Raw genomic sequence first — 243822 nt, forward strand, 5'->3', positions numbered from 1 at the left:
AGCCTAGTGGTTAGGGTGTCCGCGTACAGAGCGGGAGGCCCGTGGTTCGAATCCCGGTGGAGGCTGAAAGTTTTTTCACTGTTCTTGATTTTCCAACTCATTACGATTTTCATTTATATATATTCATTTGCCTTTGTCGTTTACCTCCATTGCATTAACATAAAGTCTGTTCAAAGTATCTTTCGAGATCCGGCTTTAGGACTCACAAATGATTTTCGAGTTGGTTAGCATCATGTTTGATCTCTAGAGTAAGGCAAAATATGTCACCATAAACAGAACTAGTATTGTTCGATAAAGGTGACAAACGCCTACAGTGGAATTACGATCTTCCTTACCGGTTTCGAACCTCTGGACATACAATCAGCGTCCATAGCCTAGTGGTTAGGGTGTCCGCGTACAGAGCGGGAGGCCCGTGGTTCGAATCCCGGTGGAGGCTGAAAGTTTTTTCACTGTTCTTGATTTTCCAACTCATTACGATTTTCATTTATATATATTCATTTGCCTTTGTCGTTTACCTCCATTGCATTAACATAAAGTCTGTTCAAAGTATCTTTCGAGATCCGGCTTTAGGACTCACAAATGATTTTCGAGTTGGTTAGCATCATGTTTGATCTCTAGAGTAAGGCAAAATATGTCACCATAAACAGAACTAGTATTGTTCGATAAAGGTGACAAACGCCTACAGTGGAATTACGATCTTCCTTACCGGTTTCGAACCTCTGGACATACAATCAGCGTCCATAGCCTAGTGGTTAGGGTGTCCGCGTACAGAGCGGGAGGCCCGTGGTTCGAATCCCGGTGGAGGCTGAAAGTTTTTTCACTGTTCTTGATTTTCCAACTCATTACGATTTTCATATATATATAAATATATATATATATATATATATATATATATATATTCTTATCATTTTAATTTTGACAGAATATTTTGATGCTTTCTTATACTTATCCTGAAGATACAATCTTCTGTATAGAAGGTTTCGATACTGGTAAGTTTACATATAGTTTTCAGTTTACCATACAGAGAAGGAATTATGTTGCAATCATTTAGGACATGAATATTCACCTATACAGTAACTTAGTATTAAAGTCACTCATTAATGAAATTTCAAGTTACGTATATTAGTATCAATATTATTTTTATTATTTGCCCGCAGTAAGATGTACATTGTGTAAAGGTATGGAACACTAGCTTATGCCGGTTGGTTTTTCACACACATGTCCAACACAGAAAGTAACATTATGGTGTTTTGAAAGAAATATGTACCTACTCTGTTAACTGAGACGTAATAACGGACATTGCTTTGTACTTGGAATTCATCCTTTCTGTTTTATATATACTTATATATAAGAGGAAGAAATCTTTGCTTAACTGGGCGTGTACTCGTGTACTCGCGTGCCCATGTGTTACAGACATTTTTTTATAAGCCTCTTTTCATACTTATATCTCTCAAAATTGTTGGTACTGGTTAAAGTCAGTGAGCATACCTGTATGGAAAAAAAGTAAGTACAAAACTTAGAACCTCAGGATCCCTCTGAAACAATACCGTCATTTTACTTCTTCTTTTCCTGTGTGCAGATATTCGAATAGTTTCCATGCCTACCAGTGGGAAGTATTTTCTTTAATATCAACTAGAAAAGACATTTTCAAGCCATTTATAGCTTGAAAAGATATTCACTTGAACAGTTCTGGCAAATGACCATGCACAAATATGAATAAAATCAACATTTATACCGTTTTATGTATAATCATTTATCTCATAGGAGTGGAGAGATTACAATATGCGAGTATTTATGAACCAAATCTGTTGAATTTTATAAGACGTTTATGACATGCGCTCTGCCTCCCTCGCCCTCAACCTAATCGTTTCTTTTCCTTCTATGCGAAAACCTATCGTGATACATATGTTGTCATAATCGCAATTGTTCCTTGTTGGACATATTCCCTAATCACATAACAATCTTAGGTAGCTGCTGTTTCAGAGATGCTTATATATGTTCAAAAAAAGGGCGTAGGAACCGGGGGGCTGGGGGGCGCCAGCCCCCCCCCCAGTGAAAAATATGGAGGGGCGGAAGTATCATTCCGCCCCCCCCCCCCGCTTCGCAAGTCAGAAAACCCCTTTTTCATTTCCAAATGAGAAAAAAAATCTCATTTGAAGCACCAAATTGCATCTAAGGCCAGGTGAAAATGCAAAAGTTTTTACAAAATGGAGTGGGTGTTGAAGTGTGCTACATTTGCACCAAATTGCATCTGAGGCCACCTGGAAATGCCAAAAAATTCCAAGGGGGAGGGGGACACCCCCTCCCCTTAGACCCCTCCCCCAGGCCAGCCATCAGTCTTCAGCCCCCCCCCCCCACTCAAAAGTACCTTCCTACGCCACTGGTCTATCATATTTAAAGTGAAATTCTATTCGACTTGTCACCTTAATATATATATCTTAAATTATGAGGTTAATATTTAATATTCAAATAAGGCTATATAGTTGAAGATTAGGGAGCTCTTTTAAACACTGTTACTGTCTGATGTATAATAATAAGGTCACTATCCGTTCCCCGCATCAAATTGAGAAGAATTTAAAAAGTCGCGAATTTGGTCGAAATTTAACAAAATCATACAAAATGATCACATTTGGACGAAAAAACAAGCTTCTCACATTTCAGTTTCGTTCTTCATAATGGATTCATAGGGTTCAGAAGCAAATGTTTATCATGTTAAAAGTGAAATTCTATTCGACTTGTCACCTGAATATATATATCTTTAACTATATCATGTAAATATTTAATATTCAAATTATGCTGTATATTTAAAGAATAGGGAGCTCTTTTAAACACTATTACTGTCTGATGTATAATACTAAGGTCACCATTCGTTCTTGGCCTCAAATTGAGAAGAATTTATAAAGTCGCGATTTTGGTCGAAATTTAACAAAATCATAAGGCTATAGCCTTCTAAAATGATCAAATTTGGACGAAAAATCAAGCTTCTCACATTTCCGTCTCGTTATTTATAATGGTTTCATAGGGTTCAGATGCAAATGTTTATCATGTTAAAAGTGAAATTCTATTCGACTTGTCACATATATATGTATCTTAAATTATGAGGTCATTTTTTATATTCAAATTATGCTGTTTATTTAAAGAATAGGGAGCTCTTTTAAATACTTTTACTGTCTAATGTATAATTCTTAGGTCACCATCCGTTCCACGCTTCAATTTGAGAAGAATTTAAAAGTCGCGTTTTGTCGAAATTTTAACAAAATCAGTAGAGTGGGGACCTCTTTTTAATATCGTTAGTTTTAAGGTACAGTACTAATTTCCGTTTTTGTTCTCCGCATGTGTACATTCGGTGATGCGACCCTCCCCCCCCCCCTTCCCTTCATCCCGATAATGGTTGAAGGTGGACGAGCGATCTACATTGTGTGCTATTTGGACTTTTGGTTTGATAAAATAGATATTCTGTCGTTCAATTTTGCCAAATGTCGAGCCTATGATTCATCTGATCTATCAAGAATCTCGCATTTTCTGATCACTTAAAACAAACACAAAAGAGACGCATTGCTTTCTGCTTGCACTGCAAATAGTAAGATTTTTACCTCATCTGTCCAAGATAATTTTAAATTAGATGTTTCCATGTCGTCCGTTAGCTCAGTGGGTTTAGCAGATGACTAAGAAGCTGATATCTAGAGTAAGTTCGAAACCTACCAAAAGATAGACGAATGTGACAAAATTCTATTTTGACTTTTCCCTCCTTTTTCAGCCTCGTCTTTAAGTATTAGTTCTGAAGTTAGTTTTCTAGCTGATGTGTTGGTTAGCGCGACGGTGTAAGCGAAAGACCTTGCACTTCTAATCGAGTAAGCCGTGGCTAGGGTTCGAGACAGGCTGGAGGCGTTAATACCTCCGGCTGTAGATATGGTGCTTTTTGTGGCCTAGGATCCCGTGTCATGTCTCCCTTGTTGTCGTAAACGAACCCGGGAGGATGCGAGGAGGGTCGGTCGGTCAGAGGTCGACCAGAAGCGGAGTAGGTGGCGTGCGTGAATCCTTGCCTTTGGCCAGAGGGCGAGACACTCTCTGGGACCGGCATGTGTGCAACCCATGTCCACTGAAAACGTGGCTCAATGAGGCGTCATTCTCTTAAAAATGTACCTACGGAAGCTTACAAAAACCATCTTAATATTTAATATTCCGAAACTATATCACTAGCACCATCTTTTTTACTTCCCGCACAGAGAAAGGAAATTCTTTATCTTGCAATGATCCTGATTGGTAATATTGATTTATTTCCTAAACAGTGAAGAGTGCATATGATGACGTAAGTTTACTTTTCGCAAGTTAGAGTTCGCAAAACCGATGAAACGGCAAGCTACACACCAATGTTTAACTTCCAGAAACTTCTATTTCTTTAGATATTGTGTGACCAATGTTTTCAGACTTTGACCCGTGCTGACCTCAAATGACTTTTGACCAATACCAACAACAATTCCAACGAGTTCTAGCTAAGGGGAACCTACGTGCCAAACATGAAATGTACCCCAGTTATCCTTCTGAAGTTAGAGAGATATTACAAGCAAGTTTGTTTCACATACACACAACCCCCTCCATATAAACACGCCATCACCATCGCATAGATTCCTTCTGAATCTGGCTGGGAAATAAGACACTTTTTCATTCATTTTTTTTGGTAATTCACCAAAATAATGTGAATTGGGGAGTATTTTTTACTGGTTCTATTGCATTCTACAAAGCTCGTCCGCCACGGAGCCATCTTATTGTATTTGAAATTCATCACACAAAATCTGGGAAATTTTCAGAACAATGTAATTTTGCTTTAATGATCCAACATGAAACATTGACCAATTAAGCCAATGCACTGCTTTAAGCTATGCTATTTATATTGAATCGTACCAAGAGAAAATTGAAAAGAAGTACCGTTCATAAGTAATGTAAATTGCAAAGAATAGAAACGAAAAAACAAACAATACAACTGCATGTTGTTGTTAAAGTGGCAAATTTATTTCCATTACCAGTCCATTATTACACTCAATTCATACATCTATATATCTTCCACATTGACTTTTAACACTGTTAAACTAGAAAAAAATTAAGATTGGCTCAAAGAACGAACATCATAACAAGTAGTTAGGGAAGTCAGTTTATCAAGAAAACCAACAAAACATCAAAACGAAGGATGGGAGAGAACCAGTTCCACGACACAAACACAAAGCACAAACAAACAAACAATGGAACAGAACTTAACAATAAACAAGACAATTACAGCACCACAAGTGGAGAAAAAAACATGAAAAAGAAACCCAAGATTGATGGTAACCAAGAAAGAATTGGGAACAGCACTTTAAAATGAGGCAACACGAACAAATAAAAAAGCGAAAACAAAGGCATATGTAAGGCATTGAAAGGTTCGAATGCACATCGTAGCAACAATGACAGGATCAGACTACTATTCCCAGACCTCAAGCAGGCGCGTAGCCAAGGGGGGGGGGGGAGAAGGGGCGACGTTTTTATGATATCGCTAGTAATTTCAAATAGAAAATGCTTAGATGCAACTTGCAAGGCCTGGGAAGTGCCATTTCCAGCGATCTGGGTGGCATTTTTGGCCAAACTTTTCTTCGCGCCAACCCGTGGTGGCGCTACGCATAGTTTCCAATGCCGAATCTACGGCTCTGATAATTTGCCTACAGGTTCGCCCCTCCCTTGGCAAATTCCTCGCTACGCGCCTGACCTCAAGTCTTCCTGTTGCACTAATATTGTAACGAATTTAAATCCAGAGTTTGTGACATTAAAGGGTGTGAAGACCCGCTGACAAAGATACGTCTCATGCCGGTAATCTGACCTAGTTTCGAATGAGGTGTAACAGAAGTGTTAGACACCACCATTGATCCCAGAAAATACACACAGCTTGCTACCGTCGGTAATTAGACACTAGTGTACAGTCAGTACATACAGCTACAGTCAATACCCACAACACAGTGTACATAGCAGCGATGGACAACTCAGGTCCAGCTAAACTTAACAAGGTATCACGTTTCAAACAGAAAACTTCACTTGCAAGCATCGGAAAGTTAACTCGGTTTGGGGGCGAGTCTTCAATGCCTCTAAACGACTGATTGCACAAAACAGCCACATATGACCATGATGCTTGCTCAGTCTGTGAGATTCCAGTTTTAGTCTCGGAAGATGGAGGCAAGATGAGGAAACAAGTATCAGCAGGCACTGAAAATACTACCAAAAAGTAGCAATTTCATGAGAAAACATTGAGGAAACTGTAACGATCGTATTGAATGTGCAAAACGCGTGCTAAATGATCAACTATTTGACTCTGCCTAGAGCAACCATATATTTGCAACGACTAATTTTAAAGTCAAAATAATTTCAGAAGGAGCCCTGAGTTCTCTCAGTGAATCTGCCTCAAAGTTTTGCTCTCTTATACCTTACACTCATGTTGTAAACAAAATCTGAAGCCTAGCTGTGAATTACCCAGACAAAATTCCCTACTACTAGTTCTGCGGATACGAAATACATTTTGCTAGTTTATAACCATATTAAATTACATGAAGATAACCCCCCCCCCCAAAAAAAAATAGTATTTTACAATGCTAAACACCAAACTGTTATACAACATACATGTACTATGTTTTTAATAATCCCTTTCTCAGGTTAATAAGTACTATGAGATATAATTGCACACCATAAACAGTCTTGAAAGAACGGGGAGAACATGGTAAAAGTCGCCAATTTCAAGTAACAACAACTGGAAATAAGGCACAAGAACACACAAATACAAGATTACATTATATGTAACACTGATTCCATTGGCGGATCATTATCATCATCAACATATGTTAATATCTTTTACATTAGCCATCATTCGATACCAAATTCAGCCTGCTCAAACCCCCAGGAGAGATGAATTTACACAAATCCATACTTGAGCTCCTCCATGGTGTGTCCGTATGGCTATACACAATCCATAACTGCTCCAAACCATACCCAATGGCTTACATATTACATAACTTTGGTCAATGGCTTGACAGCATGGTACAAATATTCTATAACAACACTTCTATTACCGTCTGCCTGAAATGTGAACAATAACTTCCATGCAACCAGAAATACTTTCAGTGAAATTTTAATTGTTGTCTTATCTCCAGTCACTCATATTATGTGTAGTGTATCTTGATATGATTACCCACATCCCGCTAGGACGTAGCCTGCAAAAGATACATGTGAAGGAAGTGTGTTCTTTTGCAAATGGTAGTGCACTTTCTATTGCATATATCCTACAGTTAATACAATAGTGCTGTCAATTTTGTTTTTACAATCTCATGAATATTTAGGCTGATGCTTATTTCGTTCTCTGAATATTCATAAATGCAAATGGTCGGTGTTCTTTTGCATATGGAAGTGCCCTTTCTATTCGATATATCCTAACAGTTAATACAATAATGCTGTCAATATTTTGTTTACATTCTCATGTATACTTAGGCTGATGCTTATTTCGTTCTTTGCATATTCATAAGTGCTAATGGTTAGGTAAAAATCTGACTCGTGAATATTCATGAATGATTATTTTTCTATTTTCTGTGTACGTTGTATATGCTTGTTGAGTGCTACCAGGCGTGCATATGCTTTCTTTCTGTCTGAAAAACGATGATAATACTGCCTACAATGTTCAAAGAATGCCGAATAATTATCATTTGAACGTAGTGACAAAAGTTGTATATTTCTCGCTACCAATAATCACTTTTATTATTTTTTCCTTTATTTTACTACTGTGTACAGGGCTTACTCTCCTTCATGGCCTGCAGACTCCCAACTCCATAAAAACATTCTTCTCCAATGCAAACCACTATTTTAATTCCAGCAAAACACAATTTTTTGGGAAAAGAACAACAACATAAAAATCAGCGAATAATCTCAGTCAATCTACTTCACTCCGAAGAATATTTTACCTTAAGTTTACTCTGAATGTAGAAACGGAATATTTGTACTACAAGTTTATATATACATGGTGATATGATTTTTGACATTATTATATTTTAAACGCTTATATGACTCTGTTAATTAAACTCAATATGGATGAGATGATGAAAGACAAAAAACCCTTGAGAAAGACGATAGCTATATCTCTCTTTTTCACTCTCTACATGGAATGACACGCCAAATAATATGAAGGAATGTTTATATATTTTAAACAAGCCTTGAGGTAGTAAAGCCTGGTGGTATGGTAATATAGATCTGTTAGTAGCACTTGTGTCGTTTATACTATTAACCAATGAAATCTTTTCCCAATCGGTTACTGTTGTCTAGGAGTCACATTTCTGTCCCACTCCGTACTTAATCATATTCAAAGTTTTGATGTAATGTGATGTTCCAGTTCACTGTAAATTGGCTTTCAGCTGTGGCTCAAAAGTAATTTGTGACAGTTAACCTATAAATGCGACTTAACAGTACCACACACTGCGCTAAGGAATTAAACACATACACAGCAATGGTCTGCATATCGAAGGCACTTCCTAAATCCCCCTCTTCCCCCCCCCCCCAAATAAAATGAAAAAAAGCCTTTTCCAAAATGTCACTCTATTTTGTTACACAACTCGAAATATAAATTTTCATGAATAAACATTTACATATACTTAGTATATATTTAGTTGTAGGAAATTGTATTCACGATTGCAGAATAACTAGTATAGAAATATAGATATATATATATATAACTTAATTTCCTAAAAATAACCACCGAGACCACTCACAAATTAAAAAAATGATATGGATAAAAAAAGAGAGAGAAAAAAATATGAAATAACCAAATCCTGATGAGAATTTTAGGAAATATATTTCATCAAAAGAATGATACGTATCCAGGCAACACCAATGAAGTTAAATTAAGTGACTTATAAGTTTCACCCACTCTTCAAAACTCCAAGCTCTCTCCATGTTGAGGTTTACCCCATTGACAAAGGCAGCTGGCGTTCCGTACACCCCTCCTGGTAAAGAGAAGCAAACGACACAGTATTATTATTATTATTGTTGAGATTATGATATCGGAATATGAACATTTAATTGCACAATACAGCAAATGAGATTCATTTGTTCCAAAATCATTTTCGGACAAAAGGTAGCCGTCATTAAACTTGTGAACTATGGACTACAGTGCGATATCACAAACACTGCAACATTCAGAGAAAAATAAAAATAGGTTTAATATATTCTGAGGGTACACTGGGGATGTTACTTCTAAGGATCGAATGGTACTAAACACAAAAACAAAACTTTATGGACAGTTGATTTTTAATGTCAATCCTCTCTATAATACAGAAGTCATACTGTAAAGTTGCTTGTTTAGACATTCAAAATTATTGGAATAGTGACAGGGGCCACTGACCTTTATATTTGCTAAAACATTTACTGTTTTATTGACATGTAAGAAACTACAACAACAAGTTTTAAAACTTGTATTAGTTTCAAATTGTGCAACTACTAAAACTTTTGAAATAAAAGAGTATTTTATCAATTTCAATCTGAATGTTAAATGGCTGCTGCTCAGTTGGAATGGAATGGTAGGGATGAAAGGGATGTGGGTAAGCAGGTGGGATGGAGTAGGAAGGTGGGGTGGGATAAGCAGGTGAGATGGGGTAGGAAGGTGGGATGGGGTAGGAAGGTAGGATGGGGTAGGAAGGTGGAAAGTGATAGGCAGGTGGGATAGGGTAGACAGGTGGGATGGGGTAGACAGGTGGGATGGGGTAGACAGGTGGGATGGGGTAGACAGGTGGGATGGAGTAGGAAGGTGGGATGGGATAAGCAGGTGAGATGGGGTAGGAAGGTAGGATGGGATAAGCAGGTGAGATGGGGTAGGAAGGTGGGATGGAGTAGGAAGGTGGGATGGAGTAGAAAGGTAGGATGGGGTAGGAAGGTGGAAAGTGGTAGGCAGGTAGGATGGGGTAGGAAGGTGGGATGGAGTAGAAAGGTGGGATGGGGTAGGAAGGTGGGATGGAGTAGAAAGGTAGGATGGGGTAGGCAGGTGGGATGGGATAAGCAGGTGAGATGGGGTAGGAAGGTGGGATGGGGTAGGAAGGTGGGATGGGGTAGGAAGGTGGGATGGAGTAGAAAGGTGGGATGGGGTAGGAAGGTGGGATGGGATAAGCAGGTGAGATGGGGTAGGAAGGTGGGATGGGGTAGGAAGGTGGGATGGGATAAGCAGGTGAGATGGGGTAGGAAGGTGGGATGGGGTAGGAAGGTGGGATGGGGTAGGAAGGTGGAAAGTGGTAGGCAGGTGGGATGGGGTAGACAGATGGGATGGGGTAGGAAGGTGGGATGGGGTAGGCAGGTGGGATGGGGTTGGGGAGGAGATGGAGTGGGGCAAGATGGTAGGTGGGAGAAGGGCTGGGAGAAGGGTTGAGGGAAAGATGGAGTAGGATGTGAAAAGGAAGGTGGTATGGGTATTGTGGGAGAACAGAACTGGGAGCAAGAGATGGGATGGTGTGGCGAATGGGATTGGATTTGAGAAGGGACCGGTAGGGAAAAGGATGGTGGAAAGATGGAGTAGGATAGTGGAGGGTGGATTGAGAGAGTGCTTTGACTTACTCGTACAGCCATATTTCCACTGGACTCTGGTATCAGTTCCAGATGCTGCTGATCTCTTAATGAAGTCATCTGCCTTCAAACCAACAGACACGGCCATGGTTCCCAAGATACTGTCAACAGAGGAAAGAGATGGTTGAAAGGTTACTTACCTGCTTTAAAGTATCAATATGTGTTTGCTGATGAAATTCGGAAAACAAACTTCCCGAAGCAGATTCAATGTTTCTTATTCTAAATGCACTCTGACCAGGTGGGTTTAATGGAGAAAAGGTGTTGCAATCTAAATGAAGAAATTTATTTCCCTTTGCCCTTTTGATTTAACGTAAAATCACTTTAACCGACCATATCAGCATGTTCATTACACACAATTGACCTATAATACTCGTATTGTCAAATCGTAAGTCCTATGCCTAACACAGAAGTAAACAAAACACAGAGGTTTGATTGGCCCATGATCTGTTGGGAGGGGCTTACAAATTTTGAGTGAAGTTTGTAGAATTTACGGACTCGTCAAAAATCTGGCGAATTTTTTTCAGCACAAAATGTTAAGGACTGATAACTCAATCAAAATAATGATTTTTTAATATGAAAATTGTATAGAATGGTGGTATTTTGACTGAGCTTTTAGGGCAGTAAGCTGGAAGGTCGAAGCTAAAAATTGGCAAACACACTTTGAGAATTTAAGAGGTTTACTCTGCTCCATATTTTCCTCATTCCTTTTACTGTGCTCAATATTAGCTCATCCTTTCAAAACACAGTTGCTCGGAATAATGTCAGCCAGTAGAGTATGAAGTGCATACAAGAGTTATCAGCATCAATAATATATGTTAAAAAGCATTGGAACAGAGACAGACTTGGTTTTGTAAAACACAAAACATACATTTGGGGCAGGACCGCAGGAGTCTACAAGTTGTGCCCATAAGAGAACTGAACATTTCATCATTGTTGAGTCACTAACTGCACAGCAAACTTAGATTTCAGTCTTGAGAGCATTTTTCATATTTTCAAAACCTCATTGTCACAGATTCTATTCATTTCAAATCATTCTTAGAAAAGATTTTAAAACATGTTAAATATTCATTGATTATTCGACACAGTAGTCCAAATATTGTTTTCCTAACAAAGGATTCAACTTGTCACCCTCCCAACTCTCTGCCCTGCAAACTCCACGTCTCCCAACTCTCTGCCCTGCAACTCTGCCTCTCCCATCTCTCTGCCCTGTTAACTCTGCCTCTCCCAACTCTCTGCCCTGCAAACTCCGCCTCTCCTAACTCCCTGCCCTGCAAACTCTGTCTCTCCCAACTTTCTGCCCGAGTAGAAATTTACATTCATACTGTATACTTGCCATCAATGGCTTTTCAAATCTTAAAACTGTTTATGGGTGCAGTAATCCACACCTTTTAGCCTATATAGTGAGAGACCTGTTTAACATCCAAAAACACAAAAAAAATTTCGTACACTGCATACTTTATACCCTCATTTTTACACAGCTACAGAGTACTTAATAAAAATGCAGAATTCTGCACAAATGCACAATCAGTCTTGTGTTTTACTGAGGATAAGGGAGTGGGTATTTAAACAGTACTTATACTCAAATGGACTGATTGTGTTAACTTATATACACAGTCTACCAGATTCTCTATTAAGATTCATTGTTACTGTATTATGTCAACCACCATACAATGCCAGACATTGAAAATGGAACAACAAAGGTTTCTATCAAAACAATTGATGTGCACTAGCACAATAAAGTGGCTTTTGCACAGTAGGTGGGACGATACTGCATGTGTACAGTTGGCAGTGCATATATAGTATATACTGTATACCAAAAACACACATTGTGTGAATGAACTAACTATAAGCTACTACATGTATGTAATTAGGCACTGTACAGTAACCTTGAGTTCATTGATAATTCATTGATGTAGGAGTGTTAGCTCAGTGGTTAACGCCGGTGCCTTTCAATCATAACGTCCCGAGTTCTAGTCACTCCAAGATTAATGAATGTCGTCCAGTTACAGACTTGTTGACAATTGACAATTCATAATCATGGACGTTAAAATATGAATGTTAGAGACTGACTTTGGTCAGCTTGCGGCTTTGAAAAGCCAATGATGGCTTCTTCACGAGTTCCTGCTTGCAGGAGGATCTAAAACACATACAAACATATTTAAGAATACGATTACACATGTATGTATGTATGTATTCTTGGCCAAGTCGTTTGTTACTCTTTTTTCTCGCGTGCAACTGTACATGCCTCCATGAGTCCATATCTGCGGGAGACAGAGCTTGAATAAACATTTTGGGGGAAGTCGGCCCAATTGGGAAACCTGATTGGCTTCTTCGCTTTTCCGAAGCAAATCTTCCAAAATCAAAGGAAAACAAAAGATAGCTTGGGAGAATTGTGCAAGACACTAGTATCGATCGAAAACGTTACCGGGGAGTTCTCTAGGCAGTACAGCAGATAGATTATAGGGGAAAATTGCTATGTGAAAAAGAAAGGTACACTAGGCTGTTCATACCAGGGTCCTAACAAGACTAGTATGTATGCAGCTAAGCATTTCAAACTGCTACTTCTTTAATTTACAGTTAACTTAAACACAGTTATCTTCTACTCAATGAAAATGGAATAATTTACAGGGTATGTGGTAATTAACCATAATTAAATAGTTCAAAGTTAATCAGAGTATTGAGGCATTGTACCCATTTCTGAAACGCTTTTGGAATCATGTACGTTGTTGTTAAACAATGCAAAAGTTATTTTATGTGTAAATTAGAAAACTTGACTGACAATAAACAAAATTTGCCAACTAGGCCTACAGTAAGTACTCTGTAAGTGTGCCATAACGGAACCAACTGTAAGCTACTGTACTGCCTTTAGTTTCATGTGCCACACACCTTTAATATTCATTCTTACTTGAAGTTGCAGGTACAAAATTCTGGAAATTTCAAGAATCACTCTGAAAAATATACTTTCCATAACATATATTTGTTTTTGTGCAAAAAAAAAGCACCACTATGCCAAAAATAGTTTAGCACATGTACAGGATCACATGTACCACAAAACTAACGTTATGTTGAAGTATGGTAAGACCTCAACCAATATCAAGGATATGTACCTGTAGTAAATACTGCACATTACTGAACTGAACTATTCACCGCTTAAAGGGTGTGAAGACTCGCGCAAAAAGAAATGTCTAATGCCGGTAATCTGACCTAGTTTCGAATGAGGTGTAACAGAAGTGTTAGACACCACCATCAATCCCAGAAAATACACACACAGCTTGCTACTGTCGGTAATTATAGACACTAGTGTAAAGCTAATACATACAGCTGCGGTCAATACACACAGGACAGTGTATAAACGTTACAGCGATGGACATCTCAGGTCCAGCTAAAGATAACACTTATCACGTTTTATTACTGTCTGCATTTTGTAGCGACACAAACAAAACGTCACTTGCAAGCAACGGAAAGTTAATTTTTTCAGATGGCCGCACGCGGTTTGGGGCGAGTCTTCAATGCCTGGCTTGAAACAGAACTGTCTTGTAGGTCTACATAAAATCGGGTGGGCACTTGTAACACTAATATATATTATGTTGTATCATTGTATGGAGACATAAATTTATGGTAAAATCAATAAACCAATCAAACTGTTGTAATCATCAACCGGTCTATTAACTGTATGCACAGCCAAACAACAACCATCCAGCCGGCCAGCCATCGATTAATTTAATTCAACCAAGTTGTTCAAAGCTGTGATTGATATGTGAGAACTTGGCATTATAAGAGGTTTCCTTTAATATTTACACACACCTTTTGTGTTTGCTTTGGTTAAACAATGTGCATCTATACAATATGAATTCATCTACGCTCTCAAGTTCCCATGGCAACCGGCAACTTTTAAAGAGTGATGACTGTACTAACTGAAATAATATGTTTCACAAACTCCCCATTGTAAATTAATTACTGTACAGCATGAATGGCAAACACTGTCATTCATTTTATATCTCTTTTCTTATTTCAAGTTACCCCAAAATTGCCAAAATTGTTGGGATATTTCAAAACATACCAACCTGAGGGCACACACACAGTTGAACGTGTCATGCAGTTTCAACTCTATTATCTGTAGAGTCTAATTTACATTTCAAAACAAGCTAAGATTTAGCCTAGGCCTACATGTATACACTGTGCCCATTGATAGCAGACACACTGTACTACAGTATACTTATTAGTCCAAAACCATTGAAATTTGCAACATGCTATATTCCTTAGTGGGACAATTTATTTTCCATATTCTTTATTAAATTGCAGAGTCAATATACTTGTTAATTAAATAAACATGTTTTCAATTTCATTTTTTATATCGCTCTTCTGCATAACTTGTTTTTGGTTTGAATTTGCCCAATTCTTCCTATTTTCCCCCTACAGTATTCTTAGGGCTACAGTATATTTGGAGATGGAAAATTTTAAAAATTCTCTAGTTTTGCCTAGATTTATGAGAGAGTTGGCAGATCTGAGAGTATTAATAAAGCATGTGTACCATGTATCCACACTACCCATACATATATGCAAAATCGCCTGTTACAAAAGGAGCTGTGAAAATTATCACCTGGCGAGCAGTGGATGAGAGGCAAATAAATGATGAAACCTCCACTTTTTGTTTAATCCTTGAGTTACAGAGAGGGATTTGCAGCTTGTAAAATACATAAAGCAGATGTATGCACAGCTGTTATCAATTTGCACAAAAATCAAGTCAAGAGGATTATTGAGATAATATTGATGGAAATCATTTGGTTAGTACTATTTCCTTGTTTATTCAGCATTTGCCTTACCGAAATAACTGTCGCCAAATCATGTACCATCTATCACGATACAATAAAACCCTGTGAGTGTACGTAACTGTACATACCATCAAGTTTCTGGATTTTACAGATCCGATATCCAAGTTGGGGAATTCCCATTAAATTATCATATAACTATGCATATAAAGCACTGTACAATTATGTGGCAATGCCACTGAGTACAACAGTTTCTCTATACATACGATAAGTGTATTGTACTTGTTATTCAATACAATGTGCTTTGTCATGGTGTTAGTTTCACAGAGCAATTTCTACTCAGGATTTAACATGGCTAACCACAGACCTTAATTGAATAAATTTTTATATTTAATGTAAGAATAAAAATAATAATCATTAATCATAATTTTTATGATGCTTAAGCGACCACAAATGTGGGAGAAACCCGCCAGGGCTTATGGATTACAACTTACACGTCGGGTGGCTTCCAATTCAACATTTTTAACTCAAATTTGGAAGTTTTTGAATTTAGAAAGTCATTTCAGATGGGAATACCGTACAGTAGATTGCTCTTGGATAAAAAAAACCTTGCGATTGCTAAGCCTCATTGCTTCAAATGCCACCGCCTTTATCCAATTGGCCAGAGCACTGGAACATATAACACAGTTAAGACCACAAATTCTGGAACATGGGAAATTGCTGTACATTCTAATCTCACATACTGCAGAATGGCTAGTACTGGCTTACAGTACATACTTACTCATATATTTTGTCATCCCCCAGATTGGCAGTAAGACTGTTGTATAGACTACTTTGTTGATCAAATACCGTATTGATCCAGTCGTACGTCAAGTTTTTGTTGAAAGAGTCAATCCCAAATGTGCCCTGAAACAGAAAAATAAAATAAATATTGGAAATAAATACACCTGCAGTAAATAGTACATGTCTGAAATGGCCCTGACAAAGATCAAACTTGAAAATATCTAATTTATCGCCACTACAGTAAATGTTGCCTCATTTTGCAACTTTCTCTTAGCCCTGTAATTATTTCATTTACTTTTTTTTTTCTGTCAGGGATGGGGAGGGAGAAATATGGTTAAAAGCAGCCTATAAGAAGTTTGATGCAATAATGCTTTTTTGTTTAATAAGTTCTACGGCAACCACAACATGATAATTTATGATTTCTGTTGTAGCTTGAGAACGTTCATGAATTTGTGTTTGTTTGATAACCAGCATATTTAAACTTTAAAAGCGTATCATCCAATAAAGACAACAACTGTCAATAGAATGATCAAATACAGCTAGACTCAAACGGATACTGGGATAACACAAATTGCAAAATTATTTTCAGGGGTGTTGAGCCCTTGAGAATACTAATAATGCCACCAGTTCCCATTTGTGCACTCATCATATTTCCCTACATGAAAATGATAGGACATTATTCTTTATCCTTCATTTGCCAGGCCACTTTCATATTATACTGGGCCCTCCAAATGACCCAAGCCAAGCACCCATGCGCATTCCCTCAATTCTCATCAGGCAAGTTGAGGAAAGAGGGTAGACCTATTAGTGGTAGCTCTCACACAAGGCCCTTGAAACTGAGGCTCTCTTAACAATGCTGGCCTGATATATGACTGCCCGTATTCGAGCAGAACTGTCTGGCTAGAACTTAGAGGGGATCAAACACGGCGAGGATGAAGGCCTAGCCTAATAATAATTAATTAAGTTAGTACTAGGCCTAACTTTCATTCAATGAAGGTTTACATTGCATACAATACCTGACAAGCAAGAAAACTTGCACGGTGGTAAGGAAGAGGGAACATATATGTCTTCAAGTGAACGTCATTTCCGTAATAATCAGCGACTTGCTTCACCACTGGATATGCGGCTTTTGAATCAGGGCAGGTTAAATCTAAAAACAGATCTATTTCAACTTTTACGTTTCCACATTCTGCTTTGTATGGGAACCCTTGAGGTCTTCGAGGAACCGAAGGCTGAGAATAACAAACCTCTAGAAATCCAACACAGAACACAAACAACAAAACGGACCTCATTTCGGAGCAATTTGGGTTGCTATCAGTGGGTCTTTAAATGCTACAACTTCGTGTCCTAGTAACTTGTAATTTTAGCCACCTGTTACAGACGTCGAAACTGCAAAGGATATAATTTAGCTGGCTAAAAAGAGACTGACGTCGTCACTTCGGACACTTTTGGTCCGGTCGCACTTGCTATTAACTCAATGAACCAGTCGTTATGATGTAGGGTTTTTTTTTGTATATACTGATTACTGTGCTCACGTAAGTGCAAATTTGATACATTTTACCTGTTTGAACGTAGCAGCCACTAAGAGCAGCCACTAACAGCAGCCAATAGTGTATACATCAACGTTACACGCCGTTGGCCACTGATGTTTGTACACTGTGACGAGCGCTGGGTACGCTGTGGCGGGAAAGTTGATCCCCAGCAGCCACTAAGGGCAGCATAAATTAGCGGACAATAACAAGACTGCTACTTTTTCGTACCTGTTTTAAAGCGATAATAATTAACGCTATGAATACTGTAAAATGCCAATAATTGCACCATATGAGAGATGAGTTGTTGCTCTTTCATGTAATATAATTTTGGAATTTAATGGTGGACGAAATCTGCATCCATATTGAACTGAAACTTGTGATCCTACCAAATCTTGTGGAGAAAGGCGTAAATGGCGGCAATTTTTATACCATTTTTTTTCTTTTTTTTCAAATGTCTAAACAATTAATTTATGAGAATATGCAACAGTCAAGAGGGGTACAATGACGATGTTAAGTTATTCCTCTTACAAGTGGTATGAAAAAAACAGCCAGTAACACTTTGATTTATTGAAATTCGATGGCTACAAACCGTTCGATCCTAAAAGGAGTGGGATGCAAATGGGAAAATTAGCTCGAAACGCGCGGTAATGTGTTATGATCCAAACGTATTATTATTTCAAAATCGGTTAATTTGAGTTATCGACCTAGTTAGGAGGTCCGGTTAGCATCAAATCAAAGAAAACAATTTCTTCTTTCACGTGTAATACCTACTATCGGTAACAAAGCCGATTTTTTTGACCAAAAGTGGCCTAAACGTTTTAAAATATTGATATTTTTTTTTCTTCTTCAAAATCAATTAATTTTAGTTATGGAGCCTACTGGCATGTCTGGTTAGCACCACATTAAAGTAGAAAGGTTCCTCTTTCACGTGGTATACCTCTACTATCGGTAACAAAAATGATTTCTTGACCAAAAGTGGCCTTAAAGTTTTAACCCCGATACGGACATCTCTAAACGCGCTGTATATCTAATGTGTAATGATCCAAAAAATGATTGTTTTTTTCCAAAATCGATTAACTTTAGTTATGGAGCCTACTAGGATGTCCGAAAAGGACCACATTAAAGTAGAAAGGTTCCTCTTTCACGTGGTATACCTCTACTATCGGTATCAAAAATGATTTCTTGACCAAAAATTCCCTTAAAGTTTTAACCCCGATACGGACATCTCTAAACGCGCTGTATATACGTAGTGTGTAATGATAAGAAAAATGGTTAATTTTTATTTTTTCAAAATCGATTAACTTTAGTTATGGAGCCTACTGGCATGTCCGGTTAGCACCACATTAAAGTAGACAGGTTCATCTTTCACGTGGTATACCTCTACTATCGGTAACAAAAATGATTTCTTGACCAAAAATGGCCTTAAAGTTTTAACCCCTCATTTTTTGGATCAATACACATTAGATATACAGCGCGTTTAGAGATGTCCGTATCGGGGTTAAAACTTTAAGGCCACTTTTGGTCAAGAAATCATTTTTGTTACCGATAGTAGAGGTACATCACGTGAAAGATGAACCTTTCTACTTTAATGTGGTTCTATTCCGACATCCTAGTAGGCTCCATAACTAAAGTTAATCGATTTTGGAAAAAAAAAATCATTTTTCTGATCATTACACATTAGATATACAGCGCGTTTAGAGATGTCCGTATCGGGGTTAAAACTTTAAGGCCACTTTTGGTCAAGAAATCATTTTTGTTACCGATAGTAGAGGTACATCACGTGAAAGATGAACCTGTCTACTTTAATGTGGTCCTATTCGGACATCCTAGTAGGCTCCATAACTAAAGTTAATCAATTTTGAAAAAAATAAAAATTAACCATTTTTCTGATCATTACACATTACGTATATACAGCGCGTTTAGAGATGTCCGTATCGGGGTTAAAACTTTAAGGCCATTTTTGGTCAAGAAATCATTTTTGTTACCGATAGTAGAGGTATACCACGTGAAAGATGAACCTGTCTACTTCAATGTGGTGCTAACCGGACATCCTAGTAGGCTCCATAACTAAAGTTAATCGATTTTGAAAAAAATAAAAATCATAAATTTTTCTGATCATTACACATAACGTATATACAACGCGTTTAGAGATGTCCGTATCGGGGTTAAAACTTTACGGTCACTTTTGGTCAAGATATCATTTTTGTTACCGATAGTAGAGGTATACCACGTAAAAGAGGAACCTTTCTACTTTAATATGGTGCTAACCGGACATCCTAGTAGGCTCCATAACTAAAGTAAATCGATTTTGAAAAAAATAAAAATCATAAATTTTTCTGATCATTACACATAACGTATATACAGCGCGTTTAGAGAAGGGTCTGTATCGGGGTTAAAACTTCAAGGTCACTTTTGGTCAAGAAATCATTTTTGTTACCGATAGTAGAGGTATATCACGTGAAAGATGAACCTGTCTACTTCAATGTGGTGCTAACCGGACATCCTAGTAGGCTCCATAACTAAAGTTAATCAATTTTGAAAAAAATAAAAATTAACCATTTTTCTGATCATTACACATTACGTATATACAGCGCGTTTAGAGATGTCCGTATCGGGGTTAAAACTTCAAAGCCATTTTTGGTCAAGAAATCATTTTTGTTACCGATAGTAGAGGTATATCACGTGAAAGATGAACCTGTCTACTTCAATGTGGTGCTAACCGGACATCCTAGTAGGCTCCATAACTAAAGTTAATCGATTTTGAATAAAATAAAAATTATAAATTTTTCTGATCATTACACATAACGTATATACAGCGCGTTTAGAGATGTCCGTATCGGGGTTAAAACTTTAAAGCCATTTTTGGTCAAGAAATCATTTTTGTTACCGATAGTAGAGGTATACCACGTGAAAGATGAACCTGTCTACTTCAATGTGGTGCTAACCGGACATCCTAGTAGGCTCCATAACTAAAGTTAATCGATTTTGAAAAAAATAAAAATCATAAATTTTTCTGATCATTACACATAACGTATATACAGCGCGTTTAGAGATGTCCGTATCGGGGTTAAAACTTTACGGTCACTTTTGGTCAAGAAATCATTTTTGTTACCGATAGTAGAGTTATACCACGTAAAAGAGGAACATTTCTACTTTAATGTGGTGCTAACCGGACATCCTAGTAGGTTCCATAACTAAAGTTAATCAATTTTGAAAAAAATAAAAATTAACCATTTTTCTGATCATTACACATTACGTATATACAGCGCGTTTAGAGATGTCCGTATCGGGGTTAAAACTTTAAGGCCATTTTTGTTCAAGAAATCATTTTTGTTACCGATAGTAGAGGTATATCACGTGAAAGATGAACCTGTCTACTTCAATGTGGTGCTAACCGGACATCCTAGTAGGCTCCATAACTAAAGTTAATCGATTTTGAAAAAAATAAAAATTAACCATTTTTCTTATCATTACACATTACGTATATACAGCGCGTTTAGAGATGTCCGTATCGGGGTTAAAACTTCAAAGCCATTTTTGGTCAAGAAATCATTTTTGTTACCGATAGTAGAGGTATACCACGTGAAAGAGGAACATTTCTACTTTAATGTGGTGCTAACCGGACATGCCAGTAGGCTCCATAACTAAAGTTAATCGATTTTGAAAAAAAAATAAAAATTAACCATTTTTCTGATCATTACACATTACGTATATACAGCGCGTTTAGAGATGTCCGGATCGGGGTTAAAACTTTAAGGCCATATTTGGTCAAGAAATCATTTTTGTTACCGATAGTAGAGGTATACCACGTGAAAGAAGTACCGTTCTACTTCAATGTGGTGCTAACCGGACATCCTAGTAGGCTCCATAACTAAAGTTAATCGATTTTGAAGGGGAAAAAAAACATTTTTTTAGATCATTACTCCTTAGATACTGCGCGTTTAGTGATGTCCGTATCGGGGTTAAAACTTTAAGGCCACTTTTGGTCAAGAAATCATTTTTGTTACCGATAGTAGAGGTATACCACGTGAAAGATGAACCTGTCTACTTCAATATGGTGCTAACCGGACATCCTAGTAGGCTCCATAACTAAAGTTAATCGATTTTGAAAAAAAAATCATTTTTCTGATCATTACACATTACGTATATACAGCGCGTTTGGGGTTTTATTTTCGCCAATCTAGCGTTTTTTCGTCAACTTTCGCTGGTAACACTGGTTATAACAAACACACACGACCGCAGTTGCAGTACTGTGTGTCATGTCTTACTGTCCTTTTTTTCTTAGTGGCTGCTGTTAGTGTCTGCTCTTAGTGGCTGCTACCTTCAATGAGGCATACATTTTGACTTTTATTAAGCACACTCGATGCGACCAGAAAAGGATCAGCTAAACTGGCTAAATGGAATCAATCGGCCAAAGCAATTTAGATGTTGATGATCAGGTTTGAATATTTTCTTCAGTCACCGTGACATTTGAACCAAGTGATGTCAGTGGGGTGTGGGGGGGGGGGATCACGAAGGGCGGGGTGGGCATAACCATGGCTGGAACATTGCAGATTCTGTATAATGTATCCCAGAGTTATAGTACGGATTACATTCTCTGAAGACCACATATCCTCCTCCCGTTCATTTATCCTCTAACATTCTCCTCCCGCACCAAGGCTCATATCATAATTCTATTCCAGGTACTTTATGAGTTTCACCCCCTTCCCTTCCCTTCCGTTACCTTACCCTACCCACCGCCACCCACCAAACTCTATTCAATTCGACCACTTGAATCTCTTCCTGTAGCAGCTAGAAAAATTCTTTAAAATGGGCAAATACTTGATCTCTCGCGGTTGAATCCGCTTATCTTAACTGGGACGGAGTGCACGTACAAAACAATAAAGACAAAAACAGTTCAACTACACATATATTTTTAATTTATTTTTGGAGACTAATACATTACAAGACAAAACTGACAAATCGTTAAAAATGGTCCTTGAAAGAAAAAAGATTTTTTTAAATTTTTTATATATTTTTTATAATTTTTTTTTTCATTTTATATATATATTTTTATAGTTTTCTCTTCTTTTCATCAATAAGGACAGCCTGATTTCTTTGACCGACGGTTTTTCTTTTTACGCTTTTTAGGTTGTTTGGCCCGGTTCGCTTGCTCGGCCTTTTTCTTTCCTTCGATCTCATCAGCAAGTCTACAGGCCCTCTCCCATCTGAGCTGATAATCTGGTGTAGCTTCCTTCACCAGTAAGGTCCTGAAGCAGACAAGACACGAACTTCATATAAGTATCGTCACAAAATAAGGGCAGGAAATAATACATACTGTAAGCTAACTATGATTCCATTTCGATTATTCAAAATTCAAAGACAGTATACTGAGCGAATAGAAAGTTAATGAATTGAAGGTAATCTACATAAGGTCCGTAGAAGTGTATAACATATTGAACCGAGTCCATTTTTGAAATCTTTTCTCCATTTTCTGTGAGGAAGCGGAGCAAACGTTTTCCACGATCATGGTTTATATATTAGACGTCAAACCACTTACGTGTACTCAGACAAGGTTTCATCGAAGGTTGACTTGAAGCCAAAGTCAGCCTCGTTTGTAGCAAACATATCGTTGACGTCCCAGCCTTCACCCTGCTGACAGACAAATTCCATAAACTTTTAGAGAAATATTTTAATTGCAAAGTATTAATGGATCAGTTCGCAAAGATCATTATAACTATCCATGAATTCAACTGTATTCATAACTATTCAAAACGTCATAATTTTTAACTGCAATATGAAAGAGGCAAAAAATAGAAGAAAAATGATAAAAAATAATCATAGTATTGAAAATATGAAATGTATTCATAACCATCCACTGCTTCACCACTATGACAAGAAGAAAACAAAGTTCCCTTATATTTTCTAGGTAATTAATTTAATAGATTCGGGCCACCTCTTATCATCATAAAAAATATGTACAAGTATTGTCGGAGATAAAAACAAAAATGTTTTCGAATAATGGCAGAGGTTTTCTCGTCTGTGTACCTGATCTAAATCGAGGCCATGGTCAGTAACGTCACTAAGCTCCTCCCACTTGACCAGTTGTTGTGGTCTCATTGGTTCGACGTAAGGGAGTTTGGCAATATCTTCGTCAAAAAGGAAAGCTGTTGGGCCAATTGCAACAATTAAGTCTCATTATAAAGTTATGAATATTTATTAGAGAAGTGAAGAACGTAACGTATGTTGGTGACGGTTCCATACCTCAAAAAAAAAATCATTTTCTTGTAAATTTCCTTTCTCAGGAATTTGTTTTGTCATTCCTGTTTCATGTCTTTAAAACATTATGCATCTCCCTACAAGATAGAGTGCACAATATCGGAAACATACAAGGCAATTGACATGAATTATAGTGATGTATAACCATACGAAATAAAGTTAGTTTAACTTACCGTGAGAACCTTTCTCAACGTCTCTTTCATTGGAAGTGCCCAGTCCAGTAGTGACGTCAGTCTGTTGTTGGTCACAGCTATAAAGTACGCAAAATAAAGAAATGAAAAGTAATTTATATCATTGAAGTTGCTATAATAATTAGAGGGCGCTAGCCATGTCTGATCCTTTTCATAAGGAGTCATTTCCCCACTATCTGCTTCTTCGATTAATTAGTAAAACATGCAACCATTAAATAGCTGGTGTCTTGTCTTACCTTTCTCCGAGAGAAAAGATGTCATCACAAGATTGTTTCTCGCTGTCCACACTAACTGTTTCATCAGCGACAATCTGTCAACAAATGAAGGAAAAACATCCAGTTTCTTATTCGAACAGTATCAAAAGCGAACCCATTTTACAGTTATGAATTGAAACATAACTGTAGAACCGGTTGAGAGACTTAGTTTGCGTGGCTGCCTCGGAGTCGTGTAATAACTGTGTTAAGGTATTACACTACAGTTGGTAATGACTGACGAATACGCAGTTGCATATTAATAACCTTCTCATATGTGTTTTTCTTTCCATTTAGTTGTCATAAACATGTATTAAAAGTGTCAATACGTGTTTACCAAATTGAATCTTCGACCTTTCCAACTTACTGCACCTGATCAGAGTGCATTTAAAAGAAGAAACTTCGGATGTAATTCGAAAGTTGTTTTTACCGAAATTCATCAGCAAACAGGTATTGAGACATTAAAAGAAAAACTAATACTTCAAATTTATCCTCACCTGTGGTTGAACACCATCATTGCCATCAAGGAGCTCTGCATGGATGTTGAGGACTCTAAATTTGCTGTAATCTACGTAAATAAGGGCAGCAGATGGAGACTGGAACATCCGGGCAATGTCACAGGCAACTAAATAAAAAAGTAGAAGTTACATTATGGACTGATTAGAACAATAATTTATTAATTTTTCATTGTGTTGGTGTAATGTTCTGCTCAATCAATCAGTCATGTTTTCATTCATCTTAGGTTATTCATATATCTACGACAAACTGACGACTTAAGAATTTAAAAATTCTTATTAACTTGATAGGATGTTGCCTCACCTGTGAGGTCAAGGGTCAATCGATGAAAGAAGGGGCGAGGTCTATAAACCACAACTTCAAGTCCTGTAGGTGAATAAGCCGCCATGTGTCCCCGACGGGTGATTTGTGATGCATGGACGGCAGCAAGCATGGTTTGAATCACGCGAGCAAGGTCACATCCAGCTATTGGAAAGACAAAACAGAATAGATTGTCAAATGCGCACGTTAATAAGTTGGAATTAAAGAATATATAATAACAACAATACTTTACACATTTTTCATTTTGCTGGTGTAATGTTCTATTCAACCAATCAGTCATATTTTCTTTCATCTTAGGTTATTCATCTCTTACAAACTGACCACTCTAGAGTTGAGAATTATTTTTTTACTTGACAGAATGTTGCCTCACCTGTGAGGTCAAGGGTCAATCGATGAAAGACGTGGTGAGGTCTATAAACCACAACTTCCAGTCCTGTAGGTGAATAATCCGCCATGTCTCCCCGACGGGTGGTTTGTGATGCATGAACGGCAGCAAGCATGGTTTGAAACACGCGAGCAAGTTCACATGCAGCTATTGGAATGACAAGACAGAATAGATTGCCAAATGCGCATGTTAAGATGTTGGAATTAAAGAATATATACTAATATAAAGTCATCTTGAGGGGTTTAGTGTCACACCAGAATAGCAAACAGATGAGCCAAATTTTATCTATTAAAATTGATTATATTATTATAAACGAAGAAAATTCCAAATTTGAGGTATAACTGATGATTTCTGAAAATATCAGCGAGAATCAACGATGTTTTATTTTCTATCCAACTTTCGCCCAATCTCTCCCGTACCCCGTTACCCGTACCCCAAACTCCATCCCCTTTCAACCCCCTCCCCACGTTGTACTCTCCCATGGGCAACATTCAAACATAATAGGACAACTCACCGGTTACATCAATCCGAAGGTTCAGTAAACTGGCCGGTGGTCGATAAGGAACAAGTTCCTTTCCGGTCTTCTGTTTATCGCTATATACAACAAAATAAAACATACATGATTAATTAATGCATGGTTTAAGTAAAGAAGTTCGATATTGCAGAACAGTATATAAATTGCTATGAAGGATGCAAATGCCAATTGAAAGTACTCACGTGGTCAAGGTCATTCCAAGGTCAGTGGTTGTTTGAGAAATATCAAGGAGGCAGATGAGGACATTCCTTACGGTAGTCTGGTCCTGTCCAAGAGAAAACCAAAAGAGTTGAAGATGTAACAGACAATCCATTTTAGCACTTCACTTGTAACTGCATCATCCAAATAAAATATGTACAAGTATTATCTGAGAAAACTACAAACAAAAATGTATTTCGAATAATGGTAGGGTTTTTTCTCGTCTGTGTACCTGATCTAAATCGAGGCCATGGTCAGTGACGTCACTAAGCTCCTCCCACTTGACCAGTTGTTGTGGTCTCATTGGTTCGACGCAAGGGAGTTTGGCAATATCTTCGTCAAAAAGGAAAGCTGTTGGGCCAACAATTTAGTCTCATTATAATGTGATGAATATTTATTAGAGAAGTGAAGAACGTAAAGAATGTTGGTGACAGTTCCATACCTCAAAAAAAAAAATCATTTTCTTGTAAATTTCCTTTCTCAGGAATTCTTTTTGTCATTCCTGTTTCATGTCTTTAAAACATTATGCATCTTCCTACAAGATAGAGTGCAACAATATCGGAAACATACAAATCAATTGACATGAATTATAGTGATGTATAACCATACGAAAATAAAGTTATTTAAACTTACCGTGAGAACCTTCTTTCTCAACGTCTCTTTCATTGGAAGTGCCCAGTCCAATAGTGACGTCAGTCTGCTGTTGGTCACAGCTATAAAGTACACAAAAATAAAGCAAAGAAAAGTAATTTATATCATTGAAGTCGCTGTAATAATTAGAGGGCGCTAGCCATGTCTGATCCTTTTCTTAAGGACTCAATCCCCCACTATATGCTTCTTCGATTAAATAGTAAAACATACAACCATTAAATAGCTGGTGTCTTGTCTTACCTTTCTCCGAGAGAAAAGATGTCATCACAAGATTGTTTCTCGCTGTCCACACTTACTGTTTCATCAGCGACAATCTGTCAACAAATGAAGGAAAAACATCCAGTTTCTTATTCGAAAAGTATAAAAAGCGAACTCATTTTACAGTTTTAAATTTATGAAACATAACTGTACCGGTTGAGAGACTTGGTTTGCGTGGCTGTCTCAGAGTCGTGTTATAACTGTGTTAATACCACAATGCAGTTTGTAATGACTGACGAATCAGATCAAATCAAATCTCTCTGTTTTGTTTACGACCGTTAGGCCTAGGACTACTTTCATTTTCGTGGCTAGCCTGTCTTATAGTCTCTTCTCTTGAATAGTATCTTTCTTTCGGTCTTAACGATGTAGCTTGCACAATTGTGTCATTTCCTTCCATTGCAATGGAAGTACAATTGTTTTCAGACGTTTCCTTTGTGGAATTTGAAAAGTGGACGATACGAGTATAGGACTGCGTTAAAATCTTGATCGGGCCACATGTGTAGACTATTTTATTTACATTTGTGTAATGAACATGCTGACATGGGCGGTCGTAGTGATTTTACGGTATATCTTTCGCACCATAAGGGCAACATAAAATAAATTACTTTCTTTCGATTGCGACAGCTTTTTTCTATTAAACCCACCTGGTCAGAGAGCATTTAAAAGAAGAAGAAACATCGAACCTAAACTTCGGAAGTTTGTTTTTCCGAAATTCATCAGCAAACAGGTATTGAGACATTAAAAAAGAACTAATATTTCAAATATATCCTCACCTGTGTTTGAGCACCATCATTGCCATCAAGGAGCTCTGCATGGATGTTAAAGACTCTAAATTTGCTGTTATCTACGTAAATGAGGGCAGCAGATGGAGACTGGAACATCCGGGCAATGTCACAGGCAACTAAATAAAAATAGAAGTTACATTATGGACTGATTACAACAATTATTTACTCATCTTTCATTGTGTTGGTGTAATGTTCTGCTCAACAAAATCAGTCATTTTTTCTTTTATCTTAGATCATTCATATATCTTTTACAAACTGACGACTTTAGAATTTAGGAATTCCTATTAACTTGATAGGATGTTGCCTCACCTGTGAGGTCAAGGGTCCATCGATGAAAGAAGGGGCGAGGTCTATAAACCACAACTTCCAGTCCTGTAGGTGAATAATCCGTCACGTGTCTCCGACGGGTGATTTGTGATGCATGAACGGCAGCAAGCATGGTTTGAAACACGCGAGCAAGGTCACATGCAGCTATTGGAATGACAAAACAAAATAGATTGCCAAATGCGCATGTTAAGATGTTGGAATTAAATAATATATTATAATATAATGTCTTTTGAGGGTTTTTATCTTACCAGAACAGCAAACTGGCGAGGCAGATTTTACCTATTAAAATTGATTATATTATACATAGAAGCATATTTCAAATTTGGAAATAACTGGTGATTTCAATATCAGCGAGAATCAACGATGTTTGAATTTCTATCCAACTTTCGCCCAATCTCTCCCGTACCTAGTACCCCCAAACTCCATCCCCTTTCAACCCTCCACCCTCTACTCCTTCTCCCCCACCCCTCCCTCACGTTGTAGTCTCCCATGGGCAACATTCAAACATAATAGGACAACTCACCGGTGACATCAATCCGAAGGTTCAGTAAACTGGCCGGTGGTCGATAAGGAACAAGTTCCTTTCCGGTCTTCTGTTTATCGCTATATACAACAAAATAAAACATACATGATTAATGCATGGTTTAAGTAAGGAAGTTCGATATTGCAGAACAGTATATAAATTGCTATGAAGGATGCAAATGCCAATTGAAAGTACTCACGTGGTCAAGGTCATTCCAAGGTCAGTGGTTGTTTGAGAAATATCAAGGAGGCAGATGAGGACATTCCTTACGGTAGTCTGGTCCTGTCCAAGAGGAAAACAAAATAGTTGAACTTATGAAACAGACAATCCACTTTAACACTTAACTTTTAACTGCATGCTACTTTCAGATTTATCGACCTGGTGAAAGAGGCTTCAAGGGGTACAGCCTCGGGGCCCGGGGCCCGGGGCCCGGGGTCAATTAGGGGCACTGGAAAATATGAAAGATGCCCGGGAAAATATGGGTTAAAGAATAGCAACTGTATTCTCATTTTGGAAGATATTTTAGGAAACATTAGGGGGGACCCGGTCTCGTTAGAACTGTCGCCCGGGTTATAAGACCTGGCAATCTGCACATTTTGGATACCTGATCGTCAACGGAACAACCTAAGGAGAAGAAGGGTGAAACAAACGTCCTCCTGTCACAGAACAGGGCTTTTGTTCTTTAGGAGTCAGTATTCTTTCAGAATTCACAATTAAAGAGAGGGCGCTAGCATGAAATAAGTAATTTCATTCCTGGCGGTGAGCAAAACTAATATTTTTATACATGTATTATTTCATTTAATTATAAGGGCTCATACTACAATGGAGTAAGTTTTCTCTTATACAACACATAATAACAACATTTTCTTTACTTTCGTTTTTTTTTGGTGGAGGGGGGGGGGAATAATAAACCTTCTTATAGATGAAATTCGTGTCTCTAAGTTACGTTAATAATAAATCTTCTCGCCCATGTAATATATATATATGACATTACATGACATTATATATTATGACATTATCCATTACCAGGGTGTCAATCCGGCCTATATAATATTATATGTGACATTATAAGGGTTGTCTACCCGGCCTATATAATATATGTGTGACATTACCTCGGTCTTATGAAGATCTTTAGATGTTGTTCTTGTCTTCATCTTGTTGATCTTCTTCAGATGACGACGGATTTGTCTTCTTTGCCGATCACGAATCCTCTCTACAAGTTTTGAATAACAAAGTTTTGGACGCGTTTATGTGAACAGGTTCTGTTTTATAGAACATAACTTTACTTACGGTGGAGTTGGGGGACTGGGGGTTGGAATAGATGAAAGCCAGGTTGTCACCAAATAGTTGTACAACATTTATTAAGAGAAATCACAGAAACAGTAGCCTTGCTCTTATAACCAAATCATCTACAAGGGATATGAAATATTGTTGTTACTCGATTGATGCAGGGTACCATTTTAAGCGATGAAGATTCTGAACAAATTGGAATGCATACGGTTATATACAACATCTTATTAGGTTTGTTGTAATCCATTCATGTGAAGAAGACATAAAGCGGGAGGCCCGGGTTGGAATCCCGGTGGAGGCTGGAAGATTTTTTCACGGTTCGAAATTTTCTGTATATGTATATATTTTAATGTATATATATATTTATATGTATATATAGGTGTATATAAGCATATATAAGTATATATAAGTATATATATATATATATATATATATATATATATATATATATATGTATATATATACATATATATATACATATATTTATACATATATATATATACATATTTATACATATATTTATATACACACACACACATATTTATATATATATATACATATATATATATATATATATATGTTTGTATGTTCATATGAACAAAAACATAAAGTAACATAAATAAGATAAATAACTCACTGACTAGATCATTTAAACTAACCTCGTCGGTTCTGACGCCTCAGTTCTCCTAACAACCAAGCCATAGTCTTCCTGGGGCGGTTGTCTTGAAAAGAAAAACAATTTCAAAAATGACGTCACACGCATAATGCCTGCAGAGCGAGTGACACAATGCTACATGTTGTATGGCAATAGTATACATAATCAAAGACGTGTTTAATCGTTGAAACGTACGTAATCCAAACGCTAGGTTAATCCATTACCAATTAGGCGACTATATTTGAATGTTGGGATCAGCTGCGCAACAATTTACTTATCGGTCCGGGGCCAAGGATTAGATGGGCCACTAAAACAGGGTTGGGGTCCGGACTTTTCCCCTCAGTTCGGGAATCAAGTAGGCTATGCTAGCCTTATTCAGTTCTATACCAAGTAATGTTAGAATGGGACATCGTTTCCGAGAACGGGCATATAGCCCTTCCGTAAATTTATCAGGCGATAAAATAATATTAACACAGCCAGGATTTTTTTATATATTGCTTACACTATAACCATGATACAAAAGGCATCACCGGTTCAACCCTACCGCATCAAGACCCCGTCCCCCTCCCCCCTCACCCTTCCACCGTGGATCTTGACTATTTGTTATAGCATTCACAGGGGAATACTTCCTGTTTATATCGGAGACAGCAAACATCGATCATACTTCATTAATATATTCTGTCAACATAGCGATAAAAAATTACGAAAATAGGTGCAAGTACTCACCGACTCCACCTAGCCAGTCTCGGATGATGTTGATAAATCCTTCGACGAGAAAGTAAAGCAAGGGCAGGAAGGTCAGAATAAGATTAATAGCTAGTAGTAGCATGGTTAAAGCTCTTCGAGATAAAACACAACTAGATCGCTGTATGTATCAATATGAAGTGATTGTGCAGTACGTGGTCAGTTTACTGTAAACAAAACTATGATGGTTTTATTTGTTACGCAATAGAATCTAGGTATGCGCGTATACGCGTTGTAATAACGCAATTCTTGTTATTTATAGAACGCAGAGCGCATCTGCACGTTCTTGACTGTGTGACTATATACATATGTATATCGCAGAGTATCAACACGCTATAACAGATTGGCCTACGTGATGCACAACATTAGTGTTCGGTTTTACAGATGGATGCGCGCAGACGCGTCGCTTGCAGTGGTTTTGATGACGCTCGTTGGCTGTTGCTTAGCATCTTTAAGTCCTTTCCGTAAACAAGACTGTTTCTAATCGCTTTAGTATATAATGATACGTAACTAGTCATCGACTTGCAACAGCGCAACGGTATGTGCGCGTGCGCCGCGAAGTCAACATAAGTTTCTTTAAGCATTATCGTCGCAAACCAGGGGTTATGTGCCCGTTGTTGTGCCTTGAACAGTGAAACACTAAGGGATATGACAACATCGATTATATAATATGTGGACTGGCCTATACTTATTTCATGGAAATATTAGGGAGGGGAATGCAAGTCCCCATATGTAATTGTCAGCTCCTTCGTAGATTAATATATAGCACTATACTGTAATAAGGATTTGGTCTAAGATTATGGAGAGAATGGGTGAGTCCGTTGGGATTGGATGAAGACACTCAAAGTTACAGGTTTGATGAATACATATATACACTGACTGCCAAATTTTCATGGACTTCTTCTGTAATGCCCAGCCCACGTAATTCAGTTTTATTACCATTTTTTTTAGTGAACTAACAAGCATAAACAGACATGACCCTCTCAGATGTATAACGGGGGAGAATGCAGGCTGTAGCCATGGGAGATGTTCCGTCTCACCCACCCACCCTCCCACTCCCCTCCCTCAAAAATCTCAAACTTTCTTTCAAAGTATTTAACATATAATAGAACACCTTTACACCATATATAAGGCAATTGGCAAATTCATTATAACCTATACTTTCTCTCAGTTGCATTTCCACACCAAAGGAGGGAGAGGGCGTGGCATCTGGGGGTGCAGTACATTTATATTTATTTGACGTAGCTGCAAATGGCGTATAGTTAATTCAGATCCCGTTGGCGGGTAAAGGTGAGAACATGCTGCTGTATCATTTGTTTTTTATACTTTCATCTAGATTCCACTTTAAATTCAAACTTTGACTGCACAAAATGTGGTCAAAATGATAGAAATGGTTTCATCTTTTTGAATTAAATCCTTCTTAGTCTTCTTTGATTTATTTTTTTTTCAAAGCAGGGAAGACCCCTTCCATAGACGGTTGACCAGGATGGACAACAGCCAACATTCAACATGTCTGAACCATTTTACCCCCCCCCCCCACCTTCCCGCCACCCCACCCCAATGAACTCTGGCTACGGGACTGGGGGAATGGGAACGAAGAACCCCGAAAAGAATAGGGTTCCTGTTGTAATTATTAAGAAGTCCACGCGAGTTTTTAACTACAGACACTAAACTCAAAGCAAGAACATTAATGTGTACATTTGTGAGTGTAAGAAATTACCGCAAAATCTTTTGGAGTGTCCTTTCCCTCCCCTCCCCTCCCCCACCCTAATTCACTGTCAATGATTATTTCAAATGATATATTAAAGAGGGCAAGCCACAACCATCTTTGAGAAAGACCCATCTTATGAGAAAATAAATTCCATTTTCATATCAAGTAGTAATATGTTTTGTTTATTTCTTGCATCATTTGTTGTTCTGACTCTGAAATTCAACGACCGATGATATGCTTTAACCGGTATATAAAACTAGGAGGATAGGCCAGTGTGTGCTTGATTCTTAAATTCCTCTTAGTTATATATGAATGCTGTTGTTGTCGAAAGGAGTCGTTCGAACTACGGAAGTATACCGTACAAGTTATCATATACAACTTATAAAGTTGTATGGAGCGATAACATTTGTTGAAACGATTTGTCCACTTCGGATACTCTACATTTAATTGATTTCACTTTAAAAACTTTCTTTACATTGTATTATATCCCCGAAGGGAGTGGGCCGGATCCCGGAGGTAGTGCAAGACCGGGCCAACCCGTGGCTAGGACGGAGCAAGCTCCTATTCCATAGCCCAAGTTCAAAAATCAGTTTAATATACAAGCGACTCGATGAGTCGCGTTTCAGATATTAAGCTGAAAAGAACAGATACTACACATGATCTTAGCCAAAAGGCCGAGAAGCGATACTGCACAATGGGTAGTGCTTGATAACTTATTCTACCGAAGAGGAGTTACAACCGCAGTGAAGATGTCACACATTAAATATATGAGTTGTTTTATACCGAAATTGCCCGCCAATCGTTCAAAAAACATACATTGCGTACATAAGTTGCCATATGTACTATAATTTCGAAACAATTCTTCCAAATTTTAAAGAAATTACGGTAAATATCTAGATGTTATGAATAAACGAGAGCAATGCCTTTTATCATTTGCGCTGGTCGAGTGTATTAATATCATGTGTTTGTATGGAAACATTGTTAATACCATAAGCGTCAGAGTAAAGTAAAGAGACATAAAGCAAATGTATATTAATTGAACGTAATTAATGTAACTTAAATAAATAATATTAGGAGTCAACGCTTAATATTTAAACATACAACGTCACAAATGAATCAAACTTATGCTAGGTTCTTCGTTGAAACTGTATTCTCACACACGCTGATAAATAAAGCGTTCCATAGTGGGCGGAGCTTAATGACGTCATAACATATCAACATCTAATTGGTGCGCTGGTCGAGTGTATTAGTATCATGTGTTTGTATGGAAACGTTGCTAATACCAAAAGCGTCAGAGTAAAGTAAAGTGACATAAAACAAAGGTATATTAATTGAACGTAATTAATGTAACTTAAATTAATAATATTACGAGTCAACGCTAAATATTAAAACCTACAACGTCACAAATGAATCAAACTTATGCTAGGTTCTTCGTTAAAACTGTATTCACACACACGCTGATAAATAAAGCGTCCCATAGTGGGCGGAGCTTAATGACGTCATAACATATCAATATCTGATTGGTTCGTGACCAGTGTGTTTGTACTGTACTGGAGTTGCCGTACACAGAGCTAGAGACTAACGCAGTGGCGTTTATACATTGTAGAAATGGAAGCTGTTGATGTGAAATGAAGTATTAGTGAATACATACATTAATTTTGTACTTTTCTTGTGTGTATAGAATAAACCGCATCGAACAGTTATGGTTGGACACATAGGACACTATTGTCTACTCCTAAAGTTTAGACACATGACGTATTATTGAAACACTTCTGTGGTTATGCTTTAGAACAGTTCATCAGGCAATGTTAAAGGTCTGCTGTATAAGTCCCAACTTAAGCACGTTATCATGGAAAAGTTTCTTGAGATTACGTAACGACCGACCTTGGTCCATGACCTCTTTTTTACCAATTAGTTTGCAACGCCTTTTCTTGTGTGAGGGTCTTTGCGTGAACGTTGTGATTAAATACACTGTAGACATGAACATATTTCCACACAGTGTTTACACAAAGAGCCTAATGGTGTTAAGAAGCTATGCAGGCTAATTGTGGAGCCTGAGGTCGATTTACGACCGTGGCAAGTCGATTACGTAATCACAAAACTTTCCTAGCTTATAGTGTGCTATAATTGGAGCCAATAGAGCAGAAATGTGTAGGGCGTTGCTACCTTTTACATATACTACAACTTCTCAGCATTTTGGTTATAACCATCAACAGTATATTTGTATGAAAATATTTACTACAGTAGAGAAACAATCACCAAGATAATGTGACCACTGTCTGTTCGATGTCTTTCCCCCTCTCATTAAAGGTGACGAGGGCGAGGGCGGGGGGGGGGGCGTGGATGTAAAAAGCTTAGGTCACTGAAATGATAGTTCAGCGGATAACGTATAAAGGATGTAGGCCTACTAGGTTACCGAACTGCTGCAATCCCCTTTTTACGAGCGCACCATTTAGGCTGCTGACGTGGAACTCATATGCAAACACCAGAAAATGACACCCAGGCAAATTTGAAGATTTACCAGTTCCAAGTTTGCCTGTTTCCCAGCGATGTAAGACTTATCCCTTAATTCTTAAGCAGGAAATTGCGGGTGTATGGGCAGCTCTTTTTCTCGCTGACAATGGATTGCCAATTGATTTCTCCGTCCGCACTAGAGGTAAAAATGGCGATCCCTACTCTCACAGATGAAGACCGGAATGAGCCGCAATCTCAAGAAAGAACCACCTTCCTCGTTTATGTTCTTGGACGGCCAGCATCAGAGATGGGCCTATATACAAGCAAGTAGAACGTACTCAAGTTGAGCCCTGGAAACGGAAAAGCATAACGATGATATATGTAGTGATGAATTTAATATCAGGATCACCAGAAGCAGGATTCTGGACAGGGGTGGGAATTGAGGTGAGAGGATTGGCATGAATCCATCGAGCTCTTCGAAAAATGGTATATGGTTAGGCCTCATCCTAAATATCAACCATGTCCGTGCAAAAAAAAAATGACATGTAATGTTAAGTTGTATGAATAAAGACACAGAAACATGAAGTAAATTATTCTACATCTATTTTCTCCAACTACTGCTACTCCTTCTAAGGTATGTCACCGACCCCCATATTCATACGATTACTCTTAGAACAAACGAAAAATAAACAAAGAATACCATTGTTCTAGTCCCTCCTACTTTTTGAGTGATATACCACCGCAGCCTGTGCTTACGTAACCAGTCAGTGTACCGTAACTTATTAGTTACTGCAGGCTAGATCACCACATGTCCTCTGCTCTAAACTTCTATCATTGGTGAGGCTGTTCTGAAATGGCAACTATTTTGAGCTTGTTAATTATTGTCATGGAAACAAAATCACGTAAAGTATTCAAATGCTTTTCAACCATTGATCAGAGCAGTGAGCTTAATTCCAACTTCCCGTTCAGAATGTTCACATGATCAAGCTGAATATATATATATTATATATGATCTAAAAATGTTCAATATAGCCATCAGGCACCTATACCTATCACAAAATGTAGAAATAATCTGCCTCTCCACTAATGTTATCGAGCCCACCTATGTCTTTCTACAATCCTGACCACCCCCCTCCCTCCCCAGCCCACCCCCACACACACAGATACAACAGATATGCGTCCAACGTGAGTAGTTCAGTAACAGAAGGTCGTTACAGGGTGCTACCGGGAATTGATTTATAAATTCCCACTCATTGTACAATATATCGATACCGCAAACCGCGTTGTACTTTGTTATACTTGGAATGTATTATATAGACCTATGCTATTTATTATATACGGTACGCCTATGTGCTATATATTATAAAGGCCTATGGCGTATAAACGGTTACGGTACATGAGAGAAAATACTCACTCTAGAGAAACGCAAACAGAGTTACCAACTGAACTTCATCCCTTCGAGGGGAATGGTGATGCACACCCGACGATGATTACACAGTCACAGTCCCGATGCAAGGGGACTGGGGTTGAGAGCGGATCAGTCGTTTGGTTTCGTGCCCAGGTTCTTTCCTGGGCGACTTTTCCTTAAAAAAAGTACTGAACTTTAATGCCTGTCCATAAACAAACTTGAACTTGTAAACGTATTTTTCAGCCCCTTCAATTTAAAACGTTAAGCTTAAATCTTAGTGAAATACTTGGTAATCCATCTCACTTACCCACAATCCCCTGCAGGTAGATGCACAGTCCTCAGGCAGTATAAACATTGCGAACGGTAGAATCTTTCTTTCCAGCCTAGGTCTAGCTTCCTATCCAACAGGCCACATCAACAAACTTCTAACAATTCGACGTGGTAACCGGGCGGGAATAGACCGAACCAAAAACATAAATCGGATAGACATGTCGGAGTTAGCGAACTCGGAGTTTGCAAGCTCAGAGTATACCCAAAAACAGTGCAACATCTATATATATGTATACATGTATGTGCGCAATGAGCTCCGAAGTTGAGATGGACACACGCAGAAACATGCACTCTTTACAAACTACAAATAGATAATATACCGCTGTGTGTGGCGCTTCCGGACTGTAACGTTGCATAATAGTGACAGACGATACTCAGGGACCACTTAACCCTGACCTGGGCGGTCTCCTCTCCTCTTGTTTATTTCTCAGACCGAACCTGTTATTATCACACGAAGTTGATTGGACAATGTGTGAGGTCCGCGGGCAAGTTGACACATACCAATTAGCCACAAGGGCTAAAATCGGACCTCGAAAATAAGCATTGTCACATTAGGCGATTTCTTATAAAAAATACTCGCATTTTCTTTATCTTTTTTTTGGTGTCGATGATAATTGTAACCTATATGCAGTCATGCAGCCTGTGCGTGTGCGCAGTGGCGGCGGAACCGGGGGGGGGGGGCTTGGGGGGCTCAGCCCCCCAATGAAAAAGTTGAGGGGGCAAATGCATGATAAGCCCCCCCAATATTAACCAAGGTTCCGAAACGTGCATCTGCCCATTTTTCAATGCATACTTGTCGATCTGTCCGATGCACACGTATACTATATAGGTGTAATAATTTTAGTAATTGCTGGGGGACCCTCGGCCCGTCCCCTGGCTATAGACCACATTGTCACCCCAACCGCGTCTTCACGCCCCGTGAAAAGTGGAAGAAGTTAATGTGAGTACCGGTAAGCGTAACACAACTTTGTCTTAGGCCAATGACTTGCCTCATTTCAGCCAGTTCTCCAACATCCCCTTACTTAGTGGCGGAGCTTCCATATATACAGTCAGGGGCGGATGCCCCCCCCTGATGCCCCCCCCCTGACGGACTCAAATGGACTGCTGGCGCCCTTTTCAGCTGTTCACTACTTTTTTACTTATTCGCGATTATTGACTATTTTATTGCCCTCTCATATACCTATTGACATTTGTCATATTCTGTTGGTGTAATTTTCCGACAAAATGGCGACGACACCTATTTATTCTCCGTTTATCTGCAAATTAGTAAGGCCCGAAAGGGTGATTTCCTGCAATCTAGGGAGTGTCTTTACTCAAAATTTTCTGACCGCTCCGCGCCAACCTGTGGTGGCGCTTCGCTTAGATAGTGTCGAAAGCGCCCCTACAGACTATTCTTGCCCCCCCCCTGACCAATACCCCTAGCTCCGCCACTGCCCTTACTACACTCAAAAACGTCTTTGCGAGTACACTTCGAGTAATAGCTACTCTCTTAAAACGCCATCGAATATACAAATTACAATGTTTTAACAGACTTTCGTGCAATCTGAGAAATTGCAGGCGTGAGACCCATATTCTAGGGGTAGGTATTCGAAGCATAAAACACTCGGGAAGTGCCGTTTCCGGCCATCTGGGGGTTTGAAAAAACCCAAAATTTTCTTGTACGCTCCGCGCCAACCGATGGTGGCGCTCCGCTTAGATAGTGTCCACACATTAGCCCCCCCAATAATTTTTCCGTTCCGCCGCGCCTGCGTGTGCGTGCATGGATGTGTGTGTGAAGTGACATTTTTGGAATCTCTCTAAACATATAAATCTAGGTGTAAAGTGATGCTTTAAATACATATATGGATAAGTTATTGTTATTAAATAGGTACGGTATCTCTTTAAAACAAGCTATTTTTATTAGTTCTGACTGTTTGACTCAGTTTGAAGGATTTTAAAATCCACCGTAGCCGTTTAGAAGTCAGTGATAAACATCTCCATGCCTGATTTGAAATTTGAAATAATTCGTGAAATTTCATTATTTTACCTCAGATTAACACTTTTGTGGTTTACTCATTTTGGCGGCAAGTTTAAAACTTGTTATGTCTCTCTAAAATATACAAATATATAGGGTACAGCAATCTTCACAATTCATTTCTAATGGAAGGTTTTGTCATTATACATAAAACAAGCTATTATTGTTAATATGAACAAACTTCCTATTTTTGCTCTTACATTGAAGTATTTTAGACCCCATTATAGCCGTATGTACATCAGATATAAACGTCGGGATGCTTTCATTGTAAACTAGAAAAAAAAATCGTGAAACTGCGTTTCTTGGCTCGCATAAACAATTTTCTAAGGCTGCAGCATTGTGTTTTCATTAATTTTACGATCTAAATTTACAATATTTAACAATCTTTCCAAAAATACTAGTTTAGGGTAAACTGATGTTGTAAATACATCCAGGGTTAAGTTATTGTCCTAACATATAGGTTCCGCCCTTACTGAAAACAAGCTAGTATTTTTATTAAGATCACATATGACTTTTTCTCTCAGTCTCATGTTTTTAGACTCAACCGTAGCCGTTGAGAAGTCAAAACCAATGTCTGGAAGCGATATTTGTAGCTCGTAACAGTTTGGTAAACTGAATATTTTGCTTCAAATTAACGGCAAGGCTATATATTTGTGGCTATAATAATTTTCGATGTAAGGCCATTATGGGCCGGTGGCCCGGTGGGCCGGTGGGCTGGGGAGCCTGGTTGAAATTACAGCCCATTTTCACAGTAGTTAATAGAATACAGACGGGCTGTGTAGAAATATATCTTTGATTGTGGGAATCAGCTCATGAAATCACCATGTTATTTAGTCTGCATGTTAGCTCGTAACAAAAGAACGTGCTATTAGCAACCCGTCCGTGCTAATGGATTTTATTTAGGTTTTTTTTTTTATTTTTTTTTCAAGCATGCATGTCACAAAATGCTGAAAACTTAATAAAATCCAGTCTAAAACATATATTTTTGTATATATTTGTTTACGTTTTTGTCTTTCCTCAGTTTAATCAAGTGTTGCATGCTTCTGGAAAATTATATTTGGGTCATTTTCAAAGGATTATTGTAACCTACCGAATTGAGCAATATAGCACAATTGCATCTTAACTACAAAAACTTTCAATGGGGAGGGGGAAACCCCCTCCCCTTAGACCTCTCTTAGACCCCCTTAGACACCCAGGACGGCGATCAATATGTAAGGAGCATATCAATGAATAATGGCCCGGTCTAGGTGGAAAATGCCCGGGCCGGTTTTAAGACCCAGTCCGCCCCTGCCATAGTGCCTTACCATTGTTCATAGAAACTATTGATGTTGTAGCTTTATACTATGGAGACTTGAACAGCAATCCTAGTGGCGAGTTCATTTTGCGTTTTCGCGAGTAGATTTTTAGTCACGGTCGCCAAAAAGCTAGTACTTTTAAAAATATTTGTCGAGGTCTGAAAACCTTTTAAAACATTATTTCTCATGATAGGAATCATGGATACTTTTCATACATGGTAGGCCTGTATAGATTTGCCAAACTGAGTACAGGGATCTTGTTGCTTGTAAGGTCAAATCTCATTTGAGGTCAGCAGAGGTCAAACTCTGAAAATCCTTTTACGTGATATCTAACGATGGGAATCGTGGATACTTCTCATACTTGGTGTGTGGATGCATCACATTGAGTAGGCTTTAAGACCCTTATTGTTTTGGTGGCGGTGTGCATTACCACGTACAGTAGACTGACCTGTGTTTATCATGCCATAGTGTAAATTGTACATTAAAATAGTGGTTCGGGCCATTTATTATGTAAACAGTTATTTCTGGTTAACCAGCAGGAGTCTAGTGCAATGAAGTCCATCGAAACCTCAATGCATTTTGCCATTCTGGTAAGATCCTGGCTCTGTGCCCCTGTCCTATAGCAACATGTGCAAAATAGCTTTAGTACTGCAAGTTATATCCTTACATGTGCATCCTAACCTATCAATGGAATTAATCGGCCTGTATAAGGGTTCTCCTACATCCCTTTTATAGGGAGCGCTTTGTATGGACTTCTGATAGTCATTGAATATATTACGGGCCTGAGAATTATTGCATGCACTTTCCATATAAGGTTTCCAATTCTTTATAGCCCAAGTTATCGATAAGAGGAAATTGTGGCCAGTGATATAGTGAGTGCTCTCAGGGGCGGATCCATGTAGAGAGGGGGGGGGGGTGGGGGTGTCCTACCCAGACAATATTTTAAGCTGTAAAGTAGGTAAAAATATGTACTAACATATTTCAGATATAAGTACACTTCCTTATGTATTTTATATACTTCAATATCCAGGTACAGTAACCGTGATCATGTAATACCCACACTTACCCACTGAACATTTGATATGAAATAGTTGCATATATAGTAATGGGGTGGGAAGGCGTGGGGTGGGTTGCAAGTGTGTGGGTGATACGATAAAAAAATATTTTTACAGAATATGTAACCAAAAAAAATTGACCAGTTTGGTCTGTTAACAGGAACACTTAAAACATTTATGAAGTAAAATAGCCGGTTGACAAGTTTCTACTTGACTAAGATGTAACGAAAGTTTCAATCGGTTGACAAAGCTTTAATTACATTTTAATTACTTGACGATCGATTAAATATACCAATTTATCTATTAATAATATGATAACCAGTTTTCACTTTCCTTTCTGTGTAATCGTATTGTATTTGATAATGGACAAAACTGTATAACGTGTGTGTGTTTAAATAAGTGCATTGCCCAACGTTGAGTGCATTGCCTAAAGTTAATCGAACCTTAGATCGCTAATCCATTATGCCTTAGCCATTAACCTTCGCCTTTTGACTACAACACCCTCCTCTATACAGTAAAATGAATAAATTACAGTTACTTTCCCAAATTGGGGATTGTCAAGCAACTCGGAACAAAGTTATTTTCCAGTAGAGAAATTACAGTAACTCCACAACATGCATTTCAGAATGAAAGCTGTGTGAGATACTTCTTTGACGAGGAAACTATAAGACCCTCTGAAATGTATACGAACGCATTGGGTTCCACATTAAACCTTGTGAAATATACGTTTTAATTCGTAAATTGCCGACGTCATTATTTTATATGCAATATAAAGGTGAACTTTTCCAGCATTAATTGTTATAAGACTTCTTAATATGTAATTGTTTGATTACATTATTTGCTGTACGTTAAGATCATGCTTTCGAAGAGGGGGGGGGGGGGGGGGATTACCAACATTTCGAAAACATGCTTCAATCTTTAATGGCTTGCTGCTCGACAAAATACAATCTGTTCTTTTAACAAAATTTACATTCTTCGTATCTTGCTCCAAATAGTATTTGTGTCGTATAGATGTTACAGGAAGACAGAAAGAAAATATTGATATTTAGAGTCCTCGAAATATTAGGAATTCAACACCACCAACCCTTCGCCTCACCCCATCCATCCCCTGCCCAGTCAAAAGAGAGACTTGAATGCAACAAGTTACATTGTTAATGTGTTGCAGCAGTGCAGGCTACATTCTACAGTAGCAGGCTACAGTCGAAGCATCCAAAATAGCAATTTGCTAATATATTCTCCTCTTCAAAAAGTAAAGAATCCCCAAACTATTAACGGTTATTGACCTATTGAGATATCAAGTATTTGATTTTAACAGAATGTAAAAACTTTTTTCAAATTGATGCTACGGTTAAATGGATAACATAGATCCAATAAACGATAAAACTCTCTTTGTTTTATTAGAAGGGTTATCCTGTAAAGATATAGTGTGCTATCACATTTGAATAGTAATGAAGAAACCCTATTAAAAAATGGCATTTTCTTAAATGACATTTTCAGGTACGTTTAACACAGTATTATCTACCATGCACCTTTACTTCAGGATGTATCTCAATTTACTGAAGAATCGAGACTTGCTGTATTCTGGTTTATAACCACGCTGGGGGCGCCCCCCCTCCCCCCCCCCCCCGCTTCGCAAGTCAGAAAACCCCTTTTTCAATTCCAAATGAGAAAATAATCTCATTTGGAGCACCAAATTGCATCTAAGGCCAGGTGAAAATACACAATTATTTACAAAATGGAGTGGGTGTTGAAGTGTGCTATATTGCACCAAATTGCATCTGAGGCTACCTGGAAATGCAAAAAAAAATCCAAAGGGGAGGGGGACACCATCTCCCCTTAGATCCCCTCCCCTAAGCCGGCCATCAGTCTTCAGCCCCCCCCCCCTCCCACTCAAAAGTACCTTCCTACGCCACTGTATATAAGTGCGAATATATAGGTTAACTTGACGCGGAAACACTATAGGATATATAGAAGATCCTTTGCCAAATACGTTTACAAATACACGTTAGCGAGTACGCACGAGTACCAGGTAACTATGCTGATACACTTTGCTAAGAGTATGGACTCACTACAAGTCACGGTGGCTTATTCGTTGGTTGATGGAGTTCCCACAGAGGGTGATAAATGAATTTGGAAGGGTTTGTCTTAAACTAAACTTGATGTACCTCAGAGGGTCCTCAGTGGGTCCTCAGTGGGTCCTCAGTGGGTCCCCAGTGGGTCCCTCGGTGGGTCCAGGGATGATGCAAGACTTTATGTTTTGTTCCGGGGGGGGGGGGGCATCAGGGAGTGTGGCAGAAATAACCTACTTTCAATATATATTTGAAAACAACATTTTCTAACCATTTTCTTTGGGGACCACACAAATATTTGTGGCGACGCCAATGTTATATACTCTTTACAATGCAAACGAATGAAATTAGATTTATACATTGTGCTGATGATACTGCAATACCTTGAGAATTTTTCTGAATAAACCGACCGTGGCTGAATGATGAAAATATTTATCAACGGGATGTAGTTAATGTAGTTTCAATATGTAATCAAAAGTGTGATACGTCATTCAAACAAATTGAAAAAGCAAAAGTCGGTAAGTTTTATTAAACAGGAATCATATAATCATACAATACATTAATAATATTTATTATCGTGTTGCTAATTTTATACATACTACACTTGGATCCTGGAATGTACTAATTGCTTATAGACTAATACACAGAAAGGAATTTTAATGAAATGCAATTATATGTAAAGAAACGAGAGGAGGTCAAACTGGACAGCTGGTCCATTCTAACTGACATGCTCCATCGCTTGTGAGTAGTTAATGATGCATAAACAGTGGCGGGTCCAGGACTTATCGGAAGAGTTAGCCGAGATACAAGTATTGGGATAAACCCGAATAGGGCATAAAAGAAAACATCGGTATAAAGAAATTCCCACGCGCCCAGGGGTTCCATTTTATCCACTATGCACTTTGTTTAGAGAAAGTACGTCCAGAATAATGCAGCCACCCCCCACTCTCCCCTACCCCGCCCCTTTATGGTAGGCCATACGGGAAATAATTGCTGATTTAATGTCCGTGCGAATTAAAATTATTACCGGTATTAATTCTATTTAATACCGGCATTAATTCTCAGCCAATCACCATGCAGCTTCATATGCCGGTATTAAATATAATTAATACGGACATTAAATATAATTAATACGGGCATTAAATATAATTAATACGGGCATTAAATATAATTAATACGGGTATTAAATAGAATTAATACGGGCATTAAATATAATTAATACGGATATTAAATAGACCAATCACATCAGCGATTTTTTTACCACGCTCTGAGATATAGTGTTAATCCCCCAGCGTGAAAGCAGCATAGTTGTAGCTAGCAAGCAAGGTACAACATACAACGCAATGGCACGCATGACAGACAAAGAACAATTTTTGCATGATTTTCGTCGAGAAGCGAACGATACTTGTCCAATGTTTTACCAGTTCGCAATGCTTTGAACCGTCTTGTTGTTCTTATTTGAAGAGCAAAATAGTGCGGTGAACGTAAGTTGTAGGTTGGCGCGGCGATCAGATCAGATGAACAAGGGAGAATCCTGCTGATGTGATTGGTCTATTTAATACCCGTATTAATTCTATTTAATACCCGTATTAATTCTATTTAATGCCCGCATTAATTCTATTTAATGCGCGTATTAATTCTATTAATGCCCGTATTAATTCTATTTAATGCCGGTATTAAATACGATTAATGGACCGCATAAATAAGCATCGAGATGCGCTCACTTGATTGGACGATTTATGTGGTACATTATTCGTATTTATGTGGTACATAATTCGGATATATGTCGGACATAATTCAGCAATTATGTCGGACATAATTCAGCAATTATTTCCCATGCGGCCTACCATACCCCTTGAGTCCCCTCCCTGGATCTGTTCCTGTTATAAATACACTCAATGACTATCAGAAAGCGCTTGGAATAGTTCTATTGTTATTTAAATTAAGGGTATGTACAACTCACAGGCTGTGAGGACGGCTATTCAGCTTTCTCATATATCATGTCATTGACTCAAAGTGAACACGTTCGTGTTTGAGTAGGGACTTACGGTCACGTGCTCGGCACCCTCGTCATTATGTGATTGTGCTTGAGCTCATTATTTTTGTTCATAGATGAGAAGATATGATAAAGTACTTCATGCTTCATTTTTATGGTAACAGAAAGTGAAAATGCATCTTTATAGATTGCACAATCTATTAATACGTTCATCATAACGAGAAGTTTTCACGCATACAGTCGGACAGGCAGACGAACCAGCAAAGCTTTATTCCACGATACAGACGGTAGCAAGTAAACTACTTCGAAAGATGGATCTTAAACTTGCTTTCATTATTTTACTTCTCTCTTTTATCGAACCATTCTTTGTTGATACTCTTGATTGTAGTAAGATGTGTTCAGGTGTTTCGAATAATGGACTAAGTTGTTACGTTCAGTCTACTGGTTGCGATGTTATATTTCCAACGCGAGTATTCTCAATGGCTGATCCTGGTTACTATTGGACTTTTGTGAACTTTACGAAAAATTTAAGAGGAAGTTCCTCGAAAATCAGTTTTGAGTCGAGAAGTAAATTTTGGTACAGAGATGAGTGTCTCTTTCAACGTTACACATTTCGTATAGACTATATAAAACGAGACAACGACGGAAATATAGTTTCAGCAGAACTTGCTTTTGTCATCAGAAATACTGTTGCCCAAGATTCCGGTGTTTACGATGTTGTACTGAAAGAAGGTTCATACACACAAGCAAGTACCGTCGTACTGCGTCAAACGTATCTTCTGTTTAACAGTCATTCTCCTTCACCAGCACCTGTTTGCTCAGCGGTGGACACTGCTTCATTGCCATTGGACGTCGACGCTGAATATATGCTGAATTGCTCTGTTCTTGGTTACTTTTATCCCAAGATTGAACTCAAGATTGTTTCATCCTCCGGTGAGTGTCCGTACCAGATCGTCAACAAGACGAAAGCGTCCCTCCTTCCAGAGATGACTTCGGAACATGCATACGTCACATACTGTGAAAATGCTTCTTTTACTTGTGTTGTTCATCCAAACCGGGTCACCTACGACAATGAAGTTAATTCGTGCGCATTCCAGCTGGAGCGTCCGAAGAGAAGTACTACAATTCCGCAAGATACCACATTGAGTCTTACGTCTAACACCATGGAGACGGAGACTTCAAAACCGAGGCCCTTCAACATCATCATCTATATCATGGAGAACCTTCAGTACGTATTGGGTGCTGCAGTGATCATGACGTTATGTCTCTTATTGGTAATAGCAGTTTACTGTTACAAAGTAAGGCAAAGATACTCTCCTTATGAACAGAACTGTACCAGCACTCAGGACAGGAGTCATGGTGACGTCACCATTCAAAATCCAGGTTACGGATATGCTGTTGCGCCTCATAGGAACGAACTGGTATCCATGAGAGAGGTCCACCGGGGCCGAGCTGTCGATCAGAAGGCGTCTGAGGAAATTTATTCTCTTGTTACCAAATGAACATTGTAGAAACTATGATGATAGAATAAGAATACTTTGTTTGAGATCGAAGGAAAAGTTTGGTATAGTTCAATTTGGAAGAGCGTTTTCTGATATAAAGGCATTGAAGACTCGCCTCAAGCCGCGTGCCGCCATCTGAAAAAGTTAACGTTCCGTTGCTTGCAAGTGAAGGTTTTTTTTTTCTTGTCGCTACAAAATGCAGACAGTAATGAAACGTGATACCTTGTTATCTTGTATCTAGACCTGAGATGTCCATCGCTGCTATGTACACTGTGTTGTGGGTATTGACCGTAGCTGCATGTATTGACCGTGCACTATAGTGTCAAATTTCCGACGCGTACGGTAGCAAGCAGTGTGTGTATTTTCTGGGATTGATGGTGGTGTCTATAACATTTCTGTTACACCTCATTCGAAACTAGGTCAGATTACCGGAATCAGACGTTTATTTGTGCGCGAGTCTTCACACCCTTTAAGAGAGATTGCGATTTCAGTTACTTTGTGGTATACTTTTAAAAAATTATTTTATTAAGCATTATTAAGCATTATTTATTAATGTATTTACGACTTCTTAAATCTTCATACTTTTTATATTATTATTTGTCTTTTTTAATAACTATTTTTTATTATATGTCTTTTTAAAACTATTTTTTTAAATACTATTTTATTAAGCATTATTATTGTATTTATGACTTCTTAAATTTCCTACTTTTTATATTATTATATGTCATATCAGAGGGCCTCGTGGAAGATTAGCTATTGCTAAACGAGCTACCCTCTTAAAATAAAGTTGAAATAAATATAAATAAAGAGGGCCTCGTGGAAGATTAGCTATTGCTAAACGAGCTACCCTCTTAAAATAAAGTTGAAATAAAAATAAATAAAATAAATATACTATAGAAGATAGGCATAAATGCTGTTTGTTTCTTTTTTACGCATATCTCTATAATGGGAAAATGAAAATAATTTACTGTGTTGGCAAAATAATGTACTGGGTGGGCAACGGGCAAGCTTTCTTTACTTGGTGGCTGACTGAGTGATTTACTGGCTGGGCAATTGCCTAACAAGTTAGTGTGTAATCGATATTACTGATTTACAATGTATAACAAATGTAATTCGCTTTTACATTTGCAGTTTTTATACAATTTATTGTCAGATGGTATTTAACAAATTTTCTACCCTTTTTATACCTTACATTATCGATTTATATATTTGTATATCATGATTGTTTGTATTTTACTGTAAAGCGCCTTAGAGCAATTTCTGATTGGATAAGGCGCTATAGAAATTTTGTATAATAATAATAATAATTATTCAAAATTGTATGAATCTATTAACAACGTGTCGTGGTAACTTGTGAAACGCAAATAGTGTTTATCATTTCTTCATGCCGTTATATATAATTTAAGGCAAATCTGAAACAAAATGTTGTGTAATCTATGCTTGCATAATTTCAAACATTTATTCACAGTATTTCTTATCTTAAAACAGCTAAAGTATAGTTTGAAATACAAATTGCAGACAACATGCAGACAGAGTATGCACTCCAACACAAGATGTATTCATTCTCATATGTGGTAATATATTTTCTCGAGAAACGTTTGAAACCAGGATAAATTCTCCCAATCAGTTCAAACGAGAATATGAAACTATGCTATAGCCGTTTATAGCCCATGAGACGATAGCTTTTAGTCTTCTATAGTATAGCACATGTGACCTAGCCTATAGTCTGATACAGCACATGCGACCTAGCCTATATGTAGTCTCTTATAGTAAATGTGACCTACCTCATAGCCTTCTTTGCCTATAAGATAAACCAATTGCGACACTGCTCAATTTTACTCTGGACTCCATTGTATAACGAAAACAACAACAACATCATTAACAACAAAAAACATCAACAACAACGAAAATAACAAATCGATGGGTCGGTTTCATATGTTTATGATCTGTATTTGAGGAAACTCCCATATTTTTTTTTTACAAAACAAACACAACAGCAACGAAAAAGTTATGAAAATTTAATATTTAAAGGTGAAGAATACATAATGCTATTTTATTTCTACATTGACAAAATCTACCAATAAACAAAGAGTTAAATGCAGCATTTTTGTGTTGGAGTTGGTGTCCAATTAATACAGTGAAATTAGTCCTTTCATTCGACCAACTGAAAGCTTACGATATCGTTGAATAATATTAAATGTGTAGTCTGGTTTATTTAACGCACAAAATGATGTGATTACTTTGGTTAACAATGTCAGATTTACAACATCCAACCAGGTTGCTATGGTGATATTTTAAGCAGCCGGCTTCGGGTTACACGTAATATTATAGAACTCTACATTGTACTTGCCATTACAACCACTCGTTTAAGTTATTAGTGTTTCTTTGTGTACGACAGGTATGGCGTATTCGTCCCCACCGACTCGACTCTCCCCCCTCCCCGCCACCCTCCCTCCAAATAATAATAGAGCTAAATTATAGTCTTATCAACTGATGACAATAGAAATCTCCGCCTGATCTATAGACGCAAGTAAGTTTCGGCATGTGTACCTCGGCTGTAAAACGTGAAGCCATATAGTTAAACATAGTAAAGCTTTCAATCAGTTCCCCAGTACTATTGTTTAACATTTGTTGGGAAGCCAATGAAGCAAAAAGGCCAAATTCGAGTTGCTCGCCGGTGTTCTTATTAAAGGTGAAAAAGTACATTATAAAAAAAAAATTATAACTACGAAAAAAAATTCTATATTTAAAATCCCAAACAATCGTGTTTGTTAGTTTTGCGAAATGTTAAGCCGTCTCGCCAAAAGATACATACACCCAAATACAAATAGGTCTACATGTTTGTTGATTAGCAGTAGTACGTTATCATGCTAGATTGTCTTCCAGGGTGGTTGCTGATGTGAAGAGGTGGTTGGTTGCTGATGTGGGTGGTTGCTGATGTGAAGAGATACAGAGCATATGTGTCCATAAATAGTACACATACAAAGCACACACATAAAAATATCACAAGCCAATTGTATCCGTTGCTTCAGTCCAGATTCACCATTTACCATTAGACAGTTAAGCGATAGGGGGATGGGGTCGGAGGGGGGGGGGGGTTAGTACCATAAGTAACATCTCCCCTTTTGGCATTTGCTTTTAGAGTATATAGATGTAAAACAACTTACCGTAAAATCCCTGAATTAATGATAACGTATTATAGTTTTCATCTCTAACGTCTCGATGGTTTATATATACCCAATGCATATATTTTTGGTTGCAACCGGAACTTCAAAGAAAATTTCGAAATTGATGTGGTTTAGTTGGTATATGTATAGCAGGTAGGGGTGGCGTGGACTGAGGAGGTGTAAGGAGTCTAATATTTAATGGTATCGTCCGTAGGCTGACGTTGTGTGATATGCAAAGCTTCCATTCAGAAGGTGACGTACTCACTGGATGACTCCCTCCCTAGCAACGCCAACTTGATCACAGTTTTCTCCTTCCTGACCAGACCACGGCTTGTTCTCAAACAGATGTCCCTCTCCTTCTTCGACGTACTTTTTTTGTTTAAACTTCACTTCTTACTGAATAAAACATGTTAAAAGGAAACTGTGTTGAATATACGCATACAGTAAATATGAATATGCATGATTGCACACTGCGTTATAGTTCAAGAGTTCATTGACCTTTCCTTTCCTTTCTCAGCTCTTGTGCCGCGTCGTTCCTAAACACTGCAAATAATCACAATGTGTGTTTTTCTTTCCATAATTATATCAGTAACGAGGTGTATCTATACGAAGATGAAACGGTTTTCATTCTCTTCGCCACATTTACAATCCTTTTCTATGGAGGTCCTCTGCCATACACCCCTGCAACCCTGTATATCCACGGCTGCCCATCGAGTCTTTTGTTTCTGTATCCCTTCTCCGCTGCATATCCCAGAGGAACCATAGGCCGGTCTGCTACACTCTACACAAGCTTTCGAACCTGTTGAGAAAATAAAGAAGGATGTTACAGAGGGCAAGGTTGACTCAATATCAAAACTAACCTCCCCCTGTATACCCCCGTCATACATGCGAAGCAACCCCCCCCCCCCGTTCACCCACCCCGCCGCACACCGAATCGTCCTACCTTACATCCATACCCACGCGATAAAGTATCCCACATCGCCACCCATCAAAAACGAGTGAAGCAACGCTGCAGAAGCTCATATAAGCTTTTATTTGAAAAAGTTGTTTAACATTGGCAACCTACATGCCAAGATTTAAGGGTTGCCAATGATATACTGTTAGAGATGTGGGTGTTATAAAAGGCAGCGCACACATACACACACTCACACCAAAACATACACATACTTCACACACGCTATTATGAGTTATAGGTTTGGACATTTTGCTACTCACAACAAAACGCATACCGGTCATGAATACTAAGAAAGGTTGAAAAACAACCTCCATGATCTGCGGCCTACATTTCATCATAACTGAAAACTCTTCCGACGACAATTTTTTTCCCCTAGACAACTTTGTTTCACCACCATTCAAACGTTTTATCCACAACATTTCAGCAGATTTGGACAAGCGCTCTTGAAGGAGTAGCATTTTTACGTTTTCTGAAAATATCGTGACCTAAAATGACCTTCAAATTTATAAGATATGCAAATTTAACTCACACAAACCACTGACGAAATTTCAGTCAAATCGAATGAAAAAAATGACGAAATGGCAGTCATTCAAACACGATGGCAAAAATATGGCAAAATTTCGGCAGAATCGCACGATCGCTATAGCTCAGCTGAAAAGCTTTCAGATGAGCTAAAATGCAAGAATATTCAATGTACACAAAATCACGTGACCGTGTTTTTTGTGACGTAACATTTTCAAGAATTAAGTATTTAGTATAAATAGAACTGAACTGAACAACTGAACATTGGTCGAACTTCTAAATTTCAGAGACTCGGGGTATTGCCGAAATTTCAAACCAACTGATAGGACCTATATACCATCTCATTATTTGTGCCCTAAAATTTATATTTAGAAGAAACTCGCTAGGTTTTGGGAGAAAGAAAATGTGGGCTGTTGTAATCCAGTAGCCAGGTTTTACTAACAAAATTTTCCACTTCCGCACTTAACCTTACACTTCTTTGCTTATATTCCATTGCCAATTCACTTTCAGGTGTTAGGAATATTTTTTTTCTTGACGGATAATCTCAGATTTCTCAGTTTTCCGATTGAGTTGTTAGAATTATCTTTCTGAAACGTAAGCGGTCATTGCCTCTTTGGTTAAAAAACTGAGATTCAAATTTCATAAGTTTCTATAGCATAAAATTTTTCGCGCGCTCTGCGCGCGTTTAACATGGTAATGTGAATAACATATAGGCATGCATCGGTTATTATATCGCATGCCAATAACATACAATCGTTTGCCCGTGTTATTCCCTTCCATATTGGTTAGAAATTATTGGGGAAGTCGTTACAATAGTAATTATAAAAATAATATCAGGTTAACCATTGAAAAACACATTGCAAATTATTTTTCTTTCAGTAGGTGTCCGAAAAATTCTCAGCATATTGCCCGAATATTCACAAGCATTTTTGATTGGGGGCTGCAGACCCCCCCCCAGCCCCCACCCCGCCTCCTACGCCTATGTTGCCATTATGCATATTCAATTTCCCAAAAAAATCCTAATGCATTTCCAAAAATGCATTGCTATATTACATTGTGACTTTGTAATAAGCAGAAGCCATTTAAAGCCTACTATGAATAATGAGTATAGTTTTAATCCCATAACCTACCCCATCCTTTCGTATTTTGACATAGTTCATTTGCTTTCATGTATGTATCGATCGCGTGTGCAGGGATTTGGACTTTATAATGATTTCACCTCATTTTGTCTCGAAAGAAAACTTGTTCCTTGTTTCCTAATTTGCACATATTGCAGTGCTAGTATGCATTTTTTCCTTAAAGGGGGGAGGGGCGTTGATAGAGTGATGTGTATAGACCTACGCAAATAAGATAATACAATAAGAGTTATAAAGGGTACTAAATATCAGGCTGCATCAGTCCAATCGAATTTCTGCAAAGTGCCCTTCGACGTCGGTGCCCCCCAGATTAAAAGTGCTTCCGCCGCCCTTGCTTACAGTCTACTGGTTGCGATGTTATATTTCCAACACGAGTATTCTCAATGGCTGATCCTGACTACTATTGGACTTTTATGAACTTTACGACAAATTTAAGAAACAGTTCTTCAAATATTAGTTTTGAATTGATTGGTAGATTTTCGTACACAGATGAGTATCTCATTCAACGATACACATTTCGTATAGACTATACCGTATATCATACGAGACAACGACGGAAATATAGATCCTGGAGACAACATTTGCTTATGGCATGTATTTGAACCACCGTTAAGATCGCTGTGAGGCTTTCTTTGTTTACTGCATTGATATGAGGGGATCATTTCAAGCTGTCCTTCTAAATAGAGACTTTTGTCGAGTTGGACGTGCTGGGCTACATTTACACGTCCCTCTCAACATCATCTAATATAATGCGCGTAGTCGCATTTTTTTTTCTCAGAAATGAGAAAATATACTTAGATCTCCTTTCACATTTGCTTTAAATGTCTTGAATATAACACGTCTGCATCAAATTTATCTTATATCAGAGAATTTTAAAATGAAAGTAAATCACTTCTGGGCGGGGCGTCAAATGTGAATGTAGATTCATTTTCATTTCTTTTGAATGTAATTCCATACTTTATGATGCCCACTCATGTGAAAATATATTCATGAAAGAACTTTCTACTTCACGTTAAAGATCGGTGCGAATGGTTTGAAACCAAATTATGCTATCATAAATATTTGTCGTCAATAGATCTTAGAAACACTCAGCGCAAGAACAAATGAATGTTCGTCAATAATTATTGAAAGGCGGAAGACAGAAAGTGAAAATGTTCATTGTAGATTATGCTAGATCTATGGCAAAGAATACTTACAGTAGAAATCAATTTCCGTGCATACAGACACTAGCAGCCGAATCAGAAAAGCTGTATTCCAAGGTACACACGCGTATACAAATAAACAGCAATAATTTACGGGTTCTGTTGAGGGACTTCGAAAGATGGATCTTAAAGTTGCATACATTATTTTACTGTTCTCTTTTATCGAACCATCCTTTGTTGATACTCTTGATTGTAATAAGATGTGTTCAAGTGTGTCGAATAATGAACTTAGTTGTTACGTACAGTCTACTGGTTGCGATGTTGTATTTCCAACGCGAGTATTCTCAATGGCTGATCCTTTCTACTATTGGACTTTTATGAACTTTACGAAAAATTTAAGAGGAAGTTCCTCGAATATCAGTTTTGAGTTGAGAGGTACATTTTGGTACAGAGATGAGTATCTCTTTCAACGTTACACATTTCGTATAGACTATATAAAACGAGACAACGTCGGAAATATAGTTTCAGCAGAACTTGCTTTTGTTATCAGAAATACTGTTGCCCAAGATTCCGGTGTTTACGATGTTGTACTGAAAGAAGGTTCATACAAACAGGCAAGAACCGCCGTACTACATCAAACGTATCGTCTGTTTAACACTCATTCTCCTTCACCAACACCTGTTTGCTCAGCTGTGGACACTGCTTCATTGCCATTGGACGTCAACGCTGATTATTTACTGAATTGTACGGTTCTTGGTTACTTTTATCCCAAGATTGAAGTCAAGATTGTTTCATCCTCCGGTGAGTGTCCGTACCAGATCGTCAACAAGACGAAAGCGTCCCTCCTTCCAGAGATGACGTTGGAACATGCATACGTCACATACTGCGAAAATACTTCTTTTACTTGTGTTGTTAGTCAAAACCGGTTCACCTACGACAATGAAGTTTATTCGTGCGCATTCCAGCTGGAGCGTCCAAAAAATGGTAATTCCTCGTAATACTACTTTAATTCTGTCAGAGTAATCGAAGTTGATTTACCAAGTCTTAAAATTTGTATTCGGTAAAAGATCATTATCTTACAAATCTTTATAACTGGTTATAATCAGTCAAATATGAAAGTGCCTAAAACAGCACAACAAGTATTGCTGCATGGTATGGAACGCCAAAAGGGCAATGTATTTTGTCGTCTCCGTCGAGTTTGTCCACTTCGATGTTGTTTTCTCGATCGAGTTTGTATAATATATCTAAAATATATCTAGGCAACAAACTCGATCGAGGCAACAAACTCGATCGAGGCAACAAAATAGATCGAGACATCAAACTCGATCGAGGTAACAAAATAGATCGAGGCAACAAACTCGATCGAGGCAACAAACTCGATCGAGACGACAAAATACATTGCCCTTTTGGCGTTCCATAGCATGGTACATCGCACTCCCTTAAAAGAATGACAGGTTTTAATTCATGTTCGTGAAAACTGACACCTAACCGTGAAATTTGTTTTTTCTTCTTTATTTTCTTGTATTTTAACTTCGTAATCACATCAAATCGTTCAACAACAAAAAGCGTAACCATAAGAACGGGTATATATATATATATATATATATATATATATATATATATATACGAAGGAAATACATTTTCTAAAACATTACTTTATATATATATATATATATATATATATATATATATATATAAGGAGTAATGTTTTAGAAAATATATTTCCTTCGTCAGCAATTCTTGGCAGTTGAATGAAAAGTATATGATATTTCGTACTCACATCTCACATCACCAGCCTCAACAAAGACTTGGGACCCCTTAACAACTATCAATTCTACAAACATATGTAATCCGTTCTTTCCTCCTTAATCCGCTTCCTGTATAGTCATGGTTTATTTGGTTCTAATTCCATAAATGCAACTTACACTTATCTAGCGTCATACGTTCATTGTGTTACATTTTGTACTTTCCAATATATTTTCTAAAACATATCTCGTTATTTGTCAATTATGAGTCATATCTTATTTCTCTGGTTTTCTCTTATATTATTTTCTTTTGGAGTAAACGTGGATTTCCGTTATAATATACTATATATATATATTATATATATTTTTTCTATATATATATATATATATTTATAGTAATTCAATAAAGAATAACACACCAGAAAAATTCCACTTTACGACCGGTTTCGTCCTTTAGGAACTCATCAGGCGAAGGTAGGAATCGAACCACGGATCTTCGGGTCACGAACCGAAGTCGGTACCACTCGACCACAGTGATATTACTGGTGTGATCAAGCGTATAAATTGGCTTTTAATAACTGTCATTAAGGGCGTATTACCAAAGTGTTATGATTGTACAGAGTGCACCCCTGGCGCTTGGAATTTGATAATTTTACACAGAATAACCACTCTTTAGGCAAGCCAAACATTCAATTCTATATATATATATATATATATATATATATATATATATATATATATATATATAGATATATAGATATATATATATATATATATATATATATATATATATATATATATATATATAGATATATATATATATATGTATATCTATGTATATGTATATATATATATATATATTGCCGTCTAAATACTACACATATAAAAAATCTGCTTGACAAAGTCTTATGAGAGTCAGGATCGGAGCGTTCAGCATTGACGAGACCCACTTTTAGCGTATAAGTAAGCCTGTATGGTAAATCTTTAAAGTAATATATATAAATGTTACTCTAAGTAACAGCTGAATTATAATTAGGCCGTATTAAGAACATTTTGTGATAGCCTTTTAGTCAGTCCTTGTTTTAGATCGTTAGGTTGTTACTCGACAATTATTGACAGTGTAACGGTTGTTAGGCCGATTACAATCACTAGTGTTGCTGTGATCGAATGGCAAAGTTGTAGTATGGTAAACGTTATTGTGATAGGGTATACCTACACTGAATAATCTTTAACGTAGGTTATTTCGATGCAATAGTTGCTTGCTCAGTTTCTCTTTATAGTCGATCTTTATCATCAAAAACAGAGTTCGTTACTTGAATTAGTAACAGACAATACTCTAGTTCCTTAAGTTAGCGGGATTCATCTTGGGTGAGAATAAAGTTACGGCCATCGATAACAAACAGCGCCATCCTGCACGTATTTTAACGCACCCGTCAACCGTAAACTGCGCTAAGCTTTCAATGGCGGATAAAAACAAATGAAATAAATATGTACGCCAAAAATATCGTATTGCACCGAATGCATATATACAAAAACGTGAAGATAGTACGTCAGCTCACGTACGTTTTGTGACATTTGTACACACTTATGAAGAAAGCCAACTTGCGCGTATATACGCGCGTGTAGTCGTTCGATGATAAAATATCATCGTTATTTTTATAAACTTTCTATCTGACTATGTTCATTTGAGGGACTTTAGACTCCACGGGTATCCGGTAAATCGGGGGTAAACGTCTGGATACCTTATTTGTAATCCGGAACATTTTCGTGGAAATGCTTCGATTAATATTTTTCTATAGCTATTGCATAATGAATATATTCATTTTTGATGTAAATCAACACAATTTTTAAGATCTCATTAAGCCTAGTCAAAGAGCCTAGTGATGTTAAGATGCTATGCAGGCTAATTGTAAAGTCTAGAACTTTAAAGGTTGATTTACGACCGGGGCAGGTCGATTACGTAATCACAAAACTTTCCTAGCTATAGTGTGCTATAATTGGGACCAATAAAAAAAGATCTTTAAGTCTCCATTGAAGGCTAACAGCTGAGTAAGGCTATCATGTTATGGTCATATTGTTGCTAACTACATTGTGGCTTCAATATAGGTTCTGTGTCCGACTGAGTAAAAGTTTCACTGTTCAGACTAGGGGCCTGTAGCAATTACTTACTATTGGTTTCAATACGTTACTATAGCCCATACACTATATCAAAGATTCGCCCTGTATTTGGGAAACTTTGACGATTTTTTTTTCCAGAGCTCCTGCGAGATTAGTAGCAATACCACTATACAAAGGCTTAGGTTTCCAGGTGTAACACTGCAGGAAATTTTCCCTCTGTTACAACACTTTTTCTTAGGGAATATTCACCCTCACCGCCCTGAAAATTTCACCCTGCCCGGACCTACCCAGTCACAGCATATATGCTGTGATATCAATTGACATTCTATAGAAGTGTGTTTGAAACCTGTTCAACACATGGGGTCAGCCCGATATTCATAAGGACCATTAGTCATAAGGGTCATTGTTCATAAGTTTCGTTATTCATAACGTGCATTTTTGGAGAAAAAAGGGTTTGTTATCTATAATCGGAAAAAAAGGTTCGTTATACATAAAAAGGGTCATTGTTCATAAGGTCCGTCATTCATAACCGGAAAAAGGTTCGATATTCATAATAGCAAAAAAGGTCCGTTATTCATAATCGGAAAAAAGGTTAGATATTCATAATAGCAAAAAAAGGTCCGTTTTTCATAATTGCAAAAAAGGTTCGATGTTCATAATAGCAAAAAAGTCCATTTATCATAATCGGAAAAAGGTCCAGTATTCATACAGTAATAATATATAGCAAATAAAAAAGCAGGGCGGAGCGACCATCTCCCCCCTCCCCCCCCCTTACCCCAAAAAGGTAATAAAACATTTTCCTGTGGGCACATGCTGCAGCTGTGACTAGTCGGCAAATTATTCATGCGGTAGCCGTACTTTCGGTGGTTGCCGTCGTTAACCCTTAAGCCCACCTCTGGGCCGCAAGTGACCCCCTCTTCCCATGGCCACACGCAGCTCGAAACTGCCAGTGGGTACCTCATCTTTTGGCTGGCAGTGGGATGCAGGGGCACTGGGGCGTGATGACACCGCGCTGTTGCGAACAAGATCTAGAACAAACTCTTGCACTGCTCTTGCCGCATGCAACCAACACAGTAGTCTGCTGCTGTACACATGTAAGGAAAGGTTTAGTAGCTACAGCGTGATAGTCTTTCGTCTATCTTGTCCTTGCGCGCATGCAAACAGTGATGCAAGAGCGCTCACAAGAATATCAGCACAAAATCAGAAGTGCGCGCTCCGAAATATTTGTCTGCAGTGGCGGAGATTTCTTGTCAGAAGTGGGGGGGTTGCAGGCCATTGATGAAATAAAAAGTCATAACTGCTGGCTCACTATCTAAGTGGAGCGCCACCATAAGTTGGCGCGAAGTGCACAAGAATTTTTGGCAAATATTGCCTCCCAAATTGCAGTAAATGGCACTGCCCAGGCCTTGAAAAGCTGCATTTAACAAGGGGCGTATGCAGGATTTTCTAACCCGGGGGACGCGTATTACTATCTAAGCGGAGCGCCACCATAGGTTGGCGCGCAGCGTACAAGCAAATTTCTGGTTTTGGTACCCCCAGATCACCGGAAATGGCACTTCTCGGGCTTGAAACTGACCAACCATATGTACACTTTTGCCTGAGAACCAAGTTTTTTCCAAATACTTTTTTTCTCATCTATAACCTTTTTGAAGATTGTCACCAGTCACACATCATGTTCGACTTCATCACATATCCTGTGGATCATTGCTTTTGTAGGTGATTCTTCATCGCGGCCCACAATATCCGTCAGCCCCACTGTTCAGAATTTGAAAATTCACAATTCTCGTGAATAAATTCACTTCAAAACATACCCATAATGTTGCACAAAATATCATCTATGGACAACCGATATAGAAAAACTTCCTTCAAACCCTAACAGACGGGTCAAAATTGCACGAGTATGATGAAGAATGTTGGTTAGGGAATTTTCGAAAATTCAGACGGCTACTAAAAAATTTCGTTGAAGGAAATAAAAATATACCAGATATTTCCGAATCCGAACACTACACACATCGACAGTTTTGAGCATGGGCGCAGATCAGTCTTGGATAATGGTGGGGACGCGTGTCTGTTCTATGACACTATCTAAGCGGAGCGCGACCATGGGTTCGCGCGTAGCGTACGATTTTTTGGGGCAAATATACCTCCCAGATCGCCGGAAATAACACTTCCCAGACCTAATGATGCTCCTAAACCTCCTTAAGTTTTAGATCTCATGGCTTAGAAATTTAGTTTGGGGAAATACATGCATGGGCGTCTGCAGAAAAAAAAATCAGGGGAAAAATAATCCAAGTAGACTTTTGTATACGATGGGTCTGGCGTCCTCTCCCAGAAAACAATTATAGACTGCCGCAAATGCGATTTCCGTCCTATATTTAACAACTGTGGATAAAATACAATAAAATGAGAACTGCTGCATTTCATTTGCACAATGCTGGATCAAACTGCGCCAAAGTTCAATACAGGGGAACTTGAAATGCAGCTATTGGTCAAGACAAATTGGTGGGGACACGGTATATCATGTCCCCACTACTGAAAAAGTTGGATGTGATATCTGCTGTTTGCTTTACAAATTCGAATAATTTTGTCACTGTTCCTCTTTCTCTTCCCGTTTTCTTGCCGTATTTCTACTCCATCCTTTTCTCCTTTTCTCTTTCTTCTTTTTCTTTACCTTCCTTCACCTCGTTGAAGTTGGCAAGTGTATACAGTTCCAAAGCTATTCAACAGCAACAAAACGTTATTTTGTGTATGTCTGTTGTGGGGTGAAGTTAGCGCTATGAGCTACAAGTTCCAATGCGCAAGGTGGGGGAAAGGGGCTAGAAATAATGTGTGGGTCAATTCTAACTCGGTTTTCGGTCGTTAATTGTTGATGTAGCCTACCAGGTAAAAGGTTGAAATGACTTTAACAATTTCAAATTTAATAATTTGATTTATTATGCCATTTGGAGCACATAACATAGGCTATAACAGAACATTACTGGCAAAAACTAGGGGGGGTTGATTGTGTGGGCCAACCCCCCCTCTTCAAAAAGTGGGGGGGTTAAAACCCCCCCAACCCCCCCTGTTTCTCCGCCAGTGTTTGTCTGCATTGCATGCTGTACGTACATAATACCTCCGTGTGTGTGCGTTGATCTATATACGAGTGTTTTCAATACCGTTATACACAGTGGTTTGTCAATGGAATATATTTGTTGTCATTTTGTAGGCGTTCATATCAACACGTACTGTACTGGGCAGTTCTCTCTTCATTGCAAGCAGTGTAGTCTAGACATTGGATATATCTTGACGTCGTTCTTCGCCTTAATTTAGTTGTTGGAACGACTCCAATGACGACCGGGGTTGCAGGGAAGAAAAAGACGACATTTGAAGACATAGTAAACATAACGTGATTACGGGTAGTGATATTTTACATTATCTGAAGTTGTCCGTCTGCATGTATGTCTGTCTGTTACGTCATGGAAATAAAACTATTAGCAACTAAGGCATTTTGACGGCACTAAATGATTTCTGGGATCAGTGTAGAAAAGTCTGTAGGAGAGTTAAAATATCTTCGGTCGGGATTGCGCCAGTAATACGTCGGTTACTACTTGTAGGTGCCAGACGTGGCACAAGAAGTTGAGAAAGCGGTCGATGGCCATCTTCTACCTGTCATCTATCCATTAGCGGCAGGGCTATTATTCGATGAAAACGTCGAGAAAGTATACTGTGGAGAGGAGATGAAGAAATGTATGCACTGTATGCCTAAAAGGTCAATAAAGGCCATCCGTTCATTTATTTTTTTTCTTTTGACTTTGCTAGCTTTTACTATAAATACTCCGGACGTACCTTCTGTCATGCCACGATGTTACCATAGCAACGGAGCGTTAGATTCGAAACGGAGCTATTTTTAGACGAATATACAAGTCCCATGGAATTGTCGTGAACTTCATATTTGTTTTGGTCATAATACGTTAAATACAGAGCAAAAGTTAGATAAGGTAGAAATTAGATATATTTATTCGACCATGAGTAAAGTTTACCAGTAGAAAGTCCTAGTATGTCATAATTGAATCCTCCACGCTACTAGGTTTTATTCTCGGCTATGTCTGCTGTATCCGCATTATCTGCTTTGTGTGCTGTCATGAATACCGCACATTTCGATTGTTTTTAATGCACAGAGAGCTCGTGGCATTGTTTATGACGTGACCGTACCTTTTTGTATCACAGTCTTTCAAACGCCTACCTCAGTAAATCAGCATTTAAGAAATGTGAAGTTGTTCTAACAGGAGCAAATCTGTTTCCACATTTAACGGTTTATAATATAAAGGCTAAATAATGACACAACATTCCCGAAGAACAAATATGATCAAGCTTGTCAGAAAAAATGTCGCGGTGGCCTTACACTGTACAGAAGAAGCATTTCTTTTGCAGCGTACAGTTTTCGTATATCTAGTGAAAGGCGAAGAGCGAGACAGAAATCAAATTTACTACTCAGGTCTTAAGTTCCGATCGGTTTCTATTGACAAGCTGTGCAAAATATTGCAATGACGTTCTGTGTTTACGCGAAACAAAATACCACATATTAAAAAAACCCACCCCACCCCCAAAAAACAGACAAACAAAGCGAAACAAACTTAAAACACCATGCATAGACATGCAGATATTAACAACAACCCCAAAATAAATAATGATAATAAAAACATAAAATAAAATAGTGCTTCGGCGGGGAATCGAACCTAGGCAGACATGAGCATAAATTTCATCTTAAATAAAATGTGATTTCTTAGCGAGAAAAGACGAATGAAAAAGGAAATAATTAATTTGAATAATTATATTATAAAATTGAAGACAGAGAGCTAAAATTAACCAGAGATTACGCCTCATCGAGGCCATGGTTTCACTGCGTTGCACATCAACCCAGTCCAATCGACGTGAGCCCTCCGTTGCAAGTCAGCTAGCCCACTTCTGGCCCGAAGGCCGGACTCTCAACGTAACTGTGTAATATGGAACCATGCTCATACAATAGGAATATAGCTGCCTGTACCTTGAAGTATGAATCGTGCTCATACGCTAGCGTTGTAGCTGCCTATACCTTGTAGTATGGATCCATACTCATGCACTAGCGTTATAGCTGCCTGTAAATTTGTAGAAAGGATCCATACTCAGACGCTAGCAATATAGCTGCCTGTACCTTGTAGTATGGATCCATACTCATACGCTTACAATATAGCTGCCTGTACTTTGCAGTATGGATCCGTAGTCATACCCTAGCGTTATAGCTACCTGTACTTTGTAGTATGGATTCATACTCATACGCTAGCGTTATAGCTGCCTGTACTTTGTAGTATGGATTTGTACTCACAGTTGGGATATTTTGGACTCTAGAATAGATACTGTTGCAGAGGGAAGTATTTGTACTCAGGCTTGGAGCCTTGTACTGGTACTCATAAATTATATGTTAAGTGTATTCTCCTTTTACTCAAGCTCATGCTGTTGTACTCGTACCACAAGCCTGCTCCTAACCAGAACTATCTTGGTTAGAGATAATTATCACAGCCCACAAAGTCCCTACCACAACACGTCTCAAACATCAACACTCACATAAATTCACTACATCTAAGATAGATCCTATCCTCAGTCTTGATTGTCTCTCTCTTACAGGCAGTGATGCTGAGCTTGCCATTGAAAACGTCGTCGCTGGGATAATTGTTTCCAATCACGGAGGAAGGCAGCTAGATGGCGTACTGGTTACAGTGAGTCTGTTTGCATATTGGAAACTTTTAATTGGGCTTTAAATAGATCTACACTGTGGTCTGCTGCATATGTTATGTGTTCTACTGGTTGAATAATTCAGCAGGGGTGTGAGAGGTAGGGGGGCGGTGGAGGAGGTGTGATGTGTATGTACCTGTCACACCCCTCTGCGTACTGGCCTGTGTATCGTACCTGCAACTTGTGAACACTGTCACTCATAACTCTTGTCAACCATCCACATTGAATATACACTGTACCCCATTAGCATAACTTTTGCAAGACAGCTTTAAGAATATTCTTGCTGCTGTAACAATGTTTCATTTCAACATATTAAAAGAGGTGAACAGAATCTTTGTTGATTGTTTGTGTGCTTGTTGCATTAGTGTTAATTCTGTACTCCTTCGAGAGGTCAGATGAGGTTTACAGAGTGAAAAGATTTGTACATAATGATTGAAAACAACCATATTTTCAACTCAATTGTGATGAAATATCAACTCACCCCCCCAAAATTATACATTTGTAGTAAAACATTTAATTATGATGTTCCTCTTACCTAATATTGTGAAAAATATTGTCTTTAAGACTTTGTCAGCTCAATTTTGATAAAAATATCAACTCCCACATAGAACATTCATATCTTGGTAAATTGTCATAAACAGTTTTTTACCAAGGTGCTAATAATTTAAAAACATTGTGTTTGTTGTTTAGATTGATGCTCTTCCAGAGGTCGTAGAGGCTGTGAAAGGGTCTGATGTGGAAATTCATTTAGACTGTGGGGTACGAAAGGGAACTGACGTCCTGAAGGCCCTGGCTCTCGGTGCGAGGGCGGTGTTTATCGGTAGGCCGGTACTTTGGGAATTGGCATACAAGGTGCATTCAAAACTTTTTACATTAGCGACCTGTTGTTTCAAGTGTAAATTGAAAAGTAATCCTTTGATAGCATTACATATTCCCCCATGTTTCCTCTGATCTTGCAAAACCTTTTAAATTGAAACGTTTGATAACCATGAATCCATTAAACATTTTGCTTTTTGTGGAATGAAAAAAAAAAAGAAGGACATGCAAGCGTCTGTCATGTCAGTCAATATTTCTTTTCGAACTATGCTATGTTTGGAAGCCTCTAATGAGTATGGTGTACCTACCGCACCCTTTGGTTATATCCCATTAACCAAAAGTGTGTGAAGGAGTGAGCATTAATTTTGAGAGCCTTGCCAAAACTTTAGAAATTGGTACATTAAGAAGTTAAAACTTCTTTATGCTTTTGAACGATGAATTGTTTCTTTTCTTCTCATTTTAGGGTGAGGAAGGAGTGAAGATGGTCCTAGAAATACTCAAAAATGAATTCAGTACTGCCATGGCTCTATCAGATTAGTTTTGTTCAGCAGATGATCTAAGCCCTGCGTGGTGTTAGCAGGTTAGGATGGATATGTTTTTTCGGAATTACCATGGCGCTACCCCATTGGTTGGTTCAAAAGATAAATTCAGTGTCACCATTGAGCTATTATCCTTGGTTAGTTTATTCAGTAGACGAATTCAGTATATCTATGGTGCTATGTGGTTAATTTGTTCAACAGATGATTGCAGTACTGCCATGGTGTTAGCCGGTTAGTTTTGTTCTAATCATAGCAGATAAATATAGTACTGCCATGGCACTATCCCATTGGTTGGTTCAATAGATAAATTCAGTGTCACCATTGAGCTATTATCCTTGGTTAGTTTTATTCAGCAGATGATGCTACTTGGTTAATTTGTTCAACAGATGATTGCAGAACTGCCATGCTGATAGCCGGTTGGTTTTGTTGAGCAGATCAACTCAGTACTACCATTGTCTAATATTAAGTTATTGTGGATCAGCAGATGAATTCAGTACTGCCATGGCCCAATTTGATTAGTTGGATGAATTCAGTATCACCATATTGCTACTAACCTAGGTTAGCTTATTCAGCAAATGGTTGCATTACTGCCATGGTATTAGCCAGTTATTTTGTAAAGCAGATGAATTGAACTTCAACAAAGTTTCAGGGAATGTTAGTTAGGAAGTAGTTAGGGGAATTTGATTCAATAATCAACATTTCTTCACCCAGACACTTTTTCATATCCATATTAATAACTAATAAAAGCTGAAAATTTTGAATTCTTAAAATTTTATACTTTTTATTACGGGATATTATTGTCTAGTAACACAGAAAACTAGATCACGATACTGTAGCAGTTACAGACTCAGAAATGGTGACAATTTTTTCTATACTGATGATAGTTTATTCAACTTCAACGTGAAAACTAATAGAAAGAGAAGAAAAACAAAGTACATAAAGCCCGGCACATATTGCTGTCACAACTTCCGTGGGATAAAACAAAATGGCACCTTCTAGCGCCCCCTCTGTTGCGACCCCGGGTTTTTCCTTTAGCCTTCAAAGCCGATAAAAATAAAATTTTAGATAGATTCAGGGAAGTAAACTCAAAGGACCAAAAGACTACTGAGATGTTTCTGAAAGTTAACAAAAACGATATATTTACAATGATACGATATCTACTGATTTGTACAGGGATTATTGGTACTAGAAATTTGGAATATTACAGACAGATTTTACAATATTATACGGCCGTTAAATTTTTAAAAGATTACTTAACTTATCTTACGCGGCGCGTGCCGGCTCTCGGTTCCTTTCGTAGCTGTTCTGACCTCCTTGCGTCACCAACAACGATGTCGGGATTCTCCCTCGTAGGCTGGTATCCCGTGACTTGGTCAGGAGCAAAACCGTTCCCCGCTGGTCCAATTCGACTCAACGTTTGTATCCCAAGGATGGCTTCCTCCTGGGTGAACTCCGAAAAACTCTGCCGAAGTCACGCCTGTCCCGGTTAAACGACGCACCAATCTAATAAACAAACAGTCCACCGGTTCCTCCGTCCGTCCCCTCGATAATTAATCTTTTATCTCAGATGATTTCTTTTCACAATAGATCGGAAAACTAAACTCTCATCACTGAAAATATCTCTTCTTATATATAGCCGGGTTTAATCTCCCGAAAGTTCTTTTCCAGGAATCCTGACGGAAAAACATCGAGAATCATCCATGTCTCGAAGATACGACTGATAGTTCAACGTTCATTGGTCGACGATATCCGGTCACCTGCTAAAAATAACTTCCCGTATGTTCTGGAAATTTGTACTCGCTAATACCGAATAGCGCCATCATTTCTCGTAGCTTCTAGAAAGATTAAACACGGTTATCAGTCACGACGAGTGACCTACTTATCACCCTGACCAGCATATACTGAATACACGTACAACGAATACAGTCGTTCGTGACAATTGCATATTACATACTATTGAAGCATATAATAAAACCGATGACGTCAGCTCCTTGAGGTTGTAGACTACACAAGCATATAACATAAAATGTGATATCACTACTATCTTATCGTGGACGGAATTAAGAATTTACAAAAAATAAGGTTAAAACAACATCTTCATCTTAAAAGTTAATTATGTCACTTTAACCGGTACAATATTATTCTTTACACAGATAGGCACAAATTGCCTACATTGCTAACCTTGGTTGCCTTTCTGAGATCTCTGCTAAGTAAAAGTAAAGATGAATCCCTGCTTGTCGGTTTCCTGAAATAAACAAGCAAATTAACATTCTTAAATAATATCTGAATAATATCTGAATGCTAAATTTACTGCATAGCAACACGTTCAACACTTAAATCGTGATAAAGCGTGATTTTCGAGTAAATATACCATTTAAACAAGTTACAAATAATGAACAGTGAGTTATAAAGCCAATACTGTGAGGCTCATGAATATTCATGAATTAAGTGAAGCAATGGCGAAGTGACGTTCCTTTGCAACATGTCACGTTGTGGGCATTTATATGCTGTATGCCACAAGGAATTAATTACTATGAACCAGTCCTAATTGTAGCTTCAAGGATCTCTAAAGTAGCTTAAATGCTTAAATAATTAATTATGAATAACATGGCGAAGCCATCTAAACACCATCTTAATTTAGACAGTTGAAAATATAGTTAATAACTAGTATGAACAAAACGATTTTACAACGCTCACAAATAACGTGCACGTGTAAACTACAGTACGATAACGAGGTTTAACTTACGCCAAGTGATCGATAACACATGCATATAATAAACTTACCGATTACTCATAAAATAATGTGATTTACGTTTACCTACAGTGCCATTAAATGTTTGAAACTTACCATTAATAATATTTGCAAGGCCAGCTTCGACCAAAGTATGATTGATCACTAAAATTACATTTTTAAAGGTTGCTAAAAGCTTATACGGCTTTTCTGGTGCTGTGAGTTTCTAGTAATGGCAATAGAGGGCGCAACTAGAGAATATAAAAGTAACATAAAGAAAATAGGTTAATACTACATTAACACTCCCACCCAAAATTGGGTACAATTTACACTCAAACACAACTAACTCCCACCCAAGAGCACATTAAAATTGCTCCCTTTCTTGCAAAAAAACAACTTATGAACAGGACGTTCAAGATACACTGGTTCCTTTACTCTTTTGCCCATCTTATTTAAATCAGAATCTGCCATTAGGATTTTTACCTTTCTGACCAGATTGTCTCTGCTTAAGGTAGTCTCTACAATACGTGCCAGTCTTAGGTTTCCTCGTACCAGCTCTTCATCCTTGAGGAGTACAACATCACCTACTTCAAGGTTCCGTTTTACTTTGCCCCATTTGGCTCTCGATTGTAAAGATTGCAGGTATTCTTTCCTCCATCTGGTCCAGAATTCGTTTGCAAGGAACTGGACTTGTCTCCACCTTTTCTTGGTATAGATGTCCTGTTTTACAAATTCACCTAACGATGGTAAGATCAATTCTGACTTGGTGGTTAACAGGTGGTTTGGAGTGAGCGGTTCTGGTCCATTAGGGTCATTCAAATTATCTACCGTCAATGGTCGGCTATTAACAATAGCCATGGTCTCATAAAGGAATGCACGAAGGGATGAGCAGTCTAACCGTGATTTATGTTGATGAAGGATTGAAGTTAGGATGCTTCTGATGGATCGAATTTGGCGTTCCCAAAAACCACCCATGTGGCTCGAAGATGGAGTGTTCAGAATAAATTCACATTCACGGTCTTCAAGAAACTTCTTAATGAGATGATCCTTCATCTCTTTACGGCACTTCTTAAATTCATTGAGAGCTCCAATGAAGTTTGAACCTTGATCACAGAATATCTGGCGTATTCTCCCACGGATGGATATCATGCACCGCAGAGAGTTTATGAAGGCATCAGAGGTCATGTCGTCAAGCATTTCCAAATGTATCGCCCTTGAACTCATACATGTGAATAATAACCCATACTTCTTAATTTCCTTTCGACCATCCTTTATGATAAATGGTCCAAAGCAATCAACTCCGCAGTGCGTGAAAGGAGGTGATGGCTCGAGTCTCTGGCTAGGTAAGTCACTCATCTTCTGGGTTTGGGTTCTTCCCCTAAGTTTTCTGCAGGTGATGCACTTGTAGATATGTGACGACACTGCAAAACTTAAACCAATGATCCAGTACCCATTTGACCGTAAGGCATTGGTAGTGAAGCCTCTTCCCTGGTGTGCCACCTTCTCATGGAAATGTTTAATATGTAGATCAGTGATGTGTGTCTTCTTTGGGACAAGTATTTGGTGTTTACTGTTGTGACTCATTCTTGTGCGTCGAAGGCGGCCTCCAACTCGTAATACACCTTCTTCGTCCAAGTATGGATCTAGTTTCCACAGCTGCCCCTTCACTTTAGGTTTCTTGGTTTCTAGTAGATGTATTTCATTCTGAAAGTGATATTTTTGCAACAATTTCAGAATGAGGATCTCTGTATCTTTCAATTCCTTGATTCTTGATTTTGGGGCCAGCCCCCTTTTTCTACGAATGAGTCCTCTCAGTGCACTAATACCTCTTACTGCCTCTGCCCAATTTGAGAAGTGGCCGACTCTGTCCAATATTGGGCCAACAGGTGCTGCAGCAACAGCAAAAACATGTCCTGTTTTGACCTCAGGATCTTCAGATGAGATGTCAGTTGAACAGGAAGCAAATTCAAGATCACGTTTCAGTAAAAAGGCTGGACCCTTGAACCAGTTAGAAGAAGCTAATTCCTGAACAAATAGACCTCTGGAGGCATGATCAGCAGGATTTGCATCTGTGGAGATGTAGTTCCATTGGTGTGGTTCTGTTGAATTTCTAATACGTTGGACTCTTTTAGCAACATAGACATGGAACCTTCGTGAGTCGTTGTTGATGTAGCCCATGACGACTTGCGAGTCTGTCCAAAAGTAGTTGGTTATTTTCTCATATTCTAATTCCCTGTTCAGTATGCTGCTCACTTTACTTGAGACAACAGCTGTTTGAAGTTCTAATCTGGGAATAGTCACAGTCTTTAGTGGAGTGACTCTGGATTTCCCCATAACCAATGTGCAGTGGACGTCTGTTTCTCCTACCCGTCTGTTTCTCCTACCAGTCTGATATACGAACACTGCCCATACCCTGAAGTGCTTGCGTCAGAGAAGTGATGCAATTCCACTGTCCTTGTAGAACCAAAGTTTTTGGGTCTAAAACATCTGCTTATCTGAAGTTTGGAGAGAGTGGGTAACTCAGATAGCCATCTTTCCCACTTTGGTTTCAGCTCATCCGATAGTGCTTCATCCCAATCTGCTCCTTCTCTACACATTTGTTGTAGGATCTGTTTTCCTTTGAGCACATATGGTGCTAACAGACCTAGAGGGTCATATGTATGGCGGGCCATCAGTCTCAAATCATGGGAGATCGACTTATACCGATTTAAATCGACATATACCAGTTTCCTTCGACATATACCAGTTTCCTTCGACTTATACCAGTTTCATTCTACATATCATCGATTTAAATCGACATATACCAGTTTCATTCTACATATCATCGATTTAAATCGACATATACCATCGATTTATTTTACTTCTCATCGATTTAAATCGATTATATGTAAAATAAATCGATGATATGTCCATTTAAATCGACATCTACCAGTTTAAATCGATGATATGTCGAATTAAATCGGTAGAAGTCAATTTCCGTGGACTTATACCAGTTTCTAGCGACTCAAATTGACATATACCTATTTAAATCGACATATCATTGATTTAGCTCATTAACATATTCGATTTAAATCGATGATAAGTAAAATAAATCGATGATATGTAGAATGAAACTGGTATATGTCGATTTAAATCGATGATATGTAGAATGAAACTGGTATATGTCGATTTAAATCGATGATATGTAGAAAGAAACTGGTATAAGTCGAAGGAAACTGGTATATGTCGAAGGAAACTGGTATATGTCGATTTAAATCGGTATAAGTCGATCTCCCATGATTTGAGACTGATGGCCCGCCATACATATATTGATGCAACAGTCGACAGAATTCCACGTCTGGTCAAGGTTTGATTCTTCACCACAATTCTGAACTGAAATTCATCCGACTCAACACACCAGTGGATACCCAAAGCTCTCTCCATAGGAAAATTGTCGAATGCGAGATCCAAATCTTTGACCTCCTTGGCTTGTTCGGATTTGGGTATTGCTGACATTACGTCTCTGTTGTTAGAGATGAATTTGTGCAACCGCAACGATCCCTGGGCACAAATTGATGTGACATCTTCGATAAGCTTGATGGCGTTTGAAACCTTATCAACACTTCTCAGTCCATCATCGACATAGAAGTTTCTCTTTAGGAAATCCTTTGCATCCTCTTGGTCTGTCTTGCTGTACAAATCTGCAACATGTTTTAGACCGAAGTTTGCACAACCAGGTGAGGAACCAGCGCTAAAGAGATGCACCCTCATTCTGTAGATTGACGGCTCTGTGTAGAGATCACCATTCTTTCACCACAGAAACCGCAAGAAATCTCGATCTTTGGGGTCAACATGGAACTGATGGAACATCCGCTCGATGTCACACATGATAGCTATTTCTTCTTGTCGGAATCGACATAGAACTCCCAATAAGTTATTGGTCAAATCTGGTCCTGTCAAAAGATGTTCATTCAGTGATGTTTTGCCAAATCTTGCAGAACAATAAAAAACAACTCGTATTTTATCTGGTTTATGTGGGTGGTACACACCGTGATGTGGTATGTACCAGCAAACTTTCTCTGCATCCCTTTCGTTCTGTTCAATCTCTGCATCACCATTCTTGTTTATGTCTTCCATAAAGTCTTTGTAGTGCTGATAATATCTGTTATCCTTCATCAGTCGTTTCCGCAAATGATTCAGTCTACATAATGCCATCGACTTGTTGTTTGGCAATTCTGGTCTGCTTCGAAATGGAAATGGCATCTCAATGTGGTTATCTCCATTGACGTGAATGGAGGATGTTTGCAGATCCAGAAATCTCTTATCATCCACAGAGTAGGGATTTTCCGTGACTTTCTCTGCAACAAAGTCCATCTCCAGAGCCTTTATTGCATCACCTGGACCTAGCTCCTTTACTTTGGTTCTTTGTACAAAGTGGAGTTTCGAAGTGTTGTGGTCCATACAAAGCTCGGAAATTACAATTCTATGACTTAGACCAATCTCATCTTCCTCTTCACTCCTCTTTGATTGATGGGTTCCAACAATGCTCCAGCCTAGTTTCGTTTCAATGGTATAAGGCTGTCCATCTCCACCGTTGACAAAATTGATTGGAGCAAGAGCCTCAGAGCAGTTGTATCCTATTAGAAGGCCGAAGCCGCACTCTTGGAGAGGAGGCACAAAATTTGTTATTGGTTTAAGGTGCGAGTATTGTCTTGCTGTCTCGGACGTGGCCACATGAGATATATGTGCTGGTATTATTTGCCTAGTGGAGGTAGTTGGCAATTTGATATGCCGTTCATCATCAAATCTTCTTATCTGCAGTGTATTATATTTTCCACACTGAATGATTTTCCTTTCTGAAGTCATGGTTGTTAATCTCAAAGCAGTTTTCACTGGCCTTGCTTTCAATTTGCCAGCTAGTTCTTCTGAGATGAATGTTGAGTCCGACTGTGAGTCCAGTAGAGCATAAGTAAGAAATTCCTCGGATGGAAGTTCTTGAGTCGATACCCATGCAGGTACTGTCATGGAAGTCATCTCAAGAGAAGGCACACCACCAGAATTTGCTGTATCTACTGCTCTGTTGGTTGACTCTTCAGTTAAAGTTCCACTAATTTGCTGGTTTGCAACAGGTTTGTCTTTGTGTAGGCTGGATGGATGTTTGCCATCACACTTACTGCATGTTGCTCGTTTCTGACAATCTTTATAGCGATGACCTCTTTTCAGGCAACCATCACAAAGACCATTTTTCTTGATGAATTCTTGCATCTCTGCTTCCGGCTTTGCACCAAACTTTCTACATTCTGTGAGAAAATGGTAAGGTTTCTCGCAGATGACACAGAAAGTACTCTCTGCATTTGTTGCCATGCTTCTTGCAATAAATGCCTTAGGTTTGGTAGGATTTGAGTGGACTGACTTTCTCTGATCTCTGAAGTTGCCCATAGCTGGATCACATACAATTTCTGACTCGGTCTTCAGGAATTCAGCCAAATCTTTTAGGCCTGGTTATTTTCCACTGATTCTCTTGGTATTGACAGCAGACCTTTTCCATCGGGTAGAAATCCAGCTTGGTAATTTCTCAAGTAATTTACTTATCTCTCTAGTGTCATTCAAAATATTCAAAGAGGACATTTCTTCCATAGCAGCACTACATGGCAGGAGGAAATCTGAAAACCGTCTAAGTTCTTCATGATTCTTGGGGTCAATCCGGGGCCATTTGTCAAGTTTTTCTCTGAAGGCTTCTGCAATCATGTACGGATTCCCATATCTTTCCTCTAAGACATCCTCTGCTTTCTGGTAAGCAGATTCATCTTTCAGCAGAAAGTATCCATTCACAACCTCTTTTGCCGCACCACCCGAATATCTTTTTAGGTAGTGAATTCTATCTGCTGATGATACATGTTGTTCAATTAAGCCATCAAATGAAATTTTCCAATCAGGATATTGTAATGGATCTCCACCGAAGATTGGTGGTTCTGGTGCTTTGATGTTCTTGAAGTTCACGGCTGTTGATATTGCCTCTGTTATTATTCGAGCAGTTTCTTTCATTGATTGGGTTGATGGTTCTGGAGTTGGTTGAAACTTAATTTCTGGTTCAGTTTGTGGATGCTCAGTCTTTGGGGTAGTTGTAGTCTGCAAACCGTGCATAAAGCGTCTCACGTGGTCATTAGTCGTGTCGCTTGGTGATGTAGAGCGACAAGACTCGTTGTCATCCACTTCTGATAACATTTCAACCCTGGCAGCAGTCTCTGCAGCTTCTTGTTCAGCTTTCAGAATTTCTAGCTGAGCTTGTAGTTGAGCGTCTTCTGTTGCTCTTTTTGCAGCCTGTTCAGCTTCTTCCTTCGCTCTTTTTGCAGACTGAGTTGCTTTTAAGGTTGCAATCTCTTGGGTACACCGCAGCCTTTCCTTTGCAGCAGCAGCTTCAGCTAATGCTTTCGCTCTCATGCTAGATATTGATGAAGATCGGGATAATGATGATCCACCAGACTTGTGGGACCGCAGTGACCTTGTTTCAGCGGGAAATATTTCCAACTCTCTGGATGCCCTTGCAAATGCATCTGTTGCAGTTGACATGTTTTCTAAGAATATGTCGTTCTGTTCTTTGTATAATTTCTGAAATGTTATATCTTTGTCTGGGTGGAAGAGTTCTGAGAAAGCTTTCCAGTTTTCTTCATATGCCTTCAAACACTTTGTTACTTCGGCTAGGCCTTGTCTGAGTGACTGTTCATCTTTAGCTTCATCCATCGATTGGATTTCAATAACCGAGTGCTTCCAGGAAGCACTGAGTTTCTCTACGAATTCATCAGTGGGCTTACCCTTGGAGGTCAGTTTCGTGGTGCTGCCTTCCATTTCTGTGGGTTCTCCTTGCTCCATTGATGAGATCTTTTCACCGTCCATTGGCGTCAAGTTTTCACTGTAGCAGTTACAGACCCAGAAATGGTGACATTTTTTCTATACTGATGATAGTTTATTCAACATCAACGTGAAAACTAAAAATAGAAAGAGAAGAAAAACAAAGTACATAAAACCCGGCACATAGTGCATATTACATACTATTGAAGCAATACAATAAAACCGATGACGTCAGCTCCTTGAGGTTGTAGACTACACAAGCATATAACATAAAATGTGATATCACTACTATCTTATCGTGGACGGAATTAAGAATTTACAAAAAATAAGGTTAAAACAACATCTTCATCTTAAAGTTAATTATGTCACTTTAACCGGTACAATATTATTCTTTACACAGATAGGCACAAATTGCCTACATTGCTAACCTTGGTTGCCTTTCTGAGATCTCTGCTAAGTAAAAGTAAAGATGAATCCCTGCTTGTCGGTTTCCTGAAATAAACAAGCAAATTAACATTCTTAAATAATATCTGAATAATATCTGAATGCTAAATTTACTGCATAGCAACACGTTCAACACTTAAATCGTGATAAAGCGTGATTTTCGAGTAAATATACCATTTAAACAAGTTACAAATAATGAACAGTGAGTTATAAAGCCAATACTGTGAGGCTCATGAATATTCATGAATTAAGTGAAGCAATGGCGAAGTGACGTTCCTTTGCAACATGTCACATTGTGGGCATTTATATGCTGTATGCCACAAGGAATTCATTACTATGAACCAGCCCTAATTGTAGCTTCAAGGATCTCTAAAGTAGCTTAAATGCTTAAATAATTAATTATGAATAACATGGCGAAGCCATCTAAGCACCATCTTAATATAGACAGTTGAAAATACAGTTAATAACTAGTATGAACAAAACGATTTTACAACGCTCACAAATAACGTGCACGTGTAAACTACAGTACGATAACGAGGCTTAACTTACGCCAAGTGATCGATAACACATGCATATAATAAACTTACCGATTACTCATAAAATAATGTGATTTACGTTTACCTACAGTGCCATTAAATGTTTGAAACTTACCATTAATAATATTTGCAAGGCCAGCTTCGAACAAAGTATGATTGATCACTAAAATTACATTTTTAAAGGTTGCTAAAAGCTTATACCGTCTTTTCTGGTGCTGTGGGTTTCTAGTAATGGCAATAGAGGGCGCAACTAGAGAATATAAAAATAACATAAAGAAAATAGGTTAATACTACATTTACAGATACAACTTGAAATGCTGCTCTGACGGCATGTAACTCAACTCACCGATGATATTACCGATCGAGTTGGCAGTGGTACTGCGTATATAACTCAGTAAAATGTATCCATTTTGCCCACAGGTTGTACCAATGCACAGGAAATACCTAAATCAGTGATAAGATATTTACCAAACCATGCATCAAAGTTATAAGAAGTTAATTTTTGAGAGATAGAAAACGATGATCATTATTGGCCCTGTCCAGCATCTACTAAATCTCATTTAATCCTATACGCAACCTCAACAGCTACACACCGTCAAATTCTCCTGATCTTTCTCGTCTGGCTGCTATACTTAATTGCTGAAATGGACCTGATGAAGTTTGAAACCCTCAGTTCAGTTTGTATTGGGTTGGATTTTAGTGGGCGGGGGGGGGGGGGGGGCTCCATTTCAATATGGTGATATGTTTAAGTACAGTTGTCAGTTTTGTTTATTAATATTTATTCCTGAACTGAGGATCCCACATCCTAATCTTTATAAAAAGCCTTAAAGGAGTTTAGCATATTTTAATAGTGAATTTCTTGCAAACCGGAAGAGCAAACATTTTTACTTGCGCTCAATATTTTCTTTTTTCATGAACTATAAAATATCAAGAATAAAATTCTACCTCAAGTCATCGTTTAGTGAGTCAGGTGGTTGAATTTCTTGCCAATTAACATAGAATGATTATTATGATATATTAAAAAGATCAATCGATGCATATTGTGTAACGGTAAAATATAAATTGTTGAAACTACTTGCAAGGTTCGATGTACTTCTTCATTAAAACCTTAACCCCATTTCGGTGTTTTGCTTGTAATGGTCTGCAGACATAGGCAGCTGTGTTATTAATACATAAATATGAAAGTTTGTTAACATATGCACTGTTTTACATATACAGCTTGTAAACAAATGCACCATGTTAATAGTGCATTTCATTTCTTGAAACACAAGTTAGCCCATTCATGTACAGGAAAAGGAATATGTTTGATATAAAGAATTGTATTACATGGTATATTGGTATGGGAATTGTTACATAGTAGCAGAAGAGCTAAAACACAACAGAACAAATAAACAGAAAAATAAAAGGGGGACTTGTTTTCTTGAGGGCTTTCTTTAATTTTCTACTTCAATGAGGGACAACACTTGAAACGATACTCAATATAACAATGTGAGAGGAGTGAAGCAGTATGTTTCGCCTAGTACAGAGTAATTCGATGAATGGGAATGCCGGCGTTACTCTTTATATTATGTGCTTTGTGTGTGCTTTTGTTTTTGTTTTGTTTTTTCTTTTTTTCACGGTTAAACTTTGTGCGAATGTACAATACATGTGAAAACATGCAGTTTCTCTACCTTTGAAATGGTTCAACGTTTTCATGCAGAGTCTGCTCTGAATTTGCACCTGTGGCATAGTAATCATAAACTGACTTCCCTAACATCCGTTGAGAATACTTTTCCAGGTCATCAAGGCACACAATGGAGTTCATGTTGGAACTGTCTCTGTGATTTTAAACGTTAGATATACGCCAACCGTAGACGTGGACTGGTGTTTCAGTGACCATGGTGATGGACCTTGGACTTTGTCGCGATGTCAATACAATGAAGTGACCATGAAATAAGCGGAAATTCTGCTAAAACCCTCGCCAAAGCTTTTGCACTGATAAGCCAGTGAACAGTACCGTAGAAAATGTACTAAGTTTTTCAGTTTCTTCACCACCATCGAGGGAGGAAATATAAAGTTGATGTAAGGCTGCTAATTGTGTTCTAGAACACAAAGTACTTTTGTTCACAATCACAAATGTCGCACATTTTTAGGCGTTATGTTTTAAGGTAATCAATAAACGCTAGCGAACTAGGGAACTGGTCCGTCGTAGAGTTGCATTCACAATTAGGCCTACATAGATCCACTGCAATCGGTGCACGGGTCCAAAACAATAACAATTCAAAGTTGTACTGTTCACTAAAACTCACGGTATCATCCGGAGCCAGAATCCGGGCCGTAAACATTCAATAAAGTAGCCACATCAATTGGATGCACTAATATGTTTTTCGTTCAAGCGTCAAAGTCGTCAAAATCCCTAAAATAAGTATGACTGCATTTGACTGGAAATATCGCGTTTGTAGCGTGAGTCGTAATCCGTATGAAATCCGCGACATAGCGCAATTTCAGAGGGCTTGCGAAAAGCAAGTGATCGATAAAATAAGGCACAAAAATGAAAAGACCGTATAGCACTTCACTATATATACCGCGCTGACCAATATACCCGACGACCTGCTGATCGCGTACTTGGTTTTCGTCGCTGAGTGCGCACGGGCGGCGAAACACCCGGAGCAGCATAGTCTGTCTGACTTGTGAGGTCGAGGTCGACTTCTGCAAGTCGAGAGAACAACAATTGAAGGCGATGCTTATTCTGCCGTGGATTGCTGGCTACCATTATGTCATCGATGTAAGTGTATATACAGAATTGCAAACCTCGCGTTACCTCGTCCATGAATCTCCAAAACGTTTGCGCGACGTTGCAAAGTCCAAACGGCATCCGCTTAAATTCAAAGAGACCAAACGGGCTTGTTGCTTGCTCCAGAGTTTTCTCGTCAATTTCTGTTAGAGAGCGTTTCTTTAAGGGAGTTATGCACCAAATATTAGAATATAACTGGGTACGTAGGGTAGATTTGACAAGTAAGGACCCATGAAAGTTCCATCTAACTATACAAATTTGGTGTATCAGCGCATATTTTTTTACAAATTTTACAAATTCTCATTTCCCCATACATACATTATGTAGGTCTATTAAGTGATCCTTTGTAACAGTTTTCATAAGAAAATCTTCAACATACAGAGTAGGCTTCCAAAATGTTTCTAAGGTGATAGTCTGCTTCACATTTTATAATCGGGCTGAAGATATATTTCTTTAACTGGTTGAGTATATAATATGCACTTTTCGTCACAAGCAGAAGTACTAAATATAGTGTTGGTATCAAACATTGTATTGTAAAGTAGGACTCCTACGTGTAGTGCTAGTGACAAAACACAACCAGCTGCTTTAGAATAGTACGTTGGGCTGAATTCTCATTTTGCAGTGCTGTGTTGTATTGCATTTATTAACATTATAAAAAGGAGTTCATTTCTATACACACAAGACAAAAACCAAAATGTTTATGTTTATGAAACTGTCAGTCCTTTCAGACATAAGGTTAGCAATCACAATAAATCAATAATATTCAATATTAACGGTTTTACCACAGCAGAGCATTATACTTTAGGTAATGCTTCCATTCAAAATTTGAGATATATTTGAACCATATCCACCTTCCCTTCTGACTGAAGGAGGTCCCAAGTGGGGGTAGAAAATACTTTCTTGTAAATGTTGTACTTTATTTAGTTTGTAAGGATCTTCATTTCATATGACTAACCTACTTAAAAAGAGGACTCAGAGCAAGAAGACACATTTTTAGAAATTTTGACAGCAAATTGAAAAATGAGAGTTAAACACAATATGGTGACATCATTGCTAATCTAATACATCCTATTAACTGTCACAGTTACCCATAAATATCTGGTAGATGATAGTTATCAAGATGGCAGACTTGTAGAACGAGCACAACAGCATGAATACGAGTACAAGTAGAATCCACCTTGATTGTAAGTACAAACAAAGCTACATGATTTTACAATAGTGTCTACACTACATTCTAAATTTTCCATGAGAATGAGTACAGGCAACATACCCATAGAATATGATTACGGACTTACGGACAATATTGTTTTAAATTGCAAAAATTACAAGTACAACCAGGATTGTTTTCCCTACTGGGGAATGGGTCAGGGGTGATAGCGGGGGGGATAATTTCTCGCGAGAGGGGAAATTTGTTGTGCGCTAGTGGAAGCATCGCTCCAGCTATAAGAGAGGATGGTAAAGATAAGAATTTAAGTGCAATTCACTATATTTGTTTCAGTTTTTTTTTAAATACCCATCAATACATACATTATGCCTATGGTTTCATGAAGGCTTATTCTGGCAAAACATTCGTCCTTTCATTCACTATTGTATAATGCAATACGTCCATACATACATACACACACACGCCATCACCATCGCATAGATTCCTTCGGCAAGGAATCAAAAAAGGAGAAAATCGGGAACTTCCAGATAATTAGTTAATTTTTCGACTTAGCAAATTTAAATCCCATTTTATCCATGTCCTTTCTGGGCCACTGTACCCAAAGGGCGATTAAGGATAGTAAGGTTTACGGAACCAATCATTTGACTGTGTGAATGTTAATTATTCAAAGGTTTCAGCTGAATGATCTGGCAACACTGCGGTGTGCCCCTCCCCCACTTGAAAAGAAGCTAATGTACAGCATCAGGGCCCCCTCTGCTCAACCCCCCGGCACCTTCCTGAAAAGCTGTTAGATTAAACGCAAAGAATACTCGACATATTATGTTTGACTCGCTTAGGCCACCTAATTTACTTACTTGACTTGAATAGTAATCATCCTCATACAAGTATTAACACGCTTTGAATTTGTGTACCTCTCATGGTTACCTATTTGTTAACATTATCTTTCATTATCGACGGTCGATTTGTGCATAGTGTTTGTCAGAACAATGTCTCCTGTCATGCTTATAAACACGATGCCTTTGCTTTACTTTATGACATGTTATTACCAGTAACACGATTAACAGGATTATAATGAACAGACATGCCAAAATGATATATAGGATGGTATTATCGTATCCTTTCGATGCAAGTGTCGGAGGTTCCTGCAGCTGAAATGTGCAATAATTAAAGCGACTGGTCTTAAGACTAAAGCCATCACTAATCTGACTGACGTTACAAGTGAAAGAAGTATTTTCGCAGTATGTGACATATGCATGTTCCGTCGTCAATCCTGCAAGGAGAGACCCTTTCTTCTTGTTGACGATCTGGTACGGAGACTCACCGGAGGATGAAACAATCTTGACTTCAATCTTGGGATAAAAGTAACCAAGAACCGTACAATTCAGCAAATAATCAGCGTTGACGTCCAATTGCAATGAAGCAGTGTCCACGGCTGAGCAAACAGGTGTTGGTAAAGGAGAATGACTGTTAAACAGACGATACGTTTGATGCAGTATAACCGTACTTGCATTCATGTTTGAATCTTGTGTCAGTACAACATCGTAAAAACCGGAATCTTGGACAACAGAGTTTTCGATAATAAAAGCAAGTTGTGCTGAAATTGGCTTTCCGTCCTTGCCTCGTATTATATAGCTGATATCAAATTTATAACGGTCAAAGGTTAACTCATCTTTGTACCAAAATCTATATCTCCACGCCGGAATAAAATTCGATGTATTTTGGCCCAAACTTGTTGTAAAGTTCATAAAAATCCAATAGTAACCAGGATCAGCCATAGGATCAGCCATACTCGCATTGGAAATACAACATCGCAACCAGTCGACTGTATAATGTAACATTTAAGTTCATTATTCAACACACCTGAACACTTCTTCCTACAAGCAAGAGTATCAACAAAGGATGGTTCGATAAAAGAGAGAAGTAAAATAATGTAAGCAGCTTTAAGATCCATCTTTCGAAGCTTCTTTGTATGATTCTATTAATGCTGTTTAATTGCTACCATGTGTTTCTTGGTACAAAGCATTGCCGGTTCGTCTGTCAGTGCCTGTGTATCTTGAGAAAAAGTGATCCTAATTCGTCGTTCTGCCTACAGCATACGTGAGAAAGTATCCTTAATGAGCGTAATTATAAACTCTAGATTATAAACAGAAACATTTATACTTGATGGCTTGATGACTTTGCACCTTTCTATTTTGGAGAACATCGAAAGAGAAAGATTATTCAACTTTCGCTATTTGATTGAGTTAGGCATTGTTTTCGAATATCAGACGTTCAATCTGAATTTAAAAATAGATAAAAAATTAGGCTTTGGTTTCAGAACCATCAACAGAACGCTAAGTGCTATATGAAGTATTCAAGTACACGACATGCATGGACGACCCAAGTGTGTGGGCGTGTGATTTTCACGTAAAATATAACATTAAGCAATTAAATCCGACCCCCCTCCCCCCCCCCCCAAATGAATATTTCACTTGTCAAACTAAAGTACCTGATTTATGATAAATTTGATCAAAGGGGAATGATATTCAAGGTATTTGAAGAACAGTGTTAACATCGAACTATGATATTTTCTCATTTCTATAAATATATGCGATAATATAACTATCAGTCAGTATAAGTAGAGGGAGACATTAAAACTGGGTCCAGCAAGACAGAAGAATGTCCCGCGAGATACAGGACGAGCCTTTTGAAAGGCTTATCGGAAGAATTATTGTTTCACGCCAGATGCAGTGCTTTATTTGTGGCCTTCTTTCATCTGATGCAAATTAACATATATACAGAACAATTCTGACCTTTTAAAATGTCTTTTGCATTTTGTGTATTTAACTGGTTGACAATAAAAATAGTGAATTGATAAAATGGAGTTTCTGAAAGCTCCTTTCCTGATACATGATGTACAAGATACTGAATTAAAAGTGAAAAGTTTCGCTCGAAGAATCAAATGATGGCAGGCTTGAACATCTAAACTAAGAAAACATAATGACAACATATTTCATTTGGGAATCAAAAAACGTCATAAAAAAATATTGTACATAATACATAATAAATGCACCATTTGAGTGTTTGTTCTTTTTCGATTAGTTAATCTTACATACACTTCAGTTACTTTGTTTATATCGCTATAGTTAGTAACACTTTTTTTTAATCGTGCGTGCTTTGTATATCTTGATGTACTACTTTGCATGCAGTTACTACTTTTTAATGCACCGCATGTAAGCTTCTACTATGGCCAAATGAGATCGTTAGTATCAGTAGTAAATTAAGGCAGCTCGCCACATCGGATGGATGGAGCGTTGTATTATATTTACAGTCAATTTCACATTTGCTTTAAATGTCTTGAATATAACACGTCTACATCAAATTTATCTTATATCAGAGAATTCTAAAATGAAAATAAATCACTTCTGGGCGGGGCGTAAAATGTGAATGTAGATTCATTTTCATTTCTTTTGAATGTTATTCCATACTTTATGATGACCACTCATGTGGAAATATATTCATGAAAGAACTACTTCACGTTAAAGATCGGTGAGAATGTTTTGAAACCAAATTCTGTTATCAAAAATATTTGTCGTCAATAGATCTTAAAAACACTCAGCGCAAGAACAAATGAATGTACTTCAATAATTATTGAAAGGCGGAAAGACAGAAAGTGAAACTGTTCATTGTAGATTATGGTAGATCTATGGCAAAGAATAATTCCCGTAGAAATCATTTTCCGTGCATACAGACACTGGCAGCCGAATCAGAAAAGCTTTATTCCAAGAAACACTTGCTTGCAAATAAACAGCAATAATTTACGGGTTCTGTTGAGGGACTTCGACAGATGGATCTTAAAGTTGCATACATTATTTTACTACTCTCCTTCATCGGACCGACCTTTGTTGATACTCTTGCTTGTAGTAAGACGTGTTCAGGTGTGTCGAATAATGAACTAAGTTGTTACATACAGTCTACTGGTTGCGATGTTGTATTTCCAACGCGAGTATTCTCTGTGGCTGGTCCTGGTTTCTTCTGGGTTTTTATGAACTTTACGAAAAATTTAAGAGGAAGTTCATCGAATATCAGTTTTGAGTTGCTAAGTAGATTTTCGGAAAGAGATGAGTATCTCTTTCAACGTTACACATTTCGTATAGACCATATAATACGAGACAACAACGGACGTATAGTTTCAGCAGAACTTGCTTTTGTTATCAGAAACACTGTTGCCCAAGATTCCGGTGTTTACGATGTTGTACTGAAAGAAGGTTCATACAGACAAGCCAGAACTGTCGCACTACATCAAACATATCGTCTGTTTAACACTCATTCTCCTTCACCAACACCTGTTTGCTCAGCGGTGGACACTGATTCATTGCCATTGGACGTCAACGCTTATTATTTGCTGAATTGCTATGTTCTTGATAACTTTTATCCCAAGATTGAAGTCAAGGTTGTTTCATCCCCCGGTGAGTGTCCGTACCAGATCATCATCAAGACGAAAGCGCCCTTCCTTCCCGAAGAGATGACGTTGGAACATGCATACGTCACATACTGCGAAAATACTTCTTTTACTTGTGTTGTTAGTCAAAACCGGTTCACCCACGACAATGAAGTTTATTCGTGCGCATTCCAGCTGGGGCGTCAAAAAAATGGTAATTCCTCGTAATACTACTTTAATTCTGTCACAGTAATAGAAGTGGAGATTGAAATGTCTAAATATGTGTATTTCGGTAAAAAATCATTATCTTTACAAATCTTTTTGACTGGCTATAATCAGTCAAACATGAAAGTGCCTAAAATAGCACAACAAGTATTGCTGCACGGCACATCGCACTCCCTTAAAAGAAATGACAGGTTTTAATTCATGTTCGTGGAAACTGACACCTAACCATGAAATTGGTTTTTTGTCTTTATTTTCTTGTATTTTAACTTCGTTATAACATCAAATCGTTCAACAACAAAAAGGACAAGGAATATATATATATACATATATGAAAATCATAATGAGTTGGAAAATCAAGAACAGTGAAAAAACTTTCAGCCTCCACCGGGATTCGAACCACGGGCCTTCCGCTCTGTACGCGGACACCCTAACCACTAGGCTATGGACGCTGATTGTATGTTCAGAGGTTCGAAACCGGTAAGAAATGTCGTAATTACACTGTAGGCGTATATATATATATATATACATTTTCATTAATATATATATATATATATATATATATATATATATATATATATATATATATATATATATATATATATAAATATATATATATATATATATATATATATGTGTATATATATATATATATTTATATATATATATATATATATATATATATATAAATATATGCACATGCATATATAAACATATGCAATCCGTTCTTTGCTCCTTAACCCGCTTCCTGTAAAGTCATGGTTTATTTGGTTCTAATTCCATAAATGCAACCTACACTTATCTAGCGTCATACGTTCATTGTGTTACATTTTGTACTTTCCATTCGACTGCCAAGTATTGTCGACGACGGTTCCAGAGGGACCGAAAATCCAATATATTTTCTAAAACATAACTCGTTACTTGTCAAGTATGAGTCATATCTTATTTCTCTGGTTTTCTCCAATATTATTTTCTTTTGGAGTAAACGTGGATTTTCGTTATATTATTATTATTATTATATATATATATATATATATATATATATATATATATATATATATATATATATATATATATATATCTAAATATATACATATATATACATATATATATATATATATATATATATATATGTATATATATATGTATATATATATATATATATATATATATATATATATATATATATTGCCGGCTAAATACTACACAAATAAAAAATCTGCTTGACAAAGTCTTATGAGAGTCAGGATCGGAGCGTTCAGCATTGACGAGACCCACTTTTAGCGTATAAGTAAGCCTATATGGTAAATCTTTAAAGTAATATATATAAATGTTACTCTAAGTAACAGCTGAATTATAATTAGGCCGTATTAAGAAAATTTTGTGATATCCTTTTAGTCAGTCCTTGTTTTAGATCGTTAGGTTGTTACTCGACAATTGACAATGTAACGGTTGGGTTAGGTCGATTACAATCACTAGTGTTGATGTGATCGGATGGTAAAATTGTAGTATGGTATACGTTAGTGTGTTAAGGTAGGTACACCTACACTGAATAATCTTTAACGTAGGTTATTTCGATGCAATAGTTGCTTGCTCAGTTTCTCTTTATAATCGATCTTTATCATCAAAAACAGAGTACGTTACTTGAATTAGTAACAGACAATACTCTAGTTCCTTAAATTAGCGGGATTAATCTTGGGTGAGAATAAAGTTACGGCCATCGATAACAAACAGCGCCATACTGCACGTATTTTAACGCACCCGTCAACCGTAAACTGCGCTAAGCTTTCAATGGCGGATAAAAACAGATGAAATAAATCAAATATGTACGCCAAAAATATCGTATTGCACCGAATGCATATATACAAAAACGTGAAGATAGTACCCGTGCGCGTCAGCTCACGTACGTTTGTGACATTTGTACCCACTTATGACGAAAGCCAACTTGCGCGTATATACGCGCGTGTAGTCGTTCGATGATAAAATATCATTGTTATTTTTATAAACTTTCTATCTGACTATGTTCATTTGAGGGACTTTAGACTCCACTGGTATCCGGTAAATCGGGGATAAACGTCTGGATACCTTATTTGTAATCCGGAACTGCTGCTGCTGCTGTTTTGCCATATAGTCCTATAGAACCGTCGGCATTCTCTTGTTTGCCTTTGCTCTTGCCACGGCCATTCCTCCATCTGTCCACTTCTTGATGTTATCGATCCATCCTGTTTTCCTACGTCCTGGCCTGGCCTTCCCTTCTACTTCTCCTTCTACTGTCATCTGAATTAGGCTATCTGATCGGCGCTTCCAATGTCCATACATGGACAGCTTCCTCTTCCTTAACTGGACAAGTAGACCTTCCTCTTCTGAAACTCCTACCCTTTGGCGGATCCAAGCATTTGTCTTTCTATCTTTCCAGCTGACCTGAAGCATTCTACGCCACACCCACAGCTCAAATGATTCTATTTTCTTCATGTCATTCTGTTTTAATGCCCAACTTTCTGCACCATAGAGAGCTACACTCCACACAAGAGATTTCACCACTGTTTCTTCAGTTTCAGGCTGATCTCTTTTGCCTTCCACAATCCAATTAGTTGGCTGGTGGCATCTCTTGCAATTGCCAACCTAGTACAAATCTCTGGTGTAGAGTCTCCATCAATCCTTACCATTGAGCCAAGGTATTTGAAGCTGTATACCTGGTTGATTGCACTTCCGCCAAGAAAGATCTGTTCTTTGCTACCATGAACCATAACATGAGTTTTGGCTGAGTTTATATGGAGACCAAAGGTGTGGCTGCATTTCTCCAATTCTACTGCTTGCTTTTCCAGTTCCGTTTTTGAGCGTGCAATCAGTGTGGTGTCATCAGCATAGCGTATATTCCATATTGCTCTTCCACCAACAATGCTACCCGATCTTTCATCTAGTGTCTCTTTGTTAATCCGGAACATTTTCGTGGAAATGCTTCGATTAATATTTTTCTATATCTATTGCATAATGAATATATTCATTTTTGATGTAAATCAACACAATTTTTAAGATCTCATTAAGCCTAGTCAAAGAACCTAGTGATGTTAAGATGCTATGCAGGCTAATTGTAAAGTCTAGAACTTTAAAGGTTGATTTACGACCTGGGCAGGTCGATTACGTAATCACAAAACTTTCCTGGCTATAGTGTGCTATAATCAGTGTTCGATTTTTCCGGTATCGCATCGCAAAATGCGATCCAAAACGACAAACTTGCGAGACGTTTCCAAATCAGCATCGCACATTGTGCCGATTTGTGCGATACAAATTCCTAGTCAGATTTGGGAGCAAACACTCAAACCTTAACTTACGAACTGTCGATCACAATGAAGAAGTTATAATTTATTGAGTTTATACTCAATGTACAACTTATTCACTTGACCGTATAGCGAAAAAAAAACCTGAAAAAATAATATCCTACCATAGTTAAGTGTAAAGCAAATAGCCTAACCACCTCGGCGGTTACGGATCTCACGTAACTAAAAGGTTCCCTGGCAACGTGCCAAAAAAATGTTAACAAACAGGTGTTACACAGGGGATGAGCTCACAGTTGTTGCGAAGGTACCTGTGCAAATTCGCAGCACATGTACCGTGGTACAGTAGTTGGGTATAGGGTTAAACACTGCAGTTGTAAAAATGTACGCATAATGCACGCTATTCATTGTTAGGCAGTCTAGAAACGGGGCTTTGCTGAACGTTGTTTGTTTCATAATATCGGAAGTTTTGTAAGTTGCACTTTTTAAAGATTGAAAGACAGATTAAATCTCTTTTCATTTTATAACATAATATAGCTACTTTAACTTGTCATTTTAAAATTTTCATCAGTTTCGTGACAATTTAAATAAAAAAAGTTGTCAGTATTTTGCATCCTCAACTGCGAATTTTTTCATCGCCAGACATCGCAAAAAATGACAACAATTTTCGGGGGCTTTCGCCCCCAGGATCCCCACGAGGGGTTCTACCCCATGACCCCACCATAGCCCTAAGACGGGCCCCTGGACACCACGCCTTTATGCTCGCACGTTACGCGTGCTAGGCAGGCGAACACCGGCGGGAAATCGGCAGTGTGTTCGCGGGAAATTGAACAAGGTTTTCCAAAACTGCTGAACTGTGCAGTTACTGTATGCATCATGTTCAAGGTTTTCACGGAGGCCTTTGAGGAAATGAATGGTTAGTACAGTGTATATATGCTGCACTAATGCTGTGTGTAGGCCAAGGTTCACGAAGGTCATTGGTTATATTTGCGCGCCGTAGACGTGTTTTTAGATGTTACGGAGAGTCAGGTTTCCATGGATATTAATAGAAAATGAATCTGAGTTTAACTGACGCTAAAGAAATGGATCGTCTTGGGCAGATTAACAAATCATTGCAAGTATCAATAAGTACAGGTAGCTCTGCTGTTAAAAAGAAAAGTTCAATATCGGTTTGCTGTTATCGGCAATTAGGCAAAATTTTACCGATACCGATATGCTGCCGATATTGCAAATATCGGCCGATACCGATATTGAAAACGATTATCGTAGCAACACTAGTATACATAATAATAATAAACAAACATTTTCTAGTTAATACATTAATCGCCAACATTTGGTCCGTTTTGTGGTAATTTCAAAACTGCTATTCAATATTGGGGAACTGCTATGCAACAAAAATATTGTATAGCAATTGTCGAAATTTGTTGCTATGCAATTTTTTGGCCATAAGTCGAACACTGGCTATAATTGGGACCAATAAAATAAAGATCTTTAAGTCTCCATTGAAGGCTAACAGCTGAGTAAGGCTATCATGTTATGGTTAATCATATTGTTGCTAACTACATTGTGGCTTCAATATAGGTTCTGTGTCCGACTGAGTAAAAGTTTCACTGTTCAGACTAGGGGCCTGTAACAATTACTTACTATTGGTTTCAATACGTTACTATAGTCCATACACTATATCAAAGATTCGCCCTGTATTTGGGAAACTTTGACGATTCTTTTTTTTTCCAGAGCTCCTGCAAGATTAGTAGCAATACCACTATACAAAGGCTAGGGTTTCCAGGTGTAACACTATAGGAAATTTTCCCTCTGTTACAACACTTTTTCTTAGGGAATATTCACCCTCACCGCCCTGAAAATTTCACCCTGCCCGGACCTACCCAGTCACAGCATATATGCTGTGATATCAATTGACATTCTATAGAAGTGTGTTTGAAACATGTTCAACACATGGGGTCAGCCCGATATTCATAAGGACCATTAGTCATAAGGGTCATTGTTCATAAGTTTCGTTATTCATAACGTGCATTTTCCGAGAAAAAAAGGGTCTGTTATCCATAATCGGAAGAAAGGTTCGTTATTCTTAAAAAAAGGGTCATTGTTCATAAGGTCCATTATTCATAACCGGAAAAAGGTTCGATATTCATAATAGCAAAAAAGGTCCGTTATTCATAATCGGAAAATGGTTTGATATTCATAATAGCAAAAAAGTCCATTTATCATAATCGGAAAAAGGTCCAGTATTCATACAGTAATAAAAGCAAATGTAAAGCAGGGCGGAGCGACCCTCTCCCTACCCCCTTCCCCCCCCCCCAAAAAAAGGTTATAAAACATATCCTGTGGGCAAATGGTTCATGCTGCAGCTGTGACTAGACGGCAAATTATTCATGCGGTAGCCGTACTTTCGGTAGTTGCCGTCGTTAGGTTTGATAGTAAACGTTCGGGAATTGTTAACGTTACGGGATACGAACCGAACATTAAGGGAACTTGAAGTCGGGGTTAAATTGATTACATATGTGATTGCATATGTGGTTACATTGATATATTATATATAAATATATATGTTTTAATTTAATAAGGAAGCGTTCGGGAATTGTTAGTCGGTAGGATTGTTCAGTGTTTTAGGGGTTAGGTTTGATAGGTTGTTATAGACACCGATTCCCCTTTGTTTGTATAAAATTAAATTAACACTATGTAGAACTATATAAACACTTAACAGCTGTGAACAATACCCTTGATTAATGCCTGGCGGACTTGATAAACGCTTGACCGAAGTCATCAAGCAGAACAATAGCTGTGGATTAATAAACCAAATTGAACTAGTGAAATAGAAAAGGTGATATTATTCCACACCGATTCCCCTTTGTTTGTGCATGTAATTAAATAACTTCCATTATATGCATAACCGCCTAAAGAAGTGTAATCCTCCCATTATACCCGAAATAACTGCTTAGACCCCTATCGATATCGAGTGGACCTCACTTTATTCACCTACCACGAAGTAACATAACCCAAAATAAATCAAATTGAACTAGTGAAATAGAAAAAGTATTATTATTATGACTGAATATTAGTTTAAAAAATGGTTGGGCGAAATGACCATGCTGGTTGGGCGAAATGACCATGTTGGTTGGGCAAAATGACCATGCTGGTTGGGCGAAATGACCAGGCTGGTTGGGCGAAATGACCAGACTGGTTGGGCGAAATGACCAGGCGTTTTTGGGCGAAATGGCAGTTGGGCGAAATGGTTGTTGGGCGAAGGGACCAGAAAGCGCTCGAAACTGCCAGTGGGTACCTCATCTTTTGGCGGGTAGTGGGATTCAGGGGCACTGGGGCGTGACGACACCCCGCTGTTGCGAACCAGATTTAGAACAAACTCTTGCACTTGTTCACGCCAAGCTGACAATAATCGACACTTGAACTTACCGATGGTTGTATAACCGCCATGATGATTGCTGAGGTTGCGGATTTCTGAAGGCTTTCTAGTCACTTCGCCCAACAACCATTTCGCCCAACTACCATTTCGCCCAACCAGCCTGGTCATTTCGCCCAACCAGCCTGGTCATTTCGCCCAACCAGCATGGTCATTTCGCCCAACCATGTTGGTCATTTCGCCCAACCAGCATGGTCATTTCGCCCAACCATGTTGGTCATTTCGCCCAACCTTATTTTTACTAATATTCAGTCAGAATAATATTACTTTTTCTATTCCACTAGTTCAATTTGATTTATTTTGGGTTAGGTTACTTCGTGGTAGGTGAATAAAGTGAGGTCTGCTCGATATCGATCGGAGTCTGAGCAGTTATTTCGGGTATAATGGGAGGATTACACTACGTTAGGCGTTTACGCATACAATGGAAGTTATATTATTATTATACAAACAAAGGGAATAATACAACCGTTTCTATTTCACTACTTCAATTTGATTTATTTTGGGTTAAATTATTGGAAGTTATATTATTATTATTATATGGAAGTTATATTATTATGCAAACAAAGGGGAATCGGTCTTCATAAAATCTATCAAACCTAACCCCTAAAACACTGATCCATCCTACTGACTAAGAATTCCCGAACGTTTCCTTATTAAATTGAAAAATATATATATATATAAAACCTGTCCGTAATATTGAAGTACTATATTTAATCAATGTAACCACTTTATCAATGTAACCACATATGTAATCACATATATAATCAATTAAACCACGACTTCAAGTTTCCTTAATACTCGGTTCGTATCCCGTAACGTTAACAATTCCCGAACGTTTACTATCAAACCTATCAAACATAACCCCTAAAACACTGATCCATCCTCAGGATTCCTTAATATTCGGTTCGTATCCTGTAACGTTAAAAATTCCCGAACGTTTCCTCACTAAAGTTATACAAAGTAAAGGACTTCAAGTTTCCTTAACATTCCTTAATATTCGAACGTTTACTATCACACCCAACCCCTAACACACTGATCGATCCTCAAGTTTCCTTAATATTCGGTTCGTATCCTGTAACGTTAACAATTCCCGAACGTTTTCTTTTGAAGAATCATATTTGGAAGCAGGACACTTCGCCCAACAACCATTTCGCCCAACTGCCATTTCGCCCAACCTTACCATTTCGCCCAACCAGCCTGGTCATTTCGCCCAACCAGCCTGGTCATTTCGCCCAACCAGCCTGGTCATTTCGCCCAACCAGCCTGGTCATTTCGCCCAACCAGGCTGGTCATTTCGCCCAACCTTGATTAAATATGATACTTGAAAAGGAAACGTTCAAGAATTGTTAACATTACATGATACACGAACCGAATATTAAGGAAACTTGAGGATCGATCAGTGTTTTAGGGGTTAGGTTTGATGGGTTTTTATGAAGACCGATTCCCCTGTGTTTGTATAATAATATAACTTCCATTGTATGCGTAAACGCCTAAAGTAGTGTAATCCTCCCATTATACCCGAAATAACTGCTCAGACTCCGATCGATATCGAGCGAACCTCACGTTTTTATTTACCTATTACGAAGTAACCTAACCCAAAATAAATCAAATTGAACTAGTGGAATAGAAAAAGTAATGTTGTTCTGACTGAATATTAGTAAAAATAAGGTTGGGCGAAATGACCAACACGGTTGGGCGAAATGACCATGCTGGTTCGGCGAAATGACTATGATGGTTGGGCGAAATGACCATGCTGGTTGGGCGAAATGACCAGGCTGGTTGGGCGAAATGACCAGGCTGGTTGGGCGAAATGACCAGGCTGGTTGGGCGAAATGACCAGGCTGGTTGGGCGAAATGACCAGGCTGGTTGGGCGAAATGGCAGTTGGGCGAAATGGTTGTTGGGCGAAGTGACTAGAAAGCTCATATTTGATCAAGGTTGGGCGAAATGACCAGGCTGGTTGGGCGAAATGACCAGGCTGGTTGGGCGAAATGACCAGGCTGGTTGGGCGAAATGGTAAGGTTGGGCGAAATGGCAGTTGGGCGAAATGGTTGTTGGGCGAAGTGTCCTGTTCCTAAGCACTAAGCGGATATAGCTTGTGTCGAGATCGGTGTCATTTCGATGACTGTGTACTAAGCCTGTGCGTTGCTGATTATTATTCTGCACTTGTCCATGTGCGGATTGTGCGGGACCGTAGCAATGTTTTTACACGATAAACATGGTTTATCGGCGATAATACATGTTTTTTAAGAGATGAACATGTTTTTTTTTTCAAGCGGTAAACATGGTTTATTGCCGATAAACCATGTTTATCGCTCGAAAAAAACATGTTTATCTCTTAAAAAACATGTATTATCGCAGGGGAATGACTGTTAAACAAACGATACGTTTGATGCAGTATAATCGTACTTGCATTCATGTTTGAATCTTGTGTCAGTACAACATCGTAAAAACCGGAATCCTGGACAACAGTGTTCTCGATAGTAAAAGCAAGTTCTGCTGAAATTGGCCTTCCGTCCTTGTCTCGTATTATAAAGCTGATATCAAATTTATAACGGTCAAATGTAAGCTCATCTTCGTAAGAAAATCTATATCTCCTTGCAGGAATAAAGTTCGATGTTTTTTGGCTCAAACTTGTTGTAAAGTTCATAAAAATCTAATAGTAGCCAGGATCAGCCATAGAGAATACTCGCGTTGGAAATACAACATCGCAACCAGTAGACTGTACGTAACAACTAATTAGTTCATCATTCGACACACCTGAACACATCTTACTACAAGCAAGAGTATTAACAAAGGATGGTTCGATAAAAGAGAGAAGTCAAATAATGTAAGCAACTTTAAGATCTATCTTTCGAAGCTTCTTTGTATGAATCTATTAATGCTGTTTAATTGCTACCATGTGTTTATTTCTTGGTACAAAGCATTGCTGGCTCGTCTTTGGGTGCCTGTGTATCTTGAGATAAAGTTACACTCTAAAAACACTTGGGTTAAAATTGACCCAAATTGGGTCACTTTTTGACCCAAATGAAAGTCAGGAGGGAACCTAACACATTTGGGTCAAACTGACCCAGAAAATAAGGTCAGAATAAGTGACCCAATTTATGGGTTGAAAATTTGACCCAGAAATATTGGTAAATATTGACCCAGGCAAGGGTTATGATGGAAAATCAACCAAATTTGGGTCAGCTTGACTCTTATAGGAAAAAATACATAAATACAAAAGGCTTCATTTGACAGAGCAATTTATTGATATAACTCCTTCAAAGAAAGTGAACTGAAATGTAAAATTGCAACAAAACTGAATGTTTCATTAACATGGTACCATAGTACAAGATCTAAAGGAAGGAATTGTTTGTAGCATTACCAATGATTTAATATTTTTTTTACCCCATTGCAATTTTTACATAAACAATTTCAACATTTTATTAGACTTGTTTGGATAAAATACAATTTGCTGAATGTATGAACGAACACTTTCTAGCTAGACATGTGTGTGTCTTCATAGTGATAGTTATCAGCTAAAGCATAGACTAGCTCGCATGGGGAGGTATTTGCCTTACTTAAGATGTAATAACAAAAGAAGAAAATGACAATCAAAACATGGTTGCCACATTTTTAAAAGATGGGGTGATGGATGGTCAGGCTTGAAAATGTTCACTAAATTAGGCCTCGTAAAGAAAGATTCCCCCCCCCCCCCCCTTTTAACACTTATCCATGGCTTTCATTAAACGGCGGCAAGCCTATAAGTAATGAGTCCAAATATTATGTGTAATATTTATACTGCTGTTGTACATAACCCAGCACAGGTAAATATTGTATATGTAAATATGTGTAGAATGGATACGCAGATTTCTGCATTCCAAGAGCCGTTCAATTGAAAATAGTCCAAGAAATTTATTTAGAGCAGATAACTGGGACTGGGACAATCCATATAATTTCCTTCTAAAATTTCATGACAGCAAAACAATTTGTGAGCTGCAACTTTGGAACTGGAATTTATGAGATGAAAACAAATATGATCATACAGGCTGAAAACGTTTTGCCAATTCTTCTTAGAATACAAAAATATCTTTGCTTTGTATATGAGGCAAGTATGCCTTGGTCCCATAAACATGATTCAACTAACAGTTGAGATTTCAACTAAAATCACACAACTTCAGATGATCATAAAGGTTGCTCGGCATTGAACAAAATTGTGTCCAAATTCTTTCAACTGTTATGTAAAAAGGAATTGTAATGGACAGTTGAATCGATTGACAAGTTAATTCTAGTGTTGCACTGTGCGACTATTGTTTCAACTTTGTTGAAAGTTCTTGTTGAAGCATGAATATGGGACCCAGGTATGAAAATTTTCAGCCCTACTTCATTTTGATTTTCAAATATGTCTTCAATGACACAACTGATAATGAAATTTTCCCAGGTACATCAATGTCGTATACAACAGTCTGGAGGAACTGCCGGGAGTTGTATCATTGCCACTGATAATCCATATCAAAAACATGAAAACACTTAAAACATAAATCAATGGCATTAATCAGCGACTCCTGTGGAATGGCTTCTCTCTCTATGATTATGTAAGTTTGTTCCGGGCTAACCCTGCTGCTTCCAATAGCTAGAACGAATGGTTGCTTTTGTTTCACCCCTTCAAGGTAGTGTAGAAAATTGGTTCCAATCTGAAATGAAAAAGAAAAGGTTATGGAAGCAAACTTCTTAGATTTATTCGAATACTGCCTTCCATATAGAAAGGATCATATATTGTAGTACTCCCCAGAAGGTGGGGTATTGATAGAAGCAATCTTTGTTTTGATTAAGGATGTGCAATATTTAGCATTCACAACTTCAGTGATGAATAGTGCCACAATTTCATAGAGGGTTGTAGAGATGCCAGGTATTTTATGCATTGTACTGAAAACAAGTTTTTTTTTACTAATTCAGATATAAAGAATTGTCGGGCCTCTGTAAGTTAATTTGAGGCTCATCGAGGAACCCTGGACAATTGATTTTGGATGAACACAGTGTTCAAAAGTTAACAAGACAATTATACTATCCCAGCATACTGCCTGGAATACCGCAATGTCCTATCCGATCGGTGTGAATTAGATTGTACACTCTTCCACTGCACACTCAACATATTCTGCATTCACATTTATATACATGTATTCATATATCATGTGTATACTGGACTGAGGAATCATTGTTACAACTCTACCTGTAATGAATTTGGTTTAGGGTTTGTACAATGCAACCTGGTGCAGTTGTCTGTGTGAGAACTTGCTAGTGGGTAATGTTTTCACAATTTCTGGGGGTGGTGAGGTTCTTCGGGCATTTGATTGGTACAGCTGCAGAGCATTAGTGACCGATGCTTTGATAGTCCTCTTCCACCATTCCCCTTGGGAAAGTGGCTGAATGCATCGTTCATGTCTTTCAGATGGGAACATAAAATGGTGGTTCTAGGAGCAGGGTGGGATTGTAATTGATGAATGTCTTGTCTCACCAATCGATGTACACTGCTCGAGAACAGAAGGCAAGCTCTTTGCCTGTTTCATCCATAATTGTATCGTCTGTCAATTTTCCTAGATGAACCTGTAACCGACGATGATCTGATAAAAGGAATTTTTCTACTTCAAATTTAGCTTTCAGCTCACCTTTTGCAAATCCACAAATGAAGTTAGGGCATCTTCAATTGTAGCCCGTTTTCCTTTGCCAATTAGTAAGATGCATGGAATGCACTGCAGTGCAATGTTGCATACTTCATCATCTGTAAAGAGGGAAAATAAGAACCTTGGGGAAAGATTCACAGACTTAACACTCATAGAGTCACTGATTATGCCTGTGTTATAAGCTAACACATTTGTGGTAATATATGATGATATATCAGTTACAAAAAGGCTTTCAGTGGAACATTATGCATTATATAGTGTGGATAGGATCTCTGACGGCTCTACAAATCCACCAATTTCTCAACAGCATCTCTGATTGTGATCCAAAGTTGGGTGGATGCCAGGCCAATGAATGTTCGTCGATGAAGCAAGACAATATTACCAGAATTCTGATGCGAGAATAGAAAACATTTGTAGCTTATAACAAATCCGATGTCATCTATGTTGAATGTGCAGGGTTGTGCCCATGCCAGACCTAAGACACTGTGTACTGACACATGGCAATCAAGCATAATACTTGACACTATTCTGTTATCTGACTGGCCACCTTAATCCCCTGACTGACCCCCTCCTCCAAATACACACCATTTTCATTATTTCCCCTGACTGAGTTGAAGCTCAGCCGGGGCCCAGTGACACATCACTGGCAGTGTCACATGAAAACAGTTCACATGCATTTTACCTGGGTTAAGTTATTGCACCTTAGTTACCTGATAGTTGACTGCTGTCTTGATCAATCCCCAGGTGTCAAGACCAACCATTTTGCTTGTCAGCATAATGCAGTAGGTTCCTAGCGAGTGCAGGTGTCCATAACAGGAACAATTTGTCCCCACACTTTGGCTTGATGACTTCAAAGTCAAGATTAATCTGAAAAAGGATGAAATATGTGACAAATCTGCACAGAAAGCATTTTTTTGTGCCCAGACTTGGACTGTGAAGATTTTTTCCTGTATAATTTTTTACACAATGATGATAAAAGGTATATACAATATACAGTATTGCTATGGAAAAGATTTACACATTGTTAGTGTGGGTGAAAACAACTTATCACAGATAAAAGCTTTCAAATTGGGAAATTTTGGTAGCCCATCGGACTACTGCTACTAAGTGTTCTGACAGTTGTGGTAGTCCAACGTATATTTGGTTGTCTAGGGCTACACTCTGCTACAGCCTACTGAACTACCACATATTTCGAACCCTGACGATTATGCCAGGCCCTATATAGATTGAGGTTTGTCTGGTGCTGGCATCATAATCTGAATATTTTCAATGAATGTTGAAGCAATTTAGCTGAAAAGTGCAAAGTTACAGGCACCCCGTGCTACTTACAGTACTTGTTACAACACCCCCCCCCCCGCCCCTGCTTAACTGTACATACTTAATTTGTAGAATTTATATACAAGTATTTATCGTAGGGTATCATAAGGTGCCCGAATACTGCATATACACCTAGGCTACCTAACAATACGTTCCAATATTACCGTATAACAACGTGCTCAAAAAGCAATATGAACAAATAAGATCTGCTAGGCCTACTTATTTTTAACCATAATATATGCAAAACAGGCTGTTTTTTCACATCTTGACCAAATAGACCTAGCATAGGCCTATAACATTCTAGGCTAGGCCTAAATGTTATTTTGTATGATAATTCAAAATTTTCATTGCCAAGAAATTTTCAAATGAAATTGTTGTAAATTTATTCCAAGTTCTGCCTCTTTTTTGGTCTTCTTTGCCTTTCGTTCGGAAGTCAGATAGACTACAGTATGTTAGTACACTTACTGCTTAATCAGATGTAACATTAGCTATTTAACTAGGACTAGGCCTAAGCTATTTTTGTTATTTAGGCCTAACCCTAAAATTCTGGTAAAAACTCTTGTTCACAGGTGCTTGTTCCATATCTTTAGACCTATCGTTAGACCTATAACACTATACGCAGTAGGGCCTAGGCCTAACGTTAGGCTAAATGCTTCACACTACAGTAGCTGCCCCTATGTGTACAAAAAAAAACACCCCATTAGCCTGTCCAAATCTAGCCGTCATCCTCATGATCGCAAATAGGCCTAGCCTAGGGGCCTAATCATATTTACTCAGCAAACTTGGCACAACAATGCTTAATTATGCATCGTCAACAATGCTTACTTATGCAGAACTTTGTGCATCGTCATATTTATTTTAAATATACAGTTCGGCAAATGTAAGAATATGGAATAATGTTTGGTCTCCGTGCAAGTCCATGGGTCTATCCACGGGCGATCCTAACGGTAGTAATAGGCCTAGGCCCTATAGGATATATTGACATCTTACTTCTTAGTCCTATCGAAAACTTTGCATTTTTTGTACGTAGGCTAACTGGCAGCGACTAGGCTAAACGGGTCCGTTTAACAACTTGGACAGAACTTTCTGTAAATTAGCTCCATATTTTACAATTTCAACCATTAGGGGCCTAATATTCATATCAGGATTGTGGATTTGTATACCGGATACTAAAGCCTAGTAGAGGTTTCGTACATATATACATAATCTCAATATTTTAAAGAAACTACTTAGCCTAACCAGATAGTGTAATGTTTACAGGCCATGCCTACGTTAGGCCTAGCCTATGTTATGGCTTAACGTTAGGCCGTAGGCTAGTACGACTACGAATTCAGTCACCGACTTAGCCTTACGTTATGTCTTCGTATGCTACGTCAGCACTTCTTGAAATTTAATTACATATAAAAAAGATATTTGCACATGATACCATACCTTGGAATGAATAAGCCCATTCCATCAAGCCCCATTCTTCTAATTTATCTTTCACAAACGAATCCATCTGTGCTTCTGATCATGTTCGCTCTGTCAGCAAACTTGTCCTACAGCCAAGTTGTCTATGGCGCGCGCGCAGGGCCAATATTATCAGACGGTCAATGTGTGTTCGTTAATTGGCTGATCTGAAATGATGCACTCATATTCCTATAATGTTGACCAATCATAGTGCAATATTATTTTGACTCATTGTTGAAAGTCAATTTCGGACTTAGCATTAGGTCAGCTTAGTGTATGGTACAACCCAAATTGGGTTATAAGACCATCGACCCTGCGTTTGGGTCATGAATATGACCCAGGTGTTTTAAGAGTGTATCCTAATTCGTCGTTCTGCCTACAGCATACATGAGAAAGTATCCTTAATGAGCGTAATTAAAAACTGTATTTGGAGGCCATCGAATAATCAACTTTCACTATTTGATTGAGCTAGGCATTGTTTTCGAATATCAGACGTTCAATCTGAATTTAATAATAGATATAAAATTAGGCTTTGGTTTCAGAACCTTCAATAGAACGCTAAGTGTTTATGAAGTATTCAAGTACACGACATGCATGGATGACCCAAGCGCATGAGTGTGTGGGCGTGTGATTTTCACGTTAAATAAAACATTAAGATATTAAATCCAACCTCCCCCCCCCCCCCAAATGAATATTTCATTTTTCAATCTAAAGTACCTGATTTATGATAAATTTGAACAAAGGGGAATGATATTCAAGGTATTTAAAGAACAATGTTAAGATCGAAGTATGATATCTTCTCATTTCTATAAATATATGCGATAATATAACTATCAGTCAGGTATAAGTAGAGGGAGACATTAAAACTGACTCCAGCAGGACAGAAGAATGTCCCGCGAGATACAGGACGAGCCTTTTGAAAGACTTATCGGAAGAATTATTTCATACATTTACGTCGCAATTGTTTCACGTCAGATGCAGTGCTTTATTTGTGGCCTTCTTTCATCTGATGACAAATTAACATATAGACAGAACAATTCTGACCTTTTAAAATGTCTTTGCATTTTGTGTATTTAACTGGTTGACAATGAAAATAGTGAATTGATAAAATGGAGTTTCTGAAAGCTCCTTTCCTGATACATGATGTACAAGATACTGAATTAAAAGTGAAAAGTTTCGCTCAAAGAATCAAATGATGGCAGGCTTGAAAATCTAAACTAAGAAAAGATAATGACAACATATTTCATCTGTGAAATCAAAAAACGTCATAAAAAATATTGTACATAATACATAATAAATGCACCATTTGAGTGTTTGTTCTTTTTCGATTAGTTAATCTTACATACACTTCCGTTCGTTTATATCGCTATAGTCGTGCGTGCTTTGTATATCTTGATGTACTACTTTGCATGCAGTTCCTACTTTATAATGCACCGTATGTAAGCTTCTACTATGGCCAAATAAGATCGTAAGTATCAGTAGTAAATTAAGGCAGCTCGCTACATCGGATGGATGGAGCGTTGTATTATATTTACAGTCAATTTCACATTTGCTTTAAATGTCTTGAATATAACACGTCTACATCAAATTTATCTTAGACCAGAGAATTTTAAAATGAAAATAAATCACTTCTGGGCGGGGCGTAAAATATGAATGTAGATTCATTTTCATTTCTTTTCAATGTAATTCCATATTTCATGATGCCCACTCATGTGGAGATGTATTCACGAAAGAACTTTCTACTTCACATTAAAGATCGGTGCGAATGGTTTGAAACCAAATTCTGCTATCAAAAATATTTGTCGTCAATAGATCTTAGAAAACACTCAGCGCAGGAACAAATGACGGTACTTCAATAATTATTGAAAGGCGGAAAGACAGAAAGTGAAAATGTTCATTGCAGAATGTACTAGATTTATGGCAAAGAATACTTCCTGTAGAAATCATTTTCCGTGCATACAGACACTGGCAGCCGAATTAGAAAAGCATCATTCCAAGATACACTTGCTTGCAAATAAACAGCAATAATTTACGTGTTCTGTTGAGGTACTTCGAAAGATGGATCTTAAAGTTGCATACATTATTTTACTTCTCTCCTTCATCGGACCATCCTTTGTTGATACTCTTGCTTGTAGTAAGATGTGTTCAGGTGTTTCGAATAATGAACTTAGTTGTTACGTACAGTCTACTGGTTGCGATGTTATATTTCCAACGCGAGTATTCTCTGTGGCAGAACCTGGCTACTATTGGATTTTTATGAACTTTACGAAAAATTTAAAAGGAAGTTCCTCAAATATCAGTTTTAAGTTGCTAGGTAGACTTTCGGAAAGAGATGAGTATCTCTTTCAACGTTACATATTTCGTATAGACCATATAATACGAGACAACATCGGAAATATAGTTTCAGCAGAACTTGCTTTTGTTATCAGAAATACTGTTGCCCAAGATTCCGGTGTTTACGATGTTGTACTGAAAGAAGGTTCATACAAACAGGCAAGAACCGCCGTACTACATCAAACGTATCGTCTGTTTAACACTCATTCTCCTTCACCAACACCTGTTTGCTCAGCGGTGGACACTGCTTCATTGCCATTGGACGTCGACGCTGAATATTTGCTGAATTGCTCTGTTCTTGGTTACTTTTATCCCAAGATTGAACTCAAGATTGTTTCATCCTCCGGTGAGTGTCCGTACCAGATCGTCAACAAGACGAAAGCGTCCCTCCTTCCAGAGATGACGACGGAACATGCATACGTCACATACTGCGAAAATACTTCTTTTACTTGTGTTGTTAGTCAAAACTGGGTCACCTACGACAATGAAGTTAATTCGTGCGCATTCCAGCCGGAACGTCCAAAATATGGTAATTTCTCGTAAAAGTACTTTAATTCTGTCACAGTAATAGAAGTCGAGTTTGACATGTCTAAATATGTGCATTCGGTATAAAATCAGTATCTTTACAATTCTTTATAACTGGCTATAATCAGTCAAACATGAAAGTGCCTAAAATAGCACAACAAGTATTGCTGCATGGCACATCGCACTCCCTTAAAAGAAATGACAGGTTTTAATTCATGTTCGTGGAAACTGACACCTAACCGTGAAATTGGTTTTTCGTCTTTATTTTCTTGTATTTTAACTTCGTAATCACATCAAATCGTTCAACAACAAAAGGTACAAGGAAAGGACAATATATATAAATATATATATATATATATATATATATATATATATATATATATATATATATATATATATATATATATATATATATATATATATATATATATATATAAATAAAAATATATATTTATATATATATTTTTATATATATATATTTATATGTATATATATATATATATATATATATATATATAAAACTCATAGAACCCTGCAGGTTGTGACAAGGTCACCGCCGAACATCTCAAATATGCCCCATGCACCCACAAACACATAGCAAATATCTTAAATAGTATAGCCGAATCAGAAGATTTCCCAACTGAAGTTGAAAAAGGAATCCTTACTCCTATCCAAAAACCGGGAAAGACTAAAGGTCTACCAGAAAACTTAAAACCAGTCATTTTATTATCAACACTGAGGAAAATTCTTGCGATTTTGTGTGGCCAGGAGGATTCGTCCGTTAATTGATGAGCCTCGCCATTACCCAGATTGCCTACACTTCAGGACGTTGCACAGCTGAACTCATCTTCGCTTTTAAAGTGCTAGCAGAAAATGCTATAACATCCGTAGGTTACACTATAAATCTATTGATGCTAGATATGAGCAAGGCGATCGACACAATTCAAAGAGGATCCTTGCTTAATGACCTAGAAAAGATTCTTGACAACGACGAACTTCACCTGATATCACTGCTAATCGATAACGTCTCCTACACCGTCAAATTAGAGGGCAAACTCGGACTTCCTTTTAACACTAACATTGGTTCACCACAAGGAGACAGTGCAAGAGCACTATTTTTTATAACTTACCTAGCCAACTCTATGAATCAGATGATAATGATATCGATGCAGTTATCCTGCCATCTCAGCTAGCTGATCATGATTACAGCACAACCACTAACTCTTTTTCACAGTAGACCAACAGTACGCTGATGACATCTCTTGGGCATCAACTTGCTGGTCAGCATAAACTGCAAGATATCGAAAAACAAGTTTCTGAGCAACTGACAGGAAGGAATCTGACAATCAATTGCACAAAAACTGAGAAATTTTCAATCACATGAAAAGGAAACGAAAGTTGGAAAAGGTGTAAATATGTTGGAAGCTTGCTGGGGACCGAAGAAGATATTAACCGAAGAATTGGTATAACCAACGGTGCTTTCAACACACTGTCAAGTATTTTCACAAGCAAACACATGAAGCCGAAACATTAAGCTTAGGATTTCGAGGCTTTATTAAAGAGTATTTTTTTATACAATTGCGAACTGTGGGGCATAACGAAGGATCTTGATCGCAAAATTGACACTTTTCAAAGGAGACTACTTCGTAATATTCTCAACATTAGATGGACCAATAATAATTGGTTATCAAACGATGAGCTCTACAATGAAACCAACCAAACACCTTGGTCATCCATAGTCGCACATAGAAGATTGAGATTTTTCGGTCACGTAGCAAGACTCCAGGAGGACGCTCCAGCAAAGGTTGCTTTAAGAGAAGCACTGAGACATACTGATAAACCAGTAGGAAGGCCCGTGACTACCTTGCTTGGAAAAATAAAGTCGCAATTTAATGACTAAAGCCAGCTTGCGCGTAAACGCTCGTGTATTCGTATGAATATTGAACATTTCGATCAAATCTTATAATTATTGTTATAAACTTAATATCCGACTAGTTTAATATGAAGGATTTTAGACTCCACGGGTATCCGGTAAATCGGGGATAAACGGATACCTTATTTTTAATCCGGAACATTTTCGTGGAAATGCTTCGAATTAATATTTTTCTATGGCTATTGCCTTATGAATATATTCATTTTTGATGCAAATCAACACAATTTTTAAGATCTCACTAAATATGCAAATCTATAGGTTAAAGTGATGTTGTGTATACTTCCATGAAGAAGTTATTGTCCTAACATATAGATTTCTTCCTTAAACAAGCAATGATTATTATATATTAGTATATAAACACATGTTGTTACTGTTTACTCACTTTGAAGTATGTTAGACTCGACCGTAGCGGTTAAGGATTTTAAAATCCACCACAGTCGTTTTGAACTCTTAAGTTTAACGTCCTTGATGCCCTGTTGAAAATCTAAAGCGAGAACACGGAACTTCATTTACTATCACTAAACATAACTTCATTATGATAATGACAGTGCGTTCTGACTATAGCACTCGTTGAAGAAGCATTATAGCAGCTTGTGATTTCAACTGCACATGCGCAGAATGAAAAAAACATTGTTGGGAACAACAGTTAACTCTTATATACATTATGCCATTGCGTAATAAGCAGGATTCCCTAATTTATTAATAACGGGATGAAATAAATTCCAAACGGATACATTGTTGTAGCTTCATGTTACCACTATAACTTATAAAAGTAGTTAAATGTTGTAGTCCTTGCATCTGCGTCGTATATGGTAATTACCCCTTTGAGGTACAAAGTAATCCGTGATGAAATTTTATTTTTCTACGTCTGCTTTCACTAATCTGTCCTCCTCTTCAACCCCTCCAACCCCCCTCCCGTCCAACCACACTGCCATGTGGTTAACCAGCACCTCCATTAGTATGTATTGTTATATCAACTATTGCTGTTAAATTTGTTATAGCTGGTAATTATATTGTACTGTATTTACTCTTCAGCATACGTTCGTCATTACATGCACCCAAGGGTTATCGGACATCACAAGTGACGTCACGAGATTGTCGACAACTTGGAAACAAACGAACATGCACAAGAGGTCATAGCTCTCTACGATCAGGAAATGAACTGAGGTTATAACCCCCCCCCCCCTATTCCAACCCCCGTCCAAGTAGAGTTACCTGTTATCTCTCCACCCTCTCTACATTAAGAACAGTTCTTCCGTTTCGATATCTCGTCGTGGAGATGGACTCCTGGTTTGGGACGTCCGTATTCTTCATATTGATCGTGGATTTTCGAGATGGATTTATGCATTCATTAAATATCCACTTTCTTATATTTATTGTGAATTCCCAGAGATGGACTTCTTTGTCCTTGGCTCACCAACTGATCGGAGTATCGTCCACTGTTGTCCATCACCGTGGCTACTTATTCGGCAGTCCGATACCTACGTAACTACATCTTATTTTGAGATATCCAAACCGTTTCCCTTCTACTTATGCGGGTTGACGAGCATGCACTTATATATTAGAAATTAGTTATTTCAATAGATCATTTCAGTTGGCGAGTTGTATACAGCTTATACCAGTCAACATTATGGGTAGGTTAATGAATGAAGAAAAATGAAGGAAAAAGATGGTGAGGAACTTACATTTTGTTCTAACTTCTCACATCAACATATTTTAATCTATCATAACTTTAAGATCTTTAGAATACTGAGGAAGTCTAATACGGTCGATGACAGTTGCATTTTTCTTAACGGTGATTCCTTTGCGGTTTGTGAGTGAGTATTCACAAAACCCAATAGATGACTGTGAGAGTAACGGTCATCAAATGTAAGAAAAATGGATGAGTCGTTGATTGCAGGGCGTACATTCGATGAAGTGATCACCCCCACCACATTCCCTCCACCACCATAGTGGTTGAAGGTGCAGGGGCGATCTACATTGTGTGCTGTTTGGATTTTGGGTTTGAGAAAATGGATATTCTGTCGTTCAATTTCGCCAAATGTCGAGCTATAGCGTCCTGTCATACACAGACCTGAGAAGGAATGACTTTTGTTCTTATTAATGATAACAAATGATTTAATCGGAAGCAAATAATTTGTGATAAAGAAAAACATTTCACTTTTGTTTGCAGTTTTAAATCCTTCGTGTCTTGAAGGTAACAATAACGACATCCTAGGATAAGCCTATTGTTCATCTGATTTATTAAGAATCTCGCATCATCTGATCACTGAGAACGAACACAATAGAGACGCATGGCTTTCTGCTTTCACTGCAAAGTATAAGATTTTTACCCCATCTGTCCAAGTTTAATTTACATTGGATAATGTTTAAGTGTCGTCCGTTAGCTCAGTTGGTTGAGCAGATGACTAAGAAGGTGATATCTCCAGTAAGTTCGAAACCTACCAAAGATAGACGAATGTGACCAAATTCTATTTTAACTTTTCCCTCCTTTTTCAGCCTCGTCTTTAAGTATTAGTTCTGAAGTTAGTTTTCTAGCTGATGTGTTGGTTAGCGCGACGGTGTAAGCGAAAGACCTTGCACTTCTAATCGAGTAAACCGTGGCTAGGTTTCGAGACAGGCTGGAGGCGATAATACCTCCGGCTGTAGGTATGGTGCTTTTTGTGGCCTAGGATCAAGTGCCATGTCTCCCTTGTCGTCGTAAACGAACCCAGGAAGATGCGAGGAGGGTCGGTTGGTCAGAGGTCGACCAGAAGCGTGTTAGGTGGCGTCGGTGAATCTTTGCCTTTGGCCAGAGGGCGAGACACTCTCTGCGACCGACATGTGTGCAACCCATGTCCACTGAATACGTTGCCCAATGAGGCGTCATTCTCTTAAGGATGTACCTACGGAAGCTTACAAGTGCCATCTTAACATTTAATATATATTTCCGAAACTATATCACTTACAGCACCATCTTTTTTACTTTTTTTTCTTTTTCTTGCAATGATCCTGATTGGTAATATTGATTTATTTCCCAAAGAGTGAAGACTGCATATTGGTAAGATGACGTAACTTACATACTTTTCGCAAGTTAGAATTCGCAAAACCGATGGAAAGTAATATTTTGTGTATTTTTCGTGATTGAATAGTCTCTCCTTAGTTTAATATCATTTTACACAGTGACGTGCGTGTATGTTATTGCGCAGTATCGATAATGTATATATCTATATCCATATATATATATATATATATATATATATATATATATATATATATATATGTCTTATATTCATATATAGGCCTATATATATAATCCCGGTGCCATGGAGGCTGGAAGTTTCTTCACTGTTCTGGATTTTCCAACTTACTACGATTTCAATTAATTATTTTAATATGATATATATATATATGCGGGTAGTAACGTTAGTACACTAAGCTGGAAACAACAAATCGAATTAACAAATTAACGCCCACTCAACCAATACATGTATATGAAAAATGCAAACATTAGATAGGTTGCAAATTCATGCGATGAACTCATTTCATCAGATGAAAGGTAGTCGGAACCAGTGTACAACTCAAAGTGGAGTTATTTCTAAGAGAAGAAAGGTACAGGAAAACGACCACTGATAACAGAAAGTTGTAGTCTGTGGACGACTTTAAGGAATTCTTTTTAAAGATATAAGCGAAATATCTTCCAATTTTTACTTTCAACATGTCGGAAGATCGTTACGGAACTAACGGATGCATTAACACGGCAGGAAAGCGAGGACAGTTCTGTGCCATAGCTTATGGTTTCATACTAGCCGCACAACTTAGTATGGCGAAAGAGTTATTAAATTCATTTAGTGCAATTCAGATCACATGTATACGTTGCTTAGTCCACCTTTGTTGTATTATATGCTACAGTTCGTGGAACGATACCCAGCGGTATACCGGCTATGATACTTTGTTCTATCTAGTATGTTCTGTCACAGGTTGTCTCTCGTGGGTTTCTACGTCATCTACTTTGTACTTTCTACAAGTTGGCGACAGTACAGCCCTAGAATTAGGAGCTACCGTGATCTTTACGGCTTTGTTGGGACACTGTTTTCTCTCCGAAAGAGTAAATAAATTAGATTACGTCATTTTGTTGGCTGATGTCATCGGTATCATTTTGATTTGCAAACCAGAATTTTTGTTCGGAAATAAGTCTGTTATTACCGAAGAGAGTACGCAGACTATTTACGGTACTTTAATAGCGTTGCTCTCTGGGTTCTTTTTGTCCGTATGGTCACTGTTTGTGAAAAAACTGTCTAACAAAGGAACATTGAATCTTATGCTTCTCATGTTTTTCCAAGGGATCGGAGGCGTTCCGATATGCTTGCTATTATCATTCTTTTTCGATAGTTGGACGACACCATCATCAATGAAAGCATGGTTATTGCTAAGTATATTTGGGTTCACCTGTTTGTTACAAGGATTAGTGCAGGCGATAGCTTTGGGCTCAGAGGACGTAAAGACGGTGGCGATTTCTTCAACGATCTCAACAGTACTAACTTATGTAATCCAATTGGCGATATTTCGTGCCAGGTTTGACCTTGTCATCACATTTGGAGCTACCATCATCACAGTTACCATGGTTATTATGCACATCATACGATCTCTGCCCGAAGAGCAGTAATCATTGGTAAAGCAAAATATTAATTACGGAATCCATATATACTGCCCTTTCTTTGAGAAGTACACTTTCGTGGGGAAATAAGAGTAACTGTCCTAAGAAAATGATATGAAAAACTAAATAGCCAAAGTGATAACCACATCAACCGTCGAACATCCAGCAAGCTGGATTTCTCGCAGGTTATACAGAATGGCAACCAATGAACAACATCGCTTCTATGCTATGTACCCAATTATCAACACCTTCGCTCAGCAAGTGCAGACAGGAATTGTTCTTTTTAATCACAGAGAAAATATATACTAACGAAAAGTTTTCTTTTGACCATGGAAAGTATATTTTCCAGCGGAGGTATTATATACATATAGTAATATTATATATATATATATATATATATATATATATATATATATATACATATATTAAATTATGAGGTCAATATTTAATTTCAAATCATGCTGCATTTTTAAAGAATAGGGAGCTCTTTTAAACACTATTACTGTCTGATGTTTAATACTAAGGTCACCATCCATTCCTCGTATCAAATTGAGAAGAATTTATAGATATCTTTATTTGGTCAATATTTAATATTCAAATTATGCTGCATCTTTAAAGAATAGGGAGCTCTTTTAAACATGATTATCGTCTGAAATAAAATACTAAGGTTATCATCCGTTCCCCTCATCAAATTGAGAAGAATTGAAAAAGTCGCGATTTTGGTCAAAATTTAACAAAATCATAAAGCTATAGCCTTCCAAACTGATCAAACTTGGACGAAAAATCAAGCTTCTCACATTTCCGTCTCGTTATTTATAATTGATTCATAGGGTTCAGAAGCAAATGTTTGTCATGTTAAAAGTGAAATTCTATTCGACTTGTCACATATATATTTATCTTAAATGATGAGGTCATTTTTTATATTCAAATTATGCTGTTTATTTAAAGAATAGGGAGCTCTTTTAAATACTTTTACTGTCTAATGTATAATTCTTAGGTCACCATCCGTTCCCCGCTTCAATTTGAGAAGAATTTAAAAGTCGCGTTTTGTCGAAATTTTAACAAAATCAGTAGAGTGGGGACCTCTTTTTAATATCGTTAGTTTTAAGGTACAGCACTAATGTCCGTTTTTGTTCTCCGCATGTGTACATTCGGTGATGCGACCCTCCCCCCCCCCCTTCCCTTCATTCCGATAATGGTTGAAGGTGGACGAGCGATCTACATTGTGTGCTATTTGGACTTTTGGTTTGATAAAATAGATATTCTGTCGTTCAATTTTGCCAAATGTCGAGCCTATGATTCATCTGATCTGAAGAATCTCGCATTTTCTGATCACTTAAAACGAACACAAAAGAGACGCATTGCTTTCTGCTTGCACTGCAAATAGTAAGATTTTTACCTCATCTGTCCAAGATAATTTTAAATTAGATGTTTCCATGTCGTCCGTTAGCTCAGTGGGTTTAGCAGATGACTAAGAAGCTGATATCTAGAGTAAGTTCGAAACCTACCAAAGATAGACGAATGTGACAAAATTCTATTTTGACTTTTCCCTCCTTTTTCAGCCTCGTCTTTAAGTATTAGTTCTGAAGTTAGTTTTCTAGCTGATGTGTTGGTTAGCGCGACGGTGTAAGCGAAAGACCTTGCACTTCTAATCGAGTAAACCGTGGCTAGGGTTCGAGACAGGCTGGAGGCGTTAATACCTCCGGCTGTAGATATGGTGCTTTTTGTGGCCTAGGATCCCGTGTCATGTCTCCCTTGTTGTCGTAAACGAACCCGGGAGGATGCGAGGAGGGTCGGTCGGTCAGAGGTCGGCCAGAAGCGGACTAGGTGGCGTGCGTGAATCCTTGCCTTTGGCCAGAGGGCGAGACCCTCTCTGGGACCGGCATGTGTGCAACCCATGTCCACTGAAAACGTGGCCCAATGAGGCGTCATTCTCTTAAAAATGTACCTACGGAAGCTTACAAAAACCATCTTAATATTTAATATTCCGAAACTATATCACTAGCACCATCTTTTTTACTTCCCGCACAGAGAAAAGAAATTCTTTATCTTGCAATGATCCTGATTGGTAATATTGATTTATTTCCTAAACAGTGAAGAGTGCATATGATGACGTAAGTTTACTTTTCGCAAGTTAGAGTTCGCAAAACCGATGAAACGGCAAGCTACACACCAATGTTTAACTTCCTGAAACTTCTATTTCTTTAGATATTGTGTGACCAATGTTTTCAGACTTTGACCCGTGCTGACCTCAAATGACTTTTGACCAATACCAACAACAATTCCAACGAGTTCTAGCTAAGGGGAACCTACGTGCCAAAAATGAAATGTACCCCAGTTATCCTTCTGAAGTTAGAGAGATATTACAAGCAAGTTTGTTTCACATACACACAACCCCCTCCATATAAACACGCCATCACCATCGCATAGATTCCTTCTGAATCTGGCTGGGAATAAAACACTTTTTCATTCATGTTTTTTTTTGGGTAATTCACCAAAATAATGTGAATTGGGGAGTATTTTCTTACTGGTTCTATTGTATTCTGCAAAGTTCGTCCGCCACGGAGCCATCTTATTGTATTTGAAATTCATCACACAAAATCTGGGAAATTTTCAGAACAATGTAAGTTTGCTTTAATGATCCAACATGAAACATTGACCAATTAAGCCAATGTACTGCTTTAAGCTATGCTATTTATATTGAATCGTACCAAGAGAAAATTGAAAAGAAGTACCGTTCATAAGTAATGTAAATTGCAAAGAATAGAAACGAAAAAACAAACAATACAATTGCATGTTGTTGTTAAAGTGGCAAATTTATTTCCATTACCAGTCCATTATTACACTCGATTCATACATCTATATATCTTCCAATTGACTTTTAACACAGTAAAGCTAGAATTAAAATCAAGATGGGCTCTAAGAACGAACATCATAACAAGTAGTTGGGAAATCAGTTTATCAAAGAAAACCAACAAAACATCAAAACAAAGGATGGGAGAGAACCAGCTTCACGACAACAAAACAAAGCAAAAACAAACAATGGAAACAGAACTTACCAATAAACAAGACAATTACAGCACCACAAAATAAGAAAAGAAAACCCAAGATAGATGGTAACCAAGAAAGAACATCACTGTAAAATAAGGCAAAACGAAACAACCCAAAAAGCCAAAACAAAGGCAGATTTATGGCGGTGAAAGGTTCGAATAAACATGGCAGCAACAATGACAGGATCAAACTACTATTCACAGACCTCAAGTCTTCCCGTTGCACTAATATTGTAACGAATTTATATCCAGAGTTTGTGACATTAAAGGGTGTGAAGACCGCTGACAAAGATACGTCTGATGCCGGTAATCTGACCTAGTTTCGAATGAGGTGTAACAGAAGTGTTAGACAACACCATCGATCCGAGAAAATACACACAGCCTGCTACCGTCGGTAATTAGACACTAGTGTACAGTCAATAGTACATACAGCTACGGTCAATACCCACAACATAGTGTACATAGCAGCGATGGACAACTCAGGTCCAGCTAAACTTAACAAGGTATCACGTTTCATTACTGTCTGCATTTTGTAGCGACAAACAGAAAACTTCACTTGCAAGCATCGGAAAGTTAACTCGGTTTGGGGGCGAGTCTTCAATGCCTCTAAACGACTGATTGCACAAAACTGCCACATATGACCATGGTGCTTGCTCAGTCTGGGAGATTCCAGTTTTAGTCTCGGAAGATGGAGGCAAGATGAGGAAACAAGTATCAGCAGGCACTGAAAATACTACCAAAAAGTAGCAATTTCATGAGAAAACATTGAGGAAACTGTAACGATCATATTGAATGTGCAAAACGCGTGCTAAATGATCAACTATTTGACTCTGGTTAGAGCAACCATATATTTGCAACAACTAATTTTAATGTCAAAATAATTTCAGAAGGAGCCCTGAGTTCTCTCAGTGAATCTGCCTCAAAGTTTTGCTCTCTTATACCTTACACTCATGTTGTAAACAAAATCTGAAGCCTAGCTGTGAATTACCCAGACAAAATTCCCTACTACTAGTTCTGCGGATACGAAATACATTTTACTAGTTTATAACCATATTAAATTACATAAAGATAACCCCCCCCCCCCCAAAAAAAAATAGTATTTTACAATGCTAAACACCAAACTGTTATACAACATACGAGTACTATGTTTTTAATAATCCCTTTCTCAGGTTAATAAGTACTATGAGATATAATTGCACACCATAAATAGTCTTGAAAGAACGAGGAGAACGAGGTAAAAGCCGCCAATTTCAAGTAACAACAACAGGAAATAAGGCACAAGAACACACAAATACAAGATTACATTATATGTAACACTGATTCCATTGGCGGATCATTATCATCATCAACATATGTTAATATCTTTTACATTAGCCATAATTCGATACCAAATTCAGCCTGCTCAAACCCCCAGGAGAGATGAATTTACACAAATCCATACTTGAGCTCCTCCATGGTGTGTCCGTATGGCTATACACAATCCATAACTGCTCCAAACCATACCCAATGGCTTACATATTACATAACTTTGGTCAATGGCTTGACAGCATGGTACAAATATTCTATAACAACACTTCTATTACCGTCTGCCTGAAATGTGAACAATAACTTCCATGCAACCAGAAATACTTTCAGCAGGGGCGTATCCAGGATTTTCCAATAGGGGGGGCGCCAGGCATGAATGATCGCCGTCCTGGGGGATGGGTCTAAGGGGAGGGGTGTACAATTTTTGCTTTCAAAGAAGGACTGAAATGCAAAATGGTGTCATATGCATGGGCGGCGATCCGTACTTCCGAGTGGGGGGGGGGGGGATATGACCTTGTTGACTATCTAAGCGTATAGCGCCACCATGGTTGGCGCGAAGCGTACAAGAAAATTTTGGGATTAACAAACCCTCTAGATGGCCGGAAACGGCACTTCCCGAGGTTTCCAAGCGGCATATACCCAACTTTAAAATAGGGATGTCATGTCCGAAATATCTCATAATCAGGATCCAAAATACTTTTTTTTTAAATTTCGGGTGTTATTTTGGGAAAATTGCCCCTGTCAATCTTGTTTCAGGCGCAACGTTAGAATGTTCGAGAGCTCTGTTATATTATTCGATGAAGAAAATGGCCTCATGCAGGCTATTATAGGCCTATACACATGCAATACACAATTACACATAGTTACATTCCTAGGTACCGATTGCTAGGGCATCCAGGTGAAACGTGTATTAAGCATTACCCTGGTTACATGAGATTCTCCTGTTCGAGTGAACATGTACGTGTGTAGGCCTACTATAGGGCCTATATGAATACTATGAGGGTGCATATATGTACTATATCAATACCGTGGGCGCAATAATACATTTTGTTGTTATAGGGCCAATGAAGCCTACAGTCAACTATTTTTGCTTTATAAAGACGCTTTATTTGAAAAGATCGCACTGCGTTTATGGTAGGCGAGAAATGAAGCTAAAAAAGAGCCGTACATTAACGAAGATGCATAAATGTAGGCATGAAAATATTCTTATCCCTGGCATTTGGTGGGGGGGGGGGGGGGATATGGTGCATTACATCCCCTCCACCCATTTTCATGGGGGAATATATCCCCCTCCACCCAGGATCGCCGCCCATGGCCATATGTGATCCATTTTTCGACCTTAATAATAAGCAACATTTCCAGTAAATATGGACACAAAATGCACAATTTAGTATGGTTGGCATGTCATTTAGTGTTTATAGTGATAATACAAGCACAATTACCATCTATGTTTCTAAAACTATTATGCCACCGAACTTCGCCAGAACCTTTTTTTGGCAAACAAAAAATAAAGCATACGGGAGGGGGGGGGGGGGTTGAGCGATCACCGACATCTCACATAAAGGTCGTCATCAATTTTTTTTTTTTTTTTTTTTTTTTTTTTTGCTAAACTTTTTTTTTTTGGTGACGGCCAATAGGGGGGGCGCGCGCCTGTTGCGCCCCCCCTGGATACGCCCCTGTTCAGTGAAATTTTAATTGTTGTCTTATTTCCAGTCTCTCATATTATGTGTAGTGTATCTTGATATGATTACCCACATCCCGCTAGGACGTAGCCTGCAAAAGATACATGTGAAGGAAGTGTGTTCTTTTGCAAATGGTAGTGCACTTTCTATCGCATATATCCTACAGTTAATACAATAGTGCTGTCAATTTTATTTTTACAATCTCATGAATATTTAGGCTGATGCTTATTTCGTTCTCTGAATATTCATAAATGCAAATGGTCGGTGTTCTTTTGCATATGGAAGTGCCCTTTCTATCCGATATATCCTAACAGTTAATACAATAATGCTGTCAATATTTTGTTTACATTCTCATGTATACTTAGGCTGATGCTTATTTCGTTCTTTGCATATTCATAAGTGCTAATGGTTAGGTAAAAAACTGACTCGTGAATATTCATGAATGATTATTTTTCCATTTTCTGTGTACGTTGTATATGCTTGTTGAGTGCTACCAGGCGTGCATATGCTTTCTTTCTGTCTGAAAAACGATGATAATACTGCCTACAATGTTCAAAGAATGCCGAATAATTATCATTTGAACGTAGTGACAAAAGTTGTATATTTCTCGCTACCAATAATCACTTTTATTATTTTTTCCTTTATTTTACTACTGTGTACAGGGCTTACTCTCCTTCATGGCCTGCAGACTCCCAACTCCATAAAAACATTCTTCTCCAATGCACACCACTATTTTAATTCCAGCAAAACACAATTTTTTGGGAAAAGAACAACAACATAAAAATCAGCGAATAATCTCAGTCAATCTACTTCACTCCGAAGAATATTTTACCTTAAGTTTACTCTGAATGTAGAAACGGAATATTTGTACTACAAGTTTATATATACATGATGATATGATTTTTGACATTATTATATTTTAAACGCTTATATGACTCTGTTAATTAAACTCAGTATGGATGAGATGATGAAAGACAAAAAACCCTTGAGAAAGACGATAGCTATATCTCTCTTTTTCACTCTCTACATGGAATGACACGCCAAATAATATGAAGGAATGTTTATATATTTTAAACAAGCCTTGAGGTAGTAAAGCCTGGTGGTATGGTAATATAGATCTGTTAGTAGCACTTGTGTCGTTTATACTATTAACCAATGAAATCTTTTCCCAATCGGTTACTGTTGTCTAGGAGTCACATTTCTGTCCCACTCCGTACTTAATCATATTCAAAGTTTTGATGTAATGTGATGTTCCAGTTCACTGTAAATTGGCTTTCAGCTGTGGCTCAAAAGTAATTTGTGACAGTTAACCTATAAATGCGACTTAACAGTACCACACACTGCGCTAAGGAATTAAACACATACACAGCAATGGTCTGCATATCGAAGGCACTTCCTAATTCCCCCTCTTCCCCCCCCCCCCCAAATAAAATGAAAAAAAGCCTTTTCCAAAATGTCACTCTATTTTGTTACACAACTCGAAAGATAAATTTTCATGAATAAACATTTACATATACTTAGTATATATTTAGTTGTAGGAAATTGTATTCACGATTGCAGAATAACTAGTATAGAAATATAGATATATATATATATATATAACTTAATTTCCTAAAAATAACCACCGAAACCACTCACAAATTAAAAAAATGATATGGATAAAAAAAGAGAGAGAAAAAAATATGAAATAACCAAATCCTGATGAGAATTTTAGGAAATATATTTCATCAAAAGAATGATACGTATCCAGGCAACACCAATGAAGTTAAATTAAGTGACTTATAAGTTTCACCCACTCTTCAAAACTCCAAGCTCTCTCCATGTTGAGGTTTACCCCATTGACAAAGGCAGCTGGCGTTCCGTACACCCCTCCTGGTAAAGAGAAGCAAACGACACAGTATTATTATTATTGTTGAGATTATGATATCGGAATATGAACATTTAGTTGCACAATACAGCAAATGAGATTCATTTGTTCCAAAATCATTTTCGGACAAAAGGTAGCCGTCATTAAACTTGTGAACTATGGACTACAGTGCGATATCACAAACACTGGAACATTCAGAGAAAAATAAAAATAGGTTTAATATATTCTGAGGGTACACTGGGGATGTTACTTCTAAGGATCGAATGGTACTAAACACAAAAACAAAACTTTATGGACAGTTGATTTTTAATGTCAATCCTCTCTATAATACAGAAGTCATACTGTAAAGTTGCTTGTTTAGACATTCAAAATTATTGGAATAGTGACAGGGGCCACTGACCTTTATATTTGCTAAAACATTTACTGTTTTATTGACATGTAAGAAACTACAACAACAAGTTTTAAAACTTGTATTAGTTTCAAATTGTGCAACTACTAAAACTTTTGAAATGAAAGAGTATTTTATCAATTTCAATCTGAATGTTAAATGGCTGCTGCTCAGTTGGAATGGAATGGTAGGGATGAAAGGGATGTGGGTAGGCAGGTGGGATGGAGTAGGAAGGTGGGATGGGATAAGCAGGTGAGATGGGGTAGGAAGGTGGGATGGGAGTAGGAAGGTGGAAAGTGGTAGGCAGGTGGGATAGGGTAGACAGGTGGGATGGGGTAGACAGGTGGGATGGGGTAGGCAGTTGGGATGGGGTAGGCAGGTAGGATGGGTAGCCAGGTGGGATTGGGTAGGAAGGTGGGATGGGGTAGACAGGTGGGATGGGGTAGGCAGGTGGGATGGGGTAGGCAGGTGGGATGGGGTAGACAGGTGGGATGGGGTAGGCAGGTAGGATGGGTAGCCAGGTGGGATTGGGTAGACAGGTGGGATGGGGTAGACAGGTGGGATGGGATAGGCAGTTGGGATGGGGTAGGCAGGTAGGATGGGTAGCCAGGTGGGATTGGGTAGGCAGGTGGGATGGGGTAGGCAGGTGGGATGGGGTAGGAAGGTGGGATGGGGTAGGCAGGTGGGATGGGGTTGGGGAGGAGATGGAGTGGGGCAAGATGGTAGGTGGGAGAAGGGCTGGGAGAAGGGTTGAGGGAAAGATGGAGTAGGATGTGAAAAGGAAGGTGGTATGGGTATTGTGGGAGAACAGAACTGGGAGCAAGAGATGGGATGGTGTGGCGAATGGGATTGGATTTGAGAAGGGACCGGTAGGGAAAAGGATGGTGGAAAGATGGAGTAGGATAGTGGAGGGTGGATTGAGAGAGTGCTTTGACTTACTCGTACAGCCATATTTCCACTGGACTCTGGTATCAGTTCCAGATGCTGCTGATCTCTTAATGAAGTCATCTGCCTTCAAACCAACAGACACGGCCATGGTTCCCAAGATACTGTCAACAGAGGAAAGAGATGGTTGAAAGGTTACTTGGATGTTACTTGACACAAAGATGCAGCACCTGCTTTAAAGTATCAATATGTGTTTGCTGATGAAATTCGGAAAACAAACTTCCCGAAGCAGATTCAATGTTTCTTATTCTAAATGCACTCTGACCAGGTGGGTTTAATGGAGAAAAGGTGTTGCAATCGAAATGAAGAAATTTATTTCCCTTTGCCCTTTTGATTTTACGTAAAATCACTTTAACCGACCATATCAGCATGTTCATTACACACAATTGACCTATAATACTCGTATTGTCAAATCGTAAGTCCTATGCCTAACACAGAAGTAAACAAAACACAGAGGTTTGATTGGCCCATGATCCGTTGGGAGGGGCTTACAAATTTTGAGTGAAGTTTGTAGAATTTACGGACTCGTCAAAAATCTGGCGAATTTTTTTCAGCACAAAATGTTAAGGACTGATAACTCAATCAAAATAATGATTTTTTAATATGAAAATTGTATAGAATGGTGGTATTTTGACTGAGCTTTTAGGGCAGTAAGCTGGAAGGTCGAAGCTAAAAATTGGCAAACACACTTTGAGAATTTAAGAGGTTTACTCTGCTCCATATTTTCCTCATTCCTTTTACTGTGCTCAATATTAGCTCATCCTTTCAAAACACAGTTGCTCGGAATAATGTCAGCCAGTAGAGTATGAAGTGCATACAAGAGTTATCAGCATCAATAATATATGTTAAAAAGCATTGGAACAGAGACAGACTTGGTTTTGTAAAACACAAAACATACATTTGGGGCAGGACCGCAGGAGTCTACAAGTTGTGCCCATAAGAGAACTGAACATTTCATCATTGTTGAGTCACTAACTGCACAGCAAACTTAGATTTCAGTCTTGAGAGCATTTTTCATATTTTCAAAACCTCATTGTCACAGATTCTATTCATTTCAAATCATTCTCAGAAAAGATTTTAAAACATGTTAAATATTCATTGATTATTCGACACAGAAGTCCAAATATTGTTTTCCTAACAAAGGATTCAACTTGTCACCCTCCCAACTCTCTGCCCTGCAAACTCCACCTCTCCCAACTCTCTGCCCTGCAACTCTGCCTCTCCCATCTCTCTGCCCTGTTAACTCTGCCTCTCCCAACTCTCTGCCCTGCAAACTCCGCCTCTCCTAACTCCCTGCCCTGCAAACTCCGCCTCTCCCAACTTTCTGCCCAAGTAGAAATTAACATTCATACTGTATACTTGCCATCAATGGCTTTTCAAATCTTAAAACTGTTCATGGGGGCAGTAATGCACACTTTTTAGCCTATATAGTGAGAGACCTGTTTAACATCCAAAAACACAAAAAATTTCGTACACGGCATACTTTATACCCTCATTTTTACACAGCTACAGAGTACTTAATAAAAATGCAGAATTCTGCACAAATGCACAATCAGTCTTGTGTTTTACTGAGGATAAGGGAGTGGGTATTTAAACAGTACTTACACTCAAATGGACTGATTGTGTTAACTTATATACACAGTCTACCAGATTCTCTATTAAGATTCATTGTTACTGTATTATGTCAACCACCATACAATGCCAGACATTGAAAATGGAACAACAAAGATTTCCATCAAACCAATTGATGTGCACTAGCACAATAAAGTGGCTTTTGCACAGTAGGTGGGACGATACTGCATGTGTACAGTTGGCAGTGCATATATAGTATATACTGTAGGCCACTATATACTGTATACTAAAAACACACATTGTGTGAATGAACTAACTATAAGCTACTACATGTATGTAATTAGGCACTGTACAGTAACCTTGAGTTCATTGATAATTCATTGATGTAGGAGTGTTAGCTCAGTGGTTAACGCCGGTGCCTTTCAATCATAAGGTCCTGAGTCTGAGTCACTCCAAGATTAATGTATGTCGTCCAGTTACAGAGTTGTTGACAATTAACAATTCATAATCATGGACGTTAAATATGAATGTAAGAGACTGACTTCGGTCAGCTTGCGGCTTTGGTAAGCCAATGAGGCTTCTTCGCGAGTTCCTGCTTGCAGGAGGATCTAAACACATACAAACATATTTAAGATTAAGATTACACATGTATGTATGTATGTAGTCTTGGCCAAGTCGTTTGTAATACTCTTTATCTTGTGTGCAAATTGTACATGCCTCAGAGTCCATTTCTGCCTACCACGAATGTCCTCGCCCACTGTATTTTAAATGCACAAGGATCTGTCCGATAAAAACATCTTGGACATTTCTCCAAAAAGGGACGTGAACTTATGCAAACCACAAAATCTTTATTCATAATATTATTATTACGAAATTGAGTGTCATGTGAGATCATGTTTCTTCCACAGCAATTAGCGACTGTCCCCAGTGTACAAACCAATCTAAGGCAAAGTGATTGTTCATCGCGGGAGGCAGGGCTTGAATAAACATTTTTGGGGAAGTCGGCCCAATTGGCAAACCTGATTGGCTTCTTCGCTTTTTCCGAAGCAAATCTTCCAAAATCAAAGGAAAACAAAAGATACTGTAGCTTGGGAGAAATGTGCAAGACCCTAGTATCAATCAAAAGCGTTACCAGGGAGTTCTCTAGGCATTACAGCAGATAGATAGGGGGAAATAGCTGTGTAAAAAAGAAAGGTACACTAGGCTGTTCATACTAGGGTCTTAACAAGACTAGTATGTATGCAGCTGGACATTTCAAAAGCTACTCAGTCCTTTAATTCACAGTCAACTAACACAGTTATCTTCTTCTCAATAAAATTGGAATAATTTACGTGATAATTAACCATAATTAAGAGTTCAAAGTTAATCAAAGTATTGAGGCATTGTTCCCATTTCTGAAACGTTTTTGGAATCATGTAGGTTTTGTTATACAATGCAAAAGCTACCTACTGTACTTTATGTGTTAATTAGAAAACTTCACTTGACAATGAGTAAAAATTGCCAACTAGGTTAAAGTACTCTGTAAGTCTTCAATACCTTGATGACTCTCAGACAATCTTCCTTCTAAAACTGATTTATTATTTACTAAAACTAGTTGAACACAGTGTAAAATAAACAGTGTGTTGGATATTGAAAGGAAACCTTATGGTCAGAGGGAAGAATAAATGGCAGAACTACAAGAAACAATGTTGTACACAAACAAATAGTTTGTAGCTAATAGTTCCATATATGTCCATGGTTAGTTTGCCTAATAGTGAGTTGAACAGGCATGGTGTTATGTACTTTGTTTGCCTTGATCTCAGGTCACCTTGGTCCGTGTGTGTTCACACTCTGGAACTGATATCCCCCAGAACAGGGGACCAACATGTCGCGGTCTGACCCTGAGAAGGATAGCATTTACATTAGGATGTTGATCTCGAGCAGGGGATATGATTCGGTCGGATCCCCTCTGTGTGTTTTCTAATGTCAACAAGGCTTTCAGATGAAGTGTTATATCAATGTAGACAATAGCATACTGAACATGTGGTTCAATATCATGCCATTTCTTTGATATTTTGCCAAGTGCTAATTCCAATAACACAAATATGTATGCTAGTTGACACTGAAGTATGCAATGTTTGCATACCACTACATTTATGCTAATGAAGCAACCACAAAACTACCTAATATCTGTGTTAATGACTAAATGGGTTTATTAAATTCAGAGGTACTGTAGTGATAAACATGTTAAAATACATTGTTTATCTAAACAAAAATAATGTGACGGACGTACGCGTGACGGACGTACGTGATGGACGTACGAAAATACGTACGTCTGTCACAGCATTTTCTGAAAAAATAAAATTCTAGGAATTAAAGGCACATTATGTAGTTATTGAGTGTTCAAAATGTGCATTGAATTGTAGATGTCTTGAAATCTGGGTACCTCCTTCTGTATGAAATTTTAAAGAATGTGATTTTTCTGTGACGGACGTACACATGACAATTTACATTTGTACAAAAAGTTATTCTCAGAAAACTGAAAATCCCTGCAACTTTATCTGTTTGTCAACTGAATCTATATATTATATCACTTCAGCAAATCCAAGAATATTTATTCCTCTGAATATACACAGGCAAAAATAGGCATTTTGTTTTTGGGTAATTTTTGTGAAGCAAATTTGAGATTTTTTTGGTTGACTATCTGCCTGAAAACAATGTGTTCTGTGAAAATTAGCTAAATATTATGAAACTTCAGAGTTTTAGCTTTCATCTGATACCCTATATGTAATGATTCAACGTTTTTTAAGTTTTGGTGAAAAGGTTTACTAGTTTACGGAACTGCCCATATGCAAAGTCACCCGTTACAAAAAGAGATGTGAAAATTATCACCTGTTGAGCAGTGAATGAGAGGCAAATATATGATGAAACCTGCACTTTTTGTTTAATCCTTGAGTTACCGAGAGGGATTTATCAGCTTGTAAAATACATAAGCAGACGTATGCACAGCTGTTATCAATTTGCACAAAAGAGGATTATTGAGATAATATTGATGGAAATCATTTGGTTAGTACTATTTCCTTGTTTATTCAGCATTTGCCTTACCGAAATAACTGTCGCCAAATCATGTATCATCTTTCACGATACAATAAAACCCTGTGAGTGTACGTAACTGTACATACCATCAAGTTTCTGGATTTTACAGATCGGATATCCAAGTTGGGGAATTCCCATTAAACTATCATATAACTATGCATATAAAGCACTGTACAATTGTGTGGCAATGCCACTGAGTACAACAGTTTCTCTATACATACGATAAGTGTATTGTACTTGTTATTCAATACAATGTGCTTTGTCATGGTGTTAGTTTCACAGAGCAAATTCTACTCAGGATTTAACATGGCTAACCACAGACCTTAATTGAATAAATTTTTATATTTAATGTAAGAATAAAAATAATAATCATTAATCATAATTTTTATGATGCTTAAGCGACCACAAATGTGGGAGAAACCCGCCAGCTGGGCTTATGGATTACAACTTACACGTCGGGTGGCTTCCAATTCAACATTTTTAACTCAAATTTGGAAGTTTTTGAATTTAGAAAGTCATTTCAGATGGGAATACCGTACAGTAGATTGCTCTTGGATAAAAAAAACCTTGCGATTGCTAAGCCTCATTGCTTCAAATGCCACCGCCTTTATCCAATTGGCCAGAGCACTGGAACATATAACACAGTTAAGACCACAAATTTTGGAACATGGGAAATTGCTGTACATTCTAATCTCACATACTGCAGAATGGCTAGTACTGGCTTACAGTACATACTTACTCATATATTTTGTCATCCCCCAGATTGGCAGTAAGACTGTTGTATAGACTACTTTGTTGATCAAATACCGTATTGATCCAGTCGTACGTCAAGTTTTTGTTGAAAGAGTCAATCCCAAATGTGCCCTGAAACAGAAAAATAAAATAAATATTGGAAATAAATACACCTGCAGTAAATAGTACATGTCTGAAATGGCCCTGACAAAGATCAAACTTGAAAATATCTAATTTATCGCCACTACAGTAAATGTTGCCTCATTTTGCAACTTTCTCTTAGCCCTGTAATTATTTCATTTACTCTTTTTTTTTCTGTCTGTTACATTTAAGCTTTTGTGGCGTTCCATACATGTATTTGTTTACATCTCACTCTCGCAAGATCCTTAGTACGACGTATGTCAAGTCAATACACCACAGTTTCTGTTTTACATCATATCCCTTTGTGTTTGTTATTATTATCTAAAATCATTAACAAGAACATATCATGGTGACCCTGCGACGTGATTCTCATCGCGAAATCGTCGAATACGTGGAACATTGTGGCTAAATCGCCGAATGAAACCAGCGATCGTTGCACGTGAATACCGGAACTGAACACTGGTAACGTACGATAGGCTGCTGTGTTTAGGTGTGAGTATAAGCTTTACTCCGTTGTACTGTATCATAGCCTTTGCTCAAAACATGGCATATTCAATTCCGCCACCGTCACCGATGGTTTGCGCGGGGAACCTGGAAACAAACTGGACTGCGTTTAAAGAAGCCTGGCTGGATTATAGGATAGCTGTTGGCCTAGACCAGAAAGAACAAGCTGTCCAGGTAGCCACACTCAAAACTATAATGGGCATGGAATGCCGAAAGCGCCTAAAATCACTAACATTAACAGACGCAGAAAGCAAAAGCCATGATAGCATAATCAAGAAACTTGATGAACACTTTAAGCCAGCACGGAATGTCTTATATGACAGGCATAAGTTTTTCCTATCATCTCAACAACAGGAGGAGACAGTCGACCAATATTACATGCGCCTGACGCAATTAGCAGAATACTGTAAGTTCGGCGACATAGAACAAGAGATGATTAGGGATAAACTAGTCATTGGGTGCACAGACGCAGCAGCGAAGGCAAGACTTTTCCGACTCAAAGAGTCAGACGCAACACTAAAAACAGCACTAGAAAGTTTGCGTATAAGCGAAGCGACCAATTCACAACTCAAATCAATGAGCGGAAAACAACAGAGCCTGGTTGCCGATACCGAAACAGTAAATACAAAACGTTACAATCCTAGGCAAGCGCAATATCAGCACAACCGCGAAACAAGTGCTGGACCAAATAGAGAATGTGGCAACTGCGGGTTAGTTCATAAATCGAAGCAGTGCCCAGCGTTCGGCCAAACTTGCAATAACTGTGGCAAGCGGAACCACTGGCGGAAGAAATGCCGGTCGAAACCGAGTGTAAACCGCGCGGCAAACAAACAAGCACATGAAATCTATGCTAACGCCGGAGACGTCGACTCGGACAATCCGGACAGTTATGGGTTTGACCTAGAAACCATCGAAACTGTGAACCAGCATAACACGGAAGGAGTGAAATACGCGGTTGCCAGGGTGAAAACCCAGCAGCACAAGAGTTTGCGCCTCAAAGCAAAAGTGGACACAGGTGCAAAAGCGAACATCCTCAATTTCGATACCTATCGGGCACTTTTCGGGCCACAGCACACCCTTAAGCCATCACCAGTCCGATTAAGCGGCTACGGGAATAAACCAATCACAAATCTTGGAAGCGCAACTGCGATTAGCGTCCAGCATGGAAAAAAACGTGCTGACAGCGTTAGTTTCTACGTGACAGAATCAGGTAACAACCTGTTCGGTTTGGATCTATGCAAAGAGCTTGGCATTGTTCGGTTTACATGTGATGAGCGACAACAATGCTGCGCCTCCTACGACATTCATGAAGCATGCATGCACGGTCGGAAGGAAGACATCATTAAGGAAAACGAGGATGTCTTCACCGGAATAGGCAAAATTGCTAGCGAATATCACATCGAGCTAACAAGCAATGCAGAACCAGTGGTGAAACCAGCTCGACGAACACCAGATGCGCTTAAACAACCGCTACGTGAAGAGTTAGACCGGTTACTCGATCTGGGCATACTTCGCGAGGTGCGGGAACCAACTGACTGGGTCAATGACATTGTTCTAGTGACCAAGCCCAACGGTTCACTGAGACTGTGCCTTGATCCTCGCGAGCTAAACAAGTTCATCAAGCGCCCACACTACTACGCAAAAACCCTAGACGACATCTTACCAGAACTACGAAACACAAAGATCTTCTCAACGCTTGACCTACGCAGTGGGTATTGGAACATCCCACTGGACACATCATCGCAAACACTCACCACGTTCAGTACCATCTATGGGCGTTTTTGTTTTACACGGCTACCATTCGGGCTAATCTCATCTCAAGACATCTTCCAGCAAGACCTAGATGGTATCCTAGGAGGAATCGCCAACGTCTTCTGCATCAAAGATGACATACTGATTGCTGCTGAAACCCAAGAGCAGCATGACATAGCGCTTCAGAAGGTATTCCAAGCCTGTAGGCAAAACAACATCAGGCTAAACTCCGACAAGTGCTACTTCAACCAGGTCAAAGTGAAATTATTTGGTCACATCCTAAGCGCCGATGGGATAGCACCTGACCCTGCAAAAGTGTCTGCAATCAGGAACCTCAAAGCGCCATCTACCAAGCAAGAGCTACAATCGCTTCTCGGGCTCGTTCAGTACCTTGCAAAGTTCGCAAAAATGAGCCAGCTAACGGAGCCCCTCAGAAAGCTCCTTCAGAACGACGCCGCATTTGTCTGGACAGAAAACCACGATGCAGCGCTGGATAAGATCAAGTATACAATCACAAAAGCACCTGTTCTTGCCTACTTCGACGCGAGCAAGCCTATCGAAATACAATGCGATGCATCTATGAAAGGATTAGGAGCAGTTCTGGTGCAGGACGGGAGACCGGTACACTTCGCATCAAAAGCCCTCACCAGAGCTGAAGCTAACTACAGCAACATCGAGCGAGAGACATTAGCTGCAGTATGGGCAACCAACTATTTTAAGTACTATGTTTTCGGCCGCAAATTCATCATCTGCTCTGACCATAAACCGCTGGAGGATATCGCGAAAAAAGACATCAGCAAAATGCCAAGCCGTCTGCAGAGACTGATGCTGCAGCTGCAAGGATACAATTACGCCATCAAGTACGTATCTGCGCAGAACGTCCCCATGGCTGACTGTCTTTCGAGATGTATAGCAACAGACCGCGAGCCCAAACCGATCCCTCACATAGACGTACATGTTCATGAGATAACTAACATGAAACCGTTCATTATCGACAGAATCCGGGCAGCCACTGCATCTGACAGTAACTTGCAATCTCTGAAAGGCCACATCATGAAAGGATGGCCTTCAGAAAAAAACCGCTGCAATGAAATAACTTTCGCGTATTGGCAGCACCGTCACGAGTTGGCAATACATGATGGGTTGATTTTGAAAGGATCCAGGATCTTGATCCCCGACACAATGAGACCCAAGATCCTAAGCGTTCTACACCAGCAGCACCAGGGCATCGAGAAGACTCGACTGCGTGCCAGACAATCGGTGTACTGGCCAGGTCTAAACAATGATATTGAGCGCATGGTTCAATCTTGTGTCCCATGCCAAACACATCAGCGAAGCCAATCCAAGCTGCCAGTGAAACCCATACAAACCTCGCAAGCAATGGAGATCATCGGTATCGATCTGTTCGAATACGGGAGCCAGCAGTTTCTCCTAGCAGTCGACTACTTCACCGGATTCGTCTGGGCAGACCCTCTGCCAAACACGCGAAGCGAAGCAGTCCTCGACAGGCTGGACTCCATCGTCACCGACTTCGGCCGTCCAGCCAAACTGATCTCGGACAATGGTCCTCAACTCACCAGCGAGGCCATGAAAGAGTTTTGCCAGGAACGTGGAATCGCCCACGAAACTAGTGCACCTCACCACCAACAGGCCAACGGGCGAGCCGAAAGGAACATCCAAACCATCAAGAACATGTTGAAGAAGGCAGATAGTGGAAGCAGTAAAGCTTCTCTCAGAGATATCCTTACAAACTTGAGGGACACCCCCATATCCTCTGAAATCCCCTCTCCCTACACCCTCATGTTCAAACGTAAGGTAAATGCTCACCTGCCTGTTGTTCAGTTTTCCACGAGTGAGAGAGAAGAGAGTATTGTGGAAAGGAAGCAAAAGCACACTGAATCCTATGCCACCCATCATCGGGAACCACCCAACCTTAACCTTCAATCAGAGTGTTGGTTCAAAAAATCACCAGAATCCATCTGGCAAGAGGCAAAAGTTGTCAGCACACAGTCTGACAGGAAGTACACTGTACAGACCCCTGACGGGGCACAGTATCAGCGTGACCGTAGGCACATCAGACCATTGCCCACTTCAGTTTCAAATGGTCTTGATGATGGGAAACTCCCAACCCCCTCGGAGAGCCACGAGGAGGACCCCTTTCCAACCCCGGCTACTAGTGTTGCCAACACCCGCCCGGTTAGAAACCGGACGCCCCCCTCTCGGTACAAAGATTATGTGATGGAATGATGGCTCATGCAAGGTTTCTTGTGCTGTTGTTTCTTGCCATGTATATATATATATTTTATCACTACACCTGTATGTTAGCATTAGAGTTAAGCTTTGGGAGAGAACATTTCTGGTATACATGTCATTTGTTTTGTTTTCCTTTTGTTTTCAGTTCTACCTGATATATATATGGACATTTCATCTTTATGGACATTCAAGTATATTTGTATACTTAAGAAGGGGGATGTTACATTTAAGCTTTTGTGGCGTTCCATACATGTATTTGTTTACATCTCACTCTCGCAAGATCCTTAGTATGACGTATGTCAAGTCAATACACCACAGTTTCTGTTTTACATCATATCCCTTTGTGTTTGTTATTATTATCTAAAATCATTAACAAGAACATATCACTGTCAGGGATGGGGAGGGAGAAATATGGTTAAAAGCAGCCTATAAGAAGTTTGATGCAATAATGCTTTTTTGTTTAATAAGTTCTACGGCAACCACAACATGATAATTTATGATTTCTGTTGTAGCTTGAGAACGTTCATGAATTTGTGTTTGTTTGATAACCAGCATATTTAAACTTTAAAAGCGTATAATCCAATAAAGACAACAACTGTCAATAGAATGATCAAATACAGCTAGACTCAAACGGATACTGGGATAACACAAATTGCAAAATTATTTTCAGGGGTGTTGAGCCCTTGAGAATACTAATAATGCCACCAGTTCCCATTTGTGCACTCATCATATTTCCCTACATGAAACTGATAGGACATTATTCTTTATCCTTCATTTGCCAGGCCACTTTCATATTATACTGGGCCCTCCAAATGACCCAAGCCAAGCACCCATGCGCATTCCCTCAATTCTCATCAGGCAAGTTGAGGAAAGAGGGTAGGCCTATTAGTGGTAGCTCTCACACAAGGCCCTTGAAACTGAGGCTCTCTTAACAATGCTGGCCTGATATATGACTGCCCGTATTCGAGCAGAACTGTCTGGCTAGAACTTAGAGGGGATCAAACACGGCGAGGATGAAGGCCTAGCCTAATAATAATTAATTAAGTTAGTACTAGGCCTAACTTTCATTCAATGAAGGTTTACATTGCATACAATACCTGACAAGTTAGAAAACTTGCACGGTGGTAAGGAAGAGGGAACATATATGTCTTCAAGTGAACGTCATTTCCGTAATAATCAGCGACTTGCTTCACCACTGGATATGCGGCTTTTGAATCAGGGCAGGTTAAATCTAAAAACAGATCTATTTCAACTTTTACGTTTCCACATTCTGCTTTGTATGGGAACCCTTGAGGTCTTCGAGGAACCGAAGGCTGAGAATAACAAACCTCTAGAAATCCAACACAGAACACAAACAACAAAACGGACCTCATTTCGGAGCAATTTGGGTTGCTATCAGTGGGTCTTTAAATGCTACAACTTCGTGTCCTAGTAACTTGTAATTTTAGCCACCTGTTACAGACGTCGAAACTGCAAAGGATATAATTTAGCTGGCTAAAAAGAGACTGACGTCGTCACTTCGGACACTTTTGGTCCGGTCGCACTTGCTATTAACTCAATGAACCAGTCGTTATGATGTAGGGTTTTTTTTGTATATACTGATTACTGTGCTCACGTAAGTGCAAATTTGATACATTTTGACTTTTATTAAGCACACTCGATGCGACCAGAAAAGGATCAGCTAAACTGGCTAAATGGAATCAATCGGCCAAAGCAATTTAGATGTTGATGATCAGGTTTGAATATTTTCTTCAGTCACCGTGACATTTGAACCAAGTGATGTCAGTGGGGTGTGGGGGGGGGATCACGAAGGGCGGGGTGGGCATAACCATGGCTGGAACATTGTAGATTCTGTATAATGTATCCCAGAGTTATAGTACGGATTACATTCTCTGAAGACCACATATCCTCCTCCCGTTCATTTATCCTCTAACATTCTCCTCCCGCACCAAGGCTCATATCATAATTCTATTCCAGGTACTTTATGAGTTTCACCCCCTTCCCTTCCCTTCCCTTCCGTTACCTTACCCTACCCACCGCCACCCACCAAACTCTATTCAATTCGACCACTTGAATCTCTTCCTGTAGCAGCTAGAAAAATTCTTTAAAATGGGCAAATACTTGATCTCTCGCGGTTGAATCCGCTTATCTTAACTGGGACGGAGTGCACGTACAAAACAATAAAGACAAAAACAGTTCAACTACACATATATTTTTAATTTATTTTTGGAGACTAATACATTACAAGACAAAACTGACAATTCGTTAAAAATGGTCCTTGAAAGAAAAAAGATTTTTTAAAATTTTTTTATATATTTTTTATAATTTTTTTTTTTCATTTTATATATATATTTTTATAGTTTTCTCTTCTTTTCATCAATAAGGACAGCCTGATTTCTTTGACCGACGGTTTTTCTTTTTACGCTTTTTAGGTTGTTTGGCCCGGTTCGCTTGCTCGGCCTTTTTCTTTCCTTCGATCTCATCAGCAAGTCTACAGGCCCTCTCCCATCTGAGCTGATAATCTGGTGTAGCTTCCTTCACCAGTAAGGTCCTGAAGCAGACAAGACACGAACTTCATATAAGTATCGTCACACAATAAGGGAAGGAAATAATACATACTGTAAGCTAACTATAATTCCATTTCGATTATTCAAAATTCAAAGACAGTATACTGAGCGAATAGAAAGTTAATGAATTGAAGGTAATCTACATAAGGTCCGTAGAAGTGTATAACATATTGAACCGAGTCCATTTTTGAAATCTTTTCTCCATTTTCTGTGAGGAAGCGGAGCAAACGTTTTCCACGATCATGGTTTAATAGAATATTAGACGTCAAACCACTTACGTGTACTCAGACAAGGTTTCATCGAAGGTTGACTTGAAGCCAAAGTCAGCCTCGTTTGTAGCAAACATATCGTTGACGTCCCAGCCTTCACCCTGCTGATAGACAAATTCCATAAACTTTTAGAGAAATATTTTAATTGCAAAGTATGAATGGATCAGTTCGCAAAGATCATTATAACTATCCATGAATTCAACTGTATTCATAACTATTCAAAACGTCATAATTTTTATCTGCAATATGAAAGAGGCAAAAAATAGAAGAAAAATGATAAAAAATAATCATAGTATTGAAAATATGAAATGTATTCATAACCATCCACTGCTTCACCACTATGACAAGAAGAAAACAAAGTTCCCTTATATTTTCTAGGTAATTAATTTAATAGATTCGGGCCACCTCTAATCATCATAAAAAATATGTACAAGTATTGTCGGAGATAAAAACAAAAATGTTTTCGAATAATGGCAGAGGTTTTCTCGTCTGTGTACCTGATCTAAATCGAGGCCATGGTCAGTAACGTCACTAAGCTCCTCCCACTTGACCAGTTGTTGTGGTCTCATTGGTTCGACGTAAGGGAGTTTGGCAATATCTTCGTCAAAAAGGAAAGCTGTTGGGCCAATTGCAACAATTAAGTCTCATTATAAAGTTATGAATATTTATTAGAGAAGTGAAGAACGTAACGTATGTTGGTGACGGTTCCATACCTCAAAAAAAAATCATTTTCTTGTAAATTTCCTTTCTCAGGAATTTGTTTTGTCATTCCTGTTTAATGTCTTTAAAACATTATGCATCTTCCTACAAGATAGAGTGCACAATATCGGAAACATACAAGGCAATTGACATGAATTATAGTGATGTATAACCATACGAAATAAAGTTAGTTTAACTTACCGTGAGAACCTTTCTCAACGTCTCTTTCATTGGAAGTGCCCAGTACAGTAGTGACGTCAGTCTGTTGTTGGTCACAGCTATAAAGTACGCAAAATAAAGAAATGAAAAGTAATTTATATCATTGAAGTCGCTATAATAATTAGAGGGCGCTAGCCATGTCTGATCCTTTTCATAAGGAGTCATTTCCCCACTATCTGCTTCTTCGATTAATTAGTAAAACATGCAACCATTAAATAGCTGGTGTCTTGTCTTACCTTTCTCCGAGAGAAAAGATGTCATCACAAGATTGTTTCTCGCTGTCCACACTAACTGTTTCATCAGCGACAATCTGTCAACAAATGAAGGAAAAACATCCAGTTTCTTATTCGAACAGTATCAAAAGCGAACCCATTTTACAGTTATGAATTGAAACATAACTGTAGAACCGGTTGAGAGACTTAGTTTGCGTGGCTGCCTCGGAGTCGTGTAATAACTGTGTTAAGGTATTACACTACAGTTGGTAATGACTGACGAATACGCAGTTGCATATTAATAACCTTCTCATATGTGTTTTTCTTTCCATTTAGTTGTCATAAACATGTATTAAAAGTGTCAATACGTGTTTACCAAATTGAATCTTCGACCTTTCCAACTTACTGCACCTGATCAGAGTGCATTTAAAAGAAGAAACTTCGGATGTAATTCGAAAGTTGTTTTTACCAAAATTCATCAGCAAACAGGTATTGAGACATTAAAAGAAAAACTAATATTTCAAATATATCCTCACCTGTGGTTGAACACCATCATTGCCATCAAGGAGCTCTGCATGGATGTTGAGGACTCTAAATTTGCTGTAATCTACGTAAATAAGGGCATCAGATGGAGACTGGAACATCCGGGCAATGTCACAGGCAACTAAATAAAAAAGTAGAAGTTACATTATGGACTGATTAGAACAATAATTTATTAATTTTTCATTGTGTTGGTGTAATGTTCTGCTCAATCAATCAGTCATGTTTTCATTCATCTTAGGTTATTCATATATCTACGACAAACTGACGACTTAAGAATTTAAAAATTCTTATTAACTTGATAGGATGTTGCCTCACCTGTGAGGTCAAGGGTCAATCGATGAAAGAAGGGGCGAGGTCTATAAACCACAACTTCAAGTCCTGTAGGTGAATAAGCCGCCATGTGTCCCCGACGGGTGATTTGTGATGCATGGACGGCAGCAAGCATGGTTTGAATCACGCGAGCAAGGTCACATGCAGCTATTGGAAAGACAAAACAGAATAGATTGTCAAATGCGCACGTTAATAAGTTGGAATTAAAGAATATATAATAACAACAATACTTTACACATTTTTCATTTTGCTGGTGTAATGTTCTATTCAACCAATCAGTCATATTTTCTTTCATCTTAGGTTATTCATCTCTTACAAACTGACCACTCTAGAGTTGAGAATTATTTTTTTACTTGACAGAATGTTGCCTCACCTGTGAGGTCAAGGGTCAATCGATGAAAGACGTGGTGAGGTCTATAAACCACAACTTCCAGTCCTGTAGGTGAATAATCCGTCATGTCTCCCCGACGGGTGGTTTGTGATGCATGGACGGCAGCAAGCATGGTTTGAAACACGCGAGCAAGTTCACATGCAGCTATTGGAATGACAAGACAGAATAGATTGCCAAATGCGCATGTTAAGATGTTGGAATTAAAGAATATATACTAATATAAAGTCATCTTGAGGGGTTTAGTGTCACACCAGAATAGCAAACAGATGAGCCAAATTTTATCTATTAAAATTGATTATATTATAAACGAAGAAAATTCCAAATTTGAGGTATAACTGATGATTTCTGAAAATATCAGCGAGAATCAACGATGTTTTATTTTCTATCCAACTTTCGCCCAATCTCTCCCGTACCCCGTTACCCGTACCCCAAACTCCATCCCCTTTCAACCCCCCCTCCCCACGTTGTACTCTCCCATGGGCAACATTCAAACATAATAGGACAACTCACCGGTTACATCAATCCGAAGGTTCAGTAAACTGGCCGGTGGTCGATAAGGAACAAGTTCCTTTCCGGTCTTCTGTTTATCGCTATATACAACAAAATAAAACATACATGATTAATTAATGCATGGTTTAAGTAAAGAAGTTCGATATTGCAGAACAGTATATAAATTGCTATGAAGGATGCAAATGCCAATTGAAAGTACTCACGTGGTCAAGGTCATTCCAAGGTCAGTGGTTGTTTGAGAAATATCAAAGAGGCAGATGAGGACATTCCTTACGGTAGTCTGGTCCTGTCCAAGAGAAAACCAAAAGAGTTGAAGATGTAACAGACAATCCATTTTAGCACTTCACTTGTAACTGCATCATCCAAATAAAATATGTACAAGTATTATCTGAGAAAACTACGAACAAAAATGTATTTCGATAATGGTAGGGTTTTTTCTCGTCTGTGTACCTGATCTAAATCGAGGCCATGGTCAGTGACGTCACTAAGCTCCTCCCACTTGACCAGTTGTTGTGGTCTCATTGGTTCGACGCAAGGGAGTTTGGCAATATCTTCGTCAAAAAGGAAAGCTGTTGGGCCAACAATTTAGTCTCATTATAATGTGATGAATATTTATTAGAGAAGTGAAGAACGTAAAGAATGTTGGTGACAGTTCCATACCTCAAAAAAAAAAATCATTTTCTTGTAAATTTCCTTTCTCAGGAATTCTTTTTGTCATTCCTGTTTCATGTCTTTAAAACATTATGCATCTTCCTACAAGATAGAGTGCAACTATATCGGAAACATACAAATCAATTGACATGAATTATAGTGATGTATAACCATACGAAAATAAAGTTATTTAAACTTACCGTGAGAACCTTCTTTCTCAACGTCTCTTTCATTGGAAGTGCCCAGTCCAATAGTGACGTCAGTCTGCTGTTGGTCGCAGCTATAAAGTACACAAAAATAAAGCAAAGAAAAGTAATTTATATCATTGAAGTCGCTATAATAATTAGAGGGCGCTAGCCATGTCTGATCCTTTTCTTAAGGACTCAATCCCCCACTATCTGCTTCTTCGATTAAATAGTAAAACATACAACCATTAAATAGCTGGTGTCTTGTCTTACCTTTCTCCGAGAGAAAAGATGTCATCACAAGATTGTTTCTCGCTGTCCACAATTACTGTTTCATCAGCGACAATCTGTCAACAAATGAAGGAAAAACATCCAGTTTCTTATTCGAAAAGTATAAAAAGCGAACTCATTTTACAGTTTTAAATTTATGAAACATAACTGTACCGGTTGAGAGACTTGGTTTGCGTGGCTGTCTCAGAGTCGTGTTATAACTGTGTTAATACCACAATGCAGTTTGTAATGACTGACGAATCAGATCAAATCAAATCTCTCTGTTTTGTTTACGACCGTTAGGCCTAGGACTACTTTCATTTTCGTGGCTAGCCTGTCTTATAGGTCTCTTCTCTTGAATAGTATCTTTCTTTCGGTCTTAACGATGTAGCTTGCAAAATTGTGTCATTTCCTTCCATTGCAATGGAAGTACAATTGTTTTCAGACGTTTCCTTTGTGGAATTTGAAAAGTGGACGATACGAGTATAGGACTGCGTTAAAATCTTGATCGGGCCACATGTGTAGACTATTTTATTTACATTTGTGTAATGAACATGCTGACATGGGCGGTCGTAGTGATTTTACGGTATATCTTTCGCACCATAAGGGCAACATAAAATAAATTACTTTCTTTCGATTGCGACAGCTTTTTTCTATTAAACCCACCTGGTCAGAGAGCATTTAAAAGAAGAAGAAACATCGAACCTAAACTTCGGAAGTTTGTTTTTCCGAAATTCATCAGCAAACAGGTATTGAGACATTAAAAAAGAACTAATATTTCAAATATATCCTCACCTGTGTTTGAGCACCATCATTGCCATCAAGGAGCTCTGCATGGATGTTAAAGACTCTAAATTTGCTGTTATCTACGTAAATGAGGGCAGCAGATGGAGACTGGAACATCCGGGCAATGTCACAGGCAACTAAATAAAAATAGAAGTTACATTATGGACTGATTACAACAATTATTTACTCATCTTTCATTGTGTTGGTGTAATGTTCTGCTCAACAAAATCAGTCATTTTTTCTTTCATCTTAGATCATTCATATATCTTTTACAAACTGACGACTTTAGAATTTAGGAATTCCTATTAACTTGATAGGATGTTGCCTCACCTGTGAGGTCAAGGGTCAATCGATGAAAGAAGGGGCGAGGTCTATAAACCACAACTTCCAGTCCTGTAGGTGAATAATCCGTCACGTGTCCCCGACGGGTGATTTGTGATGCATGAACGGCAGCAAGCATGGTTTGAAACACGCGAGCAAGGTCACATGCAGCTATTGGAATGACAAAACAAAATAGATTGCCAAATGCGCATGTTAAGATGTTGGAATTAAATAATATATTATAATATAATGTCTTTTGAGGGTTTTTATCTTACCAGAACAGCAAACTGGCGAGGCAGATTTTACCTATTAAAATTGATTATATTATACATAGAAGCATATTTCAAATTTGGAAATAACTGGTGATTTCAATATCAGCGAGAATCAACGATGTTTGAATTTCTATCCAACTTTCGCCCAATCTCTCCCGTACCTAGTACCCCCAAACTCCATCCCCTTTCAACCCTCCACCCTCTACTCCTTCTCCCCCACCCCCTCCCTCACGTTGTAGTCTCCCATGGGCAACATTCAAACATAATAGGACAACTCACCGGTGACATCAATCCGAAGGTTCAGTAAACTGGCCGGTGGTCGATAAGGAACAAGTTCCTTTCCGGTCTTCTGTTTATCGCTATATACAACAAAATAAAACATACATGATTAATGCATGGTTTAAGTAAGGAAGTTCGATATTGCAGAACAGTATATAAATTGCTATGAAGGATGCAAATGCCAATTGAAAGTACTCACGTGGTCAAGGTCATTCCAAGGTCAGTGGTTGATTGAGAAATATCAAGGAGGCAGATGAGGACATTCCTTACGGTAGTCTGGTCCTGTCCAAGAGGAAAACAAAATAGTTGAACTTATGAAATAGACAATCCACTTTAACACTTAACTTTTAACTGCATGCTACTTTCAAATTTATCGACCTGGTGAAAGAGGCTTCAAGGGGTACAGCCTCGGGGCCCGGGGTCAATTAGGGGCACTGGAAAATAATGAAAGATGCCCGGGAAAATATGGGTTAAAGAATAGCAACTGTATTCTCATTTTGGAAGATATTTTAGGAAACATTAGGGGACCCGGTCTCGTTAGAACTGTCGCCCGGGTTATAAGACCTGGCAATCTGCACATTTTGGATACCTGATTGTCAACGGAACAACCTAAGGAGAAGAAGGGTGAAACAAACGTCCTCCTGTCACAGAACAGGGCTTTTGTTCTTTAGGAGTCAGTATTCTTTCAGAATTCACAATTAAAGAGAGGGCGCTAGCATGAAATAAGTAATTTCATTCCTGGCGGTGAGCAAAACTAATATTTTTATACATGTATTATTTCATTTAATTATAAGGGCTCATACTACAATGGAGTCAGTTTTCTCATAATAACAATATTTTCTTTCCTTTCCTTTCCTTTTTTTTTTTGGGGGGGGGGGAATAATTAACCTTCTTATAGATGAAATTCGTGTCTCTAAGTTACGTTAATAATAAATCTACTCGCCCATGTAATATATATATGACATTACATGACATTATATATTGTGACATTATCCATTACCAGGGTGTCAATCCGGCCTATATAATATATATGTGACATTATAAGGGTTGTCTACCCGGCCTATATAATATATATGTGTGACATTACCACGGTCTTATGAAGATCTTTAGATGTTGTTCTTGTCTGCTTCTTGTTGATCTTCTTCAGATGACGACGGATTTGTCTTCTTTGCCGATCACGAATCCTCTCTACAAGTTTTGAATAACAAAGTTGTGGAAGCGTTTATGTGAACAAGTTTTGTTTTATAGAACGTAACTTTATTTACGGTGGAATTAAGGGACTGGGGGTTGGAATAGATGAAAGCCAGGTTGTCACCAAATAGTTGTACAACATTTATTAAGAGAAATCACAAAAATAGTAGCCTTGCTCTCCAAATCATCTACAAGGGATATGAAATATTGTTGTTACTCGATTGATGCAGGGTACCATTTTAAGCGAAGGAGATTCTGAACAACTTGGAATACATACGGTTATATACAACATCTTATAAGGTTTGTTGTAATCCATTCATGTAAAGAAGACATAAAGCGGGAGGCCCGGGTTCGAATCCCGGTGGAGGCTGGGAGATTTTTTCACTGTTCTAAATTGTCTGTATATTTATATATTTTAATGTATATATATATATATATATATATATATATATTTGTATAAATATTTATATATATGTATAAATATATATGTATATATATATATATATATATACATATATATATATATATACATTTATTTATACATATATTTATACATATATACATATACATATTTATACATATAAACATATATTTGTATACACACACACACATATATATATATATATATATAATATATAGGCCTATGTATATATGTGTATATGTATATGTATATATATATATATATATATATATATACATGTATATATATGTACGGTATGTATACAAGCATATGTTTGTATGTTTATATGAACAAAAACATAAAGTAACATAAATAAGATAAATAACCCACTGACTTGATCATTTTAACTAACCTCGTCGGTTCTGAAGCCTCAGTTCTCTCAACAACCCAGCCATAGTCTTCCTGGGGCCGTTGTCTTGAAAAGAAAAACAATTTCAAAAATGACGTCACACGAATTATGCCTGCAGAGCGAGTGACACAATGCTACTTGTTGTATGGCAATAGTGTACATAATCCAGGAGGTATTTAATCCTTGAAAAACACGTACGTAATCCAAACGCTAGGTTAATCCAGGGAGCTGTTAGAGTAGCAGCTCCCTGGTTAATCCATTACCAACTAGGCGACTTTATTTGAATGTTGGGATCAGCTGCGCAACAATTTACTTATGGGTCCGGGGCCAAGGATTAGACGGGCCACTAAAGCAGGGTTGGAGTCCGGGCTTCGCCCCTCAGTTCGGGAATCAAATAGGCTATGCTAGCCTTATTCAGTTCTACCAAGTAATGTTCGAATTGGACATCGTTTCCGAGAACGGGCATATAGCCCTTCCGCAAATTTATCAGGCGATAAAATAATATTAACACAGCCAGGTTTTTGTAATATATTGCTTACACTATAACCATGATACAAAAGGCATCACTGGTTCCAACCCTACCGCACCAAGACCCCGCCCCCCCCCCCCCCGCACCCTCCCACCGTGGATCTTGACTATTTGTTATAACATTCACAGGGGAATACTTCCTGGTTATATCGGAGACATCAAACATCGATCATGCTTCATTTACATATTCTGTCAACATAGCGATAAAAATTTATGAAAATAGGTGCAAGTACTCACCGACTCCACCTAGCCAGTCTCGGATGATGTTGATAAATCCTTCAACGAGAAAGTAAAGCAAGGGCAGGAAGGTCAGAATTAGATTAATAGCTAGTAGTAGCATGGTGAAAGCTCTTCGAGATAAAACACAACTAGATCGCTGTATGTATCAATATGAAGTGATTGTGCAGTACGTGGTAAGTTAACTGTAAACAAAACTATGTTGGTTGTATTTGTTACGCAATAGAATCTAAGTATACGCGTATACGCGTTGTAATAACGCAATTCGTTTTATTTATAGAACGCAGAGCGCATCTGCACGTTCTTGACTGTGTGACTATACTATATATACAGATAGGCTTACGTGATTCACAACATTAGTGGAAGGTTGTATAGATGGATGCGCGCAGACGCGTCGCTTGCAGTGGTTTTGATGACGCTCGTTCGCTGTTGCTTAGCATCTTTAAGTCCTTTTCGTAAACAAGACTGACTGTTCTAATCGCTTTAGTGTTAAAGGTTACGTAACTAATCATCGACTTGCAAACAGAGCAACGGTATGTGCGCATGCGTCACGAAGTCAACATAAGTTTCTTTTAGCATTATCGTCGCAAACCAGGGGTTATGTGCCCGTTGTTTTGCCTTGAACAGTGAAACACTAAGGGATATGACAACATCGATTATATAATATGTGGACTGGCCTATATATATTTCATGGAAATATTAGGGAGGGGAATGTAAGCCACCATATGTAATTGTCAGCTCCTTCATAGATTAATATATAGCACTATACTGTAATAAGGATTTGATCTAAGATTATGGAGAGAATGGGTGAGTCTGGGATTGGATGGAGACACTCAAAGTTACAGGTTTGCCAAATTTTCATGGACCTCTTCTGTAATGCCCAGCCCACCTAATTCAGTTTCATTACTATTTATTTTAGTGAGTTAACAAGCATAAACAGACATGACCCTCTCAGATGTATAACGGGAGAGAATGCAGGCTGTAACCATGGGAAATGTTCCATCTCGCCCACCCTGCCCCCTCCCCCACCCTCAAAAATCTCAAACTTTCTTTCGAAGTATTTAACATATAACAGAACACCTTTACACCATATATAAGGCAAATGGCAAATTCATTATTACCTATACTTTCTCTCAGTTGCATGTCCACACCAAAGGAGGGGGAGGGGCATGGCAACTGGGGGCCGCAGTACATTTATATTTATTTGACGTAGCTGCACATGGCGTATAGTTAATTCAGATCCCGTTGGCGGGTAAAGGTGAGAACGTGCTGCTGTGTAATTTGTTTTTTTAAACTTTCATGGATTCCACTTTAAATTCAAACTTTGACTGCACAAAATGTGGTCAAAGTGATAGAAATGGTTTCATCTTTTTGCTTTAAATCCTTCTTAGTCTTCTTTGATTTATTTTTTTCAAAGCAGGGAAGACCCCTTCCACAGACGGTAGACCAGGACGGACATCAGCCAACATTCAACATGTCTGAACCATTTTACCGCTCCCCAAATCCCCCACCCCCTATTACCTCTGTCTACGGGGACTGGGAGAACGGGAGCGAAGAAATAACACCCCGAAAGAATAGGGTTCCTGTTGTAATTATTAAGAAGTCCACGCGAGTTTTTAACTACAAACACTAAGCTCAAAGCAAGAACATTAATGTGTACATTTGTGAGTGTAAGAAATTACCGCAAAATCTTTTGGAGTGTCCTTTCCCTCCCCTCCCCACCCCTCCCCAACCCTAATTCACTGTCAATGATTATTTCAAATGATATATTAAAGAGGGCAAGCCACAACCATCTTTGAGAAAGACCCATCTTATGAGAAAATAAATTCCATTTTCATATCAAGTAGTAATATGTGTTGTTTATTCCTTTCATCATTTGTTGTTCTGACTCTGAACTTTAACGACGGATGAAAGTTTTAACCCGTTTATAAAACTAGGAGGATAGGCCAATGTGCTTAATTCTAATATTCCTCTTTGTTATATAGATGCATGCTGTTGTTGTCGAAAGGAGTCGTTCGAACTACGGAAGTATACCAGACAAGTTATCATAAACAACTTATAAGGTTGTATGTAGCGATAACTTTTGTTGAAACGATTTGACCTCTTCGGATACGCTACAGTTATTTGCTATCACTTTATAACCTTTCTTTACATTGTATTATTTCCCCGAAGGGAGTGGGCCGAATCCCGGAGGTAGTGCAAGACCGGGCCAACCCGTGGCTAGGACGGAGCAAGCTCCTATTCCATAGCCCAAGTGCAAAAATCAGTTTAATATACAAGCGACTCGATGAGTCGCGTTTCAGATATTAAGCTGAAAAGAACAGATACTACACATGATCTTAGCCAAAAGGCCGAGAAGCGATACTGCACAATGGGTAGTGCTTAATAACTTATTCTACCGAAAAGGAGTTACAACCGCAGTGAAGATGTCACACATTAAATATATGCGTTGTTTTATACCGAAATTGCCCTCCAATCGTTAGAAAAACATACATTAGGACATAGGTTGCCATATGTACTATAATTTCAAAACAATTCTTCCAAATTATGAAGAAATTATGGTAAATATCTAGATGTTATGAATAAACGAGAGCAATGCCTTTTATCATTTGCACTGGTCGAGTGTATTAGTACCATGTGTTTGTATGGAAACGTTGTTAATACTATAAGCGTCAGAGTGGCATAAAGCAAATGTATATTAATTGAACGTAATTAATGCAACTTAAATTAATAATATTACGAGTCAATGCTAAATATTAAACCTACAACGTCACAAATGAATCAAACTTATGCTAGGTTCTTCGTTAAAACTGTATTCACACACACGCTGATAAATATAGCGTCCCATAGTGGGCGGAGCTTAATGACGTCATAACATAATCAACATCTGATTGGTGCGCTGGTCGAGTGTATTAGTATCATGTGTTTGTATGGAAAGGTTGTTAATACCATAAGCGTCATAGTAAAGTAAAGTGACATAAAACAAATGTATATTAATTGAACGTAATTAATGTAACTTAAATAAATAATATAACGAGTCAATGCTAAATATTAAACCTACAACGTCACAAATGAATCAAACTTATGCTAGGTTCTTCGTTAAACTGTATTCACACACACGCTGATAAATAAAGCGTCCCATAGTGGGCGGAGCTTAATGACGTCATAACATATCAACATCTGATTGGTTCGTGACCAGTGTGTTTGTACTGTACTGGAGTTGCCGTACACAGAGCTAGAGACTAACACAGTGGCGTTTATACATTGTAGAAATGGAAGCTGGCTGTTGATATGAAATGAAGTATTATTGAATACATACATTAATTTTGTACTTTACTTGTGTGTATAGAATAAACCGCATCCAACAGTTATGGTTGGACACAGCGGACACTATTGTCTACTCCTAAGGTTTAGACACATGACGTATTATTGAAACACTTCTGTGGTTATGCTTTAGAACAGTTCATCAGGCAATGTTAAAGGTCTGCTTTATAAGTCCTAACTTTAGCACGTTATCGTGGAAAAGTTTCTTGAGATTACGTAACGACCTATACCTTCTCGGCCTTTTGGCTAAGATCATGTGTAGTATCTGTTCCCTTCGGGAATGGTGATGCACACCTGACGATGATCACACAGTCACAGTCCCGATGCAAGGGGACTGGGGCTGAGAGCGGATCAGTCGTTTGGTAGTTTGGTTTTCGTGCCCAGGTTCTTTCCTGGGTGACTTTTTCTTAAAAAGTACCTATACCTTGGTCTTAACATGACCTCTTTTTTTACCAATTAGTTTGCAACGCCTTTTCTTGTGTGAGGGTCTTTGCGTGAACGTTGTGATTAAATACACTGTAGACATGAACATATTTCCACACAGTGTTTACACAAAGAGCCTAATGGTGTTAAGAAGCTATGCAGGCTAATTGTGGAGCCTGAAGTCGATTTACGACCGTGGCAAGTCGATTACGTAATCACAAAACTTTCCTAGCTTATAGCGTGCTATAATTGGAGCCAATAAAGCAGAAATGTGTAGGGCGTTGCTACCTTTTACATATACTACAACTTTTCAGCATTTTGGTTATAACCATCAACAGTAGGCCTATATTTGTATTAAAATATTTACTACAATAGAGGAACAATCACCAAGATAATGTAACCACTGTCTGTTCGATGTCTTTCCCCCTCCCTCTCATTAAAGGTGACGAGGGCGTGGGGGGGGGGGGCGTGGATGTAAAAAGCTTAGGTCACTAAAATGATAGTTAAGCAAATAACGTATAAAGGATGTAGGCCTACTACTAGGTTACCGAACTGCTGCAATCCCCTTTTAACGAGCGAACCATTTAGGCTGCTGCCGTGGAACTCATGCAAACACCAGAAAATGACACCCAGGCAAATTTGAAGATATACCAGTTCCAAGTTTGCCTGTTTCCCAGCGACGTTAGACTTATCCCTCCCTAAGCAGGAAATTGCGGGTGTATGGGCAGCTCTTTTTCTCGCTGAGAATGGATTGCCAATTGATTTCTCCGTCCTGACCGCACTAGAGCTAAGAAATGGCAATCCCTGCTCTCACAGATAAAGACCAGAACTTGAGCCGCAATCTCAAGAAAGAACCACCTTCCTCTCTTCTGTTCATGAAAGGCCAGCAATCAGAGCTGGGCCTATATACAAGCAGGTAGAACGTATGTCCAAGTAAAGCCCTGGAAACGGAAAAGCATAACGATTAAATATAGTGATGAATTTAATATCAGGATCACCAGAAGCAGGATTCTGGACAGGGGTGGGAATTGAGGTAAGAGGATTGGCATGAATCCATCAAGCTCTTCGAAAAATGGTATATTGTTAGGCCTCATCCTAAATATCAACCATTTCCGTGCAAAAAAAAGTGACCTGTAATGTTCAGTTGTATGAATAAAGACACAGAAAAATGAAGTAAATTATTCTACATCTATTTTCTCGAACTACTGCTACTCCTTCTAAGGTATGTCACCGACCCCCATATTCATACGATTACTCTTAGAACAAACGAAAAATAAACAAAGAATACCATTGTTCTAGTCCCTCCTACTTTATGAGTGATATACCACCGCAGCCTGTGCTTACGTAACCAGTCAGTGTACCGTAACTTATTAGTTACTGCAGGCTAGATCACCACATGTCCTCTGCTCTAAACTTCTATCATTGGTGAGGCTGTTCTGAAATGGCAACTATTTTGAGCTTGTTAATTATTGTCATGGAAACAAAATTACGTAAAGTAATCAAATGCTTTTCAACCATTGATCAGAGCAGTGAGCTTAATTCCAACTTCCCGTTCAGAATGTTCACATGATCAAGCTGAATATATATATATTATATATGATCTAAAAATGTTCAATATAGCCACCAGGCACCTATACCTATCACAAAATGTAGAAATAATCTGCCTCTCCACTAATGTTATCGAGCCCACCTATGTCTTTCTACAATCCTGACCACCCTCCCCCCTCCCCAGCCCATCCCCACACACACAGATACAACAGATATGCGTCCAACGTGAGTAGTTCAGTAACAGAAGGTCAATACAGGGTGCTACCGGGAATTGATTTATAAATTCATACTCATTGTACAATATATCGATACCGCAAACCGCGTTGTACTTTGTTATACTTGGAATGTATTATATAGACCTATGCTATTTATTATATACGGTACGCCTATATGCTATATATTATAAAGGCCTATGGCGTATAAACGGTTACGGTACATGAGAGAAAATACTCACTCTAGAGAAACGCAAACAGAGTTAACAACTGAACTTCATCCCTTCGAGGGGAATGGTGATGCACACCCGACGATGATCACACAGTCACAGTCCCGATGCAAGCGGACTGGGGTTGAGAGCGGATCAGTCGTTTGGTAGTTTGGTTTCGTGCCCAGGTTCTTTCCTGGGCGACTTTTCCGTACAAAAAATACTGAACTTCAATGCCTTTCCATAAACAAACTTGAACTTGTAAACGTATTTTTCAGCCCCTTCAATTTAAAACGTTAAGCTTAAATCTTAGTGAAATACTTGGTATCCATCTCACTTACCCACAATCCCCTGCACGTAGATGCACAGTCCTCAGGCAGTATAAACATTGCGAACGGTAGAATCTTTCTTTCCAGCCTAGGTCTAGCTTCCTATCCAACAGGTCACATCAACAAACTTCTAACAATTCGACGTGGTAACCGGGCGGGAATAGACCGAACCAAAAACATAAATCGGATAGACAAATCGGAGTTAGCGAACTCGGAGTTTGCAAGCTCAGAGTATACCCAAAAACAGTGCAACATCTATATATATGTATACATGTATGTGCGCAATGAGCTCCGAAGTTGAGAAGGACACACGCAGAAACATGCACTCAGTACAAACTACAAATAGATAATATACCGCTGTGTGTGGCGCTTCCGGACTGTAACGTTGCATAATAGTGACAGACGATACTCAGGGACCACTTAACATAGCCACCAGGGTACAGCAATCTTCACAATTCATTTCTAACGGAAGGTTTTGTCATTATACATAAAACAAGCTATTATTGTTAATATGAACAAACTTCCTATTTTTGCTCTTACATTGAAGTATTTTAGACTCCATTATAGCCGTATGTACATCAGATATAAACGTCGGGATGCTTTCATTGTAAACTAGAAAAAAAATCGTGAAACTGCGTTTCTTGGCTCGCATAAACAATTTTCTAAGGCTGCAGCATTGTGTTTTCATTAATTTTACGATCTAAATTTACAATATTTAACAATCTTTCCAAAAATACTAGTTTAGGGTAAACTGATGTTGTAAATACATCCAGGGTTAAGTTATTGTCCTAACATATAGGTTCCGCCCTTACTGAAAACAAGCTATTATTTTTATTAAGATCACATATGACTTTTTCTCTCAGTCTCATGTTTTTAGACTCAACCGTAGCCGTTGAGAAGTCAAAACCAATGTCTGGAAGCGATATTTGTAGCTCGTAACAGTTTGGTAAACTGAATATTTTGCTTCAAATTAACGGCAAGGCTATATATTTGTGGCTATAATAATTTTCGATGTAAGGCCATTATGGGCCGGTGGCCCGGTGGGCCGGTGGGCTGGGGAGCCTGGTTGAAATTACAGCCCATTTTCACAGTAGTTAATAGAATACAGACGGGCTGTGTAGAAATATATCTTTGATTGTGGGAATCAGCTCATGAAATCACCATGTTATTTAGTCTGCATGTTAGCTCGTAACAAAAGAACGGGCTATTAGCAACCCGTCCGTGCTAATGGATTTTATTTAGGGTTTTTTTTAAATTTTTTTTCAAGCATGCATGTCACAAAATGCTGAAAACTTAATAAAATCCAGTCTAAAACATATATTTTTGTATATATTTGTTTACGTTTTTGTCTTTCCTCAGTTTAATCAAGTGTTGCATGCTTCTGGAAAATTATATTTGGGTCATTTTCAAAGGATTATTGTAACCTACCGAATTGAGCAATATAGCACAATTGCATCTTAACTTCAAAAACTTTCAATGGGGAGGGGGAAACCCCCTCCCCTTAGACCTCTCTTAGACCCCCTTAGACACCCAGGACGGCGATCAATATGTAAGGAGCATATCAATGAATAATGGCCCGGTCTAGGTGGAAAATGCCCGGGCCGGTTTTAAGACCCAGTCCGCCCCTGCCATAGTGCCTTACCATTGTTCATAGAAACTATTGATGTTGTAGCTTTATACTATGGAGACTTGAACAGCAATCCTAGTGGCGAGTTCATTTTGCGTTTTCGCGAGTAGATTTTTAGTCACGGTCGCCAAAAAGCTAGTACTTTTAAAAATATTTGTCGAGGTCTGAAAACCTTTTAAAACATTATTTCTCATGATAGGAATCATGGATACTTTTCATACATGGTAGGCCTGTATAGATTTGCCAAACTGAGTACAGGGATCTTGTTGCCTGTAAGGTCAAATCTCATTTGAGGTCAGCAGAGGTCAAACTCTGAAAATCCTTTTACGTGATATCTAACGATGGGAATCGTGGATACTTCTCATACTTGGTGTGTGGATGCATCACATTGAGTAGGCTTTAAGACCCTTATTGTTTTGGTGGCGGTGTGCATTACCACGTACAGTAGACTGACCTGTGTTTATCATGCCATAGTGTAAATTGTACATTAAAATAGTGGTTCGGGCCATTTATTATGTAAACAGTTATTTCTGGTTAACCAGCAGGAGTCTAGTGCAATGAAGTCCATCGAAACCTCAATGCATTTTGCCATTCTGGTAAGATCCTGGCTCTGTGCCCCTGTCCTATAGCAACATGTGCATAATAGCTTTAGTACTGCAAGTTATATCCTTACATGTGCATCCTAACCTATCAATGGAACTAATCGGCCTGTATAAGGGTTCTCCTACATCCCTTTTATAGGGAGCGCTTTGTATGGACTTCTGATAGTCATTGAATATATTACGGGCCTGTATGTAGAATTATCGCATGCACTTTCCATATAAGGTTTCCAATTCTTTATAGCCCAAGTTATCGATAAGAGGAAATTGTGGCCAGTGATATAGTGAGTGCTCTCAGGGGCGGATCCATGTAGAGAGGGGGGTGGGGGTGTCCTACCCAGACCCAGATAATATTTTAAGCTGTAAAGTAGGTAAAAATATGTACTAACATATTTCAGATATAATTACACTTCCTTATGTATTTTATATACTTCAATATCCAAGTACAGTAACCGTGATCATGTAATACCCACACTTACCCACTGAACATTTGATATGAAATAGTTGCATATATAGTAATGGGGTGGGAAGGCGTGGGGTGGGTTGCAAGTGTGTGGGTGATACGATAAAAAAAAATATATTTTTACAGAATATGTAACCAAAACAAATTGACCTGTTTGGTCTGTTAACAGGAACACTAAAACATTTATGAAGTAAAATAGCCGGTTGACAAGTTTCTACTTGACGAAGATGTAACGAAAGTTTCAATCGGTTGACAAGGCTTTGGTTACATTTTAATTACTTGACGTTCGATTAAATATACCAATTTATCTATTAATAATATGATAACCAATTTTCACTTTCCTTTCTGTGTTATCGTATTGTATTTGATAATGGACAAAACTGTATAACGTGTGTGTGTTTTTAAATAAATGCATTGCCCAAAGTTGAGTGCATTGCCTAAAGTTAATCGAACCTTAGATCGCTAATCCATTATGCCTTAGCCATTAACCTTCGCCTTTTGACTACAACACCCTCCTCTATACAATAAAATGAATAAATTACAGTTACTTTCCCAAATTGGGGATTGTCAAGCAACTCGGAACAAAGTTATTTTCCAGTAGAGAAATTACAGTAACTCCACAACATGCATTTCAGAATGTAAGCTGTGTGAGATACTTCTTTGACGAGGAAACTATAAGACCCTCTGAAATGTATACGAACGCATTGGGTTCCACATTAAACCTTGTGAAATATACGTTTTAATTCGTAAATTGCCGACGTCATTATTTTATATGCAATATAAAGGTGAACTTTTCCAGCATTAATTGTTATAAGACTTCTTAATATGTAATTGTTTGATTACATTATTTGCTGTCCGTTAATAACATGCTTTCGAAGAGGGGGGGGGGGGGGGTTACCAACATTTCGGAAAAAATGCTTCTATCTTTAATAGCTTGCTGCTCGACAAAAAACAATCTGTCCTTTTAACAAAATTTACATTCTTCGTATCTTGCTCCAAATAGTATTTGTGTCGTATAGATGTTACAGGAAGACAGAAAGAAAATATTGATATTTAGAGTCCTCGAAATATTAGGAATTCAACACCACCAACCCTTCGCCTCACCCCATCCATCCCCTGCCCAGTCAAAAGAGAGACTTGAATGCAACAAGTTACATTGTTAATGTGTTGCAGCAGTGCAGGCTACATTCTACAGTAGCAGGCTACAGTCGAAGCATCCAAAATAGCAATTTGTTAATATATTCTCCTCTTTAAAAAGGTAAAGAATCCCCAAACTATTAACGGTTATTGACCTATTGAGATATCAAGTATTTGATTTTAACAGAATGTAAAAACTTTTTCAAATTGATGATACGGTTAAATGGATAACATAGATCCAATAAACGATAAAACTCTCTTTGTTTTATTAGAAGGGTTATCTTGTAAAGATATAGTGTGCTGTCACATTTGAATAGTAATGAAGAAACCCTATTAAAAAATGGCATTTTCTTAAATGACATATTCAGGTACGTTGAATACAGTATTATCTACCATGCACCTTTACTTCAGGATGTATCTCAATTTACTGAAGAATCGAGACTTGCGGTATTCTGGTTTATAACCACGCTGGGGGCGCCCCACCCCCCCCCCCGCTTCGCAAGTCAGAAACCCCCTTTTTCAATTCCAAATGAGAAAAACATCTCATTTGGAGCACCAAATTGCATCTAAGGCCAGGTGAAAATGTAAAATTATTTACAAAATGGAGTGGGTGTTGAAGTGTGCTATATTGCACCAAATTGCATCTGAGGCCACCTGGAAATGCAAAAAAATCCAAAGGGAAGGGGGATACCGTCTCCCCTTAGATCCCCTCCCCAGGCCGGCCATCAGTCTTTAGCCCCACCCCCTCCCACTCAAAAGTACCTTCCTACGCCATTGTATATAAGTGCGAATATATAGGTTAACTTAACGCGGAAAAACTATAGGATATATAGAAGATCCTTTGCCAAATACGTTTACAAATACACGTTAGCGAGTACGCACGAGTACCAGGTAACTATGCTGATACACTTTGCTAAGAGTATGGACTCACTACAAGTCACGGTGGCTTATTCGTTGGTTGATGGAGTTCCCACAGAGGGTGTTAAATGAATTTGGAAGGGATTGTCTTAAATTAAACTTGATGTACCTCAGAGGGTCCTCAGTGGGTCCCCAGTGGGTCCCTCGGTGGGTCCAGGGATGATGCAAGACTTTATGTTTTGTTGCGGGGGGGGGGGGGGGCATCAGGGAGTGTGGCAGAAATAACCTACTTTCAATATATATTTGAAAACAACATTTTCTAACCATTTTCTTTGGGGACCAGACAAATATTTGTGGCGACGCCAATGACATATCTTATATACTCTTTACAATGCACACGATTGAAATTAGCTTTTTACATTATGCTGATGATACTGCAATACCGTGAGAATTTTTCTGAATAAACCGACCGTGGCTGTATGATCAAAATATTTATCAACGGGATGTAGTTAATGTAGTTTCAATATGTAATCAAAGTTTGATACGTCATTCAAACAAATTGAAAAAGCAAAAGTCGGTAAGTTTTATTAAACAGGAATCATATAATCATACAATACATTAATAATATTTATTATCGTGTTGCTAATTTTATACATACTACACTTGGACCCTGGAATGTACTAACTGTTTATAGACTAATAAACAGAAAGTGATTTTAATGAAATGCAATTATATGAAATGAAACGAGAGGAGGTCAAACTGGACCGCAGGTCCATTAAAACTGTCATGCTCCATCGCTTGTGAGTGGTTAATGATGCATAAACAGTGGCGGGTCCAGGACTTATCGGAAGAGTTAGTCGAGATACAAGTATTGGGATATACCCGAATAGGGCATCAAAGAAAACATCGGTGTTAAGAAATTCCCACGCGCCAGGGGTGCCATTTTCCCACTATACACTTCGTTTAGAGAAAGTACGTTCAGAATAGTGCAGCTTCCTCTCCTCCCCTTCCCCACTTCCCCCACCCCCACCTCGTCCCTTATGGCCCCTCCCGGGATCTGTTTCTGTTATAAATACACTCAATGACTATCAGTAAGCGCTTGGAATAGTTCTATTGTTATTTAAATTAAGGGTATGTACAACTCACAGGCTTTGAGGACGGCTATTCAGCTTTCTCATATATATCATGTCATTGACTCAAAGTGAACACGTTCGTGTTTGAGTAGGGACTTACGGTCACGTGCTCGGCACCCTCGTCATTATGTGATTGTGCTTGAGCTCATTATTTTTGTTCATAAATGAGAAGATATGATAAAGTACTTCGTGCTTCATTTTTATGGTAACAGAAAGTGAAAATGCATCTTTATAGATTGCACAATCTATTAATACGTTCATCATAACGAGAAATGTTCACGCATACAGTCGGACAGGCAGACGAACCAGCAAAGCTTCTCTACGATACAGACGGTAGCAAGTAAACTAGTTCGAAAGATGGGTCTTAAAGTTGCTTTCATTATTTTACTTCTCTCTTTTATCGGACCATCCTTTGTTGATACTCTTGCTTGTAGTAAGATGTGTTCAGGTGTGTCGGATAATGGACTAAGTTGTTACGTACAGTCTACTGGTTGCGATGCTGTATTTCCAACGCGAGTATTCTCTGTGGCTGATCCTGGTTACTATTGGGTTTTTATGAACTTTACGACAAATTTAAGAAACAGTTCTTCGAATATCAGTTCTGAGTTGAGAGGTAGATTTTGGTACAGAGATGAGTATCTCTTTCAACGTTACACATTTCGTTTAGACTATATACATCGAAACAACGTCGGAAATATAGTTTCAGCAGAACTTGCTTTTGTTATCAGAAATACTGTTGCCCAAGATTCCGGTGTTTACGATGTTGTACTGAAAGAAGGTTCATACAGACATGCAAGAACCGTCGCACTACATCAAAAGTATCGTCTGTTTAACACTCATTCTCCTTCACCAACACCTGTTTGCTCAGCGGTGGACACTGCTTCATTGCCATTGGATGTCAACGCTGATTATTTACTGAATTGTACGGTTCTTGGTTACTTTTATCCCAAGATTGAACTCAAGATTGTTTCAACCTCCGGTAACTGTCCGAACCAGATCGTCAACAAGACGAAAGCGTCCCTCCTTCCAGAGATGACGTTGGAACATGCATACGTCACATACTGCGAAAATACTTCTTTTACTTGTGTTGTTAGTCAAAAACGGGTCATCTACGATCAACACGTTTATTCATGCGCATTCCAGCTGGAGCGTCCAGAAAATGGTAATTCCTCGTAAAAGTATTTTAATTATGTCACAGTAATAGAAGTCGAGTTTGCAAGGTCTAAAATTTGTATTCGGTAAAAACTATTATCTTTACAAATCTTTATAACTGGCTAAATCATTCAAGTTTGAAAGTCCCTATGATAGCACAATAAGTAGGGCTACATGGCAAATCGCACTGCTTTTAAAGAAATGACAGGTTTCAATTCCTGTTCGTAGAAATTGACATCTAACCGTAAAACTTCTTCTTTTTCTTCGTCTTTATTTTCTTTTATTTCATATATATATATATATATATATATATATATATATATATATATATATATATATATATATATATATATATATATATATATATATATATATATATATATATATATATATATATATATATATATATATATGTAACCCCTCCTTTCCTTCGGTATAGGTAATTAAGACAATGGGTCAGCAATATGTGAATCAAGTGGGCCTAGGCTTCAAGACAGGATAAAATTGTCTCCATGTCCGAATTGTTCAATGCTGATATTCAAAACAACTGCTGAGTCAGTTCTACACAGGTTTACAATGAGAGACACAAACACAAAGAAATGTACCATGAACTACTTATATTTTCAATCCTCCAATCGTGGGAAATGGGGATGTTATAAGGCTATCAATGGCACAAAACAATAAAAAGTATCTACATTACAAAATATGTCAACTTGACCACACCTTTAGATATTAACTCTTAAATAAGCATACTTGCAGTTACATAACATACTGGTTACTGTGGTACTGAACACTGTACATCAAGATGCAGCACAGGTGGTAAAGACAATGTTAACAATAATAAGGTTACTGCAGTGTGCACTGTACTATACACTGAACATTTAGAACTTAGAAAACTTAAACTTATTGTCTATGGCCATGACAGGTTACAATAAAAGGAATACTTAAACTTATCTGGTTTTACGCTGGTGCTGTCGCGAACTGCTCGCTTTCTTTCTTCAACGCGGAAAGTTCATTTTCGCGAATTAAGGTTCCGGTGTACATCAGTGTGCTCCATAATAGACTTGGTAATATACTGCAGTCCAGCGATTTACAAAACGGTATGACAATTTAACAAAATAGTTAGGGTTATAGTGACGTCTACAGCTCGGTGGTAGCATCCGGTTCCTTAGATAAATACAAAGTACAGGTAGGCTCCAAGAACAGCAATTAAGTAAAATATGAAAAGTCCATGGTAACCATCTCGGCAAGATCCAGAACAGTGGCCACAAAGATACTAATATGACATCCTCATCATAATTTAGGAATATAACTTTACATGATGAACATCTTCAAAACTCCCTATTTATACAACACTTTTTCCTTTAATAAAAATATTATAGGTACAATAGATCAAGCAAGAGAAGTCTTGCTCTCTCCAGATGAAGAAACAAACTCTAACTATATCAAGATACAATGTTACCAGAACTATGTGACAACAACTCTGGGCCACATGGCTTCCCCACATCCTATTGGTTACTTCTAGCAAAGATCCCGTTGACCAACTAATAAGATGACCAATCAGTAATTACATGATGGATTAGTCCTTATAAATATTCATGTCACCATGTGCCTTCCCTTCCCCAGCACTGGGCTATTTTGTAACCCTTTCCCACCAATACACTGTGTCTCTAAATACTATTGTCCCAGGTATAAACCACAAGCGCTATTGTCTAGCAGGCTCAGTTTATCTCAGAAGAGATAAGTAGCCAAGATACATACAAAAAGTCTTTGTGAAAGTAAAATAACCATCACTAATCTGCAATATACTCAGCAGAGGCAGGAAGTATCTGTTTACTCTTTTTAATTAAAACTATCTACACTATTGACAGAAACTGCTTCTTCTAGCAAGTGAAAACAACAAACCCACTGTGTCATTCATGACACCAGGGTTACACACATATATATATATATATATATATATATATATATATATATATATATATATATATATATATATATATATATATATATATATATATATATATATAAATATATATATCAGATCAAGTTTATTCTAAGTACCAGTTGAAGGACAATTAGGCCTTATTAAGCAACATTAAGAATATTTTGTGTTTTATGATAGCCTTTTAGTCAGTCCTCGTTTTAGATGTTTAGTTGTTTTCGATGAAAGTTGACAGTGCAACGGATTGTTCGGCCGGTTACAATCACTAGTGTTGATGTGATCGAACGGCACTAAATAATCTATGACGTAGGTTACTTCGTTGCAATAGTTGCTTGCTCAGTTTCTCTATAGAGTCGATCTTTGTCGTCAAAAAACAGAGTACGTTACTTGAATTAGTAACAGACAATTCTCTTGTTCCTTAAATTAGCGGGATTCGTATTGGGTGAGAATTAAGTTACGGCCATCGATAACAAACAGCGCCATACTGCGCGTATTTAAACACACCCGTTAACCGTAAACATAGCTAAAGCTAGGATCCCATAAGCAGGGATACGGAATGCGGTTGCGGCATACGGTTGCGGTGTGCGGATGTGTACGTTTGTCGAGATCCGTTATCTCGTCAAAACGTCAATTTTCTGAATTTTGTCACGTTACCATCTCGACAACTCGTCAATTTGCAGATAATTGTCGTTTTGTCAAGTTGGTAACTCGTCAATGCAATGTCCCTTCTACGCTTCCGTACTATAGCCTTCCAAATTGATCAAATTTAGACGAAAAATCAAGCTTCTCATATTTCAGTTTCGTTCTTCATAATTGATTCATAGGGTTCAGAAGCAAATGTTTATCATGTTAAAAGTGAAATTCTTTTCGACTCGTGACCTTAATATATATTGTAACGCGCCGTCCTCGGTGGTGAGCGCAAGGAAGAGTGGAAATGCGGGAACACAGGAATGAGGCTGTCGACAGGAGATATTAAAGTTTACCCGTTTATTTACGATCTATATACATGTCAAGATGGTGCACAGTGCATTACAGAGGCAATTATTAAATACGAAACTAAGTTTTAACACATGCTCAGAAGTCGATGAAGTTAAATACAACACAGTACATTACTAATGGCGGGTCTCGACACGGAGGGCAGAACGATAGACTTCGGCGCTGAAGATTGGGCTATGGTGAACGGCGGCGGAGTTGGCGGATTGATGACCTGCGGCGCAGTCGGCGGAATGGTGAACAGCGGCGCAGTCGGCGAAATGGTGAACGGCGGCACAGTTGACGGATTGGTGAACTGCGGCGCAGTCGGCGGAATGGTGAACAGCGGCGCAGTTGGCGGATTGGTGAACTGCGGCGCAGTTGGCGGAATGGTGAACAGCGGCGCAGTCGGCGGAATGGTGAACGGCGGCGCAGTTGGCGGATTGGTGAACTGCGGCGCAGTTGGCAGAATGGTGAACAGCGGCGCAGTCGGCGGAATGGTGAACGGCGGCGCAGTCGGCGGATTGGTTAACCCGGCGCAGTCGGCGGAATGGTGAACAGCGGCGCAGTCGGCGGAATGGTGAACAGCGGCGCAGTTGGCGGATTGGTGAACTGCGGCGCAGTCGGCGGAATGGTGAACAGCGGCGCAGTCGGCGGAATAGTGAACGGCGGCGCAGTTGGCGGATTGGTGAACTGCGGCGCAGTCGGCGGAATGGTGAACAGCGTCGCAGATGAACCGAAGTGTTGAACCTGGTCTTCTAGGTTATTTTACTCGTCGTCCGATCCGACTTCCTGGGCTGGTCCACCACTGTTTTTGCCAATAGATGACTCGTTCGTCTCCTAACTCATGGTCAGAATCGTTCTACCCCTCCTATTCCAAGCCGGGCACCAACCCCCTGGTACGAGCCCGCAGTTGCTTTTAAACAGAAACTACTTCCTATGAACGTGTGAACCTACACTTAACCCTATTAGAAACATAAACCACACCCAGTCTACAACCATCAACCAATAAAACAGGATGAAATACGATAATGCGTGCTGGTAAAGATTTACCCAGACCTAACATTTTGGCCCCTGGAACGTAACCTAGACGTCCTACTCAGTGACCTCCAAAATCGGTCAACATGAGAGAGTTCCCCCTTAACAGTCGTTTATAAATCAAGCAAGTGACACCCCTTATAAGATTTTATCTAACAAACAATTCCCGTAAAGCGTCTAATAATGTAAAGAATCAACCCAAGTTAAAACATTTGATTGGATAAAATACATGTTAACGCTAACGACAAACAATGAGCTTTGACGTGTCGTTACAATATCTTAAATTATGAGGTCAATATTTAATATTCAAATTATGCTGTATTTTTAAAGAATAGGGAGCTATTTTTAACACTATATCTGTATGATGTATAATACTAAGGTCACCATCCGTTCTCCGTATCAAATTGAGAAGAATTTATAAAATCGCGATTTGGTCAAAATTTAACAAAATCATAAGGCTATAGCCTTCCAAACTGATCAAATTTGGACGAAAAATCAAGCTTCTCACATTTTCGTCTCGTTATTAATAATTAATTCATAGGGTTCAGAAGCAAATGTTTATCATGTTAAAAGGTAAATTCTATTTGCCTTGTCACCTTAATATATCTTAAATTATGAGGTCAATATTAATTATTCAAATTATGCTGTATTTAAAAGAATAGGGAACCCTTTTAAGCACTATTACTGTTTGATGTATGATACTTAGGTCACCATCCGTTCCTCGCATCAAATTGAGAAGAATTAAAAAAGTAGCGATTTTGGTCAAAATTTAACAAAATCATAAGGATTATAGCTCTCCAAAATGATCAAATTTGGACGTATGTCAAACTTCTGACATTTCAGTTTCGTTCTTCATAATTGATTCACAGGGTTCAGAAGCAAATGTCTATCACAAGGGTGTAGGAACCGGAGGGCTGGGGGCGCCAGCCCCCTTCCCCAGTGAAAAATATGGAGGGGCGGAAGTATCATTCCGCCCCCCCCCCCTCCGCTTCGCAAGTCAGAAAACCCCTTTTTCATTTCCAAATGAGAAAAAAAATCTCATTTGGAGCACCAAATTGCATCTAAGGCCAGGTGAAAATGCAAAAGTTTTTACAAAATGGAGTGGGTCTTGAAGCAAGGGCGTAGGAACCGGGGGGGCTGGGGGAGCCAGCCCCCCAGTGAAAAATATGGGGGCGGAAGTATCGTTCCGCCCCCCGCTCCGCAAGTCAGAAAACCCCTTTTTCATTTCCAAATGAGAAAAAAATCTCATTTGAAGCACCAAATTACATCTAAGGCCAGGTGAAAATGCAAAATTCTTTACAAAATGGAGTGGGTGTTGAAGTGTGCTATATTGCACCAAATTGCATCTGAGGCCACCTGGAAATGCAAAAAAATTCCATAGGGGAGGGGGACACCCCCTCCCCTTAGACCCCTCCCCCAGGCCGGTCATCAGTCTTCAGCCCCCCCACTCAAAAGTACCTTCCTACGCCACTGTCTTGAAGTGTGCTACATTGCACCAAATTGCATCTGAGGCTACCTGGAAATGGGACACCCCCTCCCCTTAGACCCCTCCCCCAGGCCGGCCATCAGTCTTCAGCACCCCCCCCCCCACTCAAAAGTACCTTCCTACGCCACTGGTTCAAACCCTTGCAATGTATTGTTCTAGCAATGCTGACGTTTTACATGTAACACATTTTTGTTTGTAATATCGAATATTTTATTTTTAAAAGTTGGGTATCATTATTTTACCTCACAGGCTTAATATGTATCTATCATTTTCCACTATTTTTTTTTAAATTCCTTCAAATAATTAATTAATTAATAAATAATTATACACTTTTCATTTTTGCTTTATCTTATGTCGTAACAAAAAATCATCAACGTTGTTCTTTGGATCAAATATTACAATTTCCAGAAAACCAAGAGCAACACATTTACTAATTTAATATTCATTACTTTATTTAACACTCAGAAAGCTGGATGATTTAACGATGCTTATGCACTTATAAGTAGTAATACACCTGTATTCATAGGCGTATGGGCCAACAACAAAAAAATTGGGGGGGGGGGCTGTAACGACTTGTCCGAAAAATATAACCAACATTTTTCGCGCGCGTTCAACATTTTATTGTACATATCATATAGGCTTTTACATTAGTAATGGAGAAGAAGTCGGGCAAGCTTAGAACTTTATTTCAATTACCAAGGACACTTTTGTTAACTATTCATTTCCTTTAGCAATTTATTTTCTTTCAGAAGGTGCCCGAAAATTACTCAGCATATTGCCCAAATTTTCACAAAAATATTTGGTTGGGGGGGGGGGGGACTGCAGCCCCCTCCTACACCTGTAGTATAATTTTAAGGATACGTCATTACATAAACTCACGTCTTCCAGTTTATTATTTGACCATTATAAATAACAAATATTTATTTCATTTATTGCTACAGTTTTTCTTTTTCCATTTCATTTTCTTTAAGCTACCATTTCTGAGTCTTCTGGACCCAAGGAAAGTTCTCCGACTGAAATCATAGAGCTTCCACGTACAACGAAAACAACTCAAACTTCAGATAAAACTGGTACGGTAGTAACTTAACTTTAAACGATAAATACGTCCAGGAAATATCGAATGAAAGCAAAATATGACAGTGTCCATTTGGTATTTCGCGAGATTTTCTTCACTGACATTAAAAACAACATTGATATACTATTACTATTTCTGGGGAGATTATTTCAACGAAATACATTAATTATGTATATTATTTGCTTAGTACATTTTCTCAACGAGACACTACTGTCTAGAGATGTTATTAACTTTCAGCAGGTAAAATATATTTATATATATTCTTTGTTCTTGTGTGTATAGTTCCGGTTACTTCTGAAAAAAATTCAGTCATTGGTTTTATAGTTCTACAATGAACACAGACGAGCTGCATACAGTTGAACAACAACGAAAAGAAGATGGTAGAATATGTCTCAAGCTGAGACTGAAAAATTAGAGTAGAATCTTTATTACTTCAAAAAAATTCATGTCAAACATATTTATACTGATAACTTCTCAGATTTTAAAACGTCATTAGGAACACTGCGTGTAGTAGTAATAAACAGAATATTGTTTCAAACCAAAAATTATATTTCCCATAAATCAGTCATAGCTTAGCAGCCATATTAGTAATTTCTTGTGCTTTTAAGAGGTTGAGACTATTATTACAAGCATACATTTCATAGTCTAATCCACAGGAAACATACTAAACGTATGGCAAAGCTGAAGACATAAGCTACCTACATTGTTTGTCAATTTGGAAACTCCTTTAATGACACCTATCATACTGAATGTATACACATCTGACGTGATAAGCACTATCTAGCTGTATATGTATCTTCGGTATTGATAACTCTTTATTTATTTATTTAAAGAAAATAATTACCCTGAAATATGGCAGTTTTATAATCCACCGAGATATGGGTCATAGCTTTGACGTTTCTATAGGTAGCTTCAGAAGAAATTTTCAGTGGAAATAGTATTTAACAGTTTATTACAGCTACCATAAAACTGTAATGCACTATATGTGAGCCAATGGAAGCTGTATTTGTTTGATCAGGTTGTTCTTGTAAACGTTTCTATAATGGAAGTGACATATCATGCTCATACCCGAAATATAAATTTAAAGTTGAGCACGTGTATACCAATTTAGTGGCTCAGCGGAACGTCCAGTTTATCTATTGTGTTTGTTGCCATAAACAAACCAATTTGTCTTTACTCATAGAGAATGACAACGGCGGGACAAGTCTTTGGATAGTAATTGTCGCAGTTGTGGTTATACTGTTCCTAGTCCTTGGGTTTGTGGGCTTACTCTGGTACCGCTCAAGAAGGTAAATCGTATTACAGTACACACAATTTGCTTTGCTTGGTTATGCTTAGTTATAAAAATGTTTTGAATTTTGAGCAGTGATGAAAGAATTTAATTTTGTATAAAGAAGAAATATGTATAGGCCTATATTTGAAATAGTTACAAATCAGAGGCATTAATGTAAATATGTAAGTGTAATGAATATTTTGGAAACCATTCAGTGAATCGATGACGAAAGTAGGGTTGGACAAGCATAAGTGATTTTACAATTTACTTCGACATTTCATTTATCCGAAAAAAACTCTATAAAAATATTCATTCTGCGTGTATTTTACAGACAGAGAGGAGGAGTTGCTCATCCTGATAAAGTAGAGAATAACGGAACTGACGTCAGAGGGAATCAACTGGTCAATTACCATGGTGATGTCAATAACGAAATGGTGTACAATGGTGACCCTAAATATTACAGTATAGCAGATGGAGAAGTGAAAATACCAACATATGCTTTGCCTGATCAGGAAATGTTTAACAATCCTGATAGTTATGAAACCGTTGACAAGAAGGCAACGACTCAAAGCAAGGAAGATTTGGAAAGTGATCATCTTAACCATTTCCAGCATACAAATAAATCTTTTGAACAGATCGATAAGAATAAAGAGATAGTTGCTAATGCGAATGGCAATATGATCGATGAGGCTTCGATGAGAGAAGATAACGAATATTCCAGAGAAATATTCACTGAAGAGAAAGAGGCAGATGTATTCTGTGACAGAAAGCCTCAATATATAAACTATAAAATCACCGGGCATACCTCTAATTAGAAAGCTTAACTTGGTATTGGGAAACCAGGGTGCAGGTCTGTAAGGATCTCAGGATTTCCTTAGACGAGTGTTATGTATAGGAGGCGTAGCAGTATTCCACAGAATAAAAAAAAAACATAAATAAAATCGTGCACTCCTCACTTGTAAAGATTGTCCTCATAAATATTTTTAATTTTACTTTGATTGTGTATCAGCGCATGGAAACTGATAAGTGAAGACCGAAAGCCTCTAGCTCACCATGAGGTGCCTTCCTTGATAAGTGGGAACCACGGTAACAGAGGACACGTGTAAAAAGTTAAAAACAGTCCAGCAGAAATAAGCAAAATGACGGTCCTTGCCTTTTCAAACTTGTTTGTTCCATTTAATATGATAATAATTTATAGATCGTTTTCACAATTTGCTATAGACTAGCATTTTAAGGATGATGTTGAACACAAAGTAAATAAATATGGCCGTCATTTCTACATTCCGTTATATGAGGAAGATGTACACCATGGGAGATAATCAAGCCTTTTCGTTAATTATACTAAACAATTACTTTCTCTTTATCTAGATTATGATAGAAAACATATTCGAAGACTGGCATATTTAATTTTGGTAAATTTTGACGTTTTCTACATTGTAACAAATTATATTTGCCCATTCTTTATGTTTTTACTTCATCTGACAGTGTCTAATCTTCTTCATTTCTTGATTCAGTTAAATAAGATTATAATATTATTCAACAAGAAAGTAAAGGAATGGATAAAAGGAATCACATTCTACACTGATAATTATACTATTAGACAATTTTGTTTTCTCTAAAACGCATGTGCACATTACTAGAGTTACATCAGCCATTAGTGGTGGACAGGCGACGTACAACTCTACTGCAGGAGTGACACACGGACCTCGAATAAGAATACTAGTATCACCAGAGAATAGCAATGCACCAGTATGTACATAAAAGAAATGGGTTATAAACTTCACACCTGGCCTTATTACTCATTTCACTACAGATTGAACCAGAAATTATTATTAAAGTAATAGACATATAGGCAAACACTAAATTGGATGATTTAAGGCAGCGTCTTTGTAAAAGCTTAATGTTTAAATCACATATAATACGGTAGTGCATTAATCTTGGTATAGATGATTCAGATAAATCGATGATGACAAACTTATTGTGATAAATACTTTCTAATGACACAGCTATGATGACATTTCAACACTAACTGATTTGTATTTGTTATTCGTGAAGAATTAAAATCTGTTTAACATCTGCAGTCATAAACATTAATGTTTGCTACTTGGGTGTTGTTTACTATGTGACAAACCTATCGATCGGACAGGCCAATGCTTTTTTGAGTTTTAGTATGTTTTGAGTTTTAAGTTGTTAAATTTGTCTGTTTTTTCTTCTCTTTCGTGAATGCTCCCTTTCACGCAATGAACAATCGCTGGCAAGAGGCATGCTTTGAAAAGGAGGTGTTGCCGCCATTACAAGGTCACTGGTCCATCCCACAAGCAAGCAGATGTATTTGCAAATGGAACAGTGTACAATGATTTTTTTATATATAAAACAACCTGACACAAACAAGACAGCAGACACACACGTCTCTCACAAGTATGCTCCAGAGGTTCTTCATACTTAATTACAGATAACCAGCTAAATACAAAGTAACGCGAAACAAAACAATATATACATATGTGATCGACAAGTTGAGCGAAAATGACATTTGAAACTTACCACAAGCCCTAGAGACTTTAGATAGTCTACACTTAACAATGTGGTGATATCACGGGATCTCTTCTATTTCAGACAGGTCAAATTATATATATATATATATATATATATATATATATATATATATATATATATATGTATATATATATATATATATAAATATATATATATATATATATATATATATATGTATGTATATATATATATGTATATATATATATATATATATATATAAATATATATATATATATATATATGTATGTATATATATATATATATGTATGTATATATATATATATGTGTGTGTGTGTGTGTGTGCGTGTGTGTGTATGTGTGTATGTAATCATCGCCTTTACCGAAGCAACCATAATCATCCAACGGTAAACTGCATGGTTCATCTCAAACTTGTTACTTCTTTCCACATATGGTTATATTCGCTTTTCCTTGGTATACTGTACATCTTGAGTAAAGGGAAGACTACGTATGAGGTATATAGGGTAACTTCGTAATATTAGTAAGTGAATAAATCTTCATTTAGAGCACAATGGTAATGAAATTAACACTTTAAGTTAAACATACTTATGTTTCCATTGAAGTCAATATTCTCGTCGGTAGGGTGGGTGACAGGAAGTCCCTTCTCAGTTTTCCACTTGTGTGGATCCACCACGGGGCCTGATATGTACTCTGTGATTAAGAATGGTCATAAAATGTCTGGAAATATTTCACTTTAAAAGCAATTTTACTGTTGTTAAGTACACAAGAAAATTCAACCTATCCCTTTTTTTTTGTTATTGTTTTGGTTGCAGATGAAAGCATGCATCTGATTAATGTTTTCATCTAGAACAAAACAAAAACAAAGGATGATACACCTTTGTTTGTGTTTGAAATGTTTCATTCGCTCGATCCCTGTAAATAAGCCAAAATTTTGATATTTGTCACACAGTAGTACTGAATTACAATTGTTCTTTTATAAGGGTGTTAAAATAACCACTTTATTGAAATTATATACACAGACACTAAGGTTTCCTTCCATTTTAAAAACAAATACATAAGTTTTGTGACAAGCATCATCATAATTGATCATTAATTCTCATCAAAACACGCACGCACACACAAATACACACACACTAATATATATATATATATATATCAGTGGCGGATCCAGGATTTCGCCGAAGGGGGGGCCCAGATGGGAAATGCCTAATCGTCGTCCTGGGGGAGGGGTCTAAGGGGAGTGGGTGCCCCCCCCTCCCCTTTGGGAAAATTTCACAAAATATGGAGGTCCTCGGTGCAATCTGGTGCTACTTTTCGTGAAAGTTTGGAGTAAAATTTATTTCCAATAAATCATGTATTCATGGTTTGCCGGGCATATATTAATTTGGGAATTTCGAGCAATGAGCTGGGAGTTACGTCTTTGGGGAGTAGGTGGTGATGCAAATTACTTTTTACCAGGCTACTCCAGGCCATTTCATCTTGGATGCCCCCTTCCAGATGGAGACTATTGATGCAGTCAGAGTGCCCCTCTCACCTTCACTTTATCAGAATGATGGTGTACTCTTTTTGCAAATTTATTTTACAAAAAATTTCACGCACAGTGGCGTAGCTAGGATTTTTTGAGTGGGGGGGGCCATGGGGGGCTGTTCTTTCTTGTGGGGGGGCGGAGTTTACTATCAACGCTCCGCGCCACCTTGGTTGGCGCGGAGCGTACAGAGAAAATTTGAGATTTCAGCACCCCCCAGATCGCAGGAGATGGCACCTGTGAGGCAAAATAGCAACCAAAAAGATGTGCAACTTTGGTGACAGAAATGCAAAAAAAGTTTTTTCTCTTTCATGCTGACTGGCCTCGCCAACTCAGCCAGACTTTTAACTTGAGGGAAGTTGGCATCATTTGTCGTTTCAAGCTGTCAAGGCCTTTCTCCCAACTCAAACCCCTGTGGGCTACCGGTAGATTTGCAGGATATGCCCACATGTGGATTTAAATAGCATTAGAGGAAGGGGGTGGAAGACTAACACGCATCGATGTTTCGGTAATGGTCCACATTGATGGCTCGGTGCTTATTAGGCCATTTATTGGGTTTCTTGAGGCAGCTGTCATCAGAATCTGGCTTTTTGTGCCAATCGATGACCGATAACATGTATTGGTATGTAAATTTCTTCATCATATATCTAGCAACACTCTAAAAACAAATGAGTGGATTTCATTCCATTGGAGTGATCACTCGGCGCACTTCAAATTAAGAGTAAAATTTAACTCTATTGGAGTTAACCCTCACTCCTAATATGAGTGAATATAACTCTATTAGGAGTTAAGATTTACTCAAATGGAGTGGAAATTCACTCTTATACCGGAATGTGCTCAGTGATCACTCCCATGGAGTGAAATTCACCTATGTTTTTATCAGTACAGTACAGTGCATATCATCATAGACGTACGTACGTACGTACTACGTACGTTCGTATATCAGACGCACTCGATACCCACGATACGATACGGTCCTGGAGAAACTATTTCCACTCATCATTTTTTAAGGCGATACAGTAGTGAGTATTGAACAGGCACAGCCGCATGTTTGCAGGAAATTCAGAATTCCCAATATTTTATATCTCTACCAGTAGTGAAAATCATGTTTCGACAGTTTCGTGGACATAAAAAGTTGTTTTGTGGAATATTCAATGACATATCAAGGGCGGATGCAGGATTTGTGACAGGGGGGGGGGGGTCTGACTGGTCCAGCCGCGCCTGAACGTAAGAATATCTAAGCGGAGCGCCATCATTGGTTGGCGTGGAGCGTACAAGAAAATTTTTGGCTTTACAAACCCCCCAGATGGCCGGAAACGGCACTTCCCGAGTATTCTAAGCAGCATGTACCTAGCCTGAAAATATGGATCTCATGTCTGCAATTTCAGGCCCCCCGTAGCTACGCCACTGATCACGCATGGGGCACTTTCCCTCGAGCGCGGTAAAAAATTTAAAAAAAAAAAAAAAAAATTAGGATTTTCAAAAAGGGGGGCCCGGGCCCCCCGGGCCCCCCCCTGGATCCGCCCCTGTATATATATATATATATATATATATATATATATATATATATAAATATATATATATATGTATATATATGTATATATATATATATATATAAATATATATATATGTATATATATGTATATATATATATATATATATATATATATATATATATATATAAATATATATATATATATATCAACATTGGTATTTGGGTTTACTTCAACGCATGGTAGCTGGGACTAAGGTTTACCTCGGGGATAGGTTTACCTGACACCAGGTAAACCTAAGTCTAGGGTCTTCTTGTTCAATCAATTTCACTTCCTTTGAGGAATGATCATTTCGAGTTAAAAGAAAACCTCATTAACTTTTCAATTCCGAAGTTACTAGAAAAAAATTGCTCAATAAAAGGATAAAATTTACCCTCAAAAGTGGAGGTAATTCCGAAGGGTATATAACAGAATTACGTAGTAGATATACATGGTATATATGTTGATCTCAACTTAACACCTCGATTTTGACCAAATGCGGCTATGTATAGCTCCAAAACTTTAAGGTTCCTCTAATTACACTGAAATCTTCACTCTTTTACTTTTTGGTTCCTTGCTTTTTGCAAAGCAAGGAACCTATGCGTTCAACTTGGCGTGTGTGTGTGTGTGTGTGTGTGTGTCAACTTATCATTTTAATTTTGACAGAATATTTTGATGCTTTCGTATACTTATCCTGAAGATAAGTATAAGGGGGGCTGAAAAATATGGAGGGGCGGAAGTATCATTCCGCCCCCCCCCCCGCTTCGCAAGTCAGAAAACCCCTTTTTCATTTCCAAATGAGAAAAAAAATCTCATTTGGAGCACCAAATTGCATCTATAAGGCCAGGTGAAAATGCAAAAGTTTTTACAAAATGGAGTCGGTGTTGAAGTGCTACATTGCACCAAATTGCATCTGAGGCCACCTGGAAATGCCAAAAAAAATCCAAAGGGGAGGGGGACACCCCCTCCCCTTAGACCCCTCAGGGTTCAGAAGCAAATGTCTCTCATGTTAAAAGAGAAATTCTATTCGACTTGTCACCTTAATATATATCTTAAATTATGAGGTCAATATTTAATATTCAAATTATGCTGTATTTTTAAAGAATAGGGAACTCTTTTAAATACTATTACTGTCTGATGTATAATACTAAGGTCACCATCCGTTCCCCGCTTCAATTTTAGAAGAATTTAAAAGTCGCGTTTTGTCGAAATTTTAACAAAATCAGGAGAGTAGGGACATCTTTTTAATATCATTAGTTTTAAGGTACAGTACTAATGTCTTTTTTTGTTTTCCGCATGTGTAAATTGGGTGATGCGACCCTCCCCCCCCCCCCTTCCCTCCATCCCGATAATGGTTGAAGGTGGACGAGCGATCTACATTGTGTGCTATTTGGACTTTTGGTTTGATAAAATAGATATTCTGTCGTTCAGTTTTGCCAAATGTCGAGCCTATGATTCATCTGATCTATCAAGAATCTCGCATTTTCTGATCACTTAAAACGAACACAAAAGAGACGCATTGCTTTCTGCTTGCACTGCAAATAGTAAGATTTTTACCTCATCTGTCCAAGATAATTTTAAATTAGATGTTTCCATGTCGTCCGTTAGCTCAGTGGGTTGAGCAGATGACTAAGAAGCTGATATCTAGAGTAAGTTCGAAACTTACCAACGATAGACGAATGTGACAAACTTCTATTTTGACTTTTCCCTCCTTTTTCAGCCTCGTCTTTCAGTATTACTTCTGAAGTTAGTTTTCTAGCTGATGTGTTGGTATAGTGCGACGGTGTAAGCGAAAGACATTGCACTGCTAATCGAGTAAACCGTGGCTAGGGTTGGAGACAGACTGGAGGCGATAAATTCTTCGGTTGATTGAGGTATGGTGCTTTTTGTGGCCTAGGATCCCGTGCCATGTCTCCCTTGTTGTCGTAAACGAACCCGGGAGGATGCGAGGAGGGTCGGTTGGTCAGAGGTCGACCAGAAGCGTCCTCGATGGCTTCGGTGAATTGTTGCCTTTGGCCAGTGGGCCGAAGCACTCTCTGCGACCGGCATGCATGCAGCCTATGTCTCTCATATTGAAAGTGATATTCTATCCGACATTTAACCTTAATATATGTGTATATATTAAATTTTGAGGTCAATATTTAATATTTAAATTATTCTGTCTTTTTAAAGTGTAGGGACCTCTTTTATACACTATTATTGTCTGGATATGATATGATACTGCGTATTGTCTGCAGTTTTCTATCTGGAAATATCGTATTTACATATTGTTTGCCGTCTGGTGATCTTAAATGAACTCTGACCTACATGAAATTGTGTACAAACTATACAACGCACAAGGCTATCATACGATGCATATATGAGCTCCTTTCATGTTCTGGAGATAAAGCACTGTTGATATATTCACATTTGCCCACTGCTGACCTTTGACCTCCACTACAATCCATTGGTTCGCTAAACTAATTACAGTAAATATCCACATGCCCAATATAAGAACTGCGTAAGCGACCTTCCCCGAGATATCATGTTAACAAGATTTGCACATTTGTGTTTCCAGTCTGATGCACACCTGACGATGATCACACAGCCGCAGTCCCGATGCAAGGGGACTGGGGTTGAGAGCGGATCAGTCGTTCGGTTTTCGTGCCAATGTTCTGTCCTGAGCGACTTTCTCTTAAAAAGTAGTCTGATCGTCCATTCACCAACGGCAAGCTACACACCAATTTTTAACTTTTAACTGAAACTTCTACTTCTTGAAGATATTGTGTGAACAATGTTTTCAGACTTTGACCCGTGCTGACCTCAAATAACATTTGACCAATACCAACAGCAATCCCAGACCAGTTCTAGCTAAGGGGAACCTACGTGCCAAAAATGAAATGTACTCCAGTTATCCTTCTGAAGTTAGAGAGATATTACAAGCAAGTTTGTTTCACATACACACAACCCCCTACATATAAACTTGCCATCACCATCACATCGATTTCTTCTGAATCTGGCTGGGAATAAAACACTTTTTCATCCATTTTTTTTTTTTTTTTTTGGTAATTCACCAAAATAATGTGAATTGGGGAGCATTTTTTTACTGGTTCTATTGTATTCTGCAAAGCTCGTCCGCCACGGAGCCATCTTATTGTATTTGAAATTCATCACACAAAATCTGGGAAATTTTCAGAACAATGTAATTTTGCTTTAATGATCCAACATGAAACATTGACCAATTAAGCCAATGTACTGCTTTAAGCTATGCTATTTATATTGAATCGTACCACGAGAAAATTGAAAAGAAGTACCGTTCATAAGTAATGTAAATTGCAAAGAATAGAAACGAAAAAACAAACAATACAATTGCATGTTGTTGTTAAAGTGGCAAATTTATTTCCATTACCAGTCCATTATTATACACGATTCATACATCTATATATCTTCCACATTGACTTTTAACACAGTAAAGCTAGAATAAAAATCAAGATGGGCTCTAAGAACGAACATCATAACAAGTAGTTGGGAAATCAGTTTATCAAAGAAAACCAACAAAACATCAAAACAAAGGATGGGAGAGAACCAGCTTCACGACAACAAAACAAAGCAAAAACAAACAATGGAAACAGAACTTAACAATAAACAAGACAATTACAGCACCACAAGTGGAGAAAAAAACATGAAAAAGAAACCCAAGATTGATGGTAACCAAGAAAGAATTGGGAACAGCACTTTAAAATGAGGCAACACGAACAAATAAAAAAGCGAAAACAAAGGCATATGTAAGGTTCGAATGTACATCGTAGCAACAATGACAGGATCAGACTACTATTCCCAGACCTCAAGCAGGCGCGTAGCCAAGGGGGGGGGGGGGGGGAGAAGGGGCGACGTTTTTATGATATCGCTAGTAATTTCAAATAGAAAATGCTTAGATGCAACTTGCAAGGCCTGGGAAGTGCAATTTCCAGCGATCTGGGTGGCATTTTTGGCCAAACTTTTCTTCGCGCCAACTCGTGGTGGCGCTACGCATAGTTTCCAATGCCGAATCTACGGCTCTGATAATTTGCCTACAGGTTCGCCCCTCCCTTGGCAAATTCCTCGCTACGCGCCTGACCTCAAGTCTTCCTGTTGCACTAATATTGTAACGAATTTAAATCCAGAGTTTGTGACATTAAAGGGTGTGAAGACCCGCTGACAAAGATACGTCTCATGCCGGTAATCTGACCTAGTTTCGAATGAGGTGTAACAGAAGTGTTAGACACCACCATTGATCCCAGAAAATACACACAGCTTGCTACCGTCGGTAATTAGACACTAGTGTACAGTCAATACATACAGCTACGGTCATTACCCACAACACAGTGTACATAGCAGCGATGGACATCTCAGGTCTAGATCAAAGATAACAAGGTATCACGTTCCATTACTGTCTGCATTTTGTAGCGACAAGAAGAAAACATCATTTGCAAGCAGCGGAAAGTTAACTTTTTTTCGGAGGGCAGCACGCGGTTTGGGGCGAGTCTTCAATGCCTTTAAATGACTGATTGCACAAAACCAACCACATATGACCATGATGCTTGCTTAGTCTGGAAGTTTTCAGTTTCGAAAAATGAGGACAAGATGAGGAAACAAGTATCGGTAGGTACTGAAAATACTACCAAAAATAGCAATTTCATGAGAAATTATTGAGGAAAATGTAACAAATGTAACAAATGTGCAAAAGGCGTGCTAAATGATCCACTCTGTGTTGCTGCATTGTGCAACCATATATTTGCAACTAATTTTAATTCCAAAATAATTTCAGAAGGAGCACTGAGTCCTCTCAGTGAATCTGCCTCAAAGTTTTGCTCTCTTATACCTTACACTCATGTTGTAAACAAAATCTGAAGTCTAGCTGTGAATTACCCAGACAAAATTCCCTACTACTAGTTCTGCGGATACGAAATACATTTTGCTAGTTTATAACCATATTAAATTACATAAAGATATCCCCCCCCCCAAAAAAAATAGTATTTTACAATGTTAAACACCAAACTGTTATACAACATACATTTACACTGCTTTTAATAATCCCTTTCTCAGGTTAATAAGTACTATGAGATATAATTGCACACCATAAACAGTCTTGAAAGAACGGGGAGAACATGGTAAAAGTCGCCAATTTCAAGTAACAACAACAGGAAATAAGGCACAAGAACACACAAATACAAGATTGCATTATATGTAACATTGATTCCATTGGTGGTTATTATCATCATCAATATATGTTAATATCTTTTACATTAGCCATAATTCGATACCAAATTCAGCCTGCTCAAACCCCCAGGAGAGATGATTTTACACAAATCCACACTTGAGCTCTTCCATGGTGTATCGGAATGGCTATACACAATCCATAACTGCTCCAAAACCATACCCAATGTCTCACATATTACATAACTTTGGTCAGTGGTTTGGCAGCATGGTACATTCTATAACAACCCTTCTATTACCGTCTGCTTGAAATGTGAACAATAACTACCGCAACCAGATATACTTTCAGTGAAATTTTAATTGTTGTCTTATATTCAGTCTCATATTATGTGTAGTATATCTTGACATGATTACCCACATCCCGCTAGGACATAGCCTGCAAAAGATACATGTGAAGGAAGTGTGTTTTTTGCAAATGGAAGTGCACTTTCTATCGCATATATCCTACAGTTAATACAATAGTGCTGTCATTTTTTTTTTACAATCTCATGAATATTTAGGCTGATACTTATTTCGTTCTCTGAATAGTCATAAGTGTAAATGGTTTGTTGTTCTTTTGCATATAGAAGTGCACTTTCTATCGCATATATCCTCACCGTTAATATAATAATGCTGTCATCATTTTGTTTTTTACATTCTCATGTATACTTAGGCTGATGCTTATTTCGTTCTCTGCATATTCATAAGTGCTACTGGTTAGGTAAAAAACTGACTCGTGAATATTCATGAATGATTATTTTTCAATTTTCTGTGTACGTTGTATATGCTAGTTGAGTGCTACCAGGCATGCATATGCTTTCTTTCTGTCTGACTTTGAAAAACGATGATAATACTGCCTACAATGTTAAAAGAATGCCGAATAATTATCATTTGAACGTAGTGACAAAAGTTGTATATTTCTCGCTACTAATAATCACTTTTATTATTTTTTTCTTTATTTTACTACTGTGTACAGGGCTTACTCTCCTTCATGGGCTGCAGACTCCCAACTCCATAAAAACATTCTTCTCCAATGCAAACAATTTCTTTCCAGCAAAACACAATTTTTTTGGGGAAAAGAATAACAACATAAAAATCAGCGAATAATCTCCATCTACTTCACTCCGAAAAATACTTTACCTTAATTTTACTCTGAATGTAGAAACGGAATATTTGTACTACGCAGTTTATATTTACATGATGAATATCATTTTTGACATTATTATATTTTACACACTTATATGACTCTGTTAATTAAACTCAATATGGATGAGGTGATGAAAGACAAAAAACCCTTAAGAAAGACGATAGCTTTATCTCTCTTACTTTCTACATGGAATGACACGCCAAATAATATGAAGGAATGTTTATATATTTTAAACAAGCCTTGAGGTAGTAAAGCCTGGTAGTATGGTAATATAGATCTGTTAGTAGCACTTGTGTCGTTTATACTGTTAACCAATGAAATCTTTTCCCAATCGGTTACAGTTGTCATGGAGTCACATTTCTGTCCCACTCAATATATATTCATGATTGAAGAATAACTATAGAAATATAGATATATATATATAACTTAATTTCCTAAAAATAACCACCGTGACATTCACAAATCAAAAACATGATATGGAAAAAAAAGGAGGAAAATATAAGAAATAACCAAATCCTAATGAGAATGTTAGGAAATAAATTTCATCAAAAGGAATAATATGTATCCAGGCAACACCAATGAAGCTAAATTAAGTGACTGATAATTTTCACCCACTCTTCAAAACTCCAAGATCTCTTCATGTTGACGTCGACCCCATTGACAAAGGCAGCTGGCGTTCCATACACCCCTCCTGGTAAAGAGAAGCAAACAATACAGTATTATTATTATTGTTATTATTATAATTATTATTATTCATATATAATTATGAATCTAAGAGACTGACTTCGGTCCGCTTGCGGCTTTGATAAGCCAATTAGACTCCTTCGCGAGTTCCTGCTTGCAGGAGGATCTAATAAACTGATATCACAAACACGGGAATATTCAGAGAAAAATAAAAATAGGTTTAATATAATCTGAGGGTACACTGGGGATGTTACAGTACTTTTAAGGAAGGGTAACAAAAACAAAAACGAAATTTATGGACAGTTGATTTTTATTGTAAATGCTCTTTATAATACAGAAGTCATACTGTAAAGTTGCTTGTTAGACATTCAAAATTATTCGAATAGGGACAGGGGCCGCTGACGTAAATTATATTTGCTAAAACACTTACTGTTTTATTGACATGTAAGAAACTACAACAACAAGTTTTAAAACTCTTCTTAGTGTCAAATTGTGCAACTACAGTACTAAATCCTTTGATATATATAAAAGGCGTATTTTGTCAATATCAATCTGAATGTTAAGCTCAGTTAGAAGGAATGGGAGGTATGAAAGGGATGTGGGTAGGCAGGTGGAATGGGGTAGGAAGGTGGGATGGGATAGGCAGGTGGTATGGGATAGGCAGGTGGGATGGTGTAGGCAGGTGGTATGGGATAGGCAGGTGGGATGGTGTAGGCAGGTGGAATGTGGTTAGGCAGGTGGGATCGGGTAGGAAGGTGAGATGGGGTAGGCAGGTGGGGTTGGGACAGGTGGGATGGTGTAGGAAGGTGGGATGGGGTAGAAAGGTGGGGTAGGAAGGTGGGATTGGGTAGGCAGTTGGGATGGGGTAGGCAGGTGAGATGGGGTATGCAGATGTGATGGGGTAGGCAGGTGGGATGGGGTTGGGGCAGGAGATGGAGTGTGGCAAGAGATACAGTATGGTGAGGATTAGGGTTGAAGGAAAGATGTAACAGGATGGGGAGGGTTAAAGGGATAGAGAAAGTGGGAGGGATGTGGTGGGAGAAGAGATAGTGAGCAAGAAGAGATGGGATTGAATGGTGGGATGGGATGGGGTGGGAAAAGGGTTGAAGGAAAGCTGGAGCAGGATGGGGAGGGTGGATAGTATGGGGAATGTGGGAGAGGTCGTTTGGGAAAAGAGATGGGGAGTGAGAAGAGATGGGATGGTAGATGGGATGGAGTGGAAGGTGGGTTGGGATGGTAGGTGGGAGAAGGGATGGGAGAAGGGTTGGAGGAAAGATGGAGTAGTATGGGATAGGGAAGGTGGGATGGGTGTTGTGGGAGAACAGACAGGGAGCAAGAGATGGGATAGTGTGGCGAATGGGATGGGATTTGGGTTGAGAAGGGACGGGTATGCAGAAGGGATGGTGATGGAGAAGGATAGTTGGAAGGATGGATGGCGAGAGTATTTTGACTTACTGGTACAGCCGTATTTCCACTGGACTTTGGTATCAGTTCCAGCTGCTGCTGATCTCTTAATGAAGTCATCTGCCTTCAAACCAACAGACACGGCCATGGTTCCCAAGATACTGTCAACAGAGGAAAGAGATGGTTGAAAGGGTAATTGGATGTTACTTGACACAAAGATGCAGCACCTGCTTCAAGAAGTTTACTTATTAGGGTCTGTGCCTCATTCATATTTACTGTGCTCTATATCAGCATCTTTTCCAAACACTTCAAAAGCTCGAAATTATGTCAGCCAGTAGAGTATGAACTGCATACAAGACTCATCAGCATCAATAATATACTGTTAAAAACCATGAGAACAGGGACAGATTTGGTTTTGTAAAATACCCAAACTGCATTTGAGGCAGTAGTCCACAAGTTGTGCCCATAAGAAACCATGCCCTGCCAACTCTGCCTCTCCTAAACTCTCTGCCCTGCAAACTCCACCTCTCCCAAGCCCCTTCCTGCAAACTCCGCCTCTCCCACACTCTGCCAACTCCACCTCTCCCAACTCTCTTCCTGAGTAGAAATTTACATTCATACTGTATACTTGCCATTAATGGCTTTTCAAATCTTAAAACTGTTTATGGGGGCAGTAATCCACACCTTTTAGCCTAGATATAGTGAGAGAACTGTTTAACATCCAAAAACACAGCACCATATTTTTAGACAAAAATTCCATACACAGCATACTTTATACCCTCATTTTTACACAGCTACAGAGTACTTAATAAAAATGCAGAATTCTGCACAAATGCACAATCAGTCTTGTGTTTTACTGAGGATAAGGGAGTGGGTATTTAAACAGTACTAAAACTTAAATCTACTGATTGTGTTAACTTATATGTACACAGACTACTGTACCAGATTCTCTATGGATATTCACTGTTACTGTATTATGTCAACCACCATACAATGCCAGGCAATGAAAATGGAACAACAGAGACTTCTATCAAAACAATTGATGTGCACTAGCACAATAAAGTGGCTTTTGTACAATAGGTGGGACGATACTGTAAGATTGCAGTTGGCAGTGCACATATAGTATATACTGTAGGCCACTATGTACTGTATACTAAAAACACACATTGTGTGAATGAACTAACTATAAGCTACTACATGTATGTAATTAGGCACTGTACAGTAACCTTGAGTTCATTGATAATTCATTGATGTAGGAGTGTTAGCTCAGTGGTTAACGCCGGTGCCTTTCAATCATAACGTCCCGAGTTCTAGTCACTCCAAGATTAATGAATGTCGTCCAGTTACAGAGTTGTTGACAATTGACAATTCATAATCATGGACGTTAAATATGAATCTAAGAGACTGACTTCGGTCAGCTTGTGGCTTTGATAAGCCAATGATGGCTTCTTCAGGAGTTCCTGCTTGCAGGAGGATCTAAAACACATACATACATATTTAAGAATAAGATTACACATGTATGTACTGTATGTATGTATTCTTGGCCAAGTCGTTTGTTACTCTTTTTTCTCGCGTGCAACTGTACATGCCTCCATGAGTCCATATTTGCGGGAGGCAGGGCTTGAAGAAACATTTTGGGGGAAGTCGGCCCAATTGGCAAACCTGATCGGCTTCTTCGCTTTTCCGAAGCAAATCTTCCAAAATCAAAGGAAAACAAAAGATAGCTTGAGAGAATTGTGCAAGACCCTAGTATCGATCGAGAGCATTACCGGGGAGTTCTCTAGGCAGTATAGCAGACAGATAGGGGAAAATAGTTATGTGAAAAAGTAAGGTACACTAGGCTGTTCACACTAGGGTCTTAAAAAGACTAGTATGTATGCAGCTAAGCATTTCAAACTGCTACCCCTTTAATTTGCAGTTAACTTAAACACAGTTATCTTCTACTCAATGAAAATGGAATACTTTATGTGGTAATTAACCGTAATTAATAGTTCAAAGTTAATCAGAGTATTGAGGCATTGTACCCATTTCTGAAACGCTTTTGGAATCATGTACGTTGTTGTTAAACAATGCAAAAGCTATTTTATGTGTAAATTAGAAAACTTGACTGACAATAAACAAAATTTGCCAACTAGGCCTAAGTACTCTGTAAGTGTGCCATAACGGAACCAACTGTAAGCTACTGCCTTTAGTTTCATGTGCCACACACCTTTAATATTCATTCTTACTTGAAGTTGAAGGTACAAAATTCTGGAAATTTCAATAATCACTCTGAAAAATATACTTTCCATAACATATATTTGTTTTTTGTGCAAAAAAGCACCACTATGTCAAAAAATAGTTTAGCACATGTACAGGATCACATGTACCACAAAACTAACGTTATGTTGAAGTATGGTAAGACCTCAACCAATATCAAGGATATGTACAGTAAATACCGCACATTACTGAACTGAACTATTCACCGCTTAAAGGGTGTGAAGACTCGTGCAAAAAGAAATATCTAATGCCGGTAATCTGACCTAGTTTCGAATGAGGTGTAACAGAAGTGTTAGACACCACCATCAATCCCAGAAAATACACACACAGCTTGCTACTGTCGGTAATTATAGACACTAGTGTAAAGTCAATACATACAGCTGCGGTCAATACACACAGCACAGTGTATAAACGATACAGCGATGGACATCTCAGGTCCAGCTAAAGATTACACTTATCACGTTTTATTACTGTCTGCATTTTGTAGCGAAACAAAACGTCACCTGCAAGCAACGGAAAGTTAACTTTTTCAGATGGCCGCACGCGGTTTGGGGCGAGTCTTCAATGCCTGGCTTGAAACAGAACTGTCTTGTAGGTCTACATAAAATCGTGTGGGCACTTGTAACACTAATATATATTGTATCATTGTATGCAGACATAAATTTATGGTAAAATCAATAAACCAATCAAACTGTTGTAATCATCAACCAGTCTATTAACTGTATGCACAGCCAAACAACAACCATCCAGCCGGCCAGCCATCGATTAATTTAATTCAACCAAGTTGTTCAAAGATGTGATTGATATGTGAGAACTTGGCATTATTAGAGGTTTCCTTTAATATTTACACACACCTTTTGTGTTTGCTTTGGTTAAACACTATGCATCTACAATATGAATTCATCTACGCTCTCAAGTTCCCATGGCAACCGGCAACTTTTAAAGAGTGATGACTGTACTAACTGTAATAATAAGGTTCACAGACTCCCCATTGTAAATTAATTACTGTACAGCATGAATGGCAAACACTGTCATTCATTTTATATCTCTTTTCTTATTTCAAGTTACCCCAAAATTGCCAAAATTGTTGGGATATTTCAAAACATACCAACCTGAGGGCACACACACAGTTGAACGTGTCATGCAGTTTCAACTCTATTATCTGTAGAGTCTAATTTACATTTCAAAACAAGCTAAGATTTAGCCTAGGCCTACATGTATACACTGTGCCCATTGATAGCAGACACACTGTACTACAGTATACTTATTAGTCCAAAACCATTGAAATTTGCAACATGCTATATTCCTTAGTGGGACAATTTATTTTCCATATTCTTTATTAAATTGCAGAGTCAATATACTTGTTAATTAAATAAACATGTTTTCAATTTCATTTTTTATATCGCTCTTCTGCATAACTTGTTTTTGGTTTGAATTTGCCCAATTCTTCCTATTTTCCCCCTACAGTATTCTTAGGGCTACAGTATATTTGGAGATGGAAAATTTTAAAAATTCTCTAGTTTTGCCTAGATTTATGAGAGAGTTGGCAGATCTGAGAGTATTAATAAAGCATGTGTACCATGTATCCACACTACCCATACATATATGCAAAATCGCCTGTTACAAAAGGAGCTGTGAAAATTATCACCTGGCGAGCAGTGGATGAGAGGCAAATAAATGATGAAACCTCCACTTTTTGTTTAATCCTTGAGTTACAGAGAGGGATTTGCAGCTTGTAAAATACATAAAGCAGATGTATGCACAGCTGTTATCAATTTGCACAAAAATCAAGTCAAGAGGATTATTGAGATAATATTGATGGAAATCATTTGGTTAGTACTATTTCCTTGTTTATTCAGCATTTGCCTTACCGAAATAACTGTCGCCAAATCATGTACCATCTATCACGATACAATAAAACCCTGTGAGTGTACGTAACTGTACATACCATCAAGTTTCTGGATTTTACAGATCCGATATCCAAGTTGGGGAATTCCCATTAAATTATCATATAACTATGCATATAAAGCACTGTACAATTATGTGGCAATGCCACTGAGTACAACAGTTTCTCTATACATACGATAAGTGTATTGTACTTGTTATTCAATACAATGTGCTTTGTCATGGTGTTAGTTTCACAGAGCAATTTCTACTCAGGATTTAACATGGCTAACCACAGACCTTAATTGAATAAATTTTTATATTTAATGTAAGAATAAAAATAATAATCATTAATCATAATTTTTATGATGCTTAAGCGACCACAAATGTGGGAGAAACCCGCCAGGGCTTATGGATTACAACTTACACGTCGGGTGGCTTCCAATTCAATATTTTTAACTCAAATTTGGAAGTTTTTGAATTTAGAAAGTCATTTCAGATGGGAATACCGTACAGTAGATTGCTCTTGGATAAAAAAAACCTTGCGATTGCTAAGCCTCATTGCTTCAAATGCCACCGCCTTTATCCAATTGGCCAGAGCACTGGAACATATAACACAGTTAAGACCACAAATTCTGGAACATGGGAAATTGCTGTACATTCTAATCTCACATACTGCAGAATGGCTAGTACTGGCTTACAGTACATACTTACTCATATATTTTGTCATCCCCCAGATTGGCAGTAAGACTGTTGTATAGACTACTTTGTTGATCAAATACCGTATTGATCCAGTCGTACGTCAAGTTTTTGTTGAAAGAGTCAATCCCAAATGTGCCCTGAAACAGAAAAATAAAATAAATATTGGAAATAAATACACCTGCAGTAAATAGTACATGTCTGAAATGGCCCTGACAAAGATCAAACTTGAAAATATCTAATTTATCGCCACTACAGTAAATGTTGCCTCATTTTGCAACTTTCTCTTAGCCCTGTAATGATTTCATTTACTTTTTTTTTTTCTGTCAGGGATGGGGAGGGAGAAATATGGTTAAAAGCAGCCTATAAGAAGTTTGATGCAATAATGCTTTTTTGTTTAATAAGTTCTACGGCAACCACAACATGATAATTTATGATTTCTGTTGTAGCTTGAGAACGTTCATGAATTTGTGTTTGTTTGATAACCAGCATATTTAAACTTTAAAAGCTTATCATCCAATAAAGACAACAACTGTCAATAGAATTATCAAATACAGCTAGACTCAAACGGATAAGTCTGGGATAACACAAACTGCAAAATTATTTTCAGGGGTGTTAACACCCCTGAAAATAATTTAGTATTCTCAAGGGCTCAATTGAGCAATTGATGAAGGCCTAGCCTAATAATAATAAATTAAGTTAGTACTAGGCCTAACTTCATTCAATGAAGCTTTACATTGCATACAATACCTGACAAGCAAGAAAACTTGCACGGTGGTAAGGAAGAGGGAACATATATGTCTTCAAGTGAACGTCATTTCCGTAATAATCAGCGACTTGCTTCACCACTGGATATGCGGCTTTTGAATCAGGGCAGGTTAAATCTAAAAACAGATCTATTTCAACTTTTACGTTTCCACATTCTGCTTTGTATGGGAACCCTTGAGGTCTTCGAGGAACCGGAGGCTGAGAATAACAAACCTCTAGAAATCCAACACAGAACAGAAACAACAAAACGGACTTCATTTCGGAGCAATTTGGGTTGCTATCAGTGGGTCTTTAAATGCTACAACTTCGAGACCTAGTATCTTGTAATTTTAGCCACCTGTTACAGACGTCGAAACTGCGAAGGATATAATTTAGCTGGATAAAAAGAAACTGAATTCGGACTCATTTTGTCGCACTTCCTATTAACTCAATGAACCAGTCGTTATGATGTAGTTTATTTTTTGGTATATATACTTAGTGTTGACGTTAGTGCAAATTTGATACATTTTACCGGTGTGAAGTTAGATACTTATTCCCCGTTCCTCGTTCGACATTCGCGAATGAGTAACTGCTACCGATTCAGTTACGTATTCGACAATGGTATCGACGTAACACCTCTGGCAAGACAAAAGCTTTCTTACAAGATGTTCAACATATGGTCGTGGAAAGAGGTTTATCTATGGCCCATGGGTCATATGAACTCTAATGACTATGTAGAAGGGTACCATAATGCATCTTGCCCGGTCCAAATAGTTTTTGACCAACTAAAATGACCAGTACTTCATCAGTTCTTAAATTAATGTAAAAAAATTACTTTAGGCCCTAATCAAGACTAGCACGCCTTGGACCACCTTACCAATGGGTCATATCGATTCTTAACACATTGTAGAAGGATACCAAAATGAGTCTTGCCCGGTCCAAAAAGTGCTTGACCAATTAAACTGACCATTAAATCAACTTTTTTTTAAATAAATGTAACGGGAACTGAAATAAAAACATTTGGGCCCTAATCAAAACCAGCACGCCTTGGACCGCCCAACCAATGGGTCATGGGAAGTCTAAGGACCTTATAGAAGGGTACCATAATGCGTCTTGCCCGGTCCAAAGCGTGCTTGACCAATTTAAATGACCACTAAATCATTACTTCTTTAATGAGTGTAACGGGACCATGAAAAAGCTTTGGGCCCTAATCCATGCAGCACGCCTTGGAACACCTAACCATTGGGTAATATGTACTCTAAGGACATTGTAGAAGGGTACCATAATGCGTCTTGCCCGGTCCAAAGAGTGCTTGACCAATTTAAATGACCACTAAGTCATTACTTCTTTAATGAGTGTAATTGGACCATGAAAAAGCTTTGGGCCCTAATCCATGCAGCACGCTTTGGACCACCTAACCAATGTGTAACATGTACTCTAAGGACATAGTAGAAGAGTACCATAATGCGTCTTGCCCGGTCCAAAGCGTGCTTGACCAATTTAAATGACCACTAAATCATTACTTTTTTAATGCCTGAAAAGGGACCCTGAAAAAGCTTTGGGCCCTAATCCATGCAGCACGCCTTGGACCACCAAACCGATGGTTAACATGAACTCTAAGGACATTGTAGAAGGGTACCATAATGCGTCTTGCCCGGTCCAAAGCGTGCTTGACCAATTTAAATGACCATTAAATCATTACTTTTTTAATGCCTCAAAAGGGACCCTGAAAAAGCTTTGGGCCCTAATCCATGCAGCACGCCTTGGACCACCTAACCAATGTGTAACATGTACTCTAAGAACATAGTAGAAGAGTACCATAATGCGTCTTGCCCGGTCCAAAGCGTGCTTGACCAATTTAAATGACCACTAAGTCATTACTTCTATAATGAGTGTAATTGGACCATGAAAAAGCTTTGGGCCCTAATCCATGCAGCACGCCTTGGACCACCTAACCAATGAGTAAAATGTACTCTAAGGACATTGTAGAAGATTACCATAATGCGTCTTGCCCGGTCCAAAGAGTGCTTGACCAATTTAAATGACCACTAAGTCAGTACTTCTTTAATGAGTGTAATTGGACCATGAAAAAGCTTTGGGCCCTAATCCATGCAGCACGCTTTGGACCACCTAACCAATCGGTAACATTAACTATAAGGACATTGTAGAAGGGTACCATAATGCGTCCAATGGGTAACATGAACTCTAAGGACATTGTAGAAGAGTACCATGATACGCCCGGTCCTTAGAGTGCTTGACCAATTAAAATGACTTCTTCTCCAACACTTCCTAAATGATCATCAGCATACAAAGATTCCTTCCTATTCCCGAGAGACGTACGCGCACTCTTCCTCTTGGGGGAGGGGTTGGCGCACCTTAGCGCAACTGCTTTTCTCATAATGAAGGGATTTCTGTACACTGGCAACGCAATGAATACCGTTTTTTTGTAATTATTCGTTCATAGAACATACTTTCATTTCTTTAATTCGTTTCACACGTCAAACGTTGACAGATTTAAAGAACTTAGATTTGTTTTCTCTTTTTTTTTATTTCTCTTGCAACTATAACAGAGAAGTTTTGTAGGTCTCTCATCGAAAGTGGTTGTGAACGCTGTTACCCAATTTATAGATTCTGAAAGATTCCACTGCTACATTCTAGAGCTGACCAAGACAATCAGTCATCTCGGGTCAAGTGGAGGGAAACTTACTCTAATAGTATATTTAGCAAATGAGGCTTCAAGTGAAATAGGTCTACCCAGACATACCTTTTATGCCGAAATCCCTTTCTGATTTATTAATACTCTCCATTAGTCATTGTTGGTAATGAACCGATCCAAGTTTACCCAATATAGTGCCATTCGATGCAGTTTGCTTTTATCGTGTTCCCATGTGCTTGTCCTTTCTCTGAGCTATTGTTCAATAGAAAGTTTCTGTTGGAGTATAGAAGGCAGATCCACCATGCAATTATTTCAACTAAACACAGACCTGAGTTAGTGTGAGTTTTTAATAAATTTCTTTTTATTCAGTTTACCTAAATATTAATTGTAACTTACATCATCTAGCTATACAAGTTTTACTCAATACACAATATACATTCAATCCATTAACAAAAGTGCCATATGTTAGGTAAATGTTGCGTTTGTCAAATTAAGGTTTAGTGGTCCAAGGCGTGCTGCATGGATTAGGGCCCAAAGCTTTTCGTGGTCCCGTTACACTCATTAAAAAAGTAATGATTTAGTGGTCATTTAAATTGGTCAAGCACGCTTTGGACCGGGCAAGACTCATTTTGGTATCCTTCTACAATGTGTTAAGAATTGATATGACCCATTGGTAAGGTGGTCCAAGGCGTGCTAGTCTTGATTAGGGCCTAAAGTGATTTTTTTCTGGTCCAGTTACATTAATTTAAGAACTCATGAAGGAGTGTGGTCATTTTAGTTGGTCAAGAACTATTTGGACCTGGCAAGATGCATTATGGTACCCTTCCACATAGTCGTTAGAGTTCATATGACCATGGGCCATTGATAAAACCTCTTTCCACGACCAAATGTTGAACATCTTGTAAGAAGCTTTTGTACCATTGTCGAATACGTAACTGGATAGGTAGCTCAGTTACTTATTCGCGAATATCGAACGAGGAACGGGGAATAAGTATCTAACTTCACACCGGTATACATTTTGACTTTAGCCTACTCGATGCGACCAGAAAAGGATCAGCTAAACTGGCTAAATAGAATCAATCGGTCAAAGCAATTTAGACGTCGATGATCTGGTTTGAATATTTTCTTCAGTCACCGTGACATTTGAACCAAGTGATGTCAGTGGGTGGGGGAGACGGGGGGGGGGTTCATGAAGGGCGGGATGGGGATAACCATGGCTGGAACATTGCAGATTCTGTATAATGTATCCCAGAGTTATATTACGGATTACATTCTCTGAAGACCACATCCTCCTCCCGTTCATTTATCCTCTAACATTCTCCTCCCGCCCCAATCATACCCCACTTAATATCATAATTGTATTCCTTACTTAATGATTATCACCCCCCCCCCTTCTCTTCCGTAACCATACACTACCCTCCGCCACCCATCAAACTCTATTCAATTCGACCACTTGAACCTTCTTCCTGTAGCAGCTAGAAAAAATCTTTAAAATGGGCAAATACTTGATCTCTCGCGGTTGAATCCGCTTATCTTCCCTGCATAAACGGAGTACACGTTACAAAACAATAAAGACAAAAACAGTTCAACTACACATATATTTTTAATTTATTTTTGGAGACTAATACATTACAAGACAAAACTGACAAATCGTTAAAAATGGTCCTTGAAAGAAAAAAAAAAAAGATTTTTTATTTTTTATATATTTTTTATAATTTTTTTTCATTTTACATATATATATATTTTTATAGTTTTCTCTTCTTTTTATCAATAAGGACAGCCTGATTTCTTTGACCGACGGTTTTTCTTTTTACGCTTTTTAGGTTGTTTGGCCCGGTTCGCTTGCTCGGCCTTTTTCTTCCCTTCGATCTCATCAGCAAGTCTACAAGCCCTCTCCCATCTGAGCTGATAATCTGGTGTAGCTTCCTTCACCAGTAAGGTCCTGAAGCAGACAAGAGACGAACTTCATATAAGTATCGTCAAAAAATAAGGGCCGGAAATAATACAAACTGTATAGCTAACTATAATTCCGATCAAATATTGAAAATTCAAAGACAGTATACTGAGCGAGTAGAAAGTTAATGAATTGAAAGGAATAAATATACACAAAGTTCGCAGAAGTATAGTACATTGAACCGAGACCGTTTTTGCAATCTTTTCTCCATTTTCTGTGACGAAGCGGAGCAAACGTTTTCCACGATCATGGTTAAATAGAATATAAGACGTCAAACCACTTACGTATACTCAGACAAGGTTTCATCGAAGGTTGACTTGAAGCCAAAGTCAGCCTCGTTTGTAGCAAACATATCGTTGACGTCCCAGCCTTCACCCTGCTGATAGACAAATTCCATAAAATTTGAATTTCAATTTTTAGATAAACACATTAATTGTAAAGTATTAATGGATCAGTTCGCAAAGATCATGTTAACTATTCATAAATTCAACTGTATTCATAACTATTCAAAACGTCATCATTTTTAACTGCAATATTAAAGATGCACAAATAGAAGAAAAATGATAAAAAATAATCATAGTATTGAAAATATGAAATGTATTCATATGACCATCCACTGCTTCACCACTATGACAGAAGAAAAGAAAGTTCCCTTATATTTTCTAGGTAATTAATTTCATAGATTCGCGCCACCTCTTATCGTCATAAAATATACGTACAAGTATTGTCGGAGATAAAAACAAAAATGTTTTCGAATAATGGCAGAGGTGTTCTCGTCTCTGTACCTGATCTAAATCGAGGCCATGGTCAGTGACGTCACTAAGCTCCTCCCACTTGACCAGTTGTTGCGGTCTCATTGGTTCGACGTAAGGGAGTTTGGCAATATCTTCGTCAAAAAGGAAAGCTGTTGGGCCAAACATTTAGTCTCATTATAATGTAATGAATATTTATTGGAGTAATAAGGAAAATAACGAAGGTTGGTGACGGTTCCACACCTCAAAAAAAAAAATCATTCTCTTGTAAATTTCCTTTCTCAGGAATTCGTTTTGTCATTCCTGTTTAATGTCTTTAAAACATTATGCATCTTCCTACAAGATAGAATGCAACAATATCGGAAACATACAAAGCAATTGATATGAATTATAGTTATGTATAACCATTCGAAAATAAAGTTATTTAAACTTACCGTGAGAACCTTCTTTCTCAACGTCTCTTTCATTGGAAGTGACCAGTCCAGTAGTGACGTCAGTCTGCTGTTGGTTACAACTAGAAAGTACACAAAATAAAGAAATGAAAAGTCATTTATATCATTGAAGTCGCTATAATAAATTAGAGGGCGCTAGCCATGTCTGATCCTTTTCATAAGGAGTCATTTCCCCACTATCTGCTTCTTCGATTAAATAGTAAAACATGCAACCATTAAATAGCTGGTGTCTTGTCTTACCTTTCTCCGAGAGAAAAGATGTCATCACAAGATTGTTTCTCGCTGTCCACACTTACTGTTTCATCAGCGACAATCTGTCAACAAATGAAGGAAAAACATCCAGTTTCTTATTCGAACAGTTTCAAAAGCGAACCCATTTTACAGTTATGAATTGAAACACTGTAGAACCGGTTGAGAGACTTAGTTTGCGTGGCTGCCTCGGAGTCGTGTAATAACTGTGTTAAGGTATTACACTACAGTTGGTAATGACTGACGAATACGCAGGTGCATATTAATAACCTTCTCATATGTTTTTTTTTTCTATTTAGTTGTCATAAACATGTATTAAAAGTGTCAATACGTGCTTGCCAAATTGAAACTTCGACCTTTCCAACTTACTGCACCTGATCAGAGTGCATTGAGAAGAAGAAACTTCGGATGTACTTCGAAAGTTTTTTTTACCGAAATTCATCAGCAAACAGGTATTGAGACATTAAAAAAAAAACTAATATTTCAAATTTATCCTCACCTGTGTTTGAACACCATCATTACCATCAAGGAGCTCTGCATGGATGTTGGGGACTCTAAGTTTGCTGTTATCTACGTAAATGAGGGCAGCAGATGGAGACTGGAACATCCGGGCAATGTCACAGGCAACTAAATAAAAAAGTAGAAGTTACATTATGGACTGATTACAACAATAATTTATTAATTTTTCATTGTGTTGGAGTAATGTTCTGCTCAATCAATAAGACATATTTTCTTTCATCTTACGTTATTCATATATCTATTACAAACTGACGACTTAAGAATTTAAAAATTCTTATTAACTTGATAGGATGTTTCCTCACCTGTGAGGTCAAGGGTCAATCGATGAAAGAAGGGGCGAGGTCTATAAACCACAACTTCCAGTCCTGTAGGTGAATAATCCGCCACGTGTCCCCGACGGGTGATTTGTGATGCATGGACGGCAGCAAGCATGGTTTGAAACACGCGAGCAAGGTCACATGCAGCTATTGGAAAGACAAAACAGAATAGATTGCCAAATGCGCATGTAAATAAGTTGGAATTAAAGAATATATAATAATAACAATACTTTACTAATTTTTCATTGTGCTGGTGTAATGTTCTGTTCAACCAATCAGTCATTGTTTCTCTCATCTTAGGTTATACATCTCTTACAAACTGACGACTCTACAGTTCAAGAATTCTTATTAACTTGATAGGATGTTGCCTCACCTGAGAGGTCAAGGGTCAATCGATGAAAGACGTGGCGAGGTCTATAAACCACAACTTCCAGTCCTGTAGGTGAATAATCCGTCACGTGTCCCCGACGGGTGATTTGTGATGCATGGACGGCAGAAAGCATGGTTTGAAACACGCGAGCAAGGTCACATGCAACTATTGGAAAGACAAAACAGAATAGATTGTCAAATGCGCATGTTAAGATGTTGGAATTAAAGAATACATATAATTACATAAAGTCATCTTGAGGGTAATTGTCTCACCAGAACAGCAAACGGACGAGGCAGATTTTATCTATTGAAATTTATTATATATAAATTCAAGCAAATTTCAAATTTGAGGAATAACTGATGATTTGTGAAAATATCAGCGAGAATCAACGAAGTTTGAATTTCTATCTAACTTTCGCCCTATCTCTCCCGTACCCCGTACCCCGTATACCGTACCCCAAACTCCATTCCCTTTCAACACACCCCCCCCCCCACGTTGTACTCTCCCATGGGCAACATTCAAACATTATAGGACAACTCACCGGTTACATCAATCTGAAGGTTCAGTGAACTGGCCGGTGGTCGATAAGGAACAAGTTCCTTTCCGGTCTTCTGTTTATCGCTATTTACAACAAAATAAAACAAACATGATTAATGCATGGCTTAGGTGGGGAAGCTCGATATAGCAGAACAGTATATAAATTGTTATGGAGGAAGCAAATTCCAATAGAAAGTACTCACGTGGTCAAGGTCATTCCAGGGTCAGTGGTTGATTGAGAAATATCAAAGAGGCAGATGAGGACATTCCTTACGGTAGTCTGGTCCTGTCCAAGAGAAAAACAAAATAGTTGAAGATGTAACAACAATCCATTTTAACACTTCACTTTTAACTGCATCATAAAAAAATATGTACAAGTATTATCTGAGAAAACTACAAACAAAAATGTTTTTCGAATAATGGTAGGTTTTTTTCTCGTCTCTGTACCTGATCTAAATCGAGGCCATGGTCAGTTACGTCACTAAGCTCCTCCCACTTGACTAGTTGTTGTGGTCTCATTGGTTCGACGTAAGGGAGTTTGGCAATATCTTCGTCAAAAAGGAAAGCTGTTGGGCAAACAATTTAGTCTCATTATAAAGTAATGAATATTTATGGGAGAAGTGAATAACGTAACGAATGTTGGTGACAGTTCCACACTTCAAAAAAAAAAATCATTTTCTTGTAAGTTTCCTTTCTCATGAATTCGTTTTGTCATTCCTGTTTAATGTCTTTAAAACATTATGCATCTTCCTACAAGATAGAGTGCACAATATCGGAAACATACAAGACAATTGATATGAATTATAGTGATGTATAATCATACGAAAATAAATGTATTTAAGCTTACCGTGAGAACCTTCTTTCTCAACGTCTCTTTCAGTGGAAGTGCCCAGTCCAATAGTGACGTCAGTCTGCTGTTGGTCGCAGCTATAAAGTACACAAAATAAAGAAATGAAAAGTCATTTATATCATTGAAGTCGCTATAATAATTAGAGGGCGCTAGCCATGTCTGATCCTTTTAATAAGGAGTCATTTCCCCACTATCTGCTTCTTCGATTAAATAGTAAAGCATACAACCATTAAATAGCTGGTGTCTTGTCTTACCTTTCTCCGAGAGAAAAGATGTCATCACAAGATTGTTTCTCGCTGTCCACACTTACTGTTTCATCAGCGACAATCTGTCAACAAATGAAGGAAAAACATCCAGTTTCTTATTCGAAAAGTATAAAACGCGAATTCATTTTACAGTTATAAATTTATGAAACATAACTGTACCGGTTGAGAGACTTGGTTTGCGTGGCTGTCTCAGAGTCGTGTTATAACTGTGTTAATACCACAATGCAGTTTGTAATGACTGACGAATCAAATCAATTCTCTCTGTTTTGTTTACGACTGTTAGGCCTAGGACTACTTTCATTTTCGTGGCTAGCCTGTCTTATAGGTCCCTCCTCTTGAATAGTATCTTTCTTTCGGTCTTACCGATGTAGCTTGCAAAATGGTGTCATTTCCTTCCATTGCAATGGATGTACATTTGTTTTCAGACGTTTCCTTTGTGGAATTTGAAAAGTGGACGATACGAGTATAGGACTGCGTTAACATCTTGATCGGGCCACATGTGTAGACTATTTTATTTACATTTGTGTAATGAACATGCTGACATGTGCGGTCGTAGTGATTTTACGGTATATCTTTCGCACCATAAGGGCAACAGAAAATAAATTACTTTCTTTCGATTGCGACAGCTTTTTTTCTATTTAACCCACCTGGTCAGAGAGCATTTAAAAGAAGAAGAAACATCGAACCTATACTTCCGAAGTTTGTTTTCCGAAATTCATCAGCAAACAGGTATTGAGACATTAAAAGAAAAACTAATATTTAAAATATATCCTCACCTGTGTTTGAAAACCATCATTGCCATCAAGGAGCTCTGCATGGATGTTAAAGACTCTAAATTTGCTGGTATCTACGTAAATGAGGGCAGCAGATGGAGACTGGAACATCCGGGCAATGTCACAGGCAACTAAATAAAATAGAAGTTACATTATGGACTGAATACAACAATTATTTACTCATCTTTCATTGTGTTGGTGTAATGTTCTGCTCAACAAAATCAGTCATTTTTTCTTTCATTTTAGATCATTCATATATCTCTTACAAACTGACGATTTTAGATTTTAGGAATTCTTATTAACTTGATAGGATGTTGCCTCACCTGTGAGGTCAAGGGTCAATCGATGAAAGAAGGGACGAGGTCTATAAACCACAACTTCCAGTCCTGTAGGTGAATAATCCGTCACGTGTCCCCGACGGGTGATTTGTGATGCATGGACGGCAGCAAGCATGGTTTGAAACACGCGAGCAAGTTCACATGCAGCTATTGGAATGACAAAACAAAATAGATTGCCAAATGCGCATGTTAAGATGTTGGAATTAAATAATATATCATAATATAATGTCTTTTGAGGGTTTTTATCTTACCAGAACAGCAAACTGGCGAGGCAGATTTTACCCTATTAATATTGATTATATTATACATAGAAGCATATTTCAAATTTGAGGAATAACTGGTGATTTCAATATCAGCGAGAATCAACGATGTTTGAATTTCTATCCAACTTTCGCCCAATCTCTCCCGTACCTAGTACCCCCAAACTCCATCCCCTTTCAACCCCCCACCCTCCACCCTCCACTCCTTCCCCCCCCCCCTCTCACTCACGTTGTAGTCTCCCATGGGCAACATTCAAACATAATAGGACAACTCACCGGTGACATCAATCCGAAGGTTCAGTAAACTGGCCGGTGGTCGATAAGGAACAAGTTCCTTTCCGGTCTTCTGTTTATCGCTATATATATACAACAAAATAAAACATACATGATTAATGCATGGTTTAAGTAAGGAAGTTCGATATTGCAGAACAGTATATAAATTGCTATGAAGGATGCAAATGCCAATTGAAAGTACTCACGTGGTCAAGGTCATTCCAAGGTCAGTGGTCGATTGAGAAATATCAAGGAGGCAGATGAGGACATTCCTTTCGGTAGTCTGGTCCTGTCCAAGAGGAAAACAAAATAGTTGAACTTATGAAACAGACAATCCATTTTATCACTTAACTTTTAACTGCATGCTACTTTCAAATTTATCGACCTGGTGAAAGAGGGTTCAAGGGGTACAGCCTCGGGGCCCGGGGTCAATTAGGGGCACTGGAAAATAATGAAAGATGCCCGGGAAAATATGGGTTAAAGAATAGCAACTGTATTCTCATTTTGGAAGATATTTTAGGAAACATTAGGGGACCCGGTCTCGTTAGAACTGTCGCCCGGGTTATAAGACCTGGCAATCTGCACATTTTGGATACCTGATCGACAACGGAACACCTAAGGAGAAGAAGGGTAAAACAAACGCCCTCCTGACACAGAACAGGGCATTTGTTCTTTAGGAGTCAGTATTCTTTCAGAATTCACATTTAAAGAGAGGGCGCTAGCATCAAATAAGTAATTTCATTCATGGCGGTGAGCAAAACTAATATTTTTATACATGTATTATTTCATTTAATTATAAGGGCTCATACTACAATGGAGTAAGTTTTCTCTTATACAGCCCATAATAACAACATTTTCTTTACTTTTGGGGGGGGGGGAGGGTGGATAATTAGCCTTCTTATAGATGAAATTCGTGTGTCTTAGTTACGTTAATAATAAATCAACTCGCCCCTGTAATATATTAACATTACGTGACATCATATATTATGACATTGTTCATTACCAAGGTGTCAATCCGGCCTATATAATATATATATGTGACATTATAAGGGTTTCTTACCCCGGCCTATATAATATATGTGTGACATTACCACGGTCTTATGAAGATCTTTAGATGTTGTTCTTGTCTGCTTCTTGTTGATCTTCTTCAGATGACGACGGATTTGTCTTCTTTGCCGATCACGAATCCTCTCTACAAGTTTTGAATAACAAAGTTGTGGACGCGTTTATGTGAACAGGTTCTGTTTTATAGAACATAACTTTATTTACGGTGGAGTTGGGTGGACTAGGGGTTGGAATAGATTAAAGCCAGGTTGTCACCAAATAGTTGTACAACATATATTAAGAGAAATCACAGAAATAGTAGCCTTGCTCTTATAACCAAATCATCTATAGGATATGAAATATTGTTGTTACTCGATTGATGCAGGGTAACATTTTAAGCGATGAAGAATCTGAACAACTTGGAATGCATACGGTTATATACAACATCTTATTAGGTTTGTTGTAATCCATTCATGTCAAGAAGACATAAAGCGGGAGGCCCGGGCTCGAATCCCGGTGGAGGCTGGAAGATTTTTTCACTGTTGGAAATTTTCTGTATATTTATATATTTTTAATGTGTATATATATGTATTTATATATATATATATATATATATATATATATATATATATATATATATACATATGCACATGTATGTATGTATATATAATATTAAAAAATGTGAAATTAATAAGATAAATAACTCACTGACTAGATCATTTTAACTAACCTCGTCGGTTCTGAAGCCTCAGTTCTCTCAACAACCCAGCCATAGTCTTCCTGGGGCCGTTGTCTTGAAAAGAAAAACAATTTCAAAAATGACGTCACACGCATTATGCCTGCAGAGCGAGTGACACAATGCGACATGTTGTATGGCAATAGTGTACATAATCAAATAGGTGTTTAATCCTTGAAAACGTACGTAATCCAAACGCTAGGCTAATTTATTACCAACTAGACGACTATGTTTGAATGTTGGGATCAGCGGCGCAACAATTTACTTATCGGTCCGGGGCCAAGGATTAGATGGGCCACTAAAATAGGTTTGGGGTCCGGACTTCGCCCCTCAGCTCGGGAATCAAGTAGGCTATGCTAGCCTTATTCAGTTCTACCGAGCAATTTTCGAATGGGACATCGTTTCCGAGAACGGGCATATAGCCCTACCGCAAATTTATCAGGCGATAAAATAATATTAACACAGCCAGGATTTTTTTAATATATTGCTTACACTATAACCATGATACAAAAGGCATCACCGGTTCAACCCTACCGCATCAAGTCCCCGTCCCCCTCTCCCCTCACCCTTCCACCGTGGATCTTGACTATTTGTTATAACATTCACAGGGGGAATACTTCCTGTTTATATCGGAGACAGCAAACATCGATCATACTTCATTAATATATTCTGTCAACATAGGAACAAAAATTTATGAAAATAGGTGCAAGAACTCACCGACTCCACCTAGCCAGTCTCGGATGATGTTGATAAATCCTTCAACGAGAAAGTAAAGCAAGGGCAGGAAGGTCAGAATAAGATTAATAGCTAGTAGTAGCATGGTTAAAGCTCTTCGAGATAAACACAACTAGATCGCTGTATGTATCAATATGAAGTGATTGTGCAGTACGTGGTAAGTTAACTGTAAACAAAACTATGTTGGTTTTATTTGTTACGCAATAGGATCTAGGTAGACGCGTATACGCGCTGTAATAACGCAATTCGTGTTATTTATAGAACGCAGAGCGCATCTGCACGTTCTTGACTGTGTGACTATAGTATATATACATATGTGTATCACAGAGTATCAACACGCTATAACAGATAGGCGCACGTGATGTACGACATTAATGGGCGGGGAAGTTATAGATGGATGCGCGCAAGACTCGTCGCTTGCAGTGACTTTGATGACGCTCGTGGGCTGTTGCTTAGCATCTTTATGTCCTTTCCGTAAACAAGACTGACTGTTCTAATCGCTTTAGTGTTAAAGGTTACGTAACTAGTCATCGACTTGCAAACAGCGCAACGGTATGTGCGCATGCGTCACGAAGTCACATAAGTTTCTTTTAGCATTATCGTCGCAAACCAGGGGTTATGTGCCCGTTGTTGTGCATTGAACAGTGAAACACTAAGGGATATGACAACATCGATTATATAATATGTGGACTGGCCTATATATATTTCATGGAAATATTAGGGAGGGGAATGTAAGCCACCATATGTAATTGTCAGCTCCTTCATAGATTAATATATAGCACTATACTGTAATAAGGATTTGATCTAAGATTATGGAGAGAATGGGTGAGTCTGGGATTGGATGGAGACACTCAAAGTTACAGGTTTGCCAAATTTTCATGGACCTCTTCTGTAATGCCCAGCCCACCTACTTCAGTTTCATTACTATTTATTTTAGTGAGCTAACGAGCATAAACAGACATGACCCTCTCAGATGTATAACGGGGGAGAATGCAGGCTGTAACCATGGGAAATGTTCCGTCTCGCCCACCCTTCCTCCTCCCCCTTCCTCAAAAATCTCAAACTTTCTTTCAAAGTATTTAACATATAACAGAACATCTTTACACCATATATAAGGCAAATGGCAAATTCATTATTACCTATACTTTCTCTCAGTTGCATGTCCACACCAAAGGAGGGGGAGGGCGTGGCAACTGGGGCTGCAGTACATTTATTTTTATTTGACGTAGCTGCACATGGCGTATAGTTAATTCAGATCCCGTTGGCGGGTATATGTGAGAACATGCTGCTGCGTCATTTGTTTTTTAAACTTTCATCGAGATTCCACTTTAAATTCAAACTTTGACTGCACAAAATGTGGTCAAAATTATAGAAATGGTATCATCTTTTTGCTTTAAATCCTTCTAAGTCTTCTTTGATTTATTTTTTTCAAAGCAGGGAAGACCCCTTCCATAGACGTTTGACCAGGATGGACAACAGCCAACATTCAACATGTCTGAACCATTTTACCCCCACCCCACCCCACCCCACCCCACCCCAATGAACTCTGGCTACGGGACTGGGGGGAATGGGAACGAAGAACCCCGAAAAGAATAGGGTTCCTGTTGTAATTATTAATAAGTCCACATGAGTTTTTAACTACAAACGATAAGGTCAAAGCAAGAACATCAATTCACTGTTAATAATTATTTTAAATTATGTATTAAAGAGGGCAAGCATCTAACCATGTTTGAGAAAACCCATCTTTAGAGCATATAAATGTCATTTTTACAGCAAGTAGTGATATGTTTTGGTTATTTCCTTGCATCATATGTTGTTCTGAATCTGAAATTCAACGACCGATGATATGCTTTAACCGGTATATAAAACTAGGAGGATAGGCCAGTGTGTGCTTGATTCTTAAATTCCTCTTAGTTATAGATGAATGCTGTTGTTGTCGAAAGGAGTCGTTCAAACTACGGAAGTATACCGTACAAGTTATCATAAACAACTTATAAAGTTGTATGTAGCGATAAAGTTTGTTGAAACGATTTGACCTCTTCGGACTCGCTACATTTATTTGCTATCGCTTTATAAACTTTCTTTACATTGTATTATATCCCCGAAGGGAGTGGGCCGAATCCCGGAGGTAGTGCAAGACCGGGCGAACCCGTGGCTAGGACGGAGCAAGCTCCTATTCCATAGCCCAAGTGCAAAAATCAGTTTAATATACAAGCGACTCGATGAGTCGCGTTTCAGATATTAAGCTGAAAAGAACAGATACTACACATGATCTTAGCCAAAAGGCCGAGAAGCGATACTGCACAATGGGTAGTGCTTGATAACTTATTCTACCGAAAAGGAGTTACAACCGCAGTGAAGATGTCACACATTAAATATATGAGTTGTTTTATACCGAAATTGCCCGCCAATCGTTCAAAAAACATACATTGCGTACATAAGTTGCCATATGTACTATAATTTCGAAACAATTCTTCCAAATTTCAAAGAAATTAAGGTAAATATCTAGATGTTATAAATAAACGAGAGCAATGCCTTTTATTATTTGCGCTGGTCGAGTGTATTAGTATCATGTGTTTGTATGGAAACGTTGTTAATACCATAAGCGCCAGAGTAAAGTAAAGAGACATAAAGCAAATGTATATTAATTGAACGTAATTAATGTAACTTAAATAAATGATATTACGAGTCAACGCTAAATATTAAAAACTACAACGTCACAAATGAATCAAACTTATGCTAGGTTCTTCGTTAAAACTGTATTCACACACACGCTGATAAATAAAGCGTTCCATAGTGGGCGGAGCTTAATGACGTCATAACATATCAACATCTGATTGGTGCGCTGGTCGAGTGTATTAGTATCATGTGTTTGTATAGAAACGTTGCTAATACCAAAAGCGTCAGAGTAAAGTAAAGTGACATAAAACAAACGTATATTAATTGAACGTAATTAATGTAACTTAAATTAATAATATTACGAGTCAACGCTAAATATTAAAACCTACAACGTCACAAATGAATCAAACTTATGCTAGGTTCTTCGTTAAACTGTATTCACACACACACGCTGATAAATAAAGCGTTCCAAAGTGGGCGGAGCTTAATGACGTCATAACATATCAACATCTGATTGGTTCGTGACCAGTGTGTTTGTACTGTACTGGAGTTGCCGTACACAGAGCTAGAGACTAACACAGTGGCGTTTATACATTGTAGAAATAGAAGCTGTTGATGTGAAATGAAGTATTAGTGAATACACACATTAATTTTGTTCTTTACTTGTGTCTACAGAATATACCGCATCGAACAGTTATGGTTGGACACAGCGGACACTATTGTCTACTCCTAAGGTTTAGACACATGACGTATTATTCAAACACTTCTGTGGTTATGCTTTAGAACAGTTCATCAGGCAATGTTAAATGTCCGCTGTATAAGCCCCAACTATAGCACGTTATCATGGAAAAGTTTCTTGAGATTACGTAACGACCTACCTTGGTCTTAACATGACCTATTTTTACCAATTAGTTTGCAACGCCTTTTCTTGTGTGAGGGTCTTTGCGTGAACGTTGTGATAAACTACACTGTAGACATGAACATATTTCCACACAGTGTTTACGCAAAGAGCCTAATGGTGTTAAGAAGCTATGCAGGCTAATTGTGGAGCCTGAGACCGATTTACGACCGTGGCAAGTCGATTACGTAATCACAAAACGTTCCTAGCTATAGCGTGCTATAATTGGAGCCAATAAAGCAGAAATGTGTAGGGCGTTGCTAGAGAGAAACAATCACCAAGATAATATGACCACTGTCTGTTCGACGTCTTTCCCCCTCTTATTAAAGGTGACGAGGGTGTGGGGGGGGGCGTGTATGTAAAAAGCCTAGGTCACTAAAATGATGTAGGCCTACTACTATAGGTTACCGAACTACTGCAATCCCTTTTTACGAGCGCACCATTTAGGCTGCTGATGCAAACACCAGAAAATGACACCCCTGCAGGCAAATTTGAAGATATACCAGTTCCAAGTTTGTCTGTTTCCAGCGCCTGTAAGACTTTTCCTTTAATTATCAAGCAGGAAATTGCGGGTGTATGGGCAGCTCTTTTTCTCGCCGAGAATAGATTGCCAATTGATTTCTCCGTCCTGACCGCAATAGAGCTAAGAAATGGCAATCCCTGCTCTCACAGATAAAGACCAGAACTTGAGCCGCAATCTCAAGAAAGAACACCTTCCTCTCTTCTGTTCATGAAAGGCCAGCAATCAGAGCTGGGCCTATAGACAAGCAGGTAGAACGTATGTCCAAGTAAAGCCCTGGAAACGGAAAAGCATAACGATTAAATATAGTGATGAATTTAATATCAGGATCATCAGAAGCAGGACTCCGGACAGGGGTGGGAATTGAGGTGAGAGGATTGGCATGAATCCATCAAGCTCTTCGAAAAATGGTATATTGTTAGGCCTCATCCTAAATATCAACCATCTCCGTGCAAAAAAAAAAGTGTCCTGTAATGTTCAGTTGTATGAATAAAGACACAGAAACATGAAGTAAATTATTCTACAACTATTTTCTCCAAATACTGTTACTCCTCCTCGGGTATATATCCGACTCCCAGATTCATACGATTACTCTTATAACAAACGATAAATAAACAAAGAATACCATTGTTCTAGTCCCCCCTCCTGATCGAGTGATATACCACCGCAGTATGTGCTTACGTAACCAGTCAGTGTATTGTAACTTATTAGTTACTGCAGGCTAGATCCCCACATATGTTCTTAAACTTCTATCATTGGTGAGGCAGTGCTCAAATGACAACTATATTTGAGCTTGTTAATTATTGTCATGGAAACAAAATCACGTTAAGTAAACAAATGCTTTGCAACCATTGATCAGAGCAGTGAGCTTAATTCCAACTTCCCGTTCAGAATGTTCACATGATCAAGCTGAATATATATATATATATTATATATGATCTAAAAATGTTCAATATAGCCACCAAGCACCTATACCGATCACAAAATGCAGAAATAATCTGCCTCTCCACTAATGTTATCAAGCCCACCTATGTCTTTCTTCAATCCTGACCACCCCATATATACCCTCCCCCAGCCCACCCACGCAGACAGATACAACAGATATGTGTCCAACCTGAGTAGTTCAGTAACAGGAGGTCAATATATACGGGGTGCTACCGGGAATTGATGTATAAATTCTCCCCACTCCCGCAAACCGCGTTGTACTTCGTTATACATGGAATGTATTATTTAGGCCTATGCTATTTATTATATAGGCATATGACGTATAAACTCGGTTACATGAGAGAAAATACTCACTCTAGAGAAACGCAAACAGAGATAACAATTGAACTTCAAACCCTGTCCATAAACAAAATTGAACTTGAAAACGTATTTTCCAGCCCCTTCAATTTTAAACGATAAGCTTAAATCTCAGTGAAATACTTGGTTATTCATCTCACTTACCCACAATCCCCTGTACAGAGATGCACAGTCCTCAGGCAGTATAAACATTGCGAACGGTGGACATTTTCTTTCCAGCCTAGGTCTAGCTTCCTATCTAACAGGCCATGTCAACAAAATTCTAACAATTTGACGTGGTAACCTAGACCCAACCAAAAACATAAATCGGAGAGACATGTCGGAGATTGCGAGCTCGGAGTTTGCTAGCTCAGTGTATACCCCAAAACAGTGCAGCTTCCATATACATGCATGTACGCAATGAGCTCCGAAGTTGAGATGGGCACATGTAGAAACTTGCACTCCGTATAAACTACAAAAAGCTTATAATACCGCTATGTGTGGCGCTTCAGGAATGGAACGTTGCATAATAGTGACAGACGATACTCAGGGACCACTTAACCCTGACCTGGGCGGTCTCCTCTCCTTTTGTTTCTGAGACCGAACCTGTTATTATCACACGAAGTTGATTGGACAATGTGTGAGGTCGCGGAGTTGACCACACCATTGAGTAAAACAGTTGTCTGTTTTACCTCCATGATCACACATACCAATTGATCATGAGGGCTAAAATCGGACCTCGAAAATATAGGCATTGTCACATTTGGCGATTTCATATCAAAAATACTTTTGATAAATCGCAATTTTTTCTCTTTTTTCTTTTCTTGGTTTGGATGATAATCGTAAGACATTGCAGTCATGCTGGCGGATGGGTGTACGTGTGCGTTGATGCGTGTGTGTGCGCGGAGGTGACATTTTAGAATCTCTCTAAACATACAAATCTAGGTGTAAAGTGATGCTTTAACTAAGTTATTGTCATTCAATAGGTACGGTATCTCTTTAAAACAAGCTATGTTTATTAGTTCTGACTTTTTGACTCAGTTTGAAGGATTTTAGAATCCACCGTAGCGCGTTTAGAAGTCAGAGATAAACATCTCGATGCCTAATTTGAAATCTTGAATAATTCGTGAAGTTTCATTATTTTACCTCAAATTAACACTTTTGTGGTTTACTCAGTTTGGCGGCAAGTTTAAACCTTGTTATATCTCTCTAAACTATACAAATATATAGGGTATTATTAACAAGCTATTATTGTTAGTATGAACAAACTTCTTATTTTTGCTCTTACATTGAAGTATAGTATAGACTCCATCATAGCCGTATACATCAGAGATAAACGTCGGGATGCTTTCAAATAAACATTTTTCTATAGCGTTGTGGTTTCATTAACTTTACGATCAAAACTTACGGTATTTAACAATCTCTCGAAAAATACAATTAAGTTTAGTGTAAACTGATATTGTAAATACATCCATGGTTAAGTTCTTGCCATAACATAGGTTCCACCTTAACCTGACCGACCGACCCTCCTCGCATCCTCCCAAGGGAGACATGACACGGGATTCTACGCCAGTCCTCCAGCCTGTCTCGAACCCTAGCCACGGTTTACTCGGTTAGCAGTGCAAGGTCTTTCGCTTACACCGTCGTGCTAACCAACACATCAGCTAGAAAACTAACTTCAGAACTAAAAAAAAGGAGGGAAAAATAAAAATAGAATTTTGTCACATTTGTCTATCTTTGCTGGGTTTTGAACTTACTCGAGATATCAACTTCTTGGTCATCTGCTCAACCCACTGAGCTAACGGACGACACTTAAACATTTTCCAATTTAAATTTATCTTGGGCAGATGGGGTAAAAATCTTACTTTTTGCAGTGAAAGCAGAAAGTCATGCGTCTCGATTGTGTTCGTTTTAAGTGTTCAGATTTTTGATTGATCAGACGAACAATAGACTTACCCTAGGATGTCATTGTGGATTACTTCAAAGACACGAAGGATTTTAAATTGCAACAAGAGATGCTCCATTTATAAAGGAGTAAATCTCGACTGAAATGGTTTTCTGTATCACAAATTATTAGCTTCCGATTAAATCATTTGTTATCATAATATAAGAACAAAAGTCCTTCCTTCTTGGGTATGTGTACGATGGTATTGGACGCTAAAGCTTGACATTTGACGAAATTGAACAACAGAATATCTATTTTCTGAAGACCAAGAAGCACACAATATAGATCGCCCCTCCACCCAGTGGCGGAGCGTCCATACAGTCAGGGGTCGAATGCCCCCCCCCCCCTGACGGACTCAAATGGACTGCTGGCGCCCTTTTCAGCTCTTTACCACTTTTTACTTATTCGCGATTATTGACTTTTTTATTGCGCTCTCATCAACATGACATTTGTCACATTTTGTTGATGTAATTTGGCGATGACACCTATTTATTCTTCGTTTATCTGCAAAATAGCCAGGCCCGGAAGCGATTTTTTTTTTATGCAGGTAGGTTCGTACTATTGTGTATATTGAATAGCCAATCACAGCCAAGTTTATGTTCAAGTTTAATGATACAATTTGTAGGTCTGTTATTATTTCAATTTTCAATGACTGTCTAAGTAATAATACTTTGTGCTAACTGCAAATTTCGCAAAACTACTCCCTGAACAATTCGTATGCACAAAGATACGTTATAAGAAGATCACTAAGATAGGTAATTTGTGGCAAAGAATTCTTACCAGGTTTCCAAAATTTTGGAACGAACACAGATTTCATATTAAAAAACTAAAAATTTAGTCGGTGTATGGCTAAAGCTAAAGGAATAGCTTCGCTAGAGATTACTGCAGCATTGTTGTTGCATCAGGCTAACACGTAAGGTTGAACTTATCGACTTTAAATATTATAATAAGTGTGTCATGCTCAGGCTAGCACGTCAGGTTGAACTTATCGACTTTAAATATTAAGTGTTTCAGGCTTTCCTTGTCATATTTGATGACGTCAAAATGAACTTGGCTGTGATTGGCTATTCAATATACACAATAGTACGAACCTACCTGCATAAAAAAAACTCGCGGCCCGGAAAGGGTCATTTCCGGCGATCTAGGGAGTATCTTTACTCAAAAAAAAATTCTGTACGCTACGCGCCAACCTGTGATGGCGCTCCGCTTAGATAGTGTCGAAAGCGCCCCTACAGATCATTCTCGTCCCTCCTGACCAATACCCCTAGCTCCGCCACTGCCTCCACCTTCAACCACTCTCGGGTTGGAGAAAAGGTGGTGGGGGCCATCACATCATCGAATGTATACGCCCCTTCATTTTTTTTTACGTTTGATAACCCTTACTCTCACAGTCATCTATGGATATGTGAATACGCACAAATCGCTAAAAGAAATCACCGGTAAAAAGAAATTGCGCAACTTTCAGCGACAATCATACCCCTCCTCAGTATTCTAAAGATCTTAAAGTTATGATAGGTTAAAATATATTGGTGTTAGAAGTTTAAAAAAATATTAGTTCCTCACCATCATTTACCCGCGAGGGTGAATTTACTACGTACATTAACTAACCCATAGATAGGGCCTATATAACCTTTGTTCATAGAAAGTATTGATGTCGTAGATTTATACTATGGAGAATTGAACAGCAATCCAAGTCGCGAGTTAATTTTGCGTTTTCGCGAGTAGATTTTAGTCACGGTCGCAAAAAAGCTATACTTTTTAAAAACCTTTAAAACTTTATTTCTCATGACAGAAATCATGGATACTTTTCATACATGGTAGGCCTTTATGGATTTGCCAAACTGAGTACAAGAATCGTGTTGCTTGTAAGGTCAAATCTCATTTGAGGTCAGCAGAGGTCAAACTCTGAAAATCCTTTTACGTGATATCTAACGATGGGAATCGTGGATACTTCTCATACTTGGTGTGTGGATGCATCACATTGAGTAGGCGAAAAGACCCTTATTGTTTTGGTGGAGGTGTGTGTTACCACGTACAATAGACTGACCTGTGTTTATCGTGCCATCATAGTAAATACATTAAAATAGTGGTTCGGGCCATTTATTATGTAAACAGTTATTTCTGGTTTACCAGCAGGAGTCTAGTGCAATGAAGTCCATCGAAACCTCAATGCATTTTGCCATTCTGGTAAGATCCTGGCTCTGTGCCCATGTCCTATAGCAACATGTGCATAATAGCTTTAGTACTGCAAGTTATATCCTTACATGTGCATCCTAACCTATCAATGGAACTAATCGGCCTGTATAAGGGTTCTCCTACATCCCTTTTATAGGGAGCGCTTTGTATGGACTTCTGATAGTCATTGAATATATTACGGGCCTGTATGTAGAATTATTGCATGCACTTTCCATATAAGGTTTCCAATTCTTTATAGCCCAAGTTATCGATAAGAGGAAATTGTGGCCAGTGATATAGTGAGTGCTCTCTGGGGCGGATCCATGTAGAGAGGGAGGGGTGGGGGTGTCCTACCCAGACCCAGATAATATTTTAAGCTGTAAAGTAGGTAAAAATATGTACTAACATATTTCAGTTATAATTAAACTTCCATATGTATTTTATATACTTCAATATCCAGGTACAGTAACCGTGATCATGTAATACCCACACTTACCCACTGAACATTTGATATGAAATAGTTGCATATATAGTAATGGGGTGGGAAGGCGTGGGGTGGGTTGCAAGTGTGTGGGTGATACAATAAAAAAAATATATTTTTTACAGAATATGTAACCAAAAAAAAATGACCTGTTTGGTCTGTTAACAGGAACACTAAAACATTTATGAAGTAAAATAGCCGGTTGACAAGTTACTACTTGACGAAGATGTAACGAAAGTTTCAATCGGTTGACAAGGCTTTGATTACATTTTAATTACTTGACGTTCGATTAAATATACAAATTTATCTATTAATAATATGATAACCAGTTTTCACTTTCCTTTCTGTGTAATCGTATTGTATTTGATAATGGACAAAACTGTATAAAGTGTGTGTGTTTAAATAAGTGCATTGCCCAAAGTTGAGTGCATTGCCTAAAGTTAATCGAACCTTAGATTGCTAATCCATTATGCCTTAGCCATTAACCTTCGCCTTTTGACTACAACACCCTCCTCTATACAGTAAAATGAATAAATTACAGTTACTTTCCCAAATTGGGGATTGTCAAGCAACTCGGAACAAAGTTATTTTCCAGTAGAGAAATTACAGTAACTCCACAACACGCATTTCAGAATGAAAGCTGTGTGAGATACTTCTTTGACGAGGAAACTATAAGACCCTCTGAAATGTATACGAACGCATTGGGTTCCACATTAAACCTTGTGAAATATACGTTTTAATTCGTAAATTGCCGACGTCATTATTTTATATGCAATATAAAGGTGAACTTTTCCAGCATTAATTGTTATAAGACTTCTTAATATGTAATTGTTTGATTACATTATTTGCTGTCCGTTAATAACATGCTTTCGAAGAGGGGGGGGGGGGGGGGTTACCAACATTTCGGAAAAAATGCTTCTATCTTTAATAGCTTGCTGCTCGACAAAAAACAATCTGTCCTTTTAACAAAATTTACATTCTTCGTATCTTGCTCCAAATAGTATTTGTGTCGTATAGATGTTACAGGAAGACAGAAAGAAAATATTGATATTTAGAGTCCTCGAAATATTAGGAATTCAACACCACCAACCCTTCGCCTCACCCCATCCATCCCCTGCCCAGTCAAAAGAGAGACTTGAATGCAACAAGTTACATTGTTAATGTGTTGCAGCAGTGCAGGCTACAGTCGTAGCATCCAAAATAGCAATTTGCTAATATATTCTTCTCTTCAAAAAGTAAAGAATCCCCAAACTATTAACGGTTATTGACCTATTGAGATATCAAGTATTTGATTTTAACAGAATGTAAAACTTTTTCAAATTGATTCTACGGTTAAATGGATAACATAGATCCAATAAACGATAAAACTCTCTTTGTTTTATTAGAAGGGTTATCTTGTAAAGATATAGTCTGCTGTCACATTTGAATAGTAATGAAGAAACCCTATTTAAATGGCATTTTCTTAAATGACATTTTCAGGTACGTTTAATACAGTATTATCTACCATGCACCTTTACTTCAGGATGTATCTCAATTTACTGAAGAATCGAGACTTGCGGTATTCTGGTTTATAAACACGCTGGGGCGCCCCCCCCCCCCCCCCCCCCGCTTCGCAAGTCAGAAAACCCCTTTTTCAATTCCAAATGAGAAAAAAATCTCATTTGGAGCACCAAATTGCATCTAAGGCCAGGTGAAAATGCAAAATTATTTACAAAATGGAGTGGGTGTTGAAGTGTGCTATATTGCACCAAATTGCATCTGAGGCCACCTGGAAATGCAAAAAAAATCCAAAGGGGAGGGGGACACCATCTCCCCTTAGATCCCCTCCCCCAGGCCGGCCATCAGTCTTCAGCCCCTCCCACTCAAAAGTACCTTCCTACGCCACTGTATATAAGTGCGAATATATAGGTTAACTTGACGCGGAAACACTATAGGATATATAGAAGATCCTTTGCCAAATACGTTTACAAATACACGTTAGCGAGTACGCACGAGTACCAGGTAACTATGCTAATACACTTTGCTAAGAGTATGGACTCACTACAAGTCACGGTGGCTTATTCGTTGGTTGATGGAGTTCACACAGAGGGTGTTAAATGAATTTGGAAGGGATTGTCTTAAATTAAACTTGATGTACCTCAGAGGGTCCTCAGTGGGTCCCCAGTGGGTCCCTCGGTGGGTCCAGGGATGATGCAAGACTTTATGTTTTGTTGCGGGGGGGGGGGGGCATCAGGGAGTGTGGCAGAAATAACCTACTTTCAATATATATTTGAAAACAACATTTTCTAACCATTTTCTTTGGGGACCAGACAAATATTTGTGGCGACGCCAATGACATATCTTATATACTCTTTACAATGCAAACGAATGAAATTAGCTTTATACATTTTGCTGATAATACTGCAATACCGTGAGAATTTTTCTGAATAAACCGACCGTGGCTGAATGGTGAAAATATTGCTTGCGAGTCACTTCGCCAAACAAACATTTCGCCCAACTGCCATTTCGCCCAACCAGCCTGGTCATTTCGCCCAACCAGCATGGTCAGTTCGCCCAACCGTGTTGGTCATTTCGCCCAACCGTGTTGGTCATTTCGCCCAACCGTGTTGGTCATTTCGCCCAACCTTATTTTTACTAATATTCAGTCAGAATAATATTACTTTTTCTATTCCACCAGTTCAATTTGATTTATTTTGGGTAAGGTTACTTCGTAATAGGTAAATAAAGGGAGGTCCGCTCGATATCGATCGGAGTCTGAGCAGTTATTTCGGGTATAATGGGAGGATTACACTACTTTAGGCGTTTACGCATACAATGGAAGTTATATTATTATACAAACAAAGGGGAATCGGTGTGGAATAATATAACCGTTTCTATTCCTTAATATTCGAACGTTTACTATCAAACCTAACCCCCAACACACTGATCGGTCCTCAAGTTTCCTTAATATTCGGTTCGTATCCTGTAACTTTAACAATTCCCGAACGTTTACTTTTCAAGTATCATATTTAATCAAGGTTGGGCGAAATGACCAGGCTGGTTGGGCGAAATGACCAGGCTGGTTGGGCGAAATGACCAGGCTGGTTGGGCGAAATGACCAGGCTGGTTGGGCGAAATGACCAGGCTGGTTGGGCGAAATGGTAAGGTTGGGCGAAATGGCAGTTGGGCGAAATGGTTGTTGGGCGAAGTGTCCTGCTTCCAAAATATTTATCAACGGGATGTAGTTAATGTAGTTTCAATATGTAATCAAAAGTGTGATACGTCATTCAAACAAATTGAAAAAGCAAAAGTCGGTAAGTTTTATTAAACAGGAATCATATAATCATACAATACATTAATAATATTTATTATCGTGTTGCTAATTTTATACATACTACACTTGGACCCTGGAATGTACTAATTGCTTATAGACTAATACACAGAAAGGAATTTTAATGAAATGCAATTATATGAAATGAAACGAGAGGAGGTCAAACTGGACCGCTGGTCCATTCTAACTGACATGCTCCATCGCTTGTGAGTAGTTAATGATGCATAAACAGTGGCGGGTCCAGGTCTTATCGGAAGAGTTAGCCGAGATACAAGTATTGGGATAAACCCGAATAGGGCATAAAAGGAAACATCGGTATAAAGAAATTCCCACGCGCCCAGGGGTTCCATTTTATCCACTATGCACTTTGTTTAGAGAAAGTACGTCCAGAATAGTGCAGCCACCCCCCCTCTCCCCTACCCCGCCCCTTGAGTCCCCTCCCTGGATCTGTTCCTGTTATAAATACACTCAATGACTATCAGAAAGCGCTTGGAATCGTTCTATTGTTATTTAAATTAAGGGTATGTACAACTCACAGGCTGTGAGGACGGCTATGCGGCCTTCTCATATATCATGTCATTGACGCAAAGTGAACACGTTCGTGTTTGAGTAGGGACTTACCGTCACGCGCTCGGCACCCTCGTCATTATGTGATTGTGCTTGAGCTCATTATTTTTGTTCATAAATGAGAAGATATGATAAAGTACTTCATGCTTCATTTTTATGGTAACAGAAAGTGAAAATGCATCTTTATAGATTGCACAATCTATTAATACGTTCATCATAACGAGAAATTTTCACGCATACATTCGGACAGGCAGACGAACCAGCAAAGCTTCTCTACGATACAGACGGTAGCAAGTAAACTAGTTCGAAAGATGGATCTTAAAGTTGCTTACATTATTTTACTTCTCTCTTTTATTGGACCATCCTTTGTTGATACTCTTGCTTGTAGTAAGATGTGTTCAGGTGTGTCGAATAATGGACTAAGTTGTTACGTTCAGTCTACTGGTTGCGATGTTATATTTCCAACGCGCGTATTCTCAATGGCTGATCCTGGTTACTATTGGACTTTTGTGAACTTTACGACAAATTTAAGAAACAGTTCTTCGAATATCAGTTCTGAGTTGAGAGGTAGATTTTGGTACAGAGATGAGTATCTCATTCAACGTTACACATTTCGTATAGACTATATCATACGAGAAAATGACGGAAATATAGTTTCAGCAGAACTTGCTTTTGTTATCAGAAATACTGTTGCCCAAGATTCCGGTGTTTACGATGTTGTACTGAAAGAAGGTTCATACACACATGCAAGAACCGTCGTACTACATCAAACATATCGTCTGTTTAACACTCATTCTCCTTCACCCACACCTGTTTGCTCAGTGGTGGACACTGCTTCATTGTCATTGGACGTCGACGCTGAATATTTGCTGAATTGCTCTGTTCTTGGTTACTTTTATCCCAAGATTGAACTCAAGATTGTTTCATCCTCCGGTGAGTCTCCGTACCAGATCGTCAACAAGACGAAAGCGTCCCTCCTTCCAGAGATGACGATGGAACATGCATACGTCACATACTGTGAAAATACTTCTTTTACTTGTTTTGTTCATCCAAACCGGGTCACCGACGATCATCATGTTTATTCATGCGCATTCCAGCTGGAGCGTCCGAAGAGAAGTACTACAATTCCGCAAGATACCACATTGAGTCTTACGTCTAACACCATGGAGACGGAAACTTCAAAACCGAGGCCCTTCAACATCATCATCTATATCATGCAGAACCTTCAGTACGTATTGGGTGCTGCAGTGATCATGACGTTATGTCTCTTATTGGTAATAGCAGTTTACTGTTACATAGTAAGGCAAAAATACTCTCCTTATGAACAGAACGGTACCAGCACTCAGGACAGGAGTCATGGTGACGTCACCATTCAAAATCCAGGTTACGGATATGCTGTTGCGCCTCATAGGAACGAACTGGTATCCATGAGAGAGGTCCACCGGGGCCGAGCTGTCGATCAGGAGGCGTCTGAGGAAATTTATTCTCTTGTTACCAAATGAACATTGTAGAAACTATGATGATAGAATAAGAATACTTTGTTTGAGATCGAAGGAAAAGTTTGGTATAGTTCAATTTGGAAGAGCGTTTTCTGATATAAAGGCATTGAAGACTCGCCTCAAACCGGATGCCGCCATCTGAAAAAGTTAACGTTCCGTTGCTTGCAAGTGAAGGTTTTTTTTTTCTTGTCGCTACAAAATGCAGACAGTAATGAAACGTGATACCTTGTTATCTTGTATCTAGACCTGAGATGTCCATCGCTGCTATGTACACTGTGTTGTGGGTATTGACCGTAGCTGCATGTATTGACTGTGCACTAGTGTCAAATTACCGACGCGTACGGTAGCAAGCAGTGTGTGTATTTTCTGGGATCGATGGTGGTGTCTAACACTTCTGTTACACCTCATTCGAAACTAGGTCAGATTACCGGAATCAGACGTTTATTTGTGCGCGAGTCTTTAATGCCTTTAAGAGAGATTGCGATTTCAGTTACTCTGTGGTATATACTAGAAGATAGGCCTAAATGCTGTTTGTTTCTTTTTTTACGCATATCTCTATTAATGGGAAAATGAAAATAATTTACTGTGTTGGCCAAATATCGTACTGGGTGGGCAACGGGCAAGCTTTCTTTACTTGGTGGCTGACTGAGTGATTTACTGGCTGGGCAATTGCCTAACAAGTTAGTGTGTAATCGATATTACTGATTTACAATGTATAACAAATGTAATTCGCTTTTACATTTGCACTTTTTATACAATTTATTGTCAGATGGTATTTAACAAATTTTCTACCCTTTTTCTACCTTACATTATCGATTTATATATTTGTATATCATGATTGTTTGTATTTTACTGTAAAGCGCCTTAGAGCAATTTCTGATTGGATAAGGCGCTATAGAAATTTTGTATATTAATAATAATAATAATAATAATTATTCAAAATTGTATGAATCTATTAACAACGTGTCGTGGTAACTTGTGAAACGCAAATAGTGTTTATCATTTCTTCATGCCGTTATATATAATTTAAGGCAAATCTGAAACAAAATGTTGTGTAATCTATGCTTGCATAATTTCAAACATTTACTCACAGTATTTCTTATCTTAAAACAGCTAAAGTATAGTTTGAAATACAAATTACAGACAACATGCAGACAGAGTATGCACTCCAACACAAGATGTATTCATTCTCATATGTGGTAATATATTTTCTCGAGAAACGTTTGAAACCAGGATAAATTCTCCCAATCAGTTCAAACGAGAATATGAAACTATGCTATAGCCGCTATAGCCGTTTTTTTTCCTATATGCCAGTACATGGATTTTTATTGTCTTAAGAAATGTATATATTATAAATCTTATGTTTTGATGTATTTATGACTGTTTTATGTATGTTATACTGAGATGGAGTGAACTCCAATTCCTTTTATGGCCAATAAAGATTCTTATATCTTCTTATATCTTATATAGCACATGAGACGATAGCTTTTAGTCTTCTATAGTATAGGACATGTGACCTAGCCTATAGTCTGATATAGCACATGCGACCTAGCCTATATGTAGTCTCCTATAGTAAATGTGACCTACCTCATAGCCTTCTTTGCTTATAAGACAAACCAATTGCGACACTGCTCAAGTTTACTCTGGACTCCATTGTATAACGAAACGAAAACAACAACAACATCATTAACAACAAAAAACATCAACAACAACGAAAATAACAAATCGATGCGTCGGTTTCATATGTTTATGATCTGTTTTTGAGGAAACTCCCATATTTTTTTTACAAAACAAACACAACAGCAACGAAAAAGTTATGAAAATTTAATATTTAAAGGTGAAGAATACATAATGCTATTTTTATTTCTACATTGACAAAATCTACCAATAAACATAGAGTTAAATGCAGCATGTTTTGTGTTGGAGTTATGTGTGGAGTCCAATTAATACAGTGAAATTAGTCCTTTCATTCGACCAACTGAAAGCTTACGATATCGTTGAATAATATTAAATTCGTAGTCTGGTTTATTTAACGCACAAAATTATGTGATTACTTTGGTTAACAATGTCAGATTTACAACATCCAACCAGGTTGCTATGGTGATATTTTAAGCAGCTTGTTTCGGGTAACACGTATCATATAGAACATTGTACTTGCCATTACAGCCACTCGTTTAAGTTATTAGTGTTTCTTTGTGTACGATAGGTATGGCGTATTCGTCCCCACCGACTCGCCTCCCCCTCCACCCCTCCCTATAAAGAATAAAAGTAATATAAAGTTATAGTCTTATCAACTGATGACAACAGAAATCTCCGCCTGATCTATAAACGCAAATTAGTTTCTGCATGTGTATCTCGGCTGTAAAACGTGAAGCCATATAGTTAAACATAGTAAAGCTTTCAATCAGTTTCCCAGTACTGTTGTTTAACATTTGTTGGGAAGCCAATGAAGCAAAAAGCCGAATTCAAGTTGCTCTCCAGTGTTCTTTATAATGGTGAAAAAAGTACATTGTAAACAAACAAAAAATGTTATAACTACGAAAGAAATTCTATATTTAAAATCCCAAATAATCGTGTTTGTTAGTTTTGCGAATGTTAAGCCGTCTCGCCAAAAGATACAAACACCCAAATATAAATAGGGTTACATGTTTGTTGATTAGCAGTAGTACGTTATCATGCTAGATTGGTGGTTGCTGATGTGAAGAGGTGGTTGGTTGCTGATGTGGGTGGTTGCTGATGTGAAGAGATACAGAGCATATGTGTCCATAAAATAGTACACATACAAAGCACACACATAAAAATATCACTAGCCAATTGTATCCGTTGCTTCAGTCCAGATTCACCATTTACCATTAGACAGTTAAGCGATAGGGGGATGGGGTCGGAGGGGGGGGCGGGGGGTTAGTACCATAAGTAACATCTCCCCTTTTGGCATTTGCTTTTAGAGTATATAGATGTAAAAGAATTTACCGTAAAATCCCTGAATTAATAATAACGTATTATAGTTTTCATCTCTAACGTCTCGATGGTTTACATATACCCAATGCATATATTTTTGGTTGCAACCGGAACTTCAAAGAAAATTTCGAAATTGATGTGGTTTAGTTGGTATATGTATAGCAGGTAGGGGTGGAGTGGACTGAGGAGGTGTAAGGAGTCTAATATTTAATGGTATCGTCCGTAGGCTGACGTTGTGTGATATGCAAAGCTTCCATTCAGAAGGTGACGTACTCACTGGATGACTCCCTATAGCAACGCCAACTTGATCACAGTTTTCTCCTTCCTGACCAGACCACGGCTTGTTCTCAAACAGATTTCCCTCTCCTTCTTCGACGTACTTTTTTTGTTTAAACTTTACTTCTTACTGAATAAAACATGTTAAAAGGAAACTGTGTTATGAATATACGCATACAGTAAATATGAATATGCATGATTGCACACTGCGTTATAGTTCAAGAGTTCATTGACCTTTCCTTTCCTTTCTCAGCTCTTGTGCCGCGTCGTTCGTAAACACTGCAAATTATCACAATGTGTGTTTTTCTTTCCATATATCAGTAACCCAGGTGTATCTATACGAAGATGAAACGGTTTTCATTCTCTTCGCCACATTTACAATCCTTTTCTATGGAGGTCCTCTGCCATACACCCCTGCATCCCTGTATATCCACGGCTGCCCATCGAGTCTTTTGTTTCTGTATCCCTTCCCCGCTGCATATCCCAGAGGAACCATATGCCGGCCTGCTACACTCTACACAAGCTTTCGAACCTGTTAAGAAAATAAAGAAGAATGTTACAGCGGGCAAGGTTGACTCAATATCAAAACTAACCTCCCCCTGCATACCCCCGTCATACATGCGAAGCACCCCCCCCCCCCTTCACCCACCCCGCCGCTCACCGAATCCTCCCACCTTACATCCGTACCCACGCGAGAAATGTATCCCACATCGCCACCCATCAAAAACGAGTGAAGCAACGCTGCAGAAGCTAAGCTAAGCTTATATTCGAAAAAGTTGTTTAACATCGGCAACCTACATGCCAAGATTTAAGGGTTGCCAATGATATACTGTTAGAGATATGGGTGTTAAAAAAAGGCAGCGCACACATACACACTCACACCAAAACATACACATACTTCACACACGCTATTATGCGTTATAGGTTTGGATATTTTGCTGCTCACAATATTACGCATACGCATGAATACTAAAAAAGTTGATAAACAAACTTCATGATCATTGAATACGAACTGTGGCCTATATTTCATCAGAACTGAAAACTCTACCGAAGGCCCTACTTTGGGCCCTCACATGACGACAAAAATATTTTTCCTGCATGGACAACTTTGTTTCACCACCATTCAAACGTTTTATCCACAATATATCAGCAGATTTGGACAAACGCTCTAGAAGGAGTAGCATTACGTTTCCAGAAAATCTCGTGACCTCAAATGATCTTCAAATGTGTAAGGTATGGAAACTTAACTCACACAAACCACTGACGAAATTTCAGTCAAATCGAATGAAAAATGACGAAATGGCAGTCATTCAAACACGATGGCAAAAAAAGTAGAATTTCGGCAGAATCGCACGATCGCTATCTCTCAGCTGAAAAGCTTTCAGCTGAGCTAAAATACAAGAATATACAATGTACACAAATACGCGCGACCGATAACAATATCGGGACAAGAATTTTTTGTGACGTAACATTTTAAAGAATTAAGTATTTAGTATAAATAGAACTGAACTGAACAACTGAACATTGGTCGAACTTCTAAATTTCAGAGACTCGGGGTTTTGCCGAAATTTCAAACCAACTGATAGGACCTATATACCATCTCATTATTTGTGCCCTATAATTTATGTTTAGAAGAAACTCGTTAGGTTTTGGGAGAAAGAAAATGTGGGGTGTTGTAATCCAGTAGCCAGGTTTTGCTAACAAAATCTTCCACTTCCGTACTTAACCCTACACTTCTCTGCTTATATTCAGTTATCACTACACTTTCAGGTGTTAGGAATATTTTTTTCTTGTCGGATAATCTTCTCAGATTTCTCAGTTTTCCGTTTGACTTTCAGCAGTGTCTATATCGGCCAGAGCGCATGTGAAAAGTGGTAAGAATTATCTTTCTGAAACGTTAGCGGTCATTGCCTCTTTGGTTAAAAAAATGGGAGTCAAATGTCATTAGTTTCTATAGCATAGAATTCTATCGTTATATGTTGCGGCTTCTGCTTGTCAGGAATCGAAGAAAGCGGATGCTACTTGTGTAGTGTTCTTAGGCATCTACCTATATTCACACATGCCCCCCCCCCACCACCCCCCTGCCTTTGAATACAAAGCGGCATACATATGTTGGTGTTGTATATTGCACATAAACAGAAAAGCTATGGCTCATCGATTATACTGTTGCATCCGTCAGTGTGCGTGACGGAGATATACAGAGGGCGCTATAGGAGTATCGTCTGCATGATAACACTTTTGATTCGTGATTTATCTTAAATTTAATATCTTTACGCAGTTTTTGTGTTTGAGGGCTTTTATTTTTAATCTCGATCCTTGATCAGTAGATGGTAATCCCATATATACATCACAGTTCATCATTTTTTCTATCGCCAATTTTCTTTTCAAATAATAAAGCCCGTCAGAGATTTTCAAACGTTTTGTCTTATAGGGGGGGGGGGTGGGGTGGGGTGGGGTGGGGTGGGGTGGGGCGGGGATGGTTAGAATAGAAAATGGACCCATGGATACTTCTAACGCTTCTTTAGGGGTCCGTTTGGTGAAAATTCTAGGACAGCGTTTTATTTGGATATTTTGTATCCTTGATTTGAATAAACCTTGGTTGGAGTAAAACTAAGTATAGGGCTGGTGAAAAAGTCTGAAACAAAGCAAGACTAACCACGAATGGCTACTTTAATAAATCAATGAATCAATAAAATTGATTAATTTTACTACAATGTACGTTTAATATGCAGTACTCTACCTTTCTTCAGTGATGTTGTCCAGTTAATTATACCAGGTGTTTCGCAAGTTGGATGAAACCGCTTAAACTTGAAGTGAACACAATAATTATCAAACCTATGTCAATAAAAGCGAAAAAGAGAAAAATAACATAATTTATATAAGAAAGAGCAACTTTTTATTGTGTAGGAACAGTTAAACAGGGTAATGTTGGAGTACTTCATGAAAAGCAGCATTGAAGAAAGTATTATCGGTCATAAAGGAGTGTTAGCTCAGTGGTTAACGCCGGTGCCTTCCAATCATATAGGTCCCCGGTTCGAGTCACTCCAAGATTAATGTATGTCGTTCAGTTACAGAGTTGTTGACAATTCATAATCATTGACGTTAAATGTGAATCTAAGAGACTGACTTCGGTCAGCTTGCGGCTTTGATGCATGAGGTTTCTTCGCGAATCCCTGCTTGCGGGAGGATCTAAAATACATACATACATTTCATGAAGTTTATCTGCCTTCATTCGACAAGAGGCAAATTTTAATTCAAGGGCCTGGGAAAAGTTTTTATAACGAAGTAAACCAATTGTTTGCCATATTTGGACAATAAGAATAGTTAGTCCGATGGTATTACCTTGGTGCTCTCGCCTTTGGGTGTTCCCACTGTGGGCCTGTCCTGGATTGACTGTATTTATAAGGTAAAATCATTGCCACACCTGTGAAATAATAAACAAAATAATAAAGTATAGATAAGATTTGAACTTTGCAACAATCTTTGATAGTACAAACCCTAACCATTTAGCTGCCTGAAATGTTGAAATAATTATTGTGCACATCTTTCTCGTATGGATTGGTTAATATCTATAATATCTCTACGGTAACATATACCTTACTCTCGCGATCTACTCCCGTGCCAAATCAGCAACAGTCTATATATATATACTACACTCCAGGGCTATAGGGCATCATGGCATACCAGTGCACCCTTTCCTTGTTTTATAATAGAGCCCGTATGCGTTGTATAATAAGAACATTTGTTTCAGGAGCGTATAGCTACGTGTTTAGGGCCCAATGTTATTCTTGGGTGGGGGGGGGTGAGGGGAGTCTTAGACAATTTAGCTTAAAGGGATACACTCTCTAGATATATGCAAATATAAAATATAAACTACTACAGCCAATCACTTTAGGACTCACTGTTTCCCGGTGCATCTTCTACCTCGCATCCACGATAATCCTTGCAACCTCTGAACTCTCGGAGCTTGGGACATTTTGCACCTGCGTTCTGATTTTCAGTGAGAACGTAGCGCCTTCTCTCACTGTAGCCCTCTCCGCACCTCTCGCTACACCCACTCCATGAGCTCCAAGGAGACACTTCACAATCCACAGCTGGGAACAGAAAAGTCAACATTGGTGAAGTTAGAGGATTATGCATGTTGTTATCATGTTTAATGATAGAAGGGGCGGGGGGGGGGGGGCGGGAGGAGGGACCTGTTAACTCTTGAAGTTATACAATGACTTGATATGCCTAGTCCAAAAAAATATCTAAGAAATGATAAAAATTAAAGAAAAGTACAAACAAATCGAGTACGTTCCATTTTTTGAATGATACAGACTTATCTGTCACAACGTTGCAAATAATCGACCTCAGAATTCATATCATCATGTAGCCTTCTCTAGCTGTCTGCTACCAATGTTTGGGCATCTGTATTTACGTTGAGGAATAATTCAAGAAACTTCTCTATCCAAACTGTCTTCCTGAATCACCTGATCGCCTAACTGTGAGTTTGCAGATTCTCCACAATTTTTAACACATTTTTAGCCAAAACACACTCGCGCACTTATCTTGATAAATTAACAACAGATAACAGATTTGTCTGGAAGATGGCACAACCTCTCAAGCTGGGATCGTGACAACGTGGTAACGCCCCTAGCGTGCTGCATGTGGTTGTCATTTTCAACAATGATTTCAGAACTTTTTAGAGATAGGGGAGTCCGGACCACAAAGATTATAAGATAACTACTATAAACTAAAACTTCCGGGGAAAATAATGGTGTTTTCTAATTACAAAATCAAAACCTTCCGATGATAAAATTGATGGATAGTAAATGAAGTCACGATCTGATATTTAATTAATTTGCATGTATGCAACGAATGATAATTTCATAATTTGTGCTATCAAGAGTTTAAATCGCAGCAAAGGTTAAAGAAGTTCAGATTCAGGGGTTCCATAGCACGCAAGGGGAGAAAGGGGACAATATGTGGCCTATTTTCGTGACCTCCGTACGATACACGTCGAGCTATATATAAATATATATGCATATACTATTATTCAATATTTCTTATATAGCGCCATCGTTATTGTAAATTTCATTATTTTCAGTTGAGCTAGAACACAAATACTTCTCTCTGAATTCTATTTTCGAAGCTGTATTTTTAATAGAAACGATATAACGAGGAAGAGTGGTATAGATACACAGACAGACAGTCAGACATATTAACAGACACGTCAAATCCTATGTAATTCTCCATAAGTATTACATGTAAGAATGAAACTGCTTATTTTCAGTCCAAGTTATATTTTACAGTATAAATATATAAAATAATATAAGTAAATGTATATTATTTCTCGATATTATCGATTTTAAGTTCGACCCTCCAAAGTTTCCCACCATTTGTTAATCATATATTTGACCCCCCCCCCCCCAATACCTTGTTTGTTTCGATCTGCAAAGAACTAAAATTAGTTTTAAACATTGGTACCGTTCTAGATATAGACAACAACAAATGTGAGGGGTATTTGGCAAGCTTTTGGTTAAGACTTTTGATTGTACCACGAAGTTGAGCACGGTAATTTTACAACTTTGTAATTATGTTCGAAATTTCACAAGTACTTCCCCCACTGTGTTTCAAACTTCTGGGTGCCAAATAGGCTACATGGTTGTTTGAAGGTAATAAATTAGTTCTTTCCTAATTAATCAACATATTTACAAAAGCATTCCGTGTAGCACACAAATACGAAGTAAAGTTCTTACATGCTTGGGGAATTTAGCAGTAGTCGGTTATAGTTCGGCATTCATCAAAGCGTATAGCAACCAGTATTTGTAGAAATTTACAAAGAACTTTCAATATCCTATTTTACAGGTTGTTTACGCGCCATTTACAGAGCGAAGAATGTTGTGATCAAGATTATGGAGGGGGATGTGGTGGGGGGGGGGGGGTAGTACGTCTTCTTACCCCTGAATGAACGCGTAAGATCCAATGAAGAAACACACCGAGAGGGTCAGGGGCAGTGGGTGTAATCCAATGCAAAGTCACCCCCACCCCCACCCACCCTCCCCCCAAAAAAGCTCGATGCACCAAGAACGACGCAAGGCTTTAAAATCACCGAATATCTTTGAATGAACCCAACAGGGTACTTTAGCTTGTTTAGTAACGTGGTTTGAAGGTAACCCTGCTTGGTATATAGTGGAACAAACTTGCTAGATCTGCTAAAATGGCCACCTGTACTCAAAACCAATATTTTGACCGCTACGGACAACATTTGCTTGGTAATCAGACTGTTGTTATATTAGTTGTGTTGACATTTTAGCAGGTGGATGCATTTTGGTACTCTCAAACCATGATTCTTGCCAGTTTCACTTTGGTCTCTTTTAAGCAACTAATCTGTGACGTGGATCGATCCAGTGTCGGCATTGAAGATGCTTAGAATAAATAGACCCAAATAACCGATTTCAATGAACTTTGATGTTGAACAGTTATTAATTTAGATAAAGTCTTGTGAAAAACACAACCAAGGGACTTTGGTCACCTATAAGAGATCATTTGTAACTATAGTAACACAATTACTAAACCCAAGCTCGACTTATACTGGCTTACACATGTATAATATAAGTACAGCCTACACGCATGCATATAGGTGTAATTATGATATTATGTAGGTAGCTACTCAATTTTGATACAGACCGTTTGACAAACCTGATAAATAACCTACAACTTTTACCACCCCCATGCAGATATATAATTGCTCGACTAGGTCTAGTCGATGAAAATAATCTCTTACTTGTAAATTGATGACCCCACGTTCAAAGTAAAAGAAGAAGAAAAAAGTGTAACACCTGTCTCTAATCTCAACTAAGTTAAATACTTGTTTGTGGGCACACCGTCAAATTGTGGTGTCCTGAAAATAGCGTTGGTAATACAGTAAATGTAAATTAGGCTATTCGTGTAACTTTTATTACTGACAAGTTTACAGAAAAACAGTTGGTGTATTTGAGGACAAATGAAGTTTGCTTTATTCCGAACACTGAACTCATGGGTTTAGTTATCTCGATTATAGGGTTTGGAAGGGAGGGAAATAAGGGAAGGGAAGGGATGAGGGTGGTAATGGAGGGGGGGGGGGGTGGAGATTTGGAAGGGCGGGAGAGAGGGGAATGGAATGATGGAGCTGAGAAGAGAGAAAGCGATGAGAAAGGAAGGGTTGGGGAGGGCATTGTGGGAACTTCACGGAGGAATGAAGGAAAGGGACTGGAAAACATGAGGTTTGAGAGTAAGATCAAGAATGAGGCTTGACCAACGGTATACTCTGCCACTCTCTCGTTAGTATTAACTGGACACAACACCTCCGAGGTCCCTGAGCAAAAAGTGACCCATATATATATATATATATATATATATATATATATATATATATATATATATATGCATATATATATATATCCTCCCCTCCCTCGGCCCTGTGGACGAGGGATCATTGGGAAGCATAAACTAGGTTTCTTTTAGAGGACTGCTACTGTCAATCAATATCAACAGAGGATAAATTCTTACATAATTCTGCCATACCTCAGTTTCCTTATATCTGTATTTGTATCCTAAACGCAAATCACCCTCAGGCATGTAGGGCTATGTGCATTATGGAATGTTTTAAACCCTATTCGAGACTCTTAAGTTATACCCTAAACCTATGTGAAAGAAGACATTAACAGTTTCTGTCACTAATGATACACAGAAGGATACTGAAAAAGTCACAAGAGCTATATAAATGATTGGAAACATTCCAAGAACTAACTGCTTTTAAAGAGCGGCCGTTTCTTGTGACATCCAACATCTAAATCTAATACACATATAGCTGTGTCATCCATTTTGATCCATTGTGGAGGAGGGGAGGAGTAGTTTGCTCACCTTTAAACCTTATTTAGACCATTTAGAAGTTTGAAGGACTCGTGTCCCTTTCACCAAAGGTGTTACTAAAAGCCGATAAAAGGAGCTATTCTCGACAATCGTGCAAACGCTCTTTTAATAACTAGGTTAAAGTTAGAGAACCATAACGAAGCCTCTTATTCCTTGAGTTTACTCTAGAGTTGCCTCGGGATCTACTTTTGTTAATCGTTAAGGGATGACTTCGCATCTACTTTATCCATCCTTTGCAAATTTGAGAAGAACTGAAATGCGCCAGTCCTTCAATAATCGCTGCTATTCTATAGCTTGTTTTGAGCACCTTTTGACTATCTTTCGTTGTATCGTCTTCGAAACCGTTATGCCATTTATGTTTTCACAACAGTACTTTCGTATTGTGTCAGAGGTATTGAGAAATCTATATACGTATACGCTGCAGCCAGTTGTGTTGTTATGTAGGACGCTGGGGCGTGGCCGGCTGTGGTATGAAAAGTTGTGAACCACGTGTTTGTTGGTACCACCATTTCCGGTTAGGAGAGGGGGTGGGGGAAGGGTGTTAGTTGTATTTTATGTTCATTAGGTCATGTCTAAGTACATCTAGCATGGCGTGGGTGGGAAGGGCTTGGCTGCGACGGGGAAGGATGACCGGTTGTTGATAGATCACTGCAACGTAAGATTGTACAACTGTATCTACATTCTCATATAAATAGTGAACCTATACTGATGTCTGTTGTCTGCGGTCGGGTGGTAAAGTCATTTTCGTTGCTTCCTGGTTCAAACTTAGTATGTCCAATTACGAGTGGAGTTTCTTCCTACCGCGTACGAGTGTATAGCTGTGTTTACTACTTTACAATATTGTAATTTGTTCACGATTACGTCATAGTTCCTTTGCCTCTCATGGCACGTAAGTGACATATTGGTGGCAGCTAACTGCGTATAACATGATCAACGATATTAAGTTGGGGTTTTTTTTCCGTTTCTCACGATGCGGATAATACAAGCCAACTCTGGTTATTCTCCTGCGCTACGTACTCCAGCTATGATGAAACTTTTTCAAGTCTCTTCACCCCGAGAAGCATTGGTAAAGCTTCATAATATAACGGTGACCTTCATAATTCGATTTGTCGTGGTAGCTGAGAACCCTGCGGGACCCCTACTGATCTACCTGACCCGACACTAACTATCTTTACAAATTGGTATGAAGAAGGACGAGCACAGTCGGAGTGAAGTCTGGGGTCGAGAACGGTATGTGTGGAGCTAGCGGTAAGAAATACCCGCGCGTGGCGGCCAAAGATCATCCCTGACGCCTCGTATGTCAAACTAAACACTTTTCAATGTCGTATACAAGAAAAGTCCGATCTTGAACTTCCCGAACAAAAATTCGCTTCGGGCGAAGAACATTGTTTTACCTGAGAAGAAAACATATCATCGATACCGGCATAGCTTGGACTTTCAAGAATGTCTGTTATCACGATCTGAGATTTAGACATCAAGTGTTAGGTTCAAGTAGTATTATTCGTCATTTGTCTTTCAACTGGAACATTAAGAGCCCATTTCTGGATGTAAACAATTTATGTTTCAAGTGTCAGGGGTGCGGAAAGATCTACCCGCGAAAGATGCAACGAAATGTGTTATTATTCTCTGTAACAGAGGCTATTAAACCGCCAAAGTTATCGCGAGAGAAACAAACTATGTGACCTCATCATTTATATCCTTATTATTTAAGGTCCATTCGCAGAAGCTATTATAACCAGTGAAATGAGAACGCTGCCAGCATTGTTGAATGAGTAGTTAGAACCATTCTAGAGTGGAATACTTCAACCTATAGGCTAAGATAGGAAGGAGCCCATGTAACTCAGATGTCCAAAACTTCCACCATTCCCTCCCCGCCCCCCCCCCCAAAAAACAGTGGAGTGTGAGGGCCAGGTCGCACCGTGACGGAAATCTCTTTTGAAGTCATCATTTCTGTTTAAGTATATTAGGCTATATATGCCAATTGGAGGTGGGATTACATTATTTTTTACGGTACATATTTCCCCGGGCTCAAACTTAAGCCCAGACTTAGGGAATGTATCTCAGAGCCCATCTCACCAAGCCGGTTCCCCCGCCCCCCCCCCTTCACCAAAACAATGGATGACTGAAAAGTTGAAAGGCACATGGTAGGCACATGGTAGTCAGGTAGTTAGTTGCCTTATGAATAGAAGTGGGTAGTTAACCTTTTCTGTAATAAGTATTCGACTGACAGACAGAGTAACACGCTGAGAGCATTAAGTGTCAGCGGAAGTTTCATTAGGTGAAAGTACACCGTAAACATTCACGACAACAACTGCAGCAAACAGACAATAAGAAACAAAATCATAGAGAATTGGGCTATTCATGTAGCCTAGATTACCCAACATGCATCTCGCATGTAGTAACGCACTATATACTGCACCATATAGTTAAAGCTTGTAACCAGTATGTTTAGTATATATTTACTCCTCCTATAGAACACAGCATGCACTGTTTGCGGAAGGTTGACGTCATACCACGAAGAGACTGTCGACTTTAAAGGTTCACATAATTGTGTCCTTTGACTGTTTTCGTCGCAGTTCGCCTCTGTGACAGAATATATCCTGCTAGGGATTGAAACGTCAGGCTTTTTAGCTCTTATTTATATATTAATTTATCCGAAATCCGAAATACGTATAGGGTCATTTTACTTTCTTTCTGTGTCAGAAATATGGCGTCTTCGAGCATAACGTTGTAACACTTTCAACGCTTCCGCACTGAGACCAAAAGTTCTATATTTTCTCAAATGCTGCCTTCTCCAGCCAATATGAAAACCATTGGAATTCATCTATCATGGAGAAGTAACTAAGAGATTAATAGTTGTACATGTACGAATGCGTTGACGTATAAACTCGTATTGGATATAATAAAGTTGTTTGTTTGTGTTGAATATTAAGACCAAAACATTACGATGGCTTCAAATCGATAAAATGTTCGTGGCGAGGGCTTCACGTCGTGAATTTCAAATTACGATGTAGTTGTATTCCTAGACAAGAACCCGAAGAACGAATCGAACTACCATCTAGGATACTCGCCAGTAAGTCATTGTACTTTTGTCAGTGTTGTTTTCGTAGAGTTCAAAACATCCGAGCCCAAGAACGAGTCCTTCGGATACAAGACCATGACCAAGTTTAATTCCGAGATTCCGAGTTGAGACCGAGTCCAGCACAATCCGAGTCCGAGATGAGTAACCCGAGAGAACAACCAAAACAAGATGGCATGGAGTTGCAGATCTCATCTCTTCTATGACGGCATAGATCTACGTTGACCTTTGACCTCGACCCTTAACTACTACATAAGTACTATATTAAAATTTGTCCCAATATTGGCTCTCCATGGGGTAATTGACCTTTGATCTATGACCTCACCAATCACCCAGGCACGAGTGTACATATGGTCAGGCACCTACACACCAAGTTTGAACGTCATCTTACTTACGACCTTGGAGGTTTAGCACCAGTGTTTCTTTACTTGTATAAGGATGAACAGTCACCCATTCCCCTTCCCATCCCTCTCCCACCCCCACACCTCCCTCCATCCCTCGTAGCGTTTGTTTCGTGTGCATTTAACTAACATATATTGTAAATTGCAAATATTTCATACATTCATAGTCTGGGACCCTTCTTCCTCCCTTTTATCATATCCTGTTGGTGTTAATATTCACCGAATGACGATGTATTTTATCGCCAAAGGTTGGCCTATAACTTTACATAACTATGCAATTCGTAGTTGTGTAAACCTGTCCGATACTGTTTGTACAGTTGAGCCACAAAACTGACCTACCATGATGGATGACCACACGTCACGAAAATATGTAAGGAAATGAAAATATGATAACACACACGTGTTCAAAAGAAAAATAACAAGAAGAACTAAAGGTATTAAAAGACGATTCGTGCTAAAGTCCTAATTGACACGGATCGAACTGATGAATCATCAACTTATTATCAATTTATTATATTCGCTGGTCAGATATGAGGGATCTCATAAGTAGAGAAAAGGAACGAAGATAGATTTGTCCAATGCATAGGAGGACATTACCTTATGTACCTTGAAATCGAGACATACTATTGTATAATGCTTACACCATCATTACATTGACTCCCTTAGACCTAAGGGGAACACTGTATGTGGTTATTACACACCGATTGTATTAGTGGCTATATACACATATTTTGTGGACATACATCCACGGCATGTCAAACACTATACTTCTATACACTCACACACCCGAATTAATATGTACTCATCCCTCTCAGATTCACGAGTTCTCGAATTACCCCACCCCACCACAACCCAACGCTCCTACAACCGTTCCAAATTGTCTGTCCACCCCACTCACCCCACCCCAACCCTCTACGTAAAATAGGCCGAGTAGAGGGAATTATAGAGAATGTACAAATGTACGTGGGAAGCCCTGTCCACAATGTGTACCGTTGTGTCCCCACAAGTCACACAGCATTGCTATACATAGTTACTATAGTATCAGTGACTATTTTCATGTTTTTGGACACTTGGCAGTATATCATGTGAGTATTATTCAATGCTTCCAGGGTCACCTGGTGTGCTTTTATATATCTGTCTGGCATAGTCTACCAGCCATTTTTATGTTGTTTATTTCGTCAGTATAAACTTCAACAACAGAAGAGTGACTGTAAATATGAAACTTCCTTCGTAAACTAATTTTCGAGTAATAAACTGGGAAACCATCCAAGTTAGAGGCGTTCATCTTAGTTAAAAAAAAACCTCTGTTTACTTTGGACTGCTTCCACGGTATATAGCGAGAATATCAACAAGTTTACCGTATTAAAATGAAACAAAATTAGTCTGAGAAAATGGAAATTACTGTTTGATTTATCAAAATGTCAAGTGTTTATCCAAACAGATCACCAGGGCTTTGGAATTAAATAAGGAAACACTTCTGTAGTGCTCTGCATTCCGTTTAAACAAAAGTTCAAGACATCACCAAAGTTTGAACAAACATTGACTGAAAATAAACCTTGCTTAAATGGTGCATGCTGTTAACGTTGCTATAAAAACCTGAAATTAACCTCCCCATCGTTAGGGGGGGGGGGAGTCATAATAGGGGTAAATGCTCCAAACGTACATCGTCATATATAATTAACAATATTTCAGAATAGCGATAAGAGATTCAGAGTATGTTTTCTGGTTTGTTTTCGTTATTTTGAAGGGAGACTTAAAATGGGAGGGGTGGGGGGGGGCTGGCGGTAAAATATCTAACAATTGTGTCAACTTAAATGTTGACTGTGCAACGAAGCCATGCATTGAATAACCACGCTGACTTGCCGGCTCCCTGTTGTAACCGCTTGAAGATTGCGTAACTGGCGACTTCAGAGAAAAATTAACATATGGGACGCCAAATCTACAGTTTGTGCGAGCATATGGTTTTCAAATCAATCGGTTGGGCCGGTCACAGTAAGATCAAGAAACACCATTGGGTAAACTGAATTCAGATCTCATCAACTTAATCTTCTTGTCGCCCGATGTTTCCTTTATGTTCAATTCATGGATGAATGAACTACGTTATCTTTAAATGAATACGACACACCTATAATCACAAGATTTCAATTCAACTATTGCACTATTTTTGTAAACCATTCGCGATGATTAAATATTATCAATTGTTATGAATCCGTTAAATGTAGACTCGTCGAACCAGAGGGGCACAGTCAACCCTCCCTGCGTCAAACATATATAATAACATCCAAAAAGAAACATTTTGTGTGTTCCCTAAAGGCTTCCGTAAACAGTGTACAGCCTAATAAAACCAAACTTGATGGAGTCATTTTTTTTCAGACTCAAAATCATTTCATGGGAAGATCAGATAAGATGAGACGGAATAGTATATGAAAAGAAGAAATGATCCAACAATTCAAAGGATATGATTTTCTTTTCACGACACAATTGCAGCAAGGAGACATGTCAGTGTGAATGAATGGCGGTTGTATGAATAGATCCTATCACCTTTGAGCAAAGTTCAACTTGTGTCATCATTCTGTGGATTGTTGTTATAAACACGTGGGTGTATCTAAAAAAGAACATTCCCTTCGTGTACTGCCTTATGTCATTGCGTGGAGGACTATGATATAAACACCAAGTGTGTTGATCTTAGGACAAAAACATGTAGGCCTATACCTTTAGTCTACACGTAAGATCTGTTGAGTTTTGACAGTTTGGTCGAAAAATGATTCGTACTTTTCAACTGTTTAATTGTTATTGTTATCGGTGCATAATCAGGTTGGTTTGATTTGTGCACCCTCACCCCACCCCCCCCCCCAACGGAACAGAACACAGTGTAGAGTGATAGCTAGCGCTGAATGTCTGAACAACAACAGAGTGACTGTGTGATGACGTCATGCTTTGTTGGCATGTTTTTTTTTTATTTCAGAAGAGAGAAGAACCGACTTCGATTGACAATGACCACTAAATATAAACGTTTACACGTTTCTAACCGATTCTTCTTCAATTAAATTAATTGAATCTTTCACATTTACAAACATATCCACAATTATATGCAAAACAAGCAGTATACTATCGTGGGATGTTATTTAAGCACTGTGTATATCTGCGTAGTATACTTCTGCTTTAAAACAATGATGACGTAACATACACATTTTACCATTTTCGTTCATATGGGAGGATCCTTCCACGTAAATCCCTTTCAACGCATCTATTATTTCCCCCTCTCCCCTCAGCAGGCCCGTACCCAGACAGGGCACCCCTCTCCTCCGCCCCAATAAAGAATAATGTGTGCCTATTATAGCCCAAACTATATTGTACTTCCCAATATCTCTTTTGTAACGATGATATAGGCGCAGTACCGTGCTAATGGTGCTGTTCGTATACACACTATAGTATAGATCCAAAATGGCCTATAGGCCTAAGCAATGATATTACATAACCTTTAATATAGCAGATTTTATAGCTTGTCGGTTGGGGTCATCTGGATTTGTTTCACCGCAAGTTACAGGGCCCGAATTCAGTATTGTGCCCCTCCTTATATCATTGGTGCCCACAAGGCTACGAACCTGCCCCTGCCCCATCCCCTCTCCTCCTCTCCCCTTGACCCTCCTTTCCTTTATTGGTTTACCTGGACAAGTCTCCTCGTAATCCATGCAGCAGTCTCGGGTATGAACACACGTCGTGTCGCAATAACATTTTCCGTAGCTCCGAGCAGAGATTTGGTACCCGTCCGTGTTGCAATCATTATCCTTTCCTAAACAACAAAGTGGACCTCCATCTGCCCCACCGGACATACACGAACCATGTGAAAAATCGAGTAAATTTGTAAAGAGAGCAACCACTAGGAGCACACCTATACAAACCTCCATCTCTTCCAGTGAGAAAACAAATCTCGAGTCGATTAATCGCACTAGCAAAATCTAATTTCAAATGTAATCCCACTCAACAGTAGACCGCTGATTTTATATAAGTCAGATCAACCTTTTCCTCAATTTCACATTGATACCAAAATAAAGAAATAAAAAATTTCCCAAAGAAACGGCCAGCTCCTTTTCATACACTGGTTCCAACTCAAATTTAGGGAAAACAAAACTGTAAACCAAACTGAAATGTAAACCTTCAAAATACTGAAAGTTGTCACGTTCTTATTGGATTATATTCAGACAAGAAAACAGATCCATGTAATTCCATTAAAACTTCCAACGATACAAGCTAACGAGTTAAATTATAGCCAGTTATTTCCACAATTGTGATATAAACTTTCGTCCTATATTGCGTTTAACCACAGAATGAGATGACGCTCGTTATAGGCTGGTACACAGAGCAATCTGTAAACTTTTGAATGACGTCAGAGAGACGGGATAGTCAATTGAACGATCCGCATTTCAACTGGTTATAGACACCAGGATAGCACATCGGACAGACAGATCGTGCTATCCGATTGGCTGACTGAGACTTTGATAGCCACACCTCGTAAGATCGTATATATTTATATGTGGGCCTTTGTATTGCCTAACAGTGTACAAACACTCTTATAAGAAATCTTGTTTTGGGGGTAAATTTGATTAAGAGACATAAGATAAATAAGATAACGGTGCTTGAATCTTAATGAGGAGATCTATTTACTACGAGAACGGACGCGTCTAGTATCTGACTACAATAACGGACCGTTGGGGCTGTAAACTAAGATGCAGTATTGTAAGTTATCAGTGTGAGCGTGTGTGTCGGTGGGTATGTTGATGAGTAAATAGTATTATGTCCAATCAATACAATCAAGTTATTTTACGTTTTAATTGAAACCCACAACAAGGTAGGAAGGAGCTATTGAAGAGAGCTGATCGCATTCATCTCATAAAGATTAGTTTAACTAGGAAGTGTCTAAGAAAAGAACGCTGCCTGTCACGTGAATGGGCTCGTGGCAGCCGCCAATTCGACAGCGTCTCACCGACTTTCAGAGACGGGACTCTTTTGGGGCGGCTGCAACTCTCTACCGTTATGGCGACCTGTTTGCGGGTATACCAAGGTTTTGAACCACTATATAATTCAACCGGAAGTCACGCACTAGGACTTCTCAATACATAACGCAAGTTTGTTGACCTTTGCTGCACGTAAACAAGGACCCTACTCATATAGATTACACATAGATAAGTTAGTCTACGTACACTTCAATGCCTATCATCATGAGCAGGACTTTCAAAAGTGAGGGTTACGTCCGTAGATCTAAGATGTGGTCATGTTCCACAAGTGAGTACCTGCAACCCGACTTCCACCTACCTCGACACTCCTCCCCCTCCTCCCCTCAACAGACGAAACCTCAGATATCTGAGGTTAATTCATCAAGAATGACAAAACCATCTGGCAGAGAATTCGTGAAGGAAGTACACATATTTTGAGTCCATGCAATATAGTTGGTTATTGTAGTGGGTGGGGTAGTTTGCAAATTAAACCGAACTCCCTACGGTGATATACTCTGTTGTTCTCGTAGCTAGATCACCTTTACAATAGTGGGTCTACCCATGTGCTTAGTACGTTATCAAACGTTACATATAACTGCAGAATTGTTGTCAGGATACAACATGTAACTATATACACCGGTACATGTACAAGTCCATTTTAGGCTACATGATCTTTGTGTGTCCCATATGTGTGTCCCATCCCAAAGACCAAATTTATGGGGGGAAAAGTGGTAATAACCTGAATCAAATAGGGAACATTTTTAATGCATTACCATTTTTAGCTATATAGTGTCGATTCAGATTCACCCCTTTTGAGATGTCGAAAATGTCATATCCCTTTAAATCGCTTTAAATTTCTGCTCGTGCTTTACGTGGACATTACAGCGAAGAAGTGGATATCTATAAGAAAGTTAAATTGACTATTGAAGAAATTAGTGGATAGGCCTACATAAGGAAGGTTAAAAGTACATATTTGAGGATATTTTTAGTTAGCATGGATAAATAGCATGGATAAATATTTACTTGTTTCATCAGGGCTTCCATACTATAGTGAGATACTTATTTTTTTTTTTTTTCTTTTTCTATTTTTAATCCAAGCAAGTAACAGAAGAAAGTTGAAGTCAACTCTATACAAACTCATGCCTGGTCATTAAACGTCACTATATAGGGGTTTTATTTAAGACCACGTGCGGTTGTTCAAATATACCTACTTCAACCACATAGACCACATGCTTAGAATCAGGTCAAAAACAAGTTAAACAGATAGAAGAATGGCGAAATCCTCGACAACTAGAAAATCATTCGTGGATGCTTAGTATATACTATTAGTTTGTCTTTTTCCCCCTCTGCATAGCGGTCTCCGTGTCGACTCTTTATTCATCAGTGTTTGTAGTTTGCAACGATTAGTAAATAGGTCTATTCTGTGTAAACTGAGTTGTGATTTGGAGTTAAAAGTTCTCAAAGGTAGTTTTTAATTAAATTTCCGACCCGACCTTACGATCAGCTATATTTCTTGCATCTGCCCGGAACGAAGAGCTTTCTTTCATATGATCAACTCAACATTTCCTCGTTCTTCATTTAAGCAGTAAGTCTCGTAACCAGACCGGGCACAGTGGGCCTTACCCTTACCCCTCCCCCTACCCCGTCCATCAGACTAATAACACTACTGTTCCCGTCCCCCACCTCCATCTTAGCCACCACAATGTATACAAACAAATTAACAAGTTAGATAGGAAATGAGATTTGTGCCCCCCTCCCCCACCTATCTAAATTTGTATTGCCCTTCCTGGCTATGGGGTCTGTAAACAGTCTGTGCGCGTTGTATTAAATGTTTCTCACGAGATTAAAGGGTGCAATATACCGTACTTAGTTGTACTTAGTATATGCCATTTGTTTTCTATCTCTCTCGCTTGTATATTTCAAACGCTTCCCCCCCCCCCCCCCCTTAAATTTGTGTTTTACTCAGTCAGTAATTAAGGGGTATGAAGTGACAGAATGAAACGGGAACATAAACATAGGCTACGTGCCTTGTTTTCCAGTAGTGCAAGGTGATATATTTACAGAGAGTAGAAACATGTAATTTGTATTCAAGAATCCTGACGATCAATTTTAGATGATAATGACGTATCGTTCTAATCAAGGAATTCATTCAAGGAAGCTGAAGGATATGCGTGTGGTGGGGTGGGGTAGGGGGAGGTAGAGGCGCATAACGAAAACGTAACGATAAAAGTCGCAATTTGCAAGGTAGTGGGAAATGATCCCTGATTGGCTGAATATACAAATGCCTGCTGTTTACCTTTTACCTTTCTTAATAAATTTTGCACAACAAAACTGTTGCAACCCATGCTTTCACTACATGATCCATTGGTCATTTGGGTTTTCGTATAGTGCCACGCCGTCACAAAAAGATACATGAGCTACCCGGGGTTCAACCACCATTTTGGTATGGGGGGGGGGGGTCCTACGGGGGAGAGGTTAAAATGAGGCGTGCTTACGGATGCAAAATTGTGCTATATTTTGCATCTTTGGAAACAATGTTGAAGAATTTTCGACTGTTTAGGTTCTGTTATATATTTGTTTACCTTTTGTAATAATCTGTCTTCCTCCTGATTTTATTATGGAGGCGAGGGGGGGGGGGGCTAAAGCCCCCCCCAGATGTATACGTGGCTGCGCCCTTGAGAAATACCTGATCTATAAATGCAGAAAACCGAAATGTGTTGTAACCAAAGGAGGAGTTTTCGGCACCATTTGTCAATAATGAGATTTCTTTTACACGAGTTACAGTGATACTTGGGAATACTTTAAACAAAATCATCCGATAATATAGACTTTACAGCATTCTGATACAGTCTTGTTCTTCAAAAGTTCGGTTGAGGTCGACTACCCGGAGATTCGTAGACGTCACAGCGGGTATCTGTGCGGGTTTCGTAATTCTGTCAGTGAAAATTCTTTCGTGTTTTACCTGTATCGCAAGAAAGTGCATATCAAGACTGCCGACTACGGGAGTCCGTTACGGGAGGTCAATGATTTTGGTTTCTGGTCTCAAGGGGTATATATGGGATGTGGTGCTCTCCACTTCTGGCTATAGTCATTGCAGTTAAATATCAGTAGTATTGATTTTAAATATTACCCAGCTAAAATCTTGCGAAAAACGACTGTGCGTATAAGTATTGCGCATGGACCACATGACACTGACCAACAGTTTTCCAAAGCACTAGAAGCACAACATTTCTAGAGTAAAATAAACATCTAGAAGCAACTGCTCCCCCTCCCTAACCCCCACCCCCCCCCCCCCACCCCCACCTCAACCTCCCCCATTCCCTCGATAAACCTTGCAGGACTATATACCAACCATTCGAAAACAATTACCTTGAACGCCAGCGTCGTTCCCTGATTAAATGCAGATAATAAGGTGATTTATAGTTTACATATACAACTTTTATGTCCGCCTACATTTTCATAACAGAGGAGGGCGTGCGGTAGATGATGACACATGCAACAGCCAAACTGAAGCCAAGAAGAATGTCTATATATAGCGCTTGGGTATAATCCCATGAATTTTTTTCCACGGTTACCGTATATAAGCAATGCATTCCATATATATATCGCCATTTGATTTATATATATATATATATATATATATATATATATATATATGTGTGTGTATATATAAATATATATATATATATAAATATATATATATACATATATATAAATATATATATATATATATATATATTGTTTGTTTGTTACCACCTGTATCTGAATGGATAGTGAGGAGAACGAGCTAGAGCTGACGGTCATTTGTAATAAAAGTTATTGATGTATATAGGTTATTGAATAACCACCCTGCCCTTTCGAGTTTAAATATGTAGGGTGACATGACCCTGGGGTTCGAGCAGTAACACAGTGAGGTATATGACGTCATGATTTCTATATACTCAGTCTGGCATACTTCTCCATGAGCACCGCTATTATAAATAAAAATATATATATTAATAAACTGAAGATACGCATGCGCAAGGAGAATCTGTTGGTGAGAAAGCATGGAATTTACCGTCGGCATAACGTAGCATGACATAGGCTAGCCTATCTTGCCTTGTGATTAGCATGATATCGGCTAGCCTATCTTGCCTTGTGATTAAGTTATGAATGATAATCATTTACAAGTCGTTGTCTTTTCTCGAGAATGTCAACCTTTTCGAGAACGTTCTCTGACTTTTCAAATATATAGTGACACCCGGCCGACATGAAATGCTGGAAGTAACATTTATGGTCATGGTCCCAACGTTTCTTGTTTACAGTATTGATTGCTACATGTTGTCTATGGTTACCGTGGTGACGTATAACCTTTGACACATCATGTATTCATAGCTACCTGAGCTAATTAAAACGACTGATTTGGTCCCCAGAATTAATTCTTTGATACGTTTTCTTCATCGATACCATTGTGTTTGCAATTGAAGTAACGGTCCTTCTTGCATAATATCCAGGAGTAATTGAAGCACCCTATATGCGAAGAGGGTAACGAGAATATCTTCTGCAACATGACTTGATCAAACTCTTTGAGGCCTCTTAAAATCCCCTAAAACAAATTTGTTTAGTAAAGACAGGGTAGGAATGAATGTTTGGCAAGGGGTCTATAGGGTTATAAAGCGGAATACCTGGTAGGAATACAGGATTATAGGCATTTGTTTGATTGTCACTTGTGAATGTTTGTTCATGCAATAGAAGAGAAAGATATATGCGAGGTTTATATAAGGTTTATACGAATTCACCTTATAATGACCTGTGCGTATACTAATGAAGGTATATTGGAAGGAGAAGAATAAAAACATTCCAGCCTTTGAAACATGCTTTCGTATACGTTTACTTGACAAGAAATATTCAATTATTGAATGACTATAATAAAGCAAAGACGATTGATTGAAATATTGATCCTTCATGTGTCGTAAAATGCCTGGACCGAAAGCAAATGAATAGGACGTGAGGTGTTGTGTTCTATTAGTAAGTGACTACACTGTGGACACTGAACTAAACATGCTACATATTCACTTATCATTGCTCAGTGTAATTCGAGCACAACCTTTCTTTTGTTTTATTTATTTATTTATTTATTTGTTTGTTTGTTATTGTTTTTGTATTCACGAATATGATCAAGTGCTTTAGCTTAAAGCAGCATTTTGCGTTTGGTCACCGTTTTCTACTTTTTTGACATGTCCATCGAGTTTTTTTACATATATCAATCACAAAACAGCAAACTAAGATATTAGCCAAGTTTTTTCCCTGCCAACAACGTTAATTGGCGAGTAATTAAGGATATTTGCAGATAATGAGAAAAGTGTCCACGACAAATTCCAAATTTAAAATTAATCGCATGCAGTTCCCCCCCGGACCCACTAGTTTGAATTCAATCAATCAGAGATGCAGGTTTAGCTATGAGCCGTTGCTAGATATAGATTCAAGACGTTGCGTTGGTACAACCAGGGAGTTGTTATGGAACTCCCTGGTACAACTGCCATATAGACTGTACACAAATAAAGCATGGTGTTGTATTACGTATTGGTCAATGACGTTCGTAGTGTTTAAATATTCATATTATGGGAGAGGTTTATTGGGATCCCAACGGAAATTTTTCGACTTTTATGCCACCATTTGAAGTAAGATTTAAATAGATAAGCGAGTTATGTATGTCGTTATGGCATAGTGGAGTCAGTGAGGTTGAGAAAAATCATAAAAAATGACGCAAAATGCTGCTTTAATGCAAACTATCTGTACATAAACTGACAATATACGCCAGGTACACCGATGTGTAACAGAATGATATATAGTTAGGCCTTATTTCACGACGTATAACTGTAACGAAATGTGTACATAGCTTATAATGAAGTGTCGAGTGTAAAGTGATTAATATATCCATATCCACCGCTAACTTTAACATCACCAACCGGCGTTCCATTAATAAAAACCTAAATTTGTGACAGACATATAGATAAATGATATCATAAATACTAATCTTGGGAGTTTTATGTGACTTCGCATTGAGCCCAAATAGAGGGGGCAGCTTTATTCTTTATAGCTATTTTTGGCGGTGTCTCTTCTTGAAAATTAAGTTCTCAACAATGTGTATATATAAAGCACCGACTGCCTTAGGCTTTAACCGAATCATATGATGCAGCAAACATTATATATCTCGGTGACAGAGAGAAACTATGCCGGGTGTACAGACAGCAACGGAATGTCTTACAAGCAAGTTCAAAACAAGACAGACTTCATGATTTAGTCCCAACGCTTTTATCATACATCTATTTCATGTTAGTAACCATTTCTGACAGTTGGCAAACTGTTACCATGGAGAGGTTTGTGTTATCATGAGCTGGAAAAATATACGTATGTTCCAAATTTGAGTTATCGAATGTCAAATGTTTAAGTGAGGGTGACAGCAGGTAGTGCTTCTCTATTAGGGGGCCAGTCTTCAATAAACTCTAAATGACTACATTCATATAGTTCGAAGGTTATAATTCATATGGCCGTAGTTTTTACTTAACTCGGTACTTACAAGGTTCTTCACAAGCCTTATATTTTCAAAATAATTTTATATTCTTTTAATCCGGATTTAGTTAAGCCGTTTTATCTACTGAATATTCAGATGATCATCTGATCATATGACTATATAAATTGAAGATTAATGTATTCATTCATCTGTGAGATTGAATAAAATAAACTACTTTTTTTGTTATTAACGTCAACTTAGGCCTACAGTCAATTACTGGAAATGGTCATTGCAGCTGAAATGGTGGATAACGAAAGCTATTTGTATTGATATGAGTGACAGACGTCAAGGGGGAATAACGTGTTTCTAATATATAGCAGTTGAAATAACTTCATCGGGAGCACGATAAATATACTTGACCCGGGACTGAGAATAACTTGGCTATTTATTTTTCCTTGTCAAATTGGAATGGCTATTCCTCGGCAGAACTGACGTCATCTTAGATGTTCATAGTTGCAAAACTAATAGAATTCCTTTCTCTCGCCTGCGTTATATGTCCTCTCTCTGTAATATATAGTATATACATGTATATAACAGAGATATAGATACAATCACCGCATTCTAACTATTCAATATTTATTGTGCAGATAATTCTATTGAATATTCATATAAGTAAACGTGACGTCATGATCAAAATGATCTGTTAATACAATAATGACGGTCACCGTTTCGGCGTCGAAAGCTTTTTATCTCTTATGTTTTTAGTCGATGGATAGAATATTATCTGATGTATGTACTTATAACTAGTACGCAAAATACCGAGAATAAAATAAAACGAAATGCATGCACCCTTTCAGACAATGTCTAAAGATTTGCCAATTATATCGGCAGACTTTCGAAGTTTACATTTTCAAAGGACATGATTAAGACCACGAACAATTTACATGGGATGTAGCGTACGGTACACAATTCCTTAATAATGATGCTGTAATGTATACAGCTTTCAGTGCACATACTATGTATTTAGGGATGCGATCATGTCTCTTTAATCGAACATTGCGAATGGTGGATGATGTTCAAGAAAGGTAATGCACAGTCAGTGTAAGAAGGAGAGATTGAGCGGGTGGGAGTGATGGACTCAGAAGCATTTGTGACTGTTTCTCCACCGATTTGAACTGAAACTAATGGGACGTGTATTGCTATGGGGTTATGAGAAAGTTTATTATAGTCAAATCTAACAACATTGTTCTTTAACATGTTAATGCCGGGACTGATTCTCCCTGATACTAGTTTCTGATACATGGCCTACCTATTAGTATTATCGTACACAGTATACCTTGACTGACGTTACTCACATTATATGAAAACTGAAAGCCTATACTTTCTTTTTCTCTCATAATAGCGGTAGGTTCTTGGCTACTATGGCCACATCGTGTACGCTGTATATATCTATATTTATGTATATATATATATATAGCAATATAGTTGATGATACACGTATGTCTTCCCAGTGAACTCATAAATCGTTATATTATAATCATCGGTCAGCATATATGAAGTTTGTATGAATGTATAAATGCAATAGATCCTTGAGGAACGCCTGATGGTACCATATGTTTACTAATAAACGGCAATAAAAAAGACTTTTATGCTAAAATGGCCAGTCCGTGAAAAGTTGACAAGGCAATAAACGTCTTCAGATAGGAGAGAGAATAGTGCCAGGTGGAAAGTGAAAAGAAAATAGGTCAATCGTATCATCGTAAACAAATGTGTATAAAGTAAGACAGCTTTGTTCTTAATCGGGATGTACTTTTGAGCATGTGCAGAGTATGACCACTGGGCTATCGCGTCGTGTAGATATCATTAGGAAAACGGGACTTGTGTGTTTATGAATAGCCTTTTGTCACGAAAATGGCCCAGGAAAACACTGCCACCATTGAAATACGCTACATATTCAAGTAGAATGGGAGGGTGGCGGGGAAGGGTGCCGGGGAAGGGTGCCGGGGAAGGGTGGCGTGTATGGATGATGGGTGCGGTTGGGCGGAGGTGGAGGGGAGGGGGGTGTAGAACAGAAACAGAAATCAGAAGAGAAAATGAAAACACACAGTTCACGTCAAGCTTCATGACGTCACCATGAAAAACTCAAACATTTTACAACTTCCGTGGAAAAAATCATTTAGAACGGTAACCAGATTTATCTAACTACCCTTTTGGCGTTCCACATACAAGTCAACCAAAGAATTAAAAGAAATAAAAACAATGTAATATTGGTAGTTATCATACCTGGAAATGTTTATCATAGAATTTGGGCCAATGAGTACCGATATCGGCTCAATGCAAATACATACAAGCTATACAACTTTCACAGCACTGCAACATGCACATGCTGAGGTAACAGGTCACAAACGTCGGCCAATTTAGAAAACAACATAATATAATTCCAAGAATATCAGCGACAGCTTTATTAAATCATCATTAATATTCCGCTAGTTTTTATTCCCAATGATGACTCAAACACGAGACAAGATAAAAAATATAAAGTTTTGAGCATAACATCTTCAAATTTCAGAATAAAATGCAGAAACTTGATTATTCTGTATTTGAACTTCGAAGCGGCCTGTTCCTTTCAAGTGAAGTTAGATTAAAAAAAAAATCGCAAATTTTTATCTTGAACGAATAGGTCAAGTGGGTCTCTTAGTTCGAATTAGTAAAATCGGTTTTTGATGACCCACAATCTTTTATAAATTAAATTGATTGTCTTGATAAGGGGTGTGTATTAAATTACGGTCAATGGGTGTTTAACCCAAGCAAGCGACTATATCTTGTGTTTTATTGTCCACGTTGTGATAGCACAGCCCTACCATTATAGGCTCGACTCTTAAGGATGACTCCTGATATAAAGTCTTCCGAAGAATTTATCTGGAAAGGACAGAAGATAATAGCATAGTCAACATTATCATATTATAACCAATGACTAAGCACTCACTGCCAAATATGGGCAAGTGCAAGCAAAACACATTTCAAATTGATTGGTGAGGCGGCATTCCAGGACTGGAGCAGGGGGGGGGGGGGGGGTAAAGTAGGGCAACAATAATGATACACTTAACCGATCGAAAATTAAAGTGATACGTACCATTCACAATAGCTTTATATCTTACAAATTTGCCCATCGTTTATCAGTCTTATAGTTTACTTGGGGGAAATAACAACGCGTTGAATAAATTTCACGGTTCAACATGCAAGCAAGATTTGATACCAATTGTCAACATAAATTAAAATACTGTTGAGTTACTGGGCTTAAAATGGTCTGAATATGGAAGTAGGTTAAATCGTCTAGCTCATGCAGGACCTCATTCTCAACGACTGACTGGTACCCCCCCCCCCCCCATCCCCACTCCCCCCTTACTGCTTACCCCCGGCATCATTTCGCCAAGGCCATGTTAGCATAAACACGTTAATACATTACAACCGCACTTGCAGCAATTGTTTTGTTTGTCTTATATATTCTCAATCCTATTATAGTCTAAGTACCTGATATCCCGACCCCCCCCCCCCCATCCTCTACTTGAACCCATAAAAGCAAATCGACAAACATGCTTCGTAAAAGTTCAATCATGTTCCTCTTTACCATGCACACCGCCCACTGCGCGCCGTCAGTTGTATGTACATGCAGGAATTACTCCACATCTAGTTGTCACTTTATTGTCTGTGGTGACTCACAGAAACTAAATGAGTCATTCACTATAGTTTTCCCTTCAGTTACACTTATTTATCGTCATACCAAAAATGGGAACCATCATTATTCAGGATTAAAATCAATTTTGACAATTTCTTATACCGGTATAGGCTAATTTGCGCAACTTTCAATACGTACCCTGCCAACAGAAATGTGACGATCATTATTGTGTATCCATTGAACCAAACAGATTGAACGTAGTATGACAGCAATCTAGAAAGAATACTCGTGTATCTCAGTAACACTTTGCACAGGGATGCGTGCAGCTATACAGCTTCTAATTCTTGAAAACGTAATAATCAACACTTATGAAGAATTGATCTAATAGCGCCATGTGGTAATATCTGTATATGTGCACCAGCCAAGTTGCCAAGGCGACCAACCATCAGCTACTATATGAAATATGTAATCATTGTCAATCGGAGTTTCTATGGTTATGTTGCTACCTGGTGTATAAATTCAGAAACTTTCTTCGACTTGACAATTGCAAAGATTAAAGTCATTTATGCCTAAATAAGTTTCTGTGAGAAGAAAGGCATTAAATATGACAGTATAGGATAGATCACTCACTGTAAGGGTTATGTATGGGAGTAGCCAACTATACTACGTATTTCTTTGCTGTATACTCACTGTGGGACACTCTACTGTTTGTCTTTAATAGCTGCAATGAGAAGCTGCAGGGGTGAATTTAATGCTTCACCACTAATCAAGGAGGGCGGCGTGATGATCTCTTCATCGCCTGCAAAGTTTGACCAGCTGGAGTGACCATGCAATTTAAGATAACCGACAGAGAGAAATGAAGCGTCTCTTTCTTAACTCTTCCATTCTTTTGCTTAGCAACAAGAGATTTTATAGGCTAACAGCGCGAGCATTCCGCTTTTTACTGGTGTCCATTAAAACGATTTGGAGTTTGTGCTTGCATTACTTGTGGATTCAAGAGAAATTTAGCGAAGCAAAACGCACAGGCACTGTGCATGTTCACCTAATATGTTCATAAAGGGAAATAACCAAGATAACCAGCAGACGTGTTGTCTTTGTTAGTCCTTTGCTACAACCTCCCCCCCCCCCCCAACCCGCCCAAAGGGGACTGAAATTGCACATTAACTATTTAAAGTCTGCTACAGAATTTTGAATAATTCACTTCCTCCGGAAAAGACAAATACCCATTCTTGATGCTGAAAGAGCCAATGCAGCGACACTTTGCAGTACCCTTACACCCGGCCAGTACCGGCCAAACAAACCAAGGCGGGAGCCGCCTTTTAGAGACGCCATATTCAAACCAATAACCACTTATATGATACCAGCAATCATCTTAGACTCCAGTATATGTTGTTTCCATGATGAAGCCAGTACATGTGAGAGTCTTCTCTTCTTGAAAGATTGTCAATGCTTCAAATTGTTGACAAGTTTTAAAACATCGCCTCCCAATGGCTTTCTTAAAGTTCAATTGTCAATTGCTGTGAAATGTGTTTATGACAATCCGTGCTGGTTGACAATACAACTTTCTCTGTTTTGAAATATCCTGGGGCTGAAAATAAGTTGTGTTTGACAAACAAACCTGGGTGTTCGTGGAGAGGAATATCCACTGTCAACTGAACAGACGAGAGGGTTTCAGGCCTGTTATCTTTTTCTTGTTTCATTTTTTTGGCTGTATCTGTATTTTACTTTAAGTGAGAGGTGGCTGATGGGACATTGTTTGACAAGTATATAAAATACGACGTTATGCTTGTTAAGTTATCACGTTTTCCATAGTCTTCGAATTTGACCTATGTTGACCGGAAATGAACCTTGACCGATACACTGTCATGTTTCCTTGTTTAGGTATATGAGTTCTTTCAAACAATCAAGTAGAACACAGTCGACGTAGAGTATTAACATATAACATGTTATTATTTATTGCGTTACATCATGCTGTACAGGACAGATATATAGGACGATATGTCCAAGGTTACTTGTTGACAGATGGAGAGACAGGGTGAACAAGGACGAGCAGACGGCATGCTTTAACTTATATATCAATATGCAAATACACAGCTCATTAGCATACAGGTGCAGATTATATAATGTAGTGCATCGTTTGCACACGTACATGTGAATGCATATTCAATAACATTACATACACCCAACACAAAAAAGCATCAGTACACCAGTGTACCAGTACGATAGAAAAGTATCCACGTGTGAATTATGAGATCTGTTGATAATCCTGCTCTTGTGATATCAGATCAAAAATTTACTTTCAAATTTAACATTAAATGAATGCAAATGTAGTCTCTGTACCAACGGCCAAAGGCTTTCAGAACTCAACATGCGATGCCGGAGTAAGTTCCCTCTGGAGTCCCCCTGGAGACCATATAGGGTCAAAACTTCTTTCCAGTCCCCCCCCCCCTCCTAACCCCATTATCAAGGTTTGCAGACCACACCCGAAATATAGATTAGTTGCTAGGATATGTCTTTCCTGGAAGTGTTCACGTAGTGTTCCCTTGGGCCTTGATCTTGTGAGCCCCCTGAAGAAAGCACGTATCTGATCTGCTAATTGCATGCTTATTGCATGGAAAAAAGTGTATCCATGTATGAAGTATGAAGTATAGGATTGGTATCTGTTAGTTCCTGTTGACATATTATGTTCATCAGATTAGCGTACGTCAAACACGCCCACGTTCAGGCTGACAGCTTTAACCCCTTAAACAACTGTATATGTTGCAGTCGACATCATTAATCAAAATGTAAGAATGTAGACAAATGTAGTAAGAAGAGTCCATGAAGGTAGATCAATGCATGATGCTACATTCTATTTGTCTGTGGAAATTGATAGCATGGGAGAGGGTGTAAGTAACAATGGCAGAATATGCAATCTTACGGCCAAAAAATATGCAACTTATCGCAAAGCATTCAAACTTATGAGAGAATATGCAAGCTTATGATAGAATATACAAGCTTATGACAGAAATATGCAATCTTATGTCAAAATATCCAAGCTAATGGTACAAGTACAAGCTTGACTGAAGCAACCAACAATTTCTAGACGGGGTAGCAAAGGGACCCCGATACAGGGTTCAGAATTGAGGAAGGGGGGGGGCAGGAGATAGATATTCAGTGGTGTTGAACGCCAATGGTGGTACCACACCCGAGTGAAAATCATTGCGGTGAAATGATTATGAGCAATTGCGCCCTACTGATCCCCTCCCTGTATGCATGCATCGCCTTGAAAAGACTATAATCTTCCTGTCTTTGGTGTTATAGTTCGGAGAAACCCATTGGAGCAAGCGAAAGTTCCTGCATTTCTGAAAAGGACTACAGAGTTTACCAATTCCTTTACGAGCATATGCATTTTCTTCAGTATTCCCGGTCTTGCCATGTGGACACAAATGAAGTTGCTGCCATTTTCTGATATGACAGCAGACTGAGATAGCACTCCAGTCAAATACAAGCTCGGTACATTACGAGGACAGTTCAATTGTTCCATGATTTGTGACTTCGTTGTGAAATCCATGATGATGTGGTTAGAATTTTAGTGCATAATAATCAATGGTAGGATAGCCTGATTTACCTGTCTCGACAAATCTTTCGTCACCACCCAAGATGTTTGCCTAACGAATAATTTCATACCAAAATATGACAGCCTAAGCTATCAAGATCATATTATATGATACGGACGAATGCAAACTACATTGCTGTGGTTATTTGATTTATTACGCACGTCGAAAAGGTCACTGTTGAACAACTTGGGCAATATGACGGAAGAACGTGGTTACTTGAGGAAGATAAATAACTCAAGCTTGTTTGACTTTAAAAGACTGAACGGATGGACGGACTCGCGAAGACTTTGTTTTGGAGTTTATGTGTACATTCTTTTAAAAATATTTTGGGGGTATAAAGGAAAAAGAAGAAAAATTGGCATATTATTTAATGGTAAATAACTTGAACGTTAACGATTAAAGGGGCAGCCAACTGATTATATTCAGTTCTCGGGATATCTAGTTAAGCCTACGTGTAAATATTGCATGGCTTGGTCAAAAAGACAACCCAACTCCAAGTGCAGCCGACTTAAATAAAAAGTGATCGTCGCTAAAAAATGCGTTTTATTAAAGAAAAAACTTCGCAGAACTTCTTGTAGAGTAATTTCACCCAAAGCGAGTTGAACTTGTCATCACAAAAACTCCCAACAAGAAACGACATTAAACTGCATTAGAAAACATGTTTATTACCACAAACGCCCCCTGCAATTTGGCGGGTTAATGTGACGAAAATAGATTCCAAAATATAGGGTTATATGTTTATACGTTCGAATGAGCACGATAGGCCTATATAGTGCTAATATGCTATACTGACTAGACTGACTAGTTGTGTAGCCAGAGGGTGAATCAGGGGGTGGATGGGAACCAAAACGAGAGGAGTGGAAACGTAAACATGGGACGGAGGAAGCCGGAATATCCGATGGCCAGCTGATTTTAAAGAACATAAAATATAACATTATTTGCTCCTTCAGAAACTACAATTCAAAAATTATTGGTATGTGTCGTTGAAACTAAGTTGCTGCGGTATCAAATGACGGACTCTGTTATGATGTCGTTCACCAGCCCTCAACCCCACCTCCGAACAAAGAGAGCAAAGAACCCGTTCAGATACGCCTAGAACATACTAAGTATCCTCAAAGTCGGCAGCAAGCACAAAACGTTATCATAACATTTTTAAAAGAGCCTCTAAAATATGTTCTTATAACGTTAAATGTGGTGTTATAAAACGTCGGCATAACGTTTTTATGAGATATTAATGTTATATTAATGTTTTAACGAAAAAATGTTTTGAAATAATAGCCTGACAACGTTTTCCTGACATATTTATTACAATACAAAGAACGTTGTCAAAACAAAAGACGAAACGTTTTAATAACGTTTTAAAACCTTTTTTTGCGTTTGCTGGGCAATTAGATAGCTACCGGTAGGAATTCTGATTAAATGTTGAAACCCTAGCAGATACACGAAGATCAGTGAATCAATAAACCGCATTAAAGTCATAACTAATTTCTCTTAAAATTTAAGTCTAATCATAATTTGGGCAAAAAATCGCAGATGAACTTCAAACTGTTACACTACTATACACTGAGCAAGAAAACCAGTTAACCAAGCCACCGAAAAGTCAGATGATATGTTATAGTAAACCGTTCTGGTCCTTCAGACACGACAAAAACTTAAAATTCTTCATCATAAAGTTACTGTTATGACGTCACTGAAGGAAAGATGTGATTGATGATGTTGTTGTGAAGAACTGACAGACCTCACACAAACATGATTGCTCTCCTATCAATTATATGACAGTATCATGTGTCTCCTCGCCCAATCTCGTGTTTCCCATAAAACTATAAATATAATATAAAAAATATAAAGACAAGATCACAAAGATGTAACCATCAAATCAGTTTTCTAAGGAACCAAAGCTCATCTATATACACCACAGTTCTTCTTTTACTGCCCGCGAGGCACAGGGCATCGGTACTTCGAAAGACGCCAATAGTTTTCACAGTAAAAGGTGTAAATATGTTAACAGGGGTACTTACTTGTTTCAGTGAACCAACGGTATAGGGATATTACACCTTGAAGAGTACAGGCGCAAAGATCCATAAAAATAACATCAAGAATTTCTCGTGAAGTACTACTTCT

General features: G+C 38.4%; 8 protein-coding genes, 1 long non-coding RNA gene, 3 other non-coding genes and 1 pseudogene across 26 annotated transcripts; 3 read left to right on the plus strand and 10 right to left on the minus strand.

Moving 5' to 3' along the window:
* Positions 1–8082: 8082 nt before the first annotated feature.
* LOC139981051 (uncharacterized) lies at positions 8083–17695 on the minus strand. The gene is made up of 4 exons (XM_071993189.1): positions 17177–17695; positions 16159–16283; positions 10600–10709; positions 8083–9002 (listed from the first exon to the last, which is right to left on the minus strand). Exons 1-4 carry the CDS (start codon positions 17450–17452, stop codon positions 8896–8898), a joined length of 618 nt encoding a protein of 205 aa, XP_071849290.1. The 5' UTR covers positions 17453–17695; the 3' UTR covers positions 8083–8895.
* A 4891-nt stretch (positions 17696–22586) lies between these two features.
* LOC139981584 (uncharacterized) lies at positions 22587–194465 on the minus strand. 11 transcript variants are annotated; one of them, XM_071994072.1, is made up of 51 exons: positions 194174–194465; positions 193017–193055; positions 192294–192356; positions 191611–191711; positions 190726–190808; positions 190523–190602; positions 189972–190133; positions 189652–189779; positions 188864–188937; positions 188607–188686; positions 188207–188325; positions 187963–188045; positions 187764–187843; positions 187226–187387; positions 186838–186999; positions 186516–186643; positions 186008–186081; positions 185750–185829; positions 185349–185467; positions 136958–137040; positions 136759–136838; positions 136217–136378; positions 135896–136023; positions 135104–135177; positions 134846–134925; positions 134445–134563; positions 134198–134280; positions 133995–134074; positions 133467–133628; positions 133079–133240; positions 132757–132884; positions 132245–132318; positions 131991–132067; positions 131588–131706; positions 29091–29173; positions 28892–28971; positions 28351–28512; positions 28030–28157; positions 27239–27312; positions 26981–27060; positions 26580–26698; positions 26332–26414; positions 26129–26208; positions 25600–25761; positions 25212–25373; positions 24890–25017; positions 24378–24451; positions 24124–24200; positions 23720–23838; positions 23232–23326; positions 22589–22941 (listed from the first exon to the last, which is right to left on the minus strand). In XM_071994072.1, the coding sequence occupies exons 1-51, from the start codon at positions 194193–194195 to the stop codon at positions 22767–22769; spliced, it is 5331 nt and encodes a 1776-aa protein (XP_071850173.1). In that variant the 5' UTR covers positions 194196–194465; the 3' UTR covers positions 22589–22766. The 11 variants fall into 11 exon arrangements, with proteins under 11 accessions (XP_071850178.1, XP_071850171.1, XP_071850181.1 ...); XM_071994070.1 differs by lacking the exon at positions 194174–194465 and having other exon boundaries at positions 22588–22941; positions 23232–23323; positions 193017–193521; XM_071994069.1 differs by lacking the exon at positions 194174–194465 and having other exon boundaries at positions 193017–193521.
* On the minus strand, positions 33785–33977 carry LOC139981698 (U2 spliceosomal RNA). Its single transcript, XR_011797917.1, has one exon. It is a non-coding gene; the product is annotated as a U2 spliceosomal RNA (small nuclear RNA).
* Positions 54421–161717, plus strand: LOC139981588 (uncharacterized). Of its 4 annotated transcripts, none has more exons than XM_071994085.1 (4): positions 54421–55320; positions 158950–159048; positions 160237–160342; positions 160658–161717. In XM_071994085.1, exons 1-4 carry the CDS (start codon positions 54516–54518, stop codon positions 161139–161141), a joined length of 1494 nt encoding a protein of 497 aa, XP_071850186.1. In that variant the 5' UTR covers positions 54421–54515; the 3' UTR covers positions 161142–161717. The 4 variants fall into 4 exon arrangements, with proteins under 4 accessions (XP_071850186.1, XP_071850188.1, XP_071850189.1 ...); XM_071994087.1 differs by lacking the exons at positions 158950–159048; positions 160237–160342; positions 160658–161717 and adding exons at positions 63840–63931; positions 64638–64799; positions 65227–66099; XM_071994088.1 differs by lacking the exons at positions 158950–159048; positions 160237–160342; positions 160658–161717 and adding exons at positions 63840–63931; positions 64638–64767; positions 65227–66099.
* LOC139981585 (uncharacterized) lies at positions 66257–71021 on the minus strand. 2 transcript variants are annotated; one of them, XR_011797892.1, is made up of 3 exons: positions 68151–71021; positions 67484–67547; positions 66257–67137 (listed from the first exon to the last, which is right to left on the minus strand). XR_011797892.1 is itself a non-coding variant. In XM_071994082.1 (3 exons), the coding sequence occupies exons 1-2, from the start codon at positions 70365–70367 to the stop codon at positions 67509–67511; spliced, it is 1890 nt and encodes a 629-aa protein (XP_071850183.1). In that variant the 5' UTR covers positions 70368–71021; the 3' UTR covers positions 66259–67137; positions 67484–67508. The 2 variants fall into 2 exon arrangements, 1 of the variants encoding a protein (XP_071850183.1); XM_071994082.1 differs by having other exon boundaries at positions 66259–67137; positions 68517–71021.
* On the minus strand, positions 73504–76060 carry LOC139981589 (uncharacterized). The gene is made up of 3 exons (XM_071994089.1): positions 75957–76060; positions 75290–75353; positions 73504–74998 (listed from the first exon to the last, which is right to left on the minus strand). The coding sequence occupies exon 3, from the start codon at positions 74904–74906 to the stop codon at positions 73515–73517; it is 1392 nt and encodes a 463-aa protein (XP_071850190.1). The 5' UTR covers positions 74907–74998; positions 75290–75353; positions 75957–76060; the 3' UTR covers positions 73504–73514.
* Positions 91316–93200, plus strand: LOC139981592 (uncharacterized). Its single transcript, XR_011797893.1, has 3 exons — positions 91316–91441; positions 92548–92998; positions 93069–93200. It is a non-coding gene; the product is annotated as an uncharacterized lncRNA (long non-coding RNA).
* LOC139980905 (uncharacterized) lies at positions 111786–129871 on the minus strand. The gene is made up of 4 exons (XM_071992938.1): positions 129352–129871; positions 123612–123736; positions 118220–118329; positions 111786–116897 (listed from the first exon to the last, which is right to left on the minus strand). The coding sequence occupies exons 1-4, from the start codon at positions 129625–129627 to the stop codon at positions 116791–116793; spliced, it is 618 nt and encodes a 205-aa protein (XP_071849039.1). The 5' UTR covers positions 129628–129871; the 3' UTR covers positions 111786–116790.
* Positions 141694–141886, minus strand: LOC139981721 (U2 spliceosomal RNA). The gene has a single exon (XR_011797919.1). It is a non-coding gene; the product is annotated as a U2 spliceosomal RNA (small nuclear RNA).
* Positions 143074–143293, plus strand: LOC139981700 (U2 spliceosomal RNA; annotated as a pseudogene).
* LOC139981591 (uncharacterized) lies at positions 169271–180389 on the minus strand. The gene is made up of 4 exons (XM_071994092.1): positions 179957–180389; positions 179222–179346; positions 174416–174525; positions 169271–172967 (listed from the first exon to the last, which is right to left on the minus strand). The coding sequence occupies exons 1-4, from the start codon at positions 180230–180232 to the stop codon at positions 172861–172863; spliced, it is 618 nt and encodes a 205-aa protein (XP_071850193.1). The 5' UTR covers positions 180233–180389; the 3' UTR covers positions 169271–172860.
* A 674-nt stretch (positions 194466–195139) lies between the features above and the next one.
* LOC139981731 (U2 spliceosomal RNA) lies at positions 195140–195332 on the minus strand. The gene has a single exon (XR_011797920.1). It is a non-coding gene; the product is annotated as a U2 spliceosomal RNA (small nuclear RNA).
* A 16364-nt stretch (positions 195333–211696) lies between these two features.
* Positions 211697–227311, minus strand: LOC139981593 (somatomedin-B and thrombospondin type-1 domain-containing protein-like). Its single transcript, XM_071994093.1, has 5 exons — positions 226607–227311; positions 215466–215657; positions 214906–214987; positions 214304–214398; positions 211697–212095 (listed from the first exon to the last, which is right to left on the minus strand). The coding sequence occupies exons 1-5, from the start codon at positions 226845–226847 to the stop codon at positions 211899–211901; spliced, it is 807 nt and encodes a 268-aa protein (XP_071850194.1). The 5' UTR covers positions 226848–227311; the 3' UTR covers positions 211697–211898.
* Between the last annotated feature and the right edge of the window lie 16511 nt (positions 227312–243822).

The sequence above is a fragment of the Apostichopus japonicus genome, chromosome 15 (assembly GCF_037975245.1).
Source record: "Apostichopus japonicus isolate 1M-3 chromosome 15, ASM3797524v1, whole genome shotgun sequence".
NCBI classification, from domain to species: domain Eukaryota; kingdom Metazoa; phylum Echinodermata; class Holothuroidea; order Aspidochirotida; family Stichopodidae; genus Apostichopus; species Apostichopus japonicus.

What these genes read in the sequence shown, in the direction of transcription:
- LOC139981588 (XM_071994085.1), top strand. Translation starts at nt 54,516, where the DNA reads ATGGATCTTAAAGTTGCATACATTATTTTACTGTTCTCTTTTATCGAA. An exon ending in GCTGGAGCGTCCAAAAAATG is followed by an intron (nt 55,321 to 158,949) that starts GTAATTCCTCGT and finishes ATTTTCTTTAAG; the next exon opens with CTACCATTTCTGAGTCTTCT. An exon ending in CTCTGGTACCGCTCAAGAAG is followed by an intron (nt 160,343 to 160,657) that starts GTAAATCGTATT and finishes TGTATTTTACAG; the next exon opens with ACAGAGAGGAGGAGTTGCTC.
- LOC139981589 (XM_071994089.1), bottom strand. Translation starts at nt 74,906, where the DNA reads ATGGACGGTGAAAAGATCTCATCAATGGAGCAAGGAGAACCCACAGAA.
- LOC139981591 (XM_071994092.1), bottom strand. Translation starts at nt 180,232, where the DNA reads ATGAAGTCCGTTTTGTTGTTTCTGTTCTGTGTTGGATTTCTAGAGGTT. An exon ending in CAAGTTTTCTTGCTTGTCAG is followed by an intron (nt 179,347 to 179,956) that starts GTATTGTATGCA and finishes TTTCTGTTTCAG; the next exon opens with GGCACATTTGGGATTGACTC. An exon ending in GTGGAAATACGGCTGTACCA is followed by an intron (nt 172,968 to 174,415) that starts GTAAGTCAAAAT and finishes TCTCTTTACCAG; the next exon opens with GAGGGGTGTATGGAACGCCA.
- LOC139981585 (XM_071994082.1), bottom strand. Translation starts at nt 70,367, where the DNA reads ATGGGGAAATCCAGAGTCACTCCACTAAAGACTGTGACTATTCCCAGA. An exon ending in GAGACAATCTGGTCAGAAAG is followed by an intron (nt 67,548 to 68,516) that starts GTAAAAATCCTA and finishes TGTTTATTTCAG; the next exon opens with GAAACCGACAAGCAGGGATT.
- LOC139981584 (XM_071994069.1), bottom strand. Translation starts at nt 193,119, where the DNA reads ATGCTACTACTAGCTATTAATCTTATTCTGACCTTCCTGCCCTTGCTT. An exon ending in CTTGGAATGACCTTGACCAC is followed by an intron (nt 136,839 to 136,957) that starts GTGAGTACTTTC and finishes TGTTGTATATAG; the next exon opens with CGATAAACAGAAGACCGGAA. An exon ending in TGAGAAAGAAGGTTCTCACG is followed by an intron (nt 134,564 to 134,845) that starts GTAAGTTTAAAT and finishes TTGGCCCAACAG; the next exon opens with CTTTCCTTTTTGACGAAGAT.
- LOC139981593 (XM_071994093.1), bottom strand. Translation starts at nt 226,847, where the DNA reads ATGGAGGTTTGTATAGGTGTGCTCCTAGTGGTTGCTCTCTTTACAAAT. An exon ending in TTACGAGGAGACTTGTCCAG is followed by an intron (nt 215,658 to 226,606) that starts GTAAACCAATAA and finishes TTCTGTTCCCAG; the next exon opens with CTGTGGATTGTGAAGTGTCT. An exon ending in CCAAAGGCGAGAGCACCAAG is followed by an intron (nt 214,399 to 214,905) that starts GTAATACCATCG and finishes TTATTGACATAG; the next exon opens with GTTTGATAATTATTGTGTTC.
- LOC139981051 (XM_071993189.1), bottom strand. Translation starts at nt 17,452, where the DNA reads ATGAGGTCCGTTTTGTTGTTTGTGTTCTGTGTTGGATTTCTAGAGGTT. An exon ending in CAAGTTTTCTTGCTTGTCAG is followed by an intron (nt 16,284 to 17,176) that starts GTATTGTATGCA and finishes TTTCTGTTTCAG; the next exon opens with GGCACATTTGGGATTGACTC. An exon ending in GTGGAAATATGGCTGTACGA is followed by an intron (nt 9,003 to 10,599) that starts GTAAGTCAAAGC and finishes TCTCTTTACCAG; the next exon opens with GAGGGGTGTACGGAACGCCA.
- LOC139980905 (XM_071992938.1), bottom strand. Translation starts at nt 129,627, where the DNA reads ATGAGGTCCGTTTTGTTGTTTGTGTTCTGTGTTGGATTTCTAGAGGTT. An exon ending in GGGGATGACAAAATATATGA is followed by an intron (nt 118,330 to 123,611) that starts GTAAGTATGTAC and finishes CTCTGTTGACAG; the next exon opens with TATCTTGGGAACCATGGCCG. An exon ending in GTGGAAATATGGCTGTACGA is followed by an intron (nt 116,898 to 118,219) that starts GTAAGTCAAAGC and finishes TCTCTTTACCAG; the next exon opens with GAGGGGTGTACGGAACGCCA.